This window comes from Styela clava, chromosome 2 (assembly GCF_964204865.1).
Source record: "Styela clava chromosome 2, kaStyClav1.hap1.2, whole genome shotgun sequence".
In the NCBI taxonomy this organism is placed as follows: domain Eukaryota; kingdom Metazoa; phylum Chordata; class Ascidiacea; order Stolidobranchia; family Styelidae; genus Styela; species Styela clava.
The window spans coordinates 8,761,359-9,049,716 of record NC_135251.1 but is presented as its reverse complement, the minus strand read 5'-3'; the positions used below and the strand labels follow the sequence as shown (position 1 = coordinate 9,049,716).

Genomic DNA, 288,358 nt, shown 5'->3' with positions numbered 1-288,358 from the left:
TCAAACTTGGGCCAAAAAGGTCCCCTTATCTGCCGGACTATCAGTCTTTGACCGATATTCTCGTTTCTACCTTTATTAGAATTTGATTGTTTTACGCAATTTACCTGAAAAATGTATATATATGCAACATTTAAACATTGTTAAAATTAGTTACTGCTCTTTATCAGCGTTTCTAGCAAAAGTTCCCGTGTAAACCGAAGACATGAGCGGGCTAACGGTGAAATCTATATGTTGCTTGGATGTATGACATAGCCGCTAATAAATATACTTCTGTGATAGAAGCCGTATAAAAAATTTCAGATATATATTCTTATTAAAGTATGTAGTCTAATGTTGATAGATTGAAAAATTGACTAATACATTCGCATATGTTATATTGTTATAGCAAATGGCGGTGGCAAAAAGATGGAATCATTGCAAAAATTATAGCGCGCCATAGATTGTTACCATCAAGAGGCAAAGACAAAGGCACGATAAAAGTAAATTATAATTCAATAGACTGAAATACATCCGGTAATGATTAATTTAAATTATGAATGAAAGACAATTCAAACTACGACAATAACGACAGGTTAGTTAGATTAATGAATTAATCTAATCTGTTAAAGTTTTATCCGTTACCGTTAATTTCTGTTACTCAATTAGTTTGTGCGTTATGTACGTATGTTTTATTCCACATGTTCCAAAACAACAGATTTTTCGGCTTTTCTACTACAGATCCAGATATATTTTACTCTAAATTAAGTATGCTGTTAGTAATTGAAAATATGGAAATTGGAGTTTAATTTATCTTCATTTTATTTTCAGACGATTAAAACTTGTTAGAAATTAACCGTTTCTGGCAAGACAAATGTCAATGGTTGGAGGTCGAATGGACTATGAAGGTCCGTCAATGACACGTGTATTTAAACAGAAGTTTCATTGTCAACCAGTTTTTTTTTTTTTATCCGCTCTGTTTATGGTGACATTATGCCATGATTTTGCAAACAGAAACCCTGGTAGATTCCACCAGAATAGTCTAGCACATGTTGCATCAAATGCGCTTCTCAATTTTGCACACAGAAAACCTATAAGCGGAAAATTTTCCAGTTTTTCGTCTTCGTCATAAACAGCATAGATTATGACTGTCGCGAGGTAAAATTACGGCTGAATTTGGAATAAATTTTTATATTTATGTCTCTTGTTTTTAAATCCTGTTTCTGGTTCATACACGCGTGAAGTGGATAAGAACGTCAATCCGTCTGATTTAAGAATGTCAATCCGTCTGTTTTCTCCTAGTCGGAACTTGTTGGAGGTCATAAAATACGTTTTTTTTTAAATAATGACAAGCATCAGGATTGTGAAAAACTTTAGGACTCGAATATCTTCGCTTAGTCCATTGTTTTGAATAAATTTTTATTAAGGTGTCCCGTCCCGTTACGTCCATGAGTGAGATGCATCACCGCATGGCAATATTGAGATCAAGCGGACTTAGTCATGATTTGCAACCAAGTCTGGTAACTGGAGACTCAAAGGTCATTTGCATGTAATTTTGCACAAGGGTAATCCCATCTTACGTGGCGAAACGACAAACAATGCTGCAGCGTGAAGCCATAATATGACGATTCGAAAATTGCCGAAAGTTCTATAAAAAAAAATTCGGAAAGTTTTCTGGCATTTTAAATTTTGAATGTGAATGAGAAACCTGTACTGCGGCGATCGACCTAGTTTAACTCTTCATATATTGTCTGTAAAATCGTTTACCAACATGACGCTGGCGCTACTGAAAAATTGCCCAATAACATAGGATATCAATCGAAAGTAAAACTGTTATACAGTTTTATTCCAAATATTTATACAAGTACGACAATAAGAAACATCAAAAATAATTTACAAAGTTACTAAATAAGTTTCAAATGTCATTACTACCCTTGTTTATACGAGATTAAACTAAGACAGATATATAGGATTTCCGTTAATTACAAAGGGCAATGTGTAACTCTGATAACTATAAAATCCCTTACTCTCATATAGATCTTATTTAAGATTCAGAATATTCGACGATATTCATGAGATCACATGTAAGGAATAGAGAAATGAAATAACGTGTTTGACTAGAAATTTATAAAAACTCAATAGATGCATGGATGTTAAGAAGATTTTAATTTTCATTTTAGGTTAAACATGAATATGTATATAATTGTATCCATTTTATTTTATTTTTATGAAATTACATAAAATATTGCCACCCGTGACCCCGACCTACCTTACTCAAACATAATATTTCTAATCAATCCAATATGAAATTGAAATGAGACGAATGAGAAAACATTAATAAGACTTAATATATACATTAAGAACTTCATCTTTGGACATGGAGTGAAAGTTGAATAAAATCTATTACTTACATAAGAAACAGATAAAATGATAAAAAACAATGGGTTGAAGTTAGATATAAATGATTGGTGTTAATGGGCAGTTGAACTATCGGAAAATTTTTTGAACCCAATAGGATCAGCCTGGTCATAAATGGCTAATCTGTGTTATAATTTGGGATTATGGCTAAATTAAATGTATTTTGGGGGGTCAATAGTATTTCATAGTGGTCTGCATGTGAACAAAACCAATTTCAAAACTCAAAATGTTTTAGTTTAAATTATCCATGCTTGATCCGAGTGTTCTTAATTACGGTGACGTCATCATATTTTTTTATGTATAATTTTTATTCTGCAACAAGGTCAATTTTATTTGTATGAGTATTTCAAAGCTTAAAAAAATCTGTTGTTAGTTGAAAACGAAGTTTTTTGAACGCGCGAGCAACGTTCTCCAGCTCATAATAAACAAACAAAGATACCAGACAGCACGCGATCAAATTGTCTTCGATAAAACGAATATCACTTCCACACTTGTTTTATTTTGTATATCCCACACTTGTTTTATTTTGAAGGTGACGTGAAGCTCTTCTGAAAGAGAACTCTTTCTCTAGCATATCAATAACGTGTCGACCACAGCGTTAAAAGTGAAAAACTTTTTCTCGAAATTTTTTGAAATTTCTCTCTTCTTACCGGCGTACGGCCGTACACATTTGCGCTACGTAATTTGGGCGCGTTTTAGTGGAAAGCGACAGAATAAAGATGTTTTTGGCATTTTGGGTTGGTGAAATATTAAAAAAATTATAGAGGGGTGTCAAAATGACCCATGAACACCGGGGGTTATTAGATTTTAAAGGAACGTAAACGAACATCTTCTGTTCGTGGCCATTTCATTATTCTACGCTGCAAGAAGACAAACAATGCTATAGCGTAAACCAGGATATGACTATTCAAACGCAACAGTCCTGTAAACGTAATCAGAAATTTGTCTAACATTTTCATATCTTGCATTTGAATGAATAAACCGTTCTACGACCATTGACATAGACACTGACATCCACTGTTTTTAAAATTGTTCAAAAAGATGTAACGACAGACCGTACCGAACAATACCCGATAACTCTTGCTTGATAAAGCAATAACAGATTTAATTAATTAAAAACTAGTTGCATTTTACATTTGCTTGGCCCACATTATTGCCCAAAATTAGGAAAGTATGAGGGCACTGTCGCATTGTTAATCAAATCGTTTATCAGAAGAAGTTCATGAAACTAATATACTCCTCTTAGTTTTGTAACTGTCTAATTTGGGTTTGTGAACATTTGCCGGTTTTCATAAGAACACATAAAACATCCCGCAGGACCCCTCATCAAAACCTAATATTTGTAATCAAGGCCTACATGAAGCCGATATGTAAATCAAATAGGATTAAATTTAACAAAATGCAATAGATAAAAATATTTATAAAATATCTCCTTTTTTTAAAGTTTGATTTGGATGTCACACTGTTGTTCACGTGGGCGTGAGTGAAATATGGCACTATGCTTTAAAGCACTTCATCTCAGAACATAGATCTAAAGTATAATAAATCCAAAACGTATATTACATGCAAAAAAATCGAAAAAAGTGAAGTTAGATATTGTGGTTGGCGTTATTGGATTGATTGCCTTTCTAATTAGTACTCGAACTTTTTGAAAAAATATGCATAACGGTCACCTTACAATTTTTTGATGACTCGCGGTCCACTGAAGAATTAAAGTCAAGCAGCAAAGCAACGCTTGATATCAAGCATTCATTCAATGCATGTCATCAGTGCAGTTCAAAGTGATAAGTGCAATTGCTTGTATTTCACAAAGTCATCTATTTTGAGTTTTGTTTGGGAAAGTACAACTTTCATATCATGTTTCGTTTCCATTATGTTTTGAAATTTTGTTTTAATACCGAGTAACGTATCAAAGAGGGACACACTAGAAAACAAGCATTGGAAAATTTTTCTTGCAATTCATGTTTTACTGTGTCACAGTCAAAATTGCTTTGTGCTCTCCCTAAAGTTGCTTTGTGACATCTAAGCGACCGCGGCCACCGCCTTAAGAACCAAAGTTCTAAGAGCATAATGGAGAACGTAAAATAAGATTTGTTTATTGTCCTTTGATTTAATAGTGAAATGTCCGATGCTCCATCTCCATGATGCTATATAAATAGTCTAGTTAACATATTTCTTTTTCAAATATTTTCAGTCGAAATCGTTTAAGAATCAGAATGAAATTTCACTTCAGGTCGCCATCTCACTAAGGTCAAAAATAGTCTATACAATGTATTTCCGTTAAAAATATTAACAGTCGGTCTGTTTTAGAATACAGAACAAAATCATATTTTATGGCAAAGTTTCTGGAGTAATATAGTCAGGTTCGGGCGCATTTACATACGCGACTTCATATTCACTTTGGCTTGATGATGTCATCACAGCTTGTGGGGATGCTTGGGTATTCCTTGTACGTGACGTATTAACCATAATGGGAGACAAATATCCCGCGTTATCTATTGGTATCATGATTTGCGATGTTGCACCAACTTCAGTCACGGGTAGTGGATCATTCACTTCTTCATACAAAGGAGTTGGCGTTGGAACTGGTAAGGGGCTGTTCATAGCACGAGTATTGATCTGATGTTGTCGTTCTTGTGACCGATTTCTGGAGGTTAAAAATGTATTCAAATTTAATTGTGAGTCAAATGTGAAGAAAATTTAGGAAATCTTAAAGTATTCTATAGAGCCATAGAATAAAATTCTTTATTTTGGATATTATTTGACTTAAGATCACATATATGGTTATAACTTATTTTGTTGTTCAATTTAATTTGTTACAGTATGTTCTCTCAGTAAAGTGAATTTTTTGAAAATTGTGCATGAGAAAGCTAATTAATAGTATTACCTGACAGTGAATTGTGAAGAGTTCCGGGAATCATTTTTTCCGAAATAACTATCAGAAAGCTTTGATACTAATTTTAAACACATGTATTTAAAATAATATTAGTTGTATAATTTATATTCCAATACAGGAAAAATGAAAACTATTTATCGCAAAACGAGAAAAATGAAAAAATCAAATAAATAAAAATAATTCAACTCCAGGCTCACCTATTTTTCCAATAAAAATATGTTTTGAATGCTGTAATTTGTAAGATGAATGCCAGAACAATCATCCCGACGATTATTCCGATTGTTTCAGGAGAAATCGTTATAGTATCGTCTTTGCAATCGTCGGTTGCTTGCGATGAAGATGTAGGCTCAGTGACTGTGTTTGTTATGCCATAATGACTGAATGGTGTTTTTATGTTTTTAGTAGTTTCAGCGACTGTTGTTGTTGGTGGTGGATAGGTTGTAGGTTGCAATGTAGTTTCCGAGGTTTCTATTTTGTTTCCTAAAATGAATAAAATTTTATTTAGAATAACAAGCAAAAGGCATTCAATGTGATTCAAGATTCTTACTGCACACTAACACAAATATAATTTTGTAACTTTTCCTTTGACTTTGTGTGCAGAAATTTTCAACGAAATTAGGATAGTTATTTTCACTCGAGCTACAGCACTCTTGCAATATACGCATATGGATCCACCGACACAAAAGCATAGAAGAAGGATAATATGTTAGTCCCGCAGAAACCAATCGATATAACAATTATAATTGGTGGCTGATTTAAAACAATTTATAATTTATTCAAAAACTACTAAATCAGTGGTTCTCGAAATTTTTAAGCCGCGCATTCTATTTAGAATTTGTTAGGTCTCGCTCTCCACCTCAAAATAACTAGATAACAATAAGCTACAAATAACATATAGTAAGGCGAAAGTATGTTTTATTCGAAAATACGTGGATGTAATTGCAATCTATAAACAATGAGGAAATGTAAATATCTAAAATAAGGCGGGCAAAATAAAATCTAACAAATTTTTTTATTATTAATTAGCTTCACGTCTTCTAAATTTTTTTTCCAAAGTCTTCCGTGTGGGGCGCGCCCTACTATTTGAGAATCACTGTACTAGATCTTTTTTATATCAGTACGAATCGGCGATATATGAGGTGACGATATTCATTTGAATTTGCCATATATAATCTATCTTCAGAGATTTAGGAAAAAAATATCAAACATATTCGAGCAATTTAGAAACAAAGTTCTGATAGTTCTGTGTTATACAGCAAGATATTCGAAAGTCACTAGTTTGAAAAAAATTTAAACAACAAGAAAACGTAAACAACAATACAATATAACGAATGGTATCACAGGGGTTTAACGACGTCGCCTATTTAAATTATATGAGAGAAATAATATCTGTTATGCAATCGATATATTCGTAGCTCAAGTTGAATCGGGCTTTTGCTGGTTGGCATTTGTACAAAACCATTGTATGAGTAACATTGATGCCCCAATCTCTAGTCTCGCATCCTGATTGTTTGATTCTGTCCAAGCAGAGATCAGAGTTGTACGTTATCCAACATATTTTGTCGTTGACAGATTTAAAATTGACGAGATCGCTTTTCCAACAACCTAAATGTAATAAAAGACCAGCGTAACATAGTAATACGATTAACTCTACCACTATCAAGTCGTGTACATCTTGTATCTCGTAAAACATATTTATATGTATAGTATCCCAAGAAGCAAATTGTTTCACCTTCCAAAACGGATTATTTGTCGCACAATCACAATCAATGTTAAATTAAAATTATAAAACTTCAGCACGTAAAAAGTACAGCCATGCAATTTCACGGGTTCCGATACAAAAAAATTTAACGATTAAATGAATACTATAACAGGAGAATATTCAGAAACACACGAAAAAAGAAATTTTAAGTGAAAAGAAGAAACTTTTTCTGTTGGGGTATTCATCACTACTGTTTATGTTTACAAAATTATCTGTAATAACTTATACTTACAGCTTGGCTCGAACCCACCACCCATCTGTATAAGATTTCTCTCTGTTTGTACAAAATTGGTTGTAAAAGTCGTTGGAAACATGGTATGACGTAGATCAGTTGGGAAATGAAACTCCCAAGAACAATACGCCCAACGCGGGAGACATTCGGAATTAGTTGTTGGAGATTCCACGTCCCCGCTTAAATCTCGTGTTACTTCAATGCCTTTGCACTTTCTGCCTTCAATAGTGTCTTTGAAAATAATAAACTTAAGAATAAATTCACAATTACTTTAACATTTCGGGGTGAAAAGAGTCGCGCATCATTTATTAATGCAGGTTGGATCACTGATATGGCTAGAGATTTAAATTTCAATACAAGATACGCCAAGAATTACCCATATGACATAGAATACTAATCGATAGTAAAGTTATTCAAAGTAGTTTTATTCAAAATATAAACACAAGTACAACAATAATACACACAATGATAAAATAAATAATTTTCAAATGTTATTGCTACATTTATCTTATACTTTATGCGAGAATATTTTTAAATATATATATAGGACTCGAAGCTTCTGTTGATTAATGTTCATTCATTTCAGAATTTCAATATTATTAAATGACTTTGAATAATATAAAATCCCTAACTCTTTTATCTGTCGAATTTAAGTTTAAGAATATGCGACGGTTTTCATGAGATCCTGTATAAAATTTCTGCTAGTGACTCCACTCTACCCTACACGTGTCCAACCACTACCTCACTCAAACATAATATTTCTCATCAATGCTGTGACTGGAACAGATATATAATTGAAATGGAGCGAATAAGAAAACATTAATAATATTCAATATATACAATGAACGTGACTGATAAAATAATAAATAAAAGTGGTATAACAAAATCCCATGCGTTTGGAAAACGGTGTAAAACGCACTAGTGTTCGGAGTACATAAATGAGAATTTCGGAGTACATAAATTTTTAATCACAGAATCCGGAAAACAGAGCTAAAGTATAAATAAATTCAATACTTTTATTATGAGCAGATAAAGGCAAAAAAAAAAAATTGGATGAAGTTATATTTATTTGGGTGGTGTCGATTGTATTATTTTTGAAGAAAAAAATCTGTTCATTGACATTTGATTCAATATCAAGAGATTTCACGTTTTTAAATAGAAAACAATGCTCGTCTAGAACCAGGATATGACGCTTCAAAAAAAAAACAGTACTGTTAAAAGTGATCGAATAATTTTTATGTATGTGAATGAATAAACTGTAATACGACCCCTGCTGTAGTGTAAATCCCCATCTATTGTTTACCAAGATGTAACGACAGACTGTAACTCGACCAATCTTACTTAAAAGTTCCATAAAAACTAGTTGCATTTTACGTTTGCTTGGCCAACAGTTTTGATTAAAATGGTATACGGACACCGTCACATTGCTATGGCAAATTGTAAAACAATCGGAAGCGCTGTCATCGACAAACAATGAGAAATCCTAAAAATTATTCAATAAGATATAAAATACTAATTAACTTACTAATACTATAATATAAATCAAGAATAAAATTATTCTGCAGTTTTATTCCGAATATTCATACAAAAATATTAATATTAATTTAAGACAGATATACCAGAATCATAACTTCCAATCCTTATGATGCCGAATTTTAAAATTTGATTATTAATTTCAAAAATAATAAGTTTTTTACTCGTGCGTGGATCTTATTTACGTTTGAAAAATATTCGACTGTTTCCCATAGATGACATAAAAAATTGCCGTCTATGGCACAGTCCTTGGGACGTTTGTGTGATTTGAATAAAGTAGTGCTTTCTCACTTTGTCATCGTAAACAAAAAAAAGATAGGTTAACATATTCCCGATGAAATATTTCAGTCGGACTCGCTTAGCACGCGGAATATAATTTCACTTTAGTCCTTCAATATAAAGGACAAATATAATCTATACAACACATTTCCGATTCAAATCATCCAACCGGGTTATTCTAGAAAGCAGAACGAAATTGTACACTTTTCATAGGAATGTATTCGGATTCGGGCGCGTTTACAAACGAGACCTCATAATCACCCTGACTCGATGATGCCATGGCAGGTTGTGACGATGCCTGGTTATTCCTTGGACGTGACGTGTTAACATCGGTGTGCGCAATATATCGCACGTTATTCATTGAAATCGTGATTTGCGGTGTTGGTCCAGCTTCAGTTCTAAGCATTGGATTCTTCACTTCTTCGTACAAAGGATCTGAAGGCGGATCTGGTAACGGGCGGTTCACAGCATAAGTATTAATCTGATTCTCTTCCTCTTGTGTTTGACGATTTCTGAAGATTAATTTTTTTAAATTAATTAATGATAGTTATGAGTCAATGTGAAGAAACGTATGCAATGGTATAATCTTGTATAAAACCACAGAATAAAATTTTAATTGTGAATAAAATTTGTTTTATAATCACTTATCTGGATCTAAGTTATTTTGGTGTTCATTTTGAATTGATATCGTACGTTTGATAAGTAAGATGGATATTTTGACCCTGTGCGTGAGAATAACTTATCTGTAAACTATTAATATTTTTTTCAACTGCGACTCGTGAAAAAAAAGTCGCAGATTGTAATTTTTTTTTGAAAAAAAATATCAGAAAGCTTTGATTCTAATTTCAAACATATATAAATCTATAATTGAAAAATATTAGTTGAATAACTTATGTTCCAAGAAAGGGAAAATGAAAACTATTCATTGCACAACGAGAAATATAAGAAAAATATATAAATAGGAAAATATCAACTCCCAGCTCACCTATTTTTCCAATAAAAATATGCTTTGCATGCTGTAATTTGTAGGATGAATGCTAGAACAACCATCCCAATAATCATTCCCATTGTTTGGGGAGACATCGTAATGGGATCGTCCTGATAATCCTCGATTGCTTGCGAATAAATTGAAGGCTCATTGACTGTGTTTGTTATACCATAATGACTGAATGGTGTTTTTATATTTCTAGTAGTTTCAGCGACTGTTGTTGTTGGTTTTGAATGCGTTGTAGGTTGTAGTGATTGATAGGTTGTAGGTTGCGATGTAGTTTCCGGGGATTCTATTCTGTTTCCTGAAATGAATAAGATTTAATTTCAAATACAAGCAAAAGTCAACAGTATTGTGATCCAATAGTCTTATTGCACACTAACACAAATGTATTTCTGTAACGTTTAGTCTGACTTTATTTACCACAAGATTCTCGAATCATCAAGGATGGTTATTTTTACTCTAGCTACAGCACTCTAGCGTTATACGCATATAGATCCACCGTCAGATAATCATAGAAGAAGGACAAGTAGTTAGTACCACAGAAGCCGATCGATATAACTAGCCTATTTGGCGGCAGATTTCCTACATTGTTTGTACAATATACTATCGATAGCACGATTCAAAGAGTGTCATTATTTACGTCATCAAATATATAACTCCAAAATATAATTGATATTTTACTGGAAACGTTGTTTTTGAGCACATATGATTGGAGGCAATAGAGAATAGAGCATATTACCTGTTATGCAATCGATATACTCGTAGCTCAAGTTGAATTGTGCTTTTGATGGTTCGCATTTGTACAAAACCATTGTATGATTACCATTGATGCCCCAATCTCTGGTTTCGCATCCTGATTGCTTGATTCTGTCCAAGCATAGATTTGAGTTGTACGTTATCCAACATATGTCGTCGTTGGCAGATTTAAAATTGACGTAATAGTTTGTCCAACAACCTAAATGTTATAAAAGACAAGCACAACATAGTAATACAAATAACTCTACCCCTATCAGATCGTGTACTGCTTGTCCCTCGTGAATTGCTTAAATAAATATATATATGTGTATAGTAGCCAGAAGCAACTTGTTTATCTTTCCAAAACGTTTATTTGTAGCACAATCAGAAGCAATGTTGAATTAAAATTATAAAACTTTAGCACGTAAAAAGTACAGCCATGCAATTTCACAAATTCTAATACGAGAAAATTGATGACTCAATGAATACTATAATAGGACAATATTCAGAAATACACGAAGAAAAAAATATATTCTTTGGGAGAAAAGAAAAAACTTTTTCAGTTCGAGTAGGCTACTCTAGGTATTCATTACAACATTTTATGTATAATAAAATTATCTGTCATAACTTATACTTACAGCTTGGCGTAGAACCACCACCCATCCGTATAAGATTTCTCTTTGTTTGTACAAAATTGGTTGTGAAAGTCATTCGAAACATGGTATGATGAAGATCGGTTGGGAAATAAAACTCCCAGGAACAATGGACCCAATCCCAGGAACATTCTGCTTTACTTTTTGGAGATTCCACGTCCCCGCTTAAATCTTGTGTTACTTCAATGCTTTTGCACTTTCTTCCTTCAAGAGTATCTGAGAAAATAATAAACAAAATAATAAATTTACAATTACTTGTTTTATGTTATGACGTATTTAAATATTAATGCTTGATCAAGAAAACAATAAAAAAAAATTGCATAAGAAATGACTTACTTGAGCTTAGCAATAAAATCACGAACAATAAAATTCGATTCATTTTTGTTAGTTCATTTTGAATTAGAGACAACTATAATAAATTATTTTTTTCTCATCGTCTTCAACTGTTCTAGTTTGTCTCAAGTGCTTAAATACCGCCTTGCAATCGGCAAGCTTAGCGTGAAATTTAAATCAATCACTTCTAACTTATGTGTATCAAAACAACATATCCACGTAAATTTTTTTGTCTTCGCGCTGAACGAAGATATCTGCCAATTGCAAATACTGCATGTGTTTTGTGATATATCAATACATTGTAGTCAAAATAAAAATTCTGTCAGGAAAAATTATTGAAACCACTTTATGTTTTGAAGTTATTGAATCGCCTTTTTTAGATGAAACTGAAAAAAATTGAGAAATATTTTACGATTTGTTCAATAGTATGAGTTTTCATGGACTTCGATATCCCGTTTCGTACAAGTTTGTTGGATTTCTTGCAACGCAAGATATTATTGTTTAATGTAGAAAAAGCAAAAGTAACAAACGTTTGGACTCTTACTAACCAGTTATATTTAAACCAAGGGTAACAGAAGCCAAATATAGATTTTTTGAATAGTATGAGTTTTCATTGACTCACGATATCCCAGTTTCGTACAAGTATTGTTGGATTTCTTGCAACCTAAGATGTTATTGTTTAATATAGGAAAACCAAAAGTAACAAACAGTTGGAATCTTACTAACCAGTTATATTTAAACCAAGGCTAACAGAAGCCAAATATATATATAATTGCCGATTCATTTCTCTGAAAAAATTTTGCTGAGTAGAGAAATGACTCAACGCAACAAAAATACCTTAAAAATAGTTGCTATTGTAACCAACTTACTTTACTCTAAATATTTTTTCCTGAAAAAAAAATTATTCTGGATTCTGTACCAAATAAATTTCACATTTAAAACAGAATTGTGTCTTTTGCTGATTTTTGAACGATTTATCACGTTATCTACTTATTAGGCCTTCTTTGGAAGATATGGAAAAAAATGGAAAAGATATTTCATAAACAGGGTTTATTAGATTAATATGCAGATTGTGGACGGAAAAGTTTTCCTAAAAACTTTTCACCAACTTAATGTATGTAATGTATCTAAATTAATGTATGACGCAATAATCTATTAACAAATGTTGCCATGTATTTTAAATTTTAGTTTTGCTATGAGTGAACGTTCAAATGATCTGACTTATATAAAGATTTTATGATCTGAAAATTTTGTGGAAAAGCTATCAGAAATTTTTTTGTTTCACTTCAAAGTTACCACCCCACTGATACAAGAGGGAATGCCGTATAATCTCATAAAACACAAGCAACGTATTGTAGCGCTTATGCATATTTGCACAGTTACCGTATTAGATTAAACTTAGATATTACGTTGTGAACAATTATAAATCTAATCGTAAAAATTTCAATTATGCCTAATAGAACTGAATCAAAATATTTCACGTGGGATAAAGTATTAGCCAGAGATTACCAGATTCACTTTACGTCTTTTCTCAATGCAACTAGAAATGCTTTAACCTATATTTTTTATTAGCAATAAATAACCTGCAATGGTCAGATGATAAATACAAGCTTCCGTGTTTGCTTCTCATTGTTTTATATAGGTAATGGCTCACGACCATGTTGTCGGTTTGTTTGTGTTAAACTGCTGAAGTGGTGAGAGTGGAAGCAAACTAGCAATACATGTAACGCAAAACGGTAACTTGAAGCAATGCAGGGTATTAGCGTGTAATGAAGGCCGCGTGGAAAAGACAAGACAAATCTAATTTCCCCCCTTTTACAGTTGTCAGGGGTTTTCCGATGCCACCAGCCATGCTCATCGCCATCCAAGTTTGTTAACTCTCCTAATAATACCGTAATGTTGACAAACTTAAACACCAAGAAGTAAACTAACTGAACGATCAAAAATTTCATAAAATTCCATGAAGCAAATAGCCATTATATATTCTTCATTGATTAATAAAAGCTGTTGTATAATTAACTATCAATCACGAATGGCGGTCTTTATTGAATATCAACATAATCTGTATTGCAAGAAAATAATGATTCAGAGTCGATAACGACTTTATTTCTACTGTAATCGAGATTTAAGTATTTAACACAATTCAACTATAAAATATGGATATATGCAGCATTTGACCAGTGTTCAAAATGTACAGCACATTTGTTACTGCTCGAACTTTTTCAGCGTTTGTAGCAACGTTATAAGCTCCCATGTAAAGCGGAGACATGGGCGGGGTAACGATTGAATCTATATGTTGCTTGAATGTATAACATGGCCGCTAATAAATTACTTTGACAATAGGAGCAGAAGAAGCAAATAGCACATAATAGCGCATGTATACTAATATTAAAGTATGCAGCCTAATCTTGGTAGATTGAAAAATTGGTACATTCACATATGTTATATTGTTATAACTAAGAGATGAGGGCGATGGCAAAAAGATTGAATTATTGCAAAAATTATAGCGCGTCATATATTATTACGATCAAGAGGCAGAGACTATAGGCACAATAAAAATAAATTATGATTCAATCAACTGAAATACTTCCGGTAATAAGTAATTCAAATTATGAATGAAAGATACAAAATAGTCATGCAACAATAGCGACAGGTTTTCAAAAATGAATCTAATTTGTTCAATTTTGATCCGTTATCGTTAATTTTTGATAATTCAATTAGTTTATGCGTTATGTACGCATATTTTGTATATTCTGTTTGTTTTCATCGTCGCTACGTTTTATTGCGTTTATCATGAGCATAATTAGTTTGGAAGGTGTCTGGGCACCTTGAATCCAGGTAGATAAGAATGCAGCACCGAATCTCCCGTATAGCCTTTCTCCCGGAATTGACTCTTCAAGCTTTGAGCTTGTGTTATAGGCGGTGTAAATACTGCCAGCCAAAAGATCAATCACATCTAAATAAACAGAAATATGTCAACATACACATTACGCTAGTGTGGATTTTTATTTAATTCTTTTGCATGCATTTTTTAATAATATTGAAAGCAAAGACTTAAAAAAATTTTTTTATCGTGTTTTAATCATTTAGATTTTGAAATAAATTCAAATACAACACGAATTCTGCATTCACGAGGCGTGTTTAGCCAAAGTAATATGAATTTGCTGTTGCGACCCCTCTGAAGCAGGGACGCGTACTTGGACTTACGTAACTACTTGTCAGATAGATGGAAACGTAAACTAAAACATAACCTTCGATATCAAGATGTAGATTCATGGCTGACAATGCCATAGAAATACCCTCTTTCAATGAACTTAAATTGGAAATAGATTTTAGCGTCATTTTGCGGCAAATAAAATCATGCGTACACTACTTTGGGCGTAATCAGTGAAGTTTTATTTCTTATAGTGGTTAACCAGTAGTAATGTTCGGAAAATATCACAAAAAATGAGATGCGGAGTCATTCTGGAGCAAAGTTGAGGAGAGAGTACAGTTGACCTCACCCGCCAATAACTCCAAAATTATGACGGTTTGGGCGTGCGGGTTGTTACAACTATTGCAACATTTTTCGATTTTGCATAACCAGTCCAAGAGCAATACGCCGATTGTTACAATGAGTCTAAGAATAGCAGCTACAACCAGAAGTCCGATCACTATCAGCTCGTCAGCTCCTCGATCTAAATCAACAATGTTAAAACATCTGAAGAAATAATGTAAATAACTGACTCTCGAATGGCAATAACTGAATAGTTTTTAATGATTACACAAGAATTGGTTATAAATTTTGAAACTCAAGATCGATTTTATCTGCTGCTGTGCTCATTTCTGGAATCAAATTAGTTACGCCTAAAAGTAATTTATAAATCAGTGCCACACACTGATTGGTACATTGTGAACAAGACTTATATAATACTAAATCACCAGCGCAAGTTTTCACGAGCTATTTTAATGTCAGAACTGATTTTAAAAACTATTCGAAATATGCAGAAATATTTTTCACCTTTCACCCAGCAGCTTCAAAGGTATCAATTTTGTGTGGTGAAATATGTGTTAACAACAGGTTGTTATATAATATAATATATGACTATATTATATATTAATATAATATATTAAGTAATTAGATGGATTCACCTAAATATTCACAACGATCATTTTTGCCAAGATCCACACAAACAATGCAATTTCCAGAAGTTACAGTGCAATTGATTTCACCACAGTAGTTGTATAATCCTTGAAATACATTATAATCCACAGATACTAACCAACGAGTTGAAGAAATTGAGTAGATGCTCAATATCAAGTTAAATAGAGGTGTGAGTTTGATGACACTTTTCCTTATTCTAGTCTGCCAGCCATCGACACACCTGCAATTATTTGAGCAAGTGAATTCAAGACAAAATATAGAATGCCTGGTTTCGTTAGCTGACATTTCATAGGTAAACTGTAGAAAATGAAATGGTGAATGAGACGGCGATTAGACACTCTTGATTTTTTACAGCTATGCTGATTAAATGCAAAATTATCCAAACTGCTTGCTCAAGATTGATAAACATACAGCTAATGGTGCGTGATTTCATCTGTATTCGACCCAAATAATTTATTAGGGCCATACCCCAAAGAATTAGTTATTCACCCTACAAAACTGAAACAATTGAGAATACAACCTACATCAAATTACTGCACTATTCGTCGTTTGTTGCAGGTACAAAGCTAGCACAAACATAATATAATATTTTTGTGACTGTTGCATCTATGCCAGGAATAAAGCAACGTAGGAAACCACGCAATTTCAATACGGAAATAAAAACATTCGAAGTATAAGCTAACTATAAATTTTTTGATTTGTCGGAGTGTGGACCATTTATATTTTATATAATATTTGCATTTCAAACTAAATATCAGATACTATTTTTGATCAGTAAATCCCTTTTATGCGAATCGTTCACCTTGAAAGATTTGGCGTATTTATCTATGTTATAGGTGTGCAAAGATGTAAATTTAACAATACTATGTATGGAAGCAATTTATCCAAAAAATACATTTCGTATTGCTGAATGCTGTCGATTACAAATAACCTAAACTAACAACCCAAAATCTGCTAATGGGAACACTAAAAATACCAGCAACTGAGCATTTGAGGAACTCAAAATACACTCCTTTGCTTCCACAACCCACGTCATGCTTATTAATAAACCTTCAGCACAATGATTGACTTGGTCTCCCCAAAGTAATGCAACCTTTTCCCTCTTTTTTTTCAAAATAAATAGCCAATGACCTAACGGCCTCAACTAAAACATTTCATTCACGCGGTATGTGTTTTGGTCACCTATCATTCCATGCAAAGACGCAGCCAATGGTTCGGAGACAATCCCTTTCAAATTTTTGAACTGCAACTGGAAAAGTCGAGTGCGATTGCATTTTGCTAAAATCGACGATTATCTATGTCGCCGTGGCGTACTATTTAGGCCGCGGTAACACCTTTGCGTTGGTGTGAATTCTCCCTAAATCACTAAATTTCCTAAAAAATTTGTGCCACGGCAACGATAATAAATAATTTATTTTTGACCTCGCGCAGAATTGGGAATCCGGTGATAGGTATTATACATTCTTTAGTAGTGTGAAGCTAAAGACAATAAAGGGACAAATATAATTTTTTTTTCTTAGAAAAAAAATTTCGGCGTAAAATTTCGTTTGGCTACGTCATCTAAATTTTTCGTGGTAATCCTACACATGTGTGACAACGCGACTTTGTCCCGAGTTGTGATTATATATAGGTAAGATTAGTAGATTACGGTAATTAAAGCATATTCAGTCAATTCTTATGCGCCAATATTAATTTTACTATTTGAGATTTTATAGCGAACTTTTGATTTTTCTGACGGTTTTACCGTTGGTGACTAATCTCAAATTTGTCAAATTCGCAAAGTGGCAAAAATACAGATCAAAACATGATATAATTGGCCAGTTTATTACACAATTTTGTGTCCACGAATTGTCGTGGTATTTTAGAGCACTGTTGCATTTCTTTTGTCGACGCAAAAGCAGGGTAAATTGAAGACAATTAAACAAATACCGCAAACAATTTTAATCATGCCCGTATCAGCCGTGGATTGATTACTTTGCACAACAGAAAAATCATTATTATCCGTAGAAAAACTCTTTCCGCGGGGATTTCAAGGCGATGAATATGTATTTTTAATTCACTGATATATTTGCATTTTCTCTTAGTGAAGCAGACACGCAATGTAAAACGGTTAATAACTATGAATGTTCATTCAATCGAACGACTTTTTACCTTTCGAGTTCAGCCTAAATGTTGTCACAGCCAGTGTGTGTTCGTATTCAATTATGCGCCTTGCTAATGATTATTGGCGTAAAAAATGGAAATTTTAGTAGAATTTGAAAAATTGAAAATTAGAAAAAAAAATATCCAGGCCACGTTTGAAAAAAATAAATAGATATCATACATTAGGGTTAGGGCTAGGGTTAGGAATGAAGGACTGGGTGATTTCTATTTATTTACATTTTTTCATTTTAGTGATGGAGCGGTGTTTGTTTTAAGTTAGGGTTTTGCACTACAGTTCCAAATATGTTTACTCTAAATTATTAAATTATTATGCTGTTATTGATTAAAAATATAAATATTTGAATTTAATTTATCTTCAGTTTATTTTGAAACGATAAAAACTTGTTAAAAATTACTCATTTCTGTCAAGACGAAGGTTGAAGGTTCATCATTGACATGAGTATTTCAATCAGACGCTTTATTGTCAGCTAGTTTTTTGTTTCTTTATCCGCTCTGTTAATGGTGCCCTTACACAATGATTTTGCAAATAAAATCACTGGTAGATTCAGCCAGAATATTCTAACACATGTTGCAACGAATGCGAATCCAAATCTGCCACACAGAGAACCTATGAGCGGAATATCCTCTAGTTTTTCATCTTCGTTGTAAAAAGCGTAGATTAGGGCTGTTGCGCAATCAATGGCGGCTGGAATTAAAATATTTTAAATTATGTCACTTAACTTTACACCCTAAACTCATGAAATGAAAAACACTTTCAATATTAACATTTGCATTCTAATATCTTCGTTTAGTCTACTTTCATCTTTATTAAGGTGACAAATTGAGTTTAAAAAGTTGAATAATCGAAGATATCTACGATTATAGCCGATGACCGTCGAATATTTTGGTGAAATCATTTAAAAAACGTATGATATGCAAAGCGATTAATTGTGTATAATAGGATATTAGAAAAGATATTGCGCTATTAAACGTTCAATTAAGTCATTATAATGTTTTAGAAAAACTGATTGAATCGAAAAAGTTGAATCGAACTAAAAAATTTTTTGAAAACCGATATTACTTGAATAGAACCTTGATAGAAATTTCATATAGTAAAAATAGTAAAAATGATTACATGCAACAGATTCCAATGTAACAATGGCGATAAAGTGCGGTCTCGAACAGTTTGAACAAGACTTGTTGATGTTGAAAAACCAATCAACGACGGTGGAAAGGCAACAGGAAATGAACCGAAGTGATGCAGAGATTATTAATAGTCTGAAGGCAACTTTTTCGTCGGTTCCAGGTTTTTAAAAAAATTGAAAGAAATTTGAGCGTTGTCAGAGTAAAATATGGTGGGGAAAGCAAGAGTGAATAATTACGTACACGTGGTTTTTATGAATTTATGACCTTTGCATTGTAGAATTTATTTAGTGAAGTGGTACTTATATTATAAAAGAGGTTTGGTAATATATTGTTAGTTCTTTGCTATGTTATTATTAAATATATTTTCATGGGTTTACTGTTTCGTATGTTAAATCTATTACTACTCGTCCCACAAGTCTGAAGACCGATGTCTGTCACTAAATGAAACAAGATTGAAATAAATTTTGTATTAAACATAGTTTGAGTGAATTTCAGATGTTTCTTCAATTTTATTGTTATTGCAGTTCATTTACATGCTCAAGTCTCCAAATTGATATATATATGATGGTTGGGCCCGGACTTTCTACGAAATGTCCAAATTTAAATTTTAAAAATAATAAATTTTGAAGGTGACTACGTTCCTGATTGCCAACAAGCACAACCAGTTTACATTTATACTCACCAAATGATTCGCAATGCGTCTCGTTTTCAGTGTCATTGCATTGTACACAACTACTTGAGCTAGAGCAGTTGACTTCATTTCCAACACCACATACCTGTGATAGCCCTTGATATGCACTTTCGGTATGTGCAACCAGCCATCTGTCTGATTTAATGGTTACAATGGTGCAATAGAAGGTGCAAATCGAATAAACCATCAATAAGGCTGCACAAAATGTCTCGCGACTTGTTCTGTCTTTGGTCTTGTTAGCATTGCACTCAATTTCACAACAACCGACTGTTTTCATTTTTGCAGGAAGACACCTTATATAGGACAAAAATGTCTAACTGTGGAAAACAAAGGAAGAAAGAATTGAAAGTGTTTAAAAATAAATCGAATTCATAATAGTCCAAACTACTTTCTACAATGATCCTTATTTACGATTTTATTACAAACTTATCACGCATTGATCGCAAAATAACATTCTTGCAATTTTAGTGAAACTTCTGCCTTTTTTTCTATTGCCCTGGTAGAAAAAACATTTTTTGTTTCTATTTATATGATGAAGGCGTATAAACGTGTTAATTTAAATTTAAAATCCGAAAATTTAAATGTACTTGATTATATGGTTTTACAGTTCCACTGCTTATTTAAAACGAAAGAAAAGCAAAGTTTCTTGATGTTATCTCAATTTCACGCACACCATTTTCGACTTCAACCGCTTTCTGAACTTACTACCTTGCCCCTTTGCAAAGGATTTGACGAAACGAATGTAGAAACGAAGTAACCTCAAATTCAGACTGAAAAAAAATAATTTTAAGAAGGCGGCAGCATTACATTTTATATCGGTCACAAAAGTATGTACCTTTCTCAAGGAATTTTAATATTCCTATACTAGAATATATTTTGAAATTTCAGTTTGACATTGTACTTCATCCAAAGCCATCCTACGGAAATTATTCTGTTTTGTCTCAATTCACTTCTCCTATTTATTACGCATTGAAATCCATTTGTAAATTTATCTGTGACCAACATCAAAATTTTTGCATTTGGAAATACTTTTACAATTCATGCAAGCAGGAAGGGAACTTTTATGTCGAGATATCGGTTTCACAGTGATCTGCTCTCCTGCGAATCAAATACATTGTATTCAAAACATAGGTATGGATTTAAAACAAGGCAAGGGTTGCAATTATGAAATGAACACCTAAAATGAAAAGCTGGTTAACACATTTTGCCTACAGGTCTTTCATTGAAACACTTTTCACGATTCTAGTTTTTCAGCCATCAACACACCTATTGCTAATGGTACGCCATTTCACCTGTATTTACCTCAGATAATTTATTAGTAACATCCACTCTAAAATAAATCATTCACCCTACAAACTTAAAAACAAAGTTGTATTGTGAATGCAACCTGCATCAAATTATTTCACTAGTAGTCGTTTGTTGCAGGTACAAAGCTAGCACAAACATAATATGCTATTTTTGTGAGTGTTGCAACTACGCCAAGAATAAAGCTACGACAGAAAGTGGAAATTTCAACACAGAAATCCGAACCATTAATAAATTAGCCACCTATAAACTTTGTGTGTCGCCGGAGTGTGAACAATTTATGTAATATTACATTAATATTTGCATTTAAAACTAATATTTGGAGTAAATATTTAATCTGTAAATCAGTTATATTCGAATTGTTCACCTTGAAAGAATTGGCGCTTTTGAGTTTCTGTAGATGTGTTTAATTGTGAATTTGGAAATAACACGGAAAGAGATTCATATCAAACAAGAATAATGAATGTAAAATTGAAATTCTCAGTGATGAATAACTTATATCAATAAAAATAAAATCGATTGCGGGGAACACTTCAATTAACTAAGCATTTGAAGAATGCTTTTACAACTCACGGCATGCTTACTAATAAACATTCAACACATCATTAGATTTGGTCGCCTAAAGTAATGAAATTTTTACCAGTTGCATTTTTGAAAATGCATTTTGTGATTTCCAAAACAGACAGAAAATATTCCACTTCCCATCCATTTTTAGAAAACTAGAATTTGCTACAAAAGCAGACACGCTCTTCTAATGGTGCCATTATACCACGATTTTAAAAATAGAATAACTGGTAGAATCAGCCAGAACACTCTGGCACATGTTGCACCGAATGCCCCATCCAAATCTTGCCCATAGAGAACCTAAAAGCGGAAAATTTTTTTTGTCTTCGTGATAACAGCGTAGATTGTGGCTGTTGCAAGATCCATTAGAGCTGAAACTGAAATGAATTTTATCAATTATGTCACTCGATTTTTGAATCATGTTTCTCGCTGGTACACTCGTGAATTGGAAAAGAATGTTAATCAGTTTATTTCCTCCTGGTCAATAGTATAAAGACATAAAATGCTGACAAGCATCGGTTTCGTAAAAATATTTGGACTGGAAAACCTTCCTTTAGTTTTGCAGCTGGGCTTGAAAAGTTAAATAATGGGATTGATCTTAAAGCCAAAATACCTAGCCAAGACTACATGTGTTGAGCGTCAAATAATAATTGTGAAATAATTTAAAAACTATTTTGTGAAAATAAATATATGTCTATATTAGTATTTCAGGTGAGAGATCGCGCGATCGAACGTTCAGTTAAATCATAATGATGTTTAAGAAAAACTGATAAATTGAATCGAACTGAAAAGGTATTTTAAAACCGATAATACCTGAATAGAGCCTAGATAGAAATATAAAATAGTAAAAATAGTATGATATAATTACCTGCAATAGTTTCCAATGCAACAATGGTCTTAAAGTGCGGTCTCAAACAGTTTGAGCAACAGTTGTTGATGCTGACAAACCAATCAACGACGGTAGAAAAGCTGCAAGAAATGAATCGAAGTGATACAGAGACATTTGAAAGACCAGGAGCAACTTTTTCGTCAATTCCACGTTCTGAAACAAATTGGAAGAGTGATGAGCGGTGTCAAATTAAAAAAATAGATGATGATGGAAGGGGGTGTGAACAAATACATGATTTTTATGAATTTATGGGCCTTTGCATTGTAGAATTTATTTTGTGAGTCGATATTCAAATTATATAAGAAGCTCGATGTTATATTGGTATTTACTTCATTTATTCCTAATATGTTTTTTTCCCAAGTATCGGATTATCGTTGGCTGTAATATTTCATACAAATTATTTGCAATTATAAGATGTTCAGTGCATATATTCGATCTGTATTGTAATAGTTTAAACATCAATATATATCGTAACATGCCTATGTAGCTAAAAGTATTCTGCGAATCTTAAAACGTCATATTAAATTGAAGCTCTATTTTTAATTCCTACTCTTAAATGTAATAATTCTGACTGCACTTTTGTTTAATTTAGTTTTGGGAACTGTAAAAATCCTCCGCCACTAACGAAGAAGAGCGAGAACATCCCAGCCACGCTTTATAAGAAAAAAAATGTTAAATACTCTAGTATGCGTTCGGGTTTCAAATAATTTAATTTCTTATGATATTCGTTTCGGGGGTTTCGTGCGTAACAAATATCAAATATGCATTTGGGCGTGAAATTAAAACATAGCAATATTTTCTATTACGATGTGAAAAGTATTACAAACTTGGGTGATGAGTGTTAAGTATGACTGTTGCTTAATGCAGTGGTTTCAAACTTTTTCTCAAGCAACTCAAAAACCATGTAATGCTCACATACTATGGTATGTGATGCTTATGTTTTATATTGTCACAAAATCAATCAACCAACATTCGCACCTACAGCATCTGCTAAGTTTTATGCATTGTGCAATATTTGATACCAAATATTAAATTTACAATGGAATTTACTAAGATAATAATAGCAGTAATAGATTGTAATAGTAATAGATAGATAGTAATAGTAATAGATTTTTGTTAAAAAACAAACGACCAAAAGCAAATTTCATGCTAACCAAAGATTTGTTCCCGAACTATATGTTAAAAAACATTGGCTCAATGCAATTGGTGCCTATATACCTGGCATGGGCAATCTACGGCCTGCTGGACAAATCCGGCCGTTGGTTGATTCAATCTGGCCCGTATGTTGCTTCCACAACCAAACTAAAATCAAATTTTGATGTTTTACTCATAAAATACCTCAAGAATATTGTTGAAGTTCAGATTTGATTCATTTTTGGCACGAGGCTTAATGTTCATTTCTGCTTTTGTAACACGGTAAATATTGTTCATCAAATTTTTACGCCACACTTACATGGCCAAACATTCTAGGTGGGCAAACATCTTGCGCAACCTTGCTATATACCAAACGCCGCAACAAGATACTTGAATATTTCGAGCTTATTCAATTTAATTGAGATTGATGTAAAAGCTTGTATAAGTTTGATTGTTCAAAGATTTCAGATAATTTCCATGACTGATCTATGCACAAAGACCTTTTTTTACCTTATAAACTTTTTCACCCATTCACGTGATGATAAGATTAATTTCTTGGAATTCGATTATGCCTTAGGCGTGAATTACTAAATCCTCAAAGTGGCGCTATGGAACAGACGACGAACCAATAATAATGTGCATTTTTCGTTAGTTTACTGTGAATTCGGAAAAGCATATTTCGAGATGTACAGGTAATTGGCATAGCCAAGATTTTATTCATAATGTATAAAGTTTTAGATTTTATTCTTTGGAGGGGGATATTGAGAGATAATGAAATGATTAGAGATGAGATTGTCTAAATTACAATTAATTACAGAATTGACTCCACTTCACCGATATAGATATGTAAGAATGGCCGTGATGAAATTTAATATGGAATGCGGGAAAATACTTAGCTGTTTCATTTTTGTATCTTATATTTTTCCAAATATTTTATTGTTTGACCAGATTATGTATTGAACTAATTTTGATACAAAAGGATGCTATAGAAAGTATATGGTTTTGATGCACTCCACAAATCAGAAGATTATAACTGTTGAATATTATAACATTTTTTATCTTCGTGTGATGGCAATAGGTTTACCCGATTCATATCAAGGTGAGAAATTTTTAAGTTTTAAACTTTGTTCGAGAATTATTTTTCAAATATACGAGATCTGAATCATTCACTTTTTGTTAAAAAGGCATATTCAATAGTGACATTTTGCTTAACGCAATTTGCAAATTATTCTATTAAAACGAATTCATATGTTGTATAATACTACTGGATTTACTGCTGTACTATATTATATGGTATCTGTGCAAATGTACGCATTGTTGGATAGTTAGATGCTCAACCAGACATACAACAACGGCCTTATCAGTGAGGATACTCGACTTTCGTGAATAAAACGTCTTTTGCTGACTATATTAGAACTTGGGTATATAATAAAAATAAAAAAAAATTAAGCATCGTGCATTAAAATCTGTTTGTTGAGATAATATTTTTAAGGCACATCATGAATTATCTGTATGTCGGATATACTTATTACAATCGTATCCATACGTTGTTATTAGGTCTAACCCGTGAGACTGAGACCCACCGGAAAACCTTACTCAATAAATTTTTTGGTTTATTTGAATAGGTGCTCGATCATGATCGGATAGTAGGCAACGCAAGAATTACTATGATCATATTTTATCAGTTTTTTCATTCCTCGTAACAGTTGCTGTTATTAAAAGACACTGGGGTTAAGAAAAATGCTACAATTGCCATTTTAATTGTTTTGTAATTGCGACACTTGTTTTGACAATGGCTTGGGCGGATATTATTACGGTGTCTTGAAGTACCCTTTTGTTTCTAAACAAAGCCAAGCAGCTGCAGCAAACAATTCCAATCTCATTGAAATTTAATGCAGCATTAATGCAAGTCAGCAAATATTTGGAATTATTTTATTCCTTTTCACTTCAAGAAATGTATTTCGAAAAAATTATAACAAATTATATTTTTCGGGATTGAAACTAACAGTAAAAAAATCGCTACAAACTGATTCTGAAGGGAAGTTGGGCGAAGTATAACCTTGTTATTCACCTTAAAAATGGTATTTTGTTTTTGCGACACTTGTTTCGACGATGGTACGAAGAAAATCTCGATGTATTAAGTTATCTCTAATAGTTTAATAAAGCAAAGACACAGCTAACGAAATTAAACCTAATCCGTATTGTGATTTGTATGTAGCATCTTGTCAGCAAGCATTTTTAATATATTTTTCGCCATGTTTGCCTTTTATGAAAAAAAAATAAAATAAAAATTGAACTTTAATTAATTGAAATATTCGTCATATATTAAAACAAATTTTTCAACAGTTGTTTTTACGATGACCCAGAATATGTCGTTCACCAGAATTTATCTGTCCCTGTCACAAATTGAATGTACTTAGGAGTATCCACTGTCAAGTGAGCAAAATTTAAAAAAAAATTATGCTTTGCGCACGATTGTCATTTACAAGTTGTAATGGTAATAACAATAAAATTTTTATCTACATCTTTACAAAATAAATATATAATCTGATATTGTCCATTTTGACTATTCTGTTTCCCCCACACTCTGTCTTGCGATTTCAAGGAAACACGTAAATGTGGGTCTTTAATTACCCCTCTTTGTTTTAAAATAAAGCCCATGATATTGCAAGTAAATCCAGTTTATAGTAAGCATTATATGTAGATTAACGAAAGATAATATTTGGTATTATTGTTCGCTTTTACAAAGTTTTTGTGCATACATTAAATAATAAAATGTAAATTTTCTTATCGTAAGGTAAAATTTTTAACTTAAAAAAAAAATTTATTAACATAATATCATTAGAAAAATATTAAGAGCCAAACCTAGCTTGTATTTGGAAGTAAACATTTTTGTCAATAATTGAATTGTGTAAATCATCAGGTATTACATTGTTTGATAGTATAACTAGGTTACGGAAAATTGAATGCTACGAAGGGTATTATATATGGGGGGCTGTTTGTCTCTGGTGACTATTGGTGGTGAAGATTGATAAAATTAAAACACGACGGAACAAACTATTATAATAGATTATTAATTTTCCTTTGTGGGAAGAATTCAAACCGATGAACAATAATAATTAGTTGAGTTCAGAGACGTTAATAACAACAAAAAGTATAACGAGACCACTTTATATTTGAATCACTTCTTTGATGAAATTGTACATCTCGTAGAAATATGTGACAAAGTAATTTGAAATATTTGAATTATTTAGTAAATATAACTTTGGAATAATAATAGGTATAAAAACTATCAAAAATTTGATCAAATGACCTTTGAAAACTTCAGTATTATTCCGATCGGTAAACTTTATGTAAGTGCACATAGCACCCAATGTTGGGAAGTTATTGAAAGTGAGCGAATTGGGGTAGCGATTTCATGTGCTTAAGTGTTTTCTCTTATTGACGATTAATTGGTTATATTTATATATGTCCGAACAACGTTTTATTATACGCAAGAAATATTATGTATAAGTATATCTTATTTTATTCACACACCTCATGCTTTACCCTATGCCGATTTCAATGGACATTGGGACAAAGAATAATATCACAATTCTCATTTTAAATATTTTATAATAGAGATACGTAAACGAATATTTGAAACTATTTTATGATTTTTTAGAATGACTATTAATAATACAGTATCACTTGACGTAATAAGTACCTAAATTGAAGCCTAATGTAAATTTTTAAAAGGCATTTATGTATTTGACTGTAACTTTGAAATAAACTATTGACTCATACTTAGCTTTACTAGCATACAAACCATTACAATATTGGCATAAATTCAATGGGAAAACGAACTTGATTTATCCGAATCTTTGTATAAGTAAGAGATTGCCCGAATGCTTATAAAACGCATTTTTTGTGTATTGGTTTTTCATTTACACATTTTATCTAGTTATACAGAATTTTTACAGCTGTGTATTGGATTTACCTTCACAGTTGCATAATGTATACAATTGTAAGAAATGATGAAAATTAGTGTTTATATTTATGCTTGCAATGATGACATTCAATAAGTTAGTATAGCGATATTACTGGGAGTAAGTACTGGTAGTGTAAACCTGTTTGTATTTATGACATTATTCATGTTTTTAATATTATAATTCCACTGGACAATTCACTTGCTCTTAAAACATGCTTAATTTGTAATATTGGATGAATTGTATAGAAAAGAATTAACTGAATACTGTAAAAGTAGGTTTTATTGGTTAGGGGATTTTTGAGTTGGTCGGTTTTAGCGATTTCATTAACATACAGAATAAATAAATCCAATGCGCTTGAAGTTGTTATGTTCTACCAAACTAGATAATAGATAAAAAAAAATAATTCTCACCATGTAATAGCATATATTGATATCCCAATACTATTGGTTTGGTTTAGTTTACATATCCAGACAGTATACAATATTTGACATGCAATGATTTTAGTTTGTCACTTGTCCTTTCATTTCACAATGAGTATAATGTTATCGTGTTTTATATTTCAATTCAAGTTTTTTTTAATTAGTCTTAGTGACTCTCGTTTTGACGATGTCAATCGGAAAAATATTACGTAGCTTGAATTATCCATATCTGTTTTAAGACAAAGCAAGCTTCGTTGTAATCAATTCCAATCTGCAACGTGCTTAATATGAAGTAGTATCGCTTCAGCAAAAATCTGGAAATATTTCATGCTTTGAGTTCGATTTCCCTTTACAAGTCGTTAACGTAATTATATCAATTTTTCCGTCCTAATATTGACTTCCATACCTGACATTTATAAGCATAGCAATATGATGACAGTTTTGAGAGCTTCTCTTTATATGTATTTATCCCATTATTTCATTAAAAAGTGTGTCTTATAATTTTTAAAAGAAGAGCATTTGTAAATATTATTGCCAATATTAGTTAGTGCATCGTCAGGTCATATTTTCCTCCTTCTTGTAAGATAATTAGATTAGATTATTTCTAAACTTTTACGAAAGTAGCAAATAATATGTGTAGAAATGAAATGGTAACATTTTATTTGTAATCTGAACAGTTATTGAATTAAATCTCACTAGTAAATGGCTGTTCATCCTAAGCTCTAATTGGTATAATGGATTGGAACTTACGAGTTACTATATTCTAAGAAGAAGGTAATTGGAGATAATCTCGATTGATTGACCATATGACATTTCTGGGAAAATACCTACTTTGAATATTTCATTCTGATCGTAGTGTGCTATTTATACATATGCTAAAACGGTTATTTTTTTTTCAGTTCAAAAATGAATGCAGAAAATTAATGTTTTGTGTATTTATTTTATGAAAAGAAGAAGTAAAAGGCAGTATAATATTGAAAAATGTATCTTGTTAATTAAATAATCATTTGAAAATATAATATTTTGTTCTGTATAGATACAATTGGAGTTTGTGGATAATTGCAATGTTTATATGAGAAAATGGCATGTGGTGGCAAAACAATTTCAAGCAAGTTATATAATCGAGAAGATCTTAACAGAGCTCAGGGGTCTATTGACAGAAGACAAAGTGAGTTATATACATGAATTGAATAATAATGGATTATTTTGGTTGTTTAAATAAACAAATGAGACATTTCACAGAATCAATTAATTTTGTTTCAAAACACTATCTACATTCTACACAGTGTCTTAACGTATCCCAATCTAGACCAGCGTTTCCCAAACTGTGTTCCGCGAGCGCCTCCGAGCGTTCAGAGAAAAATAAATCAAAAATAGGTCTAAATGGGTCGCCATGGCGATCTAGGGATCGTGAATATGTCGCCCAAATGACCGTTGAATATCGCGTCAACGTCGGCATAAAGCGAATAAGGTAGGGTAGTGGCATTTTCGTTAACCGTCGGCCTAGATTTTTGACTGTTAGATTCATTATCAAGTTTGCAGCAATCCTTTTGGTTTTGCTATATAGGTATAGACAAACAAACAGGTCTAAAGATTAAGGCAAACGGTCAACACTTCTTTCGCCATCTCTGCCTGGTATTACTTCGAAATGCTGAAAAAAGTACTCATGTTCGCTAAACTCGATTCAGCAGATAAATAAACTGCAGCTTACGAAGTTGCAGCAAGTACAATCTCTATTAGACGTGACATTAGAGGCAGACACTACGTAATTGAAAGTAAACGACATAGAACTGTAAAATAAATTTGTTGATCCATATACAAAGCATTCAATGAAGGTACAATAAAACATTTATAATAAATGAAATATTTAAAATATTCAATCATATTTTAGGTATGTTTAACACAATTCTGTTAGTTTTCGCGGTGCATTTGGCAACTCTCCATGACGAATTCGTTGGCAACCGCTGCAATTACAACGTTTTTCTTTATCAATTTCACCCTTTCATTTTTTGGTGTTCTGTGGCCGAAAAAGTTTGGGAAACGCTGATCCCTAGACAGACAATGAAGTAACAATATAACATAAGCGTGGCCTTAAAGTTTGAAATCAGACATCACACTCTTTCAGTTCACCATTATCTGTACCATTATAATTATTTCTCCCAGTCATTAATATATTTGTGTTTCATATATCTTATATATGTTTATAACATTATTCGATTTGATCGAAAAATATCTTGACTATATTGAAGTGACTCTGGCTATCCAATTCCCCTTCACTGCATCTGCGATGCAATTAGCGATTTAAATATCACTCAATATATTCTACAGGTAATTCAGACCATAAGCTTATACCCATTGCATATGACGAAGATGGTAATTTACAATTAAATCTCGATGCCTTAAAAAGAATACTTTCAAACCCACTGATAGGTGATAAACCGATATCTATCATTTCTGTTGCTGGGCAATACAGAACAGGGAAGTCGTTTCTGCTGAATTTCTTCATTCGGTATCTGCGAAAAAACGGGGTAGGTTGTTACTTCTCAAATTTTGATTAGTTTGATTTTTCAGTCAGTACTTTATGTCAACTTCATTTAAAATATTATTTTTTTAACTCAGTCAATTTTGATAAAGAAGTGATATAATTTTAATGTGTTTGAATAACAACCCCAATCTTCTCCTATTTATTTTTCGATTAGGTATTTTCCGTGCTAGATTTCGCCCATTTTTGTTAAAATTAAATTGCTCAAATATCTAATTTATTTTGCAAAGGGTGAGGTTTTTTTTTATTTATTTTTTGAAATATTATTTTTCGTGCTAAATTTCGTCTATTTATTTCAAAATTCAATTGCATGAAATGAATGCAAAAAATGTTTTCGCTCACAATTATAACAATCGACTCTAATCATTAGAGAGAAAAGCTGCTATCATTTTCAACTCTTTATTTTTAGTGGAAAAACTGCGATTGGATTGGAGATGAATCAACCAAAGTTACAGATGGAATTGATTGGGAAAAAGGAACAGAAGCGCATACGAAAGGAATATTAATGTGGCCGGAAATTTTTGTTGTAGAAGATTGCGGAAATGACGTATGTAATATTTCCGTCATGTAATATTTAACAGAAGAACATTTTTAATACGTCCAAATGATATAAAATAAAATTGAAAGTGTCTATTCATCGAAAAATTGAACAATTTAATGTAAGAGAAGAGAAGATCTTTGTTTGAATTGACCTAATTGTAAAATTCTTTTCTTTTGAGACGATAAAAGTAATCACCTGAATATTTTCTGTTTTATTCAATAGCAGGTTGTTGTTCTTTTAATGGATACACAAGGATTGTTTGATACAGATACAGGATCGGACACAAATGCAAGAATTTTATCAGTCAGCACTTTGCTGAGTTCACACCAAATACTAAATATTATGAACAGAATTGAAGAAAGAGATCTGGAGCATTTGCAGGTTTGTTAATGTTTTTATTTAATTTATGCACGACCTCGAATTTGTAAGACTGATTGTCAAATACTTGTCTCAGTCGTTCATATTAATGAAAACTAGCGAGAACACACTTATATTTTTAATTGGCAATTTATGGAAGCCTTTAAGCATAATTGCAGCAATGTGATTTCCGAATTTTCCAACAAATTTTCCAGCAAATTTTATGTTTTTAGGTTCAACTTTAACCTTCTTTATTGTTGTTTAACTATAAATATTGCTTAGACATTCTATCCGTATCTCGAGTGTTTGCACGCATGCGCTGCGATCAAGCTTAAAATGGCTCTCACGAATTTTCAATATAAACGACTGAGACGAGTATTTAACATACGATTGGATTAGCTTGTTTTATTAGCACTGTTTATTAAAAAAGTGAAATATGTTATGTATTTTTTGTAAATGAGATCGGAATAGTCTAAATACAATTTCCTTAATCAAAAAGTACCAGCTATAACTAGGTTAAAATAGTAATGTTTCGCGAGGTTAATACTGCGTTCAGGTGAACATGACACATAATTGAATCATGTATGTATTTTATGTGGTCTTTGTCTTAATTTAATGTAAGTTGAAAAGAGTAACCGGAATTCGCCATTTACGACGTTATGCAACATTTCGTCAAGCCGATCTACTGTCTGCGGTTTGTATGCCTCATGGTTCACTGGTTCTTGAAACCTGTGGTAAAAACAAGCATTTTCGACTAAATTCCAATCATCCATCACGGAAGGGATATTTTTTAGATAGCACAACAACACAATTTTTTTAAAACTTGTCAATGTGATTTGCTTTAGAAATGTATGTTTTTAAAATGCAAAGATCAACATCTTCAAAATGTGATATCCTTAACGAAGTGCAATACGCAATATCAAATATAGAGCCCTAGCTCAGGCGCTTACTTTAAGATATACGGACCAAGTTTGTGTATAAACTTATATCACGAATGTTATTTGGTTTTATTAATATAAACGACTGATACAAGTATTTAACATACAATTGGATCACCATATTCTATCGGCATTGTTTATAAAAAAAAGGAGGGAAACAAATTCTATATATTTCTGAAAATAAGAAAGCAATAATCTAAACACAATTTTCTTAAACAAAAATTACCTGAACTAGGTTAAAAATGCAAAGTTTAGCGAGATTATTGCCGCGTTGTGTTTAGGTAATTCATAATTGAATCATGTAGGCTATATGTCTATTACGTGGCCTTGTTCGAATATAATCTAAGACAAAAAGTTGTTGGAATTTCCCATTTCGTCAATGCATTATACTGTATGCGCGTACTGTTTATGTTCCATTGATCATGGCGTTCTTGGAACCCATAGTAAATACAAACAGTTTGGTCAAAGATTCCAACCATCCATCATGGATGGGTAATATATTTATTTTGCAGAACAACACATATTTTTTTTTTAACGTGCCAAGGAGATTTGGTTTCAACAAGTTTTTTTTTTCTAAGTAAGTAGACAACAACATCTTATGCACGTGGTATTCTTGAAATGGTCTGGTTTATTTTATAAGTTTATTTTGTGTATAATCAAAAATCTGTATAGCACTCATGAAACAACGATACCACGAGTCAACCATAATATTGAATGAAATCGCTGAGTATAATCATATTTAACATTCTTTTAAATGCAACCAGTTCAGGATAATTTTACTTAAACACAAAATTATGTCAACTTTTTTTTATGTATTGTAAATATTCTTAAACCTACCTTTAACACAAAACACAAGTTTTGAGTAGCGATACACAAATGAAGCAAGGTAGAATTCAAAGCAATAATATCCAAACGTTAAACAAAACGTATTACTAATATGTAATACTAATGACATTTATCTAAATCATAATTTCAGCAAGGTGATTTCCGAAGACTCAGATTGATTTGGCGGGAAGTTTTTGATAAATATTGGACACGAAATACACCCATAAATGTTTTTTTTTGCGATTATTTGCTGTTGATGATGTTGTTATTAGTGTATTCAGTAATTGTTTTTCTCCAAAAATACTGAACCTATTTTCAATGTTTTAAGATTATTGTTATAGCTGAAAGACTATTGATTTTAGTTATTTTAAAACTTCTTTGAGGATTTATGGTATTGGTTTTGGTTTGTAATGATCTCATCGAAATTTAAAAATAAGCACTGTGTGGTGTGGCGTTCCACGTTTGCGTTCCCGATCATAGCAATGGTCAGTCGGAAACGGGAAAACTACGGTATCGGTATTGCAAAAGACTTTGTTTTGGACTTCGAGTCTCATTATTTTAGCGTTGTTCTACTGTTTGTAATATTTTACCAAAAGGTTACTTGTAGCAACATCAGAAACAATGATATTTAACGAAACAATCCTAGATGTGATAAAATACCACGCTGGAATTAATCACATGCAATAATTTTGTTTTATACGTTTTAGTTATGCAGTAATCACGCAAAAGCTGCGACAAGAGACGTAAGGAAAGAAATTGTTTGCAATAGGCCATTTCAGGTATGAAGTTTCATTAATATCAATTGCAACCAAATAGTGCACTCAATTGACTTTTTCTATAGAATTCCATTCATTGTAAAGATGAACACTACGTTGTCTCCTCTTGTAGACTTTGTCTTTCCTTGTTCGTGACTGGCAATATGAATTCGAGCACAAATATGGTGATGGCGGCATGGATTATCTCGATGGAATTTTGAATCGAACATCGAGATCAACTGAAGTGAACAACGTGAAAAAATCAGTACGAGAAGTTTTTAGTAACGTTCAATGTTTCCTGATGCCTCATCCAGGAGATGATGTGCTGACCAAAAGTAAAATAAATGTTACAAATGAAGGTTTGACTTAAATGTTTCATTATTTTTAAAATCTTTGAAATTTAAATTATTAAGTAGCAGTTTTTTTTGTAGTGACTTGAAATAGGCTGTTCAAGTTGACAAATAAAATTAATAATTTAATTTTGGGCTCATTAAATATGCTTCACTTCATATTTACAAAGATAAATGAATAGTAAGTATAATCTTATTCAATTTTAATCTAACTTTAATTTTATTTGAACAAATTTCATACATGGTTGGGGCAAAATGGTCATCTAATCTATTTTTATTTATTTTAATTGAATTTGTTCCTTCGAACTTTTCAAAAATTATTTTTCATAAAGCTGTTCAGCCATTAAACTCGGTTGACTGTGATCTATCACCCGTTTAATATACATTTACCAGAATTTTGCATATTCCTGTTCCTGTATCTTTATCTTTTGTTTATTATTTAAATAGATCTTGATGAAGACTTCATGACCATGGTTCAGGAACTTGCCACAAAAGTTTTACATCCAAAAAATCTTGTCATCAAAAAACTTGAAGATGAAACGTTGACTGGAAATCAAATACTTGAACTATGTCTACAGTTAGTCATGCTTTAATCAGGGACAACTGCCAGAAATCAGGACATTATATGAGGTGATTAAATGGTTTCGATGTTGTATATTTAAATGAATCTTTGTCTTGATGAAAACGTGACTAGTTTGATTGACTATTTGGGTTAAAAATCTTCAGAAGAAGCTTATCTACTAGAATGAGAAAAAAATTTGAATTCATATTTTACAGTTTTAAACCATTAGATATTTTACGTAGAAAAAATATTGCGTTGATTTCAGAATTTATACAAATGAATTTTCCATCTACATTGATATAGTTTGATATTGATATTTTTCTCCAAATGTGAATTTTTTATACTTATTTTTATCACACAGGAAGCTGCTCATTCATTCAGCACAAAAGTAATGCAGGCATCTATTGAGAAGTATAAAGTTGAAATTGAAAAGGTAAGTTAGGGCCTTAATTCGGTTTTATCCCCCAATAAATCTTAGCACGATATTATTGGACATGCGGTGAGCATATTGATAGTTTTACTTAATTATCGTCTTTACTGTTGTGTTTATGCAAATCTACGATAAGTAAGAAGCTACTATTTTTCCGGTGCGCATTGCCTATTCATCTTATTCACCTCGTGGAAAAAAGGAATGCTCACGAATATTGTGTTTCTCGGCATATACCAGGACAATACATTTGAAATATTTATTAATTGAAAATTGAAGAACGGTCCCTACAACGCTGTTTCAAATTTTGTTTTTCACTTTGTTTAGTTTAGACCTATGCAACCCGAAATTTTTTCCAACTAATGTCTGTTGTAGCTTGAGTCATTAAATATTTGCAATTGGTTAGTTATATTGTTCTAACATACTATTCTAATTTGTATATTAGAGTTGCAAGCAAACTATCCAGGAGTGGAAACTGGCAAATTATCACGAGAAAGCAATAAAAAACGCAAAACGAAATTTTCAACAAAATGCAACATTCGGAAGTGATGATATTAAAATCAATTATTTGAGACAAACTGAATTAACCTGCAATGAGTATTTTTCAGAGATGAAGATTCGAAATTCGCGTTTATTGGTAAGATAAAAACAACATTCCGATTCATTATGCTTTGAACTCAACATTGAGCCAACGATTAAAAAACACGATTATAACTCTTTTGCACCACATTGTACCTAACCACTATATTATCGTGACTTCATTCTGAAATCTTTTTACACTCCACTAATCATAATTTTATACCTTTGGCATGTTGGTCGTTGCAGACAACGTTAAAAAGCTAAATACGTTTCTCCTTGACCATTGTAGTTTGTTCATGTTATTTATCTCACTGTTTGCAGAGAAAACAAACTGAGGTCGTGTCAGGGGCTAAAGAAAGATGTCTGTCTGACTATCAAAGTAACATGAACAAGGTGTCTTCTTAGTAGAACTCCCTTGGAATTTTATATTATCTTTTACTATTTTTTTTATATTTGAAAATAATGTTGACACATCAATTATATCGTAACAGTTTTTTAGGAGCCAGGGTAATATTTCATTTCAGAGTGCAGAAATTTATTCCAAATAATCCTGTAGGTTTCAAAATGCGATACGCTGATACACGGTTTTGAAAGCCAGTTTGGGAAATAAATACTAAACTAAAAACATTAATGTTTCATGTTGCATCCTATTTCTATTTATTTTTGTTTTCAAATTATTCTATCTATTTTGGCGAAAATAAATTGCATGACTCCGATGTATTATCCGTTCACTAGACACATATGCGCTTGAGTGCAAATATTTTATTTGTGCGATTGACATACAAAACAATTGATTAGCAATTCAGATCTAGTGCCATCTCGTGGAATAGAGATAAAATATTTATAATATAATAGTACAAATTATATTATTTCAGGTTTTCAGAGATGAAGCATTGTCTCATCGCGATCTTCAAATGTTTCATGACAAGCATCGTGAAGCAGCTCTGTAATTACTACGACGAGAAGTTGCATCTTTATATTCTGATTATGATCAGATCTTGGAATATGAAAAGGATCTTGAAAACAAAATAAAACAAAAATATCACGAGTTTCAATTGGAGAATCAGAGAAACCTCGACCTGAAAAAGGTGATATACCCTTCCAATCATTTACAGATAACCTTTATTCTAGGAAACAATATTCGTAAATAATCTTTAATCTGATATTAAAAATTAGTACCAGTACCAAGTATACATATGAAATACGTGGACTGGAGTAATGGGTTCCCGTTAACCGCTATCATAACTCGTTTAAATTAAGAGGTAAAGATAAAAAAGAGATGCTCAAATGTAATAGCACGAAAAACAAATGCCGACGACCACAAAGTCCACGTCGTAGGTGGCCACGCTTGGCGACAATGTTCTCGTGAATTCAATAAAAACAGATACCTTTCTGTTGAAAATCCACTGAGTACTAAAAAAAATTTTAAATGTTAAAATCGATTTTTCTATTAGTCACATTGAAATCCAATTTTTCACAACTAAAATGTCGCTTCTACAACCAATGCCATTTAGCAAAACAGCCCATGTGGCCACTTTATTCCAGTAAGCCCAGCAAAATCTGAGAATAAATCTTATTTTATAGCTTGACTTTAAAACACATCTTATATTAGATTATACTTTATTGCAGCGAAAACAAGAATTGACTTTTAATGAACATGAACAGACGGTAGAAGAATTTTTACAATCGATTTGTGGGGTAAGTTTTGGTTATTCATTAAGACAAAATATATTCGATATTCTGAGGCTGATCACGTGATAAAACTTTTATAGGTTATTTGTCCATGCTGGCTATTTATTATATTTTCTAACTTAGATAAATAAATAGGGGTATGAGAGTAAACTCCTCATAATACAAAGAGTATTCTCCAGTCTGAAGGGGGGGGGGGGGGGGGGCATATAGGTATTCACTCAACTCAAGTTGTCCACTTATTTAAAACTCGGGGTATAAATTTAATGACTTGGGCACGTCATCAACAAACCGCCAAGGATAAAAGACTCAGTGATAGACGCGATTTTGGGTTTGCACTTGCAAATTGGATGGCCCGCTAATCGACTTGGCTTGCGACTCGGAGTTTACTTACAGTCCACCACTGTAACGTAATAGGCGCTGAGTTGTTATTATTATAGTTATCATCGCACGTGTAATTTTTTGTTAATACACAGTATTATGAAAGTGATCTGGCAGAGTGGGAAAGACACATGAAACATCAATTTAATCAGAATTTATAGAAAAAAATGAAGCGGTATGTATATATATATAATTCTATATTAGTCTAGTGTTACAGTGACTTTTCTTCTTTGGTAATGTTAATGCAAGCATATATATATAATTTCAGTTCAACTCCACGACGCAAACAAGTTAATTGAAGTGATGGAGTGGTCGAACTTTCTCTTCCATTCATGTGAATACTGCTCACCAAGATGATATGAGAATAAACAATATATATATGTTATAATTTCAAACAGATAATTTTAAACAACTAAATTCCACAAGTTTAAGCCCTAAACAATCTCATATTGGTGCACGTAACAGGTAGTTTACCCGTTTTGCGCATTTAACATTCCTACAAGCGCTGAAGCATTAATCTAATTTGATTTCTATTGGTTCTCCATCACACGCATCCCTTTTTTAAAGCAAGGTCACGAGAACACATTAAAATACAAATAAAGAGAATACTTGAGCGATAATACCAGCGATCACTGAAGTGTAAAAAACAACAGATACTATAAAGAAATATAGACATATAAACAACGTGTTAACAAATTCCGATTGACGTAAGCATAGTATGCAGTTAAGGTCATAAAAGCAGTACAACAGGTATAATGTGTGCTACAAAACTTGAAAAACTTCCGGTTTAGAGTTATTGTTTTCTGGATAGAAGTCAGACAATAACATATAAAAGCCTATAATCAATTGAATGTTATGAGCTTATAATTTTTCGAAGTTACAAATGTTGAACGTTTCGAAAAAATACACCTAATTTTTACATCTGTAAATATACCATGCAACAACTAGGCAAAATATTAAGCTGAATTTTTTATCAAGTCATTTACTACATTTTTTTTCTATTTATCATTGTTCGTTCACTTTATATTATTAAATTTTACTTTGGAGATTAAATTATGTTTCTCCCCCAAACAGCGGCCACTAATATTTAAGTAGCTATGCTATTCGGAAACGGTTAAATATTTTTCTTCTAAACTCTGGTATTTAAAAATAATGAAATAAAAAATTTCATTCACGGAAAGAACTGTCTTGAGCTCATTGTTACATCACAATTCTGATATGCCAGTCACGTGTATTATTTTTATGGTATCGGTAACCATGCACGTCGCTTGTCGTTGTGTTGACCGCATGGAATGTCGTCTTAGTGGATTAAAATGACCAAAAATGGGTGTCTTTTTGGTAATGAAAATTGTAATAGACGACGCAATGAAAAAGCTCGCTTCTCGACATTAGATTATTCAATATCTAGAGAAAATGTGACTTCATCTCGAGGCACCATTTACCGCAAACTAAGCAGTGCGTGCACATGTGACGAGTAAAAAGTTGTATATTGCGAGAGATACCGAAGGCCAGCTAGGATGTCGTGTTTGCGACGGACAGCGGACGCCTTTTCTGCTACAATTCGCGACAAGGCACTTGTGCGAGCGAGGATATTTGGCACTGACGGTTATCAAAACTAAGCTCGCAATCGCTTCGATACCCGTGACAACTTGCGTATTGCGTTAAGTAAAATATAGCTGTGTATTGTAGATATAATGAAAAAGGAAATTTCAGTTTCATCAATCTCACTTGAGTCAATGGACTGTTTCTAATAAATAGTTGTCTGTATTTGAGTCAAACTGTACTAACATTAAAAACACATTTTGCGTTTTTTAGGATTGGGTCGCGAGTATTCATAAAACTCAGATTTGGGTCGCGCTCGAAAAAGTTTAAGAACCACTGGTGTAAAGGGACTGAAACCTATGGACAGGAGATATATTCACTTGGCTGACACAGACAGTCCAGACTAGTAATAGAACTAAAAAAAGGAAAATCGGAATAAAGTTAAGGCCCAATCCCAACCTGGTACACATACTAGGTGAGCACCGTTTTCATTGAACATAACTTCTATTTCAATTTATATAACCCATAGCATGTTTTCCAACATTTCACATGAGTTTAAAAATCATAGCATCTGCATAGTTGATGTTCAATTTTTTTCTCCAAACATAGGTTAAATTGGTCACAGTTATGTAGTAAGGTATTACGCAATATTCTGATTATGCGATATTCATTGCAATCTAACTTGTATTATTGTTTTCAGTTTCCAGGTTTACTTTTCATATATTCTAGTAATGGTTAGAAGTTTTTTTGATTGGTGAACATTCAGTTGACGTTAAGTACAACCAGGTGTTTGATCAAATTCTACGACTTTGCAAACTTCCGTTTTTGATTTCAATAGGTATGTAATTTCAGAATAAAATCACCACAATCATCTCTTACAATTACCTCATAAATTCGACTAATTTCAATTCTAAGATATGATTGCTAATGTTCAATAAATACAAATATCTACAGCTATCAAAAGCTGCATGAAAAGATTTTTTGCTTTACATATGTGTCTTTGGGCAAGCTCAATGGCACTTAGCTGATGAATGCTTAACTGATATTAAATTGCTAATATTCTCCATTTTCTTTCAAAGGCTTCCCATATAACTCTATCATTTACAATATTTAAGCTCACTAATTTTTTTAGTTAACCATACTCACTTTATTTCATACAGAAATGGAACCCGTAGCTATTGCCCGAATAACAGATAAGGGAAAATTTATTGTTGATGATGATAAACTGGTTGAAATATTCGAGCCACTTAAAAATAAAGATCTATCAATCATTTGTGTCGCTGGTTCATACAGAACTGGAAAATCGTTCATGCTGAACTTTTTTATTCGATATCTTCGTGAACACGGGGTGAGTGCAAATACGTACTTTCACTATAAGAAAAATTATCACAAAATGTTTTGCAAAATTCGTATTAAAAAAAATAAATTTACCCATGTAGTGAAGGAAAAACTGCAAAAGTTTCACTTTAATTAATTTTAATTGTATTCAAGTGGGAAAATAGCAATTGGCTAGGATCTGATGATAAAAAATTACAAGATGGTTTTGATTGGAAACGAGGTTCAGATCCTCATACAAAGGGAATCAATGTTTGGCCAGAAGTATTTGACGTTCCTTTGGAAAATGGAAAAATGGTAGATTAACAATTAAAATAATATATTGGTTTTATGATATTTTAACCTTTAGTTATCACACATTTTTAATGAATGATTAATTAAATTAAATATTTTTTTTAGTTTTTAAATGAGCATGATATATTTAGTTGTTTTAAAATGTTATAAAATTCGAACCATCCCCAATAGAATATCTACAATCGAGAAAATTCAAATTTGCCTTGATCTTCTATGCCTAAGTATGTTAAGGATTATTCTAATTACCAATGTCGGATAACGATAACATAGAACCCCGTCCAAATCCTGATTCTGTATCTATTGCCATTGAAAGAAACAATTTTAATATCCTCTTAGCTTATCCCTTTTTCCAATTTCCAAGACTTCATGTATATATAATAATAAATTAAAGGGCATTTTTGAATAACCAGCATGATAAATGTGGTTTTGTGTAGCAAATGCGTTTTATTTAATCATTTTATCCTTTATGAACAGGTTTCAGTGATGATTGTAGACACTCAAGGTCTGTTTGACAATGATAACACGCCAGATACCAATGCTAAAACCATGTCAATCAGCACTTTACTTTGCTCGCATCAAATCTTGAATATTCAAAACCGTCTTCAGGAAAGAGATCTGGAACATTTGCAGGTAAATTAAAGAAAATGAGGTACTCCCGAAATAGTCACTTGTCTAGACCCCGAACTCGTAATAGAACTAATATAAGTAAAATTGGAATAAAATTATATCCTACCCTAACCTGGTACACATAATACGTTCCGGTGCCCGCCATCTTGGTTCACAACATACTTCGGGAATGCCGTAAATTGTGCTTTAGATAAACGGAAGTAAATTAGAATATGGTTATCCCGTATGGCTTCCGATAATTTGAACCTTATGAAAATTATCGTCCACAAAGTAGTACAACTTCTCGTTGTCAAGTATTCATTACGGTGGTTCATGTGACCACTTATCAAGCATAGGTTTATTCGAAATCTTATTATCTACCAGTACATTTTACATGATTGAATACAATTTTTACAAACATCTGTTTGCAATATCTAACGAGTTCTGACGTTTCATATTCATTCAAGAAAAGATGAAAGCTGCTGAAACAGCTAACTCTCTAACTCAATTAACTCCAGTGGATCATGTCCTCTCGACCTGTTCCCAATTCAGATTTAATATTTCATTTTTTGATTTGTTATTTCTGTAAATATTCAGCTTTCTGTAGAATACGCCTGCGCTGCTGTTGGCCTTCAGGGAGAAAAAGATAAAAGAGGGAAACAAAGAACAACCTTTCAGGTCTGATAAAATTCTTATATTTTCATTGTTTATGCAATTCTCCACAAACATTTATAAAACTAATACAGCCTCATAAAATATCCCACATTTATTTTCATTACCATCGTTCTGCTCAGACGATGTAACATACTATCAAACATTCTTCAGAAAATCTCACATGATATGGCGATATAAAGATTGAACAAAACAAGTTTTGAACTCCATATACTCCAATGTATAGTTTAGTAAACTACACACTATTCTTTACCATATTATATTGATAATTTGATATACTTGATATTTTATTGACTAGCTAATCGTTGAAGTTTGTGATTCTTTTTGATAGAAATTGACATTTCTGATACGAGACTGGGTTAACGATGACGAATACCCATATGGGAATGGAGGAGACAAGTACTTGGATAAAATATTAAAAGCGAAATCAAAATCAAAAACCGTAAATGATGTGAAGGAGTCTGTGCATCGCGCTTTTAACGAAGTCAAAGGCTTCCTCATGCCGCCACCAGGAAAAAAGGTTTCCAAAGGAGAAAAGTCAACCCTTACAAATAGAGGTGGGATTTTGTACTTGCTATGTAGACTATGTTTTTCATTAGTTAAACTTTATTTAGTTCTACTTTTTTTCCAATTTTATGCCAAGATAAGCAATCGTATAGGCTAAACGGTATGTGTCACATGTCTAAAACAAAAGAAAATTATCTTAGAGTAGATAACGTGAAGAATCATTAGCAATGAAATGATATTGTATAGTGTAATACTCAATATATCAGTAAGTCATCAGTGTTATTTAATAATATTTCATATCATTCTTACTCAAAATGATAACTTTCTGCGTTTTCACTCAAGATATCAAACAAATTTTTCGTGATTACACAATGCAACTAACTGAAGCTACATTGCATCCAAGAAATCTGATTATGAAACAAATGTTTGGGAAGCCTATCTCTGCTAGTGCGTTGATGAATCTTCTTGCAGCAGTCAGTAATTCATTTAGAGATGGAAAGCTTCCAGAAATCGGGACAATGCTCGAAGTATGCTTTACAGTAAATAGACTTTAATAAAAAAGAAATACATGATCCACAACACAATTGAACATCATTGAAGTGAATGTATTTAATCTAAAATATGGAAAAAAAAACATTTTAAACCTAACAGATTGACTCAAAGCAAACAACTAAAATGATGCTGTTTACCACCAAGCATTTGCCATGAGCTAACTTTTTAGAATATCACTTGTAATCCATTAATAGTAAATGTTTTTTTCTATAAAAACTGATATAATTAAACAACACTATCTTACCTGTCATTTATGCAATACAAATAATACCTAAAAGGTAATCAAGTGTTTATAAAGTCGTGCATAGTACTTCTGTTACGTAATCCAAACTGAGCAAATGTATGAAACTATAAATATTGCTAAATTCATAATCTTTCAGAACACAGTTCGAGCCAATAATGATGAAGCTGTTCAAAGCGCTGTACGCCGATACAAAGAAAAGATGGCAGAAGTAAGATAAATGTTTGAGAATTCTATGTCAACCAATCACAAATATAACTAAAAATACAATTGGTGACTGTTCCCTCGTTTTTAGCTTGTTCAAGGCGAAATTTCCACACCTGATGTTCTTCGTGATTTTCACAAGAATGCAGTTGGCGAAGCCACGATACCATTTTATGAAATATCAACATTGGGAGAAGATAGTGATAGAGATAAAGCACATCAACATGCAATAAAAGAATGTGAAGACTATTACAGAATTGTGGAGCAGGAGAATGAAACAAGAAAGGTGCTTCGAACTTCGATTTTCATACCTTATTTTTTCAGAAAATAGGTCCTAGTGAATCGAGTATGTTATGCAGACTTACTTTCTTTCATATTTAATTTTTTTACTTTTGTGTGGATTTACTGTTGTAATACAGTATATGGATAACTTTGATCTACTTTTGAAAACACATGCGGCATTGTGAGGTCATATAACGTCAATTGATAACATTAACCGGAACTGAATTAGTATTCAATGAACTATGTTATACTATTTTTCATACGTAATATTTAGGTTCCTAAAATAAATTTTAACTTTTTTTTTGCCTATCGCATCACTCAAGTTGTAACAAATTGGTTACAAATTGTCGAAGAGAAACATTGGGGTATTTCCAAAAAATTAGAAACATGCGCTTGACTGACTGCCAGTACATAGCCATGTTATTTTTTCATCATTCCCTTTCACAGGTACAGATATGAAGAATTATATCTTCCGTATAAATAGCAGTGGATTTTTAAGATTTCTTTAATAATTTTATTTAAAAGTATTTGATTTTGATTATAATTCTTTTGGTTATGATATAGTCCAAAGTAATAGAAGAAATCAACAACTTGACATCCGCCATGGAAACCCAGTACATGGTGACAATGAGAGATCATGTGAGTAGCGAATGAGGCGATAAACAATTAATATATTTATGATATGCTTTAGGTTATTTCCAATCTACTTTCATTGCGCGAAAAAAATAATACCTATAGCACGCGGTATACCATCTGAATGCCGTGTTTTTTATTAACCTTTAATCACGAATAAACAGTGCGATAAAGCAAGTTTTCAATTCAGGATCTCACAAAACTCTCAGAAGAAGATCTTGAAAGAATAAACATGACATTAGGTGAATCAATATTGCTGGAATTTAATAGGCAAACTGCAGATTACCTACAAGCAATGCCGAGTGACGTCAAGAACAAACGTAAAATGTTAGAACAACGTCTATCTACTCATTACGAAACGTTGGAAAAGGAGAGATTATATATTGAAAGAAAAAAAGAATTGGACCAGGTATGATGTATCGGGAAAATATTAATATTTTCAACTCTTTTTTAATTTCAAAGAGAATTTATCGATAACATATTTAGTTTGTTGGCCTCTAGTGGTGTATTACATGAAGTAAAAAATTAAACAATTACTGATTAAAATACAACAGACCTGGTTAAGATATATTTAGAACTGACTTAAGACATAACACAGTTGAAATTGTAAATGGACCTCATGGACACCCTGAATTAAAACGGACAATATCGAAACAAACGTCAATAAAAATATGACAATTTTATACAATTTAGATGAAACAACAACGAACAATTTGCATGCATGGATTTACTTAATTACTCGACTTCACCGCAATAGAGCATTTTACTGTCGATGTGGGTAAAATATGTAACTCACTAGTACAAGTTTAAATTTGCCTTAACTTGACTTTTTAGCTTTGAATAAAGTTAATCTTCTTGTAATGCATTAAAGGTATATAATAAGTTGAAAACATTTTAACATACATGCCGCAATATTTTTCAGCAAATAAATAAACTAAGAATCAATCAAGTAGCAAATGATGTTTTATCAGATATTCAGAACGCGTTGTCTCAGGTAAGTGTTCTGCTTAAGGCTTCCAATAATTAATACTCAAGAGCGAAATCTCTATGTTCTAAAATTAATAAAAATATCAAAGATATATGTATTTTATCATATTTCTTTTTTAGTATGCAAACGAATACTGCATGGACATTCAAAGTATTCAACAAACCAAGTACAAAAAATGCTTGGAACAGTATGATGCAATAACAAGGGAATATGATGACGTTACTACAGTGAAAGAGGCTCGTGACAAATTGATTGAGAACATGAAACAATATTTTGCGAATCATGTGAAGCCTGTCAACGAAAACAACAAGGTATTGAAAATCAAGAATTTGCAGATACATGTCATTTCCGAAATACCATTGTATAATTTGATGATGTTTAGGTTTTCAAATTACTTTTAATGTATACTATTTTTTCCTCAAATTCCCCTAATTTAATTTTCTATTTCTAACGTGTTTGAGATTATGGTCTAATCACTTTCTTCGAGTGTAACTTCAACTAAATTTTCTGCTCTAAGCTGTCTGGAATCTGTTTTTAACATTCCTAAGTTCGTTGAGTATTTCATATATTATCAATAATATGGGGATGAAGTAAATTTGTGCTTAAAATTAGTTGTGTATGGTGGCCCATTGTTGCCACGCTTAAAATTGAAAAAAATAAAAATTTAAAAACTTAAATAAAAGTAAAATAAAAAATAGTTGTGAAAAAACATTAAAAAAAAATAAAATAAAATGAAAAATAAATGAAAATATAATGAAAAAAAAAATTAAAAATAAAAACGAAAATAAAATAAAAACAAATTATAAAAAAAAAAGCGTGAATAAAAAAAAATACAAAGGTTGACAACGATGGGCTGCCTCGCGGCCCATCGTTGTCACGCGTTTTTATTTTGAGAAAATTTGCTTCGGCTTGGGACCAACGTTGTCATGTATAATCCTACGCGCACAAACGTGTTCCCTGGGTTTGTCATTGACATGGTGGTCAATATAATATATTTTGAAATATCGCGGACATCGATCCAGAGTACTCAAGCTTCAACCATATCACGCATTGTCTCTTCTTAAAAAAATAAGCATTTCTTGTCTTTTTAATCCGTCTTTAACGTAACTCTTCACCGCAGCTTCCAACTGCTCATCATGTTTCCACTCGTCAGACATTTTTAGATATGATCTCAAATATCTGTATATCTGTAAGTCTTTTAAATAAACAATCAACATGTTATTAAAGTAGTATATTTACTCTTGATATGAAACCATTAGGCCTTGGACGTTGCCAGAATATTCAAGCCTGTTTGTTGTCTACTTAAGATTATCACATCAGACATGCAGACATGTAACACAAGAGTGAGTTTGTTGTTTAATTTGAATATTGATGTCCAAACATTCAACTATTACGGTACTTGAATTTATTTAATCTCGCGCACGGTAGGTAGTCTATCTGTCTATAACAACATCTAAATTATAATTTATTTATCCCCAAAAATTTATTTTAAAGTTAGGTTTAAGGAGCACCATTATCAGCAAAAAAGTTTGACGCGCCATTAGCTGTACCGGTACCGTAGGTTACCGGTACCGTACCCTCGTGACAATTACAATAACCGGTACCATGCTGGTAAAAAATATTACGCACAACCTGTAACTGGCTGCGCTCAATCCATCCCTCGATTCACTATATTCTATCGAGGGATGCACTATGAGTATCTCCCATTCGTTTCATGACTGACTGCATGGGTACAGGTACGGTCAAACGGTACCGGTATCGCAAGAATGTCCGGACCATTGAAGTGTTTATACACCTCAGTGGTCCGGACAGCTGAGCAGAATTCTCCAATAAATTACCTTCTACACGTAAAAACAAATTTCCCGAATTTTCGTACTCAATTCTATATTCTCTTATCATTATTATAAATATATTACTTCTAGTTGAACTTGTAGCATGGGGAATTTATAGAACATTTTCGTTTTGAATTTATTGAATATTGCTCAAGAAAATCAGTAGTGAGTTAGAAACACAGGAAACACCGTTTGTGCGCGTAGAATTATGCATGACAACGTTGGTCCCAAGCCGAAGCAAATTTTCTCAAATAAAAACGCGTGACAACGATGGGCCACGAGGCGGCCCATCGTTGTCAACCTTGTATTTTTTTTTATTCACGTTTTTTTTTTAGTTTTTTTTCAAAATTTTGTTTTTATTTTATTTTCGTTTTTGTTTTTTAAATTTTTTTTTTGCATTTCATTTTTATTTTTTTTATTCATTTTTTTTTTTATTTTTTTTTATGTTTTTCCACAACAATTTTTTTATTTTACTTTTATTTTAAGTTTTCTATTTTATTTTTCATTTATTTTTTCAATTTTAAGCGTGACAACGATGGGCCACCATAGTTGTGATATGCCCGATGCAATTTCTACGTTTTCGTTGTATTTATATTTTTTGTTGTAGACGGTTTAAAATTCATAAAACTGGTTTATTGGGAATAGAACTGAAATAAAAAGGCTTTTAATTTTTTTTTACATGCAGAGGGGTTTATAGATACCATATATTGCTTTAGCCATCACAGATGTATCAAATGAAGTAAAAATACTTAAACAATTACTTATTTGAATATACAACTAACCTGGTTAAGATATATTGAGAACTGACTTCATATCAAAATTGACATTGTAAAGGGACTTTTTTCAACTTTCAGAGACAGTTAGAATTGAAATATCAACAGCACATTGAAGATGAATTGAATGAATATGATCGGCGGATGAAAGAGGTATTAAGCAATGATCCAGACCATATATAATGATTTACTTTCAGAACGAATCAAAGACAAGCTGGAGTGGTATTTTCCAACATGAGATATGCATTATGCTTCAAATTCAAAATCTCAATGTCGAGCTTTCCACTTCCGCTTTCTACTTTAATTGGGAATTGCTAACAAGTTAAGTGTTCCAGATGCATGGACCTAGATAACGTAGCAAATCTTGATTGTCCGCTGAGCGAACTATTGTTTGTATTTGGTATTACTTGGTTATATTATTTGGTGTTACATGTTATTCGTTTTTTTTTTCAATGACTTTTCCAAGTTAGTGTCAACTTATCTTTTCTAGTAAAATTGATAATTGTATTTTTTGATGAAGCTCAATACGAATTAAAAACTTTAACACTTTATCGTGTTTCATTAATTTTCTCAGTAGATTTAAGATTTTTAAGTCTCAAAGATCTCTAAACAAATATGATCTTGCGTGCAATGATTTTATTTTCCATTTGAAATTTTTCGTAAACAATGACATTTGATTTTATTCCAGATTACTTCAGATGGTAAATGGAAAAAGAATAATGATTTCTTACAATCACACAAAGAACACAAAGAAAAAGCTACCAAAGACTTCAATAGATTAATTGCAAATATGTAAGTTTAACTGGATGTAGACAAAATATGGTATGTTCAGCTGGGGCCGATAAGACAGCTTAATCATATGACGAAACAAGAAATCTTGTCTGATTACCAGTTCACGTCGGGTATGGGATTATTTAGCCAATTACTTGTTTCAGATGCATGGATTTAATGGTGGAGGAAGCCGTAACCGACCAGAATTACTCCACGACGGCGAGAATTCCAGCAATCCTCTCGCACACAATCAATCCCGCATGGGATTCGAACCTTCGAACCGACTCAGGATAATATTCAATGACGCGGTGGCATATTTCTAACGCCTTACACGATGCGCTACCCGCCGAACACACAACAGTCATTCATCAGTACTTACCAGAATACTTTGTACAATTCCATATAAAACATCATTGCATAGATACTTGTTTATGATTGGGAAACTTATCAGACGTTTAAATATTTTTCAGAAAACCATGTCTTCCAGATGAGGATGTGCAAAAATGCAAAGAAAAATTGAATCATAAAATGGAAGAAAGATTCAATGACATTCACAAGCAAAACAATGACAGAAACAGAAATTTGCAACAATTGAAGGAGGTAGAAACTTTTTAAATTTGAATTTAAAAAAAAATCAATACAAAACAATGACTATGATGCGTTTCTAACTTCAAATCCTAAAGTTTATTGAGTAAAATTTAATGTAATACACAGTTATACATTGTGTCCATAAAGTTCCTTTAAAATTTCAATTTATTATGCAGTGAGTTCTCGATAAATCTTAACCAAGTTTGTTGTTTTCAATCAATAGTTGTAAGTAGTTTTACTTCATTCAATATATATCTGTGAGTCACAAAACAATATAAGGTATTATTAAATTCCCTTTGAAATTTTAAAAATTTTTAAGGGGGTATGTATATCCTGTATATCATAATTTCATGGCAAACATTAAATAATGAAAGGCACATACTGCATTGAACAAAATCATATATCTAATCTATCATTTCTAAAACGTTATCATAATTAAGAGGTGAGGCTGGTGATTATAACACGCGTACCATTCTGTATTCCTGTTGTCATATATATTTACTAACTTTCAAAAAATAATTAAAAATAGTGAATTAGCATTTTAGCTTATTTGCAGGAAATGAAATCAGGTCAATTTGTTCAGGAAGCATTTGGGATTAACGAAACGGGAATGGATAAGGTAAATAATATCAGTATGAAAATGTAAATTCAGTTATATGGAATCTTGACCGTTTGCCCAATTTTTTCCAACTAGGCTGCCCTGCTCCTAACTTGTTGAATGATGGTCCCAATATGCGTTTCATCAAAGCGTGTTAAATCGAGAAATTATTGAAAAGCAAGATAATGATTTATAAAGCATACTGATTGTTAATGGAGATTTTAGTGAAAAGACAATAGAAATCCCTAATCGGTAGGTTTTGGCAGTCCTGAATAATGTCGAATGTGTACAATAGGAAAAAATAATTGGTTACAATAACCTTTTTCATATGTGTCATGTGCTCTTGTACAAAGTTCGCTTGCTGAAACAACATCGAATTAAAGTTATGAATAGCATTTCTTTTATGCAGTATAAATTATTTCAGCTTTTAACCAGTAGTGAAAGCTGCGATAATCTACAAACAGAAAACTCAAAATTTGAAAAGATGGCTGAAGACAAGTTCAAGGCTCTTTGTTACAGCATGTGAGTAGTCCATGATATCTTTTTTATAAAGCGCTTATGCTTTGAACAAGGCTATATAATTACAGCCACTGTCTCCGAACAATATGTAGCTGCTATTTAGAGGGACCGGGTTCGGCATGCCAATTCAATGTATTATACATTGTGTAAGCTGGGGGCGTTGTATGTCAACTCGAGATGTGTTATCTGGCAATACCGTTACGTTTAACGCTTTTGCCGCTAGCTCAGTGATATGTTAACTACGCGCAGTGTGCGACAAGAGGTCATTTGGGGCAAGGCCATTTCATGGCTTTTTCGTTCTTTTTTTTTTCAAGTTATTGAAAATGGGGCTTAGACATCGTATTGCATCGTCTAAAAAACTAAATGTATATACATACGTAATTTACATAGTAAAAATCTATTACACAGGAAAGAAAACAAAGATTACACATACTAGCGCGAGAAGAAAATACTCTCATAAAAGTGCAAATATTAGCCAAACGACCACTGCTCAATTTATACAAAAATTTACTTAAATTTCATTGTTTTAAATATTTTTGCGTATGTTTTTTGCAGAGGTTGTGACACTACGAAAGGTCTTGAAAAACTAAAATTATTGATGGTTAAAAGATTTGATATATTCAAGAAAGTAAATGAAAACAACAAGGATGCAGCTTTCGAAAAAAAGGTAATTATAAATTGATTTTGTTTTGTTCAATCAACTCCAAATATCTATCATTAAATAGGCCTAACCTGCTTCTGGAGAATTACTCGCAAACAAAAGCATGAACTAGTCAGAGTTTATAACATGGGGGTTCGGTTAATAATACAACTAAAACAAGATAAATTTTATTTATCAGAACTTATTCGGTTCACCTGCTCAAAAATTACAAAAAGTTGTGGTATATATATATACTTGATGATGTTATGTTTTGAACTCAATGTTCAGTAAATTTCTATATAACTTTTACATTTTCTACTTCATTAATGTTTTTAAATCCCTGTTGAATAGCTTAATTTTCTTTTAGCGTTTTTTGTGTTAAATCTGTAGATCTGATATTATATATGTTTAGAAAGTTGTGAGACAACGTTTTTTTTCTTCAATTTTTAGAAACGCAAAGAAACAACGAAAGGGGTGAAAGATTACCGCGGCAGTATGGAAAGGGTAAATATCTTTATAAGAGTTATAAATTGGAATTAATCAAAAACTGAAAAGATCAATCTTATCGATAATTGTTTGTGAATGGTAAACCAATTTTTGTGAAGATTATTACATATAACGTTTTAATACTGTAGTTTCTAAAGTTAATATACCGTGGGCCAAAATTAGAAGCGGAAGGATATTCGCGCCCCGGAGATAACTGATAAACTAACTGATAACTAAAATACTGCCATATGCCGGTACGTATTATTAAGATACCGGTTTAGTTGGATTGTCACGAATATACACGTGCTTCAACTGTGATGATGACATAGCTAGGCTGTATCTAAAACGAAAAAGGTAAAGAGTATAGTTAAACTAAAAATGTTGAACTGATTTCTCAAGTTCGGCGGACCATATTAAATCGTTACACAGGGCTTAGATGGTTTGGGAATTATTGTTTTGATATTTAGTTTTGATGATATGAACAAATAATATTCAAGTCAATATCAGTATCAAACTTGCGTAACTTTATTTTGCATCATTCATTTGGTGTCTTTCAAAAACAGTTCTACTTATGCCACCTTTTTATTTCAGTACATATCTCAAAATTCTCCTCCTCCTCCGGACGACGAAGATCTCATAGAAAAGCACGAAGATCTCAAAGAGAAAGCAGTTGAAGACTTTCGCAATGCCTTGGGCAAAAACAAGTATGCTTTAAATATCATAATAGGCTGCAGCATTTGTCCAAGATGTACGTAATAAAGTAAAAGAAAGTACGTACTTATGGGCCGGGAATGTTCAGTTTAGGGAGTCATTCAGTAAGAAACAAAATTAGTGGACACGGAGTAGACATATGTATCGTTCTTCTTGTCGTTAGAATTTTTCTTCCTATCGTTATGCTATCGTTATGAAAAAAAAACGCTTTTCTTATTAACTACACAGTCAATAGCTTTGAAATTTTCCAAGGTTAAACATAGAATGCTACTTTTGTTTATTTCTGTACTACTTCGTGTCCATATATTTGAGCATCGCTCTCTTGTTTTTAATTCAAATGAGTGTCTCCCTCGTTTTCTACTATTTTAAGCTTATCCCGAATTTATCCATTGGTACTTTTACTTCCCACATTCTTAATTTTGATGATAAGATATTCATGCTTCAACCGAACATTATCAAATATGAGATAGATTAGATTAGCATAATACTTAGATAGTATACAACTAAATTTTTCCGTTAGCAGTGGCAATTTATGATATAACTTCCATATACTGCTAATTATATGTCACAGTATAACCAATGAAGATAAGGAGGAATTGGAAAAACAAATAGAGGAACGGTTTTCAATATTCAAGAGTAAGAATAACACTGAAAAAAATAGACTGCAGCTTCAGCAACAAGAACACGTGTGTAAACATTTGTCCTATTTTTTACACACTAATTCCTATGTTGTTATTATTTTAATGAAGTTTTCCTCATTTACATATATCTTCTCTCTCTCTCTGTCTCTATCTGTCTGTCTCTGTCAATATCAAAAAATGAGTCGAATAAAAATGAACGAATAAATCATTGAAAAAAGACGATAATTGTAGTTTCTATTTTTATTTTCACATTTCCTTTGTATTTTAATATTTAAAACAGGAGACAAACAAATCTCAAGTTGAAAAGGCTAGACATGAAGCATACAATAAATTTGTGAGCAGTATGCGTAATGTAAGTAGGACGAGTGTCAATGAAAGTTTGTATGCCATAGTTTCAGAAATATGTTTATATTTTTATTCTGTAAAAAGAGATATGAAAAAAGAATCGATTATTCATAAGTTTTTCACTGACATTATTTGCCACTATTCAGTCCCGACATGAATAGGCCTGTTTAGTTTTTCACAATTGCTTAATTAATTTAAAGTGTCAGTTTAAAATGTCATGGCGTAGCGTTATCAGACTATGACGTCGTTTATTTTCCTTTCATAATTTTAATAAACGACTTTAAGCAATATTGTAACTAAAATACGGTGTTCCATTTATAACACCATACTTATATCCCAGCCTACTCAAAGATATGTTTCTACAATCCAAAACTCGTGTACAAAGGAAAAAACAGAGGCAATGAAATTGTTTGATCAAACGACAGAATCTTTAAAGACAAAGATGTTCCAAATTGTGGAGAAGGAAAGGGACACACTGAGCAACGAGATTGATGAACATATCGTAATTGTAAAGCAAGGAAATGAAGAAAATAAGGTGTGTTTTAATTTTTTTAAAGTACCAGGTGCTTGTATTTGCTCTGTTCCCCGGAATTATGTTTGGATTACTCAGAGTTAAGTTTGCATTATCTTACTTTTGTTTTTGTTGCATGTTACTCATTTCCACAGATGTTGCACACTAACCCGAAAGTAAAACCCCCCAAAAAAAAAAATTTTAATCTCGGATTTCCCCAAAAAATATTACTCAAGAACAAGATGTATATATCTTTTTCATTTATTAGAAAAACATGGAACTCAAGCAGAAAAACTTTATTAATGTTCTGGCACAAGAGTATCAATCAAAAATGAACGAGGTGAGCATTACTCATTTTTTTGTACTTATTTTTCTGTACAAAGTTTTGGCCAATAAATTTTGATGTGATACTCAAGGGGCCCCAGCTCGATCATTGGGAGTCCACAGATAGAGTGAATTTAAATTATAATACAAAAATGAGGCTCCACATGAGTGATTTTAGCCTACGATGGTGTTGGATAACAATCAGCCACAAAGTTCTCACTAAAACTTTCACCGGTTATTTCACCAGTCTTTTTATCAATTTTGTTCAAGAATTGAAATCTTAAATTTATCAAAAAAATAAAAATTTTTGGGTAACGGTACCAGGAAACAAGCGATCAATACGATGACAAAACTGCCCGAATCTATGCGAGTTTTCTTATAAGAAATAATTAAATATTTGAAATTTTGAATAAACCTATCTTCGCCATACTAATTACAGTGCTTTGGTCATATAATATTTAAAATTCCTATCGAAACGAATATGCAAACTTAGTACCCGAACCAAATGAACTGAGAAGCTCAAACTCGACAAGCCAAGTCCACAGGTCCTTCCTGTCATTTCAAAATAGAATATGGTAACAATACTGAGTACACTAAAATTGAATAGTTATATTGAAATAGCAAATGATTTAACGTGGATAAGTATAATAAACACCTGGAGGTCCACACGAATTTGGATAACATTTTGGGGTTCCCTGTGATACTCCATTGTACAAACAAATATTAATATATTCATTGGAATAAAATATTTCAGTTTGTGAATAACAAATTGAAAAGGATATTTTGAAACCTTGAAACTCCACCAACAAAAAATATAGCGCTGTATTAAAGTGATAATTAAAATTAATAAAGAGTTTACAATTTACTAAAGCAATATGACCTTACTGAAATATTAGGATTATTTTATAATCATTTAAAACGAGTTCATGAAAAGTTCTTATAGACACAAAACTGACATAACAGAAATAAATCCGGATTCAATTAGATTAACCTTGAATGTCACTCACTGCTCAATAGTCAGCTTAAGTTCTCCGCCGTTTCTCTTTAGCATTAAAATAAGTTTCACAATTTATTTATCTACATTTTGTATACTTTTGTTAATGTTAATGTTTTGTTAATTGAAAATAAACCAATTTAGTTCTGGTTTAAAATATTATCAAATTGACAAGAAACAAACTAATACTTTATAGGCTCTGAGTAATGTCGCAACAACTGAAGAAGCTCTGGACAGTTGCGAAAAACAATTTCTTGAAGAACAGGAGAGTAAACTTAAAGGCTATCCAGAATCGGTATCAATAAAAGCAGAAGAAAAAATAAAAGAAAAAACAGAAGAAGCTAAGCGACAAAATGAAAAGAATAAAAAACACAGGTCTGTCGAAGTTGAAGAAGAAGGTTTGGGATGGAAAATACTTAAAGGGATTGGCAAAGCCGTGACTTACCCATTTCGAAAAATTGGTAAAGGAGTACAGACTGTTTGGAACTATATAACTAAATGAATTTGATTATCGATCGAAGAATGACAAGATTTTGTTTTCTTCTTATATAATTGAGGAGATCATGAAAATATGGCAGTCATATTAGATATGTTGTAGAAAGTTGCTTGATTTTGATTATTAATTGTGTACATACGTATATTCGTGTATACTTGCATAAAAAAGATAGGCATTATGTGTTTTTGTTGTTTTTCGGCCAGTCTGATTCATTGATGGCATAAAAAAATTTAGACGCAGATTGTTTGGGCCAAAAAGAATAGTTTTAGTTCAGTGGATATACTGTGATTTTGAATAACATGAATTCAGTGAAAAATTGATTCAGTAAATTTTCTCATGAACATTCACCAGTAATTGTATTGTGACATCTCACAACACTGCAATATTTCCATTTACATTTCGATAAAATTCAGTGGCCTCGTTTTGTAATTCTTATTACTTTCCACTATAGCATTTGTTGTATTGTCAAATGGGGCATTTAAATAACACATTGATGCTAGAATTCAGAATTCATTTTTATCAATAATAGTTGCTACTAGAGTTTCAGCATGTTTAATTAACAATTCTATAACGTATAGTAATAAAACATATTAACAGGAGTTTGATTTTTCTTGTACAGTTTTCTTGCTGGTTTGAAAAAGACCTGATATATAAAGATATGCAAGGACATACAGACAGTAGCATGCAATAATTAAAAATGAGCGGCTAATTCATGTGCATACACAGCCATTCGTCATGTGCTTAATATCTGAAATATATATATTTGAATTACAACGCTCCAAAAGAAACTATGCTCTTTTAGATTTGAAGAAAATCACTTTTGCACATTTGTAAGCAAAACTGATTAGAGTTATTAATAATAGATCGTTCACCATGATCGGATTTTGTCAGCAAAGATTCGATATTCTCTAAAATATTAATTAATATATAATTTCTTCCCTTTGCAATTATAGCACAATCGTGCTCCGGTTGCGAAAAAGTCAAAGTTCATTGACTTGTAAGTTTGCATAAGGTCAATCGCATTCTACATGCAAAAAATTAAACAATGCTGTGGCGTGAGACCAGGATATAAATATTCGGTGCTGTAGAAAATAATCGGAAATTTACTGACACTTTCATGTCTTGCATGTGTTTTAACAAGAGTTGACAACATATCGAAACACGTGAAATCTCCAGCGATTGTACCCATAAAGTGAACTAGTAACAGCGCGATCTTGTAGTAGTCGGAAGTGTCGCCCACAACAACGCAAAATTTCAGACCTATAAAAAATGCCCAATAACATAAGATTTCAATCAAAAAGTTATTCTACAGTTTTATTCCTAATATCAATACAAGTATAATAATAAAAACACGAAAATTAATATAATAACTGGTCAAATAGGTTTTAATTGTAACTAATAAATGTTTTAATACACGGATATTCTAAGACAGGAATATCGAACAGGACGCTTCAGATCTTCATAAAGACGATTCGAAACCTCGAAAATATTTAAACCCCTTACTCTTGTATTCATGTCAATTAAGTTTAGGAAAATTTGACGGTTTTCGCGAAACGAAATAATCAATTAATGATAAATTTTAAAATAAAAGTTGAATTTTAAGATCTGATGCGTTTGGAATAATATGGAGATGCACTGGTATTCAAGTGATTACATGAAAATGCCCCCACCCTACTTCTATAAAACATAATATCTATAATCAGTGCGGTAAAAGGCCCCGATATAGAAAGAAAAGAATTTGAATATCACAATATCAATAAAACTCAATAAATGCAATTAACATGACAATTAAAATATTAAATAAAAAAGTCGCAATTTTAAATCTCATTCGTTATTGAAAACGGTGTAAATGCGCAATCGTAGTCGGATTATTTAAGAGGTGCAAGTGCATTATAGAAAGATAAAACAAAAAAAAACGAGAGGTCGGTTGATGTCAATGGTAGTTATTTTGAATTTGGGACAAATTTTTGTCAGAAAAGCTAAAAAAAAAGCTAAAAATCCTTTTTCATTACAATTTGGGACCTCCTGAAGTATGCGCACCAAGATGGCGCACAACCTGAACTCATCACTCATCATCAATCAGAGAAGTTTAGATATGCATTACTTTTACAGTTTAATTTTAATAACCATGACGTCTATAACAACTATTACTTACAGTCGCCACCCATCCGTACCAGGTTAGTCTCTGTTTGAATAAAATTAGTTGTGAAATTCATTCGAAACATGATATGGGGTAGATCAGTTGGAAAATAAAACCACCATGAACAATAGTCCCAAATAGATAGACATTCTGCTTCTTCTGTTGGAGATTCCACTTCCCCGCTCAAATCAAATGTCTTATCAGTGTTCCTGCACTCTTTTCCTTCAACAGCTGATATATCTGAGATAATACATATTTTGAATCACGTACAATTTGCACTTAATTCAATATAAGTATAGTTCATTTGCAACAGATTTTAAAAATCATCTTGAAATGGTGAACAAACCTAGTTTCATTTTGTAGTAAAATTCTATCGTATTATTATTTTTCTCTTCTACGCCATTTTTTTTTTATCTTTACTAAATGTGTTTTAACACTTGTGCCCCGTCATGGATAAAACAGCATAAGACATATCTCACCTGTGCATAGCAATATAATCACGAACAAGAAAATTCGATTCATTTTCGTGAAATATTCCTTTACTTTTCGCTTTACATTGTTCCAGTTTTCTGAAAATCGTGAATGCCGCGTTGCAATAGGAAAACACAGCTTGCAGTTTCTAAATTTAAATCAATATCTCCCAACGCACAGAATGTATCGAAACAACATTTTCACATAAAATCGATGTCTTCGCTTCCCGAAGATTTCAGGAAAATGTAAATACTGGAAGCGTTCTGTGATATATCAATGCAGTCAGTCGGTCAATCGTTCATTTGACGTCACAAAAAACAAATGCACAGAGCATTGTGGTCGAAATAAAATAATGTCAGAAACACTCATAGAAACAGCGTCATGTTATCGGGTCATTAAATCGGCTTTATTCATCTGAAACCAATAGAACTGAGTATGGTATACTCTTATTGCAATAGTATGATACTCACTGACTCACGATATCCTGGTTTAGTCTAGGGATTGTTATATTTCCTGAGACTAAAAATAGGATCAAAAATGAGTTTTCATAATGTGCGCAGTTTCAGAATCTAGTAGCCGGATTTGGTTCAAGAATTGTATGCTATTTTGCAATGTAAGATGTGATTGTTTACTTTGAAATATAGATTTCAATGCTGATTCACTCAATAGGACCTAATATACAACCAAACTGAACAATTATTAGGACATTAAAAATCTTTGTCTGACTGGAAATCTTTGCCATTGTAGCCTACTAATGGTTTGAATACTTTAAATATTATTATCAAAAATTACTCGGAATACACATAAAAGACTTATCTTGGAATCTTTGTTAGTGTGATTTTAAATTAAGAATTGTGGAATCAAAATCGTGCTATTTGCAAAATCTGCTAATTTTTAAACGATTCTTTAGTGCATCTACATTTTTTGTTAGCCCCCAACAATTTAACATTCTTTAATTTAAACATGTTTTAATCTTAGAAAAGTTTAACCAAAATATCGCCTTTTGAATATAAAAAAAACTTAATTTGATCAAATTTATTTAAAGTGTCCTACAAACTCATGATTCATGATTTCAAAAAATTGTCAGTAATCCTTATAAAGATAAGAAATATGATTCGGGTTGTGCGTCATTATGATACACATGTTCGACGAAAAACACTAATACAAATATCTCAATAAATATCTAAAAGTTATTGATTTTAATTCCTAGTAAAGTTGGTGCTTGAGTAGTTTGTGCACCGAGATTGCGCACAACCTGAACATAGTATTGTAACAGGTTATTGTTCAGGTTGTGCGTCATTGTGATGCACAGGTTTGACGAAAAACACTAATACAAATATCGAGCCGTGAAAAAAATTGCTCAAGGCTGCAAACTCCACACCCATGTAGAAATGATGGGCAATGACCCCAAGATGAATAATCACAAATAAATAAAACTTTATGTCTGAAATCAAACTTGGGCCAAAAAGGTCCCCTTATCTGCCGGACTATTGGTAATGTAGTAAAGATATATGAAATATAAAAGACGAGCAGATAGATTTTGTTTACATCTGAAACAATTTTATTATTACTGATGACCAACAGAAACTGGTGTATTATTTGTAATTGCATCGATTATAATTGCTGTGGTTTTAAATTATGTTACAGCGAATTGCTCCATTTTTATACACCTTGCGCAAAATAAAAGCAATCACTTATATTTATAATGTGTTAGTTCAAGATATTTATGGTCATATTATGGGTCGGTGGTCGTTCTATTACAACGTTTTCATACGTGTTTTGTTTAAAATAGTTCTGTACATGACGTCATTGCTAATAAGCGCTACTGTGTACTTTTTGAAGAAAACCTGAGATCGGGACCAACCAATTTTATCAAAAAACTTCGAAAATGTAAATATGTATATTATTCGAACATCATGACTTGAAAGTTTATGATAATATTTAAGTAATTTCTGCTGAATTTTTTGAACGTTGTCAATATATTCCGAGCTCTGACCTAAGGTTGCTCGTTTGGTTCAAAAGGATAATTTGTATTTGTATTTTTTGTAGTTTTCAATGTAGCATTCTTATTAGCAGATATTAAAATGCTGAAGACGAATTACACAAGTTATTCAATATTTCATTTTTAACATTGTTTCTTTGCTTTAAAAAGTTTCGCACAATAGAAATTAACGAAATGATTTTCATATCAATTTATGGGGTTCTTCTTTTATGACTTACTGAATATGCACTTGGTGTTAAAGTTCCTGGTAAGTGTTTTTTGGAGAAATAATATTTATTCATTGCTTAAACAAATGAATTTCTACTGAAATATAGTTCAGATTTAGATTTCTATCGTATTGAACAAAGCAAAACTTTAAAACGATTTTTTTTTTTGAATACAAACAATTTCTTTGTTATAAACGCGAAACAATTGTTTATGCGAAGTTCAATTTTAAACGTTACACAAGAAACACTTTTAACTAGTTCTTTACTCTACTCATCTCATAGTATTTCTAACAAACGTTTATTTCTTATAGATGGAGTTTGCATCAAAAAGTTGGTTAACGGCAAATTAGTAACGGTGGGAGATTGCCAAGTAAGAAGATATCTTAATATGAATTTTTAAATTTTTTTTAAATCACTCAATAATATTGTGTTCACTATTGTGCAAAGAAGTGCTATATTTTGCAATGATATCATTCGGTATTGCCCAGAATTAAATATATAGTCATGTTAAAAAAATATGTTTGAAATCAGATATGTCAATTTACTTTTGGTTTATTCTTCATCCATCAAATAAACTAATGATCATAATATACATAAACAAGAGATCAATGCGCAAATGCACGAAGGTCGCGACCTTGCTTAGACAACCGATGTTTGCTAAAAAGACGGTATAAATAATCATCCCTTCAAATAAAATAAAATCGCAAGATTTTTAGTAAAGTGATGCGTAATTTGGCCAACAAATCGGGTTATGAGACTTGAGGTAAATTGAAAATATAAAAGTGATATCCTTTCTAGGACAGAGAAATTAAAATTGATTAGACAATTAGATGCCAAGCCAACCCAGCAAAAGCAACGATTAACAACAACAACTTCAACAGCATAACAACAATTTAGCAAAACATTCTATAGGTCCTCCTCGTGTCCTTCAAGTAATTCAGGCAGTTTACGTTTTGTTTGGAACAAGATATTGGACACTTTTACTTGTTTTGTATAGTTTGAGGATACTATGAATACAAAACCCAATTATAAAATATTTTTTCCCATTTTTACAGAAAGACGACGGTTATGGTGAGTTTTTAAATTCATATAATTAATAATTATAAGTAAAAAATTGTTTCTATAATCGGAGACAGTCTACGCCAAGATAATCACAAAAACTATTTAGAAAAATCCCTATTTCATTGCGCGATTACCTAAGATACTTAATTGAATTAATCGGGTCAATTAACACAAAGTGAATTTGCAGATATAGCTCATTGGCACTCGAAATTCATATTACTAAGAATGAAGGTACTGCATTGACGCAGGAATTTGTTACTACCCCTTGAATAAGTTTAATCGAAACATTTTTCAAAATTATTTAAAAGCAGTATGTTATTTTTCAGAAATTGCTGCACTCATAAAGAAAAATCTTGCTAAAAAAGGTGAGATGTTTTTGCACAGATATTATTAAGAATTTTGCACTCCAGAAATACACGATATTCTTCACAGATAGATTAATTTCTCTATTTTTAAAGTATAAATTTGACTATTTAATTTTAAGAGCGTTTAAAATTGAATTCCTAATTTAATTTATCTTCTTGAATTGAAAAAATCTTGTTATCATGTATTAGTAATCGGTGTTTGATTTTGTTTTGTTTACGAAAATCATACGAGCCAAACACATTTTCAACACTTTAACCGATCACATAAAAGTCGTTTCAAAGCAAAACTTTCAAAAAATGTTTCCATGATTTCAATATTTATGAAACTGTAGATGGGCTCTTGATGCTTCCAGTCACTTCTTCCCGCTGTTTTTGGTTTTTATTGGCCTTTGCTGCTGCCTTGGTTTCTTTCACATTTCCGGCCTTTTTGGTAGTTATCTTTATGACTCCAACAGCAACAGTATTTCCATGATTTCAATATTTATGAAAAATATAAACCATTTATACAGTTAATAATAAACTTTATTTTCTTTTAAAGTTTTTCCACCAGATTGCACAAAAGTCATTCGTTCCAAAGCAAAAGTGTTAAATGAAACTGATGGCGTTTTTGATATTTATCCAGAATCTGAAGATAAACCAGTTGGGGTTTATTGCGATCTTGAAACTGACGGGGGCGGTTGGATTGTAAGTTAGTTTTTTATCTTTGTTATTAAACATTGATTAGCTTGAATTAAGCAGTAAACTCGACTTACAGCAATTGATTGGAGTTTACCTTAGTGTCGTGTAGAAACTCTTATATATATCTCAGATTAAAGATTTAGGCAGCATTATTATGAAATCACCTCTTGGCCATTATTTTTTTTTTCAGCGAAATATATATTTTATACCACCAACCTTCAATGAAACGAAACAAATAGAGATATTAACAAATATTAAGTAAGAAGCAGAGATATAGCTAGGTGGCAGAAAAATACTTCATAAAAATAGAAAATATATCTCAAATTTCAATTTATGATTTTTTCAAGGTTTTTCAACGTAGAATCGATGGTTCTGAAAACTTTCGTAGAAACTGGTCAGATTATGCAAAAGGATTTGGAAAATTGGACAACGAATTTTGGTTGGGTAAGGTGGATCAACAATTATCATAAAAGCACAAAATGTTCATTTTTCGATCGTGATTACCAACGCATTATATTGTGGTATAAATAGTTAGTTATAAGAGAAATATGTCGTCAATTCTGGACTCGGACTTGAAATTTGCTATGTAATCTTAGAATATGCATTATTTCAAATATTCATATCTGAAGTTCCTTTTAAATACGTGCAATATGTGTTTTATCCTCAAACATGCGATTTCTATGTTTTTTTTTCAAATGAAATATATTTAAGCGTTGCACCTCCAACATTGATTCAAATAAATAACAAATTTTAAGTTATTTTAATTATGAATGCATATTTGTGTATGTTTGCTACATTATTAAAAATGTGGTAAATTTGCACGCATTGTCAAATAATTAATAAGTCACTGTTTCATCATTTAATTAAAAGTTAGATCCTATTCGCTGTTTCTCGTTTTAATATTATTCAACTACAGGTTTGGATACAATGCACCAACTGACCAAGAATGGGAACTGCGAGCTCAGAATAGAATTAGGAGATTCTGAAGGAAATACCACGTATGCTAAATATGAGTGAGTGGTGTAATCATTAGAACAACACATAAAAGTAAATATTGAATGAGGTTAAAAAAAAAAGAACATAAAATTGAAAAAAAAATATTGAAATTTCATTAAAAGTCTCTTCTGTATTGTCCATTTTACTCCAAAACAACAGAATTTCATTTTTGAATGCTATGCGGATCCAGAAATACCTAAAGCAGTCATTCAATCTATGTTTTATAAGCAGTTTTTACAAATGTAAATGTAAATACCCGTTTATTATCATCTATCTGAGAATTATCAACTTGACGGCACAGGTTGGAGGATGGGTTTAACCAAAAGACCCAAAAATGCCAAAAAAAAAACTAAAAAAATACTAGTAATAGCTTTGTGCGAAAATTAAATTCGGTAACCTTATAGACAGAAGCAAAATCCAGTCTCCAGAATTTTAAATATATATGGTCAAGTGAATGAAGGGGTAGCAAACAATCGAAGTATCCTCTTTGTGTATCTTTATCATACATCAACAAGAATCGACAAGGCTCCGTAGACTTATCAACCACAAGATATTTTATTATAGATGGCTTGAACTCAATCAAAGTAATTGATATGTATAAGTTTGGCAACGGCAGCGTTCATGTTATGTGTGTTGTTGTTTGTAGCTAATGTTAGTATCTCGATTTCAATTTTCTTATTTGACAAATTGTGTACAAATTGAATCCCAGAGTTCGCGAATTTAACATGACTTTCAGTAAATTTGAATTATTGAAAAATAATACTTATTTTTTTGCTTTTGATTTCCGCCAGTTCGAGATTAACGAGACTTGCTATATCGGGCAGGTAAGGGTCGTCAAAAATAACAAATTAGTTGCAACGTTTTATTTTTACAGGATATTCAATATTGCTTCTGGAAATGACAAATATCGATTGGAAGTTGGAGATCATTCTGGACCAATCCGAGATGAGATGGTATACCACCACAAAATGTACTTCACGACACAAGATTCTGATAACGATGGATTCGCCGGAAATTGTGCACTCGACCGTAAAGGGGCATGGTGGTTTGATAATAGCTGTGGTTTTCTGAATTTGAACGGGATCTACTATAAAGACGGGAGAATCGATAATACTGGGATATATTGGTGGTACTGGATGGGCAATTTCCATTCTCTAAAATTCACTGAAATTAAATTAAGGAAAAAAACCTAACTTCGAAAAATGAAGCATTTGTTGTATTTTTCAAACCAGCTAAATATAGAGTAAATTAACATTTAAAAGTACGTTACAGTTCTTGCATTGGAAGATACGTGACGATAGCGTCATCATTTTTTTAAATTCTATGACAATCAATATTATTATTTTGTTGTAGCCATTCTTGTTTTGCCGTGTTCCATTTTATATTTATATCTGTTTATTAAATTTTCATGGCGTCTGTTGCTCATCGGTGTTTTCAAAAACAACAGTCGATAACTTGAGTTTCAATAAAATGTGTGTTAAACATGCGGGAATATTTTACATTAATACAACTAGATTTCAACCTGTTAGCAAACATTTTTCACTCTAACTACAGAATGTTTTTCTTGCGTGTGAGTCCTTTGTTGTAATATGGTGGCATATCGTTATTGTATGTACGATTCTGTTCCCAAAGACAATGGTGGGTGTGATGTATTTCATGGGTAGGCCTATTTATTGTTTAATCGGGAAATATTGGAAATTGACACATTATTGTCCGTTCATTGCTAAGACTTTTTCCCAATATCTAATAATTTTCTAAATATTTCATTGTTATTTGACTAACTTAAATTTTTACCATCGTATCAAACGCAAGTATATCAGTGTTTTTCAAACAATAAAATTGCAAAGTTTCATTTTGATTCAAGTCTTTGTGTATTCTATTGACTCGTTTACCCAATATTGTATATAAATTTGTTATGAGAGTTTTGGTAATTTGTAATAAAATTCAAAATTTATTTTCATTTTTATTATCATTATAACTTTAATTTGGAATTTTAATTATACATAATTGTTTTGTCATGATGCTTTAAAACTAAATTAATCGGGCAGTTTATCGCACATTTTTATTTCTGATGTACTTTATATATATTTAATTGTACTCTATGGGATTTTATTGAAGATCTTGAAATTTTTTTTACGGCGATAACGAATTCGCAAGATTTCAAAAATAAGTATCAAAACTAAATACAAGTATACAAGTACTACATACATATTTTATGTCAACAGATTGACGTGGTATTTCAGAGTAGTAATGTTTTCATTTTGACGCAAGAAGACCCAACCGCAGGTTACGTTACACTAATATAATGATAGAGAAAAAAAATAGATTCTCGTTGCTGACATGAAGCGAATATTTTACACTACAGAAAAGTCGTAATACGCTCGCGCGCGCGTAATCTCGGCGACTGTTTCAAAAGGGGAATTTTCGATTTTGAAACCCGCCTTTTGGAAAATTCTGGCTACGAGCCTGCTTCCATGCACATAGATTTATAAGAATACAAGCAAATGTGTATGCAAAATTAATGCAAATAATTCAAGGTGGGAGATTCATAGTTTTCACTGAAATTGGATCTCAAAAAGAGGGGGGAATTAATGTTACTTATATACAAAGCTATTACTGTAATTTAAGGTGCATACAATTTGTTTTGGCATCTGTTTCGGCGAACTGTATGCTCCACACGCATCGACAATACTTCACGTATACTGTATATGTGAGGGAACACCACTTATTTGTTGTTACACTTGTGAACCGTAAAAATAAATGTATTCCTTTAATAAATGTTTTTTATATTTTTATTCTATTAAGATGAAAATGAATGTAATATCAATGGGTACGGAATGGTTGGCGGGTTGTTGTTACACCTTTAATCCGTAAATAAATTTACTTCATGAATTTACTTTAAATTTTTGGCTTAAAAACTGAGTACGTTCACATGCAGTTCTGCAATGGTTGCAGCTCTTAATGTCGGCTCTTCCCCCCAGCGCTCCAAGTTCGTCAGGTACTATGTTGCAGGCAGTAACACATACAGAAATATTGCATAATACGGAACATATCAAGTATACATTGGGTATATAATGCTTGTTGAATTAAGAATGGCTTTGAAATAAAGTCAATAATTGCGGCTAATCTTTAATCGTTGAATAACTTTAGCTTTGTTCACCAGGATCGATTGAAGTGTTCGAAACGCATAATACATTTCTTCTTTCACTTGCCATCTTGTGCAGTTTACTCAAAGCGTGGAAATACGTCACAATATTATCAAGATATAATATAACTAATGTACGAAATGGTTCTCTCCGTAGTATGTGAAACAAGATGGCGGACACCGGAACGTGATATGTGTACCAGGTTAGGGTTAGGCCATGATTTCACTAAGATTTACCTTATTTTAGTTCTATTACGAGTTCGGGGACTAGCCAAGTGACTCCCTTAGTATTTGTACCAGAAATTATGGCCTAACCCTAACCTGGTACACATACTACGTTCCGGTACCCGCCATGTTGGTTTATCACGTAATACTACATACCAATGCAATTCTATTAATCTTGCTTGTCAACTAACTAACACTTGATCTAGGAGTTTTCTTTATTCCACATATTTGTACCCCGCACAAGTACCCATTGATATCTCATTATATACTCCGGCATTATTGGATGTACGTTCTAACTGAGTAAAAGTTATGATAGCAGAAAACTTCGATATACTATACATCAATATACAGATATGCACATTTGCGCAATTAGTATATTAGAATTAACAGTATGTTGTTAGTTAGTGAATTGAATTGGAGTTATATTACTGAATTTAAAATATAAAAGCTTCTGTTTTATTTATCTCCACTTAAGTTTGTAACGACTGAAACTGGATAAATTTGGTCATTTTTATTGAGAAAAAGGCCCACGATTAAAGTTCATCAAACGATACTTTTAGTTACGTTGCTAGATTAGAGTTTTCTTTTTCAGCTTGTTCTTTTGTTTACTTAATTCGCTCTGTCAATGCGGCCGTAATAGCATGATTTTAGAAATAGAATCACTGGTAGAATCAGCCAAAATACTCTGGCACATGTTGCGCCGAATGCGCCTCCCAATCTTGCACATAAAGAACCTATGATCGGAATATCTTCCAGTTTTTTGTCTTCGTTATAAAAGGCGTAAATTATGGCCGTTGTGAGATCCAATATAGCTGAAATGAAATAAATTTTATTAATTATGTCATTTGATTTGTAAACATTGTCTCAGGTTCTTACACTCATAAATTGGAAAAGAATGTCAATCAGTTATTTTAAGGGCTGAAATAAAAATAAATTTTGTATTTCATTGTCACTTGACTTTTCACTCTTACACTCGTGAACTCATGAATTGGAAATGAATGCCAATCAGAAACATTTGCATTCTAATATTTTGTCTTATTTGTCTTGTTTTTTGTTTCAAAGAATGTTTTTAGGAATATGTTTTTTTTTATAACGACAAGCATCGAGTTTGTGAGAAACATTGGACTCGAATATTGCTGCTTATTCTATTTATTTTATTAGGACGGAAAACTGAGTTTAGAAAGTTAAATATATGGACATATCCATGATTATAGGCAATGACCGTTGAATATTAAATCGTAAAATCATTATAAAATCGAATAGTGTGCAAAGAGATGAATTGTCTATATGGGTCTATTTTGGGTAAGAGATTGCGCAATCGAACATTCAGATAAGTCATTATAATGTTTTGAAAAAACTGATGAGTTGAATGGAACTAAAAAGTTTTTTTTAAGTCTGTAAGACTTGATAGAGACAAATCACATAAAGAAAATAGTAGAAAATGAGCAGCACCTGCAATAGATTCCAATGTAACAATGGTCACAAATTGCGGTCTCGAACAGTTTGAGCAACACTTGTTGATGGTGACAAACCAATCAACGACGGTGGAAAGGCCACAGGAAATGAACCGAAGTGATACAGAGACAATTAAAAGACTGAACGCAACTTTTTCGTCGAATCCACGTTCTGAAACAGTTTATAGGAAATATGAGCGTTTTCAAAATGAAAGGTGGTGGAGGAAGGTAGTGAGAAAAATACGTGATTTTTATGAATTTATGGACCTTTGCATTGTATAATATTTTAGTGAGGAGATACTTAAATTATACCATGCAGACTTTTGATATTATATTGTTGGATTTTTGCTATGGTATTGTTATTTTTAAATATATTTTATGGGTTTACTGTTTAAGAATCATTTTGAATTTATTACTACTCTGTCTTTCATTAAATGCGAGTAAGTTGAAATTAATTTCAAATTAAAGTAAATTTCTGGAGCTTCAGTGTTATTTTATTATTGTTAATTTCCAACTTGAGCCCACAATTTTTTTATGCAGAGTGTCTATGAAGTACTTTTACAATTTCAAATTTGTAATGAAGTCAGTCACAATATATCTCAACCAGGTTTGTTGTTTTTCAATCAGTATTTTTAGGAAATTTTAATTCCTTTAATACATCTTTGATGGCCAAAACAATATATGGTATCAAGAAATTTTCTTTGCAATTTAAATTATTTTTTTGAGATTTCATAGTCACTCTATATATATGTCGTTAGACAGGGGGCTTTCTACTAAAGATCCAAATTTTCTAATTTAAATTTCAGAAAGATCCAATTTCGAATGTGACTACGATTCCTGACTGCCAACAAGCAAAGGCGACAAAATTGCGACTAAAGACCGGCATTAAAATATCCAATTTATAATTATACTCACCAAATGACTCGCAATGCGTCTCTCCTTCAATGTCCTTGCATTGTACACAACTATTTGAGCTGGTACAGTTGACTTCATTTCCGATACCACATAGCTGTGATAGCCCTTGCGATGCACTTTCGTTGTTGGCAACGAGCCATCTGTTCGAAACAATGGTTGCAATTGTTGATATCAAGCTGTAAATTGAATACCCCGCCACCAATACTGCACAGAACTTGTCGCAGCCTGTTCTCTCTTTACATTTGTTAACATTGCACTCAGCTTCACAACAATCGTCAATTGTCATTTTTGCAAGAAAGACATCGAATATTGTACAAAAATGTTAAACTGTAAAAAAGAAAAAGGAAAGAATTTCAAAGTTTTAGGAAAAAAATTGAATAGAAGAATTCATAATAATCAAAGATACTCTCTAAATTCCTCAAAAGCACACATATACTATTTTGTTTAGATCTAATTACGATGTTCCAATAAGGAAATGGCATGTGGTGGCAAACAAATTTTCAGCAAGTTTTATACTCCAGAAATTCCTGACAGAGCTAAGGTCTCTTCTGACAGAAGAGAAAAAAGTGAGTTATGCAAAGAAGTTAACTAATAATGTATTTTGGCTGTTAAAATTAAAGTGAACAAATTAGACATTTCACAACATCGTATTACTTAAGTTTCAAAACACTATCTACAAAAGGGCTCAAAATATCTTGATTATGACAGTAACAATAAATTATAAGCGTGGCATCAAAGTTTGAAATTAGACATTAAACGCTTCCACTTCACTATTATCTATACCAGGGGTGTGCAAACTGCGCCCCGCAGGAAAAAATTGTGGAGAAGTACCAAATTTAAATTGTGTGCTCGCGAAACGAGTTTTTAGTTTAGTTAATCTGGTACGTGTGAGAAATTCCGATCTCTTTGCGTCGCAAAGCCTATTCCAGTACCTGAGTGCCATCGTTATAATGGTAAAATTAGCAAGCAAAATCATGTTTGAAATACACAATGTAATAAAAAGCGGTTTCTCATTGAATTCGTTTAAAGTAGACGTGACAATAAATTTAAATAGCGAATTTATTTAAAAATTTATTCGTTTCAACTCATCATTTCTGCAATGACCCGTAACGATTCCGGGAAATCGATAAGAAAATAAACAATTTTTTTGCCTGCGATTACTAGAAAGACTACCTTAAAAATAAGTACGTCCCGCGGCTTCACCCAGTCAGTTGTATCTGGCCCCCATGTGATAAAGGTTGCATACTCCTTGTCTGCCCAATTAAAATTATTGTCCTACGTCATTAATGTATATGTTTTTATAACCTCTTATATGTTTATAACTTCATTCGATTTTGTAGAAAATTATCTTAACTATGTTAAAGTGATTCTGGCTATTCAAACCCCTTTCATTGCATCTATATTTAAATATCACCCTATATATTCTACAGGTAATTCAGACCATGAGCTTATATCCATTGCATATGACGAAAATAGCCATTTACAATTAAATCTCGATGCTTTAAAAAGAATACTCTCGAACCCATTGACAGGTGATAAACCATTATCTATCATTTCCCTTGCTTGTCAATACAGAAGAGGAAAGGTCGTTACTGCTAAATTTCTTTTACCAATATAACAATGGCACTCAGGTACTGGAATAGGCTTTGCGACGCAAAGAGATTGGAATTTCTCACACGTACCAGATTAACTAAACTAAAAACTCGTTTCGCGAGCACACAATTCAAATTTGGTACTTCTCCACAATTTTTTCCTGCGGGGCGCAGTTTGCACACCCCTGGTATAGATAATAGTGAAGTGGAAGCGTTTAATGTCTAATTTCAAACTTTGATGCTACGCTAATATTTTATTGTTACTGTCATAATCAAGATATTTTGAGCCTTCTTTGTAGATAGTGTTTTGAAACTTAAATAAAACGATAGTAGTAGTATATGTCGTATTCGATACCCAAATGATGTTGCACATGTTGAGCAAATGTTGGTCAATGATGCAAATGTTGAGCAAATGTTGGTCAATGGTGGTGCGTAGGAAGTTGTTATGTAATATAGTTTCCGGTATCAGGGGATAGCGTTTGGTAATTTTCGAAAACCATATCGGCAACCGTGTGTTAGTCATTAAGTTTATGGTTTGGCGTATGTTTACTGATCGACATATGTCAAAATAATTGAAAAACGCCATAACCGGATGGATTAAAAGATAGAATTACATGAATAATATGATGTACTGACTTTAGTAGAAAATTGACAACTGAGTTGACATAATTAAATTCAAAAAACGTATGTTTACTGACCGACGTATGTCAAAATAATTGAAAAACGATATGGTTTAGCGAGAAATAAAATGCAACAGGCTGCGCATCGGTTTAAAAAAAAATTACAATATAAAACAGCTGATAAAAAAAGGTCGTGTTTTTCGGTCTAGTCTTTTGATTTGTATTTTTACAGTTGTTTTTATTTTTCATTACTCTTTTATTTTATGTTCGGTTTATTTTTGATTTTGAAAATTTTATTTTATTTTTTTTAAATTTTTTTTTTCGATAGTTCAACATATTATTTATTACAGAGATTTTATTTCACAGACTTTACTGGTGTTTTTGATAATTTGCGAATGCAATCAGCATTTCGAGTACATGTACCCACACTACTTGCATTTTAAAATTTGGATTTCATCAATATTACGTAAGTCAGTACGTATATGTGAGTATTATACGTCAGCGAAACATGACTGTATTCCTCATATCAATGCTCGCAAGTAGATTATTCTTTCTCGTATTAGAAGTGAATAAGACATGATTTATTTGATTAGCTTTTATCATTGACAGCTTTCGTTTATGTTCTTTAGCTTCCCAAATAGGCAACCCTAGTGATTTCCATACATTCCCCAGATGTGATGCCAGACTTCAATACCTAACTTCGGTAAAATTGTCTTTGAATATTCAGAAAATGGCATATTTATCAGTGTAGAGTAGATGGTCTGTCATATACATAACACATTTTTATAAGTTGCAAATAGTTTCATCGCTATTGGCAAAATATTTACCACCCTCTAAATTTCGAAACACAACCCCCCAATAATGAAAATATAGATCTATATCGGCTGCGATCTATATCAGCTTCTCCTATCAAATCCTTCACCCAAATATATCTAAATCAATTTTGGAATACTTATATTTAGACTAACACTAGATATGAAACAAGCTTGCCTGGTGGAATGCCTTAAAATTCATCTCACTAATTTCTAGTATACGCCTGACAAAAAGTACGAGTTTAAAAATAAATATTTTTATAAATCTTTATAAGGTATTGAAATAATAACTATATATCTGTTGTTATGACTCACGCAGTGTAGGTAGCCATTACTTTCAATTATTTCATTTCCTACTAAGCTGAAATGTGGGTGGAGTTTTTTCGTTCCACGCTCCACGTACTGCTTTAACTATAAACAAGAACAATCCTTTCGAAACTTCAATGGTCATCTTAGAATTTAGATGGTGTTTCAAATTTTTATTGTTTGTTGTTGACATCAGCAAAACGTCAGTAAACATTTATATAGCGAATCTGAACAATCACTACATTTCTATTGACAGTGGGGGAAAATGTACATTTTGAGGTGAACCTATGTGGCCTATTTTCGAGTAAATAAATCTATGCATTGGTATCAAAAATCTGCGCATTGAAATAGGGGGAGAATGTACATTTTGAGTTGAACCTATGTGGCCTATTTTCGAGTAAATAAATCTATGCATTGGTATCAAAAATCTGCGCATTGGAATATTATTTTTCGCATAACATATTCTGTATATCAAAGTCTCAAGCATTCGGAATGTTCAAGAGGAGGCCGAGATTGGAGAATCAACCTATAAGATCCACTATTTTCATTCTGAGTTCAGATTTATAGTAAGATGTGAGGAGTTTTCTAGAAGCCATTCTTTTATTTTTAGGAATTCCTTCGATGCTCTCAACCCAATTTGCGCTTTGCAACACGCTTTCATATAACATTTGTACAATTCTTTTAGAATTCGGTTGTAATTTTTGCTGAGATTGCGATAGTATTTTAAAGGTTATATCCATAGATATATGTAAATATTGCTATATAAGTTTAATATGAAAGCAAGCTTACATAGATATATGTAAATATTGCTATACAAGTTTAATATGAAACACTTCCAACAAGCAGTGACTCAATAGCACGAGTTGTTTTCTACGAAAAGGAGCTCTATGTATTAGCATATTTCTGTATAGAAAGGCCGAGTTGTCTGCATGATGATTTGGATGTATACCAAAATACTGCGTATTTTATGCAAACGATTCGACTTTCAAGCAAGCTCTGATATTCAGGCTTGTCCATGGGACACATTTTTCTGTCCCATTCCCATCCCATAGAAATTATGCCTGTTCCATCCCATCAGCGAAGTACATACAACAAATTTACAACAAATTTATAGATTTTATCAATGATTACACTGACAATAAAAAATTGGTAAATTTTGACTTTTCCTTATAACTATCAGCAAATATATACCTTAGTTTTTACACCTACTTCATTTTCTAGTCAAGCGAAAAATTACAGTTCATTACTATAAAAGAAATAAATTACTTTTTAAAGCTTTTGAAGAAAAAAAAAAATACATTTTCAAAATTCATAAAACATTATTGATCAAAAATTAAATGAAGAACCTAATAACACTACAAAACTTCCACGCCCGAAGGACTAAGTTGTATATACTTATCGCTTTGTGTAAAAACTTTCACTTGAATCGTTTTTTATTTTAATTTTTGAATTTTCACTTCATTGGACGCGAAATGGACGTGTCCTTTGTCCTGTCTGATATCCATTTTGTTTTTATGCTATTGTTGTAGTTCGAATTCTTCTTTTTGTTGTGAAAAAATAAATCGCGTTTCTCATTACCTACAAGACCAATTGCTTTTGCTTTGATTAGTTTCAAAGACTTGTGTGGTCTTTATGGACTTATTCATTCCAAAATTTTTAACTCTTAACTATATGCAAATATATATTTGACTTCATCTTGCAGTCAAGCGAAAAATTACAGCTTATAATTAGAGAAAAATAAAATAGTTTTCAAAGTTTTTAATAAACAAAACACATTTCTCTCATTTTTAACATCCATAAAACAGTATTCATCAAAAAATAAATGAAGAATCTAATTATATTGCAAAACTTCCACGCCAGAAGGACCAAATAGTATATACCTATGAGAAATGCTTTGCGTCAGCATCTTTGTTTTAAATAGTTTTTTATTTCAATTTTGGAACTTCATTTTATTGGACACGAAATGTACCTATAATTGCTTTCTTTTTCATGTTATTGTTACGTTATTGTTGGTGTAATTTCACTTTTTGTCGCTTCTCTCTATCTATGGAACCAATTGCTTTGAATTTTGCAGTGGTTAAAGATTGTTGTACTCTAATTAATTTAAAAAACTTTTGTGGGCTCTATGGAATTTATTTTTCATTCCAAAATTAAAAAAAAATGCGTCAGTCTGCCGATACTGTACGATTATGATGCTATTTCATTTTAGCTTTCGTGTCCATATATTGGAGCATTGATTTTTTGTTTCAATAAGAGCAAGCAAGGCCATGCGCACCAACTCAGGAGTAAAGGAGACTGACCTCGATACATTGTACGAGTTAAAAATAAAATCTCCGGCAAATGTTGTTCATATGTCATAAAAAATAAAAAAAACTTGAGCACATTGATTATTCGACAAAATCGAATTTAATGAACAACCCCAGCAAAATCAGAACCAATATATCCTAGAAAATTTTCTGTCAGGGTTTTTTGACGTTGGCAAGATATAGAGATTTGAATTATACGTTTTTTTTTTTACTAAAATCGCGGCATTGGGCCTTTCAGCAAATCTTACGATGAAAATTTTGGACTTGCAGAATATTACGGAATCTGCAACGTAGAGTGTTCTATTCACTGTAAACATCACAAAGATAGAAACTATACTCATCAAATAAACTGTCGCAAGTTCAATTATTATTCGTTTTCATACGTTTTCTGTGTGCGTAACTAATCAGTAGAGTAAATCCACATCTTGCAATCAAACTTGATTCTAAAAATATAAAAAATATGATTTGTCTCAGTATTATGCCGTAGATGCAAATGTATTTGGTGTACTTGCTTCTGAATCTACTTATTTTGAAGATTGCACTCAATATAGCATTCCACTTTTTAGATGTATATATTCGCTTTTAACAAACTTTGAAGTCAACGAGATTACAAAAAATTAGTCTTAAGTGACCACTAACTGTATGCAAAAAAAAAAATTAATTTTTTAAAGGCACAAGTTGATATGGTATCACAAGAAGACTTGAATATTTTTTCGTCTGGAACGATTATGAAAAACGCAAAATGATAAATCGCTGATAAGAAGCCACTTCGGATTGAGAGTGCGCTACCGGTAAAGTTTTCTCGGATAGGATACGGTAGAACGAAAACTTTTGACTTACCCTTACTGGTATTTTTACGCAGGAACGTAGCAAAGTTGAAAATGTGTAATATTAAGCTGTGATTAAAGAGCATTGTTATTGCACATATACTAAAACAAAAACACTCACTTGATCCTGTTGATTGCACCTCGGACGTAATTTTGGTAATGCGTACCTAATTCTGTACTTGAATGCACTGGAAAATGGAACCGTTTCAGACCAATGTACAGTTGTACTTCGCTGATTGAAATTATTGAGATGATTTTAATAATATATCTGTCTTAAGGCTACCATAATAACAGAAACAAGAGAGCAATTCCCAAATATATGTACACGTTAACCAGAGCGAAACAATGCTTACATTTGACTCTACCGGTACCCTCCAACAATTTCCGAGTTACTCGTGGCAAGAATTTACAGTATCTAACTGGACAGCCAGAGTTCCCATGTATAAAATAATACAGCGAAATTTTGGACGAAATATCAGATTCCATACGAAATTTAGACATAAAGAAAAGTAATAGCCTTCTGGCAAAAAATCAATCTTTAACCACTGAAAATTTTAAAGCCATTGTCCAAGTATTCGAAGAGAGAAGCTATTTTTAATGATAATGATGACGAATAACAAGAACAACAACAACATAATATCGAAACAATCGCAATGTCCATTAGCGTGTCCAAAAACAAAGACATTGTAAGAAAGGTAAGGTTTGTTTTTTCGTCCGGGTGTCAACGGATCGTGAAAGTACTACATCGAGTTACTCGTGGCATCAAATTTAATACCCAATCGAAAACCAATGTTCTTTTCCTTAGCTACTGGACTAAACGCTTTCGAAATATCAGATGTTGAATATAGTGTCATCCTCTAAAAGAATTTACTTTCCTTTTTCCATAAATCATCAGGACTTCCCGTGCTCATTGTAACACCACATATTGTTTTAAGTTGAACTACGGCGTGGTTTTTCCGATGAGCCAATTTTCCGAGCAAGTATTGAAAATAGAACAATATAACAGAGTTGAACGATGATTTAGCAAAACTTTCCACAGGTTTATTCATGTTCAATAGGCTACTGAGATGACAACGTTCATTTAGTTACCAATAGCTTACTTTCATTGCATATTGAATTAAATGTTTCGTTTTATCATCTGAAAGAGAGACCGCTTTCTTTGCGCCAGGCATCGTTATAAATATCAACTTTTTTACGGTATTCAAAACTTCGTGAAGAGCCTGAGGACCAAAAATAAAATGGCAAGTTGGTATCAAAATTACCTTGACAACGAACGTTCATTATGATTATTATAATATAAAATTAATGATATCGTGGTAAGGACATTCTCTAAAGTCTAAACTATACATTGTCAGTAATCATAATTACATACCAATCAGTTCTTATTGGTGACAGCACATTTGAACCCACCGACATTTGCATCCCGGACATTTGCAAAATTAATTAGAGTACAACAATCTTTAACCACTGCAAAATTCAAAGCAATTGGTTCCATAGATAGAGAGAAGCGACAAAAAGTGAAATTACACCAACAATAACGTAACAATAACATGAAAAAGAAAGCAATTATAGGTACATTTCGTGTCCAATAAAATGAAGTTCCAAAATTGAAATAAAAAACTATTTAAAACAAAGATGCTGACGCAAAGCATTTCTCATAGGTATATACTATTTGGTCCTTCTGGCGTGGAAGTTTTGCAATATAATTAGATTCTTCATTTATTTTTTGATGAATACTGTTTTATGGATGTTAAAAATGAGAGAAATGTGTTTTGTTTATTAAAAACTTTGAAAACTATTTTATTTTTCTCTAATTATAAGCTGTAATTTTTCGCTTGACTGCAAGATGAAGTCAAATATATATTTGCATATAGTTAAGAGTTAAAAATTTTGGAATGAATAAGTCCATAAAGACCACACAAGTCTTTGAAACTAATCAAAGCAAAAGCAATTGGTCTTGTAGGTAATGAGAAACGTGATTTATTTTTTCACAACAAAAAGAAGAATTCGAACTACAACAATAGCATAATAACAAAATGGATATCAGACAGGACAAAGGACACGTCCATTTCGCGTCCAATGAAGTGAAAATTCAAAAATTAAAATAAAAAACGATTCAAGTGAAAGTTTTTACACAAAGCGATAAGTATATACAACTTAGTCCTTCGGGCGTGGAAGTTTTGTAGTGTTATTAGGTTCTTTATTTAATTTTTGATCAATAATGTTTTATGAATTTTGAAAATGTATTTTTTTTTTCTTCAAAAGCTTTAAAAAGTAATTTATTTCTTTTATAGTAATGAACTGTAATTTTTCGCTTGACTAGAAAATGAAGTAGGTGTAAAAACTAAGGTATATATTTGCTGATAGTTATAAGGAAAAGTCAAAATTTACCAATTTTTTATTGTCAGTGTAATCATTGATAAAATCTATAAATTTGTTGTAAATTTGTTGTATGTACTTTGCTGATGGGATGGGACAAGCATAATTTCTATGGGATGGGAATGGGACAGAAAAATGTGTCCCATGGACAAGCCTGAATATCAGAGCTTGCTTGAAAGTCGAATCGTTTGCATAAAATACGCAGTATTTTGGTATACATCCAAATCATCATGCAGACAACTCGGCCTTTCTATACAGAAATATGCTAATACATAGAGCTCCTTTTCGTAGAAAACAACTCGTGCTATTGAGTCACTGCTTGTTGGAAGTGTTTCATATTAAACTTATATAGCAATATTTACATATATCTATGGATATAACCTTTAAAATACTATCGCAATCTCAGCAAAAATTACAACCGAATTCTAAAAGAATTGTACGAATGTTATATGAAAGCGTGTTGCAAAGCGCAAATTGGGTTGAGAGCATCGAAGGAATTCCTAAAAATAAAAGAATGGCTTCTAGAAAACTCCTTACATCTTACTATCAATCTGAACTCAGAATGAAAATAGTGGATCTTATAGGTTGATTCTCCAATCTCGGCCTCCTCTTGAACATTCCGAATGCTTGAGACTTTGATATACAGAATATGTTATGCGAAAAATAATATTCCAATGCGCAGATTTTTGACACCAATGCATAGATTTATTTACTCGAAAATAGGCCACATAGGTTCAACTCAAAATGTACATTCTCCCCCTATTTCAATGCGCAGATTTTTGATACCAATGCATAGATTTATTTACTCGAAAATAGGCCACATAGGTTCAACTCAAAATGTACATTTTCCCCCACTGTCAATAGAAATGTAGTGATTGTTCAGATTCGCTATATAAATGTTTACTGACGTTTTGCTGATGTCAACAACAAACAATAAAAATTTGAAACACCATCTAAATTCTAAGATGACCATTGAAGTTTCGAAAGGATTGTTCTTGTTTATAGTTAAAGCAGTACGTGGAGCGTGGAACGAAAAAACTCCACCCACATTTCAGCTTAGTAGGAAATGAAATAATTGAAAGTAATGGCTACCTACACTGCGTGAGTCATAACAACAGATATATAGTTATTATTTCAATACCTTATAAATATTTATAAAAATATTTATTTTTAAACTCGTACTTTTTGTCAGGCGTATACTAGAAATTAGTGAGATGAATTTTAAGGCATTCCACCAGGCAAGCTTGTTTCATATCTAGTGTTAGTCAAAATATAAGTATTCCAAAATTGATTTAGATATATTTGGGTGAAGGATTTGATAGGAGAAGCTGATATAGATCGCAGCCGATATATATCTATATTTTCATTATTGGGGGGTTGTGTTTCGAAATTTAGAGGGTGGTAAATATTTTGCCAATAGCGATGAAACTATTTGCAACTTATAAAAATGTGTTATGTATATGACAGACCATCTACTCTACACTGATAAATATGCCATTTTCTGAATATTCAAAGACAATTTTACCGAAGTTAGGTATTGAAGTCTGGCATCACATCTGGGGAATGTATGGAAATCACTAGGGTTGCCTATTTGGGAAGCTAAAGAACATAAACGAAAGCTGTCAATGATAAAAGCTAATCAAATAAATCATGTCTTATTCACTTCTAATACGAGAAAGAACAATCTACTTGCGAGCATTGATATGAGGAATACAGTCATGTTTCGCTGACGTATAATACTCACATATACGTACTGACTTACGTAATATTGATGAAATCCAAATTTTAAAATGCAAGTAGTGTGGGTACATGTACTCGAAATGCTGATTGCATTCGCAAATTATCAAAAACACCAGTAAAGTCTGTGAAATAAAATCTCTGTAATAAATAATATGTTAAACTATCGAAAAAAAAAATTTAAAAAAAATAAAATAAAATTTTCAAAATCAAAAATAAACCGAAAATAAAATAAAAGAGTAATGAAAAATAAAAACAACTGTAAAAATACAAATCAAAAGACTAGACCGAAAAACACGACCTTTTTTTATCAGCTGTTTTATATTGTAATTTTTTTTTAAACCGATGCGCAGCCTGTTGCATTTTATTTCTCGCTAAACCATATCGTTTTTCAATTATTTTGACATACGTCGGTCAGTAAACATACGTTTTTTGAATTTAATTATATCAACTCAGTTGTCAATTTTCTACTAAAGTCAGTACATCATATTATTCATGTAATTCTATCTTTTAATCCATCCGGTTATGGCGTTTTTCAATTATTTTGACATATGTCGATCAGTAAACATACGCCAAACCATAAACTTAATGACTAACACACGGTTGCCGATATGGTTTTCGAAAATTACCAAACGCTATCCCCTGATACCGGAAACAATATTACATAACAACTTCCTACGCACCACCATTGACCAACATTTGCTCAACATTTGCATCATTGACCAACATTTGCTCAACATGTGCAACATCATTTGGGTATCGAATACGACATATACTACTACTTACGATGTTGTGAAATGTCTAATTTGTTCACTTTAATTTTAACAGCCAAAATACATTATTAGTTAACTTCTTTGCATAACTCACTTTTTTCTCTTCTGTCAGAAGAGACCTTAGCTCTGTCAGGATCTTCTGGAGTATAAAACTTGCTGGAAATTTGTTTGCCACCACATGCCAATTCCTTATTGGAACATTGTAATTAGATCTAAACAAAATAGATTATTATATTTTCAAATTATTATTTAATCAGTAGTCTTTTATCGGCTTTTACTTCTTTTTTTCTATACAATAATTATATAAACCTACATTTTAATTTTCTGCTTTCATCTTTAAAGTAAAGAAAATACGCTACCAGCACATGTTAAATGGTACACTACGACTACAATGGAGAATTTAAAGATGCCACTTTCCAACAATGTAATAAATCAATATGCGATCAGCCTGGGCATGCACAAAGAGTAAAAAGAAAATTAAAATTCCACATGGGCCAAAATAACGAGGTTATCTACAATTGAATAAATACATTGTTCTTAGAATATAATCAGTAGCTCGTAAGACTAAATTTAGTGTATATATATCTAGAATTAATTTATTAACAGTTCAGATTTAAAAAAAAAAATCTATCATTCAATCTATAGACACACACAATTTTTCACTTCGTAAAATTTCAGAAATATTTTAAATTAATTGTTTTACAACTAGTTGGCGAATATGTCCTAACAACATCAGCAATAATATTTTTTAATTTGCCTCTTCCATTAAAAATTGAAGGACATGCTGTGTAATAGAAATAAAGTGATAATAAATACGTATGAAGTGAAGCTATTAAGTCTGTTTTCATAATATCATAATGTCTATAAACGTCATAGTAAGGTATGAATGTCATTATTAGGAACTGACAAATTGTTATAATACCAACGCTTACTTTGTTTTGAAACACACATACACATATATATATATATTTATTTTATCGATTTGGTCGACAACACGGGGTTATTTTTGCCGTATTTGGGTGTCGAAAATATTTGGACAACATTTTGCTGTCGCCCAAATAGTTTGGTCTTTATCTTCTTTATGAATCCCTTGAGAAAAAAGTCTGAAGCTTTTTGTGATTTCCAACATTACCCTCAACAATCACCACATACTGTTGATTTATGGAATTCGAGCAAAATACCTCTACTTGGCATGGATTTCCCATATTTATTACAATGGATGGCGATAGTTTGGTTTACAGCTTTGTTTTGTTGAAATCCATCCAAATATACTATTCTACTACTCTATTTTAATCCAACTGCAATAGAACAAATTTTCCATTTTGGGGTCAAAAGTCTAATAGTGAATCGAAACCACTTCCATTAGAATATGAATACAAAATTTCCGCATCGACTGATGTTAATTTTCAAATTTGACTGAAAATTCGCTGATGTATATAATACGTAAGTATATTTAGGGTTTCAGTCACAAACGAGCAGGTTCGTGACAGTGTCTACATGACCCAGAAAAACTTTCAAGACGATCGGGAAAAAGGAAGATGTTTTTTTCAAATCCTTTTATTGGGGCTTTAGAGGCAACGTCAATCAAGTCATGCTCTAGATATTTCAAGGTTTACAGTTTGTTTAGCTCTGTTTCCGGGACGAAAAAGCGTTTTCCCGAGTATTTGGAATTTTTTCAAATGTATTCAGCATGGGCCAGTGCCCCGTGCTCTCTGTTATGAGAAAAGGTTTGCAAAGCCACGCCCAGTTACGTCCTTTCGTGTTTCGGGGACCTTTGAAACGGTTAATAGGCGTCCCGTTGATTAATTCTCTTTTGCCTAGCTCAAATAAATACTTTTGATTGCTAGTACAATACATTATCGCTAGACGACTTAATAATTATGGCAAAAATTTCGTTTTCGAGACCATCACCATCATGAATCGATAATTTCCATTTTTTGCCTATTAGTGATGAAAAGCACGTGCAAAGCACTCATTATATTCAAAATTACAACAAAAAACGACATTAAACGCTCAAAACTAAGATAATCGTTGAATCCCTAGTAACTTCGATATGCGATAGTTGGTTTCCTAACCCCATCTACATGCAATTTTCGAAATTCTCAATTTCTTTTCTAGCTATCTAATGTTATTGAGTAAAATATCGCTAAATTCGTCTCTGAAATGCCAATTGAATGGTACCAACATTTTTGGTTTTTATTAGTTATATCAAAAGTTAGGACGAAAAAAGAGTAAAAAAATCATGTGAACCCAATTTTCTCGAAAGACATTTGATGAATTTAGAGGATAATAACAGATGTATAGTTTTGTTTTGTTGGATTCTATCTAAATATATTGAAATTTTTAACCCAACTGCAATAGAACAAATTTTTCATTTTGGAGTCAAAGGTCAAATGGGTATTCAAAACCACGTCTTTGGGCTATAAACTCAAAATTTATGCAAAAATTTTCAAATTTGACTAAAAATTTGCTGAAATATATGTGTTCGAAGTTTACCTCATGACTTTGTCAATTTCAGCCATATGTCATATCTCAGATAATCCAATCTATGAAATGATGGAAGTTTTGTCATCTGTTATCTAGAATCCATCATGAACAACTTTCAAAATATTGCTATTAAATCTATTTTCAGGTTACATTTTGACCAATATATATACACAATATATGTATACAGTATATACACAAATACTTTTTTTACTTCTGTGTGAGGGCATTGAAAATGAAAATATAGGCAATCAGAATCATCGCAGATCATTGTGCAGCTAGCGATCAATAAAATCAACTGTGAATTTAAAATAACAACATATCATGCTATGAAGAGGGCCAGGCCACAGACACGCCCTAAAACATGCTTGAACTACTGTTCTCAGCTCTTTCAGAGTACAAATTGTAACCGGTGTTTAATTTACCTTACAACAAAGCACTTATCGGTAGTAGTGAACATTTTTAATGAAGGAAAATGATAAAATAGCCAATGACTCTATATGTATTCCTTGCGGTGTCGACCATATCCAATGATGTTCCTCATTTCTGTAAATAGGCTAAAAAAAAACAGTCACTCGAAATTGGGCGACGACGATTGGGCAGCGACTCGACTATATTTTAAACAAACTGTATTAATTCCCTGAAATTTTGTCAGCCCATACCAGCGGTATTCAAATTTTGAATACCGCTGAAAATACCGATGTGAGTAGCTCACTATATGCTATAGAAAACGAGAGGCCCAATTACAGCAAAAAATAGCTGAAAAAAAAATTATATACAAAATTAGTCATTGAAATCAGTATTGAAAACGACACAGGTTACATAGCCCACATTTTGTGAGAGAAAATATTATCAACCTCTCACAAAATAGGAAAACCCCTAACATATAATATCTACTTTTACAGTATTCAGTTTAGTGTTTGCTGTACAATTTATCCATTATTACAAATGAAAAGCCCATTAGAGATAAGCCTTGTTTGAAAACAATTAGCGGTAATCTGATACATCGACTTTTGTCGGTGTCATCGACGAGACAAGAGACGCCAAAAGAAGCAACATTTATTCTCAAACTGCCTTACAAAGTCAGTATTGTGATCATCAATGTGTGTCAAATTATTTAATTGCCACATGGTAGATCAACAATTTGTATTCATTCCAAACGTAATAACCTAATGTCCGACTTTTATTGGGTTTGTCGTTAAATAATCAAATAAACCGCGTTGTCTTTATGCATGAAAGCGGATTTAAAGAAAAATTCACATGTATTCCGAAAATTGTAATATGTATGCAATGAATGGAGTGCCATCTTGAGTTATTGCATAGTCTTGACAAATTTGTGATATTAAAAATGTTTCTAAAGCATAATAGGAGTCAATTGTTCAGTTTCAACCTTGAGTGTAATACAAAATGCATACATATATAATGCTACATGAAATGCCCAATTAAATTTCAGTTGTTTGCAATAGTTGCTAGGTTTTGTTTAGAAACAAAAATAGTGATTCAAGACACCGTAATGATATCTGCCCAAGCCATCTTCAAAACAAGTGTGGCCATAACATAAAATTTAAAAAGAGAACTGTACCTTTTTCTTTTACCTAACCCAATGTCCTTCAAATCAGCAAATGACATGCGCCGTGACCAAAGCTAGCAACCTATGCTTATAGAAATTCTTGCCTTTACTATTATTCGATCTTGGTCGAGCACAATAGGTACTTTCAGTGGATCAAAAACCTAATATGGCAACTTAAGACAACATAAACATGTGTTGCCGTGCTGTCGTCAAAAATAGTGACAAAAAAATAAAATAAAAAAGTCGTTTTTACCAATGAGGACTTTAATAAACACAGGATCAATAACAAAAAAATTTACCTCCATTTTGTGGGAAAAAAAAATCACTTATTATTGCATGGCAAAACTTGTCAATTTTTATCTTGTTTCAAGTGTGTCAGAAAACCCCTAACATATGATACCTACTTTAACACAGTATTCAGTTCATTGATTTCTGTAAAGTTAACCATATATTTGAAATATCATATTACTCAACAGTACAAATGAAACATGGTTTTCGAGCTTAAAATGAGTCAATTGTCTAGTTTTATTGTAATATTAAAAATCATATATTTTATTAAAAATTAGCACAATTTACTGCAATTAATCACGTTATACTAACTTATTGAATTTCACCATTGCAAGTATAAATGCAAACAGTTAAATTCATCTTTTGATATAATTGTAAACATACTATTAATGAGAAAGTGAATACAATACACAGCTGTAAATATATGATTTAGTGGATACACAATAAAAAGTGTAAATGAAAAATCAACGTGAAAAAACGCATTTTATATGCATTCTGGCAATCTTTTAACTTATGATAAAACTCAGATGATTTAAGCTGAATTTTTTTAGGACTTCCTGTAATAAAAAGTATATTGATAAAGCTATACCGTTTACTTTAAATCATTAGTAAAATTCATGAAAGACTTTAAAATTTACATTGAGTGTAAAGGTAAGTAATTATCAGTCGATACTGTCTTAATAGTCATTCCAGGTATTTATTTGATTTTAGAAAACTTACAATTTCTTGTAATTGCACTCGAATTTTATATAAAAATTTGTAAAATAATTCCAACTATACCTTGACGTAACACTATATAGAAAAGGCCATGTAGATTAGAACTGTTTGCGATAGTTACTTGTCTTTATTTAGAAACATTTTTGCCGAAATTGTAATGAAAAGTATGTCAATGAAGTTAAGTATAAGTAAATGGTTTATTTTATATCTTTAGTCAAATTCATGAATGGCTCTTTATTCTACATTCAAGTTTAAAGGCAGGAACTTATCACTTGATACTGTCGTAATAGTCATTCTAACTATTTATTTGATTTTAGAAAACTCACAATTTGTTGTAATTGTACTCGAATTTTATATAAAAATTCGTAATATAATTCCAACTATACCTTGAAGCAATACTGTACCCATGTAGATTAAAACTGTTTGCTATAGATGCTTGTCTTTGTTTTGAAACAAAAGAGGTAATTCAAGACATCGTAACCATATGCTCATATATAAAATGGGAACTAAAATATTATTCATTTCTTTTCCCAATTTCCGTTTCCGATTTTCCGGCTTAAGGAAAAGCATGAGGTGTGGAAAAAAGATGAGATAAACCAATACATCATGGGCTGAATTTTGAATAAACTCGAAATCTCGTAAAGGTCAATCGGACCTCCTGAAGTATGGGCACCAAGATGGCGCACAACCTGAACTCAGGTTGTGTACCAGGTTAGGGTTCAGGTTATGCAACATCTTGGTGCTCATACTTCAGGGGTACCGGTCAATCAAGCACAAAGCATAATATATTTCTAATGTTTGCTTTTGTGATAATGCATAATTCAACGTACAGATATTATTTGTGATAGGGACATATAAATCCCAATGACATATTTAAGGTTATCGTAAAAACAGGTGTTGAAAAAACAAAAGTCCTAATTTTGGGCAATAATTTTTCATTTTTTATATTTATATTATTTGAAATAACATTTTATAAAAATCAATTAGGGCGAATAATAAAAATGCTAGATGACAATATGCTACATCCAAAACCCAATACGGATTAGTTTTAATTGCGTTAGATGGGTCTTTACTTAAAAATTACTAGCGGTAACATAATACATTGGAATTTTGTTTTAGTGTCTTCTCCGAAACAAGAGTCGCAAAAACAAACATCATTCGTTGTCCACAAAATCAGTATTGTGATAATCACTATGTATCAAATTTTCTAATTACCTCGTGGTAGGACCAAATAATTTATATTCGTGTTAATTTCCGACACCTTTTGGGTTTGTTTATAATCAATTGAGTAAATCGAGTTGTCTATATGCCAGCGAGTTGAAAAGGACAATTTACATTGGATAACAATATTGCGATTCATTGTATAATCTTTACAAAGTTTTAACAGCAATTATTTTTCTCAAGCTTAATAAGAGTCAATTGTTTACTTTCAATCTTGGGTGAAATACAAAAAACATACATTAAATAAGCATTAATTTTACTAATACATACAAAAATACCCTTCAACTATACATTTATTTGAAATTTCTGTAAATATCTCATGCTATTATGTTATTGAATGTCATCCTAACTGTAAGTTTTTATTCCGAAAAGTTACAAACTGTAGTAATTTATTCGAAATGCATTCATCAAAACACATGACATAATATATTTTTAGGTATTCATTGAGTTAATGCTACATAAAAATCTCAATTACATTAGAGTCATTTGAGGTAATTGCTAGGCTTTGTTCGGAAACAAAAAAAGATAATTCAAGACACCGTAATAATATTTGCCCAAGCCATCGCCAAAACAGGTGTCGTATTTACACTACATTTAAAATGGGAATTGTGATATTTTTCTTTGTCCCAATGTCCTTCAAATCCAGCAATTGGCATGAGGAATGAAAAAAGATGATAAAATATGATAATACCAATTCTTGCCTGGCAAGTTATTCGATCTTGGTCGAGCATATATTCAAATAAACCTTTTTGTATATATATATATAGTTTTAGTGTTTCAAAAACCAGTAATATATGGCTACATAATAATAGTAAATATCACATGATGTTATGTTATCAAATGTCATTCTAACTGTAAGTTTTAATCCCGTAAAGTTACAAATTGTTACAATTTATTCGAAATACATTTATCAAAAATACAAGGCATAAAATACTTTTAAATATTCATTGAAGTATTGCTACATAAAAAGTCATATTAGATCAGAGTTGTTTGCGATAGTTCCTATAGGCTTTGTTTAGAAACAAAAACGGTAATTCAAGACGCCGTAACGCTATGTTCCCAAGCTATCTTCAAAACAAGTGTCGCAGTTACACAACATTTAAAATGGGAACTGTAAAATTTTCCTTTGTCTCAATGTCCTTCAAAACCAGCAATTGGCATGAGAAATGGACAAAGATGATAGAATATGATAAAAGTAGTTCCTGCTCTGTCTATTAACCGACTTTTGTCGAGCACATATACATAAACCAAATTAATCCTATTGAATATGTTTTTCCCGTGGGTCGATAGAGTCTCTCAAAATGTGCGGTCCTCTAATCTTGTCAGAATCAATAGGACTAACAACGATTGAATACAACTGTAATATTATTCAAGAATTCAATATACGTATAATTCATAATGTGTCTTGAAATATTATTCTAACAGAACTTACTATTCATTATAACAAAATCCAGTTTCTATTGCTGCTTCTTTGTTCTTTAAATACTGCTATGCATAGGCTATATATTGGACCCATGTTCTAAATAGGCAACAAAAGACGCTCTAATCGCGAAAGTCGAGTATTGTTACTAGTAAGCTGGTATTTGTCTGATTGAGCATCTAGCTCAGGGTGGTCCAAACCCAGGCCCGTGAGCCACATGTGGCCCGCCACTCCTTTATCTGTGGCCCGCGTGGAATTCGGAGAGGAATCAAAAAATCGCATTTCGTGTTGTTTCTTCATAAAATTAACCAAAAAATCTTTTGACATATTGTTGCATCACTAACGCCATTGAATTGACTAGTGTTATGGCTTGCTGAGGCAACTAGCGAAGTTAAACGAGCAAAGTTCTTGGCACTCTTGTGGCGCGCGAACAATGCAAAAGTAATTTTGTGGCCCGTGGAGCTGCCAATCTTGGACGACCCTGATCTAGCTGTCCAGCAAGGCATACAATTGTACAGATACCATACTTATCATAGCAGCATATTCAGTAGTATTATACAAATTTGAATTCGTTTTAAAAAGAATCATTAACATTTGACACTAATTACCACTAATGATTATGCCTCATTGTCAAAATGAATGATATAGAGTCAGTATTTGTAAGAAAATTCCCAAACGAAATTTGCAATTTCAAATTTCTAGCCCTCACATAAATCGGACAATCATATGACCATCAAAGGAAGAATGTTCTAATATTAGACTTTAATCTTCAGATTTTTGGTAGTGCGTCAAAACCATATACTTTACATTACACCGTGCTTTCGTTCCAAAATTAGTTCAATACTGGACAACAATGAATATTTGAAAAAATGTAAGATGTGAAAAAAGAGAAACAACTAATCATTCAAGTTGATTTAATTTTGTGATTAATTTTGACAATTTATTGACTTCAATATCTCTCAATATCCCGTTACTATGCACAAAATATGCTCTTGGAAATTCATAGAAAACCAACGTAGAATTCATGTATGTTATTACTGGGTCGGCTTCTGTTCCATAGCGCCACTGTGAGGATATAGTAATTCAGGAAAAAAAGAGTTCTCGTCTGTAACGTCCATCAGTCCGACATTTTAACTGTACCACTAAATCCCCTGATGAATGAAGCATTCACGTAGTTTTCATGTCATTGATATTTTTGTTAATTAATGATTTAAATTTCAACAACAAAATCTATTAATTTTTGTGCGACCCCAAAAGAGGAGCGAATCTTCACACCCATCGTGACTAAACATTGTTTTAATAAAATTCGTATTAAATGTTGTATAACTGTATTATTGTATATTTTTGTTGTTGAAAGCGGAATTATTTTGAAGTATACCAAGGTGAAAGTCCGTCGAAAGTTCATAATGACGATATTAGCGTTCAAATAAATTAATCTCATTAACACGTAATGAAAGGGTCAAAAAGTTTATAAGCAAAAAAATTAAAATTAGATGTTGGTGCATATAGTTGAGACGTGGATATTTTTAACTTAAAATGTATTTTTGTTGTCTTTACAATATCAAACCTAAACAAGTTCTCATATCAATCTCGATTTCATTGGAAATGTTTGTAAAAATTAAGTATCTGCTCGCGGCATTTAAAGTATCTAGACACCAATTACATTAAACAACAGTCAGTCATATACTTAACACTCACCACTCACTTTTTGTAATACTTTTTTATTTCAAATATGAAAGTCCTACTGTTTTTTTAATTTTATGCAATTTTTAGCGAACAATAAATTACAAAAGCCAAACTGTCCGATAATCTTAGGACAGATATCCGTGCTTCTACGAGCTATCAGTGGGGTAAAACTTGGAGAAGAGAAATTGAATAAATATTCAGTAAATCGAATCGTTTTTCACAAAGGTATCTTGGGGAGCTTAAATCCCAGACAATTATCTCACCTTGCTAATGTAAAATTTTAGGACATTCGCAGGGTGGCTATCGGCGTTATAGGCCTACAGCAATTTAGAATGATGTGAATGATTATACAATCTGGTGCATTTACTATTCGGATTTTTTAATTTGAATTAACAGATTTGGACCCTCCATTAGTTACCACAAACCAATTACTATTTTCACAGAGTATAAGATGCACAATTGAATTGTCACCTAAATTTCTAATAAATTTGTCTTAAGAACGTGTTTGTGAGTAATGGTAGAGAGTATCCTCAATTATTATGAATTAGTCGAATCGAATTTTAAGAAATTAATAATTAATATTCAGTTTCTTTTTGATAAATAAAAATAAAAATTGACGATTATTGTGAAGCTGAGTGTCAACAAGTGTAAAGATAGAACATGCTGTGACAGGTTTTGTTCAGTATTGCTGTGCTTGTTGACAGTCAGAAATCGTAATAACTTCGAAATTGAATCTTTCAGAAAAAGGGTATTTCGTAGAAAGCCCCTGCCCAACCACCATATATATGAGGTAGATGCACATTCGGTGCCACATGTGCTAGAGTATTCTGGCTGATTTTACCAATGATTCCATTTGCAAAATCATGGTATAACGGCACCATCGCCAGAGCGGATGAAGAAACGAAGAACAAGCTGAAAATGGAAACTCTAATCTAGCAACGTAAATACACGTGTCATTTCATGAAACTTCGGTGTCATTACAGCTCGTGGGCATTTGTCTTGACAGAAATGACTGATTATCTCGTTTCAATCGTTACAAAATTAACGTATGATAAATAAAACGTAACCTTTAAAATTTTCAGTTCAGTTCGATAACTTCAATTCAATTCACGAACTAACAACATACTATTTAGGAGCACATGATTAAACTAGAACATAGTTTGACTGTGGCAACATTGAAGCTAAACCAGAAAAATTGTTCCCTTGAATGAACATTCATAGCCATTTACTGTGTTCACACTGCGTGTCTGCTTTTTTAGCAAATTATGGCCGTTCAAAAATAAACGGAATATGGAATATTCCATTAGTTTTAGAAATCACAAATTGAAATATTTGCGATCAGATTTAATTGTTCAAGACTAGCTTCTCATATTAATTATATTATACTAATTGTGCAAATATGCCTATCTGTATAGTATAGTGGGGTTTTATGCCAACATAACTGTTACTCAATGAGAAACGCTCATCAATCAATGTCAGAGTATGAGATATCCGTTAGTACTGGCGCGACATACAATCAAATAAGAAAAGGAAACTCTCAGATCAAGTTTTTGTTAGTGGACATGCAAGTGTAACTATAGAATTTCATACGTATAGGTTTAAGTGCTAATTAGTACTCATGTAATATTATTAACTATGTCAACAATCTATGAGAACCAAGATAGCGGACACGAGGGCTCTTCCGTAGTATGTCTACCAGGTTAGGGTTAGGCCTTATTATTAGTCCAATTTTCCTCATTTTAGTTATCTCACGAGTTCGGGGAATAGTCAAGTGACTCCTGTAGTATTTATACCTGAAATTATGGCCTAACCGTAACCTGGTAACATACTAAGTGTAAAACCTGTGTCTCTCAATGTAGCCTACCCTGTTTCATATAGAAACTTGAATCTGCGTTTCTACGTATTTATATATAAATGCGACAATTGATAGGATTTCGTGCCCTCTACAAATATCTGCATTCTGTGGTCGCGCATACTTTATCATATACAATAACACAATTTATAGGTTTAAAGGAACTTTCAACACACCCTACTGTGTTTAATTACCTAATATAGTAAGCAATTCGGGATTCGAATCCGCGTTTTTACGAATATAAACTGATAGCGCAGTAGTCCCCAACCGGAGGCCCGTGGCCCACCACAGAGCAGTTGGAGTGGGCCTACCATTCAAGGTGCAGAACTGTTTTTACTTTTACTAAAAAACTCCCCGTTCTTCCCAGTTTCATTTATTGGTAAGGTTATTTCACAGGGTGTTTTCGTTTGTTGAGCCTGGATTGTTTGAACATAATGGTATTCGGAATCTACAAAGCAAAATACCACTGGAATGATATACAGGGGGTCATGAGTGCTAAATGCCTCCAAAACGGGCCCCCGAGACAGAAAAAGTTGGGAACCACTGTGATAGCGCATCGTGAGTAATCCACATTTTCCACTTGCGCACGTATAGCCCCCCTCCTTATAAAATTATCAAATCTGTCAAACAACACAAATATAAATCTTAGAAAAGTACTGCATGTAGCATCCCTTACTATGAATCTTGCATCCTGGATTCGAACCCGCATTTCCACATATTTTTATTGAAATCATATTTGATAGTACATCACACCAACTGCAAGAATTCCGCGCTTATCGAACTTTATCAAATTTTAAATTTAATGAGTCATACAAGTATTAGATTTGCCCTGCCCTGTTACTTCACTCAAATTAAATTGAAAAGTCGGGATCGAAAATACTTTTGTATATATATATAAATACTTATACAATAATATTGATATTACCTACTACTGCAAGTGCGTCGCGCTTTCTAAAATTTAAATTTTATAAGCCATACAAGTATTGGATTTGCCCTACTCTGTTACTTGACTCTATATACACTGACAAAGTGCGGATTTCTTCGGTATTGTTCCATTACATCTGAACCCACGTACATTTGAACCCGTAATTTGAACCCACGATAATTGCACCTGCATACTGTTGCACCTATGAAAATTTTTTTACGGATATTTGAACCCATATACTAACACTCTTAGCACCCGCATATAGATTGAACCCGCGGATATAAGGGTGCAAATGTATGGGTTCAAATGTACAGTCACCTTCAGTATATATCTATACTTATACATAATAGTGGTAGTACCCATACTACTGCAAGTACTCCGGGATATTCAAACGTCATCAAAATTTTAATTCAATAGCCCACACAAGAATTATATTTGCCCTACCCAGTTACCTGACGCTAAATAGACTGAAAAAGTCAGGATACGAACACGCTTTCGCATATATTTATACTTATACAATAATATTGATAGTATATACTACTGCAAGTACACCGCACTTTCCAGAACTTTATCAAATATCTAAACGTGAAAAGGCGTTGCCTTCATGCTTCGACCGACTTATTTCCTTGTGTCGTTTAATGCACACCAGCAAATTCTAAAGGCGTTATTCCTAATTTACATAAATTTTAGAAGATGGTAAAAATAACCGGAATTTTGACGTAATTTCAATAGTAATTTAGTCGCACTTCATCAAAAATTGCATTTTCATCAATTTTTTTGATCTACCACAATACGACTCTACTTTATTCTAGGATTTTACTACCATTTCAAAAAAACTTGAAAAAGTAATAAACAGTTAATTCCACATTATTTTTAACAGTAACGTCACGAATACTTCCTTATATATAATCATATATTCATCTATATATCACACCTGGGAGCGCATAGCAGCCTATATGTTGTTGTAATCCAATGTTTTGTCGTGGTTGCAAATCCAATCGTGTGTGGGCGGGTAATATTGAATCATTTTAAAATACCTGCATCCGGTTTTTTAATCAAAAACCATTCAAGCCTATACGAGCCATCAAAGGCCCGTGCATCAGATTACGTGGAATATCCGTAAAACGAAAAAAATTTTACATAGGTGCAATAGTATGCAGGCGCAATTGTCTTGGGTTCAAATGTGCGTGGGTTCAAATGTAATGAAACCGGATTTCACAACTCACTTGCGGATTTCCGACGAAAACACGAATCTGCACACGCTTCGATAAATACTTAAGTGGTGTTTCTCGCGAGTTCTCACAACGAGAAATAATTTTTTTTTCTATTTGGTGTCAATGGTGGCAACCCAAACTTTCCAAAATGAAAAGCGGCAATACAAAATACTATAAATAAACGAAGAACGCCATAAGTTTTGTTTTATGATGGACCGCGACCGATTAAAATCGCTTTCTCGACATTGCAAATCGCAAAATTTTGGATGCTACCGTACCAGAGCATTTTCCCTTAAGATTTTTTCCCTTAGGATTCTTTGCTTTACTGCTTCCACATTGGTACGTACAGTACTGCCGTAGGTGTTGTACAAACAGCTCAGATTTGACTTAATCGGGCACGTTACCACGCATTTTAGTGTTCACGGATTGTCATCATATTTTCTAAGTGCTATTGCTTCTATTTCGTGAACACAACCGCAGATTAAAATGATCATAATAAAATTAATAATTAACCATGGCGATGAATATATATTTATATGAATATATGATTTACTAGTATACTTTGAATATATTTTAATTACATAATATGTAATATTGATGGTCGGTGAAATATTTGCAGAATAGCAACAAGACAAGAGCTGATGATTACTTATAGAGCAGCTAAGAGCACACCTGAATGCCTGAAAGAAAAGACTTTTCCGCAGAAGGGTGATCAGCTCGGTAACAGGGAGAGGTATAATAATATAATTTTATTTAATAAAAATATGTATTTTAGGTTTGTTGGCTATTCTGATTTTTCCGACAATTGTCTTTCATGTTCACCATTCTGTTTTTAAAGCCATTGTTTTTCAGGTTTTTACCAAACATTTATTTTTTTTCAAAATTCATAAAAGGTTGTTAAATTTTGACAATATAGCTAGCAATACTTTTCATCCTTTTAAATCATTTATCCAAACCTATTTTAATCTAGATAAAAGTCACTTCTTTTTTTTTGAGCGGACACTTGGATAACTGGACGAATTATGGCTGATAAAACCGTGATAATATTGATATCGAAGAAATATTTGCAAAACAGCAATGAGACGAGAGCTAATGAATACTTATGGAACAGCTAAGAGCACACTGAATGCCTAAGATTCTAAAGTGTTTTCGTTTCAAAAAAAGACATTTCCGCAGACGAGTGATCAACTCGGTGACATGGAGAGGTATGATAATTAAATTTGAAATGTTTAAATCGTAGTTCGCCAAGATATTGTCGATTTGATTTTTGCTTCAATTAGGTTGTGACCGACAATTTGTGAAATTTTGTTGGCAAACAGCTTAAAGTAAAACTCCATAACCTGGTGGTTTAAAATTACTAAATCATAACTATTTTATGTTCTGTTTTCAGACGGAGATTTGGTCGAGTGACATCAATCATTGTGGAATGTATAGTTGCTGATTGATGAAATATTCGCAAATTAGCAATAAGACAATGGATGATTACTTATGAAACAGTGGAGAGTAAAACTTGGATGCTTGGGATTCTAAAGTGGTTTCGTTCAGAGAAAAGACTTATTAGCAGAAGAGTAAAATACGCGTTAATATAGAGAGGTAGGATAATATAATGCTAAACCCCGCTACAAGTACTTGTGGGACTGAACTACACTAGACCCGCGACATTCATGTGGAATTTAACCACTGGAAGTCTGTCAAGTCTGTACTGGAAGTCTGTATTTTTTAATTTGCAAATTAGCTACGAATTTGGCTGCAAATTAGGCTACAATTTTAGGAAAGTTTGTGCTGACTAACAGCATAAAGTAAAACTTCAACACTGCGTTGTTTAAAATTACACTATTCAAAACTAAATTATGTTCTGTTTTCAGGCGGAGGATTCGGTCGAGTTACATCTATCATCGTTATGGGGATGTACATTTGAAATAAACGTCATTCATAAAGTGGTCGCCTCTCTACGGACACACGATGGTAAGTGAAAATTTGCGCAAGGTCTATATAAAATAAATATACAGGGTGGCCCAAAAGTAGGTATACAGTTATTTTATTTATTTTTCATTACCTTCCAAGCAGCTAGAAAACTAATGTAAAATTCACACTAGATTTATTATCTAAAAAATAAGCAATTTTTGTGGTAATTAACAAGTAACATAAAGTGAACTGCAAGTAGCTTCAAAGCATATAAAATAGTTCTATAACTGTATACCTACTTTTGGGCCACCCTGTATACAGTCACACCAAACTAAGATGCAAGCCAAGAAAAGTTGAAATCGAATATAGATTGTATAATGCTCCGTAGAAATTTCTACGTAATTTGGATAAGGTCTGTAAGTTTGCTAGCATAATTAATTCGAGAATATGGGGATAATAACTTGAAGTATTTCTATGACTGGAAAGTTTTGTTACAATGATCGTAAATTTTTATATTTGTATTATTGTATACATGTTCCCACAACGTAAGTCACTATAAGTGGTTTGAATTACTTTATTCAGAACTATTATGTTCTGTTTCAGGCGAAGGATTTGATTGAGTGACATCCATCATCCTTATGGGAATGTGAAGTTGAAATAACGTTATTCATAAAGTGGCACACTTCTCTACGGACACACGATGGTAAGAAAAAATTGCTGCTTAGACTTGCCTGGTGAAGTGTAGTACTAGAAGTACTTTCAGTGGGTGAAGCCTAACAATTTTTGCTTGTGTCTTTTCCTGCTGTGAGTGACTACGTCAGCGGTTTCCAAACTTTTTGTTCGTGCGCGCCAAATTAAAACTCACGGCGCCCCTACACGAAATAAAATTGCTGCCTTCTAAATTTTTTCATAACGACGTCGTCTTCAGTAACATCGGGGCCGGTACCAATCAAAAAGTCTGATTTTGTGATTGTTAATGCGAACTTTATGCCTCAAAGTTCGAAAACGTGATACTACGTCATTCAACTTGATGTCACAATGTGAAAAAATAATCAGGCCCACCTATATGTTTTTTTTGTTACTGCTTTGCTTCAGACAGCCTATCGTCTTTATACCTTTGCGATCTCTATTGTGTCGCGGGTGGGGTAATTTCTAGATTATGTAGTGCAGTGGGGTTTAAAATGACGCATGATATAATTGTTACATCACAGAAGTACTCTTACTATATACAAATCCAGACCAGAGGTCAGCAAAACGTTTGTAAACTTAAACTAATGTTTCAATTTTTAGAGAGTATGGAAGAACTACACAGCCAGTGTGTACCAAATCGAGCATCGTAAGAGCGTACGGTCGAAGTGTTAATGAACTCACAGACTAACGCAAAGACGAATGATACCTGCAGTAATTCAAAACGGACGAAGGTAACAAAGTAATAATCTACGTGTGACGTTGATTTAAGTTGTTATATATAAAGCCAGGCCCAAGGTTAGCAAAAAAAACGTTTGTTTAACTGAAATCTACGTGTTTTAATTTTCAGAGACAATGGACTCAGACTTACGCGAAGACGAATGATACCTGCGGTAATTCAAAACTGACGAAGGTAACAAAGTAATAATCTACGTGTGACGTTGATTTAAGTTGTTATATATAAAGCCAGGCCCAAGGTTAGCAAAAAAAACGCTTGTTTAACTTAAATCTACTTGTTTTAATTTTCAGAGACAATGGAAGAACTACCGTGCGGTCGAAGTGTTTATGAACACCAAGAAGACTACAGCCTGTTTTTTAGGACTGAGGAAGGTAACATAGCAATAATCTATCTGTGATATTTGTCTAAATTGTAACACGTCGTTATGTTTATTTCTATAATCTCTCCAACAACTCAAGGTTCTTAATAAAGAATATATGGGGTGTCCATAAAGTCAAAATTGCGAAGTAAATTTTACCATATGTTGTTTTGGCTCTCACAGATGTATTAAATGAAGTAGAAACAATTACTGATTAAAAAACAACAAACCTGGTTAAGATATATTGAGAACTTGACTTCATAACAAATTTGAAACTGTATATGGGGACTTTATGGATTTGTATATACAGTGTGCAGCACACGCAGATGCAAGCTAAGAAATAGAGTTTAAATCGAATAGATCTGCATTAATTTGAGAATATGGGGTTAATAACTTTGCCCGCAATTATGTGCCTGGAACGTTTTGTCACACCGGTAGTAAATTTTCATACTTGTATTTGTACATTTTCTCACAGAGCAAAAACCTCCTCTAAACATGGACTAAATTATCATGATAGCAATTTAAATATATTATTTCTTTTTCAGATTATCTCAAAAGACACCGCATGTCGCTTTCAATCTTAACATGGTTCATTCATTATACAACACTGAACGTCCCAATATCAGCTGAGAAATGAAACTTTATTATCGTGGGTGCCACATCACATGTTCATCGGTGTTCTCATTTAAGGGTCAACAGTGTTCCCATTGACAAATCAACAGTGTTCCCCTTGACAAATCAACAGTGTTCCCCTTGACGGATCAACAGTGTTCCCCTTGACGGATCGACAGTGTTCCCCTTGACGGATCGACAGTGTTCCCCAAGTGACGGATCGACAGTGTGCCCCAAGTGACGGATCGACAGTGTTCCCCAAGTGACGGATCGACAGTGTTCCCCAAGTGACGGATCGACAGCGTTCCCCAAGTGACGGATCGACAGCGTTCCCTTTGATGAAATACGTGGACATATTATTGTGCTATATTGATTATAATGCAATACAGACGGATACGGACAATACGGACCAGTCGTTGAAATCCAATCTGTGAGAGGGCACTGGACTCGCTATGTTTGCATTGCGGGTTCCTGCCCACTGACGTAAATGTTGTGAAACAATTTGGAATTGCAATGCCGAACCGGGAACGTTAGGTCCTTACAAAAACATAGCAGCTCTCTTACCAGGGGCCGCTTCCGCAGTGCCTTGTTTTAAGTTAAAGACATATAGTAAACGCTGTATGGAAAAACAACCTCGTGCATTTGCATACCACAGTAACAAACTAGCTAGACAATGTCCAACCGGGCTGATCAAGGTCCTTTATACTCTATTTTGTAGGGGCTACGGGTGATTTCGTTCAATTTTTACTATGTTTTCAAATCGTTTTATTACAAACGCTCTTATATTCATTATTGTATGGCCGTGTTTATTGTTGGTGAAATAATTGCTTTTCTCTTTTATATATTCGAGCAATTGCTTTATATTTTCCCTCTTTTTGTCAAATGGGATTTTTTCGTGTCAAACCCAAATTATCTGATTCAGGGAACAATTAAGCCATAACCATTGAGTGTGTTTTCAGCTACTTATAAATATTATTTTGCTTTCATTGTTCTATAAATTTATTGCTGTGGGGTTGGGGTGGGCTCTTTACACAGAGCTGAATGTTTTCAAATTAAGGATTCATTATTCTTTATTTGTGATGTTCAGCTTTGCGTATGATTTACACAGCATTTTCCCATTTTTTTCTGTGGATAAATGTTTTAACAAATTGTGTGTATATATGCGATGTTGGACATCCTTACAAGCGAACAGGGCCAGACTTAAACCAATGCGAGCCAGATAAGTGAATTCCTGACACCCCAATAAGGGGTAAACACCCCTCTCCGATAGTTACGAACACTGTTGAATCATGTTACTCGATGGCCGTGTTTTTCGTTATTGAAATAATTTTTTTTTGTATATTTAAGCAATTGCAATATATTTTCCCCTTTTTCAAATTTTCCAGCTGATGGATCCTTCGGGTTAAACCCAAATTATTTGACGATTCTCTTAGTGTTAAACTCAAATTATTTGATTCTGGGAAAAGCCACGGCTTCCTTGTAAAAGTATTTTGTATACCTTGTTTTATAATTTTTGCATTTTTTTTACCAATGAAATTGCTGTTGGGTTGGGGTGGGCTCTTTACGCAGAACTGAATGTTGTTAGCTTATTTCAGCTCTGCGTATGGTTTACAGCATTTTCATATTTTTTTATCTGTGAACAAATGCTTTTATCTTTAATGTCAGTAATAAAAATTTGCAAATTGTGTATGTGTGTATATTTTTGGTATCTGGCAGCCTTACATCAAACAGGCCAAATCTTAACCAACACGACCCAAATCGATTAATTCCCTACACCCCATATAGAACCCATATAGGATGTGAACGCCCTAGCCCAGAGGTCGGCAACCTGCTGCCCGTGGGCCAGATCCGGCCCGCGACGCTGCACAGAATTGTAGTAAAAAACGGCTGTTTTGACGATTGCATTCTTTGCGTAACAGAATTTATTGTGAGACACGTAGACTAAATTATATTACAACCTAACAAGTATTTAATTCAAACTAACTCGTTTAATGAGCCTATAATTTATTTATATTCAGACAAATGGCAACTAAACGCAGACTAGTTGATGCTAAGTGCAAAGAGTTTAATTGGCGCCGAAAATATTCAAATGGCAAAGCAATGAGGAAATAAAAACCTATATTTTATTTGAGAGATGCGTCACTGCTTTAATTATTCTTGAATGAAATCAATATTCAAATTTGAGAAACCATGCGAAAAAATGCACATCGTTGTCTTATTTTCGAAAATGAACATTGCAAACAACAAGCTGCAACTCGGGATTAGTATTTCCCATTTGGTGATGTCGAAACCGTATCAAGCGTGATGCAACAAAGACAGCCACATCAAATGCCATTTGTAAATTTTTTCTTCAAGTAAGGCGACTAAGTTGAGTTAATGAGTTGTTGTAGTTTTTGCGCGCTGCTCAAAATTTAAAATTTCAAATTCTGATCTATGTGAAAAAATTGTGATTCATCGGCCATCCGTTCGGTTTTTAACTTTTCTAAAATATGTGCGGACCGCCAAGACTTGCAAGTTGCAACCCTTAATTTCGGCCTGCGATCAACAAAAGGGTTGCCGACCCCTGCCCTAGCATGTTGAATTTTAACCACCCCTATATTCGTGGTGTATCGCATGCTTCTACTAATGAGTATCCGGTAAGTGTCGTGTATACCAGTCCAGATGGGCGATTAAGTGCAGCCACGAAAAGTTTTATCAATAATAGGCACATATCTCCCACCCTCTAAATTTTGAAATACCACCCCTCAATATGCAAAGCTAGGGAGCATACCGAACCAGATTTTTTTAAATAGAGCAACGATTCACGATTGTGCGTGTCATCCTTGCGCAGGGGCCATTCTAATCTGCTCTGTATCGTTCCAATTTTTTCATCATATGTACACTCGCAGGTAGAACCCGAACCGGATTTCACGATGAAAATTACGAGTGTACAAAATAAACGCCCACCTTTAACATACGCCAACCTATAGCACATTAGCATTTCCATCAAGAACTATTTCGGGGCCTATGAAAGTGCAGGCTCCACCTACCACTCCAGGCTCCACTCCACCACTTGCAATCATATAAGCAGCCCTTTTATTTCTGCCAGGATAAAGTGGGGTCCTTATTTTTGTCAATGGCAAGGGAGATAGAAATGTATATATTATAATTATGTATATTTATAACATGTTTTTAAGGCGCTGTTGAGTTGAAGATTGGTAATATTCTGCCCATTTCGGTGTACTTGTTAGATCTTGAAAGCCTTCAAACCTTACATCAAGCTGATCTCTCAAATTATCAGGAAAACCCACACCTACACGAAAAATATGCTGCCACAATTTTGTCTTCGTTTAATTCCGCGATTCGTGAATCTTTCAACCAACTCATATCTTCTAGTTTTACTGAAAAGGGATAATATTGAATCGATCTTACCTATGATGGTGTTATATATAATAAAAAAAAGTGCATAAAGATTAGTTTTACTTGGTTATAAAAGCGTTGCGCACTCCTACACCCTTTGCGATTTCGTATTTATAACAAGCAGGGTTTTCTACCATGGCCCATTGGCATTAAATGTGATTTCACTGACTGTCGTTAAGTTTTGTATGTTCGTTTCAAATTAAATGAAACTCATTGCAAAAAAAGGTCTTTTATTGAAAGGTATCAATACGTATTTTTCACGGGAGTCGCAACTTGAGCATATTTTTGGAGGGCGTCACAATACAATGAAGTTCGATAACCACTGAGTCCTAGTCGATAGCAAGAAATCTTTTCTATTTTTAAATGGTTACTAGTCTATGTACCAGTTATTTTGAATCAAAACGTGCTGTTTATAAGTAAATGGAAATCGGTATTCATATTTTGTATATTAAGGATTATCGTTATTCACTGATCAAAAATAAATTCTGAGGTTCAGTTTGAAATGGAAATATATTATAAAAGGTCCACACTCCGGCGACTCACAAAATTTATTGCTAGCTGCTCAGTCTTGAATGTTTTTATTTCCGTATTGAAAGTGCGTGGTTTCGGCCGCTGCTTTATTCTTAGCATAGATGCAACATTCACAAAACAGTATATTATGTTTGTGTCTGCAACAAACGACGAACAGTGAAATAACTTGATGCAAATGGAATTTACAATATACCTTTGTTTTTTAGGGTTGTTGGATGAATTACTTATTTTGGGGTAGATATTCCTAATAAATTAAATACAAATACAGATGAAATCACGCACGTCATGAACAAGGAGTCTATCCTTATGAGTATCCAATTGCCGAGGTGTTATTGATACTTATCATTGCATTTTCTACAGTTTACCTATGAAATATCAGCTTAAAAAAAGATGCCGAATCTATTTTGTTTTGAGTTCACCTGCTCAAAAGATAATTGCATGTGTGGCGATGGCTGGAAGACTAGAATAAGAAAAAGTTTTGTCAAAGTTACACCTGTATGTAACTTGATAATGAACATCTACTCAATTTTATCAACTCGTTGGTTAGCATCTGTGAATCTGTGAATTTCAAGGATTATTCTTCTACTGTGGTGCTGGAAATGATTTCAATTGCACTGTGACTTCAAGAAATTGCACTGCCTGTTTGGATCCTGGCAAAAATAATCGTTGTGAAAATTTAGGTGAATCCTATCTACTTACGTCATATATTATAATTGTTATTACAATATATATAAAACACTCTGTTGTTAACGCATTCTGTACAACACCAATTTGCTGCTTTTTGAGCTACTGGGTGAAAGAAAAATAATATTTTTGCATATTTCCAATAATTTTCAAAATCATTTTTCAAAGCCATCAAAGTAGCTGTTTGTCTGAAAACTTGCCTTCGTAAAATAATAAAATATAAATCCTAATAATCTTGTTTACAATTTACCAATAAGTGCGTGCTACTGATTAATAAATTACGTTTTGAAGTAACTAATTTCATTCCAGAATTGAGCACAGCGGCATGTAAAATTCTTCTTCTTTTTTAAAATTCATAATCAATGCTTTTATAATCATATTAATATATTCAGTTATTACCATCCAAGAGTCACGCTTTCCAACTAGAAAAATCTTCTATTATTTCGTCAGATGTGTTTAATATAAATAGAACATTTTTGATTTAGATCAAGGAGTTGACGAGCTGATGGTATTCTGGTTTCTGGTTGTAGCTGCTATTCTGAGATTCATTGTAACAGTCAGCGTATTGCTCTTGGACTGGTTCTGCAAAACCGAAAAATGTTGCAGTGATTGTAACAACCCGCACGCCCAAACACTTATAATTTTGGAGTTATTGGCGGGTGAGTCAAACTGTTCTATCTTCTCAACGTTTTTCCCGAATTTCTTATCATCCGAATTTGTATGCTCATTTCCGAACATTACTACTGGTTAACCCCTGGGAAATAAAAGTTTACTCATTACGCTAAAGTAGTGTATGCTTGATATCTTTTGTCGTGAAATGACGCTAAAATCTATTCCCAATTTAATTATTCTATTCAAATAGTGTCGTAAGCATGAGCGGAGTACATTGAAAGGAGGTATTACTATTAATGAGTACCAGTGTTCACTATTAGCGCACTTTTTTGCGAAAATTGCGAAGCACTTTCGCAACTTTTTTTAGGGACTGCGAAATAGCACTTTTTTCCGATTTTGAAGAGAAATAGCACTTTTTTTCGATTTTGAATGGGATAAAAATTCAAAGTTAACAAATATTTTCGAGTATTAAGTTGACAAATAAGTAACATACTAGTACTTTTGTAACTCAATTCTGCATATCATAACGATATTTACCGGAATTCTAACCTATGAGATGCAGACATAGGAGATAAAGCTTTTGCATTAACAGCAAAATTCTTGTTTATAATATGATTATTATACAAGCACACCGATTCCGCTTCTCCCGCAAAAACGCTCCGCGTCTTTGAAACCAGATGTTGGAATACTACCAGTGCCTTTCTTTGAACGAAAGTGGTCATGTGACTATCAATGATATCGTTGAATTCAAAATGACTATAAAAGTGTTAGTAAAGCGTTATAGTCACTTTGGATGTATTGTGACCAAAGTGCACGATTTTCAAATCAGACGAAACTTTTAGCAGCATGTCACAGATTTGCAAAATCACCAAATTCACAAAATACCATTAAGTGCCATTTTATTGTAATCACAATGTTGAAAGCACGTGGCATTTTGCGATATTTACACAACTATTTCTCATTGATATGCGAGTACGGGTGGGCAAAATTCAATATTTTATTGAATTGAATATTTTTAACGAGTACCGAATAACAAATATTTTTGGAACGTCGGTTGAAACATTAAAAAATCGGCAACAAAGCCTTTTTACTGGTTAATTCCGTTGTAATCGCTAATTGTTCTTGTCACCGATCGTTTTGGCGGCGATATCCAGGTTTTGTTAATCTATATTCCCGCCCTCTCTTTTTTACAAATATGAATTCTTGCGGGTCGGCGGACATCGAAGTTTTATATTTCGGGTTTACCCGTTTGTTCACATCGGCAACAGCTGTTGAAGACATTGAGGACTCAAATTACCATTTGCGTTGGCTTTAATATTACCTATCAAGATTTGTAAATTTACAGTCCCAATTTTATGCGAATGGTAATATTATTGTCGATACCGTGATGCTGATATTTATTAAGACGATAATTAACTTTCTCATGTTTTTCTATGGTGATAAACTTCGCAAATCTGAAATTGTGCCAATCCTGAATGTTGATTTAAAATAGTGATTGAATAATTCGGCAATAAAGGCATTTCTGCGTGGTCATAGGACGAGATAACGTTAATGAACAGCACTTCTTTTACAGGATATTTTACGTATGCGACTTAATGCTAAAAAGATTGGACTCGAGTGCTTTTTTTTTCGAGTGCTCGAGTGCCTAATAGAGGTCAGGCGCTAATTGTAACTAATTCCCTCAAGTTTCAACATGTTTTCAACAAAACAATACCCCAGCGATAATTATGGCTAAAATGTTACCGAGCAATTCACAATTTTATTTATGGAATTTGAAAATTCACCAGTTTCTTGACGATATTAATAATGTCACGCTCTAATTATTAGTGCAAAAAATACTCCCCTTCTTCCGCGGCGGTTTGACGGGTCCTTTGTTCCAATCTTCAGAAATTTCTGACACGGGGAGGGATATAGAATACTGAATCCGTAGGGTTGAATCCCTGTCGACTTACTGGTGATTTTCCGTTTTGGAATGCGTGGAACATTCTCTATTCTAAATTAAATGACGTTTCGCGGGCTAGAGTTCTCCCCGAAAATGATGTGTACCAGACGTTAGTTAGACTTAGATAAAACATTAGATTAATATATTTCATGACGCCCCGTTTTCGAAAATACAAAATTATATCGCAAAAAAATGCGTTTTGATACATTTGGAATGAAACATTATTTACGGTTAATTCAGATCATATTTTACTCTTCATGACACCCGGTATCCGAAAATACAGTTGTATTGCGAAAAATGTGTTTTGTTACATTTAAAATAAAACATTTTTGCGATTAATTTAGATCATATTTTATTTTTCACATTTAAAATAAAACATTTTGCGATTAATTTAGATCATATTTTATTTTTCAGGACACCCGTTTTCGAAAATACAAGGTTATATCGCAAAATGTGTTTTGTTACATTTAAAATAAAACATTTTTGCGATTAATTTAAATCAAATTTTACCTTTCACGGCAATCCGTTTCCGAAAATACATACAAAAGTACAAGTTTTATCACAAAAAAATGCGTTTTGTTACATTTATTTTGCATTCCCAACAAAATACATATTTTCCCTAATTAAAGTCGTCGATGAATCTGTTCCTGTCGGTCAAGCTTGACACACGTTTGGACGAGTGTGGAGCGGTTTTTTGGTCGACGATAAATTAAAAAGTTGCCACACGTTATTTGTATAACGATAATAACTGAAAAATTAGATTTTATAATAGAAGTGAATTTGTCTCAAGATGGTATTTTACGATTCTTGCCCACAGAAAATAAACACGCTGACAGGCTTGGTTATAATTGATATTCGTTTAATTTATTTAACACTATTAATAAACGCGCCACACCAAGTGCGGTCATATAAATTGCAGTCGCATCGGTATGGACTGTATGTTTTTGGCGCTCTCACATTAATTATAATTTTCAACAAAACAATACCCCGAAGCTGAATTCGTTACCGAGTAATTCACAATTTTATTTACGGAATTTGCAATTTCAAAATCTCACTTGACGATTTTGATGATGTCATGCCCTAATTATTACTGCTTAAATGCCTCAAAATACAACAAATGTAATCATTTTCGACGATAACAGGCGCAACAATTCGTAAACGAGACGTTAAAACGAAATTCGCGATTGATTTTACCTCTCTCTTGTTTACAATTTTAACATCCCGCCGGCCATGTATGGTCGAATAAAATGTTCACATATTCGAAACATGACTTGGCCAAGGATGGAAGGGATCACTAAAGAGCTAATAGAAAGTACATACGCGAGGGTATGATATTAATATCGAGAATATTTGTGAGCATATCACAGGACGGAAATATTTTGCACCCGGCTGTTTGATGGCAGAACAACGATACGCTAAAGTTAATTGGTCGAATACAGGGAAGTATTTATTTATCATCTCACTTGCGAACATCGAGGTTTGGGCGGAATTGTACGATCATGTTGTCTTTCTTAAATAATAACTTTTTCAATAAATGTTCATTTTACTTTTGCGTCTTTATTATATGTCGGGTTTTCATTAATTTTAAATTCGAAATTGTGTGAAATACTCCAACAGGTGTATAAGTACAATAATAATAGTACTTACCAGGGAAGTTAAATACACACGATATGTTGAGGGCGTCGTAACTCCCGTTTTTTAATTTGATTGTTTTACATTCTGCTTAAAAAACAACGTGGTTTTGCAGTCATCTAACGTAACTCTCGCGACCAAATCTTTTTTGTTTTGTATGGCATCGTCTTGGCGACGAATTTATTGCCGACTGAGTTTTAATTGTGTTTTAGGATAAGTTATTTTCTGTTTGTTGGTTTCTAAATCTTACAAACGTGGGTAGCAATTACCATTAATGTGAGATTTGTGCATATGAACGATTTAATATCGCGACTGGATGTCCGATATCTGAGAATGCGTATATCAGCGTTCATGTGGTCGAATAAAAATTATTTATCAAATGGATTGGTATTTCGAGACACTCTCAAAATTATTTGGGATCCACTATCATATCATTCGTTTATTTTTTATATTCATGTTTTTTTCAAGAATCACCCTCGTTATATTTCGTGTACCTTCGCAAAAGAAAACTCTTTGGTGTCATCGTTCCTATTAGTGTAATTGAAATGTATGGAAACCTCGCAAGTGGCGTTGTGATGCGAATATTTGATACTAGGTCAGCAGCATTACAAAGAGTGCTATTTATGAATGCTGAAAGTACATGACATTACTAAACATTTTGCCGATATATGATGTTTTCTGCCTGATTTAAACTAACTCGCACGCAAACCAATGCATGTCGACATTTAAAAATTACTTGTCTTTGGGTAAGCTCTGAAATAGTATAATATAAATGTAAATGAGAAATTAGGTCACGCTAGCTCACGAAAGGGGAGGATTTTCAAAGTGGTCTTGTGTAATATTTCGGAGAAAAAAGTTTAAAAGGAAAGTAGGTCAACCAATCTCCTAAAACAGGGGAGTATCCTGTGTAATATTTCGGAGGGAACGTAGGTTAACCTATCTTTTAAAACAGTGGGTGGCGACTTTCAAAGTGGTTCAAAATCACAAATTAATAATTGTCAGATTAGGTTTAGGGATAAATCGAAAAGTTGAATTTCCAGCGCACATAACCCTAATTAGTTGATTGCTATTTATATTTTGGGGGGGGGGGGATTATTTTGCACGGGATTTGTACAAATGATCCACCCTGTAACTAATATGGTCTTACGTGTATCAATCGTTGTCTGTTAGATGGAAGGAGTAACAAATGTGAAAGCCTTTGCTGTTCACGCGAGTAAGCAACTGACACCCTGATACATTGCATGAAAGTTTTGTTCGCGGCAAGTGTTAGCAGATGTCTTTTCGTTGCCCATGAATTCGCTTGTTTTAATTAAACGTGAATTCGCTTAAAGGGAACTCCCTTAACGGAAAGGCTTCTCTTTAATTCATAATATTAACCGGAGGAGCGCTTTTTCGAGTATCTATGCCGAGTTAAATGGGTAATATGAAAGGCTAGAGCACCTAACTTGTTAAAATCGGCAAAAGCACTTTCGCACTTTTTTTTTCGACTGCGAAGCACTTTCGCACTCATAATTCGCTTAGAGTTAACACTGATGAGTACTAATTGTTACGCATTCTGGTTTAATTTTTCTATGTCGGCGATGCCAGCTATGAATCAACATCATGCGATCGAAGGTATTCTACCTCTTCGTTTACGTTACCATCTCTCAAATTTCGATATTAAAACACTTATATTACGGAAATCCGACAAGTAGTTACGCAAGTCCACGTATGCGTCCCTGCCTCAGAGGGATCTTAACAGCGTAGTCAATTTACTTTGGCTAACCAAGTTTTGTAAATAGAAAATTCTTTTTTTTTTCAATTTATTTAAAAATCTAAATGTTCAAATCACAACAAAATCTGTTTTTCAAGTCATTGTTCTCAATTCATTTGAAAATACATGCAAAATTATTAAATAAATGTTCAGGTTAGCGTAATATGTATGTTGATATATATATTTATTTCTTCATTTAGATTTGGTTGATCTTGCGGCTGCCAGTATTTACCTCGCCTATAACAAAAGCTCAAAGCTTGAAGAATCAATCCCGGGAGAAAGGCTATGCGGTAGATTCGGGGCAGCATTTTTTGTTTCATGGATTCGAGGTGCCCTGGCAATTATCAAAGGATTTTGTGTCCGCATGATAAAAATCACAACAAGCGGTGACGATGAAAGCGCACAGAGTGAGGATAAAAGCAGATGTGTAAACGACGATGAACAGTGAAATGTCCGTGTTCACTTAGAATCTGTTGTTTTGTTACACGTAAAATAAAACATGCGTGCATAACGCATAAAATAATTGAAATACCAAACAATCGAATAAATTGGATTCATTCATTATTCTCACTAACCTGTCGTTATTGAAGTACTTTGTCTCTTTCATTAATAATTTGAATTACTCATTACCGGAAGTATTTTAGTTGATTGAATCATAATTTATTTTTATAGTGTCTTCCGTCCTGGCCTCTAGACGTTGGTAATATTATGGCACGTTATAATTTTTGCAAGCTTTCAATCTTTTTGCCACCGCCTCTCTTTCTCTCCCTCTCTCTCTCTCTCTCTCTCTCTCTCTCTCTCTCTCTCTCTATCTATCTCTCTCTCTCTCTCTCTCTCTCTCTCTCTCTTATAGCTATAACAATATGACACTTATAGGTAAATTGGTACTCCAGTAGTATATGTACCAGGTTAGGGTTAGGCCATGATTTTTTCCGATTTTCCTCATTTTAGTTCTATAGCGGGTTCGGGACTGTCTGTGTTAGCCAAGTGGATATATCCCCTACCCATAAATTTCAGTCTCTTTACACAACTTGATGTAAAGTAGGCGAACAAAATTAGTTACCTCCATATTGGTACAGATACTTCTGGAGCCCCGGTTTTTTCAATCTATAATCATTAGGATACACACTTTAATAGGAGTATATATCTGAAATTTGCTTCTACTGTTTCTATCGCCAACGTCTATTTATTAGCGGCTATGTCAAAATCCAATCAACATACATATTTAAGCGTTAGCTCGTCCATAGGTTATGTCCCCACTTTACACGGCTTGCAACCTTGTTAGGAACGCTAAAAAAGTTCGAGCAGTAACTAATGTGCTACACATTTTGTACAATGTTTAAATGCTACATATATATACATTTTACAGTTGAGATTTATCTAATAATTAAATTCTGAGTACGGTAGAAAAAAGTCGGTATCGACTCTGCAAAATAATCTTGCAATACAGATTATGATGATATTGAAGTAATATTGCTATTCGTGATTGATTGCTAATTTTGAAACACTTCTAATAATCATTAAAGAATATATAAATAACTCTATGTAGTATATGGAATTTTATGAAATTGTCGATCGTTCAGTAGAACTATTTCCAGATGTTTAGAACTATCAACATTGCGGTATTATTGGGAGAGATAATAAATATAGATGGGGATAATCGTGGCTGGTGACATCATTGACAGAGGTGTTAGAAGGAAATTTTGATTTTTCCAATCATTTATACGCGGCCTGCATTTACCGCTAATAAACTCTAAAGCAGGGTCGTCCAACCCGTGGCCCGCGGGCCACATGTGGCCCGCCGAGGAGTTTCGAGTGGCCCGCGCTGTATTTTCGGAATTAAATAAAAAATAAATTGAGTAAAACTTCTATTTTTCTAGTGAGGTAGTTAATATGAAGATTTAATACAAACAATTTGTTCATTTTCCTGATATGCGCTCTGCTAGCCCTTTCAAACGAGCCATGAGTGCCATCACCAACTGGAAGATATCTATACATAAATAGTAGCTTACACACTTGGGCAGAATGGCAGTATTAATGACCTCATAACTTGGCAGCACGTACTCGTACAATCAAGTTTTTTTCACAGATGAACCATGTCAAATCTCCTGTGGGATCACTGATTTCTGACAGTCATATGGTAAATTCGCTTCGCATTGGTACATCGTCTATTTCAGCGAATATTGACAAACTTGTTAGCGAAAAACAGTGCCAAACTTCACACTAAAATATCTACCTGTAGAAAAAACTTTGTTGACTTTACTGTATCTTCGTTTTTTTATTGTTCTTATTATTGAGAAAGTTTGGTGCGAGGGTTTTGTTTGTTTTTTCATCAACTTTTAGTCAGTGTAGCAAAACTAGAACATAATTACCATGTTAGGTGGCCCGCGCAATTAATAGTAAACTAAATGTGGCCCGTCGGCCAAAAGGGTTGGCCGACCCTGCTCTAAAGTATAAACACTTTTTTTGCTTCAATTTATACAAGCTTCGATGATTGTTTCACAACGTGGCCTTCACATCTTAGCCTTATATGTAATGGCCTAGGACCATGTTGTGGACTAATCTGTGTTTAACTGCATCCCGCCACAACACTTTAGCAGTTAAACACAGATAAGTCATCAATATGGTCCTAGGCGATCAGTTAACTTGACTGTTATTGAGATAAGGTATCGGACATAACGATATCAAATTAATAACTACTTCTATGCAGATAAGACATTATTATACTTACCAATTCGGATGACTGAAATAACGGCGCTACAGAGGTGTGCGTACCAGTATAGAGGCAACTAATTTTGTTCGCCTACTTTACATCAAGTTGTGTAAAAGGGCTGATCCCTGTGGGCAGGGGGTATATTCAGTCTGATAACAGAAGCAGTCCCTGAACTCGTAATAGAACTAACGTAAGGAAAATCGGAATGAAATCATGTCCGAACCCTAACCTGGTTTATGCCATGATGACGAAATCGCTGTAGTGAATTGGTAAAATAACGTAGTTTATTGTTTGCAATTTTCTAAAACAGAATAGTTTGAAGTGTCTTTTTCATCACATCTGAGTGAGATACTTTCTAAAGTTCAGCACGAAATGATGATAGTAATAATAAAATGAGAGATGTTAAGCATTCCAACAAAGATTCTGATACTTCAGAAGAACTGACTACCCATTAAAAACAACGATATTTAATTTTACCCAACTTGTTTTTCTTTTCTATAATGCACTCATTGAACTTCCCTTCTATGTCCTGAGATGTATATTGATGCAGGATGAAATTTTTCGCGCATTTTTTAATCACTCGTATTCGCACCGTTTCAAAAAGCATTAGGTTTAAAAATGCGACCCAGGTTTATCATTTTTTCATTAATGTTTATTGAACTTGTTCAATTTTGGTATTTTTTGTATTCCGTTTTTATATCGGTTTCATTCACTCATTTATTGTAAATTTGATATTAGGATAAAGTAGATCCGAGTTAATTGGGCAATTTTACTCTTTTTGTCTCTCATTTTAACACTATGCTAATACTTTCAACGGGACATATTACCAAGTATATAAGGGCTAGAAATTGTACTGTTAGCAGCCATATAATATTGTTTGCCAATATTACTAACAGCATATGGGGATTTATACTATGTCAATAGTCGTATTACAGTTCATTTATACGCATGCATAATATGGGGATATTACAAAATTTTCCGATTACTACTTACAGCAGCGGTGTTTTTTGAATCGTCATGTCCTGGTTCTAAACTATCATTGTTTGCTATTTTAAAACGTAAGATCTTTTTTTTTATCTAATTGTAATGAAGGGGACTTTATGCCCTTTTTTTGCTTTTCTGACAAAATTTTGCCCCAAATTCAAAATATTCTTAACACCAACCGAATTAATCTAATTTAAACCCCTCATTTTTTTTCCTTTTATCTATCTAAAATGTACTTATTAGTTTTCATTTTACTTTAACTTTAAATGGGATGTAGTGATTAATGCAGGGTGACACCGCACACCTATTTTTTCATAATCCAATTACTAGAGCGCTTTCACACCACTTTCAATACACATGAGATTTAAAAATGAGACTTTTATTTATTGTTTTTTCAGGCATTTTTATTGCATTTGTTGAAATTTGAAATATTTCAATCTTGCTATTCGGGTTTTATGCCGGTTTCAATCATAGCATTGACTATAAATATTGTGTGAGGTAAAGTAAGATGGCGGCAATTTTTCACGTGACAACGTCGAGTTTTCTAATACGATACTAAGGTGTTTATTTATTAATTTTCAAAGCTTCTATCTGCTCAATGATTGGATTAGCAATGCGACCGTATTCTTAATAATATTGGCCAAGCAAATGTAATATTCCACTAGATTTTATTCAAGTCTGCTAACACTTTATCAAGTAAGATTGGTCGTGTATTTGATACGATCTGGCGTTACATCTCGGAGAACAATATTACTAATAGCATATGGGAATTTATACTACGTAGTTTGGCGTAGTACATTCTATTTACATGCAAGATATGATTACCAGAGAGTTTTCCGATTACTTTGTACAACACTGGCGTTTTAAAACATCATATCCAGGTTTCACGCGAGCATTGTTTGCCTTTTTGCAGCGTGGAGCAGGGTGGTCCAAACCCTGGCACGCGGGCCGCATGCGCAATCATTCTGTGCGCCCGTAGGACAGTTTAAGCGTATACTAAAGTCTTGGCAGACATTTGTATTTATTGGTAAAACATTTTTGTGCTTTTGGCTTTTCGAACTGGGGTTGGGATCCCGATATTTAAATTATTTTCCTAATCCCGATGTCGGAAATGATCTCGCTCGTAACATTGGACCACCATGGACCGTAGAATATTAAATCAAAGTGACACGTGTGCTTTTTACCGTTTCTAACAAAAATTTGACCGACAATTCAAAACAACCATCCTTAACACCAACTAAATATATCCAACGCCACGTCATGGATTTGTTTCGCATTTCATCTGACTATACTTTACGTGATGGAGTATATTCTTACTTTAGACCTCTGTATCATGTTTCGGGTTGTGATTAAATAGTGTGACAACGCACTGATTTGATTGGAATTATATAAATGCACGTACTTCTCTGAAGCCCACGTGCTTATTAATGAGAATACCACATTTACCTTGAAAAAATATGGAACACTTTTCACGATTTCAAAACAGTGTATGAAAATTCCTTGCGCACCGATTGTCATTGTACAGTTTTTAAATCCACCTGCACGATATGAAAATGTCAAAAAATCATCCGACTATATTTTACAGCACTGATATTTTGTTCAAACATTATATCCTAGATTATTTGAGCATCGTTGACTTTCCAGAACGTAGAATACTTGGTCAAAGGATTATGAACAGATGCTCTTTTATCTAACAAGCGCTCAATAATTCATTTTAATTATACTCATCAACAACGTAGCATTTTCCTGTTTGTAATGTACCCGCTATGTACAGAAATGTAGTGATGAAAGCAGTGTCATAAAGCAAATTTATTCTGAATAACGAGAATACCAGTGCGTCCATATTATTCCAAACGCATGAAATTTGAAAATTAAACTTTTTTTGTTCTTTTATCCTTAATGTTTATTGTTTTTTTATTGAGTTTTGTTATTTTTAAAATCCTCTTTTTCCGTTTTTCAATTGGCTTCATTCATCGCATTGCTTATAAATATTATGTCTCCCTGGCCCTTAATTTAAAAAAAATATTTTTGATAATGTAGGTTGTCAATGACGATAATTTTTCATGTGAACTATTGAAAACCGTCGATTCCCTCAAACCTTAAACATGATGGATACAATAAAAATACAATAATGTTCCAATAAAAAAAATGGAAACCTTTTTTACATCCATGTATATTGCATTTATTGAGTTTTTATCTATTTTTGTTATTCGTCTTATCTCATTTTTCTATTGCTGCCATTTACCGCAATAAATATTGTGTTTGGGGTAAAGCGGGGTCACTACCCGCAATTTTTTAAGGGATCTCAAGGAAACTATATAATTGTGTGAATCCTAAATAAAATCCATATAAAATTAGTTTTTTTTTCTAGTTTTTAAATTCATTTCATAATTTTCAAATTCGCCTTCTTAGTGATCGAAAGTCTCGAGTCCGATATATCTATCTAAAACTATTCACCTATATAAACATATATCAATGACTTATTGATTTTATCAGTATCATTTTTGATACATCATATTGTATCACTTTTTAAATTTTTTTATCGTAATTGTATAAATTTTCGGAACAAAACTGCAGAATAACTTTACTTTTGATTGATATCCTATGTTATTGGGCAATTCTTTATAGGTTTCAAAGGAAGACTGTTCCGGCTTCTCAACTATTGGACTAGGTGTGTGACCGGTCCTAAGCAGGATGACGAAACAATAATTTGGGACAAGTAAACGTAAAAATTTAACTCTCTTTCGTTTGTGCAAATTTATTTTGACACTCCGATTAAACTTTATTAGGAGGCTAAAAATTGTACTTGCTGTTTGCTGATGTTTATCATGTCATAGTCATAGTCCAGTTTATTTTTCCGCCCAGCAAAAAATGACATGCAGTTTAAAAGAATAATATTGGAAACACATTTGACTGAAGAAGGGAAGACGCGTGGAACCAAAGCTGGTTATCAAGCAGCGACACTCGAGGGTCCAATATATGATTAAACATTTGTAAGTTATAACATTTTGATTGTCGAAGTTCTGTTATTATTGATGAGCGGAGCTATGGTAGTTGAACAATACAAGTTATCGTCAAATTGTTTCCAAATGATACTACTCAAATTGCAGGGGGATTTACACTACGCCGTTCGTCACTATTATTCACATGCAAGATATAAAATGCCAGACAATTTTCCGCTTATTTTTACACCATTGATGTTTTTTAAATAGTCATATCCTGGTAGCATTGCTTGCCTTTCTGCAGCGTGACCTTTGTGCAGAATTGCAAGAAAATGAACTTTGAGTTATTAATCACTAGAGCTGGTTGCATATCATGCTTAGTCTGTTTGATGACCAATTGAATAACCAAATTTAGGCCATACGTTTTAATCGAAATATTTTAGCCTAGAGAAGTGGACTTCATTTTACCCATTGGAAGCAGTAAAGCAAAAGGTAAGTTTGAATTATAGCCTATATTATAATATATCGTTGTACCATGGTTAATTGTTAACGTTCCTAAGCGTCCTTCCCAGAAGATAGCCTACGTCAAAATGTTTTAGCTTGTTGATTTCTCTGGCTATCGTACATCCATCTTCACACATCTTCGTTTGCAAAACATTATGTTAAAAAAAGCGAATTTGTGTAACTTTAGGTATTCATATAATCCTTACCAGATCTTGGAACTGAAGTAAAATTGGGAGATGTGAAGTGAGAGGTTAAATTATAACTCCTGACTGAATAAAAACCCGGTTCAATCGAGATTTTTGCTTGTTCAATCAAAGATTTTAGCGATTAAAATTGTTAAAAAATATAGTGTTTCTACGCAATTCATGTATTCATCATTCATCACTATATTTTTGTACCTGAATATTTCTCTAGAAGGCTATGTTTTATTTCAAATATTTCATGAGTCTTATTTACCAACATTTTTCTGTTACCATGATGACCAGCACATGTTAATATGATATTCGATATAATTCTTCAAAAAATTGCTAGACTCCGTATTGCGTAAATTTTTTTAAGACGCATGTTGATAGATATAAATTTTTCAACTAAATCGCATTTATTATTAATTACTCATTGAAAATCTGGCAACTTTAGTAAATTTTTGAACTTGCACCAGGCGACATCTCGCGGATAGAAAATTTTCTATATTGGTGACTAGTTTTAAATGAGAACACGTGGGTTTTGGATTCACGGGAGGGCAAAAATATTAAATTCGTTAGTCGTTACCATATTATCGGTACCGGTACTGTCACTACAGCACTAATTTTAGGATTGTTTTCTTGATAGCTGTTCCTTTTTACTAAATATTTTGAAGATGCCGAAGTGTCCCAAATGCAACAAGGAGGTGTATTTCGCAGAGAAGGTGACGTCCCTTGGAAAGGATTGGCACCGACCATGTTTGAAATGTGGAAAATGCGGCAAGACCCTATCTCCCGGTGGACATTCCGAGCGTGATGGGAAGCCCTATTGTAACAATCCATGTTACAGCGCTTTATTTGGACCTGGTGGTTTTGGCAGAGGCGGAGCAGAAAGCCATAAGTATTAAATGAGCTTCTGACTGTCTGATCAAAATGCAGAAATTGGTTCTAGGTAGTCTGCTTTATGAAATTATGACTGCTGTACTGCATCATTCTGTTATCAGTAACACTTCAACGTCGCCACTTGTAGCCTAACTGATTATAATAACCATATGCTAAGCTATTTCTAACATAGATCTAGACTAATTGTAGCTGTAGACTAGGTATACCTGTATACAGATATACCCTAGTGTCAGTACAGCAGTCTGTTTTGCTGTTTGATTGTGTAAATGTTGTAAGCAATTCTGGATAATGGATCTACAAACTTTGTTCGAAGTTCCACTGTCAGACTGTTTTCATAACCTTTTTACATGCCTTTCATTCGAACATTAGTTATGCAAGCAGTTTCTGATAAATCTTCAATTCCAAATGTCAACACATATTCACACATTCAAATATTTGTTCATGAATTTATACGTTTAAATTGTAATTTTGTTTTATTGTTTTTTCATTCGAGAAACATTTGATAAGGGACCATTGAATGAATTGCCGCTCTCATGATTTTTTTTTAAACATTTCATAGATGTGTGTATAATCATTTTAGTAGTTTCATAATTTTAGAAATTTTTAGCCATATATAGAACCACAAAATTGATGAATTATAACGTATTGAGTCATATATCATATTTTACGAACTGGGTTATATCGCGCTCTTTCAATAAATTGCATAGATTGGGTTTTTATCTATACATACAGACATACTGTTACTGGTTTTGAGCACTATCTGTTCTATTTATTAGGGCTTAGGCGTGTCGGCGTATAAGGTGCATGATCAATTTTTGATAAAGAGTAGGCCTATTTGAAGCGCAATTTATGGTCAGTAAAATATGGTATCCTCAACAAATATAATAAGAGTTTCGATTTTACATATTCATCCTGTAATTTGATTGAATTATTTGAAATATTTTATACACTCCAACCATATGGTCAAGTTCTCTTGCCTGTTAACAGCACAGGTATGGTGGGATCTGTTGTTAAATACGTAAATGATATGCAGATTCTATATCCATTCTCATATTCCACCACAGTTATATTGAAAATTCTTTTCTACTTTATACAGTAGCCTAATAATGAAATCTGTTCATGTTTTGTATTTGCTTGGGCCTTAGGGTATTGGATTATTGTTTGCAAATGACAATTGATCACTTCTAAATTAAAAGACCGATATTGACATTTATTCTTAGCATCTACAAATTTGTTTAATTTGACTAAGAATGTTTTGTTATTTCATCAATGTTTATTTGTATCATGAGTTTAGAGACAGTTATCATTTTCATACCTTATTATTAACAGTTCAACAGATCTTGATTTATACGGGAAAATAGTTGTTTCTTCAAGTAATGATTGTTTTACCAGTGTTCAGAAACATATTTTGAATTGAAACTATTTTAAGTAGTTATCTGAATTCCACACCAAGAGATGGTCTAAATAAATCTAATAGCCAATTCATTGTCATTTTGATATGTGACAGTCTGAAAATACTTTAGGAAAAGTGAAACTACTGAACTAGAGGAGCAATGAAACAATTTGTATTTTGAGTCATTATTAGTGTCATCAAGTTAAGTGAATACCTCGTAAATTTTGCAAATTTCCCATTTTGACTACACTTGATATTTTCCACTTTTAAATTCATATTTTTGAATTTGAAATATTGAATTCAATCTGAATTAGTTCATATGCGAGAGATAAATTTCCACAAATCACTGTAAATTTATACAAAATGAATTTGAAATGCAAAAAAAATTTATATTCTGCTCTTCTAAGAGTTGAGTGAAGTCTATTGTTGGTCCTGAGCATCTGATATTATTAAATGCCCAAATTACAAATTTTGAATGAAGCTTTAATAATCATTAATTTACTTTATTTAGTAATTCTAATTTCTCATGTTTCGAATATTCAATTCTTTTTTGACATCTCTGCTAGATTCCTAATGAGTACAAGTTTAACGTAGACCCATTTCTTCATTCATTCTTCATGATCGAACTGAATTGTTGAAAATTTGTTACAATCAAACTCTTATATGAAATTGTGTCTTGTTATTGTAGCTATCTTTAATAAATAATAATAATGGATAATCATATGAAAAAAATTCGAAGAAAGCTAGCAAAACAGAAACAAAGAAAATTGGCTTTACTTCAAAAGCGTCAACTGCTTCTCGAAGCAGAAGGAAAAGGTCAAGCGACCGAATCTACAAAACCTTCAGAGACTGAATATTCAAATCTACATGGAAAGGATGTTCATTTAGAAGAACCAGAGCTTGCAGGTTCTGTTAATAAGGAAAGTGTTTCTGACTCTTCCACAAAGAAAATTGAAAATACAATATCAAAGTCAGGGAAAAAGAGAAAACAGAAGGATTCTAACAATAACTCTAAGAAAACTAAGAAATCTAATTTGAATAAGATTGAAACCGAATCTACTGAAGTAATTTCAAATGAAAGTGGTGAAAACATTTCTATTGGCGGGGAGCCAGAATCTGAAAAAGATGAGAATTCTACTGAAATTGGCGAAGCAGCAGATCAGGGAGAGTCTCCAGTTGTCGATTCGAATGCCTCAATGAATCTTGCTGTCGAGACTTTACCGGACAGCGAGATGAAAGTAAAGGTTTTGAAAAACACCGCTCTGGACTCATCATTTGCGTCCTTGGCAAAACTGGGAGTTAGTGATGCCACATTGAAAAGCGTTTCTGAAATGGGATTCACCCATATGACTGAGATTCAACATAAATCAATTCCCCCTCTTTTAGAAGGCCGAGATTTGCTTGCCGCGGCTAAAACTGGGAGTGGAAAAACGCTGGCATTTTTAATCCCAGCAATTGAACTTATAAATAAACTGAAATTTATGCCTAGAAATGGAACAGGAGTTATCATTATATCACCCACAAGAGAATTAGCGATGCAGATTTATGGCGTCATGCAAGATACAATGAAACACCATTATCATACTTATGGGTTGATCATGGGGGGCAGTAACCGGGCGTCGGAGGCTAAAAAATTGGGAAATGGTGTAAATATTCTGGTAGCAACACCCGGGAGATTGCTCGATCACTTACAAAATACGAGTGATTTTATGTTCCGTAATCTACAATGTTTAGTCATTGATGAAGCTGACCGTATTTTGGAGGTCGGTTTCGAAGAAGAAATGAAACAAATAGTTAGAATTCTGCCAAAACGACGACAAACTATGCTTTTTTCTGCAACTCAAACGAAAAGAATTGAAGACCTTGCTAGAATTTCATTAAAGAAGATGCCGCTTTATGTTGGAGTGGATGACAATAAAGAACAGGCTACAGTTGAGGGATTGGAACAGGGCTATGTCGTTTGCCCATCAGAGAAAAGATTTTTGGTTTTGTTTACGTTTCTCAAAAGAAACAGAGATAAAAAGATAATGGTGTTCTTTTCATCATGCATGAGTGTGAAATATCACTTTGAGTTATTGAATTATATTGATCTGCCTTGTTTGGCAATCCACGGACGTCAAAAACAGACAAAACGAACAACCACGTTCTTTCAATTTTGTAACGAAGAAAAGGGAACACTGCTTTGTACTGACGTGGCCGCACGAGGACTTGACATTCCAGAAGTTGATTGGATCGTACAATACGATCCACCAGATGACCCCAAAGAGTACATACACAGGGTTGGACGTACAGCGCGGGGAGTAAATGGCAAAGGTCATGCCCTTTTGACCTTGCTTCCTGACGAACTCGGGTTTTTAAGATATTTACGACAAGCCAGAGTACCTTTGAGTGAATTTGAATTTTCTTGGTCAAAAATTGCCAACATTCAACCACAACTTGAAAGATTGATAGAAAAGAATTACTTTCTACATAAGTCGTCACAAGAGGCATACAAGTCCTACATTCGAGCATACGCATCTCATAGTTTGAAAAATATTTACGATGTTCAAAAACTTGATCTTGTGAAGGTCGCGACGTCATTTGGGTTCAAAGTGCCACCATATGTTGATTTGGATGTGCACGGCAAACGACAGACAGCTGGAAGGGGACGCAAACCAGGATTTGGTTACCAAGGAAATAAAAAATTTGGTGATAAATCCAAAATTTTCAAACCTACAGGGAGGAAAGGTGGAAAGAATTTTACGAGATAGTTTTGAAATCTCGGTTTTAGCTTCAATCCAATGTTCAATATTTTCAGGACTCTGGGATGGGGCTGTTCAATGACATGCTGTATTGAAAGTAAATGCAATTAGTGAAAACTGAAAAGCAATACTTTATTATTTGCATCTATATAGACACCTGTGCTTTAACTTGTAAATAATTTGGTAATTCTGGTAAAGCAATTATAGTTTATACTTTGGCTATAGCCAAAATTATTTTTTGGTTTGGGACAAGATCATGATTTATGTCAGAATTATTGAGTTAATTAACTTGGGTTTAGAAATTTGGGAATTTGTTTTCTTGTAATACTACATTTCTTGCTGAGCATTGACTTCAAAATTAATATCATGTTTTTTCAATTTGAGTTTATTGTCTGATCTACCAGTTCTTAGTTGATAATTATATCTTACAAAATTGTATGGTATCAATGGAATATATCTATTATTTGTGGAACTACTGTAATTACATTGTAAAACATCATCTTACAAGAGGTCATAATCAATCACCTATTTTTCTTTGAAAGTTTTCCCCCAATCTTGTGTTCCACATATCACAGCCATGATTTCTATTTAAAATTTGTGAAACAAATATCAAAAATTGTTCAAATTTATATTTGTGCCATCTCTGGTGTGTATTTTGTTGGGATTTTTCATATGTGCTCTGCAGAGTGAAAAATTAATGGGGTGACTCAACATTCTGTCAGGTTTTTAACATCGGTCTTTTGCCTCAGAGCCCTGAGTTGTACTCAAATTCGGAGTAAATATATAAAAAATGTACAAATCGTGTTTCTTTTGCTCTATATGGTGTGTGTCTTATGATAGAATCTTTGATATTTATGCTGTGAAATGGAAAACTGAAAGGCAGCTCAATGAACAACCTCTCTATATGGTGTGTGTCTTATGATAGAATTTTTGATATTTATGCTGTGAAATGGAAAACTGAAAGGCAGCTCAATGAACAACCTCTTTCTTGGTTGCAGAACCGACATTTCGATGAGCTTGGGTGCGAATTGTTTCAACTTAAGGTATATAGGGGGAAGGGATAGAATTGGATCGAATAATACCTGGAAACTGCCTGCGAAACAGTTTTCTGTGTTTATCATCCTTGCGAGATCGGAGCTTGTATCATCATGGCAGGGTAAACTAGTGTGCTGTAGTTAGAGCTTAGAACAATTGGCACTATGGAAGTAACTAATTTTGTTTGCCTACTTTACATCAAGTTGCCTACTTTACATCAAGTTGTGTAAAGGGACTGAAACCTATGGGCGGGGGGTATATTCACTTGGCTAACACAGACTGTTCCGAACTCGTAATAGAACTAAAATAAGGAGAATCGAAATAAAATTATGGCCTAACCTGGTACACATATCACAGGAGTGCCGAACAATTTGCCAATCATCTCAAGAGGTCAGTATGATATTTTATTTATTCCATGGTAGAGCAGACCTGTGAAAACGGCCTTTGTACAGTTACCAGTCCATGTCAGGTATGGGATTTGTTTTAGATGTATGGACTTGAAGGCGGAGGAAACCATATCTGAACAGCAGTGTGAACCACTCCCCTGTGGTGTGAAGTCCAGTAACTATGCCCACTCATACTGGAACCCATGCAAGGTAATTGAGAGGTTCCATTGGCAAGCGTTTTGCAGAAGCTCAGCACGATGTATTAACTGCATGAACTTTATTATTATATCATGAATAATATACCCCAAAGGATTTCACCAAATCCAATTTCCCTAAAAACACTATATTTCAAATAAGCTGTGCACACACACATGGTATTCAAGCCAAAAGTAGTGCGGCCCCCTCAATCATATCAACTCACAACAGTCACAATTACAAAATAATTAGTATTTATTTATATAGATAAGTTGGAACTTCCAAGAACAGACAGAGCTAGTTAGAAATGACAATGAAGTCAATTTTTAAAGTGCTCGATAAACTAATAAACCAAAAGAGAAAAACCATAAAATGACAAATAAAGATGGGGGTTATTAAGCTAAAATATGGAACTAATGTAGAAGTAACGAGTAAATGAACTTTGAATTGCATCATTGAGGAATTAACAGAAGCAAAACTGTTGTGAACCAACATTAGCACTGACACCAGTAAGAGCTATATATATCAGGTATATTTGCAACAGAGTTGTCAGAAAACTGATAAATTGACAAGACTTGAATTGATTCAAGTTATCTCGGTCATGGAAATAGGTACGTGAGTGAACAATCTATGAAACGGACGATCCTGCAATAAAAGCCTTCCATCTAGAACAGAGACATGCAACTATACATTCCGCGGAACACAATTACATGGCCTGCAACAGCCTTCGTATTCATTATTTTTTAATGCTTTTTCTTATTATGGCACCATCATCGTTTTTAAGATTGCTTTAAAGCACATACCACATTGAGCAAGCATGTTACTCAAATAATAACTTTGTGCAGGACGACATGAAAGCATTTGCAAAGTCAGCTTTGAGTTGTGAAAAACTAACAAGTTGCTTGGTGGTCCAGCCCTCAGCATCACCTAAATTTGACGCATTGAGATAAACAGTTGTATGGCTCTAGTCTAGAAATTAAATTGCCAAGAAATCTCTGCATCCCAAGCTGCCTTCTAACTATGAATTTAAAATGAGAAATATTATACTCGAGAAAATTAATTGCTATGTACATAGAGCAAATTAAATATTAGACTATTCATCATCAAGAAGCTTTAGAATAAAAAGTTAGTGAAATGGAAATATATACCATAGTAAATATTGCATTCAGCAAAGTTAAAAACTGCAACAGCGAGAATATACGTTATTGTTCTGGTCGAACTTAACACCACTTTGCTAAAAAATTAATAAAAATGTTGACGTTAAATCACAAATAGCACCGAATATGATTATTGCATAACTTTTAGAAGTTATGAGTATGACAGTAAAATGTTGAGAGATATGGTCCTCCTGATTGCACAGAAAATACTGAATTGCAGTTAAAATTAAGTGATACACTCATTTAAAAGATACAATTAATTTAATTCAATAGAGTGTGAAATGACTGTTTACAAGTTCTCATTCCAAATTTAATTTATTTTGAACTTCTTCATGGTACAAAAAGCGTCTATACAAAAGACAAACACGGAGGACGGAACTTTAGGGGAAGTTGCCATAACTGTAAACGAGGTACAAGACATGAGGCATAAGAGGGTACTATCGTAGTGTGTGAACCAAGCTGGCGGACACCAGAACCTAGTATGTGTATCAGGTTAGGGTTAGGCCATGATTTCAGGTACAAATACTACATGGGAGTCACTTGACTAGACCCCGAACTCTTAATATAACTAAAATGAGGAAAATCGGACTAATAATAAGGCCTAACCCTAACCTGGTAGACATACTGTTGAGGTGTCCGCCATCTTGGTTCACATACTACGGAAGCGCCCAAAATAGTACCAAATGGGCAACATCACAATGGCATGGACAAATAAAACAATTTGATAATTAGGAATGAAATCGTCACAAAAATACAAAATTTGAAAAATAAAATACTGTAACAGAAAATGTGCTGCCCTTCCAATGACCAAGACCCACGACACTCTAAAATTTTATTCAAATCAGACGGGACAAAAAAGCAATTACACATAAAATATTTGCTAAATCAATTAAACACTAGAATATATAAATAAGACAAAAACCAGTGAATACTATATTACCAATCGATTTGAACATTGGAAGTGGAACATTAGTATACAGTAGATAAAAGGGACATAATTAAAGGTAACGTTACAAATGCTGAAATGTTTTATTTATAATTAGATTTATTATCAAAAAATACTATTGATAAGCATCATTCGATATGAGGCAGAAGAAACTCATTGAAATCGATAACCAAAAAGGGCAAAACTTGAAAAAGCTGTCTTGAGAAATTTCAAATTCATATTATTTTTTATTGTGGTGAATATTGCTCCAAACTATGATTGAATAACAACTTGAAGAAGCATCGATTTATAGGAATGTTTTCAAATATGTTTTGTTCCGAAATTTTTTTATTTGGTGCTTTGTCTTAAAACTCTTGTATTTCTATCAAGTTTGTGACTTTGCAAACCGATGGATTCACTTGTAACAATTAACAAATGGACCACAATTCCATAGCGTCAAAATATTTAAATTGACTTAGTTAAATCGTGAACTTTTAGATTTAAAACAAGAAATGGAATAGACAAATTATAAAAAACGGAATCAAATTTTACAATGTTACAAAAAATAGTCATACACCTTAAAATATATATTTGGAGCATAATCAACACAAGAGCTAAATTTAAAAATTGATAAACGATAACGTGCTGATTTGTAGTAATATGATGTAGTAGAATTTAATGATTAAAGTATATGTGAGAATATCTTATAAGCAGTGATGAGCTGGAGAAATTGTAACAACCGGAACGCACTTATTTGCAAAAAATGTAATATATTTACAACACGACGCGGACGTTTACAGAAAGTTTTGTCTGATCTAAGATAGAGCCAAAGAACAATGAAATATGAAGAAATTTTCTGAACTATGTCTATGTAAAACTACAAGAATATTCATAGCAATTCGATACAAATGTTATTATTAGAAAGGTATGGGATTAATTTCCATTGGGTCAAAGGTCGGAGAAACATCTATTACGCGCTACTGTTCCCGTACATTTGAACCCACGACAAAAGCACCTGCATACTATTGCACTTATGAAAATTTTTTGTTTTGCGGATATTTGAACCCATACTAACCCTAACTCATGAGTTTTAGCACCCGCATATAGATTGAACCCGCGGATATACACATGGGTATAAATGTACGTGGGTTCAAATGTACGGTCACCCGCGTTACTGCTGTACTAATTATTTGCGTGATGTGATGTAAAAAGAATTAGGAATTATGATGTAACAAAACATTAAGTGATACCTAGGTTTACCAGAGAAATAAGACGTTTTTCACCATAATTTTCTTTTGAAAACAGAAACGCAAATGCAATAAAATGTCTAACAAACGGAACGCTGCTCCGGTGCATTCCGGCTACAGCTCACCACTGCTTTTAAGTCAATAAAATCGAACTTGTTGGACAAAGCGGAAATTAATTACAACAAAATATTGATAAAAATATTATCATAAAGAGAACAGTAAGCAACAATCTAAAACCTCACAACAATATCAGAATTGATGATTGCTGAATTAACGATACAATAGAATGAATAAAATATAGGATGGCCCCTGGTTTCAATTAAAAATATTGGAATAAATTATCATGATGAAATATTTCTGAGTGTGAAACAATACTTTCGAATATGAATTATCAAAAAATATTCTAAGATATTTTATGTGCAACATACAATGGGCATTCTTCATTGTAAATTCATAAAAATTCATTTTGACCCTGCCTTTATGCCGATGAACATTAGTATACAATGTATGCATATAATCGAAAGTTGAGATGAAGACTCTTTTCTGATTTTCCCTTTTTTAAAATTAACAAGTTGAACGAAGTCTATTTTCACCCGACCATGCGATTCTAAAATGGCAAATTTTCTGATGAAAATTTCTTAAGTCAAGAATTTACTTAATCAAATCCTATCAATTTCGAATTCATTAGTTATTGACCTCCCTGATTTGCCATGTTCAGAAAACCTTGTAGGGAATAACAAAGAATGCTACATTTCAAATCAAATATTCAGTAACGATCCAGTAACAGAAAATAAGCTAAATCAATGAATGAAACTCAGAATTGGCAGATATTGCAATTTGTTGTAAAATAGTTCAGATTCAAATCAATACTGAATTCTATGATTTGCAATTAATCCAACAGTGTTCCAACAAAATTGTTTGCAACCAGTTCACATTGACTTCATTCTTTCTTCCAATTCAGGCAGATCTTCAAAATCTTTTTCTTGTTCTGGAGTTTCCGCAACTTCGCTTAGCGAACGAAGTCTTCCTTCTTCACCTAATAATGGAGTATTTTCATGCCCATGACTGAAACTTCCTGCCCGTTTCATAAGGTGGTGATGAGGTAGACAACTGCGGAAAAATATTTGAGATTATTAGCAGGGATGACTAAATCTGAATATACCTACAATACTGAATACATTATACCTGGCAATTACTTTCCTGAGTGGGCCACGTATAGATAATGAACTTGGTTACTGGGCGAGAGGTTCAAAACTCAAAATGAAACCGTGAATAAAAAACAGTTTATTTGCAAATATCTGGCTTTTCCCGCACAGAAATGATTGCAATTATGCGAAATGTCAATCTCCAGATAATTTTTTTTGGGCTTTAACTAGGTTTTATTACAAAAACTAATGGAAGCTCTCCCTTGTGACAAAATCATTAAATTCGAAGAATAAACATCTGAATCAATGACACAGCCCACTCTGAGAGTTCTCAAGAGGATACTTTTGATATTCAACTAATTTGCTACATTATTGATCCATTTTTCCGTTCTGATATAACTGCACTATTTTTCTTGTAAAAAATATTGGCACAGCTGGCTTTGATGACCTTTTAACACTCATAAAGCTACTTAGTAATTTCCTGAAATTTTATTTGTTTGTTTATTCATTACATAGCCTACAGCAGGGCTACTCAACTGGCGGATCGCGGTCCGAATCCGGACCTTTCGAGTACTTGATTTGGACCGCATCTGATTTTTTTATTTTGGATCATTATCCCCACTTTTGAAGTTTCCTTTTATAAAATGATTTTTATAGTTTTGAATATATATGAAAAGAACTATAACATCATAATAAGCAATTTTGTTTAGCTAATAATCATTAGCCGGGCGAGGTAGAGCGCTTTTAAGGATGCCGAAATATAATTTCCGGACCCAAATAATTTTGAAGTTTCGTATGCGGATCTTCGGTAACAATAGTTGAGTAGCCCTGGCCTACAGGGTGGTCGCGAGAAAAGCAGAAATTTTGAAGGTCAGAATAGATTGAAGGTCAAAATGCTACACAAGCTTGAACTTCTTGGTTAATAAGACACTGCTCTGCATCTATGAGTGCAATATAACATATGTATCTGAAAAACTTTGTAAAAGTTATTCTTTGTAAAAATAATAGATGATTGACAACTTTTCTGTTTTTCTAGCGACCACCCTTGTATATTGTCATAGTAGGACCAAGTGGCTCATGTCATATATTTATAAAATGAACATTTTTGATCTTCTATTATTCTGGGCAAGGGGCCACCTATGACTCTGGGTGTCAAAGATGTAACTGTTTCCGTTTTGATTTTAGACAGTGCCTCACGCCCAAATTTACAAAAATGCTATTGTTTCAAACCTTATTAAAACGTAGCGCTGATACAGTCAATATATCACAAATATATTTGACAAATTATATAAGCTATTCCACTATTCAAGAAACCATATTCAAGAAAATTGCCAAGCCCACTAATATTTGAAATGGCAACGTATACATTGAATAAGAAAAATGCGTCTCTCATTTTCTCTCAGTCTATGTATATTTAATAATAAGTGAACAACAGAACATTAATCAAAATATAACTGAAGAAGAACAATGAAAAGCATTCTCACCCTGGCAATCCAGATTCAGAATTATGTCGTTTTCTCAACCTTGGTGGTCGATAAGGGATAAGGAATTTAGTGTTTGAGCCAGGAAAACTGACTTCTTTCAATATTTCCTGTCCAGAGTCATCAGAGACACCATTGACAAAACGTTCATTCTGTTTCGGGAAGGATGGGACGGTTCGTAATGCTTCATCTTCTGTACGATCAGTAGAAGTAGTTTCTGGTTTTGCCCGATGCGTGTCAACTGCCATGTTGCCTTCAAATAAAAATGTAACAAGTTAACCTATCATTGCCGCATACAACTGCCCCACTGCAGTCTCACTTTGTTGTAGTTGTTTCCAGATTGCGATGACCAGGGATGGCCAATTCGAATAAAGTATTCGAATGTATTCGAATATCTCGTCATTCGAATATCGGAATTAGCGTTCATAAGAATATCGGATATTTGTGTGACGTCACACATTTTCGACGCCGCTTCCAAGACGTTTCTGTTGAATGAAAACATTCTCGATAGAAACTTGCGTGTGATTGTTTTCATCATTCATCGGCGTAACGTGTTATTTAGGCCGTAAACGCCTTTACGTTTGTGTTATTTTCTCTAAAACGAAAATTTTCCACAAATTTGTTCCACGATAACGATGACAATTATTTTATTTTTGTACGCGCACGGAATTGTGAATCTGGTAAATACGTTCATCGGCGGCGAGTTTCTAAAGACAACGCAACTTTATGATTGAAAAGCGGCAATTAAAATACTGAAAATCAAACCGCAAACAATATAAGTTTTATTGAGGCCCGCGAAAATTTATAAAACGCTTTTCTAGACAGTGAAAATCGCAAAATTTCGTGGGCCTCCCATACACATTATGTTTGGTCGGGCGTTTAGAAACATATCGTCACGAATTGAGGGCGGGATTTGCCTGGTTATTCATTACTTTAAATTGCCGTCGAATATTTTCGTGTTAACATTATACAAGGTTTGAAACGCGACTTTTTCCCGGGTTGTGAGGATGTATATAATATAATTAATCTAAAGTATATTCAATCAATTTTATTGTGATGAAATAAATTTTACTCTGAGATGTTACAGCAGATTTATGGATTTTTCCATCGGTTTTATCTAAAAATAATCAGAGTGGCAGCATTTCGATTGAGCGGAGTCACTGTTAACAAGTACATCTAAATATTTGCCGAATTCGCAAAATACGGATCTGAACAATATTTAATCGGGCAGTTTACCACACGTTTTTATTCTTATGATCGCGGATTGCAATGGTATATAAGAGTGGTGTGGATTTTATTTTGTCGACGCAACCGCAGGTTAAATTGAAGACAATTAAATTAATAAAGCAAGACATTTTGAATATGCCCGTATCGTTCACGAATTCATCACTTTGCACAACAGAAAAATATATATTCGTTGTTATATCATTTGTTGTAAAAGTCGACTCTTTTAACAGGTGGCATAATCGCGGCGATGAATATGTATTTTTAATTTACTGCTAAACTTTATATGTATATTCATTGTATGAAATGAATTATACACTACACTTAACAGGATTTTATATCATTATTTGAGATTTTTCTAACGGCGATACCGAGTTGGCAAGATTGCAAAATACATATTAAAATTAAATACATCAGGCAGTTTATCTCTTACTTTCAGGTCACAGATCGGTGTGGACCGAATAATAATGTTTTTTTTTTTTGACGTAAGAAGAAGCAACCGCGAGTTACGTTTGACACATTAAATTAATATATAAAGATATTTTAGAATCTCGTAGTCGTCATGGATTGAATATTTTATGTAACAGGATGATCATTATACGCTGAAAAGACGGCTCTTTTAACGAGCGCGGAATCGCGGTGGGTGTTACAGGCGGCAATGGGAATTTCAGATTTCGAAAAAATCCTGGCTGCGCGGCTGGCAGTGGTGGTCATCTATCCTCTACTAATTTATTTCTAATTTCAAACACAACAATATGTTACACATAATAACAATATGGTTCACATAAATTAATATACAAATATACTGGTAGGTAGTAGAATATTCTAAGCTTAAATATTAGAATTTTTAAAGGCATAATGGATTTTCGATTGTTGTTGCTTGTTTCAGTTGCCTGTATTGCCAATAAATTTGATTACTCACAGAAAATATACACAATTATCTGAATACAAGTAGTATTTTTGTCAATAGACTTGACTATTATCGTAATATCATGGTACCAATGATAGAAAGCGTCAGACAACTCCTTGGATATCTTTTCATATGGTCATTTGTACAAAGTGAATAATTTTAATAAACTGACTGTGTCACAAGTTGCTATTATTTTTTATTGGTAGCTATAAACTATCAATTACATTGTGTACATATACTGTTGGTTTGTGGCTTTATTCTGATATTTCTATTGAAGCTTATTTCCTAACTTACTGGGTTTTAATGAACTTAAACAAAAATGTGTTATTTTCGATTTTAGAATGTATTCGGAATTCCAGATTCGAAAACATTATTTTAGAATGTATTCGGAATAGTTTAGTATTCGGAAATGGCCATCCCTGGCGATGACATAGGTGATAAATATTATTTATTTATTCTATAAATAATAGATAGGTCCCAGGAGATCAAATAAAATCAAATAATATTCAAAGGGTTTAAACTTGAAAATAAGATAAACGAAGATAAACAACTCAAACTCATTACTGATTTGTAATTTTAAGAAATTTTAGAAATGGATGAAGTGATAGTTGTTTTACTTAATAGAGACTAAGAGAGATTATTCAAATCATTCAAACAGATTATTCATGCTTTTATTAATACTAAGGTTAGAGGACACATATGGTACTTTGGTTTGGTGAACGTAAAAGTCAGAACTTTCACCAAAGTAGTTGATAATATTTGGACAAATAAATGAAAGAACAAACATTGCTTCCTTACTTCCAAGATCAAAAGACTCCACATCACAACCATACGCAATCGGAGTAAGTTTCAGAACAGTATGAAGCTTGCATTTGATATATGGTAGCTCATCGTAGTTTTTGTCGAGGAAATAAGCAAGTAAACATCTCATGACTGCTTGATGACAGATGACAAGAACGTTTTCTGATCTTTCTAATTCCATTATCACTGGTTCAAGTCGTTGTACAAGGTCGTAATATGACTCTCCCATCGGATAGCGGTAGAAAAATTTATCTTGGTCTCTCAGAGCAAATTCATCAGGATAATTTTCTTGGATTTCTTTGTAGGTCATTTCTTCACAAATTCCAGCGAAAATTTCATTAAGAGCTTTCCAGTGTTCAATATCGACAGATAAATGCTCGGCCGTTTCGATTGTACGTTTTAATTGACTTGTCCATACTTTCAGTCCCTTTATTTTCTGATCTTCAATGAATTTACTTAAATTTTTGGCAAATTCTTTTCCGTTCTCTGATAGGTGTGCATCGCCACCTATCTGACCTGTTAGGTTCATTTCACTTTCTCCGTGTCGACATATGTAAATTGACCTTGGAGTCAGGTGAGTATTCATTATGTAATAAATAATTCGACCTTGAGTATGGTCAAGAACCTTGTTGACTATAAACCTCTGTCCGACGTCGAAAACTTGAATAAATGATAAATGCTTGTCATGAACCAGATCAAGTTTTTGATAAGCTTTTTTGTAATTCTCAATTCTTGTGGTGAAATCTTTCCTTGCCTTATCAGGATCTACTCCTTTGTAATCCGGCCCATTTATTTTTACTTCAGTGATGTTGCGTTCTACCATCTCAGCACTATCGCATATAATTTCAATAAAAAACAACTTGAAGCCTTCATTTTTGCAGAAGTTGATGATTAAACTTCTTCTTTCGCGGGTTGAATTCGTCGCATCAAACACAGCAATATCACCTCCATTTTCGATCCAAATTTTTACATCTTTGAAGGCTTTGTAAACACATTCTCGTCGTTGCTTTTGTGCATCTTCATTACCAGGATGAAAAAAATCATGAGATTTGAACACGGCGATAGATCTGCGACGATATTCGCCAAGATTAAAAACTTTAGTTTGAAGACCGATCCAGTTCAAATATCTTGCTAATTTTCTACTTATGTAGGTTTTCCCTCGGGCAGGCAATCCAACCATCACGATTAAAGTTGGTGAATTTGTCAAGTTGGGATTGCATTTTCTTTCTAACTTTGACATTTTGTGAGATACTTTGTGGATTTCAAAAGGAAGATTGACACAACACCAGATTATAATAGTATTCTGAACACCCTACTCCTGTACTCCAAAGTCAGCAAGTGCTGAAGTACTATTATGTATTTCTCTTTTCACTGGAAGAGCTAGATGCAGCCACATAGCTGTGTTACAGCTAGCCTATCCCTATCAAAGTATCACTGAAATACAAAAACACAAATGTTTCCCAAGTTAGCTGGTGGGGCTTTCAGGTTTTGTAAAAATAGCATTAGACATTGTTCATTACAATTTTTGTAAAAAAATATTCGGGTCTAGTGTAGTTTTTTACCTAAAATACCGTACTTCAGTACTTCTAATGGGGGTACAGGGGTAGCAAATGGAATTTTGCATATGTCAATTCTAACCACCACCTGACTTTGCCATCAAAAAGGTACGTCACTAGGACGTCATAGAGCTTGCCAAAGTATATTTCGATCGCCCGAAATGGCATATACAGATATATGCCGACAAAAAAGAACTCACTAGCGGCAGCAATTTTTCTCATATCGGGATTGTTGCGATAAAAAAACAAGAGAAATAGCTTGCTCGAATTCGAGTAATCGTCTGCACGTCTTGAATGACAGTTCGTATAGGTCGAAGCGCCTTATTATGTCACTGTCACATCGCAATAACATAATTGATGAATGACGCAGTCAGGTCTGCAGGTAAGAGTTAGGATTGATATACGCCAACCAGAAGTACGGTACCGTATGGCTTCAAAGGAGCATTAATTTAGTTGCTGTAATCAAAAATGAGTCTCGCAAATGATGCGATAGACTAATCTAAACTATCAGTGCCTGTAAGCGGAACCTGGTTGATTAATTTTAATAAAAATGAGGGTTTTCAAACACGTAAACCAGCTCATAAGCGCCAACACATTAAAACAATCACGAAATACTGTAAGTATAATTTTTTTGCAATAGTAAAGTATAGGAAGAATTTTTCTGGGGTCAAGGGTCGGAGAAACGTCCTGTGGACCAGTCCAGTTTTTGAGATCGCCCTCGCCTACTATTGTCCACGAACGAATTGAGATGGGCCTGTTTTCGTTCGTCTTGCGAATTAGGTCACTAAGGAACGGCCACCAATTCCCAGCAGCAAATTCTGCAAGAAAATAAATTCCTAAAAAAATCTGTCCCTAATATAACCGAATGTCATACCAGGCACACATGTCATAAGATCGCCGAGATTGGACTTTATTTATTTGTGTTGTTTGGTTCATTTACTGGTCAATTGTGCACTGTATGTAATAATATATCACACTGTAATAAGCCAATATGTGTTGATTGATCTAGGTCAGGGGTCATCAAACTGTTTTGATGGCGGGCCAGTTATGACCCAATCTGTGCTGAAATGGGCCGACAAATATTTTTGTCAATGCAATACACTAAATTCACAGAAGTAGGGAAATCCATTCAATTTATTCAACAATATAAATTCTACGTTTCTGAATACTTGAATATTAGATTCTATATCGCAGAATATAGATAGAGAACATCATAGCAAAACAAATATAATCATTCCTAAACACAACTATCTTGAGGCTAGCTTGTAGCAAAACATTGCAGTTATGAATACCCGCATGTAACAGTACAAAAGTTAATATAACTTTTTGAAATTGGAGCAGTGCGCGAGATATTACAGTAATATTAGCGTAAAATTCACGCTAGACGTTCATTTTAGCACAAAAAAGTAGACAACAACAGTTTCGCCGAAAGCACAAGCCACGAGTGCATTTTTCGTAGAAAGCGTTGCATACCGGTAGATATTCTTAGCCTATTTTATCATAGCAATTTCTAGACTAATTTTTGATTACTGCAATTAAACTACTACTTCTAAGAAGGCAAAATGATGATTGACCTATTTGGTTCATAATTAAATTTCCGAAACAGCGAAAAACTAACGAGTAGCATTCAAAATCGCGAAAACGAGGTATTGTTTACAACCACTACTAAAAACTGTCTGAGAGACAAAAGTGTCTTAGCGGATTCGAAAAGGCCAATTGTTAGGTCACTATTTGCATCTTGCTGATTGACCAAAGTTACGAAATTAATAAGGAAGTGTTTCCGAGGGGAAATATTCTTTGAAAAAAAAAACGTTGCCACTTTTTCGTGTTATTGCGGGACAGATGAAAGAACGTCACGGGCCGGATCTGGCTCGCGGGCCGTAGTTTGGTGACCTCTAATCTAGGTAATAAAATCGTGAGCAGGTTTATGTCAATTATAGGGTCTATTGATAAAATCATATAAAATACAATAGTTAATATGCAAAAAATACCCTATTGCTTACCTTAGGCTTAGAGACTCAACATTTGGATTTTCCAGGGCATCAACTTTTTTGTTTATCATCTTAACCATAACAAATCAGAAATAGGTTGACAATGACGTAACAATTGCAGTTTTTGCAGCCTCTCAGACAGATGTTCAAGCAGGCCATGTTTCCATAGTTTTGCGTGTTATTTGTCAGTTTTGTTTTAAAAAATAGTTGCGTGACTTAATTGTTATCGAGTTTAAGTAGAAAAATGTACGGTTATCAGTATCACATACTAAAGCGGCACCATGTATTGTATATATTCAATTGTAAAATATTGCTGTCCGCTTGATATTGCTCTTTTTGGTTTTTGATGTTTTTAAATTTTTTATGTAGATGTCAATTTGACGGCATTGTGTTGGATGTACATTCTAGTTCAATAATCCTACCACTATTGTGCCAAGAGTTTTAAGTCCGACCAATCATGAGGATTTTGTAATTGGTAAAATTGCTGGCTTTTTTGTGTCTTGATCTGGCTTTTTTGATCACTGGCATCTGGCAACGCTGCTTGTAAGCTGCGAGCAGGTGTATTTTGAGTGTGTAGATCTGTATTGAATTCTTAAGTTAAATCTGTTTTAATCTATCTGTTTGGGGATTGAACAGTACAATTTGGCGACGAGTATAATAAAAGACATCGTGTAGAACAAGTATATGGGATCTTTTCAGAAATCGCATATACAAACCAAAAAAGTAGAGAATATACTTTACCAATTTTATACAGTTAAATAAACTATTTTTTATGCTTTGAAGCTACTTGCACACGTACTCTTCGTTAATTTCCACCAGTATAAATATTTATCCCCATAACAAATCACGGCTTTTCTTTGTGATTAAATTCATTAAATCTATTCATGTCAAATAATCCAAATTCTTTATCCATGAAAACGTAAATTTTCTATTGTAGTCCTTCATTTCATTTTCGAATGTCGACCTCAACTCCAGCCACATTGCAATTGCTTAAAAAATTCATTGAGTTAACTAACACATGGACACAAACGCATTTGTTGGCAATTAATTAGTCGCAAGAATTACCCCGTTTTTATGTTTGAGGATGTTGGGGATAATTGCAATATTAGAATACGGACGGAATTTATTTTTTCGTCAAACCAGAAAACATATTGATGATACAAATAACAAATATATAATAATAAAACACATAATACAGTTTTTGGTATATGACTGGGTGATAACGATAAGACCATATTACGGTCATCTCGGTCAGTTACCACCAAATGCAAATACTTGAATAAATAAATTGAGACGGGTTATGTTATGTCACAGAAAAGATTTTGCTACTGTGTGTTGAATGAATCAGAAGACTCAAAGGTTCCGGATTGGTTGTTTATTGTACGGCAACTCCAAAGCATATACAACAGTCAAACAGAATAAACAAAACATACCTAACGAACTGAAAACACATCCGACCGCCAGTGCGGCAGTCGGAGAAAACAAGAGACCGAAAGACAGTTTTTGCCTCACATGTAGTGAGTGGTCGGAGGTCAAATCCGACAAAACAGCATTAAAATAAGGGTCAACATAACAGTCTATAAACAGAAAAATATATATATGTACACAACATAAACGCGGACAGTTGGACACTTTAGTCCGCGACAGTTACATTAAACTCTCGGTATATGTTAATAAATTATATACATGGCGATGCAATGGCGACCGTACTAATGTCGGTTCAACATGGCGGAACTGGAATTGATCTTTTGAGTATTTCAAACAACAACAAATTCAGCGTAGAAACAGCTGTACTTTTGTTTCATGCGTGTCCACAAGTTCAAGAAATATTCGATGCTTTGACAAATACTGTTACGGTGACAACTACAATGATGTAGTGAAAAAGGTTAGCGAATATTTTATACCTCGGTCAAACGTTTTGTTTGAGAGTCATGTTTTCAGTTGGATGTTGCAGAATGAAGGCGAAACAATATATTAATATGTAACCAAATTACGGCAAAAAGCTGGAACCTAGCTGGAGTTACGACGAATTCTGCTGGGAAAAGGTGGGAAACTAACTCTTAAATGGGGGTTACCGCGGAAAATTTGTTTTGATGAATTTGATCCTATATATTTTTTCAGAATTTTTGACGATCATTATTTACATAAAGTCGACTTAGTTTTCTACTTATGAATTTTCAAAAACCGCTCCAACGAAAATAGACCGCAGTTAGGAAATTGCGGTTGATGACTTAGTAATGAGGACTTATTCTAGAACTTGCCTTCATCGCGCATTCGCGGGTAGGGTATTCAATCTCTGCTTTTGGCATTTAATACTAGTTTCTCATCGCTGAGTTTCATAAAAGATTGAAACAATGTAATTATTGTAATGTAATACAGAAATGCTAATACGTAGAAAGCTCCGACTGTAAGGGCATCAAGCAATGGTGTTTTATGTAAAGAACGTGCTTACACCGACCGTCTGTCAATAGGCTTCGAGGAACTGATTATAGAGTAAGTTGTTACCACTTTATTTCGTTTTATCAATTTAATTTGTCTAATTTATATGTTCCTGGTCACACTGCTATTAACAGCACAGCCCAGCTGTCATCAAATGCATTAGTCCGCAAATTTGGATCGCGAGACCTTCCCCTCTGGGTCGCAAAACTATTTAAACTTGCCATGAATATAAGATATTTAATTCAAGAGTCTTGCTGCACACTTACACAAATGTATTTCTGCAACGTTTCGCCTGACCGAGGTCAGACTTCCTCAGACAAGCATTTTACTACAATATAAGCATTGCGTTCGTGTACGGTGTTTATGTACTACAGCTTTGTAAACCTCTGATTGAACCATTGTTATTAGCCTACTACTTAGTCAATTGCATTGTTTCGTAGCAATACGAGGTTATCAGCAACTGGTGGAATTGCTTGGTAAGTAGTGTTTTGTGTTTTATCAATTATAAATAACAGTCAGGTTTGGAACAAGGGCTCCATAAATCAAAATTTTAGTGTAGGCCTATCTTTTGTATTTTTTATTGAAATATCCTGTGAATCCTGTGATAGTTTTGCCTTCCTTGCAATTCACAGCGTACTAAATAGCTCCTAAATATTACTTACTACTTAGTATGGCGGATTTTATCTTATCCCGGCGTCGCTGGTGAAAATATCGTCCAGTTTAAGTTGGCGGTATCAATTTAAAAGCGCGAATAAAATCATAACAACCGACATGAAAGATTTAGATCAGCGCCGACGACTTTCGGTCTTAATTTTTCGCCATAGGATGATAGAATTTAGGGAATCGGGTTCACTAATTTGATTATGACGTTGGTCGCGTAATAACTTTTGCGTTATTTCTGAATCAACGAATGGTGGAGCGAGCAAAATAAAATTTAAATCCGTGCTAGCACAAACTCTTGCGTGGAACGATAACTGAGGCGGAATTTAGCTTAACGGTGGACTAAATACCACTCACGCTGACTGTACGATAAACAGTCAGCATTTGTAACAAAAATTATCGTTATCAAAAAGTGTGTGTGCTGTTAAGAACTTTTGATGTAGAATTTGAAACATTTCACAAGGCGAATAGTTGCTTTCTTTTCGTTTCTCCCGCAGTATGTGTACCAGGTTAGGGTTGAGCCATAATTTTTTCTATTTTAGTTTTTTTTATAAGCGTCGGGGACTGTCCTTGTTAGTCAATTGGATATACCCCCTGCCCATAGGTTTCAGCTCATTCACAACTTGATGTAAAGTAGGCGAACCCCCTGCCCATAGGTTGCAGCTCATTCATAACTTGATGTAAAGTAGGCAAACCCCCTGCCCATAGGTTTCAGCTCATTCACAACTTGATGTAAAGTAGGCGAACAAAATTAGTTACCTTCATATCGGTATACACATACTTCTGGATCGCCCTTTCTTCTGTGATTGCCAAGATACACCACAATTCATAGGTGTGAATACTGTATGTTTATCATGTCTCTTTTCTTATATGCATGAAAACCACTAATTTCAATAATATTGCACATTTCATTTGTATTTATAGCTGCTTTACAATAATGATATTATTAAGCTTAATTCCTATGCCCATGGATTTTTGAAAAGTGATTAAAATATGTGGGGGACTTTAGAATGTATTCAAAATAGTCAAGTATTCGGTTATTGCCATCCCTGGCTCTGGCACGTTTCCACGGTGTAAAAGTGTAAGAAAAAAATCTTGCTTTCACTTTCATCGCGTAACTTTATCCCCAAGTTAGTACCCACATAAGAAATTAACAGGAATGTTTGTCAGAGATATCAGGTGGACGCTTTGAGTAAAAATGGCAATAAAAAACATGAAGCATAGCTAACGATCCTGCTACAATCCAAAATCAGTTGGAGCAGGTGCCCGCTCACCGCTTAAATTTGACAAAACACGTGCGTCGACGCAATAATGGATCAGGGCCGGATTTAATTTTAGACGACGACTTAAAATGAATAAAAGGTCAAATATCATAGTCAAGGCTCGCGAGGTCTGATGTCCATAGGCTTCAGATTATCCTGTCTACAGGTATATCCGGCCTTAGTCCAAATCCCATCAGTGATGTGACTATGTGCAAGAGGATTGCTGGACTCCTCGTCGTCACGGAAAGACTTGTCGGTTGCGTCTTCCACCGCAGACCACCGCGCCCGTTTGCGGACGCCTTTAGAAAGCGCGTATGGGCATGTCATCGATATTTGTGGCGTTTCGAAATGATTAATGCGAATAAGAACCAGTTGGCAAGTTTTTACAGCCATTTGTTATGTTCGAGTTCAACCTATTTAATACAAAAAAATCAAATAATGCACCCAATTTACACAAAACAGGCGAATAAAACTTGAATTAAAACAATCGTTTAAAATATGAAAACATTATTGCGTTATCATACATTAAAAGCAAATACAAAGGCTAGAAGTACAAGAAGATCTTTGAGTTGCCGTCTTTCAACTTAAACCTCGAATTGATATGTTGTGTTCCAATCAAAGAGCCTATAATTGTCATTATACATAGTGAATGTAATTACTTACTGTTTTATATGTTTCATGCGATTTTGTGCAAAAAAATGCTACTGCCAATAGTACTCTAAAAAAAATTGCACACTTGAAATCAATATTTAATTACAAAGTATTTTCCGCAAATACATGTTGTCACGCTAATAACCGAATTGCGTGAGTCATTTTTAGCAGTTTTGAGAAAAAACGTAAAAAACTTCCTGATGATATTGTTATGCCATTGAGAGTAAATAATTTGCCATGGTTCAATTTTTTGATCGTAGCCGCATTTAAGTTAATTTGTATGACGCAGTTAAGTGACGTCATAATGGCGCACTGTGACTTAGGCAGAAATGTGGTTATGACTTGGGGACATACGCAATTTTGCATTTTTACTATATGCACCAGTCCTGAAAATTAAACATTCCAAAAATGAATGTAATTCTCAGTATCTACAATGTCTAATCCCCAAAATAGCTAATCAGTTTTAATTACATTATTTTTTATGTATAAAAATATATATTTCATCAATATAACACGTTCTGCACACCCACCGAAATAAGACTAAGATTAAATATAAAGAATAAAACAGCAATGCATCCAATATGAAAGCCAACCAAGGTAAATTGGACTCGGACAGTGAATATCACAAGTGCACGTCTTCCTATACTGTAGTAAAAATTCAAATTAATACGCGCTAAGCTAGAATCCGAGATGCAAAAACTCGAAAATACTGCGCCGAGGTTATTTTGCCTTTGTGACGTCACAATAGTTCTGCTGTAACAATGATAATTCATTATGATCACCGGGATCCAATCGTGTTCTTCCACTGTATTCTAAATTCGCATCGTCATTTACTCTGTATGTGCCAAGTTCTGTTTTTCACTTTCGCCAACTTTTTATCATATAACCTAAATGTGAAAGAAATGCATGCTTCGGCATGCATCAGTTCATTAAGCCAGTAAAGTTCTGTCAAATTGAAATTAACGTTGCTGGGCACGCCGATCCAGTTTTCAAATTGCTTAGTCATGTTAATAAGCGTTATTCTCGTTTAATTGTGTACATTGAGGTATATCGCATTCGCTTGATGGCGCCCTTGCGCTCGTCAAGCGGTACCGGTATCCTTAATTAAAGTCCTCATGGCTTTTCATATTTCCCTATTTTATTTTTCATCCGTTGTTGTTGTTTCTATGCTTTTTAGTACCGTATTGTACGTGATAAACCCAAGTCTTTTGCTATATCTGTTGCTGTAATCCAGCATATAGGTGTCGCTGACACGATGACTTAATAGTCTTTCGCGACTCCTCGTCAATTGCGAAACATTGTGTGTTTTTGATTTATTTCAATTTATTATTATTTGTTGACAATGTTTCATGCACGACGAAATAAAATATCTGAATCTGAATGACGAAACAATCACACAAATGTACATGTCATACTAAATCTTCATTTTTATGGGTTTCGAAATTCCTAAAATAAAATCTGAGTTAACAGACAGGTGCGCAGCAATACATAAATACCTATTTTATAAAAAAAACTCAAAATCGTCAAAAATGACTTACGCAATTCGGTTATTAGCGTGACGATATGCTCATCAAATTTTTGGGTCGCGAGAAATTAAAATTTTTTTGTAGGCCGCGCCAAAATTACTAGCGGACCCCTTATCAAAGGTACACTTTGTACTCTTCATTAGTTGAACGATGTCGGAGTATGTCTGGAAAAATGAGATTCCAAGTTCAATCCTGTGTAATTTCCAGAAAAAGAGAAACGTTTAGGTCCGTCCATCCAGAAATAAAGTTGCCCCTTGCATATCAATCAATATATTCATACAGAGGCTTGTTTAGAAGGAAATACCTGAAATAACAGAGCACACCTCCTAATATCGATGTAATATTTATAACACACGGGGCATAAATTGAGGGAGATTCGTAAGAAAACATTTATTGACACGAATAAATTACATATGATGAAAACTTGTGCTCGTTTGTTGAAATGTCATAGACCAGAAAATGTTTAAAAAAAAAACTCGATAAGCTGCGTCGGGTATTGTTGTTTCGGGCTATGGACAGGAGTTTGCATGGACTTCAACATAATTTCAAGGCTGAAACGACTCTTCAAATTAGAGGGATTTCTGTTACTTCTATGGAGACGCCAGAACAGGTATTTTAAAAATTTTGATCAATAGTTTACGAGACTTCAAATGAACATCAATCAAAGACTAACGTGCAATTCGGAAATGCGGTATGCAATACATCGGTGAAACAGGTAGACATTTAAAATACAGAATTTCATAACACATTAGAAGCATCAATCAAATAAACAAACTTCTTGCAGTTGGCAAACATTTCAGTCAATCAGGCCATTCCATCAACGACTTTCTGGTAATCGGACTAGGTAGTCCACTTGTCCATACATTGTACATTAAGTCGTTTTCTATTGAAACAATCATTTCCTATTCTTCATGAATTCCATGTTCCAAAAAAAGAAATTTCGGCATATTCTTCACTATTTTACAAAACAAGACTTGCTATGAGACTTGTTATGAGCATACTGATACATGGACCTGCAATTTGTTTTCTGTAGCTCCTATAGCAAAATAATCTAAGTTTAGATCGGAATCCATGAAGCATAATGATTCAAGTTTTGTAGTTGATGCCAGTTCAGCCAATTTGCGATATTCTTCAAATGTCTTGTCTTGAACATTGAGGTTTTTGAGCTGTGTAAAAGGGTGCGATGAGATAATTTTTGCGATTGCGGTAATTGCGATATTTTTTCACACATTTAAACCTATCATAACAACCAATTTAATCCACTTCTATTCCGAATGGGACATCGAAGTTTGGTTTTCATATTCCCGGCAGTACTACACGCCGGCGACAGATGTTAAAGACAAATATCAAGGAGTGAATTCAAAATAATTTTATTCTGATTTTTATCTTTTGTATTAGCTTCGATTTTTTTATCCACTTTATCACCAAATTTTATGCGATCAATTTTATCATTACCAACACTGGTAATATATTTAAGAAACGATAGTTCACTTTTTTGAAATCGTATTAACGTATTAATACGACTTTCGTATTAAATAAAAATTCCGGGTTGCTAATTTATTAATCAACTACAAGCGTATTCTCTCGTTTGATTATACTTTCGCTTGCCTCGCGACGAAGACTTGTTATTTCACCGCTTTTTACAATATCCGACTTTACTACTTAGTTAGCATTTTATGATAATTATTGATGCCGAATTGACGATATTCCGAATTCCATGCTTCATTTTACATTAAATCATTTCGCGGCCTAAAAGTTATAACATTATTTGCGATAAATTTGGATCAAATATTAATTATTTGCGCATTATTTAAAATAACGTACTTATATGACATGCCTTCTCCGAAAATACAAAGTTATATCGCAAAAACATGCATTTTGTGACATTTATTTTGCACTCATGAAATTATTAATTTATTTTTCTACCTCAAGTCGACAATCCTATTTGCCAAGATTGACACAAGTTTGGTCGAGTGCCGGTGGTATTCGAGTCGACGATAAATCAAAATAAGTTGCCACATTTGGTAAAGACAGGTAATCATATTTGGCCGACATATTGCGAGGCATTGTGAAAAACATATTGAGCAATGCCAAGTCCGGACAGATATATAACGATAAAATCGGTAACAGAACATCAAGATTTTGTAATAGAAAATGGATCTCGCGCAGAATAAACACGGGAAATCCCGTCGTATTGTTGTTTCTCTGCCGTCTCAATCGCTTTACCGATGCCGAAGAGACTAAGTTGCGTTGGTTCATTACCCAATTTCTCTTCCGTCTTTATATTGCTGTTTGATAAGCGCGACATTAATTATCACGGCATTTACAAATAGACCATGTTTTATAAGTTGATCTCTTACATTCTTTAGTCATTTCACCCGAAGAAGTTGAAACCAGGTGTGTTGACGTCCATCGGTCTCAACACAATTCTATTCCTTATCTACGGTTAATATGTACATTGGCCATCCTAGATAAGTTGATAATAGGTTAGTAAATGACGCGTTATGCCTTCCCCATCTGCCTAACAAGAGAGAGAAAAACGGCTGCGAATACCGGAACTCTAACTTCTTTTACTTAAACTTTAATTTTTTACAATCGACGGAATTGACTGCTCTGAAGAGAGCTCGTTTCAATCGCGGAAGCGCTCGACCAATAATTACGATTTTACGTAATTCGTAACTTCGCTTCCGTAACTCGAAATAATTCCGTAATTCCGTAAATCCGTAAATTACGTGCAAGCCTAGTTATGATATAATTTATTCTACACGTGTCTCACAATAAATTCTGTTACGTAAAGAATATAAACTACTCCTTTACCGAAGATTAAAAAATGAATTCATCGTCAAAATCGCCGTTTTGTCGGTAAAATTCAGTGAAGACTCGCGGGCCGGATTATTTTACCCCGCTGGCCGGATCCGGCCCACTGGCCGGAGGTTGTCGACCTCTGGAATAGAGTGTTGTTAATGAAAGACGTGCATGCTAGGTTATATATCGACCCATCCACGATACTCGCCTTTATACTATCAGCTGGCAGTAGTCTATAAAATGGCTGCGTTCAAAAATTGTTAGGTTGTTCTCTTATATGAGCTACATGAATAGAAAAAAGTACAAATAATTGATTAGTAATGATGAAACAGTATCCGAAGAAATAACCCATGTTCTTTCATAACAGTGAAAACGTTGTCGCTTTCCACTTTCGGCAATTTACATTCAAATCCGAATTGAAAAAAATTGACTCCGACTCTAGACTCGGAGTTGCAAACACTTCTGACCCCGACTACAGTTCCGAACTCATTTTGATAACAAAATTTATAGCACATGTCAGCGTTCACTAATTGAATGTTGAAGACTATTAGTAAGCTTGATGCTATTCGAGTTTCTGTTTTGAATCTCAATATCACCATTGAATGCCTGTAATTCAAAATCTTGCAGTTTAATATTAAGCTTCCAGATCCAGTGAGAACATGCCGAATTCCTACTTTTCAAGCCAGAGAGTATTGAAACACGCGAATCAATTGTCTGCTACTTATTGGAACATATACCAGGGTGATCAGACCAAGTGTAGACAAATGTTTATTAATCTATAATATAAATGTAAGAGAGAAAAAAATAGTTTGTACAAAATAGCATTATAAAGATAAATAATATAATCCATTGTTATTTTTCGTTATATCCTCCCTTTGCCTTCACTAGGGCTGGGCATTTCGAATCGTATAGTAAATTATTCGAATCGGTTCAAAGCTAAATTTCGAATCGCCGCCACCTTTTTTTTTTCATTTCGCCACCTTTTTTTTTTCATTTCCGCCAATGGTCGAGGTGAATTCCCTAATTTTTTTTCATTGAAGTCATATTTTCATAACGCAGTTCTAACATATGAATATTTTATGTAGTGAGTTATTGATAAAACGTGTTTTTTATTGTGTATGAACGCTCAGCAATCTGCCTTAGTGATGTATTTTATGTTTTCAGTAATGTATATGTCTGGAGGACCTAATACAATAAGAAAGTTACATACAATTTTGCATTTCCCAGATATTCGAGATTCGATTCGATTTTGAAATTATCAGTTGTTTGAAAATGCCCAGCTCTAGTTACCGGGGCAACAATTGGGAGGATAATCCTAAACCAGAACTATTCGGTACCGTAATAGTAATAGCCTTTTGTATATCGGTTAGATATCAGCGTCTGCTTGTACAAAGCCTTGTTTTGAGCTATTGCCGTAAATGAGCGTTGTATAAGAATTTTTGGAACTACCGAAGTATGTGAATCAAGACGGCGAATACTGGAACGTAGTATGTGTACCAGGTTAGGCCTAGGCCGTAATTTCAGGTACAAATACTACGGGAGTCACTTGGCTAGTCCCCGAACTCGCAATAGAACTAAAATAGAGAAAATTGGAAAATAATTATGGTCCAACCCTAACCTGTAACACATACTACGTTACGGTGTCCGGAAGTACCCTTTAATGAAGTTTCGGGTTAGGTTTGAATTTTGTCTGTTTTGAGTGCTTTGTGCCGGGGATTATTTATTACCCTGCGAACCAATAGCGATGTCATATGCGAATTTAATTTGCTTAGTTAAATTTGACATATTCGAAGCCTCGATTCTTTCAAAGAGGGTTGAAGTGGCAAGGACAAAATGAAGTCGTTTTGTTCATATAAAGATTAAATATTCATTTATTCGTGTTTACTGTTATTTTTCCATATTAGCGGAGTCTTGTTCACAGTGAAATAAGCATAATGTATAAAAAATTAATCGTTTTTGCTATTATGGTGTTATTTTTTCTATTCGTATTGTTATTCTTGGAATAACGTTTACAGCTTCATTGGAATACGGTTGCGTGGTGCATGACTGTTTCCGATTTGACATTATGCTAAGCAAACTCGGAGATTAATTGATATGTTGGCACGGTACGAAAAGTACTTTGCTTTGGTTATCGTTTCCATATATTTCAGCATTGCTCTCATGTTTCAATGTATATAATTTACCTATTTATTTATATGTTTGTCCGAAGCTTGACGAACTTGAAAACCGTCGCGTCGTGTCGTTTGAATGTTTAACTGATGGAAAGAAATGCAACTCCGAATGCCCAGGTATGTACTGTAAATATGTGTGTCTGGGTATGTATGTGTGTGCGTGGGGGCACGAGTTATTGACTCGATACAAGTTAGATTCGAGCCACCGTGTATCAAAGACTCGAAGGGACCCGAGTCATTCAAAGCTTCCTCCCGCCCCTTTTAAAATTTTACGCGAACCTGGTTGAGGTTTAATATCTTAAACAGTTCGAAATATGCTTTAAAGAGAAGTTGAAAAAAGACGGAAAATTGTTATGCAACTGCGGCGCTTATCTGATTTTTTGTATTCTTTCAAATCGTGAGATTTATTAAATCAATTTTCAACTGGGCATCACTAATCATAGTTCTTTGTTCGTTTTTTGCAATGTTCATTTTCGAAAATAATTAATCGCGAATTTTTCGCATGGTTTGTCAAATTTGGATAGAGATTTTTATCAATAAGATAATTTTTATAAAAGATCAAGCAGTGATACATCTCTCGAATATGGATTTTATTTCCATTGCATCTCAATGAGCTCCATTTGAATATTTTCTGCGTCGTTGAGCCCCGCCCTCATCGCGTTGTCATTTGTCTAATTATAATTAATTGTAGGCTCGTTAAAAGAGTAGCTGCTCACTTTATTGTTAGGTTGTGATATAATTTATTCTACACGTGTCTCACAATAAATTCTGTTACGTAAAGAATATAAACTACTCCTTTACCGAAGATTAAAAAATGAATTCATCGTCAAAATCGCCGTTTTGTCGGTAAAATTCAGTGAAGACTCGCGGGCCGGATTATTTTACCCCGCTGGCCGGATCCGGCCCACTGGCCAGAGGTTGTCGACCTCTGAAATAGAGTGTTGTCAATGAAAGACGTGTATGCTAGGTTATATATCAACCCATCCCCGATACTCGCCTTTATATTATCAGCTGGCAGTAGTCTATGAAATGGCTGCGCTCAAAAATTGTTAGGTTGTTCTCTTATATGAGCAACATGAATGAAAAAAGGTCAAATAATTGATTAGTAATGATGAAACAGTATCCGAAGAAATAACCCATGTTCTTTCATAACAGTGAAAACGTTGTCGCTTTCCACTTTCGGCAATTTACATTCGAATCCGAATTGAAAAAAATTGACTCCGACTCTAGACTCGGGGTTGCAAACATTTCTGACCCCGACTACAGTTCCGAACTCATTTTGATAACAAAACTTATAGAACATGTTAGCGTTCACTAATTGAATGTTGAAAACTATTAGTAAGCTTGATGCTATTCGAGTTTCTGTTTTGAATCTCATTATCACCATTGAATGCCTGTAATTCAAAATCTTGCAGTTTAATATTAAGCTTCCAGATCCAGTGAGAACATGCCGAATTCCTACTTTTCAAGCCAGAGAGTATTGAAACCCGCGAATCAATTGTCTGCTACTTATTGGAACGTATACCAGGGTGATCAGACCAAGTGTAGACAAATGTTTATTAATCTATAATATAAATGTGAGAGAGAAAAAAAATAGTTTGTAGAAAATAGCATTATAAAGATAAATAATAGTATTCATTGTTATTTTTCGTTATATCCTCCCTTTGCCTTCACTATAGTAAATTATTTGAATCGGTTCAAAGCTAAATTTCGAATCGCGCCACCTTGTTTTTTTTATTTCCGCCAATGGTCGAGGTGGATTCCCTGATTTTTTTTTCATTGAAGTCATATTTTTTCAACGCAGTTCTAACATATGAATATTTTATGTAGTGAGTTATTGATAAAACGTGTTTTTTTATTGTGTGTGAACGCTCAGCAATCTGCATTAGTGATGTATTTTATGTTTTCAGTAATGTATATGTCTGGAAGACCTAATACAATAAGAAAGTTACATACAATTTTCCGGATATTCGATTCGATTCTGAAATTACCAGGTTTTCGAAAATGCCCAGCCCTAGTCACCGGGGCAACAATTGGGAGGATAATCCTAAACCAGAACGATTCGGTACCGTAATAGTAATAGCCTTTTGCATATCGGTTAGATATCAGCGTCTGCCTTGTTTTGAGCTATTGTCGTAAATGAGCATGATATAAGAATTTTATAAGTATGTGGATCAAGATGGCGAAGACTGGAACGTAGTATGTGTACCAGGTTAGGCTTAGGCCGTAATTCCAGGTACAAATACTACGGGAGTCACTTGGCTAGTCCCCGAACTCGCAATAGAACTAAAATAGGGAAAATTGTGAAATAATTATGGCCCAACCCTAACCTGTAACACATACTACGTTACGGTGTCCGGAAGTACCCTTTAATGAAGTTTCGGGTTAGGTTTGAATTTTGTCTGTTTTGAGTGCTTTGTGCCGGGGATTATTTATTACCCTGCGAACCAATAGCGATGTCATATGCAGATTTAATTTGCTTAGTTAAATTTGGCATATTCGAAGCCTCGATTCTTTCAAAGAGGGTTGAAGTGGCAAGGACAAAATAAAGTCGTTTTGTTCATATAAAGATTAAATATTCATTTATTCATGTTTACTGTTATTTTTCCATATTAGCGGAGTCTTGTTCAAAGTGAAATAAGCACAATGTATAAAAAAAACTAATCGTTTTTGCTATTATGGTGTTATTTTTTCTATTCCTATTGTTATTCTTGGAATAACGTTTACAGCTTCATTGGAATACGGTTGCGTGGTGCATGACTGTTTCGGATTTGACATTACGCTAAGCAAACTCGGAGATTAATTGATACATTGGCACGGTACGAAAAGTACTTTGCTTTGGTAATCGTGTCCATATATTTCAGCATTGCTCTCATGTTTCAATGTATATAATTTACCTATTTATTTAGATCAGTGTTTCCCAACCCGAGTCCGCGGTCTCAAATGAGTCCGCAGAGCGTTTAAATGAGTCCGCAACGAGTCAGAAATTCACTGCGGGCCGCAAACGTTTTTGCGAAACTTAATTAACTATCAGCCAAGTTAGGATTTGCGTTTGAATTTACAAAAAAAGCATGAAAAGTCAGTTTCTTCACATGACATTAATCGAGTCAATAATTACTGGTTACTGAGTAGGGCTGGGCATATATTCGAATATTCAACTATTAGAATAGCATATTTACTAATCGAAAATTTGGTAACATGTAACGCGACAGGTCACTTGCGAGTCGCTTAATTAAACGATCGGATTTCACAACTCACTTGTGGATTTCCGACGAAAACAAGCGTCTGTACACGCTTCGATAGATTCGTAATGTGTTTCTAGCAAGTTCGAACAACGAGGAATAAAAAAAATTCTGGTAGGTGTAAATGGTGGCAACCCAAATTTTCTAAATTGAAATGCGGTCCGCGACCGATTAAAAACGCTTTTTTAGACATTGCAAATCGCAAAATTTCGCGTGCTACCGTAGTATACGTACCAGGGCATTTTCCTTTCTCTGCTTTACTGCCTCCAGATTGGTACGCACAGTAGTAATGTCGAATTCACACAGATTTGTCGAATTCACAAAAATACGAGTCAAAACAAGATATAATCGGGCACTTTACCACGCATTTTTGTGTCCACGGATTGTCATGATATTTTCTGAGTAGTATTGCACTTATTTCGTCAACACAACCGCAGATTAAAAGAATCACACATGGGGATGGATTGAATAGTTTATGCAACAGAAAAAATCATTGAAAAGTCGGCTCTTTTAACGAGTGACGTATACGCGACGATTACTTCAGAAGTTGTTTTCGAGAATTCCAAGGCGATGAATATGTATTCTTGATTTACGAATATATATATATACTTTTAATATATTTTTAATAAATACTAAATTAAGTTGTACATTCTGGAAATTTATAGCAGATAGTATGATTTTTTGTAACAGCGATAACGAATTCGCAAGATCGCAAAAAATATGTATCAAAGCTGAATATATTCAGGCAATATATTCTCTCATTATTATGTTCGCAGATGGCAGTGGAATTTTAAAAAAGTAATGCTTTCATCTTGTCGTAAGTCGACGCAACCGCGAGTTACCATGATGAACACAATTTAATTAAAATGGAAATACATTTTAAATTCTCGTCGATGTCATAGAATGAATACTGTGCGACAGAAAAATCCATTATACACCAAAAAATGTCGGCTCTTTTAATGATTTTTCCGATTTTAAAATTCGTTGTGTTTGATTTTTCTGTTGTGTTTGGTTTTATTGCTGCTTTACACAGAGTACGGTTGCAATAAACGCACCTTGAGTCCGCAAAGGTTTTCGCCGGTGAGAAAATAGTCCGCGACCAAAAAAGGTTGGGAAACGCTGATTTAGATGTTTGTCCGAAGCTTGACGAACTTGAAAACCGTCGCGTCGTGTCGTTTAAATGTTCAACTGATGGAAAGAAACGCAACTCCGAATGCCCAGGTTTGTACTTTAAATATGTGTGTTTGGGTATGTATGTGTGTGCGTGGGGGCACGAGTTATTGACTCGATACGAGTTAGATTCGAGTCACCGTGTATCAAAGACTCGAAGGGACCTGAGTCATTCAAAGCTTCCTCGCGCCCCTTATTATCTTAAACAGTTCAAAATATGCTTTATGAAAATTGTTATGCAACTGCGGCGCTTATCTGATTTTTTGTATTTATTAAAATTGTGAGATTTATGTTTTGCAGCAGTTTTAATTATCGTTTTGCTAATCGAAAGTCTAAGAAAGTACAATAGATAGTACTTTGTGTGAAATCGGTGTACTCTTTTAGTCGGTGTACTCAAAAACCTGGCTACGCTCCTGATAGCGCATATAGCAGGGCTGGGCAAAGTTTTCCCACCAGGGGCCAAAAATTTTGCCTCTCTAGACTGGCGGGCCATGTAAGTGTGAAGTAAAAAGTTACATTTTATGAATAATATCACAGTGTTACAAAAGCAAAATTGGGAAACAATATGCCTCGCGCCAAAACTAAATTCAATCGCAATCTCAACAAATTCTTTGAGTTATTTTTTTGAATAACATTTCAAAATTTGGCTTTAATTTGGATGTGGGCCAGGCGGGCCAGCTTGAATTACCCAACGGGCCGGATTTGACCCGCGTTCCGTAGTTTGCCCATGTCAGGTATATAGGCTAATACTGACCCTGCCTATATTTTTTGCGGCTGCATTACATTTATAGTTTTCTCTTCTAAATAAATAATACATATTATGATTTCTGTTCCATTTCAGTTGATATGACTTTAAGAGGCGGATCGGATTCTGTTACTTGTGGCACATTCGGAGATAAGACAGCTTGGATGGACGGGTCATCTCCAGCAGTTTCGCCGTGTTGCGAGCTCTCTTTTCCCGCCAACGCATATGCTGATATCGTGTTCCTGATTCATTATACGACTCTTACAGGACGAGCTGAATGGACAAGAGTGCTAAATTTTGTTAACTCAATAGTAAGGAATCGGGGTTAGCGTAAATGCTACGTCGATCCAGTGCATGGCGCGTTGGCCTAATGCAGGGATGTGCAACCTGTGGTGCCCATATTTGAGATTGTGTTCATGTCGCATGTCGCAACGCATGTCTCAAGATAAATAACCAAAATTTTTGTGCTTACAACTACTAGTAAGCATATGTTAAATGAAGGTGCGGCTCGCGGTTTCATACATTTTTTTAATCTGGCCCTCGTGTATCAAAGGTTGTACACCCCTGGCCTAATGAAGTGATTCATAAGGCCCTTTGAATAATTTTCATGAGATTGAAATATGCCGGCCCTAACAGAAGGTTTTCTGAAGGAGGTGGTAGTGAAGGGCCAGCTCTAAACCACGACTGAACTTTGGTATCTACAAGGCGTTCTCAGGCCACCCAAACATCAGCGACGAAGAGCCTATGGAAGCCAAAAGTGCTAACTAAGCCAAAAGCTCCAGTAAAGCCAAAAACTTCAGCAAGTGTCGTCTTTGTAACACCTCACCTAACAATGAAGAAAAATGTATTGAGAATTTAGAAAATAACTAAATATTCCTCTACATCTTTTTGGATCAGCATTCACGAGAATGCTAAAGTTTCTGCACCGATTCTAAAATTCGAGAACTATTTATTGTTCAGGTAGACAACAGAGGTATAAAATAAAACTTATCGTAGGTTTTCAATTGATTTTACCTGAATGTCATAACTTATGAATTTTATCTAGGACAAAATAAATATTTATAAAACCGTACTTTTTAACCATCTATATCAGGGGTCGGCAACCTTTTGTCACTCGCGGGCCAAAATAAGGGTTGCAGTCATCTCTCGAATAAAATATACATTTATTTCCTCATTGCATTGCATCTCATAAAATTCCATTTGAATATTTGCGGCGCCATAAAAACTTAGTATCAACTTTTCTGCGTTTTGTTCCCATTTGTCTAGTTATAATAAAATCATATGCTCATTAAACGAGTAATTGTAAATTTTATACTTGTTATATAATAATATAATTTAGTCTACACGCGTCTCCCAATAAATTCTGTTACTTAATGAATATAATCGTCAAAACAGGTATTTTGTTACTATAATTCAGCGAAGCGTCGCGAGCCGGATTATAACACTCCACGGACCGGATCCGGCCCCCGGCCGAAGGTTGCCGACCCCTTGTCTATATGGTTGCCGTTACGCGTATGTCATCATTTTTACATCTGTCCTAAAATCATAGTTTATATTGTTATTCACGAGTCACCAAGTACAACTTTGGTAAAGACAACGTTTGCGTTGGAGCAGTCCGGTACAACAACCGCATCGACACACGGTCAAAGATACCGTTAGATTGCTCGACTACAAAGGTCAATTTTAGGAAAGCTCTATTGAGGATGCCGTTCGTTGGAGTTGGTATGTTGAACGTTATAATGAGAAATCTGTTTTTCCTTTTGTTTTGTATACCTATTGCAAGAAATTATCGATAAAAAAGAGAAATGCGCAAATATTTGAAAACAAACGAAGCTGAAACTGTGGACCATCCTAACTTACTATGTACTAGAGCTGCCCTAGCTTTACCAGGTTATGCGCCTTGTCAACGTGAATTAGAATGATAAATGATTCGACTCACAACTGTATAATTAAATCATGAAGATTACCTTACCCTTTACAGTATCTTACGTACCATAACTACCTACAGTGCGTCACATATTACTGAAAACTTACGATTCTCGTGTCGCAAGAAAACCGTGTTCCCATGATTAAAAAAATATAGCAAAATGTTGGATGGAATATCAGATCTCATAGAACATTTATGAATAAAGGAACGTGTGAAACGGCCTTTCATCGACAACAACAACATTCTTTAACTACTGGACATTCCAAAGCAATTAGTCCAGTAGTTAGGGAGAAAGAGAAACTTTTAAAAAACGATTTTATATAACAACAAGAACATGAACGAGACTATGGACAAAAAATACTAAAAACAACATAATATTAAAACGTTCTATAGGTCCATTTAATGTCCAATATCTTAGGATTTAAATAATATTAGAATATCAAGTCTCGACAGGAGTAGAGGCATGACCATGAGCACATATCAAGTCTCTTGACGACCAATGTCTGATGGTGAGGAGTCACCCAGATATCTTCTTCATAACGAACCAATCAAATATTTCGATCGAATTCAAATTTATTCGGCTTTTCGAATTTCTGATTACAGAGAATTTTTCTTTCCAAAAAATATTTATGAGCTGGTATTCCTCGAATTGAGTTTTAAAACTTCAAAAATATTCATAATCGGACAAATTTGTGATTATCTAGATTCTAGACATCGATTCATTTCAAATTCTCGTTAAATTTAAACTCACTGACCAGATGCAGTCTTTGTTAAACTTAATTCAAGTCATAATGTAATGGATATCGAAATATTATTTTAGACAGTGTTGGGCAAGGTTTTTGGACCACGGGCCATTGGTGGGAAGTGGGAAATGAAAAGTAACATTTTATGAACATTATTTACAGTGTTACAAAAGCAAAAGTGGAAAATAATATGCCCCGTGCCAAAACTAAATTGAATTGCGTTCTCTTTATATTCCTTAAGCTATTTATTTTTTTAGTTGGAACATTAAAAAAAATGGTTTGGGAAGCATCAGGCGGGCCAGATTGAATTTCCCAACGGGACGGATTTGGCTCGCGGGACTTAGTTTGCCCAATTTTTTAATGTATTCAGATCTGAAAAATATTCAGCTTGTACGGTCACTGTATCTTTCACACACATAATTTAGAAATATATTCAACTCTGAAGATGCTCGCTTTTGGCTATCCTTGTGGCCAATGTAGCATCCGTGCTTGTACCTGTCATGCTGGAAAAAGAAAAAGGAAAGAAAAAAACAAAAGAAAAATATTCGCCCAAATCCCAAATAACCATTTCCCTCTTATAATAATAAATTTTGTAAATAGTTGTGCTCAATTCAAAAAACAGCCTTGTAACATTTGAAATTTAAAAACAATGCGCCCTATAAACAATTGCCTAATGTAGTTTTTTTTATTGTTTATATTGTTTATTGTTAATCTATTAATAACAGTAATACTTTGTTTATAGGGTGTCACAGCTTGATGATCTTGAGGTTTTCTGTAACTCCCTTCAACTGTAAATGTTTTTCTTTTGTCTGTTAACGAGTTCTTAATTTTTACATGGTGGTGAATAAATATAACTTTCTTACTGGATAATTTTATCAGATATTCGAAAAACTAACGAATAATATTGTTTTCTAGGAGCTAACACTGAAGCCGACTTGAATCATCTCGGTACAAAATCGTTCAAGTCACCAAACAACAGACCTTGAGCACAAGATGTCGCTGTTCTTGTTTCAGATTCGAGATTTGCCGATGACGTCATCAAACCTGCCAAAGCGTTGAAAGCCTCTGGGGTCAAGGTGAGTTTGACTCAAAAGGTGCTCTTTGGAAAAATAAGTTACCTGCGCTGATTCGGATGCGTTGGTCAAATTGTATGCCATGTTATTACTGGACTCGCCATCGCTAGTGTTGACGTTTACGGCCCCATTCGCTATTCAAATCCATAAACTGTTTGACTAATCCAATTTCTGCTCTGCACTTTCGACCAGGCGAGAAAGGATCGCCATTAGATTATGTTACGTTATCGAATCGAATTGAATTGAACGTTAATGAATTGAAAATTTAGGGTACTTACTCCCGTAGTATGTGGACCAGGTTAGGGCATAATTTTATTAGAAATTTCCTTATTCTAGTTCTATTATAAGTTCAGGGACTGTCTGTGTTAGCCACGAAAATATACTCCCTGCCCATATGTTTCAGCCTCTTTACAGAACTTGATGCAAAGTAGGCGAAAAAATTACTTAGAAAAGAAGTACTCTGTACGAATTCAAATTTCTTGAGAAATAATTATATGCCATATTATTGTTGGACTTACCATTGCTAGTGTGGAAAATTACGCCCTACCCTCTATTCAAAGTAGGCGAGCAAAATTAGTCACCTCCATATTGGTACACACACCTCTGGAGCGCCTGAAAATTCTATCTTTGGCAATGTAAGATGCTTCAAATCAGTTTGTGCGCCAGAGTATGAACTGCTCATGTTCTTCCCTACCAATGAAGTTTTGTATATATTGAGCCCATCGTTTTGAGCCCCAAGTTTTTTTTATATTTTTTTCTCATTTTCAGATCCAAGTGTTTAGCCTTAAGACACGAGGAGGCACCGCGAATACCGCACAACTGAAAACAATCGCAAGTTATCCAGCCAGGATCATAAATCTGCCTCGAAACCCCTTAACCCCACCCCCTGGAGTTGTCAATCGAATGCAAAACCTAATCTGCCCCAAAAGTTGCCAACGTTACGAAGACGAACAAGTTGAACGTGTTGCTTTGCCAAAACCTGCGGGAGGTTGAACAGGTTTGACGTCAACATGACAAAAATTGAATAACGAAGACGTTATTATGAAAAAATAAATAAAACTATGATGTCACATTGCCAACATATTTCTACGTGATAAATTAATAAAGTTTTTTGTCTATAAAATTTGATACGGAGAAGTTTATGACATCGAGAGTCAACAACGATGGATTATGGCGGCATGATTTCAATGATTACCGCCTAATTTTCAATAATATCTGCATTTATCATGATATTTGTTCCGCAATAACAGTTATAATTCAATAAAAATAACAGTAGTGATACTTGCTCTAACGTAATGTTCTTTTTCTTGACCAGGACCGTATTTGTTGTATTTTTCTCAGATTGTGAAATAAAATGTATGTTATGTAAAAAGTCTTCGAGTTTTCCATTTAACGAACAAAAACATGGCAAACGTTATGCTTTATCTATATACGGAAGAAGTTAACCGCATGACGGCAACCTACCGTCTATTCTATATCTATATGACAGCCCAATATGCTTGCATTATACGAATACAGTATCATCACGGCAGAAGGTTAATTAGTAGTAGTTGGTCTTCAGTAACCTAAGTTACTAATCATGTCATATAGTTTTGTCTGTACTCCCGTATTATATGTACCAAATTCGGGTTAGGCCATAATTTAATTTCGATTTTTCTTATTTTAGTTCTATTACGAGTTCTGTGACTGTATGTAATAGCCAAGTGAATAGCCCCTGCCCATAGGTTTCAGAACCTTTACACAACTTGATGTAAAGTATGGGAACAAAATTAGTTACCTTCATATTTTTGATACATACACTTCTGGAGCGCCCAAATTTTAGCTAGGTTGTCAGGGCTGGATGAATCATTAAGCAAAATGAGCATGTGCTTGGGGCACCAATAATAAAGAGGGCAGCACGGACATTTTCATAGGCAAATCTTCAATGGTGTCTCAGTGCTTGGTCAGACCTCAATATTGGCCTGATTCAAATAAATTTTTCTTTCTGAATCATCATGCGAACAATTTCCAAACAATATCAGGTAAATTAATCATAACTTGGTCTCGAAATAATGGTGAATGATGGTAATGAAACTTACTTATTCAATTGTCAGATAACACGGAACACTAGTTACATCAATACTATTATTATTATTTATATATATATATAAATATCCACGGCACCTAAGTCTTACGTGCTCAGGGCCTCTAAAATGTATGATTCGGCATTGTAAGTAGCTATGCATTGTTTACAATTTTATCTAGACATAGTTAATGCTAGAATGCTAGCTATATTCAAATTACCACACCAATTTCGAAAAATGGTAATTACTTGTCAAAACGTATTTGCATCAGTGGTGAATGCAAATAGACTTTCCTCCTTGTTGAGCTGCTGAGAACATGTCAGTGATTCGTGCTAGATATCTTGTTAAAAAGTTGTAACTTGCAATTCAATTTTAAGGTTTTCTATTTTGGTCAGTGTTTGTGTAAGCTATTTGAGTAGGAAGGTTAAATCAATGGCTGCAAATCTACAGTCACCTCCCCCCGTTTGATCTAAGACTTCAGTTAACCCCTCCTATGTAAGTAAGTGGTAATATATAAAAAAATGAGCTCTTTTCAGGTGAGTACTAATGTCCAAATTTAGTTAGAAAATTAACTTTTGAATGAACCTCTTATTTTTATGTCAAAATTTGAACCCATTTTTTCGTAGAAAAGCAATAAAAGAGGCCCATGCAAAGCAACAAGCAAAATCATGTTTTAAGTAACTCCGTGTAAAATGAGAATTTGAATTACTTCCATCTGACTAATATTACATATTCTCAAAACGTGACCGATCACACATGTTTGAGCCAAAAAATAGCATGTTTTACGTATTCGTAAGGTTCACGTTACGTTCCACGTAATCTGATGCACGGGCCTTTGATGGCTCGTATAGGCTTGAATGGTTTTTGATTAAAACCGGATGCAGGTATTTTAAAATGATTCAATATTACCCGCCCACACACGATTGAATTTGCAACCACGACAATATATTGGATTACATCAACATATAGGCTGCTATGCGCTCCCAGGTGTGATATATAGATGAATATATGGTTATATATAAGGAAGTATTCGTGACGTTACTGTTAAAAATAATGTGGAATTAACTGTTGATTACTTTTTCAAGTTTATTTTGAAATGGTAGTAAAATCCTAGAGTAAAGTAGAGTCGTATTGTGGTAGATCAAAAAAATTGATGAAAATGCAATTTTTGATGAAGTGCGACTAAATTACTATTGAAATTACGTCAAAATTCCGGTTATTTTTACCATCTTTTAAAATTTATGTAAATTAGGAATGACGCCTTTAGAATTTGCTGGTGTGCATTAAACGACACAAGGAAATAAGTCGGTCGAAGCAGGGAGGCAACTGCTTTACACATTTAGATATTTGATAAAGTTCTGGAAAGTGCGGTGTACTTGCAGTAGTATATACTATCAATATTATTGTATAAGTATAAATATATGCGAAAGCCTGTTCGTATCCTGACTCTTTCAGTCTATTTAGCGTCAGGTAACTGGGCAGGGCAAATCTAATTCTTGTGTGGGCTATTGAATTAAAATTTTGATGACGTTTGAATATCCCGGAGTACTTGCAGTAGTATGGGTACTATCACTATTATGTATAAGTATAGATATATACTGAAGGTGACTGTACATTTGAACCCATACATTTGGACCCTTATATCCGCGGGTTCAATCTATATGCGGATGCTAAGAGTGTTAGTATATGGGTTCAAATATCCGTAAAAAAATTTCCATAGGTGCAACAGTATGCAGGTGCAATTATCGTGGGTTCAAATTACGGGTTCAATTGTACGTGGGTTCAGATGTAATGGAACAATACCGAAGAAATCCGCATTTTGTCAGTGTATATAGAGTCAAGTAACAGAGTAGGGCAAATCCAATACTTGTATGGCTTATTAAATTTAAATTTTAGAAAGCGCGACGCACTTGCAGTAGTAGGTAATATCAATATTATTGTATAAGTATTTATATATATATACAAAAGTATTTTCGATCCCGGCTTTTCAATTTAATTTGAGTGAAGTAACAGGGCAGGGCAAATCTAATACTTGTATGACTCATTAAATTTAAAATTTGATAAAGTTCGATAAGCGCGGAATTCTTGCAGTGGGTGTGATGTACTATCAAATATGATTTCAATAAAAATATGTGGAAATGCGGGTTCGAATCAAGGATGCAAGATTCATAGTAAGGGATGCTACATGCAGTACTTTTCTAAGATTTATATTTGTGTTGTTTGACAGATTTGATAATTTTATAAGGAGGGGGGCTATACGTGCGCAAGTGGAAAATGTGGATTACTCACGATGCGCTATCACAGTGGTTCCCAACTTTTTCTGTCTCGGGGGCCCGTTTTGGAGGATTTTAGCACTCATGACCCCCTGTATATCATTCCAGTGGTATTTTGCTTGGTAGATTCCGAATACCATTATGTTCAAACAATCCAGGCTCAACAAAGGAAAACACCCTGTGAAATAACCTTATCAATAAATGAAACTGGGAAGAACGGGGAGTTTTCTAGTAAAAGTAAAAACAGTTCTGCACCTTGAATGGTTGGCCCACTCCAACTGCTCTGTGGCCCTTCGGTGGGCCCTCGGTGGGCCACGTGCCTCCGGTTGGGGACTACTGCGCTATCAGTTTATATTCGTAAAAACGCGGATTCGAATCCCGAATTGCTTACTAAATTAAGGAATTAAACACAGTTGGGTGTGCTGAAAGTTCTTTTAAACCTATAAATTGTGTTATTGTATATGATAAAGTATGCGCGACCACAGAATGCAGATATTTGTAGAGGGCACGAAATCCTATCAATTGTCGCATTTATATATAAATACGTAGAAACGCAGATTCAAGTTTCTATATGAAACAGGGTAGGCTACATTGAGAGACACAGGATTTTCAAAATCTAATATATATTTGTGCGACTTTACATATTTATAATTTGTGGGAAGTGGTATACAGTGCGCAAGATGAGAACATTAGTTGCAGGCATTATGTCTCGTCAATTACCGTATATGGATATGGATATGTAGAAATAAGGGCTTAAATATCTCTTTCTTCCTATATATGGAAGTATGAGAGCTATGATGAAAACAATTTTAAAATCTCATAATTGTGTAATTGTATTTGAGGAAGTTTTGGAAGTGAAACTTTATTATAGTAAACTAAACTTGAACGAGTGATTTTAGTAGACACTATGTCCGGCGCTCCAGAAGTGTATGTACCAATATGGTGGTAAATAATTTTGTTGGCCTACTTTACATCAAATTTTGTAAAAGGACTGCAACTTATGGGCAGTGGGAATATTTACTTGGCTAACACAGACAGTCCCCAAATTAGTAATGGAACTAAAATGAGGATAATCGAAATAAAATTTAATATCAATTATCTATAGAAACAAGGTTATTCATACGGCTCGATATGTTCATATATAAAATGAGGGGGCGGTATTTATTTTATTTCATGTATTGCACAATAAACAAACATAATTAAATAACGGCACTCCAGAAGTGTGTCTACCAATGTAGAGGTAACTAATTTTGTTCGCCTACTTTACATCAAGGTTTCTAAAGGGACTGAAATCTATGGGCAGGGGGTAAAAATTCACTTGGCTAACACAGACAGTCCCCGAACTAGTAATAGAACTAAAATAGGGAAAATCGAAATAAAATTATGGTCTAACCCTAACCTGGTACACATGCTACTGGAATACCAAAATATCAAATATTTACTCGGAGCATTTACTCAAGCACTTTAATACCTGTTTCCTAGATTTAGACAAAGCGAAGCTGTCAAAAACACTATCGGTCTCTTTATTTCAATAATTTAATCTTCAATGCAGAGCAGCAATATTTCACTATCTTTTTTGGTTTTGACAAATAGTGCCACTTAGCAATGTTGGAGTTAGTATGTTCCCCAGTTTTTTATTTCATGTTTTTTTCAAATTTAGGGGGTGGTAGATATTTCGTTATTAGTGATAAAAATATTTTGTAACTTATGAAAATGTGTTATGTGTTTGATGATCATATTCACCGGCATATACGCCACTTTCCAAATATCTTAATACATTTTTATACAATACGTTAAGAATTAAAGTATGGCTTAAAATTAGAGGGGTGTTTGAATTTGTTTTAGAGTGGGCCTAGGAAAATAACTGAACATGGAGAGGCTCGAGTAACCGTTTATCAAAGACCCCGAAGTGACTCGAGTTATCAAAATGAAATCACTCGGATTCGCAATCAACAATTAGGCATTAATAGAACTCAAATGACTTTTGACTCGACGAGACAGACGAGTGATTTTCGATAAAATATGTAACTCTGACTCAACATAAAAATACAAAATTCACTTTCGACTCCCGATCCATACTAATTTGAAAGTTCGACGCCCGCCGCGAATCCCTCATGTAAACTCTAGCCCTGACATGGACAAATTTTGATGTTTCAGCTGAAATAGCTCAAGGAATTTGTTGAGATTGCGATAAAATTTAGTTTTGGCACGAGGCTCATTGTTTTCCACTTTTGCTTTTGTAACACTGTAGATATTGTCATAATAATGTAACTTTTTATGTCATAATTACTTGGCCCGCAAATCTAGGTGGGCAAAATTCTTGGCCCCTGTTTCAAAAACCTTGCCAATCACTACTCTAGCCCTACAGCACTGCGCCGACATTGGCAGCCTAGTGCATAAAATCTCAAACTGCTCCATACAAAGCCCCAGGTCTCCATGAGAGATACCTAGGGGCTCCGCGAGCAATCCTTTGCTTATTGACATATTGACTTGGCTAATTTTGTAACTGTCCAAGGAAGGAAAAAACGGCATTGAAAAACTTTGACAACGGTGGCAACTAGGCGGTAACTCAGATATCGCATTATCTAAAGTTCCAAGTAATTTTAATTTACTTAGGAACATTAATCGGTGGATAGCAATGTCTTTCTTTTCTAAATAATAGCCAACCACTTCACGGGCTCCGTAACAATGAAAGTTTGAGAACCCCTGGCCTAGATTATTATAAAGAACTCATATTTTTGAAAAGACTTAAATTTTAATCCTTTTGGGTTTCTGTTGTATACTACAACTCACACGGAAAACTCAACATGGATTTCTGACTCAAAGTAATTTGAAAAATCCCCCCCAATTCGGTTGGGAAACGCTGGTCTAGAAAGTAAACCACTACAAGATCGCACATTAAATACACATTTTTAATCTTCCAAATCTGTGCGTCAAACCGCTTTTGTTCGGGGCAAGTAATAACAGACAGGAAATGAGTCACACCAGAGCTCTACATCATGATAGATACCAGGCAGTCAGTCTGGTATTGATAGAAACCTCGCAACCGTGAGAAGGATTGATTGCTAGGAGGCTGACAAGGGCGAACTACGGCCCGCGGGCAAAATCCGGCCCGTCGGGTGACACAATTTGGCCCGCCTGATGCTGCCATAAATTTCCGCTTTTAACCAATTCAGCATGCGCTACATGCTTGTTGTTATTAAAATCTGTATGGTGCAATAGGCTTGTAAGATTATGATTGTCTGTGTAAGACTGTAAGTTGTATTTTAGTTTGATAATTAGGTTGTATTTTAGGTTGTTGAGACTGCGATTAAATTGAGTATTGGCATGAGGTTCATTGTTTTCCAATTTTGCATTTATAACACTGTACATAAAATTATGTTCATAAAATATAATCTGTTACGTCACACTTAAATGGCCCACCATTCTGTGCGGGCAATTTCTTTGGCCTCTTGGCCCCCTGCTATATAGGATGAACCCGTATTTTATATTTAACGAAGGGTGTGCAACCTACGACCGGCCCGCGGGCCGAATTCGGCCTACAAGAAAAAATTGTGTGGCCCGCGGAGAAGTGTCAATTTTGAATTGTGTGCGGTCCGCGAACCGAATTTATCTTATTTAGTTCAATCTGGTACATTTGGGTGATTCCAATCCATTTGCGTTGCCGTTCCATGCCTGAGTCCAATTTATTATCTATGCCTAAGACGTCACAATGCTCTAACAGCAAGCTTGTGCGAAGTGAACAACGCATATCATAAAATCAATAACCAAAATTTTTGAGAGTGCAACTACTAGAAAGTCTATGTTAAATAAAAGTGCGGCCCAAGTGTTTTGTATCAGGCCCTCCTGCATTGAAGATTGCACACCCCTCACTTCTGACGTTCTGGCCTTGTATCAGTAATTTCTCGACCGCGTATACGGTCCGTATTGTATATGAAAGATATGGAACTATCAACGCCTTCGTGGAATTGAGAAATTGTATGGATTTGACGCTACAAATGTGACGTTATAATGACGTATTAATACATCAATATGACGTCATAATTCTCTCTGGTACGCGTTTAAGGCAGTGTCTCTCAACCGGGAAGGAATTCCTCAACAGGAATGATATTGTCGTTCCTGGGTCGAAATTTCGCTTTGTATTTGCCGTAGCATTTTTAATATTATTTGGTTCTTTGTCATTACTACAATACTTATTTCAAGCACAAATTATAAACTACTTGAACTGTACATAAGTGGGAGTGAGACTTGAGCATAACACTAGCTAAGGATTTGAAGATTGAATGAAAAAAATGGTTGTTGTGCATAGTGAGAGAGGAATAAAGAGTTTTTAAATAGACGAAGAGAGGAATTTAATGACAAAAGTGGGGAACCACTGTTTATGGACTTAGGGGTCCTAATCCAATGACCCCCTCTGTTCTTTGATGATCATAGCTTTTTATTAGAAACTTGATTCAAATTGGAGAATCTTTTTAAAAAGCACCCGCCACTAATGCAAAAATGCAAGATTTGAAAAAACATCCCCGCCACGTTTTAAAAGAACAAATTAGTAATTATTCAGTTTGGGTTCCGAATGATTTGAAAATAAAAATATGTGATAAAATATGTAATATGTGTACTAGGTTAGGCATACTTTTAGGTAGAAATACGACGGGAGTCCCTTGGCTAATCCACGAACTCGGGGAACTAAAATATGTAAAATTGGAATAAAATTATGGCCTAACCTTAACTTGGTACACATACTACTTTCCGGTGTCCGCAATATTACTTCGGGAGTACCGTGCAAACAAATAGTTTCATTGATTAACATTCCCAAGTTATTACAGGGAGCGAATTTTGTAAAATATTGGGTACCCCTGTAGTGTGCGTACCAGGTTAGGGTTAGGGCATAATTTTATTCCAATTTTCATTATTTTCGTTCTATTACGAGTTCGAGGGCTGTTTGTGGTAACTATGTGAATATACTCCATACGTTTCAGTACTTTTACACAACTTGAAGTAAAGTAGGCGGATAAAAACTAGTTACCTCCATATTGGAACACACACATCTCGAACGCCAAATATTATTTTGACAATGAATACTAAGCCAGTCGGGGTGTGGAAACGCTCATACGCTATTTGGAATTTTCTTGCTTTACATGGACTGACTCATCAATTGCTAGCAGTACAGTTTCGTCGAGTCATATACATTGAAATATTTTTGGTATAAAAACAGTAAAAATCAACCAAAATTTAGTGTTATTAGAACTTTTATGCATATTAAGCATTGGCGTTTAAATAAATGTATGTGTATATCGAGTTGAGTATATATGCCGGCATGTACGTACATAACACGGATGAATGCATTGTTTTTAGAATTGGCTGTATATGCATATGTCATTGGCTGCATTTTATATCACCCAAATAGTTGTATATGTATATTGAGTTTACTATAAATGCATAGGCAAATAGCGCTACGTGCATATAAGTAGCTGTATATGCATCATTTTGGCTGTATTAGAATATCACGTTACCAATCCCACTCGACGCCGTCGAGCAAACAATGAAATCACATTCCTCGACTCCAGTCATCATCGCCAAGCAAAAACGCCTCGTTGACATCAATTATATTCCGTTGCATGATCGTTTATAAGTCTTTAAGAATTTTATTTTTTTATGACAAATCACAATATTATTACCACGTCGCCTGACCTCCTGTGTTGTAATATATTATCTATTTAACATTTATAAGTTTTCTCACTAATTTCCCTAACATTCATATGAAGATCGACTCATAACGGGAAGACTTCAAGTAAAAGTAAAGATCTGAATCAAATATTAAAAGGATAAAATGAAAAACAAATAATAGAAATATTTTGTAAACTTTGTGCGTTTTTTCATTACCATATAAATCTAGGTTATTTTACTTCATTTTAAACGTACCAAGCAAAGAAAAGGGAGGACAAACAAATTCATATCAAAGTTTGCTTTTCGTGAGGTTTAACATAGTAACAATGGCGAACGTGGATTTGTCTACATACCGCATTCGAATTGGTCTATTTCGAGGCGGTTGTAGAACTAAAGAGAATCGGGTACCGACTTCCACTTTACAACTCTCGGATTATTCAACGGGACTGTCTTTAGCGATTCTAACACTCGTGTTTGCATTGCTTGCTGTTCACGGAATTGAGAAGAATCCAGGGCCGAGATCGTCGGATCAAAATGATGTCAATGAAGCATCTAGTGTTGATCCAGAAGGTAGGTTCATTTCATACTTTAAAGATTGGATCAGATCATCTGCCTTATATTGGAGATCAATGTTGAAAAAATGGCAACTTTTCTGCACAAAATTCTCAATTCTCCCTTGCAAGCCTTGGATGAATGGCTTTAAGGTCGGACACAACTTACAGTTGTTTTGCTGGCATCCAGTAATCTTTCGAAATGCTATTACCAGTTTATTAGTGATTTTACCTGTTTAGGCGTATGTGGAGCGCTTTCGTTGAAAAAGGTCCATTAAGTAACCCGAAGTTTATTTTTCGCCGTACTGACAATAAAAACAAGACAAACAAATTGTGAAAAATTATAAACAAGCCGTATTTCAGTGTGAAGGACGCGAAAAACCAACATGGCCTACTGGTAATCGAGCAGTGTCACCCAAAATAGTCAAATAATTGGTTATTCCATTTCAAAGCAATTTTGCTGGAATTAAATACTTCTTTATAAAATTCTTTGTAAGATTAAATAAAACTGTCTAACCAAAAAAACAAACGGTACGAAGATACGAAGATAAAATAATTTTTTATCTTGTCTTAAATATTGATATTAAAGAAAAGTTACAAAAGGTTGTTCAAATACAATACAAAATACAGATGTTAAATCGGTTAATTCGGCAACCAATATAATGGAAATTTTAAATAATACAAGAAAATTAAATAAAATTGGCAATGATTATGAATTTAAATTGTTTTAAAATTGGAAATGTCATGTCCCCGACATTAGACTAAATTCATTATACATAAAAATTAATACATTTCTAATAATTATTATTTTACATATAAATATATCATTTTCATTAAATAATAAATATTTTTTCAGCGTCTGCAATCACCGAACTTGACGATGCTTTCTACGAGACAATAGACAAGTTTTCACTGCAACAATTCAAAATATTTGCTCAATCAAAAAATGGCCTCGTTCTCAGTTATCGAGAAGTTTGTGATATCACGGATCACAGCACAGAATTAGTTGATGATCAGAAATATGCTGTTCTATCCCTCTGGAAAGAAAAAAACGGTTAGATGAGCATTATATGAGATCTTTTCTTGTGAAGTTTGCTTTTTTATTCACTTTATTAACAATTGTATCATGTATATTTAATAAACCTATCCCAACAATGTTTGCTGATGATGCTTGCCTGCTCTACAGTGCAAAAGATCCGAGTATTCTCCAAGACAAGGTGAACACTGAAATGAATAAAGTATATGATTGGATGACTTCCAATAAACTTACTGTGAATATACAAAAATCCAAAGTCATGTTATTCGGCCACAAATCTCTAGCCAGACATGCGAACATCTCAATCAAAATTACAGGTATCCCTCTTGAAATTGTTCACTCTTATAAATACCTTGGCCTCACTATTGACAATCAATTAAAATGGAACTTTCATACCAATGAATTGCATAAGAAATTGTCAAGATCAGTCGGGATCCTAGGGAAGTTAAGGCATTATGTAAACGACTCGACTCTGCGAACAGTATATTTGGCTCTTTTTCAATGTCATATCCAATATGCCTTAGCTGCATGGGGTTCCGCTACCAAAACAAACTTGAATAAATTAGAGATTTTACAAAATAGGGCTGTTAGAATTCTCTGTAGGGCATCTATTCGTTCTAACCTGAATATCCTATACCACAAGACCAGGGTTCTAAAATTGTCCGACATCTATAAACTAGAGATTTCTAAACTTATGCACCAATTTAAACTTTATGAACATATTGAAAACTTTATTATAGTAAACTAAACTTGAACGAGTGATTTTAGTAGACACTATGTCCGGCGCTCCAGAAGTGTATGTACCAATATGGTGGTAAATAATTTTGTTGGCCTACTTTACATCAAATTTTGTAAAAGGACTGCAACTTATGGGCAGTGGGAATATTTACTTGGCTAACACAGACAGTCCCCAAATTAGTAATGGAACTAAAATGAGGATAATCGAAATAAAATTTAATATCAATTATCTATAGAAACAAGGTTATTCATACGGCTCGATATGTTCATATATAAAATGAGGGGGCGGTATTTATTTTATTTCATGTATTGCACAATAAACAAACATAATTAAATAACGGCACTCCAGAAGTGTGTCTACCAATGTAGAGGTAACTAATTTTGTTCGCCTACTTTACATCAAGGTTTCTAAAGGGACTGAAATCTATGGGCAGGGGGTAAAAATTCACTTGGCTAACACAGACAGTCCCCGAACTAGTAATAGAACTAAAATAGGGAAAATCGAAATAAAATTATGGTCTAACCCTAACCTGGTACACATGCTACTGGAATACCAAAATATCAAATATTTACTCGGAGCATTTACTCAAGCACTTTAATACCTGTTTCCTAGATTTAGACAAAGCGAAGCTGTCAAAAACACTATCGGTCTCTTTATTTCAATAATTTAATCTTCAATGCAGAGCAGCAATATTTCACTATCTTTTTTGGTTTTGACAAATAGTGCCACTTAGCAATGTTGGAGTTAGTATGTTCCCCAGTTTTTTATTTCATGTTTTTTTCAAATTTAGGGGGTGGTAGATATTTCGTTATTAGTGATAAAAATATTTTGTAACTTATGAAAATGTGTTATGTGTTTGATGATCATATTCACCGGCATATACGCCACTTTCCAAATATCTTAATACATTTTTATACAATACGTTAAGAATTAAAGTATGGCTTAAAATTAGAGGGGTGTTTGAATTTGTTTTAGAGTGGGCCTAGGAAAATAACTGAACATGGAGAGGCTCGAGTAACCGTTTATCAAAGACCCCGAAGTGACTCGAGTTATCAAAATGAAATCACTCGGATTCGCAATCAACAATTAGGCATTAATAGAACTCAAATGACTTTTGACTCGACGAGACAGACGAGTGATTTTCGATAAAATATGTAACTCTGACTCAACATAAAAATACAAAATTCACTTTCGACTCCCGATCCATACTAATTTGAAAGTTCGACGCCCGCCGCGAATCCCTCATGTAAACTCTAGCCCTGACATGGACAAATTTTGATGTTTCAGCTGAAATAGCTCAAGGAATTTGTTGAGATTGCGATAAAATTTAGTTTTGGCACGAGGCTCATTGTTTTCCACTTTTGCTTTTGTAACACTGTAGATATTGTCATAATAATGTAACTTTTTATGTCATAATTACTTGGCCCGCAAATCTAGGTGGGCAAAATTCTTGGCCCCTGTTTCAAAAACCTTGCCAATCACTACTCTAGCCCTACAGCACTGCGCCGACATTGGCAGCCTAGTGCATAAAATCTCAAACTGCTCCATACAAAGCCCCAGGTCTCCATGAGAGATACCTAGGGGCTCCGCGAGCAATCCTTTGCTTATTGACATATTGACTTGGCTAATTTTGTAACTGTCCAAGGAAGGAAAAAACGGCATTGAAAAACTTTGACAACGGTGGCAACTAGGCGGTAACTCAGATATCGCATTATCTAAAGTTCCAAGTAATTTTAATTTACTTAGGAACATTAATCGGTGGATAGCAATGTCTTTCTTTTCTAAATAATAGCCAACCACTTCACGGGCTCCGTAACAATGAAAGTTTGAGAACCCCTGGCCTAGATTATTATAAAGAACTCATATTTTTGAAAAGACTTAAATTTTAATCCTTTTGGGTTTCTGTTGTATACTACAACTCACACGGAAAACTCAACATGGATTTCTGACTCAAAGTAATTTGAAAAATCCCCCCCAATTCGGTTGGGAAACGCTGGTCTAGAAAGTAAACCACTACAAGATCGCACATTAAATACACATTTTTAATCTTCCAAATCTGTGCGTCAAACCGCTTTTGTTCGGGGCAAGTAATAACAGACAGGAAATGAGTCACACCAGAGCTCTACATCATGATAGATACCAGGCAGTCAGTCTGGTATTGATAGAAACCTCGCAACCGTGAGAAGGATTGATTGCTAGGAGGCTGACAAGGGCGAACTACGGCCCGCGGGCAAAATCCGGCCCGTCGGGTGACACAATTTGGCCCGCCTGATGCTGCCATAAATTTCCGCTTTTAACCAATTCAGCATGCGCTACATGCTTGTTGTTATTAAAATCTGTATGGTGCAATAGGCTTGTAAGATTATGATTGTCTGTGTAAGACTGTAAGTTGTATTTTAGTTTGATAATTAGGTTGTATTTTAGGTTGTTGAGACTGCGATTAAATTGAGTATTGGCATGAGGTTCATTGTTTTCCAATTTTGCATTTATAACACTGTACATAAAATTATGTTCATAAAATATAATCTGTTACGTCACACTTAAATGGCCCACCATTCTGTGCGGGCAATTTCTTTGGCCTCTTGGCCCCCTGCTATATAGGATGAACCCGTATTTTATATTTAACGAAGGGTGTGCAACCTACGACCGGCCCGCGGGCCGAATTCGGCCTACAAGAAAAAATTGTGTGGCCCGCGGAGAAGTGTCAATTTTGAATTGTGTGCGGTCCGCGAACCGAATTTATCTTATTTAGTTCAATCTGGTACATTTGGGTGATTCCAATCCATTTGCGTTGCCGTTCCATGCCTGAGTCCAATTTATTATCTATGCCTAAGACGTCACAATGCTCTAACAGCAAGCTTGTGCGAAGTGAACAACGCATATCATAAAATCAATAACCAAAATTTTTGAGAGTGCAACTACTAGAAAGTCTATGTTAAATAAAAGTGCGGCCCAAGTGTTTTGTATCAGGCCCTCCTGCATTGAAGATTGCACACCCCTCACTTCTGACGTTCTGGCCTTGTATCAGTAATTTCTCGACCGCGTATACGGTCCGTATTGTATATGAAAGATATGGAACTATCAACGCCTTCGTGGAATTGAGAAATTGTATGGATTTGACGCTACAAATGTGACGTTATAATGACGTATTAATACATCAATATGACGTCATAATTCTCTCTGGTACGCGTTTAAGGCAGTGTCTCTCAACCGGGAAGGAATTCCTCAACAGGAATGATATTGTCGTTCCTGGGTCGAAATTTCGCTTTGTATTTGCCGTAGCATTTTTAATATTATTTGGTTCTTTGTCATTACTACAATACTTATTTCAAGCACAAATTATAAACTACTTGAACTGTACATAAGTGGGAGTGAGACTTGAGCATAACACTAGCTAAGGATTTGAAGATTGAATGAAAAAAATGGTTGTTGTGCATAGTGAGAGAGGAATAAAGAGTTTTTAAATAGACGAAGAGAGGAATTTAATGACAAAAGTGGGGAACCACTGTTTATGGACTTAGGGGTCCTAATCCAATGACCCCCTCTGTTCTTTGATGATCATAGCTTTTTATTAGAAACTTGATTCAAATTGGAGAATCTTTTTAAAAAGCACCCGCCACTAATGCAAAAATGCAAGATTTGAAAAAACATCCCCGCCACGTTTTAAAAGAACAAATTAGTAATTATTCAGTTTGGGTTCCGAATGATTTGAAAATAAAAATATGTGATAAAATATGTAATATGTGTACTAGGTTAGGCATACTTTTAGGTAGAAATACGACGGGAGTCCCTTGGCTAATCCACGAACTCGGGGAACTAAAATATGTAAAATTGGAATAAAATTATGGCCTAACCTTAACTTGGTACACATACTACTTTCCGGTGTCCGCAATATTACTTCGGGAGTACCGTGCAAACAAATAGTTTCATTGATTAACATTCCCAAGTTATTACAGGGAGCGAATTTTGTAAAATATTGGGTACCCCTGTAGTGTGCGTACCAGGTTAGGGTTAGGGCATAATTTTATTCCAATTTTCATTATTTTCGTTCTATTACGAGTTCGAGGGCTGTTTGTGGTAACTATGTGAATATACTCCATACGTTTCAGTACTTTTACACAACTTGAAGTAAAGTAGGCGGATAAAAACTAGTTACCTCCATATTGGAACACACACATCTCGAACGCCAAATATTATTTTGACAATGAATACTAAGCCAGTCGGGGTGTGGAAACGCTCATACGCTATTTGGAATTTTCTTGCTTTACATGGACTGACTCATCAATTGCTAGCAGTACAGTTTCGTCGAGTCATATACATTGAAATATTTTTGGTATAAAAACAGTAAAAATCAACCAAAATTTAGTGTTATTAGAACTTTTATGCATATTAAGCATTGGCGTTTAAATAAATGTATGTGTATATCGAGTTGAGTATATATGCCGGCATGTACGTACATAACACGGATGAATGCATTGTTTTTAGAATTGGCTGTATATGCATATGTCATTGGCTGCATTTTATATCACCCAAATAGTTGTATATGTATATTGAGTTTACTATAAATGCATAGGCAAATAGCGCTACGTGCATATAAGTAGCTGTATATGCATCATTTTGGCTGTATTAGAATATCACGTTACCAATCCCACTCGACGCCGTCGAGCAAACAATGAAATCACATTCCTCGACTCCAGTCATCATCGCCAAGCAAAAACGCCTCGTTGACATCAATTATATTCCGTTGCATGATCGTTTATAAGTCTTTAAGAATTTTATTTTTTTATGACAAATCACAATATTATTACCACGTCGCCTGACCTCCTGTGTTGTAATATATTATCTATTTAACATTTATAAGTTTTCTCACTAATTTCCCTAACATTCATATGAAGATCGACTCATAACGGGAAGACTTCAAGTAAAAGTAAAGATCTGAATCAAATATTAAAAGGATAAAATGAAAAACAAATAATAGAAATATTTTGTAAACTTTGTGCGTTTTTTCATTACCATATAAATCTAGGTTATTTTACTTCATTTTAAACGTACCAAGCAAAGAAAAGGGAGGACAAACAAATTCATATCAAAGTTTGCTTTTCGTGAGGTTTAACATAGTAACAATGGCGAACGTGGATTTGTCTACATACCGCATTCGAATTGGTCTATTTCGAGGCGGTTGTAGAACTAAAGAGAATCGGGTACCGACTTCCACTTTACAACTCTCGGATTATTCAACGGGACTGTCTTTAGCGATTCTAACACTCGTGTTTGCATTGCTTGCTGTTCACGGAATTGAGAAGAATCCAGGGCCGAGATCGTCGGATCAAAATGATGTCAATGAAGCATCTAGTGTTGATCCAGAAGGTAGGTTCATTTCATACTTTAAAGATTGGATCAGATCATCTGCCTTATATTGGAGATCAATGTTGAAAAAATGGCAACTTTTCTGCACAAAATTCTCAATTCTCCCTTGCAAGCCTTGGATGAATGGCTTTAAGGTCGGACACAACTTACAGTTGTTTTGCTGGCATCCAGTAATCTTTCGAAATGCTATTACCAGTTTATTAGTGATTTTACCTGTTTAGGCGTATGTGGAGCGCTTTCGTTGAAAAAGGTCCATTAAGTAACCCGAAGTTTATTTTTCGCCGTACTGACAATAAAAACAAGACAAACAAATTGTGAAAAATTATAAACAAGCCGTATTTCAGTGTGAAGGACGCGAAAAACCAACATGGCCTACTGGTAATCGAGCAGTGTCACCCAAAATAGTCAAATAATTGGTTATTCCATTTCAAAGCAATTTTGCTGGAATTAAATACTTCTTTATAAAATTCTTTGTAAGATTAAATAAAACTGTCTAACCAAAAAAACAAACGGTACGAAGATACGAAGATAAAATAATTTTTTATCTTGTCTTAAATATTGATATTAAAGAAAAGTTACAAAAGGTTGTTCAAATACAATACAAAATACAGATGTTAAATCGGTTAATTCGGCAACCAATATAATGGAAATTTTAAATAATACAAGAAAATTAAATAAAATTGGCAATGATTATGAATTTAAATTGTTTTAAAATTGGAAATGTCATGTCCCCGACATTAGACTAAATTCATTATACATAAAAATTAATACATTTCTAATAATTATTATTTTACATATAAATATATCATTTTCATTAAATAATAAATATTTTTTCAGCGTCTGCAATCACCGAACTTGACGATGCTTTCTACGAGACAATAGACAAGTTTTCACTGCAACAATTCAAAATATTTGCTCAATCAAAAAATGGCCTCGTTCTCAGTTATCGAGAAGTTTGTGATATCACGGATCACAGCACAGAATTAGTTGATGATCAGAAATATGCTGTTCTATCCCTCTGGAAAGAAAAAAACGGTTAGATGAGCATTATATGAGATCTTTTCTTGTGAAGTTTGCTTTTTTATTCACTTTATTAACAATTGTATCATGTATATTTAATAAACCTATCCCAACAATGTTTGCTGATGATGCTTGCCTGCTCTACAGTGCAAAAGATCCGAGTATTCTCCAAGACAAGGTGAACACTGAAATGAATAAAGTATATGATTGGATGACTTCCAATAAACTTACTGTGAATATACAAAAATCCAAAGTCATGTTATTCGGCCACAAATCTCTAGCCAGACATGCGAACATCTCAATCAAAATTACAGGTATCCCTCTTGAAATTGTTCACTCTTATAAATACCTTGGCCTCACTATTGACAATCAATTAAAATGGAACTTTCATACCAATGAATTGCATAAGAAATTGTCAAGATCAGTCGGGATCCTAGGGAAGTTAAGGCATTATGTAAACGACTCGACTCTGCGAACAGTATATTTGGCTCTTTTTCAATGTCATATCCAATATGCCTTAGCTGCATGGGGTTCCGCTACCAAAACAAACTTGAATAAATTAGAGATTTTACAAAATAGGGCTGTTAGAATTCTCTGTAGGGCATCTATTCGTTCTAACCTGAATATCCTATACCACAAGACCAGGGTTCTAAAATTGTCCGACATCTATAAACTAGAGATTTCTAAACTTATGCACCAATTTAACAACAACCAATTGCCCCCAGCTTTTGCTGACTATTTCGTCATGCTTAGTAACGTGCATGAGCATAATACACGCTCATCGACTAAATCCAATTTATTTGTCCCTCGATTTTCATCAAGCAAATGCCAAAACTCCTTGAAATACAGGGGAGTTGTAATTTGGAATAGCATAGGTCAAAGCCTTCGTCATTCATCTTATGACACCTTTAAATTTAAATACAAAAAATTCATGCTTTCCCTTTACCATTCTGCTGCCTTTTCATCCGATTAAAGTGGATCCAGAACTTTCTTCGCCATTGCCAGCTCCACTGTCGACTTGATCCAGTGATCCAGAGTACCTGAAATATATAATTTTGGAATTTATCGTGTAATCAAACAAATATTTTTACCTATGTATGTTACATGGACCCAGCCTTACAAAAAGTATTTACTGTATTTTTAATTTCACCCAATATATCAAAGGGCGAGCTTTTGCTAAAATATTGACCTAAATCAAAAATTTTAGGTATCATTCTCTTATTAAATGACAATTGTCCTGCTATATGCATTTACAATCAGTCATGCTTCCAATGCAAAGCTCATATTGTCTTTTCTGACCATGACCTCTTTATTACCTATTTACTACTATGAATTGTTTCTTTTTACATATTTGATTCATCTCTGATTGACCCACTGTGTGAATGAGAGGATATCATGTAAGAAGAAACCATGCATAGTTCATTCACTGTGATGTCATGTAAAATAGTCAGTTATATATTGGTAATATTTGAGCCTGATCTAAGTTACTAAGATCTTGGTCACTGGCACCCTTAATAACATCATTTTAATGTTAAACCATATTCGATTGTAAATTTTTTTTTTTTTTATCTTTGTACATTTGGCATCGTTATGTCATAAACTGACTGACATTAGATTTTTATCAATCTACCTACCTTTGCTTTTTCCATGTTCTGTATGAAGTGGTTAGTTCCACATGAAATTTTATCCTACCTTGATCTTGTAGAATACCATTTATTCATTGATCATGTGCCTTCCAGTTACACACTGAAGTTCAATTTTCTTACCATAAAAGGTTAAATTATTTATGACTACCGGTACTACAGTTGCATGCATACCATACTACTGGTAGGCTTCCTGTTCGTGAAACTTCATTTTTACCATTGATACCTAAACAACTGTAGCTCTGCATCATACAATGTTCTACATACGACCACAGTCACTTCACAATGGTACCATTGTTACTTTGCAGCTATCGTCATGGCTACTTAGATAATTGGTGCACGGAGTCGTTTCTTGTTTTGTTGTTGTTGAAACGCGAGATTACTGGGCATACCTGGTTGGAATGCCTTGACGTATTTATATTTATTTTCAAATTAACGTATATATTATACTGTATATACACAGTTCGACTTTTTTTTTTGTTATTATTTCCTTGTTAGACTTGCTTATGGGTGCCGCTGCTCGATAACCAAATTTGGTTTCTCGCGGCTCCCCTCACCCTGAAATGCCTTTTTATTTATTTATTGCAATTTGTATATCAAGTGTGCATTTAGTATGGTGAGAAAATAAACTACTGATTACTGATTACTGATTACAATGCGAGGGGCATCTAAAACTATCTGGCGCTCCCGTAGTATGTGCACCAAGATGGCGCACAACCAGATATCCGTAACCTGGTATAAAAATGTTCAGATTGTGCGCCATCTTGGTGCACATACTACGGGAGCACAAACTAAAAATATTATTTTATTATTGACTTATTCTATTGACTTAATAAAAACCAAATTAAAACAATTGTTTCTCATCCTTTTCTGCAAGTCAGAAATATGATTTCAAACAATGTAGGGTTCAATTTACTGTTTAATCTCAAGTTCAAACAAACAATTATTGCTTGGTCATCTTCCCCCATAAATTATATATTATAATATTTTTATCATATTATATTCGTGAACTATATGCGATTGGAACATTTCATTTAAATAAATACAGGAAAAAACGGAACCGCGGGAAGAATAAGAGAAGTTGTTAACAATTTTATTGGGCTCGAGGCAAGCAAAGATGCCATTCAAGATTTTGAACCAGGTATAGAAAAAACGATTTGCATTCATTACCATAAGTGGAAGTAGAGTTAAACCAAAGTACCGATTACAATCTAGCATTTACAAACTATGTGGATATTTGTCTATTATGACAGTAAATGAGGCAGGACAAAATATTCAACACTGAAAAACCTCTAATAGCATACCAGATACCATCACGTTATTGCCAGACGGAAAATCTTTTTAATAATAGATTTATCAACGTTATTGATATCAATAAAACTTTGTGCAAAACCAAGGGTGCCCAAAACAACACATAATGTAACTTTTTAGAAAGTTTTTTTTGTAACAAAATCTATGCCAGAACCAATCATTGCGTCAAAAATTCATTAAAATCAACGAATTAAAGTTATCTTATTGATACATTTCAGGTGCAAGATTTGAAGATGTTTTCCTCGACTTACCAAGAAGGTTCCTGAACATAGCTGATTTCAAACGTTTCGCATTATCGAAAAATGGATTGTGTTTAAGCTTGAACGATGTTACCTCAATTGAAGACGATTTAAAATACTCGCTTGATCAAATGCTTAGCATGCTTTGGTTGTGGAAAGAAAACGCTGGTAAGATTCAGAAAGTAAAGATGCTGGCGTATATTGAAAAAAAACGCAATGCTTTTATATCAGCTGAATGTTGCTCAGTTGCGTTAAAACTCACGCACTCGATTGAGTGTTTAGACAAACGAATGATGTAAATTCGAACTTTTTGTTCATTAGAAAAAGTTCTCTCCAAGGGCTAACCGATTTATCGGGAATGAAGGGTAAAAGCAAATGTCGCAGCATTATATTATTGTTACTTTTATTACAAACAATGTGATGGTGTCACAGAATGTTTATAATGAAGCACTGTGCTTTTAACGTTTTAAAAGAAAAATATTTCATTTTTCGGCTCTACAGTATTTATGTCGACCGATTCAGTTGTTCCTATTTCAACCAGGTTGTTAGATCAGCAACACATTTGGCGAAACTAATGAATGTTTTTACTATATTTAGGTAATTCTGCGTTGACGACGGTTGTCATGGAAATAATTGAAAACTATAAAGTAAATCAACATCGACATTCGGGCGTCAAAGGTGAATATTTATCTAATTCATTTTCTTAAATGAAATTATATCACTGTCTCGGAAAATATGAAATGAGCAAGGTGTAAAACATGCAGTCAAGAAACCTCCAATGCTAGAAATGATACTGACTCTGAAAACATTGCATTTTTAGACGAAAGAATTGAAGACGCTTTTCTCGAAATTATCGAAACGATTCACAACCTATCCGAGTTCAGAGAATTTGCACGATCTAGCAATGGATTATCACTGAATAGCGTCGATGTTACTATGATCGAGCAAGATTCAAAATCTATTTTTGACAAAAAGCTTAGCATGCTTCGACTGTGGAAGCAAAACTCTGGTGGGTGATTGAATACTTTTGTATACGGCGAGTTTTCACGCTCTTCACGCTGATCCACGTTTAATAATGATGTATTATTATTATTTGCGAGAAACCAATGCTTTGGTCGGTTTTGCCTACTCATTTTATTTTATAACTCTTTAAGACGGGGGTGTCAAACTCGCGGCCACACACATAAATGTGAACAACTGTTTTCATTTCTGAAATTAATCGAATACTCTCAACGATCCAAATTAAATGATGATCCTGTGACCTCGTTGCTTAATGTACTGTAAAACCGGTTCAGCCTGATATTAGTAATTTGGTGGCCCAAAAGATAGGCCAAACGTCAGAACAAATGTTCAATTACATCACAATATATATCACGAACTACACCTATCTAAAAATATGCTTGAAGTATAAATTTTCAATTTATGTCAAAAACTGTCTACGGCCCTCGGCACAATTCTCAAAATGCAATGCGGCCCTCGAATACCAACGAGTTTGACATCTCTGCTTTAAGATATAAATTGATTGTAGTTTGCAATTTCTTATTTACCTAATCTTCAGTATTTTTAAATTACCTGCAACACTGTTTATTGTAGTAATATGGTTTATTTTAGATATTCTCGTCACGGCAGCAACAATCAGAGATTTAGTTGAAAAATATGGAAATGTCACGCCTCAGACAACATACCAAGGTATACAGTAGATTTAAATAAAGTGTAATGGTAAAACTAATGATTATATTTAAATACAATTTGTAAGGAAACCTAATCAGCCATTAGGTAAAATGTGGATATTCGCATTTGCACTATTTTATGATAACATTTCCTATATTAAAAATTTAGACTTTTAATAATAAACTGTCCTACGATTGGGATATTTAATGGGATAGACGCTTAAACAAAAAAGCGTTTATTGTTTCATAAGGTCACTATCAATGACTCAATCTCACTTTATTTTAATTACGCATTCTTATACAAAGCAGGTGAACAATCCGTACCGCAGCAATCTTTGCAGACAGAAGAAAAAAGCTCAAATCAAGGACACATGTTTGAGACTTCAGCAGGTAAATTTAATTTTGAAAATGACTGAATTTATCGACATAGTATATATAACTTATTATGACGCAGTGCAGTCTAAGCAACCATTCACATACTTACAGACAGAGTGTCTCAAATATAAGTATACACTTTCAATTATGATTTTCTCTTTAAGTATGGTTTGCGTTTGGGCATCTAACATTGGACATCTAAAGCTATAATAGGAAATGATGAATGTTGCCATATGTGAAATGAATATTGAATTAGAACTAAACAAAAGTCCATAACAAGGAAGCAAATGTGGACAACTTGTAGAAATTGAACTTCGAGCTGAAATCTGAATTAATAAAAATCTTAAATATCTATATAAAATGAACAAACTAGAAAAAAAGACGAAACAAGAAATAAACAAACTAAAAACAAAAATTTATACAAAAATGTATAAATTCACTGGAACTAAATTTGTAGCAATATGAGACCTAGTCTAATATGACACATTTTTGACTGGCTGTTCAATTGTTTACAGAAAAAAAATTTGTCGACAAAGTCAACGATAGCACTCGCAAAATAATCGAGTATGACGTTCGGTCAGTATTCAAAGAATTAAATGAATTAGAAGAGGAAGTTCATCCAAAGCTGGCGGTAGCCAATTTCAAAAATCAAACTAGCAGCAAAGCTCTTGGACAATCTAACGCAATTGGAATTGATAAAATTGGAATAAGTCTTGATCAGTTACACGATGACCTTAAAGGAACCACTTCTAACCATATAATGCTATTGGGCGATGCTGGGTCGGGTAAAACAATTTCCGCCAAAAAATATGCTAAAACGGTTTTGGATAAAGGATCTAACGTTTTGAAAGATATTTTAATGACATTTTATATCTCTGTTTCCGATCTTCAACACGAAACAAAGTCGACCCCATTTGATTTATTATTCACGCAGCAAATACGCTTACCAAATGAACTTAAGAAAGCCGGTGGACAATGGATAGAAAGAAATGCGGACAAAATTCTCTTAGTTATAGACGGACTTGATCGAGCAAGCGAGTTATTTGGAGGACTCTATCCTAAAATCCCTGATTCAAATATAAATTTGAAAACAAATACTATTTTAGCAAACATTTTATCCGGCTCATTGTATCCAGGCATGAAAATCTTATCAACTTCACGTTGGAGCACATTTTGGAAATTGGATCCGAAACAAAAACCTTGGAAAGTCGTAGTTCTTGAAGGTTTCGACGACAATGATATTCCAAAAATATTATCAAATTTAGTTGTATCTAACGCCAAAGAAGAGGCATTGCAAAATGAGATCACGCAAAGCCCAAAAATTATTTCTCTATGCAAGAATCCAATGTTTCTCATCTACATGGCCAAAGTTCTGAAGCAAACTGGGACAAAAATACCTGAAACAGAGTCCGAAACCATTGTTACCGTTCTAAAATTCTTTTCCGGGTCTGATCACTTTAATGCAGATTTGCAAAAACTAATGAAGCTTGCATTTTCTGGCATTAAAGAAAATACCTACTCGTTTTCAGCAAGCCATGCTGAGAATCTTGGATTTGATGTATCGGAACTACGAGGTCTTATAACAATAAAAGCAGAGCCCGAACCATATCAATCGCGCATTGTGAAAACGGATCTAAGTTTTGAGTTTTTACATCAGACAATGCAAGTAGGTACTTATCTTAAACATGCATGATTTACGATTAATCGCCAGTTCGTATTGCATCGAATTCATCCTTCTATTTTTAAGCCGGGTGTTTCGAAAATTAATAGTGGCGGAATGTATAAGCTATACAGACCTTATACCTGAGTTTATACATACAAATTAAATTATTCAAAACTGTGTAGGTTCGCTATAAACTTGGTTGCTACTCGAAAACTAAAGTAAAGTGTTTACGCACATGCATGTACGATGCATTCAAATTTGATAAGAGCGATATAATATCATAACAATATACATGAGCGCTCAGAAGTTTTAATAAACGTATTGAAACTTATAAACGTATTGAAAACGTATACGAGTTCAATTGAAAACTCATAGTTAGACTTTAATGTTAGCTTACACCTAGTTACCGAAATATTGCAAGTAGTGATAAGATATGAGAAATAAATAATAGTTTGGAAGTAATTTGAAACGTTGGCGGATCTTATATTGTTGTTTTTATCAATTTCAAATAATACGGATATCAATCATTTTCTATCCGACAAAGAGTCGGTCATTTTCTACAACAACAAAAAAAATTACATTGGAAAACGAAACTTGCTATGTGCAAACCGTATCAATATTGTGTTAAATACTGGCTTAAAAGTGCTGGATTCATTTAAAATTATTTAGTGTAAAGGATTGTCATTAACAATAATTCATATTCAATTCGTTCGACTTCATGCTTTTGAACATTTACCTTTTCTTCGTGTTGTGTTTCCGCTGAAAAAATAACGTCAAATCATGTGCCCTGATGACGAAAATAGTTAAATGTTATTGAAATGTTGATTGTGAGCACATATTCCTAAACAATCAATTTAATCCGATTAAAAAAAAAATTTGAAACGTTAGTATATAATTGAAAGCAACATTACAATTAATTGATCACTTTTTTATGATTAATCAATATTAATAGACTTTCATTTTACTTGCAGGAATTATTAGCCGCTTTTGAACTGTTCAATTTTAAAAAAGAGCATTTTATTGAATTTATCTCGGTCGAACTTAACAAACCTCATTGGCAAGCGACGCGTAAATACTTATATGGAATCGTGTTGAACCCAATAACACGCAAACTTGCGGGAAAATTCGTGAAAGGTGGGTTAATTTACTTTTCGATTTACTTAGATATAAACAGTTTTATTCATTGATTGTTTATCAAGTGCTCTATATGACATAGTTATGATTAATTTTTAAGTTTTATCAAAAGTTCTTTTCAAATATAAAACTCTAGTTTAATATAACTGCAAATGTGTTAACTTTGGTTAAAAAAAAGAGTTTTATTAGGCGACACGACACGATTAGCTTAAGGTGCAAATACTTTACGTATTTTCATTTATTTCGTCTATGAAACATACAAAAATGTTATTAAAGGAAATGAAACTATTATTTTTAGGAAAAAACATGGGTTTACTTCAGTGTATACAATCTCTTGAGTCTCAACTCGAGTCGTTTCACAGCAGTGGAACAATCTCAAACATGGAACATGTGTCTCTTTTGCATGAATGTGGGCCTGGTGTCATCTCTAAATTCAAATATTTCATCAAACAATTTGAGATTTCACGTGATACTGCCTTCGTCAAGCCTTTAAGACCGGGAGAAGATTACGTCCTGGCATACGTTTCCAATATGTGTCTTCCATTAGAATTCATTAGTCTTAACACGATCGAGCTTAATTCAAATATATTGCAACTTATGTACGAATCCTCTAAGTCGGTTAATGTTATTAAGGTAAGCATATCTTTTGTATACAATTATTTGCAATAGAAAAAAAGTGTAACCTAACTGAGTATCTCTAAAAAGAATTTGGTTTCTGCTCACAATGCCTGGCAGGTGGTATATTATTTCAGTCCTAAAGTACTTAATATTCAAAGTAAATATGCTGAAATGTTAAAATGTTGCTCACCATGATAAAACATTTTGTTTGGGTAAATAAAAACGCAATATTGTTCTCCATAACTACAGATTTTTTACTATAACCATATAATATGTTAGCACATATAGCATATATATATATATAACAAATTATAAAAAAAAAAAGATAATATCTATTATGCAAACAAGCATTTGTGACATACCTAGTATTAAGAATTCTTACTTTAGGTAAAACAGTTCATTGTTGGAAAAAGTGTTGACTTGGATGATTACAATAAAATTGAGCATTTATTCCAAGTCCTTGACATAGAATTCGCCGTACACCTAAAATGTGATGAAATACTAGTCCTCAAGCTCTTAAATTCGTCAGACCCAAAAATGAAGGTAAATATTTGCACCATCAACATTTATCAATATTAATTTGTAATAAACCAACGTTAATTCCTTGTTAAAAATATTGGAAATTTGAAAAAAAATAATGAAAACGTGTTTTTGCTTGACCAATGGGGACATGAATATTGTCACGTAAATTAAAGACAACAGGAAAATAACTTTTGCAAATTGAAAATGGTTGGTATTTGATAAATTTAATAAATATCGTCTTGTTACTTCTAGTGCCCGTGTTAAAAATGTTATTTTTTGTTTTTTCTATAAATATCAGGAAGCGTTAAACAAACTTGTAATAGGACGAGAATATTCAGAAGATGTTTTCCGTAACCTCGCTGAGCAGCCAAAATATGAACTTCTTAAATTTCATTCATCAAACCTTACAAAACAAAAGTTGAGAAAACTAAAAGAATCATTTATCGGACGAGTTGAGGTTTATTATAATTTCAATTAAACGTTATTGATCCTCTGTTACTTCACAAATAATGGACAAAAGTTGAATATAGTCTTTAAATGACTTTTTTGTTAATATTTTTAAGACGACAAACACCAACAAACCGCACTGTAGATAAATATGATATATCAACGAATATTTAGCTAAATTTCCAAGCGACATCTGTGTGAAATAACAACCCTAATTACAAGGTTAACTTAGTATATTGTAAAGTTTATTGTAAAGTACAATGAAAACAAACGTTTTTGGGCAAAACCGAATAAAACAATATTTTACTATTCAACTTATCTTGATAAAGGACGCACTATTTTACCCAGAAGGTTCGAGATTTATGGTTTGAGAAAGAAGAAATGTTGGAGACGGAAGGATATCGTGACGTTGCTCAACTAATATCAAATGCAAAAACTGTGAACTTATTTTTCGAACATTGTAACTTAACAGATAAAAAGATTGATTTGTTCGCACAGGGTGCAGCAGACTATGGAGTAAAGGTGAAACATAATATAGGTTTATGCGTTTATCATAATTTCACTGTTTATTTTGAATCACTGTCTTACACTAACAAGAAATTTTACTGATTTGATAAAAAAAATTCACAGCTTGACCAACTGGTTATTAAAGATGAAATAAACATAAATTCGGAGGCGTATCATACACTGGGAATAGCTCTCGTGAATTCAAAAACAAAATTCTTTCAAATACTTGATTGTTATTTGACGAAAAAAAAAATTTATTTCCTCAATAATTCGTTGGAATCCTGTAAGTACAAGGTAAGTCTATTAATTTCTTGAAACTGAATATTAGATAAATATCATAGTTTTAGTTAATTATCATCAAAAGATTCATAACAACCAAATCCATACAAATCAGTTAATCACCAAGTGTGTTTTGATTATTGAACATTATCACACTACACCATTTTACACAGCTTGCACAACTTTATGTTAAAGACAAGACACTTGAATCCAAAGAATATTTCAAAGTGGCTGAACTGGCATCAACTACAAAACTTGAATTATTCAATTTCGTGGATTCCAATCTTAACTTTGATAAATTAGATTCTTTTGCCAAAGGAGCTTTAGAAAACCAATTGCAGGTACGTGTATCATTATGCACATAAAATTAGCTTGTAGTATAAAAGTCGTGCCTTGTAAAAAAGTGAGAAATATGCCGAAATTTCTATTTTTGGAACAAGAATTGGAACATGATTGTTTTGTTAAAAAAACTACTTAGCGTGAATTTTGTTTCAAAATTATACAAACTAATCATTAAATTAAATATACTTTATAAATGTTCTCATTGAGTTTAAACTTGCACTTCATATTTGACGTGGTTGGGCGTTAATGAGGGAGTGACTGAAGAAGCAAATTATCCCATCGCTGTGTTCAAATGACTTTCTCGAGAAATTTTGCATAATTAAGGTTATCAACTCATTTCAATATTGATTGTTTCATCGATAATATATTTGCGTCGTCAAAAAATGAATAAAGCTCTCATATTATCCGAATAAACCATATTTGATATACTTCTGATAAAATTCAAGTTTTGTTTATATTTAACTTATCAACTTTCTCATGCCTTTAATGTACAATTGCTCAATACATAAGGTTTGTTGTAAATATAAAACATTTTCACAAATTAGTTGCAACGCACTGCTGCAAGTTTTCTTGAAGCTTGTGTAGTAATTTGAATAATAGTTCATTTATGACTCAAGTTCGTTTGCTCGTTTCGAACATTTTATTTAAATATATTTATTTTAATTTATTTAGTCACATTGTAACTGAATCGCCTCGAAATTTATCCCGATAAACAGGAATATGCGGTAAAAAATATTACGTGTTAAATATACATTTATCAGATTAATTAAAACCGTGATACCACCAGAAATAGCGTCATAAAGTGACTCAACAGACCCTGCTGAAACTCTTTATTGCAGAAAATTTATAAGTTCTGTAGTGATTTCAATATTAACTTCGCTTATCCAATACATATTATTTGATATATGCATTTCAGTTAGGTGCTCAACTAAACTAATATTTGAGGTTATTTAAATATTGAAAAATATTATAAAATAATAATTGAATACCCGATTGTATTACAGCTTGGTGCTTTTGGGATTGTCGAAGAAAAATCTATGGAACCCGAATTATTCATCAAATTTGCCCAGGTTGCGTCAATCACCTACTCTGAAAGTTTACATATACGCCACTGCAATCTAACAAATGGAAAACTTGATTTGTTTTTGGAAGGAGCATCAGAATACGAATTGAAGGTATGAGTCATGAGAATACAAAGGAGAATATTGTGTGGCGTGTGCTCTAATGTTTAATATATTTCTCAAAGTTTCCACAGATATCTAGATTTTAAAAAGTTTTTTAATATAACTCCTATAAACTTCTGGAACTTTGAAAGAAAAAATAGGAATTAAAACAAAAACAATTTTCATAAAACACTTGATTCAAACAACAGCAATTAATTCATTTACTGTACATAATAAATTGCGAATTCCTGCCTTATTGAAAATCGACTGACTATATTTGTTGTGAGAAATTATGTTATAAAATGTTTAATGATTTTGTAATTTATGATTTATATTTCGAAACTCAGGTCGGGATGCAAATACTCACACGCAATTACCGTAACTAACAAGTTTTGCATATAAATCAATTGCATATAATAAATTCGCTTGAAACTTGCCTCGAATAGAAAATTATTAATGATGTTGAACGTAGTATAATGTAAGTTTGTCATTAGAATAATTTTCATTTGTTTATTGTAGTCAGGTATTTTTAAAAATGAAACACACTCCATTCGTGTTTAAATTGCATTTTTTCTAGCGCTCTTCACGCAGATATTTATCATAGCGCCACCGCCACGTTTAAATTATAGAATCAAAATATTATGCACGACAAAAAAAAACTATTCATGGTGATGAGTATGCAATACTCTATTTGATATAATTCTCCACTATAGGTCATTATAGTTTTCTGCCTGCGCGGCAGGAAATTTTTTATTTTATTTCTTCCAGCTTAATTAACCGATTCGCCTGTATTTGGTTGTGGAGAGTCCTATATCAGCGTGTAAAATGTTAAATTTTTACCCAGGCGCATCGTAATGTTGTAACCACTATTTGTAAGGAAATATTGGCTGTAGTATAAAAGTAATTATAAGTAGTATAAAATCATTTGTAGTACACAGTTACACCAATCCGACTTGTCAGGGGCCACGTCGTCCTATTGATATTGTCAACAACCGACTGCTGAAAACAATATTACAACTAATACGTTGAATGAATTTTAATTCCTATTGATATTAAAACTGGTTGAGCACAATCAGTGTTCCCTCTAGGAAAATTTCACACTGCACAAATGCTGTTTTTACTGAGCAAGAGTATTTTAAGGCTGAGCAGAATCCTAAATTATTTGCAAACTTAGTGAAATGTTACAATAGTAGCCTATCATATATTATCGGAATGCAAACAAGGCACGCATTTAACTCAAATAGCTTCTCCTTGTTTCCGTGCTTTCCAGCTATTATACACTTTGTCAATGTTTGTTGTGTTTATTGCGGAATCAAGCGACAAGCATCCAGAGTACAATACTCTACGTACAATCTCAACATTTTTGTGGTTGAAATATCATTGCTTTCATCAAAATCAGGGTATGAAATTTTGCTTGTCTTATGCTATGCATGATTTCTTCTTTGGCGACAAAGTCTATGTTCTTCAAAAATTCAAAGCCGTAATTTTTGCTTCATCGTGAATGTGGAAATTTGATGTATTTTTACATACGACCAAATACTTTGCGGGACAATATTGATGAATTCAGCATTATCTATTTGGGGCTTTATTTCACTTGCCGAGGTTTTTAAAACTTCACTCTCTTCAGCGGTTGGTGTAGTGAAAAAGTTCGAACAACCTCCTCTTGCTTCCACGTTTCAATTCTGAATTAATGCATCTAGTGCGTCAATGAGCTTTTATGATTTAAATGTCGTTTTAGATAGTCAACTTCCCATTCCCAACAACGATTTGCCTTTTCTAAATCACTATCAGGTGCCACTTCCCGACAAACTTTGCAGAATATCACATTCCTTGACGCGGAATAGCAATAAATTTTGCAAAGTTTAGCAGTTTTTTTTAGCTTAAACCGGTATCACGATTGCAAATTAAGTGTTAAAACACTCCACTGTTGTATCCAGCATTCCACTTTAAGAGCAATTTTGTTATTTTTAAACCTTGCTACATTGGATAGACATTTTACTCACATTTCAGATAAAAAAGAAATCATTTTTCTGACCTTGAACACAATATTCTTCTACGTACGTTAAGTGCAATATTCCCATTTGAAAGTATTAATAGGCGCGATTATTAATCCGCTTACTTCGATGGACGCCAAATGTCAGAGTATTTCAAAGGTATTCCGACATCCAGCATGAGTTCTTTATAGGATTAAAAACTTAGAATTTTTGTGGGTTTGTTAAGGTCAATGTTTGTGAATATTCAAGAATGTATTTTTTCTCAGCGCATTTATACTTAGATTAAATTGTCCATAGATTCAAATGTGTAAAAATAACAGACGCTTTTTACATAATTTTACTTGAATATCGTGCACTTCGGAATTGATTTTTACAAGCGTGTTTTGATTTGATGATTACATCCCTTAACTCATAACTTTATAACTGTTTTGTCTCAATCTGATATCGTACAAATATGAACTTAATAAGCAAACATTTAGTGGTGGTCACGCTGTGCCAACTCTAAATCAGTGTCCACTTGGATCATAGTGTGCCACAGATGTTGATACTAAAAGTTAACTCGTGGACGCCGTCTTTTCCTTATTATGCCCTGACGGGACGAAACCTTCAGGAACGAATATTACAGCCTGTGTTCTTCAAATCCCCATAAACAACAGTCTACTTGACGGGGTATAATAAAATGTATTATAACTCTAGTTCAGTGGTTCCCAAACTTTTTAGAGTTGCGACCCACTATTTATTACCACGACTTATGGCGACCCACAACCATATATCTTTGTTCATTCTATTTTTTTTTACGACATAACACAGAACACAGCAATGAATAATCATCGCAAAACTAGCGTGTTTCCTCGAAAATAAAACCTGGCCTAAAAATAAGACCAAATTTGAATTTACCCTTACCTACCCTTAAAATAAATTTAAAATGTGTGTGAGTTGAAAGGTTCAATGACCTGAGGTAAGGTGAAGATCACGCCACTATTCAAGATTGTGTGCTCAATTATGATATTTGTCACTTGATTTTGTATAGGAAATACAAATATAAACAATGGATGTCGGTTTTTATATAATGTTTATTAATTAAAAAATCTCGTGATTTTCTACAATGTAATTTTATTTTTGATAAATGAACACAAAAGACCTCTTCCAAAAAAAACATAGTGTTATTCTTCAAACAAAACTAATTCTAAATCCTGTCCAAATTTCGGGGAAACACGGTAAGAGGTGCTGTGCAGTGTACAAAACTGCTTTGCGTAATAAAAAGCTACATGGTCATTCTTTGTGTAGCAAATTTTTGGTCCTTTGAGAAGATCGTAGAAAAAGAAAACTTTCACAGATTAGAATTTAAATTAAATTTGAATTTTTTTTTTAGGATTTACGTATTCGAGTCGCCACCGATCCCAATACCTAGAACAATTAATCAAAGCTTTCTACATCTTTTCACGACCCACTAAGATTTCTTCTGCGAACCACCAGTGGATCGCGACTCATAGTTTGGGAACCGCTGCTCTAGATACGTGTAACAGTCGCTCAAGAATTGCAAAATCAGGTCGAACACAGTAACACTCGCCAAACAGTTGGTGAGGTACGAAAAAGCCGGTAATTGATTTTAATGTCACTTGGGTATAAACAAATGCCAATAGATTTCTAAACAGTAAGAAAACATGAAAACATAATTATTACATCTAAAGGAACACGAATAAAAAAAAATAAAGGTTTTGGAAAAGTCATGAGTAACTAAGAACTACGGACAGGGCTATTAGCCTAACGCGACAGTACACGAAAAACGCAAGTGAGAGCACGTGATTGTAACCCAAAGTCAGAAGGTGTCTAATCTCTTGCAATACCTAGTGGACCCACGGGTACGTGTGTCAATAATTCGCTTTGTAAATCAATGATCATTACATGGATCCCCTAAAACTACCTCTGTTCCTAACAAAGGAGTTTCACACAATTCCTAAAATGCCAAATTATGACGAAACGCATAACTTCATAATGAAATTGAAGTTAAATATCACAATATACATTGCACAAAATATTTGAAATCACTATAGGGAGAAACTGAGTGATCAAGGCTCCTTGTCGGAGAATATTTATATTCCAAACACAATTTTGACAAATCTCAAAAGATACAATCTGCAACCCTATCTTGTATTTCAGAATAGTGATGTTAAATTAGCTCATGATATAACCAAAACACACTGAAAGATACACCAAAAACTTCACAAAGATCATACTTTCACTGTCAGAAAGTGGGAAAGTTATAAAGGGCCATTCAATCTCTATTACGCAGTAAAAGTACAAGCTTCATAGGGATGCAACGAGTCCGGCATTACAGAGATTCGACGACTCCGAGTAATAGGTCAAAGACTCGAATCGAATCCTCCGAGTCCGTGACGTCACAATGTAAAAGCAGAAAAACACGTTTTTGACCATGTTACAGCATCGTGCGCTCACAAACATACGTCGTAGCTCATACTTTTTTTGCCTAATGGCACCGCAAACAGCTGTTGAATCATTTTAAAAACATATTTTCCCTCTTTTTGGCGGCCATAATACAAATGAAAACGTGTGTCAATGTGCCTTGGCTGTGAACTGCATTTCCAGCCCACCACCTTGCGTCAATTCTGGGCGACCATTCAGAAATTCTTATATGTCAATATGAAGAATAAAAAGTTTTTGACTACAATGCTTTCCTGTAATTCCAGTAATTTCTTTCCGTAAATTTACTATGTCACGTGCGCAAATGGTAGAGAAATGCCACTCGTGGTCATTACCAGGGCTGGGGAGCTGGTTCAAAATCATGATGTCTCCGGCTCCAGCTCCGGAGTCGCAGTCTATTCAAACTTTGGCTCCAAATCCGGAGCTTCATTTTTTTTTATGCCGCAGATGGCTCCAGCTCCGGCTCCATTTCCATCATCAGTGGGGCACCCCAATAACGCATTTTGCTAATTGTTTTCTGAGTGTGGCATGTTATTTATGCTGTAAACACCCTTTATGTCAGTGTCATGATAATTCCTTTTTGTTCCTGCATGTAACTTGTGAATCCACTAAGAGGTAATATATGTTGTATTTCTGGGCAAATCGATCTACCCAGCATATAAGGATTTTACATACACCCCACAATAAGACGGGAAGGAAAATCGTCTTCTGGAATGGTCGCAGCGTTTGCGCATTGGTTAACATAGCTCATAATGATCTTTTTTACCACATAATATTTAACTCATATTACCTGTCTTTCTATTTTAATTTAATTGTGTTCAACATAACTGGCAATCATGCCGGCCAAATAAAATCTATCGTGGGTCATTCTAAAGCAAAACTTATGGTGTTTTCTGTCTTGTTTTTAGTATTTTATAATTTCGCTTTTTTATCATGAAAATTTGGTTCGCGTTTTACTTCTTTATTTATCTTAGAATTTCATCACCGATGATTATGTAATAACTCTTTTCCTCACAAATATGGAGAGCGACACAAAACATATGTCTTGAGAAATTGTGATTAAGGGAAAAATAAACACTGAAATAAAAGATGTTATGGCCTAATGTTTATGGCGACGAAAACAATTGACGATTTTCACAAAATGCAACGCACATGTGATAGTAACGGCAATAGCCCTTCAACTCATGATACATACACATATTCGGGCAACTTAAAATATGATAATAAAACCGTTGATATTCCAGATACATAGAGCGAGAAAGCCAACTAATTTAAACTGGCCTGACGGGGAGGCAGTATTTTATGGTCCGAATTGAATAAGCAGACCCGAAATAATAAAAATTACCATTGTCATCCAATTAGACGCCGTCCCCCATACCCCCCCCCCCCAAATCAGGCCAAAGGTTGGTTCTAGAATCGAGGCGTATTCATAATTATCAGCGATGAGATGTTAAAGATAAATAGAGGAGTCAATTCGCAAGCCGAATTTCCAAATTGGAGAGTTATTATAAGATACTGAAATAAAACGATAAATACCATAAACTTTGATCTAGGAGACTCCCAACAGTTAAAAAAATGCCTTGTTAATCTCATTACTTTTTTGCCTACGACATATTATTTACCGCTTGACTTTGAAAATTATACAGTCACTAAAATAAATCTATTAAATAACTAATAAAAATCTAAATTCAAAAAATAACAACGGAAATTGATGAGACTTTTCCCCAGAACATGCTATGATATGGATCAACACAAAATATATATAATGGGGCACTTTGCAGTAAATTTTTATGCCAGATGAATGCCGCGGTGCATTTTGGAGTAGTTAAACCTTTCTTTTGTCGTAAAACGACTCAATCTCAAAATACGTTGTACAGAATTAAAAACATTTGAAATGGATTGGATATTCAACGCCACGAAAAAATCATAATATGTTACATGGAAATCCAAAATCACTTCTTTGAAAATCCCTGGCCATTAGGGTTTTTGAGCTTGCCCGCAATCATGAAAAATTGCAGCTTAGTGGAAATAAGAATCAAAATTTTGATATGAGCAAGTAAAAAGCGACCGCTTCAAATTTTGATACTGAACTTTCAAACATACAGAATAACTGGAAACTTTTTAAATAATATTAAAAACTAAAATTTTTAAAATGAATTATAAGCTGAAAAGGAAAGATTTTATCCTTTGTAACGCTATCAGAAAAAAATTATAAATTTGGAAAACAAAAAATGAGATATTTAGGAGTTGGAGCCACTAAGTTTTTGGTAGCTCCAGCTCCACCTGTTATGAAAAGCTTGGCTCCAACTTCGACTCCATCAAAATGTAACAGCTCCATGGCTCCATGCTTCGACTCCAGCTCCCCAGCCCTCTGGTTGCAGTTTAGTAGTTCATGTAAACGTTTTAAAACTCTCCATGCTTTCCATTGCTCCCTATTTGGAGAAAGGATTGAACGTAATAAACTCGATTTGAAAGGGTATTGATGAGATTCCCCATTGGGCTGATCCAGAGCAAGTTTTTTTTTTACGCAAATCGAAAACTAAAAAATATTGCGCATATTTTATTGTGCATCACATACCAAAAAGGATAGATAGTTTGAGGAAGACTGGCGCCACATCATTGTTGTGAGCGATCAATAGTTTTTAACTTGCGTTATATTATCTGAATATCTGTCGTCGTTTTATTAGGAGGGTTTAAATTATACACGTGGAATATTGTTACAGATCTAACATTGAATTTTAACTAGATAGGGTATGTAGTGAGATTTATAGAGGCTAAAGTACAAATATAGACGTAAATTAGTAAAAACAGAATAGATTATAGACTAGGTAAAAATGAGTCCAAAAAATGCCTGGATCCAATCCAAAAAAATGCATCCAAGTTCGGATCCGAATTACGGCCTATCAATAAGTAGTAGCTTATGAATGGGCCTCTTCAAATAAGAGATTTTACGCAAACGTTTTCCAGCTTTGTCCAAATCTCTGCGAGGCTCTGGTGCAGTAGTATCATTAATCAGAAAGTGGCCCTGCAATATCAACGCATTCCACTTCAGTCAAAAGAGTCCTAAAGGACTCATCAGATAAGATATGTCCAAACTGTATCAACAAAGGCTCAAAAGCAGATTTTACTGTTCTTATTTGCCTTTCTATAGCACCAGACATGTGACTTGACGAGGATACTGTTAATTTAAATTCAAAAGAGTCACATTTTTCCTGTAGAAGGACATTCCTATTTTTATCATGATTCTTTAACAACAATGCCTTTTTCAACTCATTAGTGGCACCAACAAAGTTGGTTCCACAGTCACACCTCAAATGTGAAACGAACCCCTGCGAGCCAAAAACCTTCTTCAAGTATTAATAAAAGAATCAGTACTTTCAATTCAAGTGAATTCAGCGATTCAAGGAGCGATTCTCAAGGACATGCAGGTGAACAGAACACAACAACGTTTCAAAATGGAACGTCTATCTTTTATCTCATAAACACTAAAAACATCACAACCTGAAAAGGTAAAGAGGACATGGGCATCCAACCTATCATCAGGCAAATCAGCCATTTTTTGAATCTGCAAAAATCTCATAATTTCATGCAAAAAGCACAATTAATAATTGCCTGTGAAACAACAGCATGCCCATTCTGACGAATATAATTCAAAGTGTCTAATATGATTAACATGATTGTGAAAATGCCTTACTATCAAATCGGTAACATGAGACATTTTGGGAAGAATGATCGGATGTTGAACTTCTAATCTCTCATCTATTTCACAAACCGACCACCAACTCTTAATAGACCCTGATGATCTAGCATAGGATTCAGTTTGTACAACTGACTGTTTCTTCTAATTGTTCTCTTCTCTTGATCAGATGAAAATTGGGCAGAAAGGGTTCCGGAGTGTGAGTTGTGTGTCGATGATGGTAGGATAAATAAGTTTGCCATCATATCATCATAAGAAATCTGATCAGATCAGAGTTGTCTTTGATTGTTCTGTTGTGTATAGTGGGGTGTTACTGAATGATTACCTTTTGCAGGGTCCTGATTTTATGAATGGTATCAAAGATAAATGAAGCACAACCGGTGTATAGCAAAACGATATAATTTGCCGACGTTTCGAATTTCTATTAAGAAAAACTTCATCAGGGCATTATATGAAGAGTACACTATCGTATATATATAGAGTAGAAAAATAAAAAAGATAGTAAAAATTAAACGGCGTGAAAAACTGAAAAAAGGGACAATATGATAATAGATCCGAGTAAATAAGCGCAAGTTCAAACAATTACGCGACTATCTAAACAATGATTTATATACATGCGGGAACAATGTAGTTTCTTTATCGTTCATTGAATTTTTCTCTTTGTTCATATGATAAGATTCGAGAAATAGTCTTTTTCTGTAGTGAATTTCATGTTCCAATACCCTGCTGTTATCCCAATCAATGCTGTGATCAGTAGAAAGGGCATGTTTCGAAAGGGCCGATTTTTCAAATTTCCTTTGTTTTACATCACGCTGATGTTCTTTTTTTTCTTCTAGTTTCTAGACTTCGTTTCGTTTCTCCAATGGAAATAGAGCAACAATCAACGCATGGGATTGTATATACTACGACGTTTTTCTTGTTGGGGCAAACTAACTTTAAACCCCAAAACACAATTGGCCAACTACTTTTTAATGTCAAAGACCGTCCATGCCCCAACAAGAAAAACGGCGTGGTATATGCAATCCCATGCGTTGATTGTTGCTCTATTTACATTGGAGAAACGAAATCTTCTAAAATTTCTTTGGTGGGACAATGGGGACATTAAAAATGATGGTTTACTAGAGCAGGGCTTCCCAAACTTTTGAGCTCGCGGCCCCTTTTAATATATTAAAATTTTCCGCGGCCCTTGTTAGCGTTAATAATGCTAAACAGTTCGAAATATGTATTTTTGATGTTTTATTGACACAGCCAATTCTCAACTTCTGATAGGCCTACTCAATTACAAAAACAAACACATATTTATTCAGATCAACGTTACTCAATTATTCAGTGTAATGGGTGCGAATACTTTTGCTTCATAGCAAGTCCAGCCTTGACTTAATGTTTGTTTATGCAAGCCTAAATGATGAATTACGATGTCTGGCCACCGACGGCATGGTCCTTATCCGGAATTGTTCACTCTTATTGATCAAACGTAACATAAGACAGCGGTTTGTGTGGCGTCAAATTATCATGGAAAAAACTCATGACGCACCAACACGAAAAATATGCTGCCTGATAATAAAACAAATTTTGTCATCGTTAATATGTACTTATCTCCGCCTGGTTTTTCTTCAAAATGCTAAAAAAATCACTCATGTTCGATAAACTCGGTTCAGCAAATGAATAAACTGCAGCCTACGAAATTGCATCATGTAGGATTTACCGCTTCTGTTACCTAACAATATCCCGACGTAACCCGTAATAAAATGAATTTGTTTCGTATACACATCATTTGCAGCAATGAGAAACAATAAACATTTAGAATAAATAAAATATGTAATATATTTCGAGGCGCACTTAGCAAATCGCCTTCGGGAACCGCTAGCTTTACGATTAAAGCCGGCATTGGGCAAATCGGGTCTTACGGTCAGAATATGCATTGTTATGCAGGCGCGATGATTCTATCGTGTTTCCCCGAAAATAAAACCAAGCCTGAATTTTAGGAATTATTTTAATACAAGCGCTCCTCCCTAAAAAAACTTAGTGGATAGCGCAAGTATTTTTGACTTAATACCGTGCATCGTTTCAATTTTGCTAGGGCGTCGCAAAATTTCATGATTCGTGAAGCTTTCAAACAACCCATCTTCTACTTTATCAGAAAAAGGGGAAGATTATATCGATCTTACCTGTGGTGATGGTGTTATAATAAAAAAGTTTAATTCTGAAAACTCGATTCTCTGTAGATAAGATTATTTTTCTTGGTTTAAAAAGCGTTGCGGACTCCTCTCCCCTTTGCGATTTCGTATTTATATAAAGCAGGCTTTTTTACCAAGGCCCATTAAATATGATTTCACTGACTGTCGTTATGTCTTGTTTGTTCCTCTATATGAAACTCATTGCAAAAAAGGTCTTTTATTGAAAGGTATCAATACGTATTTTCACGGGTATTCGTAACTTGAGCATATTTTTGTAGGGCGTAACAATACAATGAAGTTCGAGAATCACTGAGTCGATAGCAGGCAATCATTTCTACTTTTTCAATGATTAATAATCTATATGTAGCAGTTATTTTAAATGAAGACGTGCTATTATAATTAAATGGAAATCAGTGTTCATATTTTGTATAATACAAAATCTCGTTATTCTCTTCATCTCCCCAAAATAAGCCATAGTGTTATTTTCGAAATAATTGAAGACACTGTCTTATTTACACAGTATGATGATGTGTTCACTAGGAATCGTGAAATTCTTATTTCACATTATTTTTAATAATTGTATTTCGAATCAAGAGTCTGGAAAAGTACAATAGATATATATAGTACTTTGTGTAAATTTGGTGCTCTCTTTGCGGCCCTTAAAATTCGTTTTGCGGCCCCTTCCAGGGCCGCGGCCCCTACTTTGGGAAGCCCTGTACTAGAGTATAGACTTAAAGTCTCGCATTAAAAACGACTGTGATGCTATTTAACGCGATAAATGTATTTGTTTGATGGCCATTCACTGTTCCCATATTCGAGATATGGTCGACATTGACACACGTAACGTGTTTCTTACATCCACCCTACTTCGATATTTCGTTTTTGTAGGTATCAATATTGAAAACAAGGCCTCACATTAATAAGATTTTGGGAAAGTTAACAATGTCTGTATCATTTTGTTGGGGAGATCTTAGTCGGACTGATGAGAGACATTCTTATACGGGCGTAGAAAAAACAATTGACCCAGCATTATTGCGACATACCGACATGGCAATTGTTTATGAAGTCAGACATGCTGCTCAATAGTGTCGTGCAGTGGTCGGCAAACTTCATGTACTTGCGGGCCAAATAAACACATTTCCGGTAGCGCGCGGGCCGCAATATTTTTATTTCCGCCTTCGAACAATCGCTACATTAATTTAACTTTAATGGCGCATTTGCATTGTTGCCCTTCTATTGCTGTGTAGAAAGCCTGCCACAATGTGATGTGTATGTGGCGTTTTTTAATATATTATCCAACAATACATCGTTTTTATTTACTTATTATCAATGTGAAAGATGATGTTTTTATGACAACTTGTCGTCCAAATGATGATCTGACAGGCGAGTACGAAATTTATTCTATGTGTAATGCACTTTTGCACTAACGCACAGGTGAGCTGTGGCGCAGTCCCGGGTCTCGGGGTAGAATTTTCGACGACTAGTTCCGTAACGAGTTTAACATTAAAACCCTTAACAACTGCGATGCTGACTGGGCATATCGAGCCGGTTTCGGGATGTGCAGGAAAGAAAAATATTTTTCCGTTTAAGCACTTTGGAATGCTCGACACTCGTCGCTCCGTTTCCCAGCCATTTTTAATTTTTAAAAATCAAAATTAACTCGAACGATATACAACCCACGCTACTTATTACCAAACAAGCACCGTACATCAGCACTTGTTACCACATAAATCTGTGTAGAGACAATAATAAATTTAGAATCATATTTGGTCTTATATATTAAATGTCGGGTCGTTCGAGGGCGCAACAACTTAGCTCACAGTCCGCATTCGGTCCTCAATTTTGCCGACCCCTGGCGTAGTGTTTGTCTGGTTTACTGTTGTGTTGGGTGCTGTTTTTTAGTCGTAGGGTTTGTGGTTAGATTGTAGAGGTTTTATTACGGCCTTGTCTGTTTTTGTGTCACCTCTCTGCGGACCGGCAGTAAACTTTCCGCGAACCGGCGATTGCCTACCCCTGCGCATAGTGGATAATCTTAAGGGTCACCACTGAATTTCCAAACTTTAATATTTGGTAATCTTTGGGTAGAAAGCAAACTCTGGACAAGATCATGACCTGACTGGTTTTACTTGCTTCATGCAATTGTTCTAAGTTCGATTTGGCAGAAATTTTAAAAGTGTCATTTTCCTTGCTTGATTTTCTTCTACCAGATAAATTACGTGATCTCGTCCCAAGGTTCTTTATTGATCTCAATTCCTCTTCCACTTTCTGCGTCAAGTGTTCAATCAGACTGTTGATTTCGATACGTGGATTCTCGAAAAATTTCAATTCATCGCGTGAAATACAATTTTTCATTACACGAAATATATGCTCCAATGAGCTCTAATTATTATCAATAACTTTGACAAACATGTGTTTAATTTTCTGTGTATCATCACAGCATAAAAATGGCTTTTTTTACCTTGCAATGCTTCCCTTTAGAATTTCCAGCATTTCAACAACCTTCATTTTATCACCTGCAGTAATCTTGACAACAGCAGTTTTCTGTGGGTGCTTGCTATCTTCGGCTCTGGTTGTTTCATTTCTGAATTTCCATCAGTCAAGGGTTAGGTGATAAAATGTCTACTTCAGTTTTGCCACTCGTACTGGTGCTTGCTGGATGAATAATTACCTGACGCCATGATCAAAAGCGTCACAACTGGGGATTAGATGTACAGTGTTCCAATGTACTGATTATTGCACTGCCGCCTCACACTACAATTCGTCACCGGTTTATGAAATAATTGTTATACTGTATCGTACTGCAACAAGCCACCGGGTTCGACAATTAATCGATGTATGGCCCCTTCATTTGCCACCCAGCTTGAAACTCAATTACTGTAGTGTACTGCAATTTGTTTCCCGGATACAATTAATTGTTGTTCTGGTGTACTGCAGTTTGTTTTCTCGACTTTAATTAACCACTAATTAATTACTGTAGTGGTGGTGGTTACGCTGTGCCGACTCTAAAACAGTGTCCACTTGGATCACAGTGTGCCAAAGATGTTGATACTATAAATTAACTTGTGGACGCGGTCTTTTTATTATTATGCTCTGACGGGACGGTACCTTCAGGAACGAATATTACAGCCTGTGTTCTTCAAATCCCCATAAACAACAGTCTACTTGACGGGATACAATCAAATTTATTATAACTTTAAAACGTGTAACAGTCGCTCAAAAATTGCAAAATTATTATTAATAATGCAATAATAATAGTTATTATTATTTTTGGCGTTACACAACTTTAACGTTGGTTTGCTTTGTTTTCAGTGTGATATATTACTAATATATATATACTATGAAAACTTTTCAAATGTTTTCAAATATTTGCTGCAAACAATAACTGGTATAGGCAGGCGATTTTTTAGTAATTTTTACGGGTCCATTCAAATTTTAAATTAAGTGCATCTATATCTTTCACAAGTGCAAAGACTCCTTTTTCTCCTCAAGTTTATTCAATCAGACTCATTCTATATTCCAAATACTTATACACAAACTGAATGCAAACATGTTATCATGCTTTATAGTACGGTATTATGGTAATTGAGAACTTTGCGCAACGAATGCAAGGTTGCCACCAACGTTCGGAATGTCATCATGTAATCAAACTAAATCTTCTTTTTTTATTAGAAGTAATAAATTTTACTTATGATTATGAGTAATTACTTTGGCTACGCTAGCGAGAATAGCAAGCCGTATGCGACAGATTTAATTATGCAGCTACGCCAATTATTTTAGAGGGAGAAAAGTACTAGGTATCATTAAATATTATAAGAATCTAGTAGCTTTTGTTTATTGTATCCAAAGTAAAAAAAAAACTTACAAGTTCATTGTCAAATTAAAATTAATGGTACATATTTATTTTTTAGATCAATACTTTGTACCTAGAAGACAACACTATGGAGCCCGGAGCATTCCATAAATTCGCTCAAGTGGCCTCAATTGTTGAAGCTAAGCTACTCCAGTTTGTTGTTTGTAATCTGACGATTGAAAAACTGAATGCATTTGCACAAGGAGTAACCGATTTCGGTCTGAAAGTAAGAAGTTGGAATAATGCTGTTAAAATTTTCTATTTTTGAATAGTTTTGATAATTAATTGTATCAAAGTGTATTTTTATTTGTATTCTCTGTACAAGCGTGCTTTTAACGAATATATATTAAAATGTAAAATGCAAGGTAAATGTATGCGACTGAACTCTTCAGAAAGACTGTGCAACTCAAATATATTTATTTGTGACAATGTCCTGTGAATTTGGAATAGATAAAAAAGTTGGCTATTAAATAGGCCAATAGTATTATGCAAAATAGTTTGCAAACAAATTTGCAAAAAAAATCGTCAACAGCGGTGTGAAAGTCATGTGCTATTTCTCTGTAGCAAATTCGCGAATATGCTATATCTCGAACCTAGCATATTTTATCAGCTCTTCAACATATCGTCTTTTTTACATTTTTTTAAACTTTGTAAATTTTATTGATTTCGTATTTAATCCCGTATTCCGGATTCCCTAAGAACATCTTTTGACGCTGAAAGCTGGTTTTTTGACATTCCGTATGAGATATGCAACTTTGACTCTTCATATCTCACGAACCCTATGTTATATGTGGACGTCGTTTGAAAGAAAATCTCTAAGAATAAATATAATGATAAATTAAAAATAAAACGTCGTGATTATCGTACAAAAATCTGCCAAATTGAAATGCTCGTTAAACTTCTGAAAAGATACTAAATTGAATGAAAAAAAATATTGTTCTCGTTCTCGTTTTAACCTAATACAATATTGACACATTTGTAGAGGTGGAAGATAGCTTTCAAATGATAATATTAGATTGAATTTAATATGAACCAGTCAAATTGTGTAAGCAATATTATTCAATGTTTCTTACGTCGCCATATGTCCGCTGCGCCAACTTGAGGCAAACAATGACGTTAGGCAATTACTTCGATAAGCCATTACGTCGTCACGTAGTAGCTATACGTTTCTTGCGAAAAACACATACCGGTTCCGTTTTCCCTCCTCAATATAAATTCCCTTTTGAGAGATCTGTAGATTTTGCATTCCACGTTGTTATGTAACAAAACGGCAACAAAATTGAATATTGAATATTTTTAGTCAGACGAATGAGGCTAGACGCAATGCGTAAGTTCGAATTTAGGTCGCTATCAAGTTGTTGGTCGCAAAATAAAAAATACCATATTCTTTTTCTTTTCACGGATCAGAGTACGATGTTTCTTGGATCAGTATCATAACAATACGTCATGCCCAAGTCGGTATTACGCTTCCTAAGCATATTGTTGCATACGCAACATTCACATATATGTCTGAGGGGCGTAAGTATGGTACCATTTATAGATAGCGGGTGAGAGGAGGTGTGGGAGATGTATACTTCGCCGGATAAATTGTCTAATTTGGCATAATAATTCCCTCCAGCCCTGCTGAAGCTCATGTAGTTATAAAGATTTGTCGGTGGAAGCACACATGTCTATATGATGAGTAAAGCTCTTTATTACCCACTGCTGCACTGCTTTTATGCAAAAATCATTTATATATCTATTTTAATTATCCAGTTTAACTTTGGTCTTGATAAATTCCGATTTTATTATAGAGAATATCCTGAGAATGGTTAGCATGTTTAGATCTTGTAAGTGTTTTTTTTTATCACATCCAGTCGTAATATGTTCAAATTTCGACCCGTTACTGCTCGCAGGAATACCTGAATGTCATTAGGAACGAGTATAAATTACCATACTCTCCTACTCAAGCTTCAGCACAATGCCTATGCAAACGTAGGAGAAGGACGCAGCCAATATGCCATCACGTGAACCAACCTGCAACGGTGAGGAGTCCTGCAATCCTCATGAAAATTATCCCATTTGTCATGGGATTCGAAACCGGGTCGGGTATGCCGTTAGGCAAGATAGGGCCTTGAAAATTTGAACTATCATTTATTTTTTATTACTTTAACCTCTTTAAAATACGGTATTCAAATTAATTGAACAGTTTCTACCGGAATAATGCCTTTTTTAATAAAAAAATATATATTAAGGTATATATACTATAACTAATTCATCCACGAAATAAAATGGTATGTAATATTTTCTAAAGCTTTCACTATTTAGGATTTTATCGAAAACGAGTATTATTATGTAGTGTTGTCGCAAAAATAAAATATTTAACGACTTTAAGTATTTAGACAGGGAGCTGCTGACCATGGATTGAAAGTTAGGAGATGTAAACTTGTTAACAAAGTTTTTTTATTACGTTTATGTATTATTAAATGGGAATCACATCAGATGAGTTTCAAATTACACTTTCTTTACATACAAGTATTTATCATGAGTATTTATTAAATTAACACCATGCTTATCAAGTATGATTGTAGTCATAGTTGATACTTATTAATCAATTCAAGATATTTGTTCCTTCAAATTATTGGATGAAGCATGTCGCGATATTTCGAAATGATTGGCGAATAAAACCACTCAGGTTTCTTTTCTTTAGTTCGGGTAGTTTTGTGCGATTCATGTATAACTAATTATGAGAATGTATTCAGAGACTGATTAAGCTAATAAATACACCTTTGGACGAAACTTTTTATATTTAATATAAAAAATAAATTACATTTTAAAGGGCGCGCAATGATAATGTTTGTAATATTCTATGGTTATTCGATGATACAGAGGCATTACAATTATCATTTTTATAAAAAGTAAATTTAATTTTGTCGCTATCATTCTAAACTGGTTGAACTTTATTAATTTTTTCTATAACTCAATAATCGACCATTTTTTGTGATCCCATGGACCCCATATACTGTGATCCCCTTGTTTTCACACACTGACTTAAAATGTACGATTGTGTGTACGGATTTAACGCATTATAAAAACTCGAGATTATATTATATCGAGATATATTATTATTATACGAGAGCCATAAGCCTGATTAATCGTAGGTTGGTAAAACTTGAATTAGTGATAAAATTATGTAAACTAAAATATCTGTTGTACGTTTATTGTCTGTAGTAGATATTTTAGTCATTGAATATACTTAATAAATAAATATTTCCGAAATAATGTTAAAAACTGAAGGTGTATTGATAGTTTTTTCAATTCCCCACTTTATTACAAAAAAAGGAAATTGCTATGGTTTTTGTCATTCCTATTAATGCTATATCATTAACCAACGTGTACAAAGAAAAATATCTGGGAATTCTTAGCAAGGAAAGTTGAGATTTGAAAGACATAGATTTGCGATTATGCGCTAGATCAGGATCACCAAACTTTTTTAACCGCGGGCCGGGTATGACTCAAACTGTGTTGAAACGGGTCGGACAAATATTTTTGTCCATGAAATACAATAAATTCACGAAAGTTGGGAAATCTATTCAATTTATTCTACAATATATATTCTACATTTCTGAGGACTTGAATATTAAATTCTATCTATATCGCTGAATAGAAATCGAGAACATCCTAGGAAAACAAATATCCAAGATTTAGACAAATATCCTGAGTTTAGCTGTTATCAAAACGTTGCAGTCATGAATTAGGAATGTTACAAAATCCGCTATTTCGCGCCAAAAAATGTACGCATCACGTCTGCTAAGTACCGTTACGCCGTGTCGGGATACCGATGAGAGCTGAAAATCTGTCAGGATGACACAAGTGTCTGAGCGGATGCGAAAAGGCCCATTATTACATCACTTTTTTGCATATTGCTGATTGGCCAATGTTACGAAATAAACAAGGAAGACGATGCTCAGGAAAATTTCCCTTGGAAAATATCTTTGCCATTTTTGCGTGTTATTAAATATTTTTTTTGCAAACCTTCCTAGAAACGAAAAAAAGGAAAAAATATCAAATATTGGAAATTCTTGAAGTTGTAATTCGGCTAATGAAACAGTAATGTTCTCAAACTTATAGATGCTTCATTCGTCTTACGAGATTTGGCTTCTTTTTCCCAGTGTAATACGGAAACTTACTTTAAATAGTGATGTATTGAAAACATGAAAATTTCTGATAAAGAATTAAGGCAAGCCTATACATTGTTCGGATAATGATATCTCTACCTGAATAATCTATTTCGCAGATCGATAATATAACGGTATTTTACAAGAAAGTGAAATTATGGTATAATACTATCTCTTGAAAATATCTTAGTCGATTTGGGCAATTTAGGCAATCCCATCCATAAATTGTTCAGATAATCAACTTTAATCGATCCTAATCATGCTGGAAATGAAACGTTGCTACCAATATGGCTATTATATTCATTTAATCATTGAATATTCATTTTACAGATCGATGAATTAATCCTATCTGACAAGACCATGAAGGGTGAAGCATTCCACAAATTTGCTGAAGTTGTCTCAATTACAAATGCAGAACAAGTATCGTTCATCAACTGTAGTCTTACAAGTGAAAAACTGAAAGTATTTAGGCAGGGAGCTGCTGACCGTGGATTAAAAGTAAGGAGATGTAAACTTGTTAACAAAGTTTTTTTTATAATGTTTATGTATTTTTAAATGTGAATCACACCTGATAAGTTTTAAATTACACTTTCTTTACATACAAGTATTCATCATGAATATTATGAAGCATGTCGCGATATTTCGAAATAACTGGCAAATAAAATCACTGTGGTTTATTTTCTTCAGTTCAGGTAATTTTATAATGTTTATGTATTTTTATATGTGAATCACACCAGATAAGTTTTAAATTACACTTTCTTTACATACAAGTATTCATCATGAGTAATATGAAGCATGTCTCGATATTTCGAAATAACTGGCAAATAAAATCACTGTGGTTTATTTTCTTCAGTTCAGGTAATTTTATAATGTTTATGTATTTTTAAATGTGAATCACACCTGATAAGTTTTAAATTACACTTTCTTTACATACAAGTATTCATCATGAGTATTATGAAGCATGTCGCGATATTTCGAAATAACTGGCAAATAAAATCACTGTGGTTTATTTTCTTCAGTTCGGGTAATTTTGTGCGATTCATGTATAACTAATTGTGAGAATGTATTTAGAGACCGATTAAGCTAATAAATACACCTTCGGACAAAACTATTTTGAAAGCCAAATTTGATTGAACAACGGAACCATGATAATCAAAATTTCTTGGCTTCATAAGGATATATATTAAATATAAAAAAATATTACATTTTAAAAGGCACGCAATGATAATGTTCGTAATAATCTCTGGTTATTCGGTGATAAAGACATTGCAATTATCATTTTTATCAAAAGTAAATTTAATTCGGCCGCTATCATTCTGAACTGGTTGAATTTTATTGATTCGTTTCTATATAATGGGTATAAAGCTCAATTATCGACCGATTTTTTTGTGACCCCATGGACCCCATATACTGTGATCCCCTCTGTTTTTGAACACTGACCTAAAATATACGATTGCGTGCGCCGTTAACGGATTTAACGCATTATAAAAACTCTATAAATTTTACGAGAGCAAAAAGCCTGATTAATCGTAGGATGGTAAAACTTGAATTAGTGATAAAATTATGTAAAATAACATATTTGTGGTACATTTATTGTCCGTAATAGATCATTAAATATACTTATTAAATAATTATTTCTGAAATAAGGTTAAAAACTGAAGGGGTAATGAGTGTTTTTTTCAATTCCCCACTTCATTACAAATAAAGGAATATGTTGTGATTTTTGTCATTCTTGTCAATGCTATATCATTAACCAACGTGTACAAAGAAAAATATCTGGGAATTCTTAGCAAGGAAAGTTGAGATTTGAAAGACCTAGATTTGCGATTATGTGCTATATCAGGTGAGCTAGATCACCAAACTTTTTTAACCGCGGGCCGGGTATGACTCAAACTGTATTGAAACGGGTCGGACAAATATTTTTGTCCATGCAATACAATAAATTCACAAAAGTTGGGAAATCCATTCAATACATTTTACAATATATATTCTACATTTCTGAGGACTTGAATATTAAATTCTATCTATATCGCTGAATAGAAATCGAGAACATCCTAGGAAAACAAATATCCAAGATTTCTATATCTAGACAAATATCCTGAGTTTAGCTGTTTTCAAAACGTTGCAGTCATGAATTAGGAATGTTACAAAATTCGCTATTTCGCGCCAAAAAATGAACGCATCACGTCTGCTAAGTACCGTTACGCCGTGTCGGAATACCGATGAGAGCTGAAAATCTGTCAGGATGACAAAAGTGTCTGAGCGGATGCGAAAAGGCCCATTATTACATCACTTTTTTGCATATTGCTGATTGGCCGATGTTACGAAATAAACAAGGAAGACGATGCTCAGGAAAATTTCCCTTGGAAAATATTTTTGCCATTTTTGAGTGTTATTGCGGGCCGGATAAAATGACGCCGCGGCTGAATCCGGCCCGTGGGCCGTAGTTTGGTGACCCTCGTGCTAGATTATGAAGGATGAATACGGTTGAAAATTTAGATCAAAGACGAGTCCAAACGTAAACGCTCTAGATCAGTGGTTCTCAACCTTTTATGGCTCGTGGCCCCCTTCCGGCACTTTTTTGCACTCGTGGCCCCCCTGTTCGCCATTCCGAAAAACTGAACGTGTTGGATTGTATTATGTTTTACAACCTTTTATGTAATGCAAAAGCAAACCACAGACATGAAAGTGGAAGCTTTTCAAAATACTGTCAATGGGAATCTTGCGCTTGGGACTGTCTGACGAGGTTCCTTATATTAGACACCGTCTTTGATATAGCCAGGCAAATGTCCCTGTCGGCATCAAGACGGTTTCTCAATTTTGTTTTGATGGTAACAAGATCAGAAGAACCAGATTCGCAGAGATAAGTTCTGGCAAATTGATCAATGAGTGAAGAAACTTTAGTGGGTAAAAATCTGATACGATACTTCTGGCTGCATTCAAGAGCGGGCTTCTTCTCGAAACCGAACTTGGCCAATGTTGATTTCTTGTCAATCCATTTCGCTTCGCAGTCAAGAAACCGATGTCGACGTTTTTCACCTGAGGATGATTTTTGTCACAGTGGTTCCGGGGTTTAGATGGACGTAATTATTCATTGCTTATTGAGCTTATTTTCTATCATCTCTATTTACTTTGGTAAAGCCAAAGCCAACTTAACAGTCGTTCCATTTTCGTATTTTGGGCATTCGTAGGCTAACCATACGTCCCGGTTTAGCCGCGACAGTCCCGGTTTTAGCATGTTTTCCGCCGTCCCGCCGATAGAATCAAATGTCCCGGTTTTGCAGTATGACAATAATATTTCTATTTGATACTATTACAAAATTGTTTTTTATTTGTGACGGAGGCAGCCGATTTACCATTGATTTGAGTCTCTTTTTACTAGTTCAGATAGAGGAAAAAATACTTACCGGCCTGTCATGATATTAACCATGCGTTAATTTAACACCCAACTGTTGTGTCGTTGAATCATCAAAATGCCGGAAATAAAGTGCAAGTTTTTTATTGAGTTGAACGATTTCCATTATTTAAAGCAAAGACCAGTAGAGGATATTTTAATGGAATTTACAGCTAATTTTGATGCCCGTAATCTACCCACAATTACTAATCCCCTGGAATCGAATCGAGGTTGGCTCAGCTAATCCGCGCCGTCCCGGTTTTTTCCTTCAGATACATGGTGGGCCCAGGCATTAGGAATTTACAAATGGGTTTTTGCGTGTATAATGAACGTTAGCCAAGGTCATCTCGCAGTCTAGTGAAGACGGCCTACTGGCGAACTCCTTTGATTTGTAAATTCCAAATCCCATTATGATCAAACAATTCACGTAGGTGAATTCACACTACGATCGCAAGTAACCTATTCCTGCAATGAAAGTGCGGTGAACGCCTGAACGAAGAATTTTATTTTAAAATTATAGTATGCAAACAGGGTCGCTGTATGGATCAATTATTAGCCTTGTGTCGTGACCCCCTTGAACTGCCTCGTGGCCCCCTTGGGAAGCCCCCAGCCACCGGTTGAGAACCACTGCTCTAGATTCTATAAAATAAGGACGCTCCATTTCGACGACGCATTTTTTTGCATCGAAAATGCACATTTTGAGAATTATATATGTGCTTTTCAGCACTTCCTTTTATAAATTACAGTATAAAATATTTCATGAATAGAAAAAAATTTGATATACAAAAAACTAATTACAGGACTTATTCGGTATAAAAAATATTGATTATGATCCCGATTAAACTCTTCAAATCGATAAATGAAGACATGCTATCATGCTGCATCGTAAGGTTTAATGGTGATTGACAACTTTGCGCAACAGATGCAATAATGTGTCGAACGTTGAGAAGGTGTTTTGAAACATATTCTAGAGAGAACATGCACCATAGATTTCTGAATCGTTTGAGCGCAATTATATACAAGTTCAAATCTACACAAACTAAATCTCCCTTTTTTATTAGTCGTAATCAATAAATTATAGGATTTGTACTTATTTGAGGTAACCCTTTTTCTTATACTAATGAATATTTTGTTCGGCTATTCCTCACATTGTTCGAATCTTGCAGCCGTTTAGTATACTCCACAAAATTATTGTTCGCGACAAATACACATTTAAGTGATATTACCTTTATGCATAAAATACGTTGTATTCGAGGCAATAAAAGATAACAAGTTCATAATTAGAATAAAATTATTAATTTCAAATTTATCTCGCAGATCAATACATTGTACGTAGCCGACAAGACCATGGAGCACGATGAATTCCATAAATTCGCTCATCTTGCCTCAACTGTTGAAGCAAGAAAAGTGCATCTTGATGTCTGTAATCTGACAAGTGTAAAACTGAATGCATTTGCAGAAGGAGCAACTGATTTTAGTTTGAAAGTAAGAAGTTGGAATATTATTCTTAAAATCTTTTTATTTTCAAATATTAATCGTATCAGAGTGTGTTTTAATTGTATTTTATATACAAGCGCGCTTTACAAGAGTGTTTATAAAGATTTAAAAATGAAAGGTGAATATTACGAAATGTATGCAAATGCACTCTCCATTTTAATTTTTCTTCCAAAAATATTGATGTAATTCGAATATATTTATTTGTAAAAATGTAATGCGAATTTCAATTAAATAAAAATACATTATTGATTATGTCAATAGTAGCCTATTCTTTAAAAAAACGCCAATAGTGAAAAATTCATGTGTAATACTTTTTCATTAAATTCACATATATGTTATATCTCAAACACTTTCAAGTCGTAAATTATATTGATTTTAGAATTTTAAGAGACAAATGGCTTACAACAAGTTTTAGGGACACATGGTTTTACGGGTTACAGTACAGAGCTCATTAAACAAAATGAAACTCAGTATTTTCATGGTTAGTGTATTTTAATTAAAGAAAGCTTTTAAAACAACCTAAAAATAATGAGGTTTTCCAGAGACTGAAAAGGTTGCTGAATTGTCTTTAGGTGCCAATTGTTATTGTCAGTGTGAAGTTTACTTTAGCCCGTAAACATCTTTTTTACCGTATTTATTTCCATAAGAACCAAATATTTTCGTCTGCTCCATGTCATATTATGAAGGCACATCCACCTGCCAAGGAAATAAATATTTCGCAGTGGAGTGAGGGTAAAAAACAGACATTGGTTTACGTAGAAAGGGTTAAAGAAGAAAAAAACTTAAATGATGAATATTTAGTCTCAATGCCTTAAAACAAACTTCACCCGATAGCTTGTATCGCTCAACAAAGTCGCTTTATCTGTTGAAATACTTACATGGGTAAAATTCAAATCGAATTTAAAAAACTATATTTAAAATTACGCTATATTTAATATTTTATGAATACACACGCAAGACCTGAGTCGTCGAAAACGACGATTATGAATCGAAAATATCGAGCGAATGAGCGTTACGGACCTGGCAAGAGGTCGAGGTTCATATTATATTCCAACCCGTCTTGTCGGTTTTCTAATCATAAAGAACGAATATCAAAAATAACATCATGAAACATTAACCTGTTGCTACCTCGTTACAGTGAATTAAAGGAATGGCGAAATAATAACCCGAGCACATTTGATAATCGAAAATACAATACAAACGACACGTATTAGTTATTTGTCATGAACCTTTCCCGAATGGCAAAAACTACACAAGCAGATGTATTGTCATTTACAACTATAGAGTCTGATGAGACACAAATGTAGATCCATCCGTCTGGGTATTTTCTTTTATTTAAACACAACAATTTGAAATTCATTTCATGTACGTTTATTAAAAGCATTGATGAGTTAGAATACTCGCTCTTGAAAATATCTTAACTGCATCATTTGCCCCTTCAAACACACTGCTAGGCTAAAATATATAAATTCCCAACTTTTTCTAACCTATTCAATGAGTTCTTGTTAAAAGGAAAGAGAAAATCCGTTTGAAAAAGTGAAGATGTTGTGCGCTCAAAAATATTTTTTTTGCAAACCTTCCTAGAAACGAAAAAAAGGAAAAAAAATCAAATATTGGAAATTCTTGAAGTTGTAATTCGGCTAATGAAACAGTAATGTTCTCAAACTTATAGATGCTTCATTCGTCTTACGAGATTTGGCTTTTTTTCCCCAGTGTAATACGGAAACTTACTTTTAATAGTGATGTATTGAAAACATGAAAATTTCTGATAAAGAATTTAGGCAGGCCTATACATTGTTCGGATAATGATATCTCTACCTGAATAATCTATTTCGCAGATCGATAATATAACGGTATTTTACAAGAAAGTGAAGTGAAATTAGGGTATAATACTATCTCTTGAAAATATCTTAGTCGATTTAGGCAATTTGGGCAATCCCATCCATAAATTGTTCAGATAATCAACTTTAATCGATCCTAATCATGCTGGAAATGAAACGTTGCTACCAATATGGCTATTATATTCATTTAATCATTGAATATTCATTTTACAGATCGATGAATTAACCCTATCTGACAAGACCATGAAGTGCGAAGCATTCCACAAATTTGCTGAAGTTTCCTCAATTACAAATGCAGGACTAGTATTGTTCTTCAACTGTAGTCTAACAAGTGAAAAACTGAAAGTATTTAGGCAGCGAGCTGCTGACCGTGGATTGAAAGTAAGGAGATGTAAACTTGTTAACAAAGTTTTTTTTTATAATGTTTATGTATTTTTAAATGTGAATCACACCAGATAAGTTTTAAATTACACTTTCTTTACATACAAGTATTCATCATGAGTATTATGAAGCATGTCGCGATATTTCGAAATAACTGGCAAATAAAATCACTGTGGTTTATTTTTTTCAGTTCGGGTAATTTTGTGCGATTCATGTATAACTAATTGTGAGAATGTATTCAGAGACCGATTAAGCTAATAAATACACCTTCGGACAAAACTATTTTGAAAGCCAAATTTGATTGAACGACGGAACCATGATAATCAAATTTTTATGGCTTCATAAGGATCTATATTTAATATAAAAAAAAATTACATTTTAAAGGGCACGCAATGATAATGTTCGTAATAATCTCTGGTTATTCGGTGATACAGAGACATTACAATTATCATTTTTATCAAAAGTAAATTTAATTCGGCCGCTATCATTCTAAACTGGTTGAATTTTATTGATTTGTTTCTATATAATGAGTATGAAGCTCAATAATCGACCGATTTTTTTGTGACCCCATGGACCCCATAGACTGTGATCCCCTCTGTTTTTGAACACTGACCTAAAATGTACGATTGCGTGCGCCGTTAAAGGATTTAACGCATTATAAAAACTCTATATATTATACGAGAACCAAAAGCCTGATTAATCGTAGGATGATAAAACTTGAATTAGTGATAAAATTATGTAAAATAACATATCTGTGGTACATTTATTGTCCGTAGTAGATATTTTAGTCATTGAATATACTTACTAAATAATTGTTTCTGAAAAAGGGTTAAAAACTGAAGGGGTATTGAGTGTTTTTTTCAATTCGTCACTTCATTACAAACAATGGAAATTGTTGTGATTTTTGTCATTCTTGTCAATGCTATATCATTAATTAACCAACGTGTTCAAAGAAAAATATCTGGGAATTCTTAACAAGGAAAGTTGAGATTTGAAAGACATATTTATGCAAGTATGTGCTAGATCAGGTGAGCTAGATCATCAAATTTTTTTAACCGCGGGCCGGGTATGACTCAAACTGTGTTGAAACGGGTCGGACAAATATTTTTGTCCATGCAATACAATAAATTCACAAAAGTTGGGAAATCCATTAAATTTATTCTACGATATATCTTCTACATTTCTGAGGACTTGAATATTAAATTCTATCTATATCGCTGAATGGAGATCGAGAACATCATAGGAAAACAAATATACAAGATTTCTATATTTAGACAAATATCCTGAGTTTAGCTGTTATCAAAACGTTGCAGTCATGAATTAGGAATGTTACAAAATCCGCTATTTCGCGGCGAAAAATGACGCGTCACGTCTGGTAAGTACCGTTACGCCGTGTCGGAATACCGCTGAGAGCTGAAAATCTGTCAGGATGACAAAAGTGTCTGAGCGGATGCGAAAAAGCCCATCATTACGTCACTTTACATGCCACTTTACGTCACAATGTTACGAAATAAACAAAGAAGACGATGCTTAGGAAAATTTTCCTTGAAAAAAAATTTCGCCGTTTTTGCGTGTTATTGCGGGCCGGATCCGGCCCGTGGGCCATAGTTTGGTGACTCCTGTGTTAGATTATGAAGAAGGTTGAGAATTTAGATCAAAGACGAGTCGAAACGCAAACGCTCTAGATTCTAGAAAATAAGGTCGCTCCATTTCGACGACGCATTTTTTTGCATCGAAGAAGCACATTTTGAGAATAATATATGTGCTTTTCAGCACCTCCTTTTATAAATTACAGTATAAAATAGTTCATAAATATGAAAATTATGATATGCAAAAAACTAATTACAGCACTCATCTGATATAAAAAATATTGATTATTCTTCACTTAAATTCTTCAAATAGATAAATGAGCCAAGATTTGGACTGAAACGCTCAAATTTACCCTATCTGACAATACTTACTTTTTATTTAAAAACATATACAAAAATTGAATTAAGACATGCTATCGTGCTTCATGGTATGGTGATTGACAACTTTGCGCAACAGATGCAATGATGCAATATTGTTGTTCAAATTTTTTTGTTTCAATACGTTTCAAAAATTAATCGTATTAGAGTATGTTTTAATTGTATTCTATACACAGGCGTGTTTTACGAGATTATATGTTTTGGTGTAAAATGCAAGGTAAATATTCCAAAATGTATGCGGATGAACTCTTCGTTTAAATTTTTGCATTCAGAAAGAATGGTGTAATTTAAATATATTTATTTGAGACAATATCTTGTGCATTTGAATAACTCGATAGTAATTTTGAAAAACGAACGTCAACGGTGCAAAGGTCATGTCCAATTTCATTGCATTGAATTCATGAATTTGCTATATCTCAAATCTCATATATCATATCAGCGATTGAACATATCGCGCTTTTCACATTTTTTTTTACTTTTATTGATTCCGGTATTTTACAAACCACAACGCGCACCCGATTATATGGCAAACTGTCAATAAATTGCTTAGATTGTTTTTGTTTTGTCATACATAAGGCGCAACGGGCTATAAATTCAACGATTTTTAGGGATTATCAAGTTACAGTACAAAGCTCATTGCACAAATAACTCAGTATTTTATTGGTATCGTATTTTTATCAAAGAAATTTTTCAAAACAATCAAAAACTAAATATAGAATTCGGGAGACTAAAATATCGCTAAATTTTTCTTCCGTGAATATCGGTTATGAGTCCGTAAACTTTATTTCCGCAAATTATCCCGTGTTTCGCTATTATCTCTCTGAACATATAAGTCTTGTGTCCCGAGGACGTGCCTCCAGCGTGAAAAACTTGTTATTACTTGATCTTTTTCGACATGAGACAATAAACGAACGAAATTGTCATTTTAGTCAATCACTGAACTGTTCACTGCGCTGTGTTTAACCAAAAAACGAAACCAAAAGATAGATATACTTACAACAAAATGTCTAATTCCGTGGCAGAGAAGTCTTTCGATTACACTGTGAAATGATATTTTTGAATCTGGATCAGGTTTGAAATTGGGCCATTGGCCACGAGGTAACTTAATATTACCAAGCTTGAGCATGGTAAGCGTCGCACGGGATGGGACAGAACACATTTATTTTTTCTTCGGAACGCGTAAAGCAAGTGGACTCATGAGACGAGCGGAACACGTATGAAAAATGGGACAAAGTTTTGTTCTTCAAAAAAATGTCATTAGGAGTGCGGTTTAAATATGATAGGAAGGTAACGTACTAGATCGATAATATGTATACATTGTCAAAGTCAGATATCGTTGCGCGTGTAGCTTAAGTAATATATATTAATATTACATTATATAGTGTGAAACTGAATCTAGGTTCTACATATGGCCAAAACTTGACTTTCCAATCTGGAGTCTTTATAACCCGGAAAATCCATAGCGAATGGGCTAGAGAAAAGAAGTTGGTACCTGCTATGGTTTTAAGCTTTGTTTACATCAGATATATAGACCTAGATTTTCAAAAAATTAGTATTTTTATCAAATTTTATTCAAATGGGATTCTCATGGGATGGTACAGGCATAAATTTCTATGTGAAGGGATGGGATAAACCAGCAAAACATGTCCCATGAACAATCCTGAATATTACACAAACCAAAACTCATCTCCAAGCCCTCAGTAAATAAAACATTGCATTGTAGAGCCATGTTCTATACTGAATTACGGTTTATTGTTGCCCATTTAGAACCACATAATTCCAGACTGCTGCATGTCAAGATTATACTTACAGATATACTTACAATCGAAATGTCTAATTCCGGCCAAGAGAATTCTTTCAAATATTATGTGAAATGATATTTTTGAATCTGAATTAAGTTTTAAATTGGGCCATGGGACACAAGATAACGTAATATTAACAAGTTTGTCTATGGGAAACGTCGCATGAGAAGGGACAGTACACATTTGTCTTTTCTTTGAAACAAGTGAGACAAGAGGAATCATGAGACGAGCGGAACACGTAAGACAATTGAGACAAAGTTTTGTTCGTCATAAAAATTAGCATTTTGTCATTAGAAGCGCGATTTAAACCTGATAGAAGGGTAACGTACTAGAACGATAGAATGTATACGTCATCAAAGTCAGATATCGTTGCGCGTGTAGCTTAAGTAATTGATAATAATATTGCATTATATAACGAGACCGAGGTTCTGGATAAAGACAAAACTTGGCTTTCCGATCTGGGGTTGAGTCTTTATAACCCGGAAAATTCATAGCGATTGTGCCAGAAAAAATACCGATTAACATGAATATGTATTAAACTTACACCATGTTGATCAACTATGAATATAATCATAGGTAATAATTAGTGATGAATTTAATATGTTTGTTCTTTTATGTGTTTTTTTGGATGACACATGCGCGACATTTTGTAATGAGTGTCGAATAAAATCCATTACGTTTCTTTTTCTTAGTACAGGGAGCTATGTGCAATTCAAACTAAGTGTGAGCATGTATTCAGAGTTTGATTAGGCTAATAAATACTTTTTGGACGAAACAATTTCAAATAATTCAATAAATCTGGGCGGTTCACCTTTAACCTTTAAAAATTAATTTCATCAGAGTGTGTTTTATTTGTATTCTGTTTACAGGCGTAACCTACGCAATTATATGTTATGATGTGAAATGTAAAGTCAATTTTTCAAAATGTAGGCGAAAGAATTATTCATTCAAATTTTTGCATTCAGAAAGAATGGTTTAATTTAAATATATTTATTTGGGATATTGTCTTGTGAATTTTGATCAAATAAAATGTAGGCTATTAAATAACTCAATGTTAAACTTGAAAAAAGAACGTCAACGGTGCAAAAGTCATGTATAATTCTATTGCACTGAATTCATTATATGCTATATCTCAAACCCTTTTTCAGTGCGTGAATTTTACTGATTTCATTATTTTACGGACAAAACACGCACCAGGCTATGATAAATTGAATTGATTTTTTTTTGTCATACAGAAGGGGCTTGGCCTAAAAGTGCGACGGTTTTTTGGATTATCGGGTTACATTACAAAACTCATTAAACATTCAATTTCAATAAATTGAAAATGGAATATAAAAATTTCATTTTCAACAATGACAAATCTTTTTTAACGGGTACAAAACGCCAAATACGGTTTTGCATTCTTTGAAAGGACCGAAAAAAACAACGAAAGTGTAATTTTTGGCAATCACTGAACTGTTCACTGTGATTAACAAAACAACGAGACCAACTGACAGATTTACAAGCAAAATGTCTAATTCCACCCAACAGAAGTCTTTCGAATACACTGTGGAAAAATATTTTTGAATCTGGATTCAGTTGAAATTGGGCCATGGGCCACAAAATAACTTAATATTACCAATATTGTCCATGGAAACGTAGCAGAAGGCGCTCCCGAAGTATGCGCACCAAGATGGCGCACAACCTGATAACCCCATCCTGGTACACATACTATGTTCAGGTTGTGCGCCATCTTGGTGCACATACTTCGGAAGCATCGGAAAACGTAGCTGGCGGTGGCAGAGCACACGTTTTGTTTTCTTTGGAACACATAACACAATTGGGACAAACTTTTTGTTTGTCAAAAAATTAGAATTATATCATTAGAAGCGCGGTTTAAATGTGATAGGAAGGCAACGTACTAGAACGATAGTATGTATACATCGCCAAACACAGATATTGTTGCGCGTGTAGCTTAAGTATAATAGATATTAATAACATATTCTGTCCGTATTTATTCTCCTTATATTATAATTATCCCTCTGCATGTGTATGTATTCAGCCTCAAGAAAAACGATACATATTTTTTCTCGCGCTCTGAAATTTAAGTTTTCTGGGGAAAACGAGTTATATTATAACCGTCTTGTAAGAGATGCCAAAAATAATCAAGAAGTGAATACGCAACCAAAAATTTCTAGATAAATATGCGGCATCATAAAATAGTAAAAATAAAACGACGAACACCATAAATGCACGACAATTATTGTTAAGACAATGTTGAATGCGAAATCTGTTGCGGACAATACATATCGCCACCGAATTGCCGAATTGCCAAGTCATTTTTTTTTTTTTTATAAAATAGTTATTTATGTAATGCTGCGCGCGCACCTGTCTGTTAACTCAGATTTTATCCCAAGAATTCCGAACCCCATGAAAATGAAGATTTTGTGTGGCATGCTTATTCTTGCTATTGTTTCCTCATAATGAATTGTCATTGTTTAACGCAGGAATATTGTGACGTCACCAAAGCAAAATAAGATCTGCGAGGTATTTTCGAGTTTTTGCATCTTAGATTCTAGCTTAGCGCTTATAAATTTGAAATTTATACTCCAGTGTAGAAAAGTGTGCAATGGTGATATTCACTATGTTAGTCCAATTCACATTGATTGGCTTTTATTCAAGGGTGCATTGCTCTTTTATTCTTTATATTTTTTCTATATGGAAAGCCTTATTTTAGGTACAAGAGCAGAGCGCGGTATATTGATGACATATATGTTTTGAACATAAAAATAATGTTATTGAAACAGATAAGTTTTTTTTTTGGATTAGACATCGTAGACACTGGGAATTACGTTTGTTTTTCAAATGTTTGGTTCACAGGACTGGTGTATATAGTGAAGTTGCAAAATTGCGTATGTCCCCAAGTCATAGGCACATTTATGCGTAAGAGGGGCGCGGTTTGAAACTGATAGAAAACTGATAGGCATAAATTGCCATGGAATGGGATTGAACAAAAAATATGTCTCATGCTCAAGTCAGAATATTACGTAATATTAACGCATTGTCAGGCCTCAAAGAACTCAGTGAAGACACCACTTTCAAATCGCACGCATTGTAGTATGTATAATAGACCATATTCATTAAAAAGCCATCCTACGCGCAAAAAGAAAAGTGATATAAAAAAACCTTTTATTACATTAGCTCTTATGGGGAATGTGATCACCAGAGCAGAAATTTGCATTTTTTGTAATTTTCTAGATGTCTTTCATTGTGTACGTGAGCAGTTTTGAGAATAGAATATTTTTTACAACTTTTTTGATATTTTTATTATGATAAACATGGTCAAGATTTTTAATAATCGTTCATTGAAATTTTAATGAGCGCAGTGTTTCTGTTGACGTCATTCTCACTAGACCATGAGATTCTGCCAACGCGCCATGCTCTGTCGGATATGCGCTCCAACTGCTTGTGATAACAGAATACCGGTACCGGGATCACAACTGGCGTTCAACGAAAGACCTATTTTGGTTTTTATTGGATGTTATATGTTTCATGAATTCCATGTAACTATGTACATTTCTGGTACACATTTCAAAATCCAATGGCCTAACTCAGTTCATATGTTGACACCATGTACCTATCTCAAAATTGGTGATGTTCAGGGCTGGATTTAGATTATGAGACCATGGCCCTTTATAATTTTGAGCTCATAATTTCTCTCTAAACAACACCACATTTAATTGCTTAAAATTTGAAAATATGAAAAAATTAAACTTTTCATTCTCCCCATTTATGGGTGTGAATTTTTAATTAAAAGAATAAAAGTTTACTTGAGGCAGTTTTGCTTTCAATTTCTTTGATCACACATAGAAACTTCCAGCAGAATGCGCATAATAATAATTTCCCTTATTATGATGCAAACGACGCAACAATGGCTGTTTACAATGTGGTTGAAACCAGTTGTGTACAGAATTTTCTACTCTAAAAAGCTTGATGTATATATATACTTTTCGTAGGGTTTAAACTTGTCAAGTTTTCAAAAGAATTACAAACTTCGAAACCGAATTTCGAGGCTCTAGGTTTCAGCCTGCCTAGCTTATTGGTAAATCCAGTCCTGGTGATGGTCCCTACAGCAAATTTCTGGCCCTAATCACTCAGCAGATTGAAATAAATGGTTTTCAGCATTTATTAGCAAAGATAGATATTTTAATTAAACATATAGTTCAACTTAAAGCCTGTTCAATATATTATAAATATATGTCCTATTATTACTGCATTGTGAGAAGGCTTTCCGCACTATCAAGTCTATAAGGTTTTAGCGTCTTCCAATGTCTCAGATGGAAACTTCAGTCTTCATTTCGCATATTCTTTTCATTAATGCCATTAGCATTTGAAGCTTGACTGATTCCAATGTACCTTTTCCTGTAAAATCCTAAACGTGACTTCAAATTTTTTTCTCACTTCAATCATCACATGTTTGAATACTCGAGCTGACTTCTACTGATTTGTTATTGATTTACAATTTTTTTTTTATAAATTAACTGTCGTACTTGCTAAGTGTACACTAAGTGAAAATCTAGTGTACAAAAAAAAAGCAGTGGTTTAATAATGGACTACATTTTTAACCGAATCCAAAAATATTCCGTAACTTAGTCAACCCTTCCTCCAAGGAGTTTTTGTTAAATTGTTCAAACATCTTAATTAACTGTTAATCTTGATAGCAAACATGGGGGCAGGGGATGAGCTGACTGTGATGGTCGTATCGCTCCCCAGTCTATACCGAATAACTGAGTGTTTTTAAGTCTATAAAATTTTTATTGATTTAATGCTTGTGTTCTGGTTGACAAAATAACTCTCCCTGTCGTATTCAGTCATGTTTTTAACCTAGTTACGAGACCGGTATTGTACCACTATAGGTTGGAGATATTCATCTTTTTTGTATACCGGTACCGTACAACTTGTCCTGCCTATTGGCAGGATGGCCAACATTTTTGTTCGTAGGCCTATTTCAGTATTTACTAAATAATTTAGTTTTCACTTCTTGCAGCCTTGGTACTGTACCGGTAGTTTAAATAACACGTCAGCATGCCTTCAGTAAATGATTGCTAGCTGTACAGGTATAAATGCGTAAAACCAGTGAACAAACGTGATAGAAACGGTATGGGTTATAGATTGTCAATGTTAAACGCTTCCAGTATCGCTACCGTACCCAAAGCGACATTTGCAGCGCATATCCCACAGAGCACGGCGCGTTGGCAGAATCTCATGGTCTAGTAAGAATGACGTCATCGGAAGCACCGCGCTCATTAAAACTTTAATGAACGATTATCAAAAATCTTGATCATGTTTATCATGATAAAAATAGCAAAAAAGATTTAAAAATTATTCTGTCCCCAAAACTGCTCACGTATACAATGAAAGATATGTAGAAAGATACAAAAAATGCAAATTTCTGCTCTGGTGATCACATTCCCCATAAGAGCTAATGTTGAAAAAAAAAATTTTACATCACTTTTCTTTTTGCGCGTAGAATGGGTTTTTAATGAATAAGGTCTATTGAACCCCCGTCCTTTGTTCCCCATAAGCACCAAGTAATTTCAGACTTCTTGATGTCAAGATTAATGAAGCCCGTCATTTCGCCAACGTTACCCTTTGTCAGCAAATGGTTCCCAGCATCTTTTGACACCTTCCATAAAAAAAACTTCTTTTTTCTCCCTGTTCAAACGTGCAAGAATTACCAATCAAGTATCTCTAAAATCAATTTTTAGGTCTCTTTCCGCGTGATGTTGCTAAAGAGCGATAATGTCCTTCTGAACTGTTTGTACTTTAATATCTTGGTATCATTTATATCCTAAATGTCATGCTCGATGATCCATAATTTTTTTTGTGATGCCATAGATATACCGTAATGTGCTTGTTTTTAAACACTGACCGATAAGTATGTCTGCGTTCGCCGCAAACGATTTAACACACTATGAAAAATCTATATATTTTACGCGAACAATGAGCCTGATCATTTCCTAGGAATATAAAACGTAAGAGATGTTTGAATACAATGATGTAAATTACCAACATTTATCAATCAATGCATTAATCAATGCATTAATCTAAAAATATTTTAAAACAATCAAAAATTAAATAAAAGATTAGGGATATCCAAAAGTCGCTAAAGTTTTTTGCCGTTAATATCGGTTGTAAGTCAGTAAATTATATTTCCTCAAATTATCCCGGGTCTCGCTATTATTCCTTTGCACATCTATGTCTTGTGACCCGAGGACGTTCCCCCAGCGTGAAAACTTGTTACTACTTTATCATCTTTGACATGGAGTGAAGTCAAGATAAATTTGCGTCTCCTAATAGAAGAAAAATACTATACGAGAATAATTAATAATTTTGAAATCATTGTTTAACCCAAATATTTCAAACATTTTCCCCCAAAAAATTCAAAACATTTCTTCCGCATTGACGACAATCACTTTGGCGGTAAATGTATATAAATATTCTGCTACTTAGATTTGGCTGTTTAATCTTTTGGATTCTTATTATTAAATTCGATAGAAACTCATGGTTTTACTTTTGGATTATGCAATTTCAGTAAATTGAAAATGAAATATAAATATTTCTTTTTCTACAATGACAAATCTTTTTAAATGGGTACAAAGCGCCAAATACGGTTTTGCATTTCTTAAAAGAAACAAGAGACTAACGAAAGTGTCGTTTTTGGCAATCACTGAACTGTTCACTGTGTTTAACCAATCAACGAAACCAACTGATATACAGTACTTAAAGGCTAAATGTCCAATTTCGTACTTTGTTCCCCATAAGCACCAAGTAATTTCAGACTTCTTGATGTCAAGATTAACATTACCCATAAGAGCTAATGTTAAAAAAAAAAATTTTACATCACTTTTCTTTTTGCGCGTAGAATGGGTTTTTAATGAATAAGGTCTATTGAACCCCCGTCCTTTGTTCCCCGTAAGCACCAAGTAATTTCAGACTTCTTGATGTCAAGATTAAAAAAGCCCGTCATTTCGCCAACGTTACCTTTTGTCAGCAAATGGTTCCCAGCATCTTTTGACACCTTCCATAAAAAAAAATTCTTTTTTTTCCCTGTTCAAACGTGCAAGAATTACCAATCAAGTATCTCTGAAATCAATTTTTAGGTCTCTTTCCGCGTGATGTTGCTAAAGAGCGATAATTTCCTTCTGAACTGTTTGTACTTTAATATCTTGGTATCATTTATATCCTAAATGTCATGCTCGATGATCCATAATTTTTTTTGTGATGCCATAGATATACCGTAATGTGCTTGTTTTAAACACTGACCGTTAAGTATGTCTGCGTTCGCCGCAAACGATTTAACACACTATGAAAAATCTATATATTTTACGCGAACAATGAGCCTGATCATTTCCTAGGAAGATAAAACGTAAGAGATGTTTGAATACAATGATGTAAATTACCAAAATTTATCAATCAATGCATTAATCAATGCATTAATCTAAAAATATTTTAAAACAATCAAAAATTAAATAAAAAATTAGGGATATCCAAAAGTCGCTAAAGTTTTTTGCCGTGAATATCGGTTGTAAGTCAGTAAATTATATTTCCTCAAATTATCCCGGGTCTCGCTATTATTCCTTTGCACATCTATGTCTTGTGACCCGAGGACGTGCCCCCAGCGTGAAAACTTGTTACTACTTTATCATCTTTGACATGGAGTGAAGTCAAGATAAATTTGCGTCTCATAATAGAAGAAAAATACTATACAAGAATATTTATTATTTTGAAATCATTGTTTAACCCAAATATTTTCCAAAAAAAAATTCGAAACAATTCTTCCGCATTGACAACAATCACTTTGGCGGCAAATGTATATAAATATTCTGCTACTTAGAATTGGCTGTTTAATTTTTTGGATTCTTATTATTAAATTCGATATGAACTCATGGTTTTACTTTTGGATTATGCAATTTCAGTAAATTGAAAATGGAATATATCTTTTTGTACAATGACAAATCTTTTTAAATGGGTACAAAACGCCAAATACGGTTTTGCATTCCTCAACAAAAAATAAAAATAACGGACTTGTCGTTTTTGGCACTCACTAATATTATAACGTGACCCCATTGTTTGTAAACACTGAATTAAAAAGTATGATTAGGCGCGCCGTTAACCGGCTTAAACGCGCTATAAAAGATCTATACATTTCACGCGAGCCGAAAGCCTGATTAATCTTAGGAAGGTAAGATCTATGTATGGATATGATCATGTAAATTAAAATATCCCTGGTACATTTATTGTCTGTTGACAATAAATGATCTTTTAGTAATTGAGTGTTTTGTTTAAATTTCAACTCCATAACAAACAAAAAACAATATTGTTGCGGTTTTTGTCATTCTCGTCAGAGCTATTTCACTAGCGAACTTGGTCAACGAAAAAAATATGAGAATTTTTAGCAAGAAATTTTTGTTGCACGACATAGATTTGTGATTTTGTGCTTCATCAAAAACGATGTAGACAGTTGAAATTTATAGAAAAAAAAGTCCAAATGCAAACGCTCAAAAAATATGGACGCCCCATTGCGATAACGGTATTATTCTTACTTTTTAGCGCTATTTTTTTCACAATTATAAGTTCACAATTATAAGTAATTAATATATACAAAAACAATTTGCGATAAAAAAAAATATTAATTATGATTCTTATTGATTTCTTCAAATTGAAAACTGAACAAAGATTTCGACTGAAACGTTGAATATTATTGTAAATAACCGGGATGACAAACCACGGACCCGCGGGTCACAATGTGACGCACCGCGTTTTATTTGTGACCTGCTAAGGCACGAATAAAAAAAAATATAATGCTAACATATCAGTGATAACATTGATAAACCCGCCCTAAAGTAATCTAACAATAACTAAACTATTATAATGTACCGTCAGTTGGGCAGTCAGGGCGGCGATCGCTCATATTCAAATTGCTAAATTTCCGGGCTGGAAAGGTAAATTTCAAAACCCCCAATCTTTGACGCATGACTGCACCGTTGTGTACCGTTATTCAGCTATTGACTCTGACATCGTTTATGACATAACAATGGAATTGATCTGTTCAATTCTCGCAACGTCTTGTCTCTTTCGGGAGCGCAACTGCAGACTGTTTTACGAACTATATGCTACTTTGCATTTTATTACTTTCTCGCCTATAATGCCGTATAGAAAACAAAATCTTTCATATTATACTTGAAATGAAAACCTAAAAATCTAAAATAAAAATGAAGCAGTGTAAATGTGCCTTGATGTCGTTGAAAGCTGATTGAAATATATAACAGTATCAGAGTGGAATTCTCACCAAACTCTTAGGAACCGTAAAATGATTTGCCGCATCATCCTAAACGTTTTTGGTAATTCATATGCAAGATTACTCAAACGTCTGAGCGCAATTATACAGAAGTTTAGGTGTAAAAAAATAAATCTCACTTCTTTTAGAAGTACTTACAAAATTATTGGATTCTGTTAATTGGTGTCACCCTTTTACCTATATTTATGATTGCTTTAATCGGACATGCCAGTTAGAACCACGTGACGTATACGACACAAAAGTATGTTTACAATCTATTCAGATACGCGACTTATTTTAGAGAAATAGTACAAACCATCATTAATTATTGTTAGAATATTGTAGGTATTTAATTTATTTCACAAGAGGAATACGCATTTAAATTTTATTACATTTGAGCAAAAAATATATTGCATTCGGGATAACTACAACAAGATCATTGTTATATTAAAATTAATAGTTTTATTATATATTTTGCAGATCAATTTTTTGTACCTAGCAGACAAGATCATGGAGCCAAAAGCATTTCATGAATTCGCTCAAGTTGCCTCGACTGTTGAAGCAGGAAAAGTGCAGTTTGATGTGTGTAATCTGACAAGTGAAAAACTGAATGCATTTGCACAAGGAGCAACTGATTTTGGTTTGAAAGTAAGAAGTTGAAATAATGTTGTCAATGTTTTGAAATGTTTTGCATTCCGAAAGTTCAGTATAGATTGAATGAAATATGATATTATAATGCATTCTGAAACTCGATCTTTTAAAAAATACCTATTAAATACGACAATAATATTTTTTAGGAAGAATTTCAACTCAGTGAATATCGTGCCCAATTCATTATATTAAAATTCACGAATATATGAAAATATTTCTATCTTCGTATATGATTATGGCGCGTTACTTATCGCATTTTTGACATTTATGTAACTAAATGAGTTTTATTGATATCCGTATTTGGGGACCATAAGGCGCAACGTATAATAAGGCGCACTCTCTAAAATTGCCCAAATTGGATTTAAGGCGCACCAGGCTATAAAGCGCAACGGATAATGAGGCGCACATTCTGAAAATTGCTCAAACTGGATTTTTTGCAAACTTACGGCGCATCGGGCTAGGCGCAACTATTTTAAAGAATTATCGGGATACATTACGAGGCTAATAAATAACCCAACTCTACGAATGTTTTCCTGAATATTGTATTTTATTAAAGGAAAACAATCAAAAAAAAAAAAGTTAAATTGAATTTAGGAAAGACTGAAAAAATGCTAATAACGGCATTCTACTGCAATTTTTCTGAATGCCGATTGTTTTCGTCAGCGCGGCTTTTTACTTAATAAATAAATACCTTATTTTTGTATTTATTCTTTTTATATCACACGTTTTCATCGACATCGAAAAAATTGCTTAGATTGTTTTTGTTAATAGCGTCACGTGATATAAGTTCAACTGTTTTTAGGCATTATCGGGTAACAGTACAAAGATCATTACACAAATAACTTTTTAAATAAATATAATATTTTATAGATAAATATTTATAATATTTTTTATATTTAACTAAATATTTTTATAGTTATTGTATTTTAATCAAAGAAATCATTCAAAACAACCAAAAATTGAATAAAGGCTTCGAGATACTAAAAATTCTCTAAAACTTTTTGCCGTTAACATCGGTTACTCATGAGACCAGCGGAACACGTAAGACAATTAGTACAATTTTTTATACTAGAAATACGTTTTGTTCGTCAACAAAATGATCATTAAATTATTAGAGTCACGGTTTAAACCTGAAAGAAGATAACGTAATAGAACGATACTATGTATCCATCGTCAAAATCAGAAATTGTTGCGCGTATAGCCAGAATCGGCGCTCCCGTAGAATGTGAACCAAGATGGCGGACACCGAAATATAGTATGGAATATAGTTGACGATCATTTTATTTCAATTTTCAATCTTTCTAGTTCTATTACGAATTCGGGTACTAGCCAAGTGACTCCCGTAGTATTTGCACCTGAAATTATGGCCTAACCCTAACGTGGTACACATGCTACGTTCCGGTGTCCGCCATCTTAGTTCACATACTACGGGAGTACAACCAAACCTAGGTTTCGGATTAGGACAAAACTTGGCTGTCCGATCTGGGATGGAGTCTTCATAAGCCATAAAATCCATAGCGATTGGGCCAGAGAAAAGATGTTGGTTACCTGCTCTGATTATAAACTTTTCTTCTCTCTCTTTAACGATGTGGGCTGTCGAAACAAAATTTTCAACTTCTCTTCTATTTCCGTAAAAAGTATTTTTCCTACCCCTTTCAACGAAACAAGACTGGCAATCTGAATGCAAACTACGAATTTTTTATCTCATCAGAGAGTGTTTTAATTGTATTCTGTATACAGGCATGCTTCACGAGAATATATATCATGATGTGAAATGCAAGGTAAATATTCCAAAATGTATGCGAATGAACTCTCCATTCAAATTCTCGCCTTCAGTAAAAATAGGGGAAATTTAAATATATTTATTTGGGATAATATCTTGTGCATTTAACTCAATAGTAATATTAGGAAAGAACGTCAAGGGTGCAAATATCATGTCCAATTTTATTGCATTGAATTTATGAATATGCTATATCTCAAACCTCATATATTATATCAGCGATTCAACATATCGCGCTTTTGACATTTTCCAACTCCGCAAAATTTGATGATTCCAGACTTTTACGGAACACAACGCGCACCCGGTTATATGACGCATTGTCAATAAATTTCTAAGATTGTTTTTGTTTTAACATACATATGGCTATACTTCAACGATTTTTCTGGATTGTCGGGTTAGAGTACAAAGCTTATTACACAAATAACTCAATATTTTTATTGTTATTATTTTGAATCTTCCAAAGCAAATAAAAATGAAATAACGGATTCGAGATACTAAAAAGTCGTTATACCTTTTTCCCGTGAACATGAGTTACTGATGATACGAGCGGAACACTAAGACAATTGGGACAATTTTATATAATAGGACTACGTTTTTTTCGTCAACAAAATTTACATTACGTTATCAGGGACGCGATTTAAACCTGATAGAAAGGTAACGTACGAGAACGATACTATGTATCCATCGTCAAAGTCAGAAATTGTTGCCCGTATAGCCAGAATCGGCGCTCCTGTAGTTTGTGAACCAAGATGGCGGACAACGGGATATAGTATAGACAGGGAAGGCGAACCTTTTTCAATGAATGAGTCAAAAATTATATTTTTATCGCGGAACCGAAGAGAATGGGTCACAGATATTTAATCAATGTTTGCATCTATAAGAAACTTCTGGTATGTTCTCTTTACTTAATAACTTCTATATGGTTGTGTGTGTGGGTGCGTGTGAGCGTGTGTGAAATATCTCAATTATTTTAGGTGAGTGAACACGTTCCACATCTTCTTGGCAAAACCTTCCATCTTATATACATTCTGTACGTTTTAAACCTTATCTAAGATTTTGTTCGCTCTCCTGATTTCATAATCAGTTTTTATTTATTTATTTTTTACATTCATTTTATTGTTTTGCTGATTATGGAGTCGAAATAAACTTATACTTATACTTATCTTATAAGCTTCTGTTGGTGTTGGAGTAGTTTTGGGCTTTACTTATGCAGCACTTCTATCAGAACTTTTATGGCACTCGATTTAATGAAATTAGAGTACGATAACACGCATACGAATTACCAAAATCGTTTAGGATGATGCAATAAATTATTTTACGGTTCCAAAGAGTTTGGAGGAAATTCCACTGTGAGTTTTATATTTTTCGATTAGTTTTCAACGACATAAGGGCCATTTTACACTGCCCCATAGTTATTTCAGATTTCTAGGTTTTTATTTCAAGTCTAAAAGATTTTGTTTTCCCAACGGCATTGTAGGCGAGAAACTAATAAAATGCGAAGTAGCATCTAGTTCTCGTATAACCCCTAAAACGGTCTGCAGATTCACCCCCGAAAGAGTCAAGACGTTGCGAAAAAGGGAACAGATCAATCGAATTCTTATGCCATAAACGATGTCAGAGCCAATAGCTGAATAACGGTACATAGCGGTGCAGACATGCGTCCAAGATTAGGGGTTTTGAAAATTACCATAACGGCCTGAAAATTCACAATTTGCATATGAGCGATCGCAGCCTTGACTTCCCAACTGGCGATACAATATATTAGTTTAGTTATTGTTAGATTAATTTATAGCCGGTTTTATCACTGATATGTTAGCATTTATTTTTATTTTATTCGTGCCTTGGCGGGTCACGAACGAAACACGACTTTGTGACCCGCGGGTCAGTGGTTCGCCATCCCTGGTATAGAATATAGTAGGCCATAATTTGATTTCAATTTTTCTTATTTTAGTTCTATTACGAGTTCAGGGACTAGCCAAATGACTACCGTAGTATTTGCACCCGAAATGATGTCCTAACCCTAATCTGGTACACATACTACGTTCCGGTGACCGCCATCTTAGTTCACATACTACGAAAGTACAACCAAACCTAGGTTTCGGATTAGGAAAAAATTTGGCTTTCCGATCTGGGATGGAGTCTTCATAAGCCATAAAATCCATAGCGATTGGGCCAGAGAAAAGAGGTTGGTTACCTGCTCTGGGTATGACATACTTTGTGTACATCAAATAAATAGATGTTTATAACATGTAACTTAGGCAAATGGTCCAGGAATTACCCGGATCAACCGAATTATTGGAAATACTCTATAAACACGAAATTGATTATTGCTGAATGAGCAGACTTCCTGAGAAATAGAATAACTGAGCAGGAATGATACTAAATTGTCATAGTTAGATAATTCCTATTAATTTATAAAGATTAGAAAGTCACGTAATTTGTCATTTTGCGTCTATGTACTATCTAATTGTACATGAAGTCCTATTTAATAGACACCAAACCTAAATTTATAGAAATTCATTATTTTTTGAATTGTATTCGAATGGGAATCTCACGGGCTGTGATGGTACGTACATAAATTGCCATGGAATGGGATTGAACAAAAATATGTCCCATGGTCAAGTCAGAATATTACGTAATATTAACGCATTGTCAGGCCTCAAAAAAACTCAGTGAATACACCACTTTCAAATCGCACGCATTGGAGTATGTATCATTGAACCCCCGTCCTTTGTTCCCCATAAGCACCAAATAATTTCAGACTTCTTAATGTCAGGATTAATAAAGCCCATCATCTCGCCAACGTTACCCTTTGTCAGCAAATGGTTCTCAGGGACTTTTGAAACATTCCATAAAAAAACATTCTTTTTCGCTCTGTTTAATAGTGCTACAAATTACCAATCAAGTATCTCTGAAATGAATTTGTAGGTCTCAATCCACGTGATGTAGCTAAAGAGCAATACATTCCTTCTCTCTCTTTAATGAAGTGGGCTGTTGAAACAAAATTTTCAACTATCTTATCTATTTCCGTAAAAAGTATTTTTCCTTTTCCTTCCCCTTTCAACGAAACAAGACTGGCACGAATTATCGATCGTGGAAGTCGCATAGTTGTAAACGCATCAGGATTTTACTACGATGTGATAAGTTTATTGTCAATGACGCAAAAACACTAATTATGAATCATTAGAAAAGGTTTTTCAGTCTCTTCACGTTATAGTTCATTCAAGAAAGAAGTAACAGGCTTTCTTTTTATTGCGGTGGGTCAAAAATATTTTTTTTTTCTTTTGCATCACTATAGTATACAAAGATGTGAATGGGAAGGTCTGTTTACTTTCCCAAATTGCGTTCTATCTGGCTTTCTCAAATGAGACATTAGTGAAATTTTGAATTGAAATAAGATGGGATACAATTTAAAAAGATGCCGAGGCTGTTTGCTCTCAGGTTTTCCCAAGAACTCTGACGTCATAAACGTATTCTCGGATTTAATGTCTCTTAAATGGAGTAACCCCAGTTGTTGTTACAATATCTCCTTTGTTGTGAATATAAACTTGAAAGCAATAATTCCTATGTAGAGTGCCCACTATAGTACCCAATACATCAGTTCTTGTCCAGTAGGAGATTACAATATCCGATTACGTTACCTACTTTATAAGTATATATAAGAAATTCCAAAACCCACATGAAACATTTTTATTTCTGTGACGTATACTCTTGTTTAGTAAAATATTACCAGATCATACATTGGGAAGACATAAAGTAATGACGATCAATAACTCTGCTGTCATCATAGAACTTTTAACGTGAACAGCGATCGCGGAAAATTGGAATGCATTGGAATGCGTTGCGAGCTTAAAAGTTCGGGATGCACTGCTCTAACATACCACGACTATCTGCGGATATAAAAATATCAGATAAACTGCCGGAATATACTTAGTTTTGGTACCTATTTTAGATACGGGTATATTTAAAATATATTGATACGGGTAACTTTGAAATGTCTTGCTTTATTGTTTCCAACTCAACCCGCTGTTGACTTGACAAAATATAGGCATTACCCCTCTGAAATACCACCGCATTCCGCGGATATTAAAATGTGAGGTAAAGTGCCAGAATATTTTTATTCGATTTCGTGAATTCGACAAATCTGATCTGTTCTTGCAACACTGACTTAGCTCATCTTTAAAGATTTTAACATTTTAAAAATCTCCACGTCTGCAAAAAAACCACGCAGAGTAAAATTCATTTTAGTACTCTGAAAATCGGTTGAATTAACTTTACATTAATTATCTTATATATCAGGCGCCGTCGGTTGTTTTGGAATTGTTCAAAAAGTACATCGCGCGCACGGAAGCCACTCAATTAAAATGTGTGTCGTTGGCACCAGAAATTTCTCAGTTTTCTATTTCTACAACAGCGTTTCGAACCTGTCACGGGCCATCTAAATCCAAACTTGTATCTGTTCAATTTTTAGTATTTTATATTGGCGCTCTAAAACCTAGATTTAAGTTGCTTGCCGATTTACTCCTTTATTTATCTTTAGCATCTCGTCGCTGATGACTATATAATAACTCGTTTTTCTCAATGGTTCCACAGTTCCGTATACAAGACCTATGTATGTTGAGGAAAATTTGTGATTTGAGGAGTCAACTCGAGATGACGAAAACAATCGGCAATTTAAAATGAAATAGTCGAATTTTTCACTATCGTAATAATTCCGTTTGTTCACAGTTAAAGTATATTTTATATGTAAAAAAAAAAGAAAGTGTCTAAATCTAGAAGCCTGCTCGCAGGCCGGATAAAAAGTTGCAGCGGGCAGAATGTGGCCCGCGGGTCGCAACTTGCCCAGGCCTGATCTAGAGTCAAGTCATGACTTAGGGTTAAATTTCCTACCTGATATAATAGGGTGGGCCGTTGGTATTGGGTAGTTCATAGTAGACTAAAATTAAAAAAAAAAGATAGACAGTGATTTGACCTGTTTGAAGGCTAAAGTGAAAAAATAACTGAAATGGCGAAGAGTTAGTTTCAATCACCCTAAAACGAACATCACAAAATAGTTTGCATCGCTCAGCACGGTCATTCTCGGTTTGCGGGGACATCGTAACTCAGCAAAAGACGAAGTCAAACATCATAATACACGACTAATTCAGATATAGTATGTGTGCGAGAGCCGCTTTTCCACTGTCCCATCGGATGTACAACCATGGCCCAACTTTACCGACGGTTAATTGGCGAATGAAATGATGATATAGGGAAATATTGTAAATACAGTATGAAGTGATATTTTGCTTTAATCATTATTTGGTCGTTTGAAATACTGTTAGTATAAAATTAAATCGAGGGTGAGCAATTATATTTAAATTTAGCGGGAATTTAGGATTAGAGAATACATGTGCAGGACTTGGATGGTCGAAAACGACGTCTATGAATCGGAAATATTCAGAGCGTGAGCGTTATGGATCGGACTAAGGGTCAAGATTCATATTATAGTTAAACCGTCTTATCGTTTTGCTTATCCCAAAAATAAACATCAGATATAAACTCCCCCGTTATATAAACCCGTTGCGACAGCTCTACATTAAATGAAGTTGATGACGAAATTATGAACCTTAAATGAGAATCAATCAATTTTAATAAAAATACAAAACAAACGTACCTAATTAGTTATTTTCCCTAAACTTTGTCTGAGTGGCATCAATTACAGAAGCAAATGTATTGAGATTTCACAACTAAAGTCTGGTAAGAGGCAATTGTGAATCCATTCGACTGAGTATCTCTTTATTTCATCACAATAATTCAAATTTTCTTTTTTGTACGTTTAATAAAACCATAGTTAAGGTATAATACTATCTCTTGAAAATACCTTAATTTGATAATGTGCCCTTTCAATCACACTGTAAGACTAAAAAATATTAGTTATTGGCTTTTTAACATGGTCAGTGATTTTTTGAGGAAAAAAAAGGGAAAGCCCGATTAAAACGGGAACGGTGTTTTGCTCTGACAATGATACTTCTTGCGATCAGTATTTCTAAACACGACGAAATAAAAACAATCTGAAAGTTTAGTAGTGAAGTTTTAATTTGGCCGGTAATGCATAGTGGTTCTCCAAATTATGTACGAATCGTTCAGATTACGGTGTAATACGGAAACTTACTTCTAGAATAAACTGTTGTATTATAAATCTTTCAAATTTTATGCTGAAGAATTTGGGCAATCCCATCCATAAATTGTTCAGATAATCATCTCTAATTGATCCTAATCATGCTGGAAATGAAACGTTGCTACCAATATAGCTATTATATTCATTTGATCGTTGAATATTTATTTTACAGATCGGTGAAATAACCCTATCTGACAAGACCATGAAGTGCGAAGCATTCCACAAATTTGCTGAAGTTGCCTCAATTACAAATGCAGGACAAGTATCGTTCTTCGACTGTAGTCTTACAAGTGAAAAACTGAAAATATTTAAGCAGGGAGCTGCTGACCGTGAATTGAAAGTAAGGAGATGTAAACTTGTTAACAAAGTTTTTTTTTATTATGTTTATGTATTTTTAAAAGGAGAATCACACCAGATGAGCTTCAAATTACACTTTCTTTACATACAAGTATTTATCATGAGTATTTATTAAATTAACACCATGCTTATCAACTATGTAGTCATAGTTTGTTCCTTCAAATTATTGGATGAAGCATGTCGCGATATTTCGGAATGATTGGCGTATGAAACCACTCTGGTTTCTTTCCTTTAATTCGTGTAGTTTTGTGCGATTTATGCATGTATAACTAATTGTGAGAATGTATTCAGAGACTGATTAAGCTAATAGATACACCTTTGGACGAAACTATTTTGAAAGCCGCCAAATTTGATTGAACAACGGAAACATGATAATCAAAATTTCATGGTTTCACAAGGACCTATATTTAATATAAAAATTAAATTTAATTATAAAGGGCGCGCAATTATAATGTTCGTAATAATCTCTGCTTATTCGGTGATACAGAGGCATTACAATTATCATTTTTATCAAAAGAAAATTTAATTTTGTCGTTATCATTCTAAACTTTATTAATTTGTTTCTATATTACGAATGTAAAGCTCAATAATCGATTGATTTTTTTGTGACCCCATGGACACCATATACTGTTATTCCCTTGTTCTTAAACACTGACCTAAAATGTGCGATTGCGTGCGCCGTTAACGGATTTAACGCATCTTAAAATCTCTATATATTATACGAGAGCCAAAAGCCTGATTAATCGTATAGGATGGTAAAACTTGAATTAGTGATAAAAAATATGTAAACTAACATATCTGTGGTACATTTATTGTCTGTAGTAGATATTTTAGTCATTGAATAAACTTTATAAATAATTATTTCCGAAATAATGTTAAAAAATGAAGAGGTATTGAGTGATTATTTCAATTTCCCACTTCATTACAAACAAAGGGCATTTTTAAGATTTTTGTCATTCTTGTCAATGCTATATCATTTCAACCAACGTGTACAAAGAAAAATATCTGGAAATTCTTAACAAGGAAAGTTGAGATTTGAAAGACATATATTTGCGATTATGTGCTAGATCAGGTCAGCTAGATCAGTGGTTCCCAAACTTTTATGACCATCGCCCCCTTAAGTAGTTTATACAACTTCATCGCCCCCCGGCAATACACGAAATTTAAAGTCTGAAACGAATATGTTACAGACCAAATAAGAAGACAAATCATAGTTTATAGTGTTAGCAATAGCAATAGTAGCACGGCTGAAAACCCCTTTTTCACCATATATAAGGTCGGAAATGAAAGAATCCAGGGTTCTATCTCCTCGAAAACCGCCGTGTACTCTTGCCTTATTGCATTTCACTTCCTAAATTCACCCCATTTCACATTAAAATAATGAAAACAAAGTTAATGTTCCCAAACTTATAATAATGATTTGCGTACATCTCATTCATTCGTACAGCCTGATGACCTGCACCAAAATACTTCGGAAAAACTCATCCCTGATTCCTCATCCCATCACGGCCTCCAGTCCGATCACCAGTCCATAATTAACCAGCCATTTGTTTTGGATTCATGGACTCGGAAGTGGAAGGAGCCGTGATCGACTATCGGCTACGGCCCAGGGGTCAGCAAATTTTATGTCGCTCGCAGGACGAAATTCAGGGTTTGCTAGTCTTTTGCGGGTCGCATGTATTTTTTGAAAGTTAAATATGGAACAGCGCGCGAAAACTGCGACAATTCCTGAACTCAACTCAGTCGTCTTATTGAAAAAATATTACAATGACATTTAATGTGACACTGTCTTTTTGCTGCATCACGCTGAATAGCTTTACGACGCCAAGATTGAAACATTGTCTAAATGTGCATCACTAAACCCACTTCTTTGCTTGTTCTTTGTAATGTTCATTTTCGAAAATAATTGTTTGCACAAATATGTACTTCCAAACATCGAAGTGGATATTTTCGCATGATTTGTGAAATTTTGGGAAATATTTTCTTTAGGAAGATACATTCTTACAAAAATTAAGCAGTGATGAATCTCTCGAATAGAATATGAATCTTATTTCCTTATTGCTTTGCAATTTATTCGAATATTTACTGCGCTATTGAACCCCTGCACTCAGCATCAACTTTTCTGCGTGTTTCCATTTATCTAATTATAATTAAATTGCAGGCTTGGTAAACGAGTGGCTGTTCACTAAATTGTTAGGATATAGTATAATTTAGTCTAAACGTGTCTCACGATAAATTCTGTTACGTAAAAAAATGTAATTTACTCCTCGAGCGTAGATTATAAATAAAAAAAATTCATCGTCAAAACCGCAGTTTGGATGTTTCCCCGGGCATAGACTTCCTTGTTTACTTCGTGACATTGGCCAATCAGCAAGATGCAAAAACGTAACAATGCTCCCTTTCGCATGCGCTCAGGCGCTCAGACACTCTCACTCAGACAGATTTTCAGGCGTGGTCGTGAACATTACCTCATTTTCGCGTTTTTTAAATATATTCGTTAGTTTTTAGTTGTTTTTCGGAGTTTAAATATAAATCAAATAAGTCAATGATTACTTTGTCTTCCTATGAGTTTCAGTTTAAATACAGCAATCAAAAATTAGTGTAGAAATAGCTGTGATAGACTAGGCTAAAATTCTTTATCGGTACTTTTAAATAACAGATTGTTGAATGGTGTGTATTAGAATGATAGTTTTAAACAAATACCTCATTTTACAGGCAACAACCCGCGAAACCACTCTTAAAATAAGCACCGAAAATTTTAAAATGGTAAAGTATTGGAAGAATTTTCCGCGGTCAAAGGTCGGGGAAAGGTCCTTTCAGTGAATCGTCCCGGGCCAGATTATTTTACTCCGGCCGTATTTTGCCGACCACTGGGATACCCAAACTACCGTACCTTACTGCGAAGACGAGTCCAGAAATCCTTTCGCGTGTGATAATCGCCCACGTGATTCAAGCCTGCGAATGCACGCAGAGTACACAATTAAGTGCGCCGAACATAAAACAGGTTTCGCGAAATCGCCCCCCTATCGCCCCTTAGACTTTTTCGCCAACCTCTGTATCGTTTTCGCCCACTGGGGGGCGATATCGCCCACTTTGGGAATCACTGAGAAACTTTTTTGACCGCGGGCCGGGTATGACTCAAACTGTGTTGAAACGAGCAGGACAAATATTTCTGTCCGGGCAATACAATAAATTCACAAAAGTTGGGAAATCCATTCAATTTACTTTACAATATATATTCTACATTTCTGAAGACTTGAATATTAAATTATATTTATATCGCAGAATATAGATCGAGAACATTATAGGAAAACAAATATAGAAGATTTCTATATCTAGACAACTATCCTGAGTTTAGCTGTTATCAAAACGTTGCAGTTATGAATTAGGAATGTTACAAAATCCGCTTTTTCGCGCCAAAAAATGTACGCATCACGTCTGATAAGTACCGTTACGCCCTCTCGGAATACCGCTGAGAGGTAAAATTCTGTCAGAATGACTAAAGTGTCTGAGGGGATGCGAAAAGGCCCATTATTACGCCACTTTTTGCATATTGCTGATTGGCCAATGTTACGAAATGAACAAGGAAGACGATGCTCAGGATAATTTCCTTTGGATAAAATTTTCGCCATTCTTGCGTTTTATTGCGGTCCGGATAAAATGACGCCGCGGGCCGTATCCGGTCCGTGGGCCGTATTTGTTACCCCTGTGCTAGATTATGAAGGATGAAGACGGTTGAAAATTTAGATCAAAGACGAGTCCAAACGCAAACGCTCTAAATTCTACACTCTAAGAAATGTTCGGTAAGTTTTACCGTCATTTTAGGGGTAAAAAATTAAAAAATCGTGTCGGTAAACCGATTCACCGACTAAAGTCGGTTTATTTACCGATATTGGAGGCGTGGCGTTAGTCGATGTTGCGCGCGCACACTGGTAAGGGAGAGCAGCCAATCAGACGGTATATTTCAAACGAGGAAATTATCACTCGCGATTTTTTGTTGCTTTACTCCCTAATTTGTCCGTTCGATTGACAAATTCCAGACTATTGAACATTGATATGACGATATTTACGTCAGTCGACAGCAGTTATACTTTAGTTGCCTTTGTTATTACTGAGTTGGCAGTATTTCTGTAAGGCAATGCATGCCCTCTCTCAGTCTATACAGATCTAGGCTTTCTGGCTTTGAAATGTCGGTATCTAATTACGGAATTAAGATAAGGGGGAAAATATCAACAGAGGCTTCGTGTCGATCGCAGATCTACGGGGAACAAGAGACTGGGAGAAGGGGTGATGTTGAACCATTACTCTGTTACTGCATTGCAGCATTAATACACTGTAGCTTGAAGAATAAGGCTTTGAAATATACAGGTATCAATTAATTATATGCCTATATAATTATTTACTGATTAGATTTATATACAGAATTTGAACATATTTTAATTACATATTTAAAAATTGTTTCAAGCGTTATTGGGAATAATAAAATATTTGATTTAGGCCAGCCCAATTTATTGGTACATGCTTTGAGTTCGTAAAATTAAAAATGCACATAAATTACTCATTATACAAGTATAGTATTCCTTTCAACAGTGTTTTCCCTTTAGAAAACTGAAGAATCCAATAATGAAGGCATGAACAAATTGTCTGCCACAGCACTTGACTATGAGAAATTCCAGGCTTAGACTTTTAAAAAATTTGACATTATTTGATTCAATAACATGTTATTTCAAGGAAGAAGAAGTATTTGAGGTTAGTTATAATGTTAATTTTAAGTTGCAAAAAGAGATACTTTGTCATCTTCTTTGGGAATATGTATTTGGGGTGTAATTTCAGGGAGTATTAAATTTTTGATTTCTTCTGAATATAATTTCAGATACCGCTTCCATCTGATCTACAAAGTTATGCAATATACCGGAAAACTCTGTATCGATTGATTGGCTAAAGATTTTTGGCAACTTAAGGCGAAAAAAAATTAAATAATTAAATAATTCCAGAAGTTGCAAAAAAAATGTATTGGTTGACTGAATACTAAAAAATGTTTAATTTTATTCCCAAATCGCATAGTATTTTCAAATATTGGCGTTTTTTCATTGAAACTTCTTGTACATTCCATTTCAGATAACTTGAAGATATGAAAATGAAAATGCCATGATTTTGTGAAAGCAAATGGATAGTGCAGTACATTTGCACGGACAACACTAACCCGGAAAAACTCCTCTTCTGCCAATACCATTCTCTTCTTGAATTTCAGGAGCTGTCAATAGAACCTTGTTTGAAGTGGCTATGCAAATGGACACCCTGCAAGCAAAAACTTCTAAACGAGAAGTTTCTGCCTACCTCGCGTTTCTAAAGTTTCACTTTACAATTTCTCATATCATTTTTCAAACTTTTATCATTCATTTCACGTTCACATTTATTTTATAAATAAACCTTGTTACCTAAAATAGTCTGTGATTTTACTGTTCATGTCCTGTAAAATGTAAAGCCAGAATATTTACGGTAATTTTTACCGGGTTCTGAATGTAAATTCACCAAATTTGTAATGTAAATTCACAGGTTAGGGTCGGTAAATAGTACTGCGTATTGCCGGTGAAAATTACCGGAAAAAACTGTAAGAATTACTAGGGATATACTGTAAAATTCACAGGTGATCTACAGCGATTTTACCGAAAATTCAAGTAATCTTTACCCTAAAATCACATTAAAATTTCACAACTATATTCCTACTATATGGAATGTCAGGCGATTGCCGGTAAATATTTCTTAGAGTGATAAGGACGCTCCATTTCGTCGACGCATTTTTTTGCATCGAAAAGGCACATTTTGAGAATAATGTATGTGCTTTTCAGCACTTCCTTTTATAAATTAAAGTATAAAATATTTCAAAAATATAAAAAATTATTGATTATGATTCGAATCAAATTCTTCAAATCGATAAATGAGCTAAGATTTGGACTGAAACGCGTAAATTTACTCTATCTGACAATACTTACTTTTTCTTTCAAAATAGATACAAAAATTGAAATAAGACATGCTATCCTGCTTTATGGTAAGGTTTATGGTAATTGACAACTTTACGCAACAGATGCAATGATGTGTCGAACGTCGAGGAGGTGTTTTGAAACATATTCTAGAGAGAGAACATGCACCATATATTTCTGAATCGTTTGAGCACAATTATACCCAAACAGAAGTTCAAATGTGAACAAACTAAATCTCATCTTTGACATGGAGTGAAGTCAAGATAAATTTACGTTTCATAATAGAAGAAAAATACTATACAAGAATATTTATTATTTTGAAATCATTGTTCAACCCAAATATTTTCCAAAAAAAAATTCGAAACAATTCTCCCGCATTGACAACAATCACTTTGGCGGCAAATGTATATAAATATTCTGCTACTTAGAATTGGCTGTTTAATTTTTTGGATTCTTATTATTAAATTCGATATGAACTCATGGTTTTACTTTTGGATAATGCAATTTCAGTAAATTGAAAATGGAATATATCTTTTTGTACAATGACAAATCTTTTTAAATGGGTACAAAACGCCAAATACGGTTTTGCATTCCTTAAAAAAAATAAAAATAACGGACGTGTCGTTTTTGGCACTCACTAATATTATAACGTGACCCCATTGTTTGTAAACACTGAATTAAAAAGTATGATTAGGCGCGCCGTTAACCGGCTTAAACGCGCTATAAAAGATCTATACATTTCACGCGAGCCGAAAGCCTGATTAATCTTAGGAAGGTAAAATCTATGTATGGATATGATCATGTAAATTAAAATATCCCTGGTACATTTATTGTCTGTTGACAATAAATGATCTTTTAATCATTGAGTGTTTATAAAAAAAAAAAATTTTTGTTGCACGACATAGATTTGTGATTTTGTGCTTCATCAAAAACGATGTAGACAGTTGAAATTTATATAAAAAAAAAGTCCAAATGCAAACGCTCAAAAAATATGGACGCCCCATTGCGATAACGGTATTATTCTTACTTTTTAGCGCTATTTTTTTCACAATTATAAGTTCACAATTATGAGTAATTAATATATACAAAAACAATTTACGATAAAAAAAAATATTAATTATGATTCTTATTGATTTCTTCAAATTGAAAACTGAACAAAGATTGAATATTATTGTAAATAACCGGGATGACAAACCCCTGACCCGCGGGTCACAATGTGACCCACCGCGTTTTATTTGTGACCTGCTAAGGCACGAATAAAATAAAAATATATTGCTAACATATCAGTGATAAACATTGATAAACCCGCCCTAAAGTAATCTAACAATACCTAAACTATTATAATGTACCGTCAGTTGGGCAGTCAGGGCGGCGATCGCTCATATTCAAATTGCTAAATTTCCGGGCTGGAAAGGTAATTTTCAAAACCCCCAATCTTTGACGCATGACTGCACCGCTGTGTACCGTTATTCAGCTATTGACTCTGACATCGTTTATGACATAACAATGCAATTGATCTGTTCAATTCTCGCAACGTCTTGTCTCTTTCGGGAGCACAACTGCAGACTGTTTTACGAACTATATGCTACTTTGCATTTTATTAGTTTCTCGCCTACAATGACGTTTAGAAAACAAAATCTTTCATATTATACTTGAAATGAAAACCTAAAAATCTAAAATAAAAATGGAGCAGTGTAAATGTGCCTTGATGTCGTTGAAAGCTGATTGAAATATATAACAGTATCAGAGTGGAATTCTCACCAAACTCTTAGGAACGGTAAAATAATTTGCCGCATCATCCTAAACGTTTTTGGTAATTCATTCATCTCGAGATTACTCAAACGTCTGAGCGCAATTATACAGAAGTTTAAGTGTAAAAAAATAAATCTTACTTCTTTTAGAAGTACTTACAAAATAATTGGATTCTGTTAATTGGTGTCACCCTTTTACCTATATTTATGATTGCTTTAATCGGACATGCCCGTTAGAACCACGTGACGTATACGACACAAGAGTATGTTTACAATCTATGAAGATACGCGACTTATTTTAGAGAAATAGTACAAACCATCATTAATTATTGTTAGAATATTGTAGGTATTCAATTTATTTCACAAGAGGAATACGCATTTAAATTTTATTACATTTGAGCAAAAAATATATTGTATTCGGAATAATAAATACAACAAGATCATTGGTATATTAAAATTAATAGTTTTATTATTTATTTTGCAGATCAATTTTTTGTACCTAGCAGACAAGATCATGGAGCCAAAAGCATTTCATGAATTCGCTCAAGTTGCCTCGACTGTTGAAGCAGGAAAAGTGCAGTTTGATGTTTGTAATCTGACAAGTGAAAAACTGAATGCATTTGCACAAGGAGCAACTGATTTCGGTTTGAAAGTAAGAAGTTGAAATAATGTTGTCAATGTTTTGAAATGTTTTGCATTCCGAAAGTTTAGTATAGATTGAATGAAATATGATATTATAATGCATTCTTAAACTCGATAAAAAAAAGTACGCTATTTAATACGACAATAATATTTTTTAAGAAGAATCCCAACTCAGTGAATATCGCGCCCAATTCATTATAATTAAATTCACGAATATAAAAAAAAAATATTTCTAACTTCGTATATGATTATGGCGCGTTACTTATCGCATTTTTGACATTTATGTAACTACATGAGTTTTATTGATATCCGTATTTAGGGACCATAAAGCGCAACGGATAATAAGGCGCACTCTCTAAAATTGCTTAAATTGGATTTCAGGCGCACCAGGCTATAAAGCGCAACGGATAATAAGGCGCACTCTCTAAAATTGCTTAAATTTGATTTCAGGCGCACCAGGCTATGCCTATAAAGCGCAACGGATAATGAGGCGCACTCTCTAAAAATTGCTCAAACTGGATTTTGTGCAAACTTACGGCGAATCGGGCTAGGCGCAACTATTTTAAAGGATTATCGGGATACATTACAAAGCTATTAAATAACATAACTCTATGAATATTTTCCTGATTTGGTTATTGTATTTAAATCAAAAAAATCTTACAAAATAACCAAAAATTAAAAAAAAACATTCGAGATACTGAAAAAGTCGATCAACTTTTATTCGAGCCGTACAGTACAATACAAAAGACACATATTATTACAACATTGATAAGGTAGAATACTATCTCTTAAAAACATTAAAATTGCATCATTTGTATAATCAAAAACACTGCTAGACTAAAATAAAATGATTTCCTACCTTTTCTTGGATATTCAATGAATTTTTGATAAATAGAAAAGGAAAACCCGAGGAAAACAAGAAAAGTTTTGCGCGCTGACAATGATTTTTTTAAACATTCTTAAAAACGACAAATTACAACAAAAGTTCAAAAATTCAAATGTCCTAGTTTTAAGTTTTAATTTGGCCAGTAAAGCATTTCTCAAAAATATGGACGCTTGTGTTGTATTACGAGACTTATCTTCGTCCTCCCAATGTTATACGGAAACTTACTTTCAATATATAGTTGTGTTTCAAAAGTATACAAATTTTTTGCTCAAGAATTCAAATCATCCTATAAATTGCATCGATAGGGTCATCTTTATTTGTTCCTAATCATGCTAGAAATATATCATAGCTAACCATATATATATAATCGTTGAATATTTATTTTACAGTTCGATAGGTTAACCCTATCTGACAAAACCATGAAGGGTGAAGCATTCCGCAAATTCACTGAAGTTGCCTCAATTACAAATGCAGGACAAGTATCGTTCATCAACTGTAGTTTAACAAGTGAAAAACTGAAAGTATTTAGGCAGGGAGCTGCTGACCGTGGCTTAAGAGTAAGAAAATGTAAACTTGTTGATCATGTTTTTGTATTTTCAAATGTGAATCACACTTGATGAGTTTTGAATTACATTTTCTTCACATGCGATTTACAAAAGTATTTATTAAATTAACGCTATTTTGATCAACTATCCGTAAATTTAAGCTGTTTCGCAACAATTTTCTCCAGATTGTTGCTTAAATATGTTTTTTTGGTTTAATTTAATGGATATTATATGCGCGACATTTTGGAATGAGTGGCGAATAAAATCACTTATATTTCTTTCTTTGAGTTCGGGTAGTTTTGTGCGATTCATGTATAAATAAGAGCATGGTCACAATGTGACGCACCGCGTTTTATTTGTGACCTGCTAAGGCACGAATAAATAAAAATATAATGCTAACATATCAGTGATAACATTGATAAACCCGCCCTAAAGTAATCTAACAATAACTAAACTATTATAATGTACCGTCAGTTGGGCAGTCAGGGCGGCGATCGCTCATATTCAAATTGCTAAATTTCCGGCCTGGAAAGGTAAATTTCAAAACCCCCAATCTTTGACGCATGACTGCACCGTTGTGTACCGTTATTCAGCTATTGACTCTGACATCGTTTATGACATAACAATGCAATTGATCTGTTCAATTCTCGCAACGTCTTGTCTCTTTCGGGAGCACAACTGCAGACTGTTTTACGAACTATATGCTACTTTGCATTTTATTACTTTCTCGCCTATAATGCCGTATAGAAAACAAAATCTTTCATATTATACTTGAAATGAAAACCTAAAAATCTAAAATAAAAATGGAGCAGTGTAAATGTGCCTTGATGTCGTTGAAAGCTGATTGAAATATATAACAGTATCAGAGTGGAATTCTCACCAAACTCTTAGGAACCGTAAAATGATTTGCCGCATCATCCTAAACGTTTTTGGTAATTCATATGCAAGATTACTCAAACGTCTGAGCGCAATTATACAGAAGTTTAAGTGTAAAAAAATAAATCTCACTTCTTTTAGAAGTACTTACAAAATTATTGGATTCTGTTAATTGGTGTCACCCTTTTACCTATATTTATGATTGCTTTAATCGGACATGCCAGTTAGAACCACGTGACGTATACGACACAAAAGTATGTTTACAATCTATGAAGATACGCGACTTATTTTAGAGAAATAGTACAAACCATCATTAATTATTGTTAGAATATTGTAGGTATTTAATATATTTCACAAGAGAAATACGCGTTTAAACGTTATTGCATTTGAGCAAAAATATATTGCATTCGGGATAACTACAACAAGATCATTGTTATATTAAAATTAATAGTTTTATTATATATTTTGCAGATCAATTTTTTGTACCTAGCAGACAAGATCATGGAGCCAAAAGCATTTCATGAATTCGCTCAAGTTGCCTCGACTGTTGAAGCAGGAAAAGTGCAGTTTGATGTTTGTAATCTGACAAGTGAAAAACTGAATGCATTTGCACAAGGAGCAACTGATGTTTCTTTGAAAGTAAGAAATTAAAATATTGTTGTTCAAATTTTTTTTATTTAATACGTTTTAAAAATTAATCGTATCAAAGTATGTTTTAATTGTATTCTATACACAGGCGTACTTTACGAGATTATATGTTTTGATGCAAAATGCAAGGTAAATATTCCAAAATGTATGCTAATGAACTCTTCGTTTAAATTTTTGCATTCAGAAAGAATGGTGTAATTTAAATATATTTTTTTGGGATAATATCCTGTGCATTTAAATAATCCAATAATAATTTTGAAAAAAGAACGTCAACTGTGCAAAAGTCATGTCAAATTTTATTGCATTGAATTCAAGAATATGCTATATCTCAAACCTCATATATTATATCAGCGATTGAACATATCGCGCTTTCGGCATTAACTCCGTAAATTTGAATGATTCCAGAATTTTATGGACCGTAACGCACACCCGACTATAATTTTTATGACGCATTGTCAATAAATTGCTAAGATAGTTTTTGTTTTGTCATACATATGGCTATACTTCAACGAGTTTTAGGGATTGTCGGGTCACAGTACAATGCTCAATAAACAAATTACACAAAATTTTCATTGGTATTGTATTTTAATCAAAGACATCTTTCAAAACAACAAAAAATTTAATAAAGGATTTGGGAGACTAAAAGGTTTCTAAAACTTTTGCCGTTAACATCGGTTACTTATGAGACGAGCGGAACACGTAAGACAATTGGGATAATATTATATAATAGGATTACGTTTTGTTCGTCAACAAAATGAACATTTTGTTTTTAGGGGCGCGGTTTAAAACTGATAGAAAGTTAACGCACTAGGACGATAGTATTTATACATCGTCAAAATCAGAAATCGTTGCACGTAAAGCCGAAATCGGCGCTCCGTCGTATGTGAACCAAGATGGTGGACACTGGAATATTGTATGAAATATATTAGGCCGTAATTTTATATCAATTTTCCCTGTTTTAGTTCTATTACGAGTTCGTGGTGTCCGCCATCTTGGTTCACATAATACGGGAGTATCTAGGTTTTGGATTAGGACAAAACTTGGTTTTCCGATCTGGGATGGAGTCTTCATAACCCAGAAAATCCATAGCGATTGGGCCAGAGAAAGGGCTTGGTTACCTGCTCTGGTTATGACGTACTTTGTCTACATCAGATATTTAGATGCTTATATATTGAAACTTAGGCAAATGGTTCAGGAATTATCCGGATTAACCGAACTATTAAAAATAGTCTATAAGCAGGAAATTGATTATTGCTGAATGAGCAGAGTTCCTCAGAAATAGAATAACTGAGCCGGAATGATACTAAATTGTCATGGTTAGATAATTCTTATCAATTTTTAAAAATAAGAAAGTCAATGAATTTGTCATTTTTTGTCTATGTACTATCTAATTGTACATGAAGTCCTATTTTTATTAGACACTAAACCTAAATTTGCAGAAATTCAGTATTTTCATCGAATTGTATTTGAATGGGAATCTCACGGAATGGTATGGTACAGGCATAAATTACCATGGAATGGGATTGAACAAAAAATATGTCTCATGGTCTAGTCAGAATATTACGTAATATTAACGCATTGTCAGGCCTCAAAGAATTCAGTGAATACACCACTTTCAAATCGCACGCATTGGAGTATGTCTCATTGAACCCCCGTCCTTTGTTCCCCATAATCACCAAATAATTTCAGACTTCTTGATGTCAAGATTAATAAAGCCCGTCATTTTGCCAACGTTACCCTTTGTCAGCAAATGATTCCCTTCCCATCTTTTGACACCTTCCATAAAAAAGTTTTTTTTTCTCCCTGTTCAAACTTGCCAGAATTACCAATCAAGTATCTCTGAAATCGATTTTTAGGTCTCTTTCCGCGAGATGTTGCTAAAGAGCAATAGTTTCCTTCTCTCTCTTATACGATGTGGGCTGTCGAAACAAAATTTCCAACTTCTCTTCTATTTCCGTAAAAAGTATTTTTCCTACCCCTTTCAACGAAACAAGACTGGCAATCTGAATGCAAATTACGCATTATCGATCGTGGAAGTCGCGCAGTTGTAAACACATCAGGATTTTACAACGATATGTCGTCATAAGTTTACTGTCAGTTCCACAAAAACACTATTTATGAATTATTGGAAATATTTATTTCAGTCTCTTCACGTTAGTTCATTCAAGAAAGTGGCATTATTTCCATTGCAATGGGTCAAAAATAATTATTTTTATTTTGCATCACTATAGTATACAAAGATGTGATAGGAAAGACTTGATTACTTTTCCAAATTGCGTTCTATCTGGCCTTCTCAAATGAGACATTAGTGAAATTATAAATCAAAATAAGATGAAATATATCAACTTGAAAAGATGCCGAGGGTGTTTGCTCCCGGGTTTTCCCAAGAACTATGACGTCATAAACGTATTCTCGGCTTCAATGTCTCTATGGAGTAACCCCAGTTGTCTTTGCAATATCTCCTTTGTTGTGAATATGAGCTTGAAAGCAATAATTCCTATGTAGAGTGGTCAATATAGGACCCAATACATCCGTTTTTGCCCAGTAGGACATTTACAATATTTTATTACGTTCTCTACTTTCTAAGCATATAAATAGTCAAATTCCGAAACTCACATGAAACATTTTAATTTCTGTGACTTGTACTCTCGTTTAGTAAAAATAGCTTAATATTACCAGATCATACATTGGGAAGACATAAAGTAATGAAGATCAATAAGTTACAATCAGACATGACCCACAAACACAATTTTTGTCATTTAGACGAAGCCACGTAAAGCTTCTGGTCCCCATTAGATGCCTCAGGATGGTGCATAGGGGCGTGCAATTAAAAATCGATGGTCAACTCATGACCTAGGGTGAAATTGCCTACCAGATATAATGGAGTAGGCCGTTGGTATTAAGTAAGTCACAGTAGACAAAATTTTATAAAGGCTAGACAGTGATTTAATCTCTTTGAAGGGCTAAATTAGAACAAAAAAACTGAAATGGCAAAAAGTTAGCTTAACCACCCTGAAACGAACATCACACAACAGTTTGCATCGCTCTGCACGGCCACTATCGGTTTGCGGAGACGTCGTAACTCACCAAATGACAAAGTCGAACATCATAATACACGACTAATTCAGATATAATATGTTTGCGAGAGTCGGTTTTCCACTGTCCCTGATGTACAACCATGGCCCAACTTTTCCGACGGTGAATTAGCGAATGGAATTATGATGAAAAAGAGTATTGTGAATACAGTATAGAGTGATATTTTGCTTTAAATATTATTTGATCGTTTAAAATAATGTTAGGGTAAAATTAAATAGAGTGTAAACAATTATATTCAAATTAAGCGGGAATTTAGGATTTTTGAATATATGTGCAAGACCTGGATGGTCGAAAACTACGTATATAAATCGAAAATTTTCAGAGCGTCAGCGTTATGGATCGGACTAAAGGTCAACATTCATATTTTATTTAAACCATCTTATCGGTTTGCTATACCCAAAAATGAACATCAGAAATAAATATTATATATAATGCTCATTACACAAATAATATTTTTATGGGTATTGTATTTTATTCAAAGAAATTTTTCAAAACAACCAAAATTAAAAAAAAGAACACTCGGGAGACTGAAAAATACGCTCAAATTTTTACTGGAGCGGTATTAATAGGTTTTAATATTTTAAAAATACAATAAAAACGACACATTGTATTAAAAACATTGATAAGGTAGAATATTATTTTTTTCGAAACACTTAAATTGCATCATTTGCCTTTTCAAAAACACGGCTAGACTAAAATTGAATATTTATTTTAAAGATCGACGATTTAATCGTATCAGACGAGACCATGAAGTGCGAAGCATTCAACGAATTTGCTGAAGTTGCCTCAATTACAAAAGCAGGAGAAGTATCGTTCCTACAATGTAGTCTAACAAGTGAAAAACTGAAAGTATTTAGGCAGAGAGCTGCTGATCGTGGCTTGAAAGTAAGGAGATGTAAACTTGTTGATAACATTTTTTATCATGTTTATGTATTTTCAAATGTGAATCACACTTAATGAGTTTTAAATTACTTTTTTTTTTACATGCGATTTACATGAGTATTTATTAAATTAACGCCGTTTTGACCAACTATTTGTAAATTTAAGATGTTTCGCAACAATTTTCTCCAGATTGTTGCTTAAATATGTTTGTTGTTTTAATTTAATGGATATTTTATGTGGCGACATTTTGGAATGAGTGACGAATAAAATCACTTATATTTCTTTCTTTGAGTTCGGCTAGTTTTGTGCGATTCATGTATAAATAAGAGCATAAAATAATAAAATCGAAAAAATTTCATTTCTCCATATGGACCAGGATTTTATGTAAATTTTAAATTACATTATTTAATGAACGCAATGATAATGTTCGGAATATCCTCGGGTTAATCAATATTACAGAAACATTGCAATTTATTTTCATTTTTTTCAAAAGTGAATATAAATCGGTCGGTATCACTCCGAACTGTTTGAACTTCATTATCTTGTTTTTATATATAAATGTCAGGCTAAGTGAATCACCATCATTTTTGTTATCTCATGGATATATCGCAATACCCTTGTATTTAAACATTGACCGATAAGTATAATTGCGTTTGTCGTCAGAGCATTTAACGCACTAAGAAAAATCTACATATTTTCGCAAACAATGACCTGATCAGTTCTAGGAAGATAAATTGTAAAACATGTATGGATACAGTCATGTAAATTAACAACAATTAACAATATTCAATGCATTAATATAGGTTCAAATTAAATTATTTCTGATCTTACAAACGTTTAACGTTGGTAATATTCAGTATTTGAGTTTGCAAATAAAAACAATAAATGTATATTATATGTGGTTACGGTTTTGAATACTACGAACACAAATATAATAATATAAAAACAATTTACAATATTAATCTTTCGCTAAACACGTTTGCATACGTTGCATTGCATACGTTTATTTTTTTACTACAAGATAATTTCTTCAAAACAATTATTATTTCGTTAATAATTTTGTGTATATTGCAATCGCAAGAAAAGATACATCCACATATCTCATGTTGATCCGGGTACTTATCATATGCAGCCCTGAAAATATTGTAATGTGTCATGCATTTGCATTATTTAAGGCTAGTTTAGAAGAGAGTAAATGCCAAACGTATCAAATAAAGTCTTTCCGAAGTTTTTGTATTTCGCAAAAAAAAAGGAATAGACTTTTTTGTTCGGTAATTTTTAGAGCCCATCAAATATTTTATACTAAGAGCAGTCATACGCTTTATATGTGTAAAGACTCATGTTTTCGTTCTTAACCTTATACTACAATACTTGTGTTATATTTGAAAACTTATATAAAATCATATGGTAAAGTAAAATGGTAATTGACAACTTTGCGCAGAGGATGCAAGGTTGTCGTTATGGTTGAAAAGATTCCTTGGAACATATTCTAAATATACCTTTTCTGAAACGCATAACCTATATTACTGATAAGTTGAAGTGTAAACAAACTAAACTCCCTTCTTTTAAATCTGAGTAATCAAAAAATTATTGGATTTGTGTTAATTTGAGGTCACCATATTTCCTACATACTCACGAGTATTTTGTTCGGCTAAGCCTGTTGAAACAACAAGATTTTAAATTATGCAGCTACGAAACATATTTTAGACAACGAAGAGTTCTGACCCACCCACAAATATTGTTAGAATCTTTTAGCTGTTTAATATATTTCCCATATAATTTATTCGCGACAAACGCATATTCAAATGTTACTATCTTTATGCATAAAATATATTGTATTCAAAGTAATAAAGCTAACAAGTTCATAACTACATTCAAATTATCATTTCCATATTTATTTTCCAGACGAATACTTTATACCTCGCAGACAAGATCATGGAGCCAATGGCATTTCATGAATTCGCTCAAGTTGCTTCAACCGTTGAAGCAGAAAAAGTGCAGTTTGATTACTGTAATCTGACAAGTGAAAAGCTGAATGCATTTGCGCAAGGAGCAACTGATTTTTCATTGAAAGTAAGAAGTTAGAATATTGTTTTTCAAATTTTTTGTTTTTAGTACGTTTATAAATAAAACGTATTAGAATGTGTTTTAATTGTATTCTATATACATGCTTTACGAAATTATATGTTATGAAGTAAAATGCAAGGTAAATATTCCAAAATGTATGCGAATGAACTCTTCGTTTACATTTTTGCATTCAGAAAGAATGGTGTAATTCAAATATATTTATTTGGGATAATATCTTGTGCATTTAAATAACTCAATAGTAATCCTCAAAAACGTACGTCAACGGTGCAAAATTCATGTCCAATTCTATGCATTGAATAAATGAATATGCTATATCTCAAACGCATACATTATCACTTTCGATGCCAAGGACGTATATATACGTCATTTGGCGCCAACCGTTCCGTGCCATCAATGCAAAATGACGTATATATACGTCATTCGAAAAGGAAAAAGTTTAATAGATAGAAGAAGGTCGAGTTCAGGTATTTGCCGTCTTTTTTCCTTCTCTCTCTCTCTCTTGTTGTCAAGTTGGGGGGAAAGAATGACGTCGACAGCCAATCGCGTCATTCAAGAAATACCAAGATGGAAGGAGGGTCTGCCATGAAGTAAATTATCAACTTATTTAGCATGGCCGAGGTACATATTAGCCGCAAATTATCATCAAAAATTTGTACGAGACCGACTGACGACAACACACGGTTTCAACTTTTTACGGTGAAATGATTGAAAGGTGTGAGGAGAGATGATAATATTATAAATCATGTTACGAAGATGTAGAAAAACATTACTAAACCGGGAAATAATTCGAATATTTTTATATGCATGATCGTCGTCTTATTGGCAGGACGATGAAATGATTCAAAATGTTGGTATTTTTGAACGTTTTTTTAATTTTTTATCATTTTTGGGTAACGGATTGACGGACATCTGCAACGAAAGCAAATTTTATCGTCCTGAGAGGTGATATGTTACATTTTGAAATAATAAAGTGAGAAATTGATATTATTCGGAACATATATTTTTCTACTTGTCAGTGAGATATTATCCGAGATATAGTAATTTAGTGGGAAATATATTACCAATAACACAGAGCCCCTCGTATGCTTTCAGCTCATATTGAATTACTTTCGTAGCTATTGTATAACCATAATTATAGCAAAATATGCAATCCTACGACTTTGTGTCGGATGAACAAGTTCAATAAGCAGCCATGGCGTACTGATTACGTAGCTACGCAATAGCGATCACGTGTCTGGCGCCACGAAGACGGGACTACGTGCAGTCGAGACGACTTGCGTAGCAAATCGCGTGAGATGACAATTTCGGAAAATCGTGTTCTTGACAGATCAACTGACGAATTTCGATGAAGCTTTAAACCTTTTTATTATGTCAACTTAGAGACACTGGATGCGTATAATGAATATTGAAATTGCATTTGGCAATACTTCATTTGCACGCCAATATTAGTTCAAATATCCACACAAATAAGTATTTGCTCGCTATAAATACCAGATTGAATGAAATGTTTGCCGAAGCAAGTAAAGACTTCGAATTTCATCGTTTACTGACTGAACCCACGAATCGTTTACTGACTGAACCGATGAAACCGTGATTGCATATAAAGGAAGAGTTTCATTCAGAAGATATATGCCAAACAAACCGGTTAAATTGGGCATCATTGCTAGATCGATTGCTGATTCAACAACTGGAGACATTTTCAATGTAAAAATAGATTATGGTAATCCAAACTTGGAACAACTTCCACCCGGCGTCACAAAAACTTCGAATTTAGTTTTGCAACTAATGGAAAGTCATCTGGATAGAGGATATCACGTATTAGTTGATAGGTATGTTGATTATTCGGTATTGATAAGACAAATTAGATAATTTACGTCTCGGCGCCATACTGCGTTCTATTTTAGATAACGAATCATTGTCGGATATATCAATCAATTGCATAAACTGTTTTATCACAACAAATTTTTAATAATATTCATTTTTAATTTAGACTCTATAACTCTGTCGCATTAGCCGAGGAATTGCAGCGAAGGAAAACATCGATAACGGGAACAGTCACGCAAACCGGAAGGGACTTCAGGCAGAAATAAAAACAAAACTAAAGAAAGGGGAAATCATCTCAATACGAAAAGGACAATTACTCGCACTACTATGGCAAGATAAGAGGCCGATTTCAATACTTTCGACGTATTGTAATGGTGACGAGGTCATAGAGATACATATGTGTTACAGTTGTATGAATATGCAATGTGACTACTTTGTTTATTTTGCAATATGTTATCCTTGTGAGTGACAATAATTGGCCATTATTAATGTTATTGGAATATATAGCGAATGAAGGATATATTTTTATGCTAGTAAACGATTTTGTTTTCTTTGTTCAAATTTGATATTTTCGTATAATAAAATGATTATGATTGCTGAATAAAATGTTCGAATTGAATCTTTATCGCAATGAGAGATCAAGACAAGTTATCATCAACTTATGTTATAATAGCATGAGAGAGCAATTCCGACAAGATACGCGTGTGTAGGTGAGTTCTTTCACCTACGACTGAAGTGTCGGAATGAACGATAACTGATGACACCGCTGGGTTCGCCCCTTTCCCGATGAATCAAAAACTAAATACGAGAGAGAATGAATAGGAGAGAACTCTCTCGTTTTCACCTTGGCACGGAACGGTAAAATTGAAAAAACTGATCTTGGCATCGAAAGTGTTATATCAGCGATTGAACATATCGCGTATTCGACATTTTTTCAACTCCGCAAAATTTAATGATTCCAGAATTATAAGGACCACAACGTTCAACTGATTATATGACGCATTGTCAATAAATTGCTTGGATTGTTTTTGTTTTGTCATACATAAGGCTAGACGTTCAACAATTTTTAGGGATAGTCGGGTTACAGTACAAAGGTCAATACCCGAAAAACTCAATAATTTTAGGGTTATTGTATTTTAATCAAAGATAATTTTTAAAACAACCTAAAGTTAAGTAAATGCTTCGGGATACTTGAAAGTCTCTAAAAATTTTGCCGTAAACATCGGTTGCTCATGAAACGATCGGAACACGTATGGCAATTGGGACAAATTTTTATAATAGGATTACGTTTCGTTCGTTAACAAAATTAGCATTATGTTATTAGGAGCGCGGTTTTAACCTGATAGGAAGGTAATCTACTAGAATGATACTATGTATACATCGTCAAAGTCAGAAATTGTTGCGCGTATAGTCCTAATCGGCGCTCCCGTAGTATGTGAACCAAGTTGGCGGACACCGGAATATAGTATGGAATATAGTAAGCCATAATTATATTTCATTTCCTTATTTTATTTCTATTACGATTTTGGGGAATAGCCAAGTGACTCCCGTAGTATTTGCACCTGAAATTAAGGCCTAACCCTAATCTGGTACCTATACTACGTTCCGGTGTCCACTATCTTGTTTACATACTACGGGAGTACCCCCAAATCTAGGTTTCGGATTAGGACAAAACTTAGCTTTCCAATCTGGGATGGAGTCTTCTTAACCAAGAAAATCGATAGCAATTGGGCCAGAGTAAAGAGGTTGGTTACTTGCTCTGGTTATAAACTTTGTGTACATCAGATATATAGATGTTTATAACATGTAACTTATTTAAGCAATTGGTTCAGGAATTACACGGATTAACCGAATTATTGAAAATAATCTATAAGCAGGAAATAGATTATTGCTGAATGTGCAGAGTTCCTCGAATATAGAATAACAGCGCCGGAATGATACTAAATTGTCATAGTTAGTCATTTTTTATTAATTTATAGAGATAAGAACGTCAATGCATTCGTCATTTTGCGTCTATGTCATGTCAAAATTATCTAAGTACAGTGTATTATTTGGTATTTAAAAAATAAATTAATGCCGTGCCACAGAATAGTATGTTTTTAATTATGCAGATCCGGAGACTTATTCTGAAAGAGGAACCCAAGCCATCTCAAAATACAGCGAAAAACCTTTTCCAGATGTTTAGTAACGTCGAAGGAAGACTATTTCGAGACGGATGGGAAATTGACGAATCTAACAACGAAGTGAGTTTAACAAAAAATAAAAAAGTCAAGACATATTTTGATAATCGAGCACTAGGAATAAACTCTATTCACCGATTCCTCTCTCTTTGTAACTTAAAATGAAATCGAAATTGAATCGTATAATACTGTTATGTATATTTCTATAGCTCATTTTCAAATTAATGTTATAAAGATAAGTGAAAAGATTTAAAATTTATTAAATGTCGGTTATATAACAAGATTAAAATTAAAAATAATGATGACTATGATGATTTATATAACGATAAATCAATAAGAGTATTTAAAAAAAAATTATTCAACCTTTTTCTTTATTCTTTCAGCTGATAATTCGCTCCAAGGATAGTTGTCAGTCAGCAACTGTCCGGTCTTCACGAATTCAACGCATAAGTAAGTTTAACAATGCAGAGCTGAATTAGCTATTATGTAGTGGTCAAAATTGTCCTTCATTCTATTCAATCCAAATTCAAAATTCAGCCATTTCCATAGACAGACATATTATACAATCTACACACTTCAAATTCAAGAATTTCTAACGAACATTGGTTGCTCATTTAAAGTTTCCATTAAAAGTTTACTTATATAATATCAAAATCTAAATGACTCAATATTAAAGTTACTGGGTCACACATGAATTTCAAAGACGTATAGGGTTTCTTAAATACGGTTTTATTTACTCATGTCTTTTATTGAACAATTTATAAATAATTTAATTACAATACTAAAGATTCATTTTCATTCCAGAAAAATCAATCAATGACATCTTCAGAAGAAGAAATCGGGAATAAAAGCCATGTAGTAGATGTCGTGAAAAACTTTTTTGTGCAGAAACTCACATGTAATAGGAATACTTTATATTGTAATATACAAGTTGCAAGTTTCACAACAAATCTGATAGCTTTGCAAAAAAAGTTTAAAAATTGATTAAACTTAGCTTCCGAATGTTTTTGAAATTTGACATTGCATGATTTAATAAAGAGCATGTTTTAAATGTTCCCCAAACCTAAATTCTGATGATGCATGTATATGTATATATATATTTAAAGTGTGATTAATATTTGTAAAAATTAATCAGTTTATATCTTAAATACTGAGCAGAAGTTAAAATGCCCCGCAAATGATTTATTACTTTCACTATTTTGATTAAATATTACAAAACTCGTCATAGTAGTACTATTTGAATTATTTTAACTATACGTATGTTTTGTATTGAACTGGTTATAATACACGTAACCAAAATAAAAATGACGTAGGTAAATGTGATGAAATTTGGATTTTCTTGGTACAGGAAAAATATTTCTGCTAGTACTTGTAGGCAATGTGGGTTTCATTTGTAACATGGGCAATGAAAGTTTGCTGATATTGTAATATTGTGAGAGAATTTTTTAACAAAACTGATATCACTAACTTATAAACGATTTCCGATAAATCAGTATTTGACAAACTTCTGGCCAAAATAGAAAATCGAAAAGGTTTCACCATATCGTTGGAGCCTAGCAAGGCTTTTGTCACGGTTTGTTTGTTGCGTTACTATAGTTAAATGAACATAATTTATGATCAAACAAAAACCTTTTGGCAAAAAATTCTTATGTAGGTATTGTTGGATTTATAGTACTGTGTATCACTGACCCAAATTGAAATTTATTGAAGGCTTATTGAAATATGCTCGGCCGCGCATGACTGGCCGCGGCCAACGGTTTGCCGATCATCAATCGCGCCGCTACAGGTGTCATGTCGCACGCACTACAGCAGGGGTCACCAAACTTTTTTGACCGCGGGCCGGGTATGACTCAAATTGTGTTGAAACGGGCCGGATGATTATTTTTGTCAATGCAATACAATAAATTCACAAATGTTGGGAATATCGCAGATTATAGATCGAGAACATCCTAGGAAAAAAATTAACAAGATTTCTATATCTAGACAACTATCCTGAGTTTAGCTGTTATCAAAACGTTGCTGTCATGAATTAGAATTGTTACAAAATCCGCGGCAAAAAATGTACGCATCACGTCTGCTAAGTACCGTTACGCCGTGTTGAAATACCGCTCATAAAAACGACTGCCTGCTGTAGCTTGGAATTCTATGGAATTTTGACATAATTTAGATAAAATAAACAACTATTATCTGGTATTTGAATTTTTTCATTAGCGCATAGATTTCCCAACATTCGACGCTTTTAAAAATTACGCTCCAGTTATACGTAGTGCAAATTAATGATATTGTCTATGGACACCAATAAAATTTATATGGACGTGTGTATTTATTGTCTAACTTGATACTTACCAATTTTTATGAATTTCGTACAATCAGAACATCGTTAATTATTACCCACAATGAACCACTGTCAAACTATCATGCACAACTCCAGCGTTTATTTGCGACGATCTTCCGGCGGTGTCAATGACCGTTGCCAGAATAAAATCCTGAAATAGTCTCAATATACCATAGATGTGACGCACATCGAAAGATTAGTGATTGATATGTGTTATTTTTCCATATTCAGTACAGTTCTTATTAAAAAAGTAATACAATCATTATGAAAAAATTGGCTGTCGGGCGGTACTAAAATTCCGATATCTCCGTTATTTCTTGACCGTTTCCAAACTTGGTATTGTTTTCTATTTTTACTCAGATCTTTCCACTGGAGCAGTTTTTGTTTAAATCGGATGAACTTCAATTTTTTTGTAACATACCTACATGAATATCCGCATTAAAGCAGTACAAAAGTTAGTGTGGCTTTTGAAATTGGAGCAGTACGCGAGGGATTACAGTACTGTTAGCACAAAATGCGCATTCGACGTTTATTTTAGCACGAAAAACAAACAGTTTCGTCGAAAGCAAGCGCCACGAGTGTACAAGTGTATCGCAAAAAACGTTACGTACTGGTAGCATTCAAAGTCGCAAAAACGACGTTTTGTTTACAACCACGACTGAAAATCTGTCAGGGTGACAAAAGTGTCTGAGCGGATGCGGAAAGGCCTATTATTACGTCAATTTTTTGCATCTTGCCGATTGGCCAATGTTACGAAATAAACAAGGAAGACGATGCTCGTGAAAATCTTTCTTGGAAAAAAATTTAGCCATTTTTGCGTGTTATTGCGGACCGGATAAAATGACGCCGCGGGACGGATAAAATGACGTCGCGGGCCGGATCCGGCCCGCGGGCCGTAGTTTGGTGACCCCTGCACTACAGCAACACGAGTTACAACGCAACCGGAAAACACGATTATTTCATGCGTAGAAAATAAGAAAGTCGATTGGTGGGCCGTGCAATTATGTAGTTAAATTTTTTAGGTCGATGCAAGCTGTAGCATAAACTAAGTTAATGCCTTTTGACGAGAGATTATAGAAATGGTCTGTTTCGGAATTTTCGGAATTTGAAGTTTATCTGCGCCTGTCCAAATTTAATTTGGTATTGCTTGACAAATAAAGGGAAACTAATGCTAAAATACATCATTTTGATTAAAATATTATAACTACTTATTGCCCATTGAATATAGTTTATTCATCACGCACTTCACTTTGAAAATTATATATATATTTCTAGAGAGAATACTATTACGAATACATGGCGCATAGCATTATTAAGTCTCAAGCATCTTAAGATTCATAGTTTCAATTTCATTCAAATGATTTTATTCACAAAATACCAATTTAAAGTTTTTAACAATATTACTCTATTCACCTCTGTTGTAAAGAATTGTATACGCAGACGTTTGGAATTTGATGTATTTATATGATGCATGGAATATTATTGTTTCAGCGCGAACCTTTTAATTTCATCCAAACTAAAATATATCGCTGGCAATAACAAATTCATGGCAAATTAGTTTGACTGCAGAAAAATTCAAACGAAATCACAGTAGTTTATTTTTTTTTTAAACGCTCTGCCCAAACTTGTTTGAGCACTCCAACTTCAATACATTTTACGCTGATTATATTGTTGTGATAAAATTACCTGTATCCTGTCAATAATGTCTGATATATATTTCAATAGATGAGATGTTTAGGTGCAGGGAAGAAAACTCCGAAATAGTTGACCAAATTTTCAGTAAAAATATATCCGATGCTCTTCCATTTATTTGCTCCAATTTTGGTTTTGAATTATCAATTCCTAGGAACTACAGATCACCCGCCGAAACTTTATTTCAAAAGACTCTTGTAAAGCTGCTAATATGAACGGGTTATAAGGCTACGACACAGACGTATTGCTAACTTGTAGCTTAGTCCAAGTATATATAATTACATTCACAGTTTGAGTATAGTACAAAGTCTAGTTTAACAAATTTTGTGTAAACGCGATATATTCCTCAAACTTTTGTGTTCAATTTTATACAAACATAACCTAACATGTGAACAAAGTTAGTCATTTGAAATACGCTTGCTATATTTCACAACGTATTTACACAATTCAGGGACAGGTAATCGGATATTGCATGACAGAAAAAATAGGAACAGTAATTAATCGATAAACTTTAAAATTCTGGTTTGCAATCTTCTGTTGCACTGTTAAGTCTTCGTATACCTAGAAGAAAGCTAATGTCAAGGACTATCGGGTTTCCATATATACAGCAACTGCCTTTTCTTTTATAACTCATTGTAAATATAACAATCACTTATTCTATAGAATGATATTTTTCAAGATTTTTGATTATTTTAGATCTATAAAAGCAATAATACCGGCTTAACGATAGTGGTTATTTTCTTGACACGCTCTCAGGTTAGCTCGGGGATTTTACGTTTGCCTGAAAAGCAAATTGCTTTCTCCTCAACGTAACGAAGATGAAATAAAATTGCAAGACAAGCCTCATTGGGGGTGAAAGGGTATGCCTTGTGCTTGTATGTATTTTAGAAACCGGACATAAGGGTCATTTGTTTATGTTGATTCTGACCACATTGCTATTGTTAGAGGCAATTATCGGTTTGAGCCGGTTTGGTTTATCTGAAAATGTATTGCAGACACTCTTCCACGAACAAAATAATTTGTTATGATAAAACGAAATAGGGAATAAATACATCATACATCAATAAATACATCAAACAAATAATAACAAGAGTTTATAAATAAAGTCCAATTCAGAGTTGGCAACATGAAAAAAAATGAGTCCGGGGTACTTGAAAACATATATCCAAGGACTCGAGCACTTGTAAGGTTAGATTTATGGCATTTACAGCGTTGGTGGAGAATTCTTGAATATGCCAACGTTTTTGTTATCGGAATTTGATAACAAATTTCGGAAATAACTTACACCTGGAGTCAGAGTCGAAATAGTTGGCACCTTACGCTCATGTTAAACAAAAATTGTCCGAAGCTCAATCTGGAACAAACCTTAATATTGATTGGAAATTGGGCCAATCGTTCATCCTCGATTTACGTTAGAGTTTCAGACACACATAAAAATATTGCAGAAATGATTTTTGATTCATTTTGATAGCAATCAACGAAGCCTTGACAAATGTCAGGGGTCGGAGTTGGCTTAACTACGCCATTTCCAATGTACTCGCCCTCCTCGCCTTCAATTGTCCTCTCCTTCCACTTCAATTGTCAGGAGTTCCAGGGGGGTAAACGGGACGCTTAAGAGGTAAAGTTGAAATTTTTTCGGTAATAACCCATGAAAAGTCATGTCTAATGGTAAGTCGAACTGTCAAAAAACCATGCCTGATGCTGTAAGTCGAACTGTCAATAATTCATTGAATTCAAAGTAGACGAGCGACTATTCAAATTTATGGAGAACTTATCCCCAACTGCAATATCGAGTAAATTAGCTAAAATAGAAACTTGACTGACGATACAATACAGTGATTAAATTTATTTTTTCATGAATTGGAATACATCCGTGTTGGTACGTTCAGAAGGGAACGTTTGAAACCGTCAACGAATAAAAGGTAACTGCAACTCGTTTTCGTCAGTAACTGCACGCAAACGTTTTGAGATTCCCACATCTGAAATAGCTCTAGAACACAAAAACTGAACTGTCACGAGGCTTTTGAGAGAATTTTTAGTGATGTTTTTTCGTTTTATTTTTTGCATTCGTGCTGTCGTTTCTAATTATAAATGACAATAATACTCAATATTTTTTTCGTCGGCTCCGGAATCCACAATGGAAAAATGATTCACTTTATGACACATTCACTCTATTATCTTCAACATCTCGAGGCCGATGTTACTATGGTAACGCTTTCCTTCACCGTACACACAATTCTTTGAGAGAGAAATATTTAAAGATAATCTCGTCACATAAGAGATACTTGTTTAAAACCATTATGAAGATGTTCTCAGCCTAAATATTCGGAAACGATCATTGATTATAACAAAATTGAACCTAAGAAAATTTTATGAGTTGTGTTTTAAATAGTTGAGTTAACGGTTCAGGAGTTGAGGTGGCATTTCAATAAAAAGAATGTATGCGGAGTAAGCAGCATTTATGATTAAATTAAAGAGAGGTAAGTATGTCTCCATCTCTGTTTTTGACTGATTACTACTTGGATTAATCGACTTGAGAACGATTAATGATTTATATTCTTGTCGGCCAACACAAAAAAAAAATTTCAAGAACAACGTAAGTGCTTCTCCAATACAGATTTATTAGTTATTTTATTAGATAAATGCCGGGTCACATTATAAGCAATAAAATAAAATATACAAATATAGATTTAGTTGAAGCTTTATTATAATCAAACACTAAAACAAGACGTATCAACGTAAAGCAGCATAGAGGTATGGAGCTACGAAGTTATTATTTCGGACCGTATAACAGATTTTGTATATTTGTTCACTCAATTTATTCCAATTTAATTCATGATTCGAATTCGTCTTGTGCAAAGGTTAGCGGATTCTGCGCTGTTGTTTCGACTGATTGCCCAATTTGTCAGATTTGACTATCCTTGCCACTCCCGACCACCTCCCTCAACTTAACAATGTTTTATCATGTGTTCCTCTTCTTATATTTTTAAAGAAAAGCGTCTATCGACCATGTGACGTGATTGTTAAACGAGGGCCAACCAACTGCTGTATCATACGTGAAGAAAGATTCATTCAAGATAAACTCAAATATTCAGTTTGTTTAAAAAAAACATGACCAAACGTGGACTCAGGATAAGCAAAAGTGAGGTTAGACAAATTTTATCTTCGGGAAACCTACGTGATTGTAATTAACCATACATTTTTTTTCATTCGCTTCAAACGGTGGAAAACGTGTTTGATTTGACAGAAAAAAGTCTACGTTATTCAGACAATGATCTTTATGTTGATCCTTGGTGGTATGGATTCTTGTTTCAAATCTTGATGTCCACGAAGAAATTGGGCGTGAAGCGCCATGGCTCGTTCAAAGAAATAAGTAAATCATAGGTTTAAAATGATACACCTCAATGTTGGATGAAGATAATATCTCTGGAAGCAGCGTATACAACTGCGAAAGCGGATTCGTATTTCAATCCTATATTAAATGGAAATCTGCTACAATAGTCCAGCAGCAACAAAACACAATTCACATCGATAACTTGTATCATTGCCGCCGGCAACGTGTTGCCGTCTTACGTATGTTTTCCTGGTAAGCGCATAAATATGAATCCGTCTTAATCACTGGATTTTTCTAAAGGCAGAAGATGTCATGCTAAGGCGCCATGGATGACTGATGATGCATTTAATGACTTGATGAAGAAAATCTCCATGCCTGATTGGGATCTTTCGTAGTAAGCCACAGCCAAAAACGGCACCGCTTTAAATAAAAAATCAGTTATTATCCAGTTTGGAATGATTTGAATTTCCAATGCAATCTGCAGTATTTAGAACATGGCAAACGCACAATTACTCAAAACGTGGAGTACGCAATATGAATGACCTTCCTGCTTTTCGTGCTGGTCACACGTCTCACATTTTCGAAAGTGCACGTTTGCAAGTAAAAATTATATTTTTCGTTTATGTTTTTCCGTACAAATTACACACATGGTATAATCACTGGATGACCCATTCAGTGGAAATTTAAGTCGCTGATGTGACTTTTCTAACCGAGCAGCATTTAGCTAACAAACACACCGTTCGAGTTTTCACTCGCGTGTGCATACGCATCTCACATGTAGGCATCATAGTAAATTCATTAAGATTATGTGACGTTTGACCTCCAAACTTTTAGAACAAGCCTTACCGTCGACAAGATTTACCATATTGGTCGACGATCAATCAACGAGGTTATATTCCATAGCCAGGGATTCATGATATTTCTCAACAACAAATCAGGCAGGAAGTTGCATTATATGATGTAAAAACTGTTCTAGTTACTCGTCACGTAACTCTTATGCTTAGCATGACATCTGCTGCCTTTAGAAAAATCCAGTGAATAGGACGGATTCATATTAATGCGCTTACCAGGAAAACATACGTAAGACGGCAACACGTTGCCGGCGGCACTGATACAAGTTATCGATGTGAATTGTGTTTTGTTGCTGCTGGACTTTTGTAGCAGATTTCCAATTAATATAGGATTGAAATACGAATCCGCTTTTGCAGTTGTATACGCTGCTTCCAGAGATATTATCTTCATCCAACATTGACGTGTATCATTTTAAACCTATGATTTACTTATTTCTCTGAACGAGCCATGGCGCTTCACACCCAATTTCTCTGTGGACATCAAGATTTGAAACAAGAATCCATACCACCAGGGATCAACATAAAGATCATTGTCAGAATAACGTACACTTTTTTCTGTTAATCAAACACGTTTTCCACCATTTGAAGCGAATGAAAAAAAATGTATGGTTAATTACAATCACGTAGGTTTCCCGAAGATAAAATTTGTCTAACCTCACTTTTGCCTACCCTGAGTCCACGTTTGGTCATTTTTTTTTTAAATAAATTGAATATTTGAGTTTATCTTGAATGAATATTTCTTTACGTATGATACAGCAGGTGGTTGGCCCTCGTTTAACAATCACGTCACATGGTCGAAAGACGCTTTTCTTTAAAAATATAAGAAGAGGAACACATGATAAAACATTGTTACGTTGAGGGAGGTGGTCGGGAGTGGCAAGGATAGTCAAATCTGACAAATTGGGCAATCAGTCGAAACAACAGCGCAGAATCCGCGAACTTTTGCACAAGACGAATTCGAATCATGAATTAAATTGGAATAAATTGAGTAAACAAATATACAAAATCTGTTATACGGTCCGAAATAATAGTTTCGAAGCTCCATACCTCTATGCTGCTTTACGTTGATACGTCTTGTTTTAGTGTTTGATTTTAATAAAGCTTCAACTAAATCTATATTTGTATATTTTATTTTATTGCTTATAATGTGACCCGGCATTTAACTAATAAAATACCTAATAAATCTGTATTGGAGAAGCACTTACGTTGTTCTTAAAATTTTTTTTTTTGTGTTGGCCGACAAGAATATAAATCATTAATCGTTCTCAAGTCGATTAATCCAAGTAGCAATCAGTCAAAAACAGAGATGGAGACATACTTACCTCTCTTTAATTTAATCATAAATGCTGCTTACTCCACATACATTCTTTCTATTGAAATGTCACCTCAACTCCTAAACCGTTAACTCAACTATTTAAAACACAACTCATAAAATTTTCTTAGGTTTAAATTTGTTATAATCAATGATCGTTTCCGAATATTTAGGCTGAGAACATCTTTATAATGGTTTTAAACAAGTATCTCTTATGTGACGAGATTATCTTTAAATATTTCTCTCTCACAGAATTGTGTGTACGGTGAAGGAAACGCGTTATCATAGTAACATCGGCCTCGAGATGTTGAAGATAATAGAGTGAATGTGTCATAAAGTGAATCATTTTTCCATCGTGGACTCCGGAGCCGACGAAAAAAATATTCAGTAATATTGTAATTAATAATTAGAAACGACAGCACGAATGCAAAAAAAAACGAAAAAACATCACTAAAAATTCTCTCAGGAGCCTCGTTACAGTTGAATTTCTTTGTTCTAGAGGTATTTCAAATGTGGGAATCTCAAAACGTTTGCGTGCAGTTACTAACGGAAACGATTTGCAGTAACCTTTTATTCATTTAATGTTTCAAACGTTCCCTTCTGAACGTACCAACACGGATGTATTCCGATTCATGAAAAAATAAAATTTGATCACTGTATTGTATCGTCAGTCAGTTTTCTTTTTTAGCTAATTTACTCGAGATTGCAGTTGGGGATAAGTGCTTCATAAATTTGAATAGTCGCTCGTCTACTTTGAATTCAATGAATTATTGACACTTCGACTTACAGCATCAGGCATGATTTTTTGACAGTTCGACTTACCATTAGACATGACGGTTCATGGGTTGATACCGAAAAAATTTCAACTTTACCTTTTAAGCGACCCGTTTGCCCCCCTGGAACTTTTGGTAATTGAAGTGAAAGGCGAGGGAGAGCGAGTACATTGGAAAAGGCGTAGTTAAGCCAACTCCGACCATTAACATTTGTCAAAGCTTCGTTGATTGCTATCAAAATGAATCAAAAATCATTTTTGCAATATTTTTATATGCGTCTGAAAGTCCAACGTAAACCGAGGATGAACGATTAGCCCATTTTCCAATCAAGATTATGGTTTGTTCCAGATTGAGCTTCGGACAATTTTTGTTTAACCTTCTTAGCGTAAGGTGGCAACTATTTCGACTCTGACTCCAGGTGTAAGTTATTTCCGAAATTTGTTATCCAATTCCGATAACAAAAACGTTGGCATATTCAAGATTTCGTTACAAACGCTGCAAATGCCATAAATCTAACTTTACAAGGGCTCGAGTCCTTGGATATATGTTTTCAAGTACCCCGGACTCATTTTTTTCATGTTGCCAACTCTGAATTAGACTTTATTTATTAACTCTCTGTTATTATTTGTTTGATGTATTTATTGATGTATGATGTATTTATTCCCTATTTCGTTTTATCATGACAAATTATTTTGTTCGTGGAAGACGGTCTGCAATAAATTTTCAGATAAACCAAACCGTCTAAAACCGATATTTGCATCTAACAATAGCAATGTGGTGAGAATAAACATAAACAAATGACCCTTATGTCCGGTTTCTAAAATACATACAAACACAAGGCATACTCTTTCACCCCCAATAACGCTTGTTCTGCAATTTTATTTCATCTTCGTTACTTTGAGGAAAAAGCAATTTGTTTTTCAGGCAAACGTAAAATCCCCGAGTTAACTTGAGAGCGTGTCAAGAAAATAACCAATATCGTTAATACGCCGGTAATATTGCTTTTATAGATATAAAATAATCAAAATCTTGAAAAATATCATTTTATAGAATAAGCGATTGTTATATTTACAATGAATAATAAAAGAAAAGGCAGATACTATATATATGGAAATCCGATAGTCCTTGTCATTAGCTTTGTTCCAGGTATGCGAAGACTTAACAGTGTAACAGACGATTGCAAACCAGAATTTTCAAAGTTTATCGATCAATTACTGTTCCTATTTTTTCTGTATTATAGATAAGCATTTAGCATGCAATATTCAATTACCTGTTCCTGAATTGTGTAAATATTTTGTGAAATATAGCAAGCGTATTTCAAATGACTAACTTTGTTTACATCTTTGGTTATGTTTGTATATAATTGAACACAAAAGTTTGAGGAATATATCGCGTTTACGCAAAATTTGTTAAACTAGACTTTGCACTATACTTAAATTGTGAATGTAATTATATATACATGAACTAAGCTACAAGTTAGCAATACGTCTGTGTCGTAGCCTTATAACCCGTTCATATTAGCAGCTTTACAAGGATCTTTCAGGGTATCCAAACTGTAGCTACTTTTTCTCTAGAATAAATTAATCTGTTTAGGATTTCAAATTAAAATAAAGAGATGATCTTTGATCTTTTGTGCATTGAATAAGTGTAATATTTCAGATATTAAATCTTTAAATTAAAGTCAAAAAATAAATTGATAAGTTGTCTCGTCTTATTCAACGAAAACATCAATATATTGTTTTTAGATTCGACTTTACTGTTGTTTAAATATGACAAAAATATAGAGAAGTACTAAATTAAAAGACCATGTTGGGCTTTTATACGCATATAAAATAAACAAACGAATTGGCAGATGTCTCAGAGCAGCAGTCAGTGATATTTAATTTCTAGGAATATGTAGAAGTGAACAAACCCGATTTTGGATTCTTTTCCTCGTTATTATCTCCACAATACCATTTGCTACATTTGCGATACAACTCAATGTATGCACAAATTCCACCTTGATCGCTAAAAAAAATAATGCAACCAGTAAAATGAAACGATGTTTTCAGTATCATAAAATATCGTCTAATAAGATGTGAATACAATGATTTCTAGCGACAAGTATGAAAACTAGCAAATTTGAAGTATTAGCTTATTTAGTAAATGCGCCAGAAAACTTCATATTTATTTACATAATATAACTTAATACACACTTACGAGAATAGGTTATCATGGGCGTTTTCGACATTGTTATTTTTTATTCGAGTAATTTCCGCCTCTAACTTGTCCGGCCTCTAATTTTGCTCCGTGATTTACTAATTTTGTTCTGAATAGTTCATTTTTTTATTTAGTTCCTATCTATACCCTTAGTCCGTATAGATTTTGACTGTTGGAAGAATGTCAAACAAGATCAGGTAGTATTCTAGATAGATTATGAGTAAAAATGGTCATTGGCATACTATGGCCGAAATAGAATTGAACTTATCGATTCAAGTTCTTTTCTGGTACTCTATTCATTTTTGATCAATTCCGATCACTTTCTGGTGAAAAGAATTATTTGTATATTCAGGTAAATATATCAAACGCTAAATCTTTGAATATTTAATATTTAATGAATCGTTACAAATAATTGAAAATTACAATATATGCAAGGGGCATTTGGTTATGATTCACGATTATGGAGCTTAATTTTCTGTGGAGCATCAATTAAATTTTTAGAAATAATATGTGAAATTTACAGGAACATAGAGAGATTCCATGCCTAAGAGAAAACTGTAATCTATTTGGTTTCATTCAAAAATGTAGATTGAAAGAAAACCTACAGGCGATCCCAGGGGAATTCAGAAATCTGACTAAAGTCCGCGTTTTTGCTTTCTATCGAAAACTAGTTATTAAAGTTTGTTATAAACTTTATTTTATATATTATACCCTTTATTTTAAACATTTGTGACAGAATAGTCTACTTAAGCTCGGCGCTCGGCTAATTTTATAATTCAATTTACAGAATATTATTCATTAATATATTCATTCTCGTGAATAAAAAAAATATCTGGGTGTGCCTTTGGTTATATGTACAACATGTCTGTGCAATTGAAAAATTTCCTCGGCCACATCAAAGTTACTAAATGCTCATGATATCGTTATTGGGGATGGAATTGCGCCACATGCATGCACTTATATTTGTTTGAGATTTTGCGTTGCATCATTGATTTAAGCTTCCTTATATATATCTTAATATTTAATCAACAGTCTTCATGCAAAACAAAACTTGTAAACTACTCAATCCACATTAAAAAAAATTTCTTTCCTAAATATATATGGGTTTAACAACTATATATCTGATGCTGGTTTTGAAACTTTCTGTTACAAATGTCATTGGACTAGATTGAAAATTTATCCCATTAACATTTGTAAAAGCATAAAAAATACGATACAAAAACTCGTTAGCATCATTTCTGTGTAAGGTCATATCCTTCGTTTATTACTGTGCATTCGAATGTGCGCGGTTGATAACCGCCACCGTATACCTTTACGTCACCGTCAAACAGTTGCTATGCAATGACACAGCTAAAGTCAATTTTCTTCAAAATATTGTTAAAACTAACAATCGCGCAGAACTGTTACAGGCATTCAATAAAAGCTGCAAAAATAATGTGCTCAAAACACACAAATATTATAAACCAGTACCGCCACGAAGTGGATTGGTGAATTATTTAATTGTGAAACATTGCCAGAGGTTGATAAAATGTTCAAGAGCTTTGTTATAATAACAAATTGTCGAAAGACATCTTCTTTAGTCGATGACAACTTTGCGAAACTGAACCGAAGTGAACATGAAGAAAACTTCTCCTCAAACGCGGATCTGTACAAAGATCAGGTATTACATGAAGACGAATTTTTTATTTCAAGTAAGATTGACGATTTCCAACAAGAACCAAAATCTCCCTTATTTACGATGCTTCAAATTGACTAACGAATTCCGGCAATCAAATACTTACAAAGAACATGAATTTGCTAAAAACACAGATGCCGAAAATTATTACTACGATGAGAAATTCTACGATAAAATTGTACAAGTGATTTTTAGTAGGATATCAGCAACGCCCAAACTCATGTTAGGGGAGCTACGTCACGCAACCGCTTGCACAAGTTTAGACGAAGAAAAAATATATTATTCACGTTCTGAAAAATATTCAAATTTGGCGAAACTTTCTGTTCAAAACATTTCATCCAATAACAGAACACATCGTTGCATTCAACAACATTTTTATTATATGAAGAATGTCATTCTGAATAACCAAACAGCGTCTGGCATTGACCATTTAGTTCATGAATACAAACCAGGGTTGCAACTTTGAGGAAAAACAGTTACAAGATATTCACGATCACGAAGGACGCAATCAAATTGTTAAAACAAGAAAAAGAGGAAAAACCTGGATCTAACCCCAACAGGCATGAACCGTCAGAGACACCTATGGCTGAATCCAAATTCAAAAAAGAAAACGACGAGACAACGAATACTACACCTCTCCGATTAAAAAACTTAAATACTACAGCGCTAAAACTTTAGAATCGACCACTGAAGTTACTTAGAATATTACCACCAGTAATGACGTAACTGGCATTTTAACCGACACCAATTTACCAGAAACAAAAATCTCCAATATTGCAGTCGATCATGATTACAGCCCCTCTAACGACAAATCAAACATCAGAATAGAAGATGGGATTACTTAAAATGATTTCTTAATTAAACATGATGGATTTATATACTAATTGTGAGACAGCATGTTGTGAGTGTATTTCAAAACTTCAAATCCTGCCAGTACCAACTGTCTCACTTTTTCAATGAAAATTTACTTTCATTTAGCAGCTATGTAAAACAATACATGAAATAACAAACACGATTATTGAATTGTATGTTATCATCAGAACTGTCCCATCTTTCACTGCTTAATTGCCCTGCTTTATTGGTGCTTTTTGTATAGTGCGTAACGTCGGCACAAACAAATTTCACCAGCAAATACTCATTGAAGACGACGTGGTGGTATATATAACTTCCACAAAGAGATTTGTTCGTTACCGGCTTTGCAATGCATTAATCTGGGATATCAAGTTTGCTTCTGGGATTTCAAGCTCTGGGTATTATATTGCTCATTATTTTTTTCTGACGTCGATGTAGCAGCTATTTATAACAACTGTAACGTGCATGTTTAACCACTGAATGATTCTTAACGATTTATAAAAAAAAAAAAACTATGTTCTTTTATGATATGTTTATAAAAAAAAATTAGTTTCAACTGGGATAAAATTTCCATGGGAAAAAAGCAAGTGAAACAAGAAATATTCATACATCTAAAAAAGGGAAGAGACTATTCGTGCATGCATTCCATTATATGAATCTGAAGACGTAGCATGGAAAACTATGAAACCGGAAGCATAAATATACATATATTAGTATTAAGACAATTGAAAATTCTAGCAAAAATGCCAATACATGGATCTGCCGACACGTTTTCTGCTGGGTATCGACATAGCTAAAGTCAAATTTCTTCAAAATATTGTTAAAACTAACAATCGCGCAGAACTGTTACAGGCATTCAATAAAAGCTGCAAAAATAATGTGCTCAAAACACACAAATATTATAAACCAGTACCGCCACGAAGTGGATTGGTGAATTATTTAATTGTGAAACATTGCCAGAGGTTGATAAAATGTTCAAGAGCTTTGTTATAATAACAAATTGTCGAAAGACATCTTCTTTAGTCGATGACAACTTTGCGAAACTGAACCGAAGTGAACATGAAGAAAACTTCTCCTCAAACGCGGATCTGTACAAAGATCAGGTATTACATGAAGACGAATTTTTTATTTCAAGTAAGATTGACGATTTCCAACAAGAACCAAAATCTCCCTTTTTTACGATACTTCAAATTGACTAACGAATTCCGGCAATCAAATACTTACAAAGAACATGAATTTGCTAAAAACACAGATGCCGAAAATTATTACTACGATGAGAAATTCCACGATAAAATTGTACAAGTGATTTTTAGTAGGATATCAGCAACGCCCAAACTCATGTTAGGGGAGCTACGTCACGCAACCGCTTGCACAAGTTTAGACGAAGAAAAAATATATTATTCACGTTCTGAAAAATATTCAAATTTGGCGAAACTTTCTGTTCAAAACATTTCATCCAATAACAGAACACATCGTTGCATTCAACAACATTTTTATTATATGAAGAATGTCATTCTGAATAACCAAACAGCGTCTGGCATTGACCATTTAGTTCATGAATACAAACCAGGGTTGCAACTTTGAGGAAAAACAGTTACAAGATATTCACGATCACGAAGGACGCAATCAAATTGTTAAAACAAGAAAAAGAGGAAAAACCTGGATCTAACCCCAACAGGCATGAACCGTCAGAGACACCTATGGCTGAATCCAAATTCAAAAAAGAAAACGACGAGACAACGAATACTACACCTCTCCGATTAAAAAACTTAAATACTACAGCGCTAAAACTTTAGAATCGACCACTGAAGTTACTTAGAATATTACCACCAGTAATGACGTAACTGGCATTTTAACCGACACCAATTTACCAGAAACAAAAATCTCCAATATTGCAGTCGATCATGATTACAGCCCCTCTAACGACAAATCAAACATCAGAATAGAAGATGGGATTACTTAAAATGATTTCTTAATTAAACATGATGGATTTATATACTAATTGTGAGACAGCATGTTGTGAGTGTATTTCAAAACTTCAAATCCTGCCAGTACCAACTGTCTCACTTTTTCAATGAAAATTTACTTTCATTTAGCAGCTATGTAAAACAATACATGAAATAACAAACACGATTATTGAATTGTATGTTATCATCAGAACTGTCCCATCTTTCACTGCTTAATTGCCCTGCTTTATTGGTGCTTTTTGTATAGTGCGTAACGTCGGCACAAACAAATTTCACCAGCAAATACTCATTGAAGACGACGTGGTGGTATATATAACTTCCACAAAGAGATTTGTTCGTTACCGGCTTTGCAATGCATTAATCTGGGATATCAAGTTTGCTTCTGGGATTTCAAGCTCTGGGTATTATATTGCTCATTATTTTTTTCTGACGTCGATGTAGCAGCTATTTATAACAACTGTAACGTGCATGTTTAACCACTGAATGATTCTTAACGAATTATAAAAAAAAAAAAACTATGTTCTTTTATGATATGTTTATAAAAAAAAATTAGTTTCAACTGGGATAAAATTTCCATGGGAAAAAAGCAAGTGAAACAAGAAATATTCATACATCTAAAAAAGGGAAGAGACTATTCGTGCATGCATTCCATTATATGAATCTGAAGACGTAGCATGGAAAACTATGAAACCGGAAGCATAAATATACATATATTAGTATTAAGACAATTGAAAATTCTAGCAAAAATGCCAATACATGGATCTGCCGACACGTTTTCTGCTGGGTATCGACATAGCCTATTTTTGACGTCTTTAACAAAATACCTGAAATCAAGAAACAGAAGAGCATTTCACAAAAATTACGGGATTAGTGCAACGCACTCTATAATATTCAGCAGTATCTGAAAAATAAGTTTTGCGTTCAAGTGCGCATGAGAACATTTCTATTCAAGTATATTCATGAAACATGCAGCCACATAACAGTCCCCACGGTCACAGAATTGGATGAACCGTTGAAATGAGACAAGCAGCATATAGTCCTTTACGTGAATTAAGTTCTCGTTCCTGAAAGTATCATTCATTATGTTATGAAAACTAAAGACAAAGACTACTTCGCTGTTCATTTCAATATTTTCCGTTTTTTGAAGACATTCAGCGAATTTAAAGAAATAGAAGGAATCCATAAATGATATGCAAATGGCCTGGGCTACACATTTTCTTTGTAAGCCAAACATTGAATGCTCCCTGACAATGTGTACCAAGATGGCGCACCACCTAAAAATAATATGTGTACCAGGTTGGGGTTCAGGATGTGCGTCATCATGGTACACATACTTCAGAAGCGCCGAAAATTGGAATAGCCCTATTGTATTAATTTGACGTACAAACTTTCTCGTTAGGACATGTCCTGGACAGGTCGGCATATTGTTAAAAAAACAAATTTTGGATGCGTATCAACTCGTATAATAAACCTTCTCAAATTTTTGTAGTGTTTGGAGTAGGTAAATAGCACAGAACTCACAACAAATCTACCATTTTCAATATACGCCGTTGTCAATTTGATATTTTGACACGTTGACACGAGAATACTACAACGTTGATTGCGCATGGGGGCCCGCAATAGATCATGACCAATGAATGTTTTTTGAATATCAATATCCATGTCAGCCATTCAAGTGAAAGTAATCTAGTTTTGGTAAGACTAAATACTTTATTCCGGAACTGCCATTTTGATTAAAATAAAAATAGTTAGCTATTATCGTCGTATTAAATATTGTTTCTGAAAATAATAAAATAAGATACCACTGTGATGATTCATACAAATGTTTTACTTTAAGTAGACTTGTTTAAGTAACCCTTCCCCATTTTCTCAAAGTAAACTAATGTTATTTATAAACTGTATTTTAAATGTAGCTTCTTACAGTTGATTTGGGCATGTGTATATTCATTAAATATCCGCTATAAAATCTTATGTTTTGAAAAATGACTTTGAGATTGCAAGGTTGCTTGAAATATAGAAGAAAAAGACATCATTTATGCTATTATCGAAGAAATAGTTACTCAGCATTGTTGATAATTTGGTATATGAACTCCAATAAGCCACACAACCGCGCTAAGATAAACGCTACGTTCATTATTAGGTAAATTTAGTTGAAAAACCAAATATCTACATTGTTTATAAAATTGAGGAATATACTCTATGTTTGGTATTATATTTGGCCAATTCTAATCGTGATGCTACTGTTCTGGGACAGTGAAATCGAATCTCTGAGGTTCACGAGAAAAATAATTCACGAGATGGCGTAAAATATATATATTTTTTAATTATTACTTTCCGCAACCTATACCAAGTTCAATAAACGACTTAGGGGTGGGACGAGTCCGACATTACAGAGATTCAACGAATCCGGGTAATAGGTCAAGGACTCGAATCGAATCCTCCGTGACGTCACAATGTAAGAGTAGAAAAACACGTTTTCGACCATACTACAGCATCGCGCGCTCACAAACATACGACGTAGCTCAGATTTTTTGCCTAATGGTTCTGCAGATAGCTGTTGAATCAATTTAAAAATATATTTTTCGCTTTTTTTGACTGCCATAATACAAACGTAAACGTGGGTCAATGTGCGCCTTGGCTGTTAACTGGATTTTCAGCCCACCATCTTGCGTCAATTCTGGGCGGCTATTTAGAAATTCTTACATGTCAAATAGGAAAATAAAAAGCTTTTGGCTACAATGCTTCCCCATAAATTCAGATATTTCTAACCCTAAATTTACTATGCCGCGTGTGCAAATGGTAGATAGGTGCCACTTGTCGTTAATACAATGCTTTCAATTCAGTAGTTCATGTAAACGTTCTAAAACGCTCCATGCTTTCCATTGCTCCCTTTATAGAGAAAGGATTGCACGTAATAACCTCGATTTAAAAGAGGTATCGATGAGATTCCCCCTTGGGTTGATCCTGCGCATGCTTCATATTTATTTACGCGAATCGAAAACTCAAAAATATTGCGCTAACACATATTTTATTGTGTACAAGATGTATACCAAAAAGGATAGATAGTTTGAAGGCGACTGGCGCATCATTGTTATAAGCTATCAATAGTTTCTACTTGCGTTATATTATCTGGATATCTGTCGTCGTTTTTATTAGGTGTGTTTATAATACACACGAGTGATATTGTTAAATATCTAACCTTGAATTTCAACTAGTTAAGGTAGATAGTGAGATTTATAAGGGTAAAAGTACAAACCTAGGCGTAAATTAGTAAAAACAGAATTGATTATAGACTCGGTAAAAACGACGTGGACTCGAAATCGAATCCGAGTCTAAAAAATGACTGGATTCGACTCGAATCCGAGTCCGGATCCGAATCCCGGCCCATCCCTAAAAAAACGATAATTTTTTGAAATTTTGAAAATAATTCACGAGAAGGCGTAAAATGTTTTTTGTTTTTTATACCAGTGGTTTTTAATCTTTGCAACCCAGCCGAAGCTCTAGGTGATTCTGCAAGCTCCCACCGAACCCCAACAATTCAAGCAACAAATCCACAGGCGCAGGTTTAGTTTTTAGGATTACATTTCAAGGACATACACTTTTACAAGGATATGACTTGGCAACCCTTTGAATGTGCCACTTGTTTTATGAATGTTCGGAAGCCCACCGTCCGCGGGCCGGATACGGACGCCTACCGAAATCATTCGAATAGGGACGTATCAATAAGCTTTTACAAGAACACGGCTAGTCGTTTTTTATATTCTTAAACTGCAGTGTTGCCACTGTTTAAAAAATAATTGTGGTATAGCCAAATAATCTTTGTCACAATAAAACTACGGTATACCAATTATTTCCTCACTCAAACTAATGGAGCCCTCATGACATTTGTGCACATGCAAACTATGCTTTGAGATGATGTAAACTTTCAGCTCTTTTGTAACTTGGAACCACCGTGATAATTTTGGCGTAACCTCAAATCCACCACACTGTCTCGGAAAAAAAAATATAATATACAATTATAGCCAAATAAAATTTTTTTTATAATATACAATTATAGCCAAATAATCTTGTGATGGCGCCACAATGGCGTTTGTTGTAGAAGTTGTACGGCTCGAAAATTTTTTGGAAAAATTGTAAAACTGAAAGCTGTTTTCAATGGACTGAAAACGTTGATAGCTCAATTCATTTCTTATCAGCCTTCAAAACTGCAAGATGCGAATAAAAGTATTTGCCCATCGTTTTACAGCAGTGGTTCCCAACCGGTGGGAAATTTCCCACTAGTGGGAAATTTGGAGGTTGCAGGCGGGAAATGGAATGCTCCTATAAAAATGTACGCACAACAACACAATTAATAAATATTACCCAATGAAAATCACAATATATGCAATGAAGCGGAAAAAGATTCACCTTCAATTAATCGAAACTTTAGTAAAATGTCACGTTGTTGGCCATGATATTTTCATCGTGCTACGTAACTAATTTTGATCTTTGGTCGGCCGATAACAACCGCTCAGACATGTCTCGAACGAGCACCAATGCTTTAAATGTTACACAAGGAAATTTTCGTTGCAGAGTCGCAAAAGATAACAGTTTTTATTCAAATGTCCCAGAGATATTGGGTGGGCACGCGCTCTGATGAACAAATATTTAACCCGTTCATCCATACTGTTAGGTTGTTAATAAAAGGTAATGGCTTATGTAAAAATAAAGTACGATCGTAGTCATCTCGGCTACTTTTCACGTTTGCATAGAAAAATTTTGAGCAAATGCAGCAATGCGTATTTTGCACCAAGATCATCTCCAATGCTTCTATGTAACACCATCAACTGAGACAACATATTTCAAATATCCATTTGCTTATCCGTTTGCTAAAAAAATTGCAAAATAAAAGCAGGATAAGATTTGACAACATGGGCAATTTCAAATTTGTTCAAAGGTGATATCGACTGCGTCAATTGTAGATGTCCTGTGAATAGCAAGAAGCAAAAGTTCCACAACATCGGTGGGACATAGATGAAACTTTGTCTCGTGGAGTGTGATGATATTCTGCCGAGTAAGTCTGCGGCGTCACAGATGAACGGTTCTCCTTGTTCAATAGCAATGTGCGTTTTCAATGATAAATTCAGACTTCTGGTCCATCATATATGAAAAAACGAGCAAAAATGGACGGTGTAATGTGAACTCTGATGCGTTCTTTGTAATTTTAAGCGTTGAGTTGTTCTATTCGATGGATAACACCTATTTTCTTTACTGCCTTGGGATGCTAGACGGCGCCATTGAATGAACTTCTACACCCATTACAAGCCTTTATTCTAGAAAGTCTTGCCAATTATTATTGAAAGGAAAATTATTCTTTTTGAGTGAGTTCATATGTAATGGGAAATAAAAACTCAGCCTAAATCGGAAGTGAGAAAAATTGTGATAAAAAGGGTGGGAACCCCAGTTTTACAGAAATGAGCATACGATAAATAACCCATCATATCAAAGTCGTCCAGAATGTTGGTTGATAATTTTAAGCAACGCATTGTCATGTAATATTCCTTCCTGAGAATTCAGTAAAATTTAAACAAGCCTAGATTTCATATTCATTCAGGTATACTTACTTCAAACAGAAGACATCTAAAACGTTAGCATATTACACCTAAGCGTCTGTGCGACATCAGTGACGATACGAGTTTGTAATGACTACAAGACTAATATAACAGGTAGTATACTGTGACAGTCATTGGCAGGTTCACTAACACTTTTATCTTTGCGAAACAACACACAGTTAAGCTATTTTATGAGTTGTTTATACTGGAAGTTTGATATCGGTGAATTATAGTTTATTTTTATAAATGATAGGGTTGATAATATAAATACTTCATGATATACCAATATTTCAGAGGACCTTTCTCGAATCCCTGAAGCAGAGCCACCGAACCCCAGTGGTTCGATCGAACCCAGGTTAAGCAACACTGTTTTTGTCCGCATCTTATTCCAAGTTCAATAAACGTAAAGTATCGATGTATGTATGAAAAGGTATGGAAGATTATTGTTGCTTTATTAGGTGAATTTAATTGAAAAATCGAACCCCCCAAAATATGTTAACCACTACATTGTTTATAATATTGAAGAATATACGCTATGTTTGTTATTTTATATCGCAAAGTTAATTGCCATTCCATAAACGATAATTTTTTTAAAGTTTGAAAATAATCCACGAGAGGGCGTAAAATGTTTTTATTTTTATTTTTTACTGTTTGCAGCTTACTTTAAGTTTAATAAACAAACAATATCGATTTATGACAAGCTAAGGAATATTATTGTTTCATTAGTAGGTAATTTAGTTGAAAAACCGAACCGCTTTAAATATGTTAACATCTACATTGTTTATAAAATTGAGGAAAAAACGCTTTGTTTGCTATTATATTTGGCCAAGTCAAAACGTGCTGCTACTCTTCAGTTATAGTGAAATCGAAACGAACTTGTTCTAATCTTCAAAACTTCGTATTCTCTGTAATACCTAAAAATGCATTTTTCGCTTGATTGGTCTTTTTTAAACACTATTTTATCGCCATTGTATTTATTTAGTGTAAATCGTAGTCATGTCTTTCCTTGTTAAAATATAATTATATTATACTATTCTATAAATATTATTTACAATCTTTTTAATTTTTATATTTAACTATATATGAACACTATATGCGCGTGAAAACTATATTCGATGTGTAAAAATGTTATGGCTGAAATTTCCGCTAGCTTCACAATGGTGTTGTATTTCTATTTTTAGCAGAGTATTTACGAGTGATTGCGTCGCAGTTCAGGCGCACTGATGCGCTGTTCACTTGTTTTGCCTTCAATAATATTTTTAGTGCTGTGTAATGAGCTTCTGCTGTTCTAGGTGTAAATATGGATAGCAAAAAAAAAATACATTGGATTACCAACAGGATGGGAAGTACGAGTTGGGTTCAACGGAAGAATCTATTATTACAGATGGGTGGTGCTTGTTTATATTTTGTTTATGTGGAAATGTTGAAATTATTTCAATAAGTTGACACTTGTCAAATTGTTTCGTGGATATTAATGCGTATTACTGTACATTCGATATATTTGTATATTAAAGCAACCTTTAATTGACTAAAGCCAAAATTGCGTTGTTTCAAACGTCTTGGTGGGCTGAAACTTGATAAGATTGTAGCTCTTCGCGCTTCGATGAAACATTTTACCGTTTTATTCATAGTGCTGCTTACAGCAAAAAGGCCACACGCTTGTTGCCTTTTTTCAAATTGTTAACGTACCGTAATATTTTTAATGCTCTGTTTATGCCACAAGGATTTTCCTGAAAAACTGCCTTTTAAAGAATACGAGCTAATTTATCACGAATAGTCACACTTTTAGGTAAAATGTTTTAAATAATTCAGGTTATGGATGGTTAGTAACTTTGCCGTCTATCAAATTTTTTTTTATCATAAATAGCGTCAAAAGGTACTCGCAGCTTCTGAGGGCACGCTCAGACAACTTTCAAATAGGTTTTATCATACAGCTTGTTGATAAATGTATACATAACAAAGGAATGTACACTAAAAAATGTCATTCTTGAAGACAAACTTGGCTGTTTTATAGTTTAATACCAAATAAAGCCGTTTAGATAGTTTTAGAGTTTAGTTTGCACGATAGAGTTTAAAATATCTGACTTTCTAGATTTGCCGAGGTTTACTCCATTGATCATGTCATAATAAAAACATTTTGACATCAGTATGACTGAGCTGAAACTCCCCTAAATTTGAGTGAGAACATTAATTAAGCAAAATCCTCATAAGCTAGAGTACAAGCAGAAATGTAACAAAATATTGATTAAAATCCATAGTGTGTGACTCGGAATATCTCACAAGGTTTATGTAAAAATATATGTATTACTTTGTGTCTTCATATTAATATATCGGATCAGATGAAAGAAATAAAATGATCATACTAAATTTTCTCCCCCAGTTAGGTTTCAGGGCGGGGAGGTCTATATGATATGAAACTCCCCCCTCCAAATTAGTTCGGGGGTGGGCAGAGGATTTTCATATTCAATCCAATCATTCTAGTGCTGCAAGCTTGCATTCGAGCTTTGTGAAGGCAATCGAAAACGTCATTATCTACTTTTTTCAATGGTCAAAGGTCGAAGAATCGTCCAGATGCATAATAATCTTTAAAAATGAACTGTTTTTCTTTTTTGCTGAAAATGTACATAACTTCATTAAAACTTCTCTATTTTGTAAACTGTAATTTTGAAACTGTTGGTTGTCCAAAGGTATTGATAGTGAATTTCGGAGACGTTAGGCAAGCCATGAAGTCTGTTAATCTTGTGTGTTTTAACACACAGTGAATATTTATTAAATTGTTGCATTGCTCAATAGTGAGGAAGTAAACATTTCATTGAAATTTTACACGTCTTATGTTTGAGCAGAAAATACTTGAAGCGCAAAAAGCATCCGTTTGGTGCGTGCTTAGTTTTAGTTAAAATTTAGTTGGACTTTACCAGGTATTGCAAACTGAGCGGAAAATGGAGAATGTATGATGACTCCTATTTGAGTATGGTTTTATTAATACGACAGTGAATGGCGTAGTTGTACTCCGACGTTTTATGCCTAAATAATCTGAGCATTGACGCTATGAGACCAACACTTACAGTGGCATCTTAATATAAAGCAAGCGGCCCATCACAAATCAAGTTTTTCAAAAAAACAAAAAAAAAGGGGGGGGGGCGAAGTTTGTAAAAAATTTAAAGGGGGTCGCGGCTCAAAATGTTTAAGAACCACTGCTCCAAGCAAATGTCCAGGTTGAAATGGACAGCAATAACCAGTTCTTTGCTTTGGGCTTCAATACTTCTGGCAGGTTCGGGTGTTCTGTATTTAAGTATTTTAGTCTTCCCGTTTCTTCTATGTATTGCATGCCACACTTTCAATCCTGAATATTTATTTCTACACTTTTGTGTTTGCTTATTGCAATTTTTCTTTCTTCGACATTTCAGCAGGTACAAGTGACTTTTTAACACATTTGAAAAATCCTGGTTTTATTTTGACTGGTGTTTCTGATTCTAATTTTGCTCTGACAAATTTGTCTCTTATAGTAGGGAAAGCTAATATACGTGGTTGTTTCAAGAAAATTTTTTTTAGTTTAACGTTGTTGTCCAAAATGTATTGGTAATCTGAAAAAATTTATCGATGATTTGGTAGGATCGGGTGATAGCTTGTGATGAAGGATAGCAAGGTTTCTCTTTACTCTCATTTTCAGGGTTGAAAAGAGTTTTCTATTAATTCCTTTTGCAGATCGTATCGCGCCCTCAATTAAATTTTCTTTGTAGTTTATCTTCGTGTGGTATGTTTTCATATTTTAGCAACATTCATATTTTTTTCGTGACATGTTTAGGGTTGCAGGAAGAAGGCGACGAAAGATACTGATTCGAGTCGGGTTCTTTGCTGAAACTTTCCGTTTCCGATTTGTCGTTAATAATATAAATTTAAACATTAAACATTATTAATATTAAAAAACGTGATGAAATTTTGTAAGCATTCAAAGGTAAATTTAATGGTTGGATGTAAAGAATTTCTAACAAATTCTGATAGTTTCTCTTCACCATGTATCCATATGAGGAAACAATCATCAGTGAAGTGTCAATAGTATTGTGGTTTAAAAAGGGTTTATCTATTAGTTTGGATTCCAGGTTGGTCATAGAAATGTCAGCATATTTGGGTGCCTATTTTGTTCCCATCGCCGTTCCCTGAATTTGAAGGTAATGTTCAGGTCCAAAACGAAGTTTTTGTTAGTAAAGACCAAGGAAGCTGTTTTGCTATCCAGGGGATTTCTTGTTTGCCTCCAATGAATCGCTATGCCATCGCTGGGGGAAATGTCTGTATAAGAGGAGACTACGCGCATGCTAAATAATAAAGATCGGAATTTTGAATTTTTTGCAAATGATTTAAGAAATCCACGCTGTCTCGAATATATGACGGTATTATTCTGTACACATGAGCGGAGTCAGTTCATATTCTACATAAGCCGAAATTTTCTCTGTTGATGTGCCATTTGTTGATATTATTGATTTATTGATATTAGTTTTCTTTATATAGCTTGTGGTTGGCGTGTGGAGGCGTAAGCGACCTGGTTTTTTTCAGAAGGATTGCTTCAGATAATTTTTCTTCTATCATTCCAACCAATCTCCTTAATTCTTGAGTATAGGTTAATAACATCATTTCAGAAGTATATTTGTGTTAGTGTGCAATAAGACCCTTAAATCACTTAGGATAGATATCTCTTGCTACAGCATCCTTACATTATATGCATACGCATCCACCGCAAAAAGCATAGAAAAAGGATAAGTAGTTAGTCCCGCAAAGCCACGGCGAGACTGTCTGCTGCGCAATAATGAAATATCAACCGCTATCGCACTTCAGTATCTTCACAACACATTGCTGCCAGATTTTTGACAACGCCACGAATAATAATAATAATAATAACCTGTATCATGGTTACGTGTTATTAGGGTTAAAATCACATGTCCCAGTATTCCAGAGAATGAAGCAGTCCAGGGTTGTGCAATCTTTAATACAGGAGGGCCACATACAATAACTGGGCAAAGTCGCGGGCCTCACCTTTATTTAATATAGCGTTTCCAGTAGTAGCAGGCACAAGAACTTTGGTCATTGATCTCATGACATGCATTTTTTTCCTTCGCACAAGCTCAGGTATATATATAGACTTGAACGCAAAGAAATTGAAATACCTCACATATATTGGATGAGACTAAACTCGTTTCGTGGACCGAACAGCGAACAACATTCCTAATTAACACTTCTCAGTGGGCCGCACAGTTTTTTTTTCTTGTGGGTCGCATTTGCCCACAAGGACTTGAAGTCAAGATAATTTAGACGGGTGGTCTTCTATTTGATAAATCCTGGCAGATCATTAATTAAAAGTGGAAAATTTTATGTGATTTTGCGGTTTCGGCCTATTCCCGTAACATTGGCTGATCAGCTAGAAGTCAAAACTGACGCAACAAATAATATTTTTATAGTCGCTCAGGTTCTTTTCCCTTGAAGAAAGATTTTCAAGTAAATTTGTGAACATTAGCTCGTTTTTGCGGTTTTGATATTTATATCAAGTCTTTACTTGTGATTCCAAAATTTAGGTATAAGTCAAGTAACTCGATGGTAAGTTTTAGTTTACATGAACAGTGATGTAAACGCAGAGAACGCAGATAAACGAAAAGGAAACATTTGGTCGATATTCGTGCAATCAGTTTGCGTTCTTCTGCCTTAATTAATATTTTTGAATAGGCGTTTTTTCTTCTGAAAAATTTCTCCGAATTGATCTTGATTTTTGGTGTATATGTACACTGAATCGTTTTTTTATGCAAATAACCAGACCAAACGTTTGATATGGCTAGCTTTACTTCTCTTCAAATCATAGAGATAGAATAAGCATTTAGTCCCACAGAAACACAATCGATAGTGCAAGAAAATTTTTTTATAATATATCCACATTACCATTATTTAACATTTATGGAGATATGGATATATATGTAACCGACAATAACTCCGCTAATTATTCGATATACCAAATGAACATATTTTCAATCCGAACCAAACATATTTTCCCATTGTTTCTTTGCCATCGTTGTGGGTAATGTTTGTTTAAAAGAAAACTTCGCGCATGCTAACTAATAAAGATCAATCGATTGTTTGAATTTCTTGCAAATGATTTACAAAAATCCAGGCTGTCTCGAATATATGACGGTATAATTCTGTTACACATGAGGGGAGTCAGTTTATAATCTACATAAGCCAAAGGTTTCTCTGTTGCTGTGCCATTTGTTGATATTATGGGACGACATGGGTGATTTTCTTTATGTAGCTTACGTTAGGTTTACCGAAGTATTTGTTTAGCGAATTTTTCTTCCGTCATTCCAACCAACCCCCTTCATTTTGAGTATAGATTATTAACATCATTTCAGAAATATATTTGTGTCAGTGTGCAGTGCTCTTGAGTCACTTAGGGTAGATATTTCTTGCTACAGCATCCTTGCATTATATACATACGCATCCATCGTCACAAAAGCATAAAAATAGGGATACGTAGTTAAGGGAATATCGACAACAATCGCGTTTTAGTATCTTCACAACACAATACGGCCGAGTTTTTGACAACGCCATGAATAATAATAATAAACTGTATTAACCCTAATAACCCGTGTTATTAGGGTTAATACAGGAGGATAAATACAAATAACTTGGTGACACCGCGGGCCGCACCTTTATTTTATATAGGGTTTCTAGTAGTAGCAGTCACAAAAAATTTGGTCATTGATCTCATGACATGCATTGTTCGCTTCGCCCAACCTCATTTATATATAGACTTCGAAATCTCATGTCCCAGTGAATATACCCCAGTGAATGAAGTAGTCCAGGGGGGTGTGCAATCTTTAAAGCGCAAAGAAATTGAAATTACTCGCACGTACTGGATTAAACTAAATGCATATCGCGGGCCGAACAGCAAACAACCTTCCAAATTGACACTTCACGGGCAGCACAGTTTTTTCATGTGGGCCGCATTTAGCCCGCGCGCCGCAAGTTGCACACTCCTTAAGTAGTCAATACGAGCAGATGAGTTGGCCTATCGGCTAAAACGATTTTGGTTTCGCTCATTACACATCTCGAGTCCAAACCTCACGGCCACCCACCTCACTCACGGTGTGATAAATAGGGCACGAATGCTGAAACAGGTTCTAGTCTGTCCCGATATAATGGAATTTAGGTCGTTATTTATCGTGAGATATAAGTGGCCTGTACGAAACCTCTTTAACGTGGATAAAGCCTTGTATAAAATTTTCCTTAGATAGGGTCAAAGTTTAAATATTTTAATTCCGGATTTAAAATATCGACTTAGAGTTGAGCGAAAACTTTGACGATTTCAACCTTTGTCGTTTTATCAAAAATTGCGACTGTTTCCGGTCTTCAGTCTGTATCGTAGCACATTTGGAGAATTTAGTTTACTGGAGTTTTTTTTTAACTAGGACGTATAGTTCAACTTTTTTGTTATTTTCTGTTGAATTAAAGTTGTATTGGTTTTCTGTGTCTCACTTGAACCTGAAATGTGATATTTCAAAATTAATTGTAATTCGTGTGTACCTAGTAAGTATATTTAATGTGGTGAATATTAAACTACCATCCAGTCGAAACGCCATAGAAATACACTTGTGTTAGTGTGCATCGAAGCTCTTCAAATCAAATAGACTGATTGAATATTACCGCGTTACTATAATGGAATATGCGTACTAATCAAATTTCAAATTTCGTTGGCTCTGTCTCGACTCACTTCTGTCACGCATGGATGCATTTCCATGAACTTGAAGTGATTGATAAATTCTGGCAGATCATTATATAAAAAAGTGAAAATTATATGTGATTTCGTGGTAACTTGCGTGGTCGGTTTGGATGCTCATTGTTGTCTCCCCGAGTATCGAATTTCTTGCCTATTCCCGTAACATTGGCTAATCAGCTAGATGTCAAATCTGACGCGACAATTAATTTGTAATAGTTACTCAGGCCCTTTTTTCTTAAGAAAAGATTTTCACGCGATGTTGTAAACGAAGAATGTATGATTTGCCATAAAAATGTTTGCATATTTGGGTGCCAATTTTGTTCGCATCGTCATTCCCTGATTTTAAAGATAATGTGTCTCGTACAAAACCAAGTTGTTGTTTGTGAAGACCAAGTTAGCTGCTTTTGCTATTCAGGGAATTTCTCGTTCGCCTTCATTGGATCTGTGGAGAAATTTTCCCATTGCCTCTATGACATCGTTGGAGAGAATATTTGTATGAAAGGGAGACCTAGTCGTTGTTAGTTACATGATATAATACCCACCGGTATCATGCCAAAACATTTATTGTGTTTCTGAAATGCCTGACTTTCTATTATAATAAACAACACCGCAGAGATGACAGTTTTTTATGTTTCCATTAGTTAGATGCTACTATTTCTATATTTGTATTGTATTGTTATATCTACGCCCATACATTTAAAGCTACGCGTGAAAGTGAGTCAAAATTACAGTAAATCGTTTTAGTCAATTGTGATCACCATAAAATCTGGGTGGAATTGGTCTGCATGAGGTTTGAAACTCATTTATTACCTACTGGATGTTAGTCAACGAAAAATGCCGTTAATTAAATTATCAACAAATTTGTATTATCGCATGCAATGTGTATTTCCGTTTTTCAATAATAAGCGCATTAGTTGAAATAGAATTGTCTATAGATAGTAGTCTGTCATTAAGAATTTAGCATTGTCTAATTAGGGCGCAGACCTTTTTTGTAAAACAAATACTGCCTGGGAATATCATACTAAAATTCTTTTATTCAATAAGTTCATTTGGGATAACGTGGCATTATGCGTGATACAAGATTTGGTTGGAGATATATATTTTGTGGCACCCAGTTTATTTACAGTTAATAAGAAACTGAAATGTCTTCACGTGTAAAATAAATATTCATATTCATTGTATATGAGAAAATCCGACAATAAGACCCAGTATTATTGCTACAACCAAAAGAACTATAATAGCATTCATTGCAATTGCAAGATATGTTAAGTAACACCATGGATATATGTATTTAGTATTGAACACTAGGTGACAGCCTTGTTCTGCTTTGTATATATCCTGTCTTTCCAGGCAATTTTGTCTAGACATTGTAATAAATTGATCATTTTAGCTTCATCAACCTCTTACCGCTGATTAGGTAGGAAATTAAAAGTAACGATTTTGGTCTCTTCTAAAGTACACAGGAAAATTTTTCCACGTCATATGACTGCACATCTTTTCCGAAGTGAATGCAAAAATTGCGTTATAATCCGATGTCTTGGGTTGAAACTCTGACAATAATTATTAAATTACTCCCAACAAACATAGAGCATTTGAAAAATAAATCAAAATCATCTCTTTATGCCCAATTTGAATTTGCTAAATCAAGAGAATTGGCGGAAAATCGGTTCAAAATGAATAGTTCCAAAAATGAAATCCATAATATTCACTCAAGCTTTTATGTTTTATCAATAAACTGCAGAATCAAAAAAAATTATTGAAAAATGTCATAATAAATTTTGCCGTTTTGCAATTGATTATATATCTTCAATACCTGAAACCATTGAAAAATCTAAGGCATCGCTAAAGGGGGTGTTCTATTTTTAAGTTGCTATTCCAGCGTGAATGCTTTTATTTTGCTCTTATTGTTTTCCCGTATGACCAGTATAATGTTACATTAATTTTATTGTAAGATACAAAGTACCTTGGTATTTGTCGATTACATTTAGTCAAGTATGTCAAAACAAGAATCACACTTTTAAAGCATTATTTTATATGTGGACCGTAAATGGATTAGAACAAAAAGGCATACGCTCACTTCTTTGATTTTATTTGAAAGACGAAGTGTCTCGAAAATGTACTGTGTCATTTGAGCACAAGCGTTTTGTAAGATTCCGATAGAGAATAAATCGTCTGGGATGTAAATTGTTTTTATATATAATACATTGCTATTAGCTTG

General features: G+C 33.8%; 10 protein-coding genes, 3 long non-coding RNA genes and 1 other non-coding gene across 20 annotated transcripts; 8 read left to right on the top strand and 6 right to left on the bottom strand.

The window, feature by feature from the left end:
* Positions 1–9,274: 9,274 nt before the first annotated feature.
* Positions 9,275–11,854, bottom strand: LOC144431244 (uncharacterized). The gene is made up of 5 exons (XM_078119094.1): positions 11,812–11,854; positions 11,461–11,691; positions 10,827–11,042; positions 10,082–10,388; positions 9,275–9,608 (listed from the first exon to the last, which is right to left on the bottom strand). Exons 1-5 carry the CDS (start codon positions 11,852–11,854, stop codon positions 9,275–9,277), a joined length of 1,131 nt encoding a protein of 376 aa, XP_077975220.1.
* A 1,969-nt stretch (positions 11,855–13,823) lies between these two features.
* LOC144419973 (uncharacterized) lies at positions 13,824–16,245 on the bottom strand. The gene is made up of 3 exons (XM_078110260.1): positions 15,940–16,245; positions 15,312–15,485; positions 13,824–14,764 (listed from the first exon to the last, which is right to left on the bottom strand). The coding sequence occupies exons 1-3, from the start codon at positions 16,235–16,237 to the stop codon at positions 14,538–14,540; spliced, it is 699 nt and encodes a 232-aa protein (XP_077966386.1). The 5' UTR covers positions 16,238–16,245; the 3' UTR covers positions 13,824–14,537.
* An 8,530-nt stretch (positions 16,246–24,775) lies between these two features.
* LOC120336947 (atlastin-2-like) lies at positions 24,776–35,516 on the top strand. The gene is made up of 9 exons (XM_078110039.1): positions 24,776–24,922; positions 29,250–29,381; positions 30,542–30,741; positions 31,165–31,302; positions 31,522–31,677; positions 34,124–34,195; positions 34,305–34,530; positions 34,969–35,151; positions 35,445–35,516. Exons 2-8 carry the CDS (start codon positions 29,294–29,296, stop codon positions 35,112–35,114), a joined length of 1,026 nt encoding a protein of 341 aa, XP_077966165.1. The 5' UTR covers positions 24,776–24,922; positions 29,250–29,293; the 3' UTR covers positions 35,115–35,151; positions 35,445–35,516.
* Positions 35,517–36,013: 497 nt separating this feature from the next.
* Positions 36,014–56,837, top strand: LOC120336941 (uncharacterized). Its single transcript, XM_078110038.1, has 31 exons — positions 36,014–36,147; positions 36,965–37,177; positions 37,719–37,787; positions 38,255–38,334; positions 38,428–40,176; positions 40,402–40,539; positions 40,862–41,049; positions 41,193–41,333; positions 41,805–41,960; positions 42,534–42,614; positions 42,940–43,165; positions 43,458–43,642; positions 44,048–44,119; positions 44,204–44,398; positions 44,959–45,033; positions 45,218–45,436; positions 45,950–46,021; positions 46,135–46,326; positions 48,702–48,773; positions 49,309–49,412; positions 49,862–49,991; positions 50,536–50,598; positions 51,002–51,099; positions 51,652–51,763; positions 52,187–52,240; positions 52,814–52,926; positions 53,505–53,619; positions 53,855–53,926; positions 54,260–54,454; positions 54,699–54,770; positions 55,945–56,837. The coding sequence occupies exons 7-31, from the start codon at positions 40,864–40,866 to the stop codon at positions 56,248–56,250; spliced, it is 3,306 nt and encodes a 1,101-aa protein (XP_077966164.1). The 5' UTR covers positions 36,014–36,147; positions 36,965–37,177; positions 37,719–37,787; positions 38,255–38,334; positions 38,428–40,176; positions 40,402–40,539; positions 40,862–40,863; the 3' UTR covers positions 56,251–56,837.
* Positions 56,838–68,030: 11,193 nt separating this feature from the next.
* On the bottom strand, positions 68,031–70,226 carry LOC144431087 (uncharacterized). Its single transcript, XM_078118972.1, has 3 exons — positions 69,904–70,226; positions 68,987–69,160; positions 68,031–68,346 (listed from the first exon to the last, which is right to left on the bottom strand). The coding sequence occupies exons 1-3, from the start codon at positions 70,187–70,189 to the stop codon at positions 68,144–68,146; spliced, it is 663 nt and encodes a 220-aa protein (XP_077975098.1). The 5' UTR covers positions 70,190–70,226; the 3' UTR covers positions 68,031–68,143.
* Positions 70,227–95,758: 25,532 nt separating this feature from the next.
* Positions 95,759–100,574, top strand: LOC120336959 (uncharacterized). The gene is made up of 8 exons (XR_013474308.1): positions 95,759–95,837; positions 96,023–96,225; positions 96,498–96,597; positions 97,141–97,240; positions 97,828–97,958; positions 98,075–98,137; positions 98,254–98,334; positions 98,867–100,574. It is a non-coding gene; the product is annotated as an uncharacterized LOC120336959 (long non-coding RNA).
* Positions 100,575–101,718: 1,144 nt separating this feature from the next.
* LOC120336976 (U6 spliceosomal RNA) lies at positions 101,719–101,828 on the bottom strand. The gene has a single exon (XR_005568912.1). It is a non-coding gene; the product is annotated as a U6 spliceosomal RNA (small nuclear RNA).
* A 1,399-nt stretch (positions 101,829–103,227) lies between these two features.
* LOC144419933 (uncharacterized) lies at positions 103,228–111,036 on the top strand. The gene is made up of 3 exons (XM_078110184.1): positions 103,228–103,543; positions 104,033–104,206; positions 109,687–111,036. Exons 2-3 carry the CDS (start codon positions 104,053–104,055, stop codon positions 109,932–109,934), a joined length of 402 nt encoding a protein of 133 aa, XP_077966310.1. The 5' UTR covers positions 103,228–103,543; positions 104,033–104,052; the 3' UTR covers positions 109,935–111,036.
* Positions 111,037–117,720: 6,684 nt separating this feature from the next.
* Positions 117,721–122,642, top strand: LOC120336946 (uncharacterized). Its single transcript, XM_039404755.2, has one exon. The coding sequence runs from the start codon at positions 119,815–119,817 to the stop codon at positions 121,852–121,854; it is 2,040 nt and encodes a 679-aa protein (XP_039260689.2). The 5' UTR covers positions 117,721–119,814; the 3' UTR covers positions 121,855–122,642.
* Positions 122,643–123,698: 1,056 nt separating this feature from the next.
* LOC120336948 (6-phosphofructo-2-kinase/fructose-2,6-bisphosphatase 4-like) lies at positions 123,699–133,816 on the bottom strand. Its single transcript, XM_039404759.2, has 3 exons — positions 132,349–133,816; positions 129,420–129,669; positions 123,699–127,900 (listed from the first exon to the last, which is right to left on the bottom strand). The coding sequence occupies exons 1-3, from the start codon at positions 133,589–133,591 to the stop codon at positions 127,720–127,722; spliced, it is 1,674 nt and encodes a 557-aa protein (XP_039260693.1). The 5' UTR covers positions 133,592–133,816; the 3' UTR covers positions 123,699–127,719.
* Positions 133,817–138,192: 4,376 nt separating this feature from the next.
* LOC120336961 (uncharacterized) lies at positions 138,193–157,594 on the top strand. Its single transcript, XR_013474327.1, has 6 exons — positions 138,193–138,391; positions 138,712–138,813; positions 147,451–147,529; positions 152,666–154,291; positions 156,155–156,315; positions 157,081–157,594. It is a non-coding gene; the product is annotated as an uncharacterized LOC120336961 (long non-coding RNA).
* An 8,134-nt stretch (positions 157,595–165,728) lies between these two features.
* On the top strand, positions 165,729–172,253 carry LOC144419826 (uncharacterized). Its single transcript, XM_078109902.1, has 2 exons — positions 165,729–166,885; positions 167,723–172,253. The coding sequence occupies exons 1-2, from the start codon at positions 166,642–166,644 to the stop codon at positions 167,923–167,925; spliced, it is 447 nt and encodes a 148-aa protein (XP_077966028.1). The 5' UTR covers positions 165,729–166,641; the 3' UTR covers positions 167,926–172,253.
* A 595-nt stretch (positions 172,254–172,848) lies between these two features.
* LOC144431963 (uncharacterized) lies at positions 172,849–257,112 on the top strand. Of its 6 annotated transcripts, none has more exons than XM_078119857.1 (31): positions 172,850–174,008; positions 174,846–175,043; positions 177,720–177,812; positions 178,201–178,389; positions 178,819–178,899; positions 179,042–179,230; positions 179,833–179,910; positions 180,201–180,281; positions 180,782–181,932; positions 182,901–183,063; positions 183,362–183,696; positions 184,069–184,224; positions 184,502–184,660; positions 184,999–185,172; positions 185,281–185,451; positions 185,610–185,777; positions 186,783–186,953; positions 201,160–201,327; positions 205,589–205,756; positions 209,970–210,137; positions 212,204–212,371; positions 225,940–226,107; positions 234,220–234,387; positions 242,621–242,788; positions 244,054–244,221; positions 245,557–245,724; positions 249,547–249,714; positions 251,617–251,784; positions 255,735–255,866; positions 256,187–256,253; positions 256,608–257,110. In XM_078119857.1, the coding sequence occupies exons 1-31, from the start codon at positions 173,765–173,767 to the stop codon at positions 256,649–256,651; spliced, it is 5,892 nt and encodes a 1,963-aa protein (XP_077975983.1). In that variant the 5' UTR covers positions 172,850–173,764; the 3' UTR covers positions 256,652–257,110. The 6 variants fall into 6 exon arrangements, 5 of the variants coding, with proteins under 5 accessions (XP_077975993.1, XP_077975983.1, XP_077975989.1 ...); XM_078119863.1 differs by having other exon boundaries at positions 180,198–180,281; positions 184,502–184,654; XM_078119861.1 differs by having other exon boundaries at positions 180,198–180,281; positions 185,002–185,172.
* On the bottom strand, positions 175,087–176,855 carry LOC120337551 (uncharacterized). Of its 2 annotated transcripts, none has more exons than XR_013480321.1 (3): positions 176,721–176,855; positions 175,975–176,068; positions 175,087–175,213 (listed from the first exon to the last, which is right to left on the bottom strand). It is a non-coding gene; the product is annotated as an uncharacterized LOC120337551 (long non-coding RNA). The 2 variants fall into 2 exon arrangements; XR_013480318.1 differs by having other exon boundaries at positions 176,663–176,770.
* Positions 257,113–288,358: the final 31,246 nt, after the last annotated feature.

Bases quoted from the DNA above. Each gene is read 5' to 3' on its own strand.
- LOC144431244 (XM_078119094.1), bottom strand. From the start codon at position 11,854: ATGAATCGAATTTTATTGTTCGTGATTTTATTGCTAAGCTCAA. The intron at 11,692-11,811 runs GTAAGTCATTTC...TTATTTTCTCAG, and splicing joins GATTTTATTGCTAAGCTCAA to ATACTCTTGAAGGAAGAAAG. The intron at 10,389-10,826 runs GTAATATGCTCT...TATTCATTTCAG, and splicing joins GTATATCGATTGCATAACAG to GAAACAGAATAGAATCCCCG.
- LOC144419973 (XM_078110260.1), bottom strand. From the start codon at position 16,237: ATGTCAGCTAACGAAACCAGGCATTCTATATTTTGTCTTGAATTCACT. The intron at 15,486-15,939 runs GTGAATCCATCT...TTGTTGATTTAG, and splicing joins TGATCGTTGTGAATATTTAG to ATCGAGGAGCTGACGAGCTG. The intron at 14,765-15,311 runs GTGAGGTCAACT...CTGTTTATTTAG, and splicing joins AATTTTGGAGTTATTGGCGG to ATGTGATTGATCTTTTGGCT.
- LOC120336947 (XM_078110039.1), top strand. From the start codon at position 29,294: ATGGCATGTGGTGGCAAAACAATTTCAAGCAAGTTATATAATCGAGAA. The intron at 30,742-31,164 runs GTAGGTTGTTAC...CTTTATTTTTAG, and splicing joins GGTATCTGCGAAAAAACGGG to TGGAAAAACTGCGATTGGAT. The intron at 34,196-34,304 runs GTATGAAGTTTC...CTCCTCTTGTAG, and splicing joins TTTGCAATAGGCCATTTCAG to ACTTTGTCTTTCCTTGTTCG.
- LOC120336941 (XM_078110038.1), top strand. From the start codon at position 40,864: ATGGAACCCGTAGCTATTGCCCGAATAACAGATAAGGGAAAATTTATT. The intron at 46,022-46,134 runs GTAAGTGTTCTG...TTTCTTTTTTAG, and splicing joins TTCAGAACGCGTTGTCTCAG to TATGCAAACGAATACTGCAT. The intron at 52,927-53,504 runs GTATGCTTTAAA...TATATGTCACAG, and splicing joins AATGCCTTGGGCAAAAACAA to TATAACCAATGAAGATAAGG.
- LOC144431087 (XM_078118972.1), bottom strand. From the start codon at position 70,189: ATGACAATTGACGATTGTTGTGAAGCTGAGTGCAATGTTAACAAATGT. The intron at 69,161-69,903 runs GTGAGTATAATT...AAACTGTTTCAG, and splicing joins GACGCATTGCGAGTCATTTG to AACGTGGATTCGACGAAAAA. The intron at 68,347-68,986 runs GTGCTGCTCATT...ATTTCATTTCAG, and splicing joins TACATTGGAATCTATTGCAG to CTATATTGGATCTCACAACG.
- LOC144419933 (XM_078110184.1), top strand. From the start codon at position 104,053: ATGGTATTCTGGTTTCTGGTTGTAGCTGCTATTCTGAGATTCATTGTA. The intron at 104,207-109,686 runs GTGAGTCAAACT...TTCTTCATTTAG, and splicing joins AATTTTGGAGTTATTGGCGG to ATTTGGTTGATCTTGCGGCT.
- LOC120336946 (XM_039404755.2), top strand. From the start codon at position 119,815: ATGGATAATCATATGAAAAAAATTCGAAGAAAGCTAGCAAAACAGAAA.
- LOC120336948 (XM_039404759.2), bottom strand. From the start codon at position 133,591: ATGTCAAAGTTAGAAAGAAAATGCAATCCCAACTTGACAAATTCACCA. The intron at 129,670-132,348 runs GTAAGGAAGCAA...TTTTATTTGAAG, and splicing joins GGAGTCTTTTGATCTTGGAA to GCAACATGGCAGTTGACACG. The intron at 127,901-129,419 runs GTGAGAATGCTT...ATTTTTCCGCAG, and splicing joins TCTGAATCTGGATTGCCAGG to TTGTCTACCTCATCACCACC.
- LOC144419826 (XM_078109902.1), top strand. From the start codon at position 166,642: ATGGCGAACGTGGATTTGTCTACATACCGCATTCGAATTGGTCTATTT. The intron at 166,886-167,722 runs GTAGGTTCATTT...ATATTTTTTCAG, and splicing joins ATCTAGTGTTGATCCAGAAG to CGTCTGCAATCACCGAACTT.
- LOC144431963 (XM_078119849.1), top strand. From the start codon at position 173,765: ATGGCGAACGTGGATTTGTCTACATACCGCATTCGAATTGGTCTATTT. The intron at 181,933-182,900 runs GTAGGTACTTAT...TTTTACTTGCAG, and splicing joins TTTTACATCAGACAATGCAA to GAATTATTAGCCGCTTTTGA. The intron at 234,388-242,620 runs GTAAGGAGATGT...TTTATTTTGCAG, and splicing joins CTGCTGACCGTGAATTGAAA to ATCAATTTTTTGTACCTAGC.